At 44.4% G+C, this 222,942-nt stretch overlaps 4 protein-coding genes and 2 long non-coding RNA genes across 13 annotated transcripts; 3 read left to right on the top strand and 3 right to left on the bottom strand.

The window, feature by feature from the left end:
• The first annotated feature begins 3,549 nt into the window (after positions 1-3,549).
• PRICKLE2 (prickle planar cell polarity protein 2) lies at positions 3,550-92,949 on the top strand. 5 transcript variants are annotated; one of them, XM_085235687.1, is made up of 9 exons: positions 3,550-3,683; positions 3,876-3,961; positions 64,810-64,993; positions 74,734-74,847; positions 76,104-76,241; positions 76,986-77,189; positions 78,620-78,806; positions 81,024-81,878; positions 90,492-92,949. In XM_085235687.1, the coding sequence occupies exons 1-9, from the start codon at positions 3,642-3,644 to the stop codon at positions 91,358-91,360; spliced, it is 2,679 nt and encodes an 892-aa protein (XP_085091813.1). In that variant the 5' UTR covers positions 3,550-3,641; the 3' UTR covers positions 91,361-92,949. The 5 variants fall into 5 exon arrangements, with proteins under 5 accessions (XP_085091813.1, XP_010716974.1, XP_010716973.1 ...); XM_010718672.4 differs by lacking the exons at positions 3,550-3,683; positions 3,876-3,961 and adding an exon at positions 44,399-44,577; XM_010718671.4 differs by lacking the exons at positions 3,550-3,683; positions 3,876-3,961 and adding an exon at positions 56,547-57,149.
• Positions 66,871-74,294, bottom strand: LOC104913191 (uncharacterized). Its single transcript, XR_795186.4, has 3 exons — positions 74,136-74,294; positions 70,276-70,382; positions 66,871-68,065 (listed from the first exon to the last, which is right to left on the bottom strand). It is a non-coding gene; the product is annotated as an uncharacterized LOC104913191 (long non-coding RNA).
• On the bottom strand, positions 91,982-106,863 carry LOC146543431 (uncharacterized). Its single transcript, XR_014886307.1, has 2 exons — positions 106,673-106,863; positions 91,982-98,651 (listed from the first exon to the last, which is right to left on the bottom strand). It is a non-coding gene; the product is annotated as an uncharacterized LOC146543431 (long non-coding RNA).
• A 1,554-nt stretch (positions 106,864-108,417) lies between these two features.
• Positions 108,418-114,561, top strand: PSMD6 (proteasome 26S subunit, non-ATPase 6). The gene is made up of 8 exons (XM_010718670.2): positions 108,418-108,674; positions 109,232-109,437; positions 110,418-110,563; positions 111,397-111,616; positions 111,726-111,834; positions 112,628-112,796; positions 114,014-114,091; positions 114,251-114,561. Exons 1-8 carry the CDS (start codon positions 108,530-108,532, stop codon positions 114,345-114,347), a joined length of 1,170 nt encoding a protein of 389 aa, XP_010716972.2. The 5' UTR covers positions 108,418-108,529; the 3' UTR covers positions 114,348-114,561.
• A 2,676-nt stretch (positions 114,562-117,237) lies between these two features.
• Positions 117,238-198,529, bottom strand: ATXN7 (ataxin 7). 4 transcript variants are annotated; one of them, XM_085236227.1, is made up of 14 exons: positions 198,389-198,529; positions 182,578-182,670; positions 175,118-175,318; positions 174,702-174,962; positions 174,321-174,389; positions 153,137-153,241; positions 128,389-128,650; positions 127,587-127,846; positions 126,758-126,840; positions 125,512-125,777; positions 124,903-125,101; positions 124,253-124,374; positions 122,632-123,586; positions 117,238-121,346 (listed from the first exon to the last, which is right to left on the bottom strand). In XM_085236227.1, exons 4-14 carry the CDS (start codon positions 174,949-174,951, stop codon positions 121,329-121,331), a joined length of 2,589 nt encoding a protein of 862 aa, XP_085092353.1. In that variant the 5' UTR covers positions 174,952-174,962; positions 175,118-175,318; positions 182,578-182,670; positions 198,389-198,529; the 3' UTR covers positions 117,238-121,328. The 4 variants fall into 4 exon arrangements, with proteins under 4 accessions (XP_085092353.1, XP_085092354.1, XP_085092352.1 ...); XM_085236228.1 differs by lacking the exon at positions 175,118-175,318; XM_085236226.1 differs by lacking the exons at positions 182,578-182,670; positions 198,389-198,529 and adding an exon at positions 175,508-175,816.
• THOC7 (THO complex subunit 7) lies at positions 198,503-206,130 on the top strand. Its single transcript, XM_085236230.1, has 8 exons — positions 198,503-198,639; positions 198,898-199,015; positions 199,930-200,057; positions 200,375-200,461; positions 201,358-201,415; positions 204,626-204,692; positions 204,816-204,885; positions 205,756-206,130. Exons 1-8 carry the CDS (start codon positions 198,621-198,623, stop codon positions 205,821-205,823), a joined length of 615 nt encoding a protein of 204 aa, XP_085092356.1. The 5' UTR covers positions 198,503-198,620; the 3' UTR covers positions 205,824-206,130.
• The last annotated feature ends 16,812 nt before the right edge of the window (positions 206,131-222,942 follow it).

The raw sequence follows: 222,942 nt of genomic DNA, 5'->3' as shown, positions 1-222,942 counted from the left end.
GGAGGTTGTGTACCAATTGGCAGTGCCCCTCCGCATGGCTCTGTGCAGCCCCCAGTTGAGCACAGAGCAGCACAATGTAGCACGTCTCCATCCTCAGTAAGAAGCAAGAAGCAGGGCTGATCTAGACAGCGAAGAAACACGGTTCTGGGGTAAAAAAGATATAAAGCAGCAGTTTGAGGGGGTGAGGATGGGCCATGCCCAGAGGATGCACGCAGTGCACACTTCGCCACGCTGGCACCAGAGGGCATTGGAGCCTGAGCTTAGCTCCGTCCTGCAGAACTTCCCGATCCCACAGCCCCGATGTTACAGGGGAGGGTGCGCTGCTTCTTTGTCTCCCCTTTATTCTCCCTTGTTTTTTTATTATTTTTTGGGAACGTTGTGTTCTCTCTTGGCTCCGTGCTTCCCAGCAGGTGCTCGCCTCCGCACAGCGGGGCTGGGCTGCAGGTTTTATTGGTGCAGAGCCCAACTCCTCAGCGCTATTTACAGGGAAACTGAAGACTGCCTTCAAAATTAACAATATCTGACTATAAATCTTACTGCGTTCCCTAGCAACTAACACAATAAAACCCTAAGGTTAAAAGGAGAAGGGTTATTTGGAGATACCTTGGGGAGCGCGTCATGGCCATTTGCATTCCTGGTTGGGAGGACAAAAAAAAAAAAAAAGAAAATGATCCATGTGATATTTACAAATTACTGTATTGATGGAGAAGAAAGGTGGAATTACTCAGTGCGATTTTAATCAAAATACCTCAGAATCAACAAATCCAACAAAAAACTCCCTGCAGTAGTCAAACGGCTGTGATTAAAGAGCGCTCTGTAAACGTGCGGCGATCTGCAGAAATGGTGGAAGGGCTTTGTTGAGTTGCTAAACCCACTTTGTTACTGGTTTTGACATCTCAAGTGTGTGTACCACAGATTAAAAATGTTCCAAGTAAATCTGACCGGAACGAGCCTGATGGAATATGCCCTAGAAAAGCCTACGCAGTGCAAAAAACATTTCAAACTGAAGTAACATAGCATGATTCATCCCAGCCTGGGTTCCTGTTATGCACAGCACAGATTGAAATCCCATATCCCCACCTCAAACTGAGGTTTATGTGCAATCTTTTCTGCCTGCAGTCATTGCAAATCTTGAAGCTGGAAGGAGAGGAAATGCTGACTTGTTCCCCTCCTGAAAGACCCTCATGGGGGCACATTTATCCAGGGAGGAGTTTTGGGAGGAGAAATAAACGCCTGGTCCCTCGCATGTTCATTCAGCAGATGTGGCACTGAGACATTTATAAGCACTCCTGTTGCTGTTGGAAGGCTTTGGACTATAACTGCCCAATAACAGTTGGGCATCTATAGTTTTTAGGGCGCTAGATGGTGGCAGGATCCATGTTGGGCTGTATATCACAGGCTGCTGCCAAGAAGTGCACAAGAGGACAATGGGACCAAACTCACCTGGATGTGACACTGGGAAGAAACCAGCAGGCAAAATGAGGCTGCTTCAGAAGGGAAAAGGGTCCTTCTTGCTGCGTACAAATGGAGAAAGCTGGGATTCAGGCTGCCTTAGTCACGAAAAGTGCTGTGAGTGTCATCCTGAGGCAGGTTTGGTTGAAACACAAATGGGAGGAAAAGATGATGTATAGAACAATGTTAGTGACAGCAGCAACAATAATTTGTCAGACAAACTGTCTGGCATAGATTATCCATGTGTCTCAGTTTCTGAGTCTATGTGACAGTAGCATCTGACAGCCCCCACCTCCAAGCTGAGCCTGTCTTTTCCCAGGAAGATCTATGTGCTTAGAAAAAGAAAAATATATATATATGAAAAAAAAGGAAAAACTTTAGGATATACTTCATGTCCCAGCACAGGTAGGCCCAGAGCTGTGTGCCTGTCCCCTGCCCTCCCAGCCATGCCAGCATTTGTGCATCATCCCCCTGAATACAGCGAGCACAAGGGAGTGGGAGTGATTTCCTGAGCTGTCTTCACTCTCAGCAGCTTTTCTGGGGGAGTAGAGAGGAGCACTCAGGGCAGTGAGATAATATCTCCCCTCCCTTTCCCAAACACATCCTAGAGACGATGTTCTGGCCTGATTTTCTTCTTATGCAGCATTTGAGCATCCCAAAAATGTGGATTGAGTCCTCCTGACAGCCCTGGAACTGAGGAGGACAATGACTCCTCCTTTGTCCTTGATGTCTCAGGTGGGAGAGAACAAGTGCTGGCCTCAGGAGGTAGTGAGATTTCCCAGAAGGACCTGACCCCATGGGGGCTGTGTAACCTTGACGTGTTTACGGCTCTGGGTGCTGAGCACTCCTCTTCCCTACCGATCTGAGGCCGGAGGACACGGGTGTAGGGTGACGGGCAGGTTTGGTGGCCCCATGAACACCTCAGGTTGGCGGACAGGAGACCAGCTTCACTTCACTGAAGTTTCAGACCTGCCTCTCCATCAGCAGACTGTGATTCAGCACAGCCACACCTCCAAGGACTGTACCCTCCAACTTTGACTTACTTTTGCTGTTTTAAACTTAGAGCCCATGTCCTCACCAGCCCTGTTATTGAGGGCACACAGCATCTCTTGCAACAGCAAAGCAATTAAAAGGATTTGCAGGTCACCTTTAAAGCATTTCCCACAGCACGTCGAGTCTTGTTATAAGTTCTCTATCCATTAATGCTTTTATTTCAGCAGTTTTAATTGAAGTTTTAAATATTCTGAACCTTATGCAAGACACCCAAAGTGCTGCTGAATTTCAGGTCCTCTTTTGCATGAAGCTCATTCCCTGAAATCCTATTGACCTTCAGTGGAGATGACAGTCACTCTGTACCATGTCCACACCACTCTATTACCATCTCCTATATGGTATACCATATGGTGGAGTCACTGTCACTGGAGATGTTCAAGAACCATGGAGATGTGGCACTGAAGGATGTGCTCATAGGGCATGGTGGGAGTGGGTTGGGCTTGGTCTTGGTGACCTGAGAGCTCTTTTCCAACATGAATGATACAATGATTCTATAGAGGTAGGGATGCTCCAATGTGACACAATCTGTATGTGTTTGAAGAGTTTGCCTCTGTCACTGAGTTCATAATATATCCTTGCAATACCACAGGAGGAAGAAACAGAGAGTGAAACCAAGAAGGAAAACGATGAGAACATTCGTCAGAAAGGACCAATGAGAAGAAGCTTGGAGGGGCTGGAGGGGCAAAAATAGCAACTGCAGAATAGAATGGCGAGGGAATGTCAGCGTTTTCCCACTGCCATGAAAAAAACCCTGTGCAACAGGGTTATCTTTCAGGATCAATCACCCTAGAACTTTTTGCAAGAGACGTTCAAAAGCCAACCACACCGTTCCCAGCCGGTCACAGCTGTAACCTCAGCCTTCGCCCCTTCGGAGCAGCACGATCCCATCCCTTCGGGGTCTCCGCTTTCCACCCTCATGCTGCGAAGCGCTACGGCGGCGCGGCGGAGGTGGGCTGTTCACTCTGAAGCGGAGCGACGGCAGCGGGCGGCGCGGGGCGGGGGGCGGCCGGGCCTCCCGGGGCGGTGCCTGGCGGCCCGGGGGCGGGGAGGAAGGGGCGGGGGCCCGGCGGAGGGGCGGGGGCGGCTCGGGGCGGCCGCTGCCGCGCACTCGGGCTCGGACTCGGCTCGGCGGGGCCATGTTCGGCCGCGGTTCCCGTAAGCGGCTCTCGGGCCGCTCGGTGAGTGCTGGGGACGGGGGTGGGTCTGTCTCCCTTCGGCCCTCCCCGGCTCCCACCTGTGGCTCCGTCCCGCTGCACGTTTGTGTCCCCGCCGCCCCCGAACGCCTCTTTTCTGGGTGTCCCTCATCTCCCCGTGTCCCTGTGCCCCCTATTTCCCCTCCTATCCCCGGGTGACCTCCGCTTTTCTTGCAGCTGACGGCTTCGGGGGAGCCGGAGCGGGGCCAGCCCTGCAACACCTGCGGAGACCAATGCCCCGGATTCGTCCTGCACAAGTGGAGGTAAGGCCCGGCGACACGCGTGTCCCCACCGCTCGGAGGCAGCGAGACCGCGTCCCGGGTAGGGCTCCCTCCGGCGCTCCCCCCACGTGGAGTTTCGGAGCTCCACAGAGCATCTTCAGGAGTGTAAATGTGGCTTTTAGGGGAGTGTTCGTGTTGGTCTCGATTCCCCTGCTTCAACAGGTGGGTCTCCATCTCCCGTGAGAGCTTTCTGCCCCGTGGAGCAGCACCCGGCTGTGCTGGCACCTGCTGTGGGATGCAGCCCTGGGGGAATTGGTTTGCTCCATACCACGCACCGCATTCAGGGGCTCCTGCTGCTGCCCCGTGCAGGCAACCCTGGCAGGGAACAGCAACAGTGGGATGGCAAGAGGTCATTGTGGGGGACCCATGGTTGGTGCTCCCAGGTGGCTGCGTGGAGCTCCTGCATCCCCCTGGCCCCGCAGCAGGGTGTTGCCCCTTCGGTGATGCCTAGCAGTGATACAGCTATTGAGATGGATGAGCCCTCTCCTCCGGCTGGGTGGGGATGCGCGTGTGGGAAAGATCAAATCTCCTCTTATTTTTTTCTCCCGTGTTTCCATAAAGACAATAATGTGGTGCAAATGGAGCACTGAGAGCCTTGGCTTCGTGCTGAGTCAGCCCCATCTTGTGAGTTCACAGGTGATTTGGGATTTAGCGATATTAAACATTCTGGGCTGGGGGCTTCAGAAGCTGATACTGACTTAGAGCCCTCAGTGACCTTATTAGAGCCTTATTTTATAGTCTATCCCCATTTCCTCAGTATCTGCTATGCTTCTAGCACACGTCCTACTTCTCAAAGCTGCATCTCAGCAGATTAAAGCATGGATCCAACTCAAAGAGAAGGACACTGAATTGATTTATTAGTGCTGAGTTGTATCTAAAGCTCTAGCCTTGCAGATGAGCAGTGAAGGGGGGCCCATGGGCTGCGCTCTGCCCCTGGGAGATGGTGCTGGTGCATCTGCAGGTGGTGGATGAGTGGAGGTGATGGATGAGCCCTGTTCCTCCACCCTACACAGGTGCCAATCTGAGTGTCCCGTGCCTCACCTCACACCTTCAGAAGGTGAAGGTGTCTCCTGGCTGCAGGAGCTGTGCCCTGCTGCTAATTGGGATCTGCCACGTGTGTTAGATCTTTGAGGTCACCCCTGAGTGTCTTTTTCCCAGTACTTACAAAATACTTTCAAGAGCTGCCCTAGGTTTTCTCATGGCTGAGGTCTGGGGCAGCAGGTGTTGTCACAGAGGTGCCTCGTAATGCTTTAAAGTGTCACGGAGAACTTTCAAGTGTAAGATAAAAAGAAAAGGGATGGTCAGCAGAGGGATTTTTACTCTGGTCTGAATAAGGTGCTGCGTTTCCTGCAAGTTATGTTACCCTTAGGTTAGAAAGATGGAGTGGGGAATTGATACAATCTTATCAAAGGCCACTGAGCTTCTTGGGTGGTGTCAAATGTGTGACGCGGTTGTGATCTCTGCAGCAGCACACTGCCTGCTGTGCCGCATCCTGCAGAACCCTTGAGCAGCAGGCTTCACCCTGCCAGGAGCACCCACCTACCCGCAGCTGCCCCCTGGGGGTCCCACCGTGGATTTGGGTTGAAATAGATGGATCCTTCTCAGGAAGGAAGGGGTTACCTACCTGGGACAGCAGTGTATAGGGCTGGGTGTGCATCTTTAGTGCCCTCGGCTCTGCATCCTGCAGTGGGGCAGGTGTGCTCCAGCTGCACGCCTTGCACCAGGGACGGTGAGGCTGAGCCCTGCTGCATATGCATTCACATTTAATTGCCTCGATGTAAGAGTAATTATGCAATTAAAACAGAAAGGCAGCTTGTTTGCCAAAGCACAATAGAGAGGAAGGATGCTCATGTTTTACTAGTGAATGGTTTATTAGTGCACAGGATGTGTAATAGTCATTCCGTCCGTCCCAAGCACGCTCAGGAGCAGTGCCCTGCATGCATGGGGCCATGCAGCTCCTGCTGGGGATGTTCACAGGCACTTTAACTCCCCAAATGGGATTGGAAAACAACAATGGTCTGTAAGGAGATCTGCAGATTAAGGATACAAACCCAGATCAATTAACCACTGGGGATTCGTAAAGCTTTTTAAGATCCTTTAACAGCGGAATTTTGCTGATAAATGGGGATTGGGCTTTTTTCTTCAAAGATGGGAATTGGTGATGTGCTTTGGGGAGAAATAAAAGGATTTATGAGCTTGTAGGCACTGAAACCAAAGCACATCCCTGTTGCTGGTGTACACGTTGTCCTATACGTGATCGTGCAGGACTGAATTGCCTCGTTACCTGTGATTCTAGGTGTGATCTGTCCATCAGGCAGGCAAATGGCTTTGTCAGGCACCAAAGGTTTCTGCGCCCACATACTCTCTTAAAAGCCACTTTGCTCAGATGGAGAAGTGGCTTTGAGCGTTGGCTGCATTGATCATTCCTAGGAGCACAGGCATCCTTCTGAGCCAGGCAAACCACTTGAAAGTAAATTGCATTCTGCAGAACTGCTGTATTTTCAGAATAAAACCAATCTCTGTGATTTGGGGGGAAAAAAAAAAAAAAGATGAAAGAGGATTCCCAAGTAATGCAAAACTATCCCTGGCCTTAGAGTACATTTCTGAATATCCTTAATCTTACCCTTAAACTCTGATCTTGCATTCAGGCTGGTGGATGAATTCCCTTGATAACGTGTTGCAGACAGGGAGCTGCAGATCCTGTACTGTTAGATCAGGACATGTTGCCTCCTTTCACTCAGCGCTCCCAGATCCCATCTCTGGTTGTAAGACACAAGTTCCATCCTCAGTGCTAAATCATTTAACCCCAAGGAGGAGAAAGCAAGCCACGTCTGAACAGACTGAAGGTTGCATTCCATCATCCCTGGGTGTGAAGTCTGCAAGGATGCAGCTATAGGGATACAACCAGAACAACCTGCAATTGCTCATGTCCTGAACAGCAGAGCAAATCCTTCCTCTAACCCTGTCACTTTATTTTATGGCAGACTGTCAGTAAGGTATGTTAGGACCTGTGTGGGCCGTGCTCTTGAGGATGGAAATTGGGCACACACAACGAAATCCCCGTTAATGCAGGCTGATACTTGAAAGGTGGCTTTGTGTGTGGGAGAAGTGAAATCAAATTCAATAAAAATCTTCAACTCCTTGGGAGTCCGGTTGCCGTTTTCTAATCAGATCTGCATTACATTAAGCTGTGTGCCATTCAGCTTGTTAACAAGCTTTGGTTTAAATAAAGCTGTCATTGGGGTTGGGTGAAGGGATGGCCATTAGAAGGGTCTTTTGCATAATGTCCCACAGAGAAGAGCCTGCAGAGAGGTGGGCTGGGAGAAGGGAGGCGGATGGAACTGCCAGTCGCTGCCTGATGCAATTAGTGCGGGTGTGCAAACCCTAAAAGTGACAAACAGCTCCAACACAACCCAGATTGCTGAAGGCTGAACCCAGCAGAGCTGTACTGGGAGGTGTGGGGGACACGAGCCACCTGTGCTGCAGAGCTCAGGGACAGCAGGGTGCTGCAGCTCCCGGAGAGAAGGCAGTCAGGCGCTGTGGCAGATAATTTTAACAATTGTCTCAGAACACTGGGAGAAGTCTTTGTTGCCATAGTTATTCTTCTCACTTGCAGAAGTGGTAAATAACAGCAGTAAACATGACATAAGGCTGCCTTGCTGGTTTGCATCTTTTCTTGGCGTCTCTTTTTCTTGTGCGTGTGTAATTGTTGTCCCTTGCAAACACATGGGGTGAGGAGATCTGCTCGGCGTGTTCCTGTCACACTGCAATGTGGGCTGACGTGTCCCAGGTCGTGCCTGGCCCTGGGCGGCTGTTTCTGGGCCAACTGACTCAGAACTCAGCAATATTCTGGGTTATTATTTAGGTGTTTCTTTGCTACGATAACTTATTGCTTCATTGTCATCTACTACAGAAGTCTTGTGACATCTGGCCTTGCCAGGTCTGGGAGCAGGAGAACGTTGGGAAAAGAGTAGATGTGGCACTGAGAGCTGTGTGTTGGTGGGCACAGTGGGGTTGGGCTGATGGTTGTTGTGGATGATCTTAGTGGTCTCTTCCAACCTTAACGACTCTATAAAGCCCAGGTAATGCCGGCTCAGGGTGCTGAGTGATGGCGCATCACAGAAGCCCATGGACAAGGAAAGAGGAGATGTGTAGTATGGCAAACCCACCAAATAAGTGGTAGACCAGAACTTTGGAGATGTGGTAGGTTGCTGGATGGCGGTGGCTAGGTCGCATTGCATCGCATGCCTCTGTTTTGTTGACAGTAGCTTGGGAGTTGCTAGTGGCAGTGTTTTTTCTGTTCTTTGCTCAGCATGTTTGTACAGTTCCTGTCCTCAGACGTGATCCACCCTTGCGTAGAGGCCAGCAAAACGGCTATGGGGTGACAGGAGGCTGTGTGCTTGCAGCCCAAGTATGCATCCTTCTTCCCACTGGTGACTAGTACCTCATCCAGAGAAGTGATACATTTCTAATGCAGCACGTGAACGAATAGCACCAAATCCTGAAGCATTTGTTTCTACTTCAAAAAAAAAAAAAAAAAAAAAGTACAGATTATTGCTTCCATATGTTTTTCAGCATTTTTAGTAGGTTATGTATCTCTCACATACACGCTCCCAGCTTTTCCCTTTCATGAATAACATGCTTTGTGCCTCTCTCTCCTTTAGGATTCAGATATTCTTCACTTCCTTGTATGTTTATTTGAAAGGCTTTGGGGATATGAGAATAGCAATGCCTTATCTTGAACAGGCTTACGCTCTCGTTGCTTCCCCAGTGAGCAGTGTTGGGGCCTGGGGTGTTTTGTACAGATTTCCATTTTGCAGCGGGGAGCCTGCAGGAAAGGGAAAGCTGTGCCAGAGGGGAGTGCTGCTGCAGAGGTGAGTCCCCATGGGGCTGTGGGTGGCTGTCCCACAAGGACACCCCATCGAGGGATGCAAAGGAATCAGAAGTGGTTTCTGCTGGCTGATTTCTGAGCTCATTGTTGGGGTTGGTAGAGTGAGCTCGTTCTTGGGGTTTTTTGTTGTAAGCAGTTTGGGCAGGGAGAAGCCGTTCCTTGCCCAGTGACTCACTGCCGAAGCTGGTGTCCTTCAACTGCTGTTGGGGCAGCTTTTGGGATGGGTGGCTGCCCATCACCTGTGCTGTACCTCCCTTGGTATAAATGACTTCAGCTGTCCTACTCGCCTGCATCTGTGAGATTAAGCACTTGTGCAAGCGTTGTGCAAGCATTTGAAAAATCAAGGCTGAATTTTCCTCTGAGAGACTCGGAGCAGAGGCAGAGTTCCCTGAAGGCGTTTGAGCCACGTTGAGGTTCCCAAATGCAAGCTAGGGCTTTGCCTTGGGTGGGCAATGAGCACATCCTGCCCATCATCTCACTGTACTTTGTCAAGGGGCAGCATGACATCAGGATATGGCTTTGGGTACATCGGGGTGTAAACATCCCCGTGGATTTTCCAGCTTCACCCTGGTATAATCCTTCTTTCCATAAATGCCCAAAGGAGTTTGGGGGCTCCCAACCAAATTTTTTGGCTGTCCCTTGCACGCTGTCATACCCTGCTGCTAACACAGCCCCTAAGCCAACAGGCACAGATAAGGTGTCCTGTTTGTATTGGCTGTGAAACGCCATATCCATTTTAACATAGCACCACAACATTACAGGCAGTGTTGTCACTGGCAAAAAGCCTAAAATAAATTCTTTATTTTTTTTCTATGTGATGTACAGAGGAGAGGTGAGGTACATGCCTGTATCTGGGCAAGCCCAGGGAGACTGTCTGAAGTCTTTTACAAGCCATTGGGGATTGGATTGCAGGAGCTCAAAGGAGCTGGGACACTTCTTGATTAAATTTCATCTGAACACAGGAGCCCCAGTCTGCAGCTGGTGTAACTGGAGTTGCTGTGGGCAGAGCTGCCCAGGAAAGCCCTAAAAGCAAAATTTCTCATAGGAAAGTGCTGTGTAGATATGTTTTCTGCATGTTTTGAAGCAGCCTCATGTAATCCTAGTTTTACGAATGGGGTGAAAAAAGGCTAACAGTGTGATGTGGGGTTTAGTCTGGTTTGGGGGGGGTCATTCTGTTCTTGTGATTGTAATTGGACCTGATGAGTGAGGGGGTAGAGCAGAAAAACACTGATTTTACTTGATATTTTGCTCTTAGTCTAAACAATTATTTTTAAGTGTGAAGTTTTATTTTGTGGGATTTTTTTATTGTTGTTTGTTTGCACTTTTTGTTTGGAAAAATGCCCACAGCTGCATCTCAGCATGCAACAAGTGAGATGCTCCTGTACTCCCTGCCTGGTGTGAGCGTGAATGTGGGTGTCCTGCCCTCCCGATGTCAGCAGGGCAGCAGCCACCCTTTCTCAGTGCCTGGGTCCAACCGCCAGCTGCATCACTGAGCTGATTGTCATCACCAAGCACATCTCCATCCCAGGTGAAATCACCCAAGACAGAGCTCACAAAGCACATGGCCGGGATAGATGGGCTTGCATGAGGGATTTCCTTCCTGACAGCTGTCGGTGCTGGAGGCTACAGCTACAAATTCGGGTGCCACCTTGCATGTGGTTTAGTGGGAGGTGGTGCACTGATTTAACAGCTCTCCACAGCTGAGTGGGCAAGGTGCTGTGCTCCCTGCAGCCTCCAGCCCAAGTAATGGGGCGCGTCAAAAACGGGGGAGGAGCTGAGGGACGAATGCCTTCCTCTGCTGTCAAGAGCTGCTCAGCCCTTTGGAGAGTTTCTCTTGTTTTTTGTTCCCTGTTTGCCTTTAAAAAGTCAATCGGCAGCCCTTTATTCTGTTCAGGCTCCCCACCCTCCGGCCCCAGTAATCCATCCTTATTATATCACTGAGTCACTCTTCAAATAATCAATTGCCTTTTCATTGTCTGCCTTGTAAGTATATCACCCAGCTTAAGGATTGCAGATAGCATCAGCCTGGCTCTTGGGCAGATGGTTTTGCAGTTCATGATGATGCTCGTTTGGATGCTTATTTTTTCTCTGATGAACAAACTCCCAGGAAACCTGGGCCTGAGGATTCTTCCCCATCTTTCTGCTCTGTGGTCGCTATCTAATGTTGGAGGAATTTGTAATGTTAGCAGGATTGTCCAACGCGAGGGAAGCTGATTACGGGGTGAGCATGGCCAGTGTTGTTACGAGCCTTTATCTCAGGGAAACCCCAATGGCCAGAGCTGTCCTCAGATTTAACAAAATAGATCCATAAGAAATTCAGGGTGCTCTCTGCCATTGGAGAGGCCATTTCTTCCCCCTTGCGTGGCTCTCTGCAGGGCCCTGATGCTGGAGCTTAGCACTCCGAGTGCTAAGGATCGCAATTACTATTCTCACCACCGAGGGAGGCACTTTGTGCTCTGCCGTCGCAGCAAATATTTCATCCCCTATCCATTGCCCTTGTGCGGATGCTGCTGCTGTGGCGATAAAAGACATAATGGCTGCTCTCACTGATAAGGAGAGTATATAAATGTAATTACTGAAATCCTTACGTGGGTGGAGGAGTCCCTGCGAGGGGTTCTCATGCTCACGAGCCCTCGGCTGTTCTGGGGAAGCTGCCTGCAGCTCCTGGCAGCCGGGTTGGAGCTGCTTGGCCGCAGCTGGGAGCAATTAGGAAGCACTGTCTTTTTTCCCTCCCTTCCTCCCCACTTTTTTTCCTCCTCTTCTTGAAACCAACCCATTGGCCCTGGGGAACGAGGAAGGAAAGCCCCGCAACTGATAGTGCGTGCATCTCTTCAGTCTCACCCTCACGAGGAACGCGCTATAGCCAAAGAGAGAGGTATTATTTAGAGCGGGCCAACAAAAAAATATTTCCATGGCAGCAGTAACCATAGGAAACTTCCCCAGTGTGTGCAGGGTGCGTCCTGTTTCCCTGCCTTCAGCTGTTTGCTTTGCGGTGTGCCCGGTGTGGCTCCAGCAGTGACCATCCACACTTCTGTCCCCTGCTGTGGCCGTGGGGATGCGTTGCTGTGCCTGTGTTCTGCGCTCTAAAAAGATGTTTTCAGAGGGTTCCTTAGATGCCAAGAAGTCTCAAAGCCACCTTTCACCTTCTGTCATCTCACAAATGTGTGTTTGATCCTTAAATACCTAAGGCATGACAGTGAATAGGCTTCCAGGATCCAATTCTTCCTTTTTATAGCGTCTTAGAAAGATGCTTTTATGCTCCCTTTGGCTCAGCCAGTGATGCTTGGCCTACAACCAAGATGGGGAAACTAGGACAAGAATCACTTAGATGAACAAGCTGAAAAGTTGTTAAAGATACCAACTTTTTGTTGGGGGAAAGTATTGATGGATGGTCTAATTTAAATGAAAAAAATGAGTATTTTTCATGGAGTCACAGAACTGTTTGAGTTGGAAGGGACCTTTAAAGGCCATCTGGTCCAATTCCTCTGCAATGAACAGGAACACCTACAGCTTGATCAGGTTGCCCTTTTTGATCAGCTTAATCTGAACACATTTACAAGAAGGCAGAAGAGAAGGACAGTTTTGAGGGTGCTGCCACCTCTAGGAAATGTTGGCTGGAAAGCGACCGCCTTTGTTGGGAATGGAGTCCTTCCAGCAGGAGCACAGGCAGGCAGCTGGGATTTCTGGATGCTGTGCAGCTTTAAGCACCATTCTTGCAAAGGCCACAGCCCTGCTGGAAGCAGGTTGTTGCTCAAGGCTGCCCAACGTGTAAGGAACCTGCAGGCAGAGGAGGACAGGGGTGATCAGCTTTCCCTGCTCACGTGCCAAACAAATGGTAACATTCATCACCAAGACTGGTCTGTGCCTTATTAAATCTGTTTTTGGATTTAATAAGGCCATGGGCTGGTAGTTCGGCCCCTTTAAATGTCAGGTTGGAGAGGAGCTGGGAAGTGAGAAGACAATAAAAGTTAATATTCTGAAGTCAAGTATGTGCAGTGTAGCTCAGATTTTTAATATCAAGTGCATAATTTATTACAGGATGTAGAGGTTTCCAATACATACATTTGAATATGTTTTAATATTATCTTTCCTTCCAGTAGCAGGAACAATGGTGTTTAACAAAAGAAAAATGATTTCATGTTTCCATTTGATGGTTCCAGCGTGTACCTCTAATAGGTGTGGGATTCACCGAAGCGTGAAGGCTATCTGATAAACGCCTGGATGATAAAGCTATATTGTTTGCTCTGATTTCCTTCAGCTATTTTCAAACATATAAATAAAACATTTTTGAAGTGTACACCATGCAGTTGAGCACAGGCTATTTACTCTGTGCTGATGTGCCCTAGAGGGAACACCATGAGCCCTTCGGTGCCCGACAGCAGCGACCTCATGGCATTAGTTCTGCATGTTGCACTCGAGGTGGTTGCACATCATTTTAACAAATGTTTTATCCTACGTGGAGGTACACGTATTTGAAATAATAACAATCTCCTCTTTAAGTAAAGAAGCATTTGTCGTCTTGTACAGCAGAGGGCACTCGGTGTTGCTGAGCTGGGAGGCTCATGGAGAAAACCACGGGGCTCGCGTTCTGTTTTGCAGATATTAAATACTGTGTGTGTGTGTTTTGGTTATATGTGTGTGTGTGCATATAAAAAGATGTAGGGTGGCGCATATATAAAAATAATCCTAGCATGTAATATAAAACTGAAATGCTTGTGATGTTGCTGGAGATGGATGGGGTGCATGCTGTGTTGTTCCATGCTCAGTGTGGGAAGGCAAGAAGAAGAGGCCCTGGGTAGTAAAGGGTAGCAAGCTTGCAATCACAGTCTAGAGATTAACTTTTGAGTTTTCAGTTGTTAATTCTTGAGGAATTCAGATGTCCTGTGTCATCCCCAGTGAGCTACTTATCATAGAGTCATTTGAATTGGAAAGGACCCTTAAAGGCCATCTGTTCCAACTCCAGTGCAGGGACATCTACAGCTTGATCAGGTGCTCAGAGCCTGGTATTTGGGTTGGGTTAATCTGAATCTCTGACAGCAGTACTGCAAGAGGTGGACATGTTGACATCTCTGTGTGAAATACAGGTCAGCAAGCAGTGTGAGAGGGCATGAGGTTGGAGATAACCAACAAATGCCAAGCACACAGCAAGGTGGATTTTGCCATTGGGTGTTGTGGAGTGTGGAGATTAGAGAAATGTGGGAATGTTGGAGGGGCCTTATTGTAACAGGTACTAATTAAGGTTTGGATGTTAGGGAGTAACCCAAGATTAGTGGTAGGGGTTTTGTAAGCAAGCTCTGTGATGGGAAGGCAGTAGCTGTAAGTAGTCTGTATGGGGTTGGTGCGAGCAGCATTCATCTTTGTCTAAATGTTTAGTAAGACCTTGGTGCAGCTCAGGCATGACGCACATGAGGGTGCAGCTGCTGGTGTACTGCAGAGCCCCTTCTCACTTGGGTAAAATTGCAGTTACATTGATGAATACTGATAATTATCCCTGGGCAGTGTTCCTGGAGACCTTGCTGGGCTGTGGATGGGATCAGACTTGTTAGACCAATTCCTGTTCTACACATTTTGGAGCTATGCAATCAGCTGGGCAACATCTCACCAGTCAGATGTCCCTAAGCTAACTGGGATTCAACCCCCGCAGCTTCAGGACAGGGACAAAGAGCAGAAGAACAATATCACAGCACAGCTAGAACCCCACCATGTACCCATGCTGCTTGGTTTTGCCTATCTTATAGGCTTTGCTGATCATTATCCCGCTTTGGGCAGGCAGCTCAGTGGGAAATGAGGGTTACAAGATGTTTTGCAGGAGCTTTGCATCATTAGCACAGATTTGGCAGTGTGCAGTTGGAGAGAGCGCACTTGTGGGCAGCCAGCATTGTAGGAGCAACCTTTGAGCCTCACGACTCACCTTAGCCAATGTCAATAAGCTATGAACGAAATGAAATGAAACTACTTAAATACACCATTAAAATATGTTGTTATGTTAGCGTGTGGACCTTCGTGCAAGATTGCTCTTTAACTGTAGCCATTAAAGGACCCCCATGGAAGAGCTATAGAAGGCTGCTAAAAACCATCCCCGGCCTTAACCACTTGTTGGCTACCGAGTGGATTTTGCACCGAGGTGAAAGCACTGTGGTTTGGAGCATTTGTATCAACTTTGCAGCTCGAGGAGCTTGCAGACGGTAAGAAGAAATGAATTTAAAAGGTGCTGTGCGTTGCTTTCGGATGTTGAAGCCCAGCTGCCCTGTCTGTTGGCTCCTGTCCTCTCTGCCTTTACGCGTGGTGCCCAAATCCTGGTGGCAGAGATGTGTTTAAGGGGGTCCTGCACGTCGTTTTGCCTTTTGGGCTTTTCCAGATGATGCTGGAACTTGAGTAGTTCATAAAAGGAGCAAGTAGCCAAATGGACCAATAAAGGGAGTTGGTGGAAAGGCCCAATATATTTTATGAAGAAAGAAATGTATCCTCTAACGCGAGAGTTGTGTATTGTAAAATTTTGCAGGGCTGCTAGCGCTGTTAAGTGCTGGCTTTTCCTCCAGCCACTCTCTGAGTGCATGCAGGAACTGTCTAAGCTTTCGTTTTGGCCCGAACTCCTCCAGGTCTGGGTGGGATCCTGGCCCTGGGGAGGTTGGTGGGAGACGTGCCCTGAGTTTCTCAGGGACCTGACATGTGGTCTTCAGCACAAGGCAGGCGATGACAGACTTCAAACGAAAAGTATTTGGCCTTTTATAGGCATTTTAGGTTAGGTAAAATACAGCTTTACATCTTCCTAATGCTTTTTGATGGCAAGAAGTGCAGCTAAAAGGCCAAAATCTGTCTTGATGGTGGTTCTCACTGGGAAATGCCTTTGTGCAAGCCAGGAAAAGTTAAGCTGTTTTGATTTAAGCAATGGATAGGTTTGCAGCATGGTGACGGTGCACACTCTCACTGTGTTTCTAACCATGGCAACCCAACAAGTGAAATTTCAGACCGGCCCCGAGGGTGAGCTCAAGGCTTATCAATGATTCAAATCCCCCCAAAGCTGTTTGGGGTCTTCAAGCAGGCTGTGATCGCTCAGGGTGAGCTGTCTGCTTGGGTGGATTTCATGCACCATCCACAGCTGCAGAGATCTTTCTCATTTTGCTGCCCTCAAGCACATAGGGTGGGGAAATTGTGACCTAGGTGCAGCATCGCTAGCGCCTGTGTATCATTTAAGACACACAGGTTTGGGGAATAGCAGAACAAATGAGGATCTCGTTCCAGATTCAATGTTTTTTTGCTTTTCTGCAGAGTTGTCTGCAGCTTCAACCTTGGCGCTGGCTGTCCGGTGAGATTTTAACTGAGGCTTTTTAGTATTCTCCTTGTGCAGCGTGGATTTGTTCCAATGGGCTGCAGAGATGTGCTGCTGCTCAAGCTAAGCGTGAATTTCTTCACTGATAAAAATTTGATGTCATTCTTCTATCTTGGCCTCAAAGGGCAGGCTCAGCTGATCATATGAGATCCATAGAGTTCTGATCTGACTACTGTTCCTGAGAGTGCTTTCTTCTCTACCCAGATTTTAAAATAGGGTAAAATCCTGATTTCTAAGCTGCAGTTACAATTTAGTCCAAATCAACCATCTATCCCCTCTCCTTGCTGGGACCACTTGGCTCCTGCCTGGTCTCACAGGGAAGTGATGATCATAGAATCACAGAAATGTTTGAGTTGGAAGGGACCTTTAAAAGTCATTTAGTCCAACTTCCCTGCAATGAACAGGGACATCCACAGCTAGATAATGCTATTATGGAGAATGGAGCTCAGAAATAGGACACGGGCCTGCACCAAGTGCTGTGCAGACCACCATGCTCTTCAATCCCCAACCCCCTTCTATGAGCTTCCTCCAAGGTGATGGTGTTTGCTGCTGAGCTTGGCTGCTCTCGCTCTCCCAGTGTCCACCTTTTGAAGAGATCCGTGGTTGGCTTTATCAGGAGCTGTCCTAGGATTTTTCTTGCTTGCAAATGTGATCTTAAATGTCTTCAGGTCTGTGTGAGTCCTGGTGTTAGAGCTGCTTTGATGTCTTCACCGATACTTCTTAAGGCAGTTCAGAATGCTTTTATGCAATAGCCCCAAGGTGCTTGCACAGAAAAAGGTGCTTTAGAAATACGAATTCTGTTTGAGGACAGATTTTCCTCTCCTGCTCTCTCTCAATTCAGGACAAGGCAGTGAAAATGTAGCATTTAATTAAAGTTAGTAAAGGTTTGGAAGTGAATTGCTATAAACATAAAAGGCATAATCAAATGCCTGCCTAATCCCCACCTTTAGGGCACATTCAATGCAGAAAGAGCATAATGTGCATGAGACTTGCATTGAAAAGCGATGAGGATTTGGGAGCAGATCTCTTATAGCTGGATCTTCTAAATTCTTTCACTTCAGGCTTAGGGATTTAAATATCTACATATTATAGGAAAGCATAAAGCTTGGTTGGTGCAGTCTGACACCATCCCGTCAATCACTGTGGCTGTACACCTACATAGGCCCCGCAGTGGGCAGTACAGTGTCCTGACCTTAGGTGTGATGGGAACTGGCCCCCAGTGAATCACAGCCTCTGTCACAGGCTTCTCCTTCTCTGAAGCCCATGAGAGTATTCTCATTCTCAAAAGCACCTGAAGTATTTCCTTTATTGGCCTAAAGCAGGATAGGGAAGGGATTGTGTTGTTAATGCAGTTTCAACCGGAGGAGCTGGGCTTTTTCAGCTGCCTTCTGCAATCTTGAGCTCCAGTTTAAAATAAATAAATAAAATTGAAACAATCTTTATCCTGAAAGAGTCAGAGAGAAGGAACCAAATGCTGTTATCTCCCTGGGTCTCCAGAGAAATAAAAGCTCGGTGCATCGGAGCTGCCCAACTCCATTACCATCTCCCTCACCTGCCCACGTGTCCCCTGCAGCCAGGTGTCCTGCAGAGCATTATTTCCCCACTGAACTGCCAAGCCCTCTCATTTCCCTAAAACAAATTTTCCTTTGAGCACTGTGTTATCAGTGCTCTGATATGGGACACAAGGGGATGTGATGGCACATGGTATATTGCAAACCAGACAAGACAAGAGAAACGAGGAATCCTACATGCAAAGGTTTCTACCCTATAATGTGAGTTGGTGACTGTGGCTACCACCCATATCTGTGATGTGGTACAGGAGTGCACACCAAAGTGGCTGACAGCAGGCTGCTGTTGCTCTGTGCAGGTGGGATGGCAGTGAGCGAGGTGGTGTTTGTAGCTATTGGAGATTTAATGAAAAGGACCATCTATACGTTGGTTTGAATCAAAAGGACCGCGTAGTGGTAGTTTTGGGGACAGGGCTATTGGGAGCGAGGCTGGGGAGTGGAAAGAACCATGGTTAAGGCCAGGATTTGTGTTGTGATCGAGCGCTCCATGGTTTTGCTTTGCAATTAAGTGGTATTTGGCTTTGTTTAGTTTTGGGTAGGAACCAGGCTTTGTTATGTGGTACAGCTGTGATTTCTGTTGCTGGCTTTAAGGTGTGAAAATCAGGAATATTTATTTTGGTTGAGAAGGAGCAGTAAGGTTTCATTTAGAACTCAAGCCATCCATGTCTGCGGGAAATGTTTCCTATACCATAGGGCTGCAGGGAGCAGATTGGCGACTTGGGATTGCCCATCTGAGAGCATCAGCAATGGGAGATGTGATCCAAGAGAGGATGAAATGATCCCATGAATGGCGAGGGGCAGAAGGCAGGGCCCTGTGTATCTGGTGGCCAAGATACAAGATGAGAAGTGCCCAGCTCAGGGTAACATTAGTCCCATGCCTTCTGGTGCGGGGCCCCATGGATACGGGAAGGGCTTTCTTTTTCTGTTGAATTGGGCTCTAAGCCAGGTGAAAGAAAACATTTTCCCAACACCAAATGGAAAAATGCAAGGCAGACGTCTTAAATGAACTGTTAAAGGAATAGAGCTGTGAAAAGAGTACGTTTTCTGTGTGCTGGGGTTATGCATTTAGCAGATTTTTGACTATTGGAGACCTCTGCAGTTTGTAGACAGATAAATCTGTTGCAGCAACTCAAGTTGTAGCAAAAACTGAAGACAAACACTGGGAACTCATCCCTGTTCCAGAGCTTACTTGGACAGTACTGTGCTGTCCTTCCAAAAATCTTGGGGCATTTTTCCTTACCCCTCCAGCCCTCTCCACTTCGTTCCTACAGATGACTGGCAGCTCTACTCATGCTTTAAAATAACCCAGGCTAAAAAGTGTGATTTGTGTTTCAGCGATTTTGATTACACCCACATACTATTTTTATTGCCGTTTAAATCGTCTGTGTTAGCTCGAGATGTGTTTCTTTTAAGCAAGTAAAAAAAAAAAGAAGAAGAAGAAGAAAAGACTTGACTGTTGCTAACTGTTGCTAAGGAAAAGAAGATATTTATTCATCAGGGCACTTCTTTCACATTGTGAGGTTGGTAGCTATGGAGGAGGAACATAAGGAAAAGACACGGTTATATATTTCAGCCTTTCTGTTATTGCTGTTGGATTGCAGCCATATCTACTGATGGGCAGCAGATGTCATTCCCCTCCAGGATCGTATATCTCGGTGTGATGAGAGTTATGGGTGCCTGATGTGAAAACCCAATGAGCATCCCTGGACTCTGCTGGGTCCCAGGCGTATGAGGCTCCAGTGGTCTGTAGACATCTCCCCAGCTCCACAGAGACTCCTTTCTCCTTAGCTTCAGCCTATCCTTTTCAAAAATCCCCATCAAACCAAAGAGCCAAAAATGATGCACATGGCCATGTTCCTTCCCCAAGCTCCTGCTTCTGGGAATGTGCAGCAATACCATTAGCTGCTTGTTGCAGTTAAGAGGTTTTCCTTTTAGCTGTCATAGCAACAAGAAAATATTGTTTTGACAGAAATTGAATTAAAAATTTGTCTTTTTCCTAGTAAGCGAATTGCTCACTTGTGAAAAATATAAATCACTTTGATCGGGATGGATATCGTTATAAGTACCTCTGCGTGCTTCCAAAGTGAATTTTGCAAATGCCTCGTGCCACATTCTGTCCCTATTGAGTTTGTTTAGAGCATCCCGTGAATCTGAGCTTTATTTAATGTCAGGCTTGGGCTGAAAAGCTTCCTTGGCAAAACTTCCCTGGTGCTTGTAACCTGCGAGAGCTTCAGGGGAAGAAACAGGTCTGTCGAGTTCCTGGGAGCAAAGGGAATGACTCCTCCAATGTAGGGTTTCTGTTCTTTCTACTGAAGCTCTGGTGTCCAAGCCTAGACAAACAGCAATCCCATGGCTGTGGTTCTTGGAGCACGATGCTGTCTGGGAGCAGGGAGAGGCGGTGAGTCAGGGCGCAGTGTGGTTGGTGGGGAGCAGGGAGCAGTGCTGATGGCTTTGAGTTGCTTTCCCCACCCAGAACATGGGCTGCTCAGGGACTTTCCAAGCCAGGTACGACTCAGAGCAGTTCTTAACCCCAGGTGCTTTTCTGTCCCGTGAGCTGCCCATTCTCCTTGAGAATCCACGCTCACTGCTGGCACTCAGAGCTCCTTTTGGTGTCGCTCCTCGTTCTGTTGTTCTTCAGAGCTGGATGGCTTTCTGCAGCAGATCTTGGGGCTGCGTGGGGTTGGGGAAACAGAGGAGCAAGGGAAGGGACCTACCCAGCTGGGGTTCTCACGTACAAGTGCTGCTCCAAAAGTAATGCCTCCTATTTTATTATATTGGCCCACAACATCAGAGGTGGATGTTGGTGGTATGGCAGCAGAGGTTGAACCTTCCTGCCAATATCCTGTTTTACTTTGTTGTCATGCAACAGATGGCTGCAGAGAGGCAATGTCTGAGATGGAAGTGCACTTGAAGAAGCAAAGGTCTGGAACTGAATTCCTCCATGTGGAATGGCACCCACTGACATTCATCAGCACTTGCTGAAAGCTATGAAGATCAATCAGTGGATGGTAGCACAGGGAAAGTTGGACTGCAAGGGCAGTATTTTCCTAGCAACAGCACCATCATAGCAGCTGTGAAACTGTATCTGCCTAAACTGGTGCAGATTTTTATGAGCATGCCATGCAGGCTCTTGTTCATCACCGGTGAAAATGCACAGATAATGGTAGTGACTATGTTGAAAAGTAGTGTGTTATAGCTGAGAATTTGCTCTATCAGATAGTGTTATTGTATTATTTGTATTACTTTTGGAGCAACTGATGTGCGTGGGGTGCACGATGTCTAGAGGGGACATCCCAGTGCATGACCCTGTAAGCTGCTATCTGTACAAGCTTCAGTGTGGTGTTTCCAGAAATAGGAAGAGGGGGAGAAACCACCTGGAACATCACCAGGTCCAGCTTCTCAGAGGAGATCTGTGGGCTTTTGGCCATCTCAGCTGTTCAGGTCCCGAGCTTTTGGTTGAAAGTCAGCTTGCTCGTTTGAAATGTCAGCATTGAACTTATAACAGAAAATTTGCTTTCTCCTCATGGAAATCCACAAACAAAGCCTTTTCCAGCCAGCTCTGTTCTTAAGCGTTCAGTATTGATTTGTGAAATAAAATCAGGCTCAGTCGGCAGCGGTGTTATCTGCCACATGCTGATGCAGAAAACGATGCTGGCTTTGATTCCCCTTTGCACACAAGGGTGTCGAGGCAGGCTGTGTCCGTGGTCACCCACTTTTGCTCAAACATTTCTTTTCCCCAAACTGAGCTCTGCAGCTGTACTTCTCAGCATTTAATATGGGTTTTATTTTTTTCTTACACGTGTTTGTCGTCAGCAATGTGCAGAGCAATGCAGGCATGCTGTTGAGAATTATTACATTGCTGTTTTTTTCTTTGCATGTTTGAAAAAGCAGCACAAAATTACACATAAAAACAGCAGCATCTGTGACAGCAGCCTGGCCCAGGCAAATTACTACTTCAGAAAGTCGGCGCGGATCTCTTGTGATTCACTTCCCTGCTTGCCAGAGCCACATCATGCCCAGCGCTTTATTCCAGCCACGATAGGTGTGTCTTTTCTTTTCCACCCACATCAAATTCTTAAAATAAGAGTGCTATAAAAGGAAAAAAATAACTGGAGTTTATTTTCCTCTGGAGCACACTGGGCTCTGGAAGTTGTTATTATAGGTGAAGTCATCGCAGAGGAGCTTGTGGAGCCCTTGGGGAAGGGTGGGAGCAATGCTGCTCTTCCAGAAAGAGCAGCACTGGTGATGTCCATGGGCAAGGGGACGAAGGATGGAGAAATCACTGTCAACTTCTCACTGTGATTTTGGCCAAAGATTGGGTATTTCAGTGTGCATCCCCCTTCAGCACAGTGCTGCCAGGAGCAGAGCGGATCCGCCCTGCAGTGCTGTCCCTCTGCTGGCTGCACTGCCCAGGCCATGCGGACAGCTGGATTGTAGCTATTCTTTCTTTATTTCACATAAAAAGGAGTAAGATCCTTGTTGCCACGGAAACCAGCAGCCCTAATTATAAGGAGTTTGATTCAGTGGATGTAAAAAGCTACAGTTCTTCCTTTTTTTTTCTTATTAAAAAAAAGAAAAAAGAAACCAGACATGAGATGATAACCCAATGACTGGTATGAAGCTCATCTCAAGTATTTTCCAGGAATACACAGAATAATACCACTTGACCTCTCTGGCAGCGAGCTGGGCTGGGATCAGCAATCCTATCCTTGGCTGCCCATTACTTGTGCTCAGCCACAGCTGCCTTCAGGCAACCAGCTCAAAACGAATCACACTCATCATATTCTGCTTGATTTGCTTGGTTTTGCCATTGTCACTTGCAGTCAAAGGGCATAGGTGGAAATAATCTGCCTGGCTTAGGTACTGCTCTGGGATCTGGGAAAGCAGCTCAGCACCTCTGGGTGCAAGAAGAGCTGTCTGTGAATAGCCCCATTGAGCAGCTGCTGGGCTTGGAGCTAAGCAGTGTTAAGTGCTTTGCCAGATCTGCAGGAATTTGCTAGTTTTGCTAGTTTTGCAGACAGCAGTGAAGTAGGATTTACATCAAAACAGGATGCAAGCGGAGATGTAAATAATGCATAAAGAATGCAGTGTGTGTAAAGTGGCCTTTTCAAGTGGCCTCTGAGTTCATCCCCCCATTGGTCTGCCCTTCTCTTCTTCTGAGGGAAATCAGCAGAAAATACAGAATTAGGGAGTGTTTTCTGTCTTGGCTTTCTGGCTTGTTTTCCTTCCAGCAAGCAGTGAGCAGAGGTGAACGTCCCGCACAGGTCGGAGTTTGGGCTGTATTTGGGTCACGAGGGTTACCGGGGGGGCAGAGATTTGCACATGGATTTCATTATTTTATTCCATTTTTAGAATGTGCTTACTGCGAGTTAAAACTCAAATTCGTCTTGTAACACAGATACTTAAATCCTGGCCTGGAACTTTAGCTAAGAGGGGAGCGTTTAATACTCACTAAATCCCTATTTCAAATAAACATGTGAGAGAGTGGCTTTCTGCTTTATTGGTGAAGAAACAAAGCTGATATTTTAGAATATACCCAATTAAATTCTGCAGAGCGGGCTTTCGTAAGGGGATAAAGGACCAAGGCTGAAAAGCGGGGACTGATCAGGGTGTTCTGATGTGTTCTGATCTGAGTGGAGACCCAGGCCGCCATGAGGCCTCCCCTCAGTCTGCTCTCCTCTGGGCTGAACAGCCCAAGGGACCTCAGCCTTTCCTCTTTCCCTCCAGACCCTTCCCCATCTTCACAGCCCTCCTTGGGGCTCGCTGATGGTTTTATGTGAGGCTGGTTCTGCTAATGGCTTCCCATTAAGGGTGTGCTGATACCCATGGTTAAGTGGCAAATCCTAAAGTTGCACACCTGGGTGGTTTATCACAGGCAGCAGAGGCTCCTCCTGTGCTTAGCAGTAGACATGTGGTTTGAATGCTGTGCTGAACCGTAGCAAAAGCTCCTCACCCCAAGCAAGACTTGAACTGGGCTTTTTCAGAACTGAAAGAATTTTTCTGGCTTTTAAGTGCCTGGGGCTTTTTACAAGACATCCATCTCTGCTTTTAAAACCCCGCCACCGTGGTGTATCAGCACCTGACAGCTGTGACCAGGTAAGAACTATGATGTCTTGAACAGAATTTATGAAACTACAAATTACCTTTTGCCCACTGAAAACTCTAACAGTGCTAGTGGTTTGGGGTTAATACAAAGGAACCACAGTGCTTTTTTCATTTAGCAATCACCATGTGACTGATATAATTTTTTAACGTACCTGCCCTCCCAGAGTTTGGAATGTATAAATATATATAAGGTATTAAAAAAATTACAAAAACCATTAGGCAGGAATAGCACATTAAAATGTATTTTACATGTTTTTCTTAGCCCTGTTTAGCCATATGTTAAAATAAACTTCAGCAATGGCAACCATTCTCATTTGAGATTATGTCTTAATAAAATAGTATGTGGGTGGTAAATACAAGCAAATACATTGCTGCACAGGAATGGGGGTCGAGCTGTTTTATATGATATTTATCTAAACCATCCCTGCTGAGCAGCTTCCACCTGCATCCCCTGTGCTAAGGGTTTGGTCCCCTTCCCATTGTAGTTGGTGAGACATCCCCAGGGGGCAGTGCTGCTGATCCATTTCTGCTCATTTTAATTGTCTTTTTACTTTCCAAGTCTTCACAGAACTGAAGAGGAAACGATTCTGTCAGTATTTCATTTTTTTAAGCAGGAGAAAGTAGCTGAGGTCAGCTGCAGGTTGGGTTTTAGTGAGGGTTTCTGGAAAGCTCATCAGCTGGAAATGTGAGCATGGTGCTATGAGGAGTCATCTCCCTGCCTTATGCAGATGGTCACTCCCTATTTAGGTTTTGAGGGCATCGTTGTGTTGTATAGCTCTGGTCACTTCTGCTCACCTGGTGAAGGCCAAGAAGTGTTTCCATGCATTGCCTACATGTAGTTGCAGTAGTTTTAAGTGGCCATGCGTTGCTGTTTGCTCTGTTCTCAGGTGAATGGAGAACAATGTCCAGGTGATGCTCCTTCTGCCCAGAACATAAGCCTTTAAACTCCTTCTGCCCTTGAACAAACAAGATTTGCATTTTGGTACTGCTTTTCCCCTAGCTCACAGTAAATTGTATTTCCATGTGACATTCTGCAGCTGTCTGCCTTGACCAATGCTCTGGAACTTGCTACAGCAGCAGCAATGAACAACTAAATCTGCATTAAGGGCGAGCAATTTCCTTGTGTGCCTGACACCACTCTAATGGCCAGGACGGGAAATGGCTCAGCCTCACAGTGCTGTGACCTGGATTTCAGTGGCACAGCCAGATCATTACTCCTCACTACCTTTTCATAGCACCTGATTTTCTCTCCAGGTGATAAAGGCAGCAAAGTGCCATGGAGGCAAATGGGCTGAGCACGTGGATAGATCAGGGGCTCTCTCTGGATATCTGTTGCCCTCCTGCGTTCTGGGGCTCGGGATAGCTTTAGGTTGCAGGACCCAGGCCTTGCAGGCATGGCAGGTGTGGGATTTGGGGATGGGTCCTACTCCCCTGCAGTGGCACAGTGTCCCTCTCCCATCCTCGTCGGATGCAGTGCTGGCACTTGGGCCTCCCCGTCCTATCTATCTTCGCTGGTGATCATTTACTTAACTTTGCATTTATTTAAGAATTGAACTCCAGCAGGCTGTTTTAATTGGTGGGACTGTGGCAGTGTTGTGCTAAACTGGAGACAGATGGTGCTCACACAAGGACCACACATGGAGGTGCTGGGGGGGCAGCAAGACTGGTGCTGGAAGTTCACCTCTGCTGTTTTCCTTCTTGCACAAGTGTGTGCTAGACAAGCAGCAGTTTGTTGGCTCTGTCACTTTGTAAGGACACCTAAATAGCTCTTTTTGCTGGGGGCAGATGGATGGAGTAGTCCCTGGTCCCAGCAGCATCACAGAGATTTGGCGGACACTTTCTCACCTTGCAGCCAGCACAGGGTGTGGGGATGAAGCCAGGCAAAGGCTCTCTAATGAGGCAATATAATGCTTCATTATAAAGCGTTGTGTACAGATATAATTAGCTTAGCACACCAGTTGCCATGGTGTCTGACACACGTTGGCCCAAGTGCTGGGTTAACAATGTGTCCAAATGCTCAGCCAGTTCCTTTCATCGCTTGGAGCCAGAAGAAAGGAAAAATCCCCAAACCTGATGTGCAATAGGGAGGTGCTGGGCAGGCAGGCAGCTGGGGCTGGGTGGGCATGGGTCAGTGGGGCTCATTGTGACCTTCCTTCATCGATCTGTTAGAAAATGCTGTTCCAAGTGAGAGGTGAGCACTCTTGACCCCTTCTGCTTTTTGAGGGGTTATGTTGTGCAACCAAGTAGGATAAACCATTTCTCTCATGGAGGGGATTACAAAGTCTTAGGGTAGAGTTATCCCTGTGTGGGTAATGTGTTGGTTTGGTGTCTGGCTTGTTTCCGAGCTCCCTCCCAGTGCAGAGATGCCCTCCCTTCAGCCTCTACACTCCAGCTGGAGATGTAGGGCAGTGCCCCAAAAGTGGTGATCAAGCAACCAGAAATGCTTCTTGGTCTCAGACTTTGCCTGGAAGGCTGTGATTCAAAGGCGCCCTCTGAGATGGGATTTGCACACCTCAACCATCTTAAAACTCTCTGAGGAAGGAAAAAGGAATAAACCTGTCCTCTTGTGTTGGGTCCTGCAAGCGGGCAGTGTGCCGGTCAGTGGTTTGGGGAGCTGCCAAGGGAGCCAAGAAAATGTGCTGACTGTGAAAGTGCAGGCTTGGTGCAAGGGTGTACTTGTCTCCCAAACGGAAATTGTTTTGTAACTAGGAACAAAGAACCTGGGAATGGTGCTGCAATTAGAAACTCATCTGTCTGACTCCGGTGGGATAAGGCAGCTTCACACCTTACTCAGAGTTAATGGCAAAGTAACAACTGCTCAGAGCCTGGCAGCTGGACTGAGTGATTATAATAGACAACTAACATGGCAATAAAATCAGACAGAAATGCTGGGAAACACTGAGAAGCACAACTGGAGAAGCCCCGTTCTGTATGTCTTCCTACTGACTATACGCTCCCAAATGTTTGGTCTGGGCTTGGCGAATGGCTCGAGAAGTGGGGACTGGTCTGGGGCTGCAAATCTCTGATACGTGTGGTGATGGGAAAGGCTGAGAGCACTGTCTTGGGGTATGATTTGCCCGGGATGGACTGAAACATATTCCCCGGTTGTTTTCTTTGCTGCAGCCAGGATACTGTTACGTGCATTTTTATGAGGCATTTTATCCAGAAGTGCTTTTTCTCTCGAGGACTCTTTAAGTTGATTTTCCACATCAATTTATTTTTATAATTGCATCATGTTTACTGATTCTGGCTCATGAATTTCTAACATCTGAATGTTGTATCTGCAAGGCAGCCAGCCTTTCTGTGGAGATTGCATTTCATAAATACAGAGCAGAGAAACAGATACAATCAATTAATTAGCTCACACTTAGCCTCAGTAACAAAGTGAGTCAGAGGGTGTTTCTACTGGGCTGCACCCCCCTCGAGGCTTTGCCACAGGCAGCTCCTTGCTTTATTTCCATCAGCAGCAAGTCTGGTTGCACAGGGGATGTTGTCTGAATGCAGGAAGCAGGTGTGACGTTGTTTTAATACACCTCGACATGTGGTGCTGCTTCCTCACACCGCCCCATTCTGCTCCCCCTTCGCTTGGCATCTTGTCTGCATGAGAGCTTGCTCTGGCTGCAGACAGATGCAGTGATTTCATTGTGCTAGCAGCAGCCACCAGGTACACTGCTCTTTCAAAAGGCATTGCCTTCCTCTTAATGGGAAGTATAAATAAATACAGGAAAAAAAACAGCTGTTGAAATGTTTATTAAACAAGCTAGTAGTAACACAGGTGAAAGGTTGGGAGTCATTAGTGATATAAACAAGGATGAGCCAGGATTTGAATTAGTTTCTCTTATGGATTTGTCGCTGGCACCAAACTTGTATCAGCTGCTTGCTCAGCCATTTGGGAATGCCATTTAACTTAGGAATGCTCATTTCCATCATTGGAGCAGCCATGGGCTGTACAAACTGACATTCCCCAACGGTGTGTCCCACTTCAGCCATTGTCTCACCCGACTCCCGCTAGGCTCCATCTGACTGCGACAAAACAGTGCCGCAAAGCAAAAAGCCATCCCAGCTTTGCTGTGATCTGTCATTTCTCCTCAGAAATATGTGCCTTTTTTGAACCGGTTGGGACTTGCAGAAAATTGCTTTGCACCTTTAGATGACTTGTGATCATTAGATTGCGATGTGCCACGCAGTGTTATGGGGTGTGGTGCTCAGGGATATCCTTCTTAATGGCCTTGCATTGAGCTTTCCCAGATCTCTCAGATATTCTAGCAAAATAAGAGTGCAGAGCTTCCTGGGCCTCAGCGCAGGCATTGCACTCTGTGCCTCCTGCTAATAAATGTTATTTACATAAGTAAGAGGGTGGAATATTGCTCGCAGCCCTTGTTTGGTGTAGAGTAGCTCTCAAGCGATAAACTGTTTATGTCTGAGAGGTAAATGATGTTTAAATGAAAGGGATGAGAACATAGCTGAGGTTGGTGAACAGATGCAAGCAATAGAGCAGAAGTCAAATATTCGATCTGCAAGGAGTAAAATCATTTTCTGTCCCGGTTCCTTCCCCAGCTCAGCACCCAGTGGGATGTGTGCTAACGTTCACCCCGTGCTGAACATTTCCTTACATTGCTGGCAAGCAGGACGTTTTTCAACAGCTTTGTGAACAATATGTCAATGGCAACTAAACAACTTTTTAATAACGTTTACAGAGGGGTGGAGAACAGCATTTTTCTCCCAATATCAGCTTCTCCATAACACAAGTGCCGGTTTGTTCTGTGATACTCTGCTAATGTGATTTATTACCAGCCTCATCGTTTTATGGCCTTTGTAAATGATTTTTGATTAATTCTGAGAGTTTGTTTGGTTGCTTTCAAATAGCAAAGGACAGAGCCAAGCTTGGCAGTTTGATAGTTTGACGTATTTATTGAGATCTGTGTACACTGATTATCACCCCCTCCAGCTCTGAAATGGTTTTGTTTACTCTGAATAGAGGTTTATGCACTGCACATGGAAGTACTATAAAAATTAAAACAACTTACATTTGTTTTCCTTGCTGTCTGAGCTCCAGCCTTGCAATCTGTCCCAGCCGCCCAGCAGGCTGGGAGAAGAATTTAACAAGATATGGCCATTCTCGCTTAAAGTAGCCTCTTCTGAAGTAAAAAAGACCTTTCTTCACCAATAAAATACCCTAAATTCAAGTTACATGCATGAGATACACAAATTAAAGCAGTGCTGTTATAGAGTTTTCTTGGAAAAATGTGACCACTTTGTATGTGTGGCATATATTCTTTTTATTTTATTTAAAAAGAGAGCTTTTTGCAATCTCTGTTTATGAGTGGTCCCATCTGGAAACCATTCCATCAGACGTGCATCCTACACAATAGATCAGTATTTTGCTGTTTAATATCAGTCTGGCTCCCCTGAGCATACAGTATATCCAGGCACTGGATGTATTTCTTATCATCTATATTGCTTCATTAATACTGCACATACTGACCTTGTATCTGTGCAGTCGCTTTTGTGTGGTTGCTGTCGTCTCTTGTAGCCAAACAAAAGTGTGTGCCAAGTAACCGAGGTCACAAATCTGGGCACACAGATGCTTATGGGGCTGTTAACCACCATCGGCCAATTAAACGTGGCCTCCATTCTCTAACCCTTTGACCTGACAGATTGCTGGAGGATTTTTTTTTTTTATATATTTTTAAATCAGTGTAAGTCTCATGTTGGAAAGAGTGAAGAAAAATGTTCTCAGATCGTGTCTCCATGACTGGAATTAGCTTTGCCAGGCTGTGCCAACGTTGCACTTTGGAGGCATCCGGATGGGGTCTGCGTGCTTCATCTGATGCTCTTATCTCAGCCAGCAGCTTTTTTGCATCCGTGTTGCTGAGCTGATTTAAATGACCCTCAAACAATTCTCCTGAATGTGGCAATGCCTTTTTTTTTTCCCAGTCATAATATAAATTATAACGTTGTCCTCTGCAAGTGGATAGGAGAACATGGGACACTTCCAGTATGGATGAATGCATAAGGGAACCCTCCCCCTTCTGCTAAAAGGAGAAGAAAAATTAAAAATGAGGAGAAAAAAAAGGAAAAAAACAAAACTATGCAGAAAGGCCCAGAAAAGGAGAATTGCTCAGTCTGATCTGGACCCACCAAGCCCTGCTATGGCCCGTGCACAAGTGGGGAGGATAGCAAGGAAACTTGACCTTGCTGAAACCCAGCAGGATTTGTTACTTCAGTGAAGAAGCATGCAAGCCTTTCCTTGTGTCTGTCTGGGAAGAGTTATGCACACCCAAGGAACCATAGAAACAACAAGTAATAACGGCGGCACTAAATGGCTTGCTCTAATCAAAAGCAGGCTGTTGTGGTTTATATTTGAGCACTGTCATTACAAGAAACTCTGTAATGAGGATTATTTTTCTTTTCACATGCATCAAACAGATTCCCTGTATTAACATTAACAACCTTCCATGGAGCCCAAGGTATTTACAAATTGGACGGTGCTGCTTCCATCTTTCAGGAAGATTTTCAGTTCCTATTTAAATCACCCGAGGCAGTTGTGCTAGGCAGATTGAAAACATGAGCTACGTGGAAAATAATGTGCATAAGCTTTGCTGTCGATGAGTATTTGTAGTTTTGAAGAGACCCGGAGCATTGCCCTGTGTTCAGTTTTGACTTACTGAGCTGCATTAGTGATGTCGAATGTTTGGAGCATCTGAAAAGATAAAAATGGAGCATCCTTCTGCAGGTGGCAGTTGAGGCTGTTTTTCTCATTTGCCGAAACCCTCAAGGCCTTACTGTAAGCAACTCTGGATTTTGATATGTGATAACTGGGATTATGCATAGAGTGGGACTCTTCCTAGTGCAAATGCAAGTTGCCAGAAGTACAGTGTTTAATCTTTTTTTTTTTTTTTTTTCTTTGGAGAAAATGTATCTCATAGGCCTGTATTGATGTTCTGTCTAGCCCAGAATAGGCAAGTCTGCTTTGGGATAAGCTGAAATGCTTTTTCAACCTCATTTTTAAGAAGCATTGGTGAAAACATTCTGCTAATCACTGCTGTGGCATTAATTTAGTTTGCAAACAAAAGGCGTGTTTACAGCAGATAGAGTCTATCCTTAATTGCTTGACAAGAAAAGCATGGCTGTGAACTTGCAGGGGAGTTGCACACATTTCTGCCATTACAGTGGGGCTGCCATCACTTGACTGGGTTTTTGCTTCCATCTCCAGTGGCTACTCAGAAGCAAACTGCCTGCCAGTCTCAACCTCACATCTTCTAGATGTGTCAGCAGGGATTACATGCTTGCATGTGGTTATTCCAACAGGTAGTCACACCCACCTGGTGTGGTATGTGTGTTGGGGAGATGATGCTCAAGGCTGGGGCATGAGGTCAATAGCTAGCAACTCTGGAAAAAGTTACAATTTTTTTTCATATCTTTTAATAAAATTAGTTATGATGGTGTGATATGTTGCAGTGAACAAGCAGTGTTGTGAAGAGAGAGCCCTGTTTGGAGGGGATCACGATGGCTGGACCTTTGGTGCTGAGGGCTTGGAGGGAGTCTTCAGAAGGGACAGGCAATGAGGTTTTGGTTGAGCCTGGAGACAGCCAGCCCTGCTAAACACAGCAAGGAATTGAGCTGGGGAAAAGGTAGCGCCCTGGAGAAATGCTTCCTTGTTTCTCGGGACAGGTATAATGGAATAATCCAGATTGATTTGCTGTGGGTTAAAGCACCAGGATTATTTCCTTTGCCAAAGTCCTTAGCATGCAGAGAGCATGTGGTGTCCTCCAATAAAGCACAACCATGAGTGTTTAAGGGAGCATTACAAGTAATTTTAATGATGTTTTCCCCAGGTGTGTTTGTCCATTTCCTCCTTTTGTTGTGTCTGATGGGCTTGTAAAAGCACGGTGAATCAGTGAAGCTATACAGAGCAGTGTGGGGCTGTCTAACAGGGAAGTTTCCAGAAATGAAATAGTGAGGCCAATTCGTGATTCTCTGGTTCCAGTTACAATTTTGCACCCCAGCCAGTTAAGCACTGTGATCACCCTGAGGAGGGAGCAGGGTCCCAGGTTGGGTTAATGAGGACAGAGACTTGATGTGTATCTCTCAGGGTCTGTTTCTCCGGTGAGCATCCCATGTGAGAGAAGGGGAGGCAGAGCTGCAGTGGCATTCTGCATCTTCATAATGTTTTGTTGGTGCATCCAAAGTTTTGGGGCTTTTTTTTTTGCTTTTTGCTATTTCTCAGCCCGCCTTAACTCAAAAGGAATCATTCCACTTGATTGTTTTCCAGAAAACAATCCAGTCAGCTGGGTCATCTCTCGTCAGTTTGGTCAACACCCTGGATGAACACATCTGTGCAATATAGTATGTGTTTAAACTGGAAATGAAAAATTCTCCTTTTCAGGTCTTAATTCAATATTTAGTATTTGAGGGTTCAGAGAGCTTTTGGAAGACACGCCTAGTGGCAGCTTTCATTCTCTTTTGGCACCTGGATGTTAATAAGGGCTGAAGCAAGCAGCACTGCAGAGGAGTCACCTATGAATGCATATGGGGATAAATGAGTGCTTTGGCTGGGGCAAGCACACGCTCTCATTGTTTGTGCAAGTTCACATCCATCCCTTTGAAACTGATGCACAAATCCACATGTCACCATGCTGCATTCTCAATGTATTTAGCATGTGTGCCACGGGAGTAGTTGAATCATTGAGTAATTCAGAGCAGCACAACTGCTGTTGGTTCAACTTTATCCTCATTGTTGTCCTTATCATCTGTGATCTTGACTTGGAACGCCAGTCTTGTTGTTGGATACACGGTGGCTGTTTTGTTGAGGTTGCTGTTTGCACATTTGTTTGTGGTGCTGCCGTTTTGGGCAATAACAAAAACATTGAACTTCCTTTTTTATAGTACTGGTTTTTCTGCTGTGCATGTTTATGGTGTCTTGGAAGTAAAGTGTACTTTTGCACATTATATTTTACATGGTGGAGAAGTGGTCCAAGAATATTTGGTATTACCAAGTTGTTTTTTAATGGGAAACATCTCTGCAGATACAGACTCAAATTTTCATTGCATGCTTAGTAACTACCAGTTGTGTGCTCAGTTAAGCAGATGCATCCGCACCCTTTCCTCCAGTTGATGTTCAATAGGATGATTTATTTTTTTGCAAGAACTGTAGGATTTCAGTAAGTCAAATTTGCAATGATAAGCAAGGGAACTACAATTTTTGCAGAGGTTTGTGTGTGCTGCTGTTAAGGTACAGGAATTACTGTTTTTTCAGGTGCAACCTGGGCTATTACACACTTGTTCAAGACAATGTGGTGTTGCAGTAGAGTTCTTCCACCTCATCCTGTAGCGTGCACAATTGCCTCTGCAGTCAGTGCATCAAACCCTCAGGGCATGGGGCTGGACCAAAGGATCTTGCAAGATCCTTTCGTTTTTTTATGATTAGTTGTTTGAAATAGTGACTTTATATCTTGTGTGCACATAGTTTTGCAACAGGCTACTAGTTTTATACCAATTCTTGATCTTGAAAAGAGTTTTGCAAGGTGATAAGCATTCATCAGAGAATTACTATTCAATTCTGTAGCTGTTCAAAGTTCACAGCAGCTGCTAGTGTTGAATCTCCCTGATAGCTATTGCAGAAACCTTTCTCCACAGCAACCATTACAGCAGGGAATATCTCAGCAGAGGCCAGATCCGTCCTGCTTGGTTCTGAAGGACATACATCAGAGACCCTACTGCACGTGTGGTGGGATTGCCAGTGGGTGGCATGAAGTCAGTCTTGCACGGTATCACTGCTTTTGAGCCCATACCAGAGCCCTGTGAGCCATTTTGAGCCCAGGTGGGTGCAATCCTTTTGAAATGCATGGAGCTGTGATACATTAATCATAAGCCACGAAAACCCAGTGTTTTCTTACACTGACCTTATGCACCACAGCCTTTTGTTGAGTATTGAAAGTCAACGGTGTGACTTATAGTTCAGCTGTTGATAAAGATGCCCAGCACTCTTAGCAGAGGCTGCAGTGATTTGTTTTGAATGTCAATCTCACTTCGCGTGGTTTGATAAACATCCTTAGTCTATCATGTCTTTCTCAGTCTCGCTCTCTCTCTGCTTCCCGGAGTGGTAATGGATTGTAGAAACCTTAATAAGCAAATTCAGACTGATCCATCAAATAACGGAGCTGAAAGGCGCCGTGTCGTTCTCTCGCTCAGCAAACAGACATGGGATATTAGGACTGTGAGTCGCAGACCTGTGTGAATTTAATGGGCAGGTTCTCGTGATTCCCAGGGCCTTTGCCTAGAGCTGTAAAATAAATTATCCTCCGTAATTTTAATATTTCATGAAATCTTGCAAAGTGATGGCATTCCGGGTAGATTAATACAAAAGCTATAAAATTCACATGTGCCATATGTTATATGAGCACCAAATGGGATGCCTGGGATTCTTAACATCAGTATCATTTTAACGTTGGCATTAACAGTGATTAATGATGTACTCATCCTTAGTAAGAACTTCAATAACGTGAGTGTTGTTACTTCACTGTGCATTTGCTTCATGCCAATAAACTGATTATTTGGCTAGATTTATGGAGGACAGGGAAAGAAGACACCTGTGCCTTGGAAAGGCTGTTCTGTGCAGCACAGTCTTTCTGGCTGCAGTGGAGCTCAGTCACCCGTGGCAATTAGTCCTATCTGACTTGAGAAGTCCCCTGAAACCTGGCTCCTGAGTGTCTAATAGGATGTGGATGGTGCTGCTTTACCTCCGTAAGTCTGCGGGGACATACAGCCGTGACTGAATCGAGCAGAAATGCAGGAAAGTGAAATGTCAGGGAGGCTCAGAGTTCCTGCAGCAGGAGACTGTGGGAGCAGTTGGCAGTGCTATGACAGTGCGTTAATAAGAAGGGTAACTGTTTGGCTATTCTGCATGTGTGGTGTTTGCTAGGGTGGTCAAGCTGTAAAAGGTCTCCAGGCCACCAGAACCAGGTCAATGTTGTGCTTCTGTCTCACCTCCATGCACTAATGTCTAATTCAATCTGTTAAATAGCTGGGCTCAATTACACCAGGTTCATGCTTGGTGCAGACGTGAGCTCTTTGACAATGCTCACTTCCACACTAATGAGCCGTCTTGGGTTTCTGCATTAATTCCATCTGTCCTGCTTTCTTTTCTCACACCGGCCTCCCCAGGCGCCTCTCATTTAAGCAGCCCTGTTTAAAAGTAGCAGCTGAAGTGTGAGTGCAGTGATCCTCCCTTAGTCCTGCCCCAGATGTGAATCCTTGCACCCAGCCTGCTCTACCCCGTGCTCTTTGTAAGCCAACAACACTGAAAACAACTTCCCTTTTGATCTTCCTCTGGAATCTGGAAAACACCTTTAGAAAAGCATCTAAGCCAGTTGATTTGTATCATTTTTTTTTGTTTTGTTTTCCACTGGCATCAATGCTGCACTGTGCCTTGGTGTTTTGCTGTATCCTCCACAGCCGTTAGGTCTTTTCCTTCCCTTGGGTCCCTCCTTCACTTCAGCCTATTGCACCCGGACTGCTTTCTCTCTTTCACCCAGGCTGCTTTTTGGGACACGAGGTGACGGGGACATTTTGATTAGGGCTCACTTCGAACTGGGAGATCCTTCTGCAGCTCGCCGCAAGGTTTTAAAAATTCATCCCCTTTGTGCTGGGTCTTACTCTGATGACAAAGCACAAAACTGTATTTTTTTTCCTGTGTTTTCCTGGTGTTAACGTTCTAGCCGGTGCTCTTTGTAAGGGGTAAACAGAGTTCACTTGTTAAATATTCAGTTCTCAGTGTTTTAGGCTGCCGCTTTTTCTTCAAAACACAGAACCACAAAGAAATGCAAATGTATGTATTACTCAGAAAAGAGAAGATTAGTTGGCAACCTACTTGTGTTCTTGTAGGAAGAATCACAGAGGACATGAGTCTTTAGCCCCGTGCACAGCATTTATTCTCTTTGTGCTATTTGTTCAAAACAAAAAACTGAAGTGTATGGGAGCTGCTAGCAGCCATCGTCCTTCCCCAGCACCCTTAGCTCTGGGTCTTCTGCTGGTGTCTTTGGAACGTGCCCATGCCCACCTTGGAGGGCACCCTTGGTTAATTCTGAGCATCCTCCCTCCCTTAGCAGAACGAGCACTAGCAGGGTTTTGTTTCTAATGTCATTTGGCCGGTACAGGGACAGTGATGGCAGAAAAACCATTTCTCAGTGACAGTGTGATTAATTTCTTCTTAAGGGAAAGAAAGAGTTGGGTATTTTTTTTTCCTCAGCATTGCCTAAAGATGGACTGACAGTAAAGAACCCGTGATTAATTGCACCAAAAGACATATAATAGACACCTTTTCTTGGCATGATAAGCGTTTTGTCTGACTTTGCTGTTATCTAGTTGGCTCAATGCAGAAAAATAATCTCCGAGACTGCTGTAAGGGATGTTAACTGCATTTTCCTTATTATAGATTGATCTTTGATATCTGCTTTTCTTTGAGCTATTTTATTCCCACAAGTGATACAAACCTTCTGCCGTTTTCCATATATTGTGTTTAAGTAGCTCAATACATTTTGGAGCCTGTGTGAGGACATTTAATAAAGACTTGATGATTGCCTTATTTCGAAGGTTACATAATATGAAAAATTATATATTGTTTTAATAACTGAATATATCTATGCTCTCAATTTCAGATAAAACAATATTTTTCTAATAAGGCTGCAAAATGATACCTTTTTTTTTTTTGTTCATTTGTGTCGTCTAGAGTATGAATATTTTTCCATCTGTGGTTTCCAGTAAAATGGATTTTCAGTCTCTCTGAAATTTCTGCCGAAGTCCTAGCGATATTTGCTTAAAAGTAATCAGGAATTACCCAAATCTCTGTTCAAAGCAACAGTGACCTTACCAGTGGTGAGCAATAATTGGATTATTTTCAGAGATGTAGGAAGATTCACTGTAATAACAAAGAAGAAATACCAAGTGATAACACCACTTGTCTGCAGCACTGTAAGCCACAGCACTTTCCATAGGATAGTTTAATAGCTTAGCATATTATGAATACTGAATAAGAAAGGCTTGGGGAATACACACTGCCTTGCAGTTGGGGGTGATGCAGTTTCGCTGGGCTTGTCGGTAGATTCTTATTCAAATGCATTTACTGGGACACCTCCATAGGGGCAGGATGCAGAGCATCCCTGCACCATCAGGGTGAGCAAACACACAGCCTAAATGCCATAGCCTGGTGGCAGAGGCACGGTCCTATTCCATGTCCACCTGTCTGGATGGATGCTAACACCACACCTTTACAGCCCATGGGGCAGCCACTTACTACCCCGGGGTGCAGGATGGAGCTGATGGGGTTTCTCTTCAAGAGGCTGAGCTGCTGTGAAGACAAATTGGAAGCCATTTGGAAGAGCAAATCCATAACAGCACGCTGTCGGGCGAGCCTGATTGCCTCGCGCTCTGGTTTTAATTGCAATGAGTTATGTGGCTCTGCACGACAGGGTGCCAAGCCTTTTGGCTGAAACTTGTGTAATTCACGTGTTTACACAAAAGCCAAGTAAATGTTAAGCTTCCTACAGACTCAATATACACGAGCTCTAGTTTGTGTTCAGTTTTAGAGACAGGTGGAGGAAAAGCAGAGCGTGTGTCTGCCTATGTGTGAGCTGCATGAGTTAAAAGATACAAAAAAAAAAAAAAAAAAAGAAAAGCATGACCACTAGCTTTCCTTTTAGCAGGCTCTCTGCAGTGACCTGTCAGGTTCCCCTTCCCAAAACAGAATTCTGTGTAATTCAGGTTTATTAAGAGATGCTCGGGGGCTCTTGTGACCACTAAAAAGAGGCTTTGCCATTGAGGGTTCCCAGTGTGCTTTGAAGTTCTCCCATGACGCTTCTAATTACTGAAAGCAAGCTTTCTACAGCACAGCCTGCCATGTCATTTAGCCCACTGCTGCTATCCAGATGGGACCCTCCCAGCTATGGCCATGGCCACCATGTCAGGCACGTGGATCAGGCTTAGGCCTTAACCCTTAGTAATGTCAAACTGCTGGGACGTGACCTTGGCTCCAGCATCAGTTCCAACTATGTCACATGTCATCTCTTTTGGCTTCTCGTTGACCTGAGAAGAACTGAACTGAAATTTGGGACCCTGCCCAGCAGCTGAGCCCTTGTTCTGCATCTGTAGGATACTGGTGGGTCCAGGATGGCTTTGAGATAGCTCAGCCAACTGGGCTATTTGGGAATTTGTGTTCAGATAATTCCGTGGGCATGTTGAAGCCTTGAGAGCTGTATACCTGAATGTAATTTCATTTTTACACATTAGGGAGCATAAAGGCCTCATTAACATGCCAACTGCAACCCTTGGAGAGTCTTTAATTGTTTCCATTCTCTGTGCAGAGCCACTTGTAGTGGAGGGTTTTAACTGGGAAATGTGAGGAAGAAAGTGTTTGTGTGACTGGAAACCATGTGGACCTTGAAGTAGAAAGTCAAGTGCTTGTTTTGAAGCATCCCTGCAAGATTGTCCCATGAAGCATCCAAATATTCAAGTAATTCCCAGTGTTAGGCCTTTCCTTCAAAGAGCAGAACCAGCGCTCCTGAGTACCTTCAGAAGAGGCAATTTTTTGCCTTTTTTAAGACTGTCTCTGAGTAAACAACAAGTAAACGTGTTTAAAAGGCAGCCCAAGCTCCCATTTAAGCAGGTGGATTTGGAAGCTGGGAAATAAGAGAATTGCCCCCCCAAAATAGCCAGTGCTTATGCCATGGGGAACACTGACCCAAGGATTTGTGCCTTAGCTACCAGGAGGACATCTAACCTCCTCACTGCTGCTGTGTCAAAAAGAATGTATAAAAAATAAAAGGAGTAGGTAAAAGAGAGAAGAAGGGAGGGGAAAAAGGATTTATGTTTGTCTGGGACTGGTTTTCTAAGGAGCTCTGATTATTCAGCAGCAGTGGAAAAAAAAAAAGCTGCAGAAGATGTAAATAATCTTCAGGATTATGCTAAAGCCAGGCTTCAGTCATTTTACTGGAAAAATGCATGAGGCCTGTCCATTTAATAACCATCAACAAGAATTTCTCTAGGGCTTATTGTATTTTCATGAAAAGGATCAGTTGTCTTTAAGAGAAATGGTAATTCTGGTATCTACAAATACCCTTTGGAAAGCGTGTTCCAGGTTGGTACACTTCTTTGATTGGGCTTTTTCTTCTCGTTTTCTTTTTATGATAATATCTTACATTCACATCCACAGTTACACAGTAAAATGATCAAAAGCAAAGAGTGGTTTATCATGGAAAGGCAAACCCCAGCTGTACGCCATGGTGCGGGCTGTATGGAGATAAAAACACAACGTGATTTTTAGCTGTTGCTGTGTTTCTGTTTGGTGCCAGAGATTCTCAAGTGATTTTGCAGAGCGTGGATACGGTGCAGTCAGGGTTTCCAAAAAATCTGCAATATCTTGAAATCTATACAGGATCTTACCCTGCTGGGCTTAATTTTAGACTATAGAGTTTATCATTCGAGGAGGAGAAATGGGTTTGCAGTGTGCTGTATTTAATCAAGTGCAGCAAAAATCTATTGCAGGCATCATTCATCTTCGTGAGCCAATATTTGTTTCCATTTTAGCTATAGAAAAACCCTACTCCAGCTCAATGGGCTTCTTCATTGTGCAGATCTGGTGTCACTGGGATTATTGCTCTGGGCAGGTGCTGGCTGGCTGGTGGGGCAGTTTTGTTTTGTTTTTAATGGGGTTGCAATACTGAGAACGGTATTCAATTGTTGTGAGAATGCCAAGGGCTCAGGGTTTGGGGATGGGAAAGTACACGCTGTTCTCATGTTGGCTTCTGAAGGATGAAATAAATCCTGAGACCCTGAGCCATTATGTTTCCAGGAGTGAGAGGGTTTCAGGTGCATGCTTTTCCTGGAGAGCAATGAGAGGTGATGGGAGCAGGATGAGGAGTTTCCACCCTATATGGTGGTAATGGACCAGGCTGTACAGCTGTGAGCATCTCTTCTGCATGGATCATGCCAAAGCCTAAGCTGTGGGTAGCAGTGTGATTGCAGCTAGAAGACATTTTATGATTTTATGAAGGCTTCTACAAAATAGTATGATTTCACCAAGCTGGACCTTGTGTAGGAGGGCCCATAGCAGTGTGTATGAAGAGCACCAGCCCAGTGCAGCTTCAGCCCCACCAGTAGCTGCTAGAGCAGCCAGGATCCTTGCTGACAGAAATGTGAGGCTGGCAGGTAGAAAATCCAACCCTCGTGTATGGTGTTAATGAAACACCCACCTTTGTACCCAGAGTTGTACCCAGAGCCCCTTTGTGTGGTGGAGTTGTTTGGATTTATCACTGCATGAGGCTCAGCAACACAGGACTTGTGTTGCTTGGGAAAGAATTCCAATAATGGCCACAAATGGACCTCTCCTGTATCTCATTTCCAGCGGCCTTTAATTCAAGAAACAGTTTCTGTCACTCTGGGTTCTGCCACAGGCAGAGAAATGGCTGATGGAGAAACAAACGACTCGCCCTGAGCTGTGGGGAGGGGTGGTTGGATTCTTCTTAATTTGATGTATTAAAAAACATAATCTCCTGATTCTGTTCTGAGCGCCGTCGCTGCCTCATATATCTGCGTGTCCTACAGCAGTGAGTTCTCCAGCTTTGCACGAGCCTGGAGCGATGTCTTGTGAGCCAAAAAAATAAAAAGCAAGGCGAGGAGGGGGCAGGGAGGGATGTGATGCCAAGTGGAACAGCTCTGTCCTACCTACCCCGGAGAGAAATCATTCGGATGCTGAAAGAGACAGGCTCCGTTGCGCAGATTAATGTGCAGTGTTTGGAAGCAGCCAGGAACATTTTATCCGCTCGTGACGAGGTGGGAAGGAGCTGGGCAGTTCATCTCTGCAGAAGCCATTCCTTTCCCTAAGAGGGCATTTAGAGAAAAAAGGGAGTACAGAGGTCTGTGGGAGCACTCAGGCACTTTAATTGGCTGAATAGAGCACTTTTTGGTTGGGATTAATATGGATATTCCTTAATAACCTGTCACCTTGTCAGGAGTGTCAGGGTCAGGATTGCAAGGCTGCTTGCAGCTGAAGTTCTCGCCTTTCCTTCTGGTTTTTATTATTACAATAGCTCCTGTTATTGCATATTCAGAGGCATAGGAAGATGGCGTCGTGTTGATTTCTGCTTTTCTTTCCTGGCAAGTAATGAGGGAGCCAGAAAGATGCACCAGATCAGTTTTAAGAGAAAGGCTACTCTGAAAAGATGAGTGCTTTGGTTTTCTGGGACTGGGAGGACCCCAATGCTGCCCACACCTGGGGCACCCCAAACCAGACCAGCACCTGATGGTTGGAGCCTCTGGATGCACACAGCATAAACATGGGAGTACAAAGCCAAATCCTGGATAGAACACGAAGAAAACAAGTGATTTAGCAGCACTCAAGATGGCTTCAAAGATCTTAAGCCCATAAGCATTGTTACAAGTATTTTGCCACTGCTCTCGCTGCCTTTCATCTCCCAGTGGCCACCAGGCAGGGATGCCTGCAGGGAGCAGGCTGCTCCTTTGTGTAGTTGTTGGGGGTTAATTTCTTTTTCATCCTTTTCCGCCCTTTTCTCACCATCCTTCCCCTCCCTGCAGTTTCAGCGCAGCCCCAGCAGCCCACCTCCTCAATCAGTGCACATCATTTCCACAAGCCTTCCTGGGAGCGTTACGGATGCACTCTGAAGGCTTCTCCAGCTTTGCTGTCCTGAAGCAATTACCTCCCCTCTTGGATAACCACCACCTCGCCTGCCCCAGGAGAGCTGTCTGCAGAGCCAGGGGAGCTGAAGCCTTCCCTGCTCCCTAACAACGCAGCTGATAAAGTCTCAGCGAGGAATTTGCTGCTATAATTACTCTCTTTTATCCATAGATAATTTTTGCTAGAGTTGCCCTTGCAGACCCCACTGTCATCAAAGCTCTGCGAGCTGCCCTATTAATTGTAGTGGGAATTAACGGGAATTACAGGTGCTGTGAGCCTGGCTCTGAAGGGAGCAGCACCAAGGGGAACACAGAACTGGAGCTGTGCTGTGCTGCCTTGCAGGCTGCTGGTAAAGCAGTTCCTGGGTAAAAGTGGGTGTGGAGGAGGTAGGTTTGAGCATAAGCACAAGATTAAGAGCCTAATTGCAGTGAGTGTGAGCACACGTGCATTTTCATTGCGTGCATGCTGTAATTAGCAAAGACTTTCAGATTAACAAGGGGGAACAGGGCCACTACTCACAGCCTTTGTGGTGGCTGTCATCAGAAGTGTTGGGATGGGGCCGTCTCTTGATGGTGCTCCTGTGGTGTAAATTGATTTATCACCCTTGATGGGAAGTGAGTTGGAATCAAAGCATCCCTGCTGCTGCCTGACACCACCTGAGGTCCGGGCTGTCTCCAGGTATTATCAAACAGCCATAGACACAGCACAGAGCACTTCCTCCAAGTTATCTTTGCAGAGAAGTTTACTTAAAGATGCTGTCTAGCCTGCAGAGATAAAAAGAGTAATGTGTCTTACCTGTACAGAAGACCCATAAGTCTTTAAATATGAGAGTCACATAGAGACTTAGAAGTCCTTAGAAGTTCATTAAGGATAATGCAGCACCTTGCTTTTAAATGCTCTTGTCTTATCTGTGCATTCAAAATGCACACCCAGACTGTGGCTTGAAGCAAAGGGCACTGATTAGACAGTGCTGTTAATAAAGAGCATGTGCCTGGGAAGGAGAGAAAGATAATGCAGAATGAGGCACTTTTTTTAACAATGAATGGAAGATGAACAGCACTTAATCAGTTCCATGTGTGTGTGTCAGGGTGTTTTAAAGTCTGTTTGCTGGTTTTTGGACTCATCTGGTGTGGAGGAGGGGCAGTTTCTCTGCAGTGTTTGCAAGCAAACAGTTTGCACGCTGGTAAACACGATGAAGTCCTGCTGCTGAGTGCTTTGCAGGCTCTGTTGATGCCTGGATGCAAACCGTACCCCCAGATCACCGATATGATTGCAAAGCAAGGAGTGAAAGCCCAAGGTGCAGGGAGCATATATGCTTAGGAAAAGGGAAACACCTTTCATAAATTGTGAATGTCTTGTTGGGCCCTTTGGGATGGGATTTAAGAGCAGGAGAGAGAACATTTGCAATGCTGCTGCCCATGTCTCTGGCTAGGCAGCCCTAACGTGGTTTGTTATGGGGATGCTCCCTGCTGTCTCTCATGGCAAGGTGTTACTGCTCACCTGCCAGAAGCTAAGCAATAAGGAAAGCTCAGACTTGCAGTACAAGGGTGGGGAAAGCCTATTTTGGGTCGGCTGTCAGTCAGCTTGACACTAATTGGTTGCTGTAAGTAATCGTTCTCCATGTAAATTAGACTCCAATTTCCTCTGTAGTCTGTCTGCTGTGTGGGCTTTGGGCTCTAATGAGGTTCTCACGTGGGGAACCTGGTTTGTAGTTGCTTTTGTTTCTGGAGATCCAGCCCAGCCCTCTCCACTGTGGGGGCTCTTTGGTCCCTCTCCTGGGTGGGATGGCTCAGGGCTCCCTGTGTTGCCCAGTCCAAAATAATAACTTTGGTTTAATGCACATTTGGATTATTTCTAACTTTAAAACTTGCAAAGGGACTTATTAGACATACAATGGGAGTATGCCTCAGAAATGTTCCCTCCAAGTAGCTGGGAGCCCTGTTTGCTTCCCCATGAATGGAGCCCATTCAGCCCTAACCCTTGCCATGGCCGTGGAGCTGCCTGCACCTGGCCCTGCAGCTGTACACCTGGAGCACACAGCTCTGGGCCCCTCTGTTAGAATGTAACCACGCACACATGCAAAGCTCACCCAGATGCTGGTTTGTGTCTTGGAGCCACTCCAGCGCTGTGTATCTGTACCGAAGCACAGAAATGTGCATTTGCACAAGGGGCTGTTACCCAAGGCCACCCGTTGTTTGCAAATGGGCAAATGCCCTGTTCATGGGGCAGCTCTGGGGCTGCTGCTATGAGGGATGGCCAGATCTGTGTGCTGGGTCTCGACAGTTAACGTCTGCTGGAAAGGAGAACCATATGTGTACTAGGCAGGCTGCTCTTTGCCAGGAGGGCTTAGTGATTCAGCAGTTAGCTTTGTGAAATTTGGTGCAACTTCAGGAACTGTGTGTTGGTGCAACTTCAGGAACTGTGCTCTCACCGCTTTTATAAGCCTTCTCCTTACACAGTGCAGTCATGCCCAAAATGTGTCGATGTAAGGTTGGACACTGTGATATGTACTGCTTTTGTTGGCTTTAGCAAGTTGAATTGGGGGCTACGTGCAGAGAGGGGCTGGTGGCTGTCTTTCTGCAGGAAGATAGAGGTTTCTTAGAATTGGGTAGGGGAGAAAGAGGTGAAGCAAACCGAGCATGAGTTTTTTATTGCTTCTCTTTCAGTGCTTTGCACACAGGCAAGGTAAATGCGCTCAGACCGCTAGTCAAAACCATAAGGGATGCTGGCTCCACCGAGAGCTAAATTTGGGTAAAGGGACAGGATTGGATTAAGGCTTACAATTTTCACCAATAAGCTAAAAACGGCGGTGGGCGTCACTCTGCGAGCTGGGGAAGCAGCCGCGAGCTCCAACTCCCCAGATGACCTCCGGCAGCCGAAGGCACAGCGGCTGCAGCAGGATGCAGCCCGGCCCTGGCACCAACCTCAGCGCCGAGCTCAGCCCCAGCCTCTTGCCTACCCCTGCACCATACCTGGGGGGCTTTCGGCATGTGACCCGCGTGCCCGTTTAGCCCAGTAAGTAATCACCCTCAATTTACAGCATATGAAAGCGTAAGCTCTTTTAGTGCTGTACAAATGTTTGCATTGGGAAATGATTTTCTTTCCAGCTCGGGTTTCCACCCCGCACTCCGCTACCCGCCGCGTTCTGTGCTCGTTGCCCCTGTGGTGTTGGGGCAGCGTGGGGCTGGCACTTGGATCTATGGGCACCATACAGCCTTTAGGGGCTCTGCTGTCCCAGCTTCTGAACCTCTGCTGTTTTCATACTCTGCCTAAAAAATCTGAAATGAGGAACCCTGCAGGAGCCTGGAGCTTATCTTCAGTGCTCGCTCTCCAGACATGGTGTGTGTCTTCTCAGCTGCTGCAGGGATTTGCGTGGCATGACAAAATGTGAATTCTGAACCTTTGGCAGCTGTGTTTAATAGAGAGGAAAGGGTTATTTTTAACTTTTGGATGTTGCTTTTTTTTTTTTTTTTTTTTCCTGAGTTATTGTAAATTCTGGAGAAAATGTCCAATTTATTTGAGGCAAAACAAAGGTTTCTTTTAAGTGAAACAAAGGCTTCAAAGTCCTTAATCAAGCTTTCTGGATTCAATTGCTTTCAAATGCTTTTGGAATTAAGCAGAGAGGAAGCTGCATTTTACAACTTGGCCGCTCAGTGACAAATTATGTGTTTGGTTGGAAAAAAGGATTCCTACATGAGAGGAGCAGGAATCTGCACTGAGCTGCTTGTTTACCTCTGTTTGTGTTTGTTTAAGCAGTGCGAATGATCTGTGTGCCTCCCTCTCCAAGCAGATGTTTCTATCCATGCATCTGGTGGGGCAATTGGTGAGACAGGCAGGGTGCTGGTGTGCACACATACAGACTCAACACTCATATCATTGGGTGGGAGCCTTAAAATATTCGTGTAGCAAAATGTGGGAGTGTGGGGCTGTTGGGGGAAAGGTGCTGAGTGAGCTTGGGTGGTGACAGATGTAGATTTCTGGTTCTGTGTGTTGTAGGAGAAAGTAGCTCTCAATGGGAATAAATGTAGAATGGATGTGTGCAGGGAGCTGATGTGTCGCCGCGTCCCCTGGAGGAGCACAGCATGTCCCATGAGCAGCCATAAAGATGCCAAAAGAGAGAAATGCCCATGGCCCGACCTGTTGGGCTGTATTTCTTTTAGAAGCTGCTTCCCACTCATCGGGCAGACACAGGGCTGCATCCCACAGCAGGACTGCGCTTGTTCGTGGGGCAAATTCCTTTGGAAGTGTGAATCATTGAGTTGGGATTTTTGCGGTGGAGGCTGGGAGATGATTAAATGTTCTGTCTGCAGGAAATTACCAGGAGATTTCAGTATTTTCCTGAATCAGCCTCAGATGGTGTGCAGCTTTTGGTTAATACAAGCGAGCAGTGTTACGTGGAAGTCCCTGGGCTCAGCTGCTGGCAGGGCTGGACCCAATGAGTTCCTTACAGCTCTGTTGTGAGAGTGTATTTGTGCTCTGTACCATTTAAATAATGGCAGCAGCATGCTGATTCCTCTAATGATCTTGATTAAATTATCGGCTATTTCCTTAATTAGTTACTTGATCTACTTGCACCTCAAATTAGTCTGTTCGCATAAAGAAAGAAAGAATGAAAAGAAATCTCCCTCTTTTTCACTTTTTAAGTATTTTCCTTGCCAAAAAGCAGCTGCAATCTCATTTGGGTGCTGCTGGCTCAGGGCTGATTTGCTTGGACCCCCCAGAAAGCCTCTTATTTTGGGGTCCTTTGATGGCCTTTCCAATAGCGCTGAGGCTGGTGACCTGGAAGACCTGCAACCATCTCAGGCCAGCGATGGACGTGGTGCCAATCTTCTCTGGTGTGACACTGAGAGATGGGCATCCGTGCTCCCCAGGGGCTTGCTGATCTGGCAACTGGGAATTTAAAAAGTGACGGTGTAGGTGTGTGTCTGTTCCTGTGTTATGCAGACAGAGGGGAATGTAGAAGCGGACTTCTTGAATGCACTGTTTCCATGTATTAACAATGAAAAATATTTGTAACAGTGGAGTTGGCACAGGCTCCTTGCTGCACAGGAGGTTTTGGCTGTTCTCACCATGCAGCCAGGATGTCTTTGGGAAAGCTCACACACTGGGGCACAAGGGAGAGGTCTTGGGGAGCCCTCCTAGCACCACTGTTCCCCTCACCCCCTTATCTGAGAATAGAGAGACTCAATGTGTGCATTTTGGGGACTCCCTGTGATACACATAGAGTGGCTCATTGCTTTTGTACTCTTAATCACTCTTAATGACATTCCCCTTGTTAGCCTTATCTTCACACCTCCCTGATGCAGAACTCGCTGAAACAAGGATTGCGTAAGGAGGCTGTATACATTGGAGAGACATAAGTTGGGACTCTCCCAGCTAAAACAGAACTAAATGCTTGCCCTCCGGTTAAATTTTGTTATCGATGCCAAGAAACTATGTATTTGGGATGAATTACCTAGAGCTTAAACATACACAAGCGTTATTCCTTGGAGTCTTCTATATTTTTAGCAGTGTGGCATGAATTTGGGCTGCATGACTCCCCTCTGCTAGCAAACCTTCCCATGCCACTCCGAGCGTGGCACCCAGCTGGGACAGCTTTCTGCATGGATGGGGTGTGCAGAATGGTTGGTGGGAAGTATTCCAAAGTACCAGTTGCAGTGGCTTGGAAGGCAGAAAATACCCTAGTAGTTTTATGTCTTGATTCGTAAATGGTTGTCCTGACTCTGGAGGGGGTGATCTCTCACGGTCCAACATCCTAAGATGTTGGAGTGTGGCCAAGAGTTGCAATGCCAAAGGGTGATGGTGATGCTTCTGGGAGAGGATGGGGCAATCCAGTCACTCCCTGTGTCCATCCTGGATTGTTTGCTTAGCCACAGCTGAATAATGGATGTGCTCTCAGACTTCAGATGTGGGAATAGCAGCCCAGCCCCTGTTTTGTGTGTAGGTGGCAGAGCAGAGCTGGCCATGGCAGTGGTTCCCAGGTGTGGCTGTATCTAGGCAGTATGGGCAGTGTGCCTCATTGGGGTTGGAACCTCCACATGCAATTAAGAAAGTCAAGGGATGGCAATATCAGACAAGTAACTACAGTCAAAAAGAAACTGTGGTACTGGCTTGTTCCCTCTGCCTTTATCTGCATGTCCTGAGAGGCAGCAGAGATTGAATACTTGCTCCAGAAGGGCTGGATTTTTCTTGATGTTCCCCTGAGGCTTGTGTTTGGATTCTATCCTTTTAGTGTTGGTTTCTGTGCTGATATTTCCAACTCAGTGCAAAAATAAAAACAAAAGAAAGATGGGCTTTGGTAATGAGAGGTCTATTTAGCCAGGGGAGGACTCACAAGAAAATGTGCATTGAATATTCATGGAGCTGTATCCATTAACATTTTCACTGTGCTGGCCCTGGGCAGAGCAGGAAAGCTGTCAAGAAGTGGAGCTGCTGTGTTACGCAGCAGAGGGAAGGTGAGGGCTCTCACCTTATTGCAGGCTCCATTCCTGGATCTGGACTTGCAGCAGCAGCAAGCGTTTCCACAGTTGCATTTAGAGTCCTGAAAATGCTCACAGTAAATATTTCAGGCCTGATTTCTCTGCCTGGCATTAATTCATCTCCACGCCTGTGTGAGTGCGGGTGGCTGACACCAGTCCCCTGATTCACAGGCAGGCAATTAAAGAGATAAGCCGAAGTGACTTCATGTGCCTCCTTTTTAGATTGCTCAACTTGGAGTTGCTTTAAAGGGATGGGATTAGCGGAGATTGAGCCCTCAGCTGCTGCCTGCGGCTTGTGTCCAACATCAGCTGTAGGTATCAAGTCAGGGAGTGCATTGTTCATCATGTGAAATTGTGCCAGGAGGATTAGAACTGATGATAAAATGGCATTAACACTTGCTTCGTTAATGAGGTAGAAGGCATCAAATTATTCTGGTAGCATAAATCTAAAATATTTCATGTATTTTGTAAGTGATGCTACTTAATTGATTGAGATACATTTGCTTGCTGGCTGTTGCATCCTCAGCTACAAGGATCGTGGCAGTAAGTGAAAAGCCTGAAGCAATGGCTGTTTGGTAGATTTAGGTGAGGTGGGGTGTTGTGTCAGGTTCTAGGATACCTTTTTCTAGACTGTACTACTTGCCAATGTCTATCATATTTGGAGGTTGGAGTGGAAGCCTTGTGTGCATGATGCTGGCCATGTCCCTTTGATGCTGGCCGTCTGCTACAGGCTCTCTGCATGGAAGGGAAAAGTGCCTCAGAACGTCATGAGACAAACTTGGTATTCTGTCTGCAAATGTAAAAGTGATATATACAAATATAAGAGAAATACCTGCTTTACCTGGATGCCTTTTGTATAAAATAAATGCTATCTTAACTAGTGAGCTAATAGATTCAGTGTGGATGTCTCTGGGGTACATTTACATCCTTCAAAGGCCCATTAATTTCCACAGTGTTCCCAGGCCCTTCCCTCTACCAGAAATGAGCTTCCCCACTCCCAGTCACAGTAACACTAGCACAAATTGTGTGGCTTGTTCCATCGCATGGCGCTGAGCATTGCTCACTGCACACCACTGTTGTGTCACACTTTGTCACTTTGCGTGAGCCAAGGCATTGCTGCGTGCTGCATGCATAGGTTTGATTAATGTAAGTTGGTTGTTAACCTTTGTTAATAGGGAAGGTAGCAGCTCAGAGATGCTCAGGCTCCTGGTGAACCCCATCATTTGTGAGAGTGGGAGATGATCAAAGTCACAGCAAATGGCTCTTTCGCTCTTCTTGTTACCTTGGTGTGATGCTTGTCAGTGGAATACAGATGTGTTTCTTTGCACTGGTAAATTAAAGCAAGCCTTGTTCTGGCTTCTCGTGGCATGGTTTTAACCCTTCAGCATGGTGTTTGTTGACATCCTGGTCCCAGCAGTTCACCGCCTGTTAGCAATTACTACTGAGCCCTTTAGCCCGGCCTCACCCAGAGCTTGTTTCACAGAGGGGTTAAATTTCCTCAATGGTAAACATTTTCTGCTTTGGGAGCTTGTCATTATTTGTTTTCTCAATGCTCTTATTTTCTGAAGCACTGTAGAACCCACACTGTGGGAAACAGCCCCTTGCATGATGAGCGTAGAACTCACGCTTCAAACATCTTCACATCAGGCATGTTATCAGTGTCTAACAGCCACTAAAAATCAGCAGGAGCTCAGTGCTTAACTCCTGCCAAAATATCCATCAGGGCCTGTGCAGCCTGCTGCTCCCATTGCCCATCTCTGTAGACAAAGGCCTGGCAGAGGAGGAGAGATGGAGCAATCCTCCCTGAGTCTGCGTTCACAATGTGCCCGGGGTCTTGGAAGCTGCCTGGGTCTAAGCCACAATGTACTTTGCTCATTAGGACCCATGGCTGTCAAATAAGCATCCTTGCCACCCGACTGTCTGCTGCATTTGTGATCCAGTAATGCCCTCAAACTGATAAGGGGTTGGGTGGTGGAGCAGCATGAGTAAGGTGAATCATTCTCTCCTATTGCAGTGCAGTCCCCAAAAAGAGATAAAAAGCAGCAAGTGGTTATTTAGGATACCAGCGCTATGCTGGAGGGCTCAGTCCTCAGCTCTCCAAAACTTGGGAAAGGGTCACTTGAACTCCATAGTATGTGGCATAAGCAAAAGCTCATCCAACACCCGTGGTAAACTTGTTGGAAATACTTTATTGTTTTTTATGGAATGGTTCCTCTTGGAGGTTCCATGGGCCTTAGATTTGTCTCAACTGAGGTTTTGTTCTAAGCCTTGTGTGAAAACAGGCAGGAGCAAAGCAGAGTCCATATTCAGGACCATCCTTTTGTTTGCTCATGCGAAGGGGCTGCAGAGCAGGGTGGCTGATTTCCCCACATCTTATCTGAAAGGAAAATTTTAATAAAGTCAAAACTTCAAAGCAGAGGTGCTCAAAGCACAGCAAGTGTCAGAATGCTCCTCGTCCTCAGGTTTGTGCTACATGGAGCAGACGCTCGCTGGGGGGAAGGCAGCTGTTGAGCAGTGATTGCTGCTTATTACACTAATTATAACAGTCTCACCAGTATCGTGAGCTCCCCTTCTCCTTCCCCATCTGTCTGCTTGGCCATCCATAGCTGCTCATCTTTGAGATAAGGACTGTCTTTCAGGAGGATGCGTTTGGATTGCTCAGTGCTGCAGGGAGCCCAGCTGCCCTCCCCTCTGCTTCCCCATGCTGATACAGGGGGATCATCATGGTTTACACATGGAAGGAATTTGAGGCATTCAGCTGGTTTCTGTGGGCTTATTTCAGAGCCAGGTGAGATGTTGTTTGGGTCATAGTGCTCCCCATCTCCTCTGTGCCATGACAGCTTGGGGGAGCAAAGCATTTTGATCCGCACCTTTGGTCTCAAAATTGGCTTCAAAATATCAGCTGTTCTTTTGTTGTAAGGGAACAATGCAAGTTACATGCTCAACAAAAACCAATCCCAGCTTCTCTGGATTCCCAACCTGGTTTTGATTTAGTGGGGGGGTTATTCACTGTCACACAGCTCTCACTTTGAAGTGCAGCCCGTTCTTAACCATGGAACAATGAGACTTGCTAAGTCTCTAGCAGCATTAATTGCTTCTAAAAGACTGATGTATTTAGTCTGCTAATGTTTAGCAAACGTATTTGTTTTGCCCTTTGGAAGATAATGCTTTATGCAGCACTGTTTGGTAAGGGAAAAAAAAAAAAAAAAGAAGGAGGAATGGCCTGTGGCTTTCAGCCTGTTGAACAAGTAAGTAGAGGCTGGTAGGAGCAACTGCAGTTGATATTGCTGTTGTCCCCCATTAAAAAGTGTCTGGGTGCTCTTAGCCCTCCTGGTGTCTGTTGCAGGTAGGCGGCCCTGATGGGCCGGTGCTGGAAGTGCCGTGAGCTGGTGTTGTCATGCTGGTGTGGTGACACTGGTGTCATGCTCATGCTCCTCCACGGGTGGGATGCAACCATGCAACTCCCCAGCTGGGGACAGCTGTAAGCTGTGCCTTGTTGTTGTTGTGACAGCATCACCTCCTTGCAAGGTGGTCAACCCAGACCCGATACGGTCTTAATCCTTCCCTTGGAGTCCTGCTCGTTTGGCAGCTGGCTTAGTTGCATTTCCCTGTAGATTGCGATAAGATAAAAGCTGGGCCATGTCTTACAATAAGGGAAACCAGTTTAGGAGATGACAGGTTATAGGAGGGAGGGGTTGGGGCTTCTCAACCGCAGCTGCCTTTGATGGGGGCTGTGATTGATTCCGCACCGCACTGACCTTTTCATGATGGGCTGAGCAGCTCTAATGATCTTGATGGGGCTGGTGATTTGGATATTGTACTTGATGTATAAGGCTTGACATGGCAGTGAGAAATGGGACTGGGAGATGACTGACAGGCCTGTTCTGTTTAGGATGCTGAGGGCACAGGCTGCTTTCCAGTGATTTCTTTCAATGAGAATGTTTTTGCCGGATTATGTTGTAGCAGAGAAGTTTTGCTGTTAAGTATCTGCCTGTATACAGCATCTGTGCCGTTAAAAATGATAAGGATGTAGTAACTTGGAGGACAAAAGGCTTACCATTAAAAAAGCTGTTCTAATTATATACTTAAATTAATGAATATTTAGTGAATTGACTGTACCCTGATTTTAACGGTTGGGCTCCTCAGGCAAATAAAACAACAGAATAGTTTGCACCCATTATTTTTCTGGAACTCAACAGTATAAGATATCAAATCTTGGAGATCTTGCAGGCAGCATTAAAAACCTTTTAACTTCCATGAGTTGAGCTCTGTATAAATCACACCCTTGCTGGCATATCTCATGGGTGCTTGTGGCAAGAGTAATGAATTTCATGGTTTGTTATGAGCTACTAAAACCAATACAAACACAGAAAACCCATTGTAATCTCAGCATATCATTCAAGGAAGCAATTTCTAAGTATGAACAAATGTCAAGCTATGATAACAAATTGTTGTTCCTAATTAAAAGGAAGAATAGCAAACAACTACTGTCAAATGTGTCCGATGCCAAGTGGTCTCAGGGACGTGTGGTGTTCAACAAACCTTCATGCCAGGACAGTCAGGATGCAAATCTTGTGATATCCTAAAATGCATTGATCTGATCTGTGCACCCCAGGTCGGTGATCCTGAAGAGTCTGGGTTGGTGAAACTAAATTGAACTGCCATTTCGTATAATTTTATTATTATTATTTTAAATTTAATCACAGAATCACCAAGGTTGGAAAAGACCTCTAAGATCACCCAGTCCACCTATCACAATGTCAAGGTTAGATGAAGTGTAGAAGCCTTGTAATGAGTGGAGTTTGAGGTGGGCCAAACCAATGCCCCACAGCCCATCTGCCTTTCCAAGATGATATTGTATCACCCAGATCTGCTTCACTCTTGAGTAGGAAACAAAAACCTGTTTTGCTACCTTTCTTCCCACTGAGTGATTGTCTGTGACCCATCTCCCTTCATTTGGAACGGCACTTGGAAATGTGCTGCTTTTGCAGGACTCTGGAATGGCTCACATCTGGCCACCGAGCACAGGGACAGCTAAACGTGGGAGAAACAAAACACTGGGGGTTTGCACAGCTTTTGGAGGCAGCAGGTGGAGGCTCCTTCCTGTGCATGGCGTAGAGAGAAGCTCTGTGAGCAGACACGTTAAACCCTCAGGGCATAACCAGTGACCCGAAACACCCGATCAGACAGGTTTGAAGCAAAAAAATAAAATAAAATTCATGTAAAGTGACAACGGCCCTGGCTGCATCAGGTGGCGAGGTGCATGGTAGCACAGGGATGTCCTGTAAGTGCATCTTCAGCTTGGTGCAAATGGACAATTAATTTCTGTTGCCGATCTAAGGTTTAGATCTCTGGAAAATTTACCATGAGATAAGCTGAAGATTTATGGATTTCCTTTGTAGTGTATTTTCATGGAGTACTTTATTGTTTGTGGAAAGGCCCCAAGAAAAATATTTAATTAAAAAATAGTGCTTTGAGTTTGTTTAGCTTATGTTTTGATACAGAGCTCTAATGAGGCTTTTGTAGACATTATTAAAGGACACTATTAAAAAGCTTTTAGATGAGGATATTGCCAGGCTAGCAAAGGGGGAAAAATAAAGCATAAGCATGCAGATTGTTGTTCACATTCTGTTACACATTTGATTGTAACATACAAAAATAAAAAGCATCGTAGCACAGAGTTAAAGCCGGAGGTTATGAAAAGCCTTATTGTTGGTAAGCTCTGCAAAGCTTCTTGCATTGAGGTGATTTAAAGAAAAAAAAGGGGAGGGGAGAGGGGGGAAGGGGAAGGGAGGGGAGGGGAATGTGATGCAGTGATGGATTGGAATCCAGTCTGCAGCTCCAGCACTGGGGACAGTCTGCCAGCACCGTGTGTCCTGAGCACTGTGCCTTGCTCTGAACGACACCGCGTGCAGCAGTTTTGTTTGCTGGCTGAGTTAGCAGGGAGCACAGATCGCTGTTCTTATGGACCGCGTGTTTGCTGTTGGGCTTGATAGTGTTTTAAAAGCTAAATTCCTCCTTGCCCACCTGTCACACCGCTGTCCCTAAGCCGCTCAGGAGTCAGCCTACATCACACAGGCAGCTTTTTGGGACAGCAGATATCCTGAGGCAGCACATCCATGTCAAGCTGCAGCAGAGGATGTTCAGTAAATAATTCAGAAAGGCAACTTGACCTGATACTCATCGGGTTCAACAGTATCTGTGTGGCTGCAGGTGGCCGTGCCCTGTCTCGTGCTGTGACCATAGTGTCACATGGAGCTCAGTGGGTTGTTGGCTGAGCAGTATGCCAAGTGAAGGGAAAAGACAGCACTGAGGGGGCTCTTGGAGTGATTTGTTAGATTAGCTGCAGGGATGAGCTTGTGCAAATGCGGAAAGTGTGACGTTCAGGTCTTTGCCTTTACAACTAGTAGCAAAGGATGAAAAGATATGGCTAAAATCACCAGAAGAGTTATCCATCACGTGCTTCTGAACCTGAGCATGGGCTCCCTGCTCTTGGTGAAGTTGCTTTTCATTCTGTATTACAGCAGCTAAGGTTTTACCTCGGGTTGTTGGCTTCCCTGCGGAGAGCTGTTAGCATCCTTCCTTGTAGAGGTGCAAATCCTCTATGTGACCTTCAGAAACGTGCTCCAGTGGCTCAGTCCTTACCATGCTGCTTAATGAAACACCCATTTCACCTGTATCCATCAAGAAATTGTGTGTGTCTTCTGGAGTTATCCCAACACATGGCCTTTTCTCAAGTGTTTATTAGGGAACAGTAATATGTAGAGATTGCCAGCAGTCCAGCAGTGCTCAGAGCAGGAAGGCTGATTTCCACTTGCCTTAGACAGTTACGTGTCCAAAAGTGGCATCTTCTAATCTGATTTCTGGTCTCAGAATAGCCTGCTCATTGGATTTTGTGGATGTTCAGGCCTGTGAGTGTCGGAGTAGGAAGAATGCCAGGAACAGCAGTAATACTTGCTGTTTGGAGACGCAAAGCTCTCTTGCTTATAGCTTAGCCATGAAGCTGAGAGGCTATAAGCAGTGGTTTTGCTGATCCCTTACATCAGCTCATGATTCTCACCCACATTTTATCTTTGTGCATCAGCCTTGAAATATATTTGTAGTTTCTGGTATGATTCCTTTCTTTGGGATGATCCAGTTGGCCAGGACAGCCAAGCAGAACATACTACAGAACCCAACTTTACTGAGGATGCCCAGCTGGGGGCATGGGACTCACACCTCCATCTGCCCCACATTGGGGTCATTCTGGGAGGTCAGAGCTGCTGCTGACTGCATCATGGGGACGGGTGGTGCAGTTGGGCAATGGTTCTGCTGCTCGAGGGGCAGTTGGAGCACTGATAGATGCTCTGTTCCCAAGGCTTTATAGCCAAGGGCCTCTGCTCCTTGGGAGTGAATGCAGATAAAGTCAGGCATTGTATCGGTGTTCAGTGAAAAAAAGCACCTACAGGACCTGTCACACGGCATGGTACATGTTCTTGTGCCAGCCGCAGCCCCCCGTTACTCTGCTTTTAACAATGTATTTCCGGTAAGATCATTACAGTAAACATGGGTAATTTCTGCTCTGCATACAGACGTTCTGCTCTACGCTATCATTTTACAAGCAGGCTTCTTATTTGCTTTTACCCTGCTTGGTTTCGTCTCGCTTCCTTTGTATTTTAATTAACATGTTCCGAAGTTAAGAGGAAAATACGTCATCGTGGGGCCTTGGCACATGAAAGAGACAGAGGCGAGCTGACAGCCTGTCTACAGGCAGGCACAAGCTGGGAGGGACAGGATGTGCCAGTGCAGGAGGCTGGGGGGCTGCAGGAGCTTATTTACTATGAGCATTGCTCCAGGGCATCCTCCTCATCACCTAGCAGCAGAGATGCAGGTGATGCTGTTGGCACCAGGGACCCAGCTGGGCACAGCAACAGGCTGAGGGCTCAGCTCCTGCACTTGCAGCTGCGCTTATAAATAAATAAAAAGAATTCAACTATTCCAGTAATGGCTGTGAATATTGGGAATTAAGGGAGGGGAGCTTCAGCCTCCCTGATGAAGCTGCTCCTGGGGCAGCTGCTCCTTGGGGACACAGAACGTGCGAATCAGGCATCTTTCAAGACCATATGAAAGAAAATGTATTAAAATATGCGGTGCCCATAAGGCCGAGCTAATAACTTGCATTTCCTAGAATATTTAGCCCTGCTGGTGCACAAACAGGCTGCGTCGAAAAACCAGTGGGGAATCGTAGCAAATGACTGCAGAAAATAATTAAGAGGGCATTAAAAGCCAGGAGAAAAACGATCCACTGCTCAGAGCCAGCAGATCGCTGCTTTAATAGCCTGCTTACCTACGAAGCAGTACTTTAAGTTTGACAGCGAGTTGCGATTCGGCCAGTATCAAATGAGATGATAGTTGGAGAAGGATAATTAGCGGCTTCACGCCATTCAATTGGGGCAGCTGGTGCGGAGCCAACAGTTTGCCAGGCGCTCATGCAAGCCAGGGGGAAGGATTTGCTCTCCCTTCCCTGAAGCAGCCTGCGGGGCTTATTGATTTATAAGAGCAGGCTGATTTCCATGTAAATAAATGCGAGGGTGGCCGGGCAGCGGCGCGCGGTCCGGATGCGGTGACTTTGGCTTGCTGACATCATTGCTCATTAGCATGCAGGAGAGGAGAGCAATGCAACAGCAGAGCCCCGCGCCGCTCCCGCACCCGCAGTTATTCTCTGCGGGCTGCATCTCTGCTCGTTAGTGCCTGGTGCTCGGAGAGCAAATCGGACGTCCTATTGCCACCACTGAGGGGTTTTAGCGGAAGGTGGGATCCGTCCAGATCGGGAGCTGGAATTCAAGCAAAGCAACTGAAGCGAAAGCTTCAGCACACGGGGGGAAAGCAGCACGTTTCTCCAGGGGTGATTTTTCTCTGCTGCTGCCACGTAACAGCCAGCAGGAGCCTGCTCTGAGCAGCTCCGGCCGCAGCCCCGCATCTCGCCCCACTGCCCGGCAGCGGGTGCATGCAGGCTGTCGAGCCGTTCTGCCCGCATCCAGGATGCTTTGCTGTGCTGCGGTGCTGGGAGCAGCTGGGCAGCCCCGAGTGAGCTGGAACGAGTAGCAGCGGTGTCATCCACGCCGGCAGGTAAGAGAACGCCTTTGGAACAACTTCAGAGCTGTCATAACGTTTTTAGGGGGCAATAGGAGAAGGGAGGAGGAGTGGAGGGATGAGCGGCGTTCCGTGCGTGCACATCGCTGCGTGCTAAGTTTGCTCTGTGCAGTGTTAGCAGTGACCTTTGGAGGGGTTGTGGGTTTCTTCCCAACCTTTGCCGTTGTCGTTGTTTATGGATGGAAAAGGTTAATGGTTAAATTGCAGCTCTGCAGCTGCAGGAAGTCAATCGCAGGGATGCCACTTGAACAGATTTTTCATTTTAAAAATAATCAGAGAGGCTCAGCTGGCTTTAAATAAGAATAAGTATTAAAATATCCTTTTCTCTCAATGCTAATTTCATTGCTTTGGTCAGTGCATCTCCAGGAAGCCTGGCTTCTCCGGGCATTGCTGAGCAGACTGTGCAGGCTGTATTTGGATGATGACATTACAGCTCAGATGTTTATTGTGCTGCTTTTGGATTCCCGAGGATAGAGAGTTTTAAAGTAATAATCTTTCTGCATCTTTCTTTTTAATGCTACAGTGCCTAAGCATAAATCAACCTAGAACTGAAACCTGGAGGCTGTGTTTTGCAGTGCAATCTTGTAAAGTCAGATTTCCTTCTTTTTCTGTTCCTTGGAAGAACATTTTAAGCAGATGTGACACAGACATGACCTGTGACCACGGAAAGATTTTAATCCAGTTTTGCAGTCGTGATGCCTTGGTTAAACAGTGATTGAATCTTTTTGAGCTGTTGAGGATTAGCACTGGGCAGAATAATGCCAAAATAATTATTTGCACCAGATGCAGTGTCGTCCTTTCAGTTTTAGCTCTGTTATCATGTAACCCATCTGACTTATTTTTATTCCGCTATTATTTCACCTGCTGCAGGAGCACTCGCACGTCTGGCATCAACGTCTTGTTTTTATCAGGGTACTGGCGTGAGCCTGGGTTACAGATTTATAAAGTAAAACGATCTGCAGCTAACCAGATTACGTTTTACTTCGCATGTTAATCTCCTCCTGCTGCTTGTTTCAGACCAGCCGGTTCCAGCCAAAGCGAGCACCCAGAGCCGTGCCCTCACTGCTGGCTGGGGTTAGCTGTGAACCGAGCGGTCTGGCAGTGATTGCTTGCACAAATGGGTCACTATGCTGTCTCAGGGGATGCTGCCTAAGCCTCAGCTTTTGAAATAATGACCATTTCCAGAGCAGCTCATCCTGTGTCCGAGTATTTGGCCTATCAACTGTTTTTTTCTTTTCCTTTCCGGCATAGGGCCCAGGATGTGCTCAGATAGAAATGTCTTTACTGCTTCCCAGTGTTTCTGTTTGTCATGCCACGAATGCAAGCCGGTGCTGGCCCCTTAAATAGCACATCCAGCCCCAGGGCAAAGCCCAGCTCCTGCTCTGGCAGGGCCATTGCACAAAGGAGAAACTACTGGAGCTGGAGAGTGGTGGGTGAAGAGAGAGGGAGAAGTGGATGGATGCTGCTCACAGAGGGACCTGAGTCATGCAGGCTTGGAAGGATGAGGACGTTGTGTTGAACCTGTGGCTTGAAGGCAATTTTCTTCCTTCAGTTAAGCAGCAGGAAGAAACCCATTGAAATACAGCTCTATATCTTGGTAGTCTGGAAAGCTGCTGAACAGTCTAATTAAAAATCTGACAAGATCACCTGTGGCATAGGGCAGCACCATGCAGCACAGACATGAGAGTGATGCTAAGCCCAGAGCCAGGGCTCGGTCCCCAGCAGCCACAGCTGAGCTCTGGGTCTGGCATCCATGGGGACAGCTCTGTGCTGCTGGTTCCTGTCTGCCTCATGATGCCAGACCCACAGCCAGCAGAACCAGAGGCAGCCTGGGGGCTGCTCTGGGCTGTGCCCCAGGGAAGCAGGGACTGGGGACTGTGTGGTGCAGCCCCATCCTGGAGCAAATGGCCTGACTCACCAAGAAGGCAGCCCAAGAAATCCTCTGACACTATTTCTGCAATGCTAGGAATGGCTCTTGATTTTTTTATTTTTTCTTCTTTTTTTGTAATTAAGCAAGGAAGAAATCTTGAAATGGTAAAGGATGTTTATCAAGTCTTAAAAATGAAATGGGTCTCCATTCTGAGACTCAGCATGGACAGCATCAGCCAGGAGAGGAGAAATTTTCCAGGAGTGGAAATAGGGTTCATAATAAAACTTTAAACTCCAACCTCAGTACATCAGCAATTGTTGCTGTTGGCACCAGGAAGACCAGGAAGAATTACAATAGCGAGACTCTCCTCCTTTCTGGGGATGTGCAGCTATGCCCGCTCCACTGTCAGCACTGGAGGTGCATCAGTGGGAATAGTTTGCCTGCTGGCTTATTCCTTCCTTTGTTTCATGGCATTGCTGTTCTCTGTTGCTGCTGCCTTATGTTGATCTTTCAAGCCAGCTGTTCTTACAGCATCTTGGGTTAAGTGAGCTGTCCTTGGAGGACACCAAAGGCACCTTGTCCTTTAGATTGCTGCTACTGGAAATGTCTGTGGCCCTTTCACTGACTTACTGCATCTCAGTTTTGCACATAAAAGCTTTGCTTTTCAACCCAAAGATGGTACAAATTCTTTGCAATTCATTGCTGCTGATAGGTTGTTTTTTTTTTTTTGCAGACTGGAAGAGTGTGAAACAGCAAAAGGTTTTGCCCAGGAGACGTTGCTTTGCAGCTGAGCTTTGAGGGCACCCAGCTTCTGTCAGCACCCAGGGGCTCCTGTGCAGAAGTTGATGTTTCAGGTGTCAATAGGGAAACCTGGGCTGGGTGCTCCCTATGAGCCCCATGACACCTCCTGCTGCCATGTCTCAGCTTTCCCATCTTTAAAATGGGAGAGGGATTCCTGTTCTGGAGGAGATTTGCAGGCCACTCTGTAGGAGTGTAGGGCTGTGTTCATTTTCCAGTTTTTTCTGCCTTGCCTATGGGATCTGGGGAAATGGAGCTCAGGGTGGCAGGATGCCTGATTAGCTCCCAAATGAAGGGAGGAGATAACAGGCAGGGACATTGAGAAACCCTTGTTAAGAGGCTCAGGGGTCACATGAGCCACTCCAAATCCTCAGCCTTTCCCTTTTTTTTTGAAGTCTTGTAGTTTGGTGACTGAAAAGTCTGATTGCAATCAGAATGATGGCTCAATCCTAGGAAGAAATCAGACCACCGTACACATCTTATACCTTGATGCAAGGGAATTGCCCCATTATATTTTACACATTGCATCCAAGCTGAGTAAAGAATTGTTTTTTTTTTTTTTTGAGGGATTCCCAATCTTGCATGCTAATGTGAGCACAAATGCATGCAAATCCTTTATAATAGAGCGTAACACAGACGTCTGGTGGCCCTGTGCTGCAGATGAGGCTCTGTTCTCACATTGTCTCAGTGACAGGGTTGCTCCCTCATGCAACTCATTTATTTCCATCCCGGAAAAAAACAAGCAAGGAACAGAGATAAGAGTGCCAGTGGGTGATAAGAATTATTTGCCCAGTTCCTTCTATATCCAAGAGGCATTTTTATCATGGCGGCATTTGCTGCATGATGCCTATGTGTCCATCCAGTTGAGCTGGAAATAAGATCCCCAGCAAGGCAGACAGGGTTTATGTGGGCAGAAGCATTGCATTAACAAGCCCAGGAGAGCAAATCTGTGCTCATGTAGCCTGAGAGCTGTTGGCTGGAGGGACGCAGCATGAGGCCAGCTTGGCAGGCACTGCTCCTGCTGTCCCAAACCATTTGCAAAGAGCTGTTTTCTTCCTCCCGCTGCCTTGGCTTCAGGCTCTCTCTGCTCTCAGTTCTGCCTTTCCCAGGGTTTTTTTTTTCAGCAGTTTCACTTACTGTTGGTGCTGTTGAGGTTATGGGCTCTGGCAATGGCAGAGGTTGTGCCCTGTTAACTGCTGTATGTTAACAAGAGACATCCTTGTCCTATAGATCAGTTGGGCTCATGTTAAACCTCATGGAGATGGACCTTGGCCGGAAACATGCTTCTACATCCCAAGCAAGAGGGGCTTGGGAGCCAGATTTTCCTCTTGATCTGTTTGGCCATGCTTCTTTCACATTCCCTTGTTGGGTTTTGTTTTGTTTTGTTTTTATGCTGTAGAAGGAAGAGTGCTCAGCTAAGGGCCGCATGGGATGGTGGGTCCCATGTGTGCCAGCAGCACCACGTCAAGCAGCCATTGCAAAATCACATCCCTCCATCTTGTAACTTCATCAGATGAATTGCTGACCTTAAGTCGAACAAATTTTTCAATCTGTTTTTGAGCCGCTGCTGCTTTGTACCATGTGCAGTCAATTCAAGGCGGGCTTCTTTCCAGCTAAATCTGAAACCAGGAAATGTTATTTTCTCCCAGTGTTCTTCCCTCCCTCTCAGCCTGGCTGGGAGGCTGCCCCATGCACAGCTCCTGGAGATGCTCTGTAGCCATGCTTCCCACAGCAGCACGTTCCCTCTCTCCTTTGTTCTTTGCCCACAGGCTCCTGCTGCTTGGCAGCTCTTCTGTTTGCTCTCTGGGCCCAAGACTGGGGATGCCATCGACTTTCTGTGCTTTATTAACAAGCATTGCTTTACTAGGCTTCTGTTCAGCAGTCCTCACTCAGCTCTGACTCAAGCAAGTTTCTGAGATATTCCTACCTTTCAGGAACAGCGTCAGTGGCTTTGTTGCTGGGCATCTCTGATACTCGCCAGGGCAGTACTTTTGCATGATAAGCTTGCAGATCTTTTCTGCTTTCGCTGGGACACCCCAGTGTGCTTATCCCACAGTCTCGGTAATGCCTAATGAGCTGGAGGGAGCTGTGAGGCATCCAAATATTTCCCAAAGCCTTTGGCTCTGCACCAAAGTATCAGCACCACCAGGATCTTGTCACTTCTGCCACCGTCCATACGGTCGAGCATCAGCACTTTGTTGCAGTGGTGTTATCTTGCTTAACGCCACTCTGCTCTGAGTGTGATTGGGGATATTGCTTTTCCAATTTCATCTCACGTTTTGAAATGTACAATTTTATATTAAGCTTTTACTACTGGGAATTATTTTTAATTATAGGGAGCTGAAAGATGATAAAGTTGAGTAAGTGAGACCTATGTGAAGAAGACATGGAAACCATATCATAGAAGTAGAAAGATACTCTTAAGACACTTAGTATTGTTCCCATGAAACAACATATCCTAACATAAAGAAAATAATTGTAATTAAAACTGTTAATCTTCTGGTTTTAACGAGGGGAAAGGAGAAGTGAACCTTTCAAGGGCAAGATCATGAAGTTGGTGTGATTTACCCAGGGAGGCGGCAGAAACTCCATGCCTGGAGATGCTCACTTTTTGACAGTGCACTGGTTACAAAGCGCATTGTCCTGGCTTGGGGACATCACAGCTGAGCAGATGGGCTCCGTGTGTCCTTCTCAGCCTTTGCTTTTCTGATCCTCCCAAGCAATTTTTAAGCAATCTGACTTCTGCCCTCAGGAGGGTATGGCTGGTGAATAATCCTCACGAAAACCTCTTCTAGCCACTGCTGGAAGATGTGAAGCTGATTGTAAAACCCAGATGGCAGTGGGAACTCCTTTCCATCATGCTGCTGTGGTAGCCATGGCCTCTGGCATGTAACGCATCCCAGAGCTCTGGGACAGAGGCTACCTTCGCTCAGCCTCCCTCCCGGGGCTGTTCTCTCCATCCTGCCACCTGATACCACCATTTCTCTCATTAGTTTTCCAAGAGCAGACTGCTGGGCTGTCACCCTTTGAAGCATGTGATTGATGTCCTGAAAATTAAATTTGGCAAAAGAGTCCTAAACTCCACTAGGATAACTGCCCAAGTCACAAACGCTGAATTCGAGGCTCTGGAGCTATTAATTATTCTTAACATCTTGTTGCATGTTGAGCTGCTTCTAATCATATCATGAAATGAGATGGAAAGAGCTAAGAAACCAGCAGCTTCGCTGTGGCAGAGCCTTTCCACAGTAGCTGATAAATTAAAGTATTCACATGAAATTGTGCCTTGATTATTTTTTAAGGTAACAGCCAGAGGCAGTGCCGAGACTTTCTGGCTGGATGCGAACCAGACGCTCGGTGTGCGTTTGGGTCTGTGTGCATGTTAGATCTGATGAAAGGCAGGAAATGGGAAAATCTGGCAAATCTCCCTGGCTTGACTGAACGGAGCCTCTTGACTTTTGCTAGAGTGCATTTTTTGTGCTGTAATGGCCAAGTGGAAATTTAGACTCAAAGCTGGATCTGAGCACTGGTATGCTTCGCTGGCCTTTATGTAGCGATGAAAAAGAAAGAAAGGTGTTTGAGAATTCAAGACCCGATGTTTAACTATTGCCACCCTCCTATTTTCTTTGGTTTCCGTTGTAGCAGAGAAAGCTGCAATGATCGCAGAAACTTCTCCATTACTTTACTGTCTGTTGCCTTATTATTTCTGAGACGTAAGCCTGATTCTCCCTTCCATTGCGTGAAGAAAAGCTAAAGGATACCTAATTCCATAGAAGTCACCGATCTTTGATTAGCACAAATTAATTCAAAATCCAGTGTGGTTACTTCAAAATAGATACCATTGACCCATATCGTGGAAGAGCGTTGTATTTTCAGAAATAGAAACTAATTTATCAGTGCTCACTGGAACCCCTTTTTTTAGGGTTTTCAGCCCACTTTGTCCTTCGCTCTCACCCCTATCTGTCCTTCGCTCAGGTCCAAGTCCATGAATAATCTCCCATCGACCACCAGCTGTAGGAATCAACCTTCAAAAGGAATGTAAGGAAGTTGTAGTTGCACTGAATTAAGCTAATGTGTGCTAAATGGCAACCTTTGGTTGTGCTTTTGGGTTTTATTATGTGTCCGGGGCAGTGTGTAAGCCGTTGAGCCAGGCTGTTAGCATCCCGCTGGCGTGCAACCCTGGCTTATGTTGCCTCCCTTAATTTAATTTAGCTTTATATGTTCAGACTATAATCAATTTTTATGCTACTTTAATAAGCAAATTTATGCTATCAGCATGCTAAAAAGGCTTGTCATTCACAGCTTCCCAGTCGATCCACCATTTTGTGCATTAGCCAAGTGCTCGACTGTCCTAAATTTGATTGCTGTCCTAAATTTGGTCGCTGCCCTACAATTACCGGCTGGCATGCTGCTCCTGCCAGGCAGACACGTGGCCCTCGCACCAAGTGGGCCCTTTAAATGCTCTTTGCATTGCAGCATAGGGAAGAGCAATTACATAGCCCCAAACATTTGACAGCCTGACCCAGCTGGGTTGCCAAATTTTGTCATGGAATACATGGACTTTTATTTCCTCCGTGTGAGAGAGACAAATACTGTGTTGGAAAGTGCCTGAGCATTAAAAAAAAATAGTGATTGTGTTGAGTAGTGATGGGCCAGTGGCTGGCAGGAAGCTCTCCTCTTTCCCATTTACAGCTCACCAGGGAGTCTAACCTTTAAACTGAAAGAACAGATTTAGGTTAGATGTTAGGAAGAAATTCTGTACTCAGAGGGCGGTGAGGCAGCAGCACAGCTGCCCAGAGCTGTGGGTGCCCATCCCTAGAGGTGCTCAAGGCCATGAATGGGGCCTTGGGCAGATTGAGGTGGTGGGGAGCAGCCAGCCCACGGCACGGGGTTGGAGCTGGGTGGGCTTTAAGGACCTTTCAACCCAACCATTCTATGATTCTATGATCTCTTCTTTTCCCCCTCTTGCAGGAAGATTTGTCTCCACTGTAAGTGCTCCCAAGAAGAGCACATTGTAACAGTTATGCCCCTGGAGATGGAGAAGACCGTCACCAAGCTGATGTTCGACTTCCAGAGGAATTCCACCTCCGACGACGACTCAGGCTGTGCGCTGGAGGAGTATGCATGGGTACCTCCTGGCCTGAAACCTGAGCAGGTAACCCTAACGCTGGGCTTCCCAAATACGTAGTATGAATTCACTCTTCAGAAATAATCACCCTTGTTTTCTCGCAGGGATATGAGACGCTTGCTACATGCAGTTCATGTCTGTTCTGAACAAACCAATGAAACAAAATAGAAATGTAACCCTTACGGGACTTTTGTTTTGTTGGGTGTAGGTATAACTGGCAACTGAGAAATGGAGAAACAAAGTACCTTCAGGATGGGGTTTGTTACAGTGGTGAAACAGGAAAAACATGCCTACTGCAGTTTTGTGGGGGAAAAGCTGATAGGATGCTTGTGTGTCCAGGGCAGCTGGTGCAGCAGCTTGCTGTAAAAACAGGCCATAGGTTTTGAGGTTGGTCACTTCAGTCATGATGTTTGTGGCTTACTTGAACTTCACTGGAGCAATTCTTTCCAGCATCTCCGTTATAGGAGTTTAATGGGATGGATTAGACCTTAGCAAGCTGTGTGGAAATCACACTGATTTCTGCTCTGTGCACTTTACAGGATTCGTTTAGTTTTTATGCTGATCTTTTACATGTTCAACTCCGAACTTAATTTGCGGAGGAGATTGCAAAATGCGCTTAGCCTTGATAATTGCTATGGCAATCATTTTAAATCGTCTAAGGAGGTTGGGAGAGTGTGGAAGGCTTTCATTCTTATTGTTACAGTTACTGTCCTTAAATACTGTGTTTTCCTGAGCTTTTATTCAGAAGGGCTTAGGCATTTCCTGGAATATTTTGGCACCATCCATAGGCTGTAAATATTATCTGTCTGTTTAGAGAAAATCCGGTTGTTTGGGTTTCTTTTTTTTTCCCCCTCTGGTCTTTGCAAGCCTGGCTCAGTGCTTGCTCTCAGCTCCACAGCACTGTACTTTTCAGTTGGTACCATCCAAGCATGCAAATCAAGGAGCAGCCTTTCTTCTGTCCCCTTCCCTGCAGTAGATGCTCCCTTTGAGCCTCCCAGGAGGCACCACATTGAGTGCATGGTCAGGTACAGATGGTGCTAATGTCCTCTGCACCAAGGGGCACAAACCAGGTGAGTTTCACAAGTCCCCCTGGAGAACCATGCCCAGCCTGGTACCGCTAGCAGCAGGTACTGAGGTCTCATGTATTACCCAGGATAGTGTATTTTTAGGTTCTTCCAGCATCTGTTTCTTTTGGAGTTCACTGTGCTTCTCAATACAAATGCTGGCTTATTGACTACATTTCTCTAGGTGCATTGCTGGGGTTTTCAGCAGATCTGACCTCTCTAATCACAGTGGGAATGAAGAGCAGCCATAGGCACTGAAATCGTTCCAGCATAGCTCATCTGCTGGCCCCTTGGGTACATTTTGCACCTCAAATGAGCATCTAAAAAGACAAAAACAAGGCGTGGCTGTAGAATTACTGCATGGGGCCAGGAGCTGACCTTGCATGGAGAGCAGCTCCCTGAGCTTCTGATTTCTGCTTGTGTTCAGGATAGGGGTAGTGTTTGGAGGGAGAGAAAGTGCAGGTTCACCGTATGAGTGGGGCTGCGAAAGGTCTGCCAAAGGAAGTGTATGACACTGAATATTCTTGAGTTTTTGTACTTTACTGTATGAGCTCTGTGTGGGTTCTAGTGCTGGACCTGGATGCTTATATGAGATTTTGGTTTGTGCCTGTAGGTGGTGGTGATGGTTGTGGTGTGGAGAGAATGTGCTGCGCAGCCTCCTGAAGGCTGGTGTCTGAGCCTGCAGCTGCTGGGAGCCTTTGGTGGTTGGCCCAGCTGTGGGCTGGGACACTGCTGTCAGGCTGGGGTGAAAATACAGATTTGCAGACAGTGAAATTTTCTCTGCCTTCCATTGCCTCGCTGTTGTATTTCTCTGACGTGAAACAGATGAAACAAAACAACTTTTTCTGCAATATTCTACTTTATTAAAATATCCGCACAGCATATGAGCTGGGGAGGTAAGTAGTCCCCTGGAAGACTAATGCAGCTCTCTTATTGTACTTGGACAGCAGCCTTCCTACCTTGCTGTTCTTGGGAGACAGTGTTCTTGTCTCACTCAGCACAGCAATTTGCAGGATTTCTGGGGGGAAGTTGGCCAACAACCATAACATCGGTTTTTGGCAGTTTCAGCAGGTCATTCCGAATTTGGAGAGTACCTTCCATCCCTAGCTTAAAATATTTATTAAATATAATCTAAATGGAAAACAGCCCAAACATATGAGGTCTCATTGGATTCCTGGACACTAATCTGGGAGCGGTCAGCTGGTCCATGTTACATGCCAACCGTGTGAAAATAGTGTTGGTTATTTGAGCATTGGTCCAATGTTTACAGGTCATTATCCAAACACTGCATTGAAGAACAGAGCTCAAGTTTTCCCTTGTATTATGTCTGATCAGCATACAGGACTACAAAGTCCTTGCACAACGGTGATATCTATTATGTATTTCTAAACAAGCTTATACCACAGGGTTGAGGTAAAAATGTTAAAATTCAACTGTGTAAGTCATGGTAAAATTTCATTAGGAAAATGGGCTAAAATTAATGATGCCTATGCTCAAGAAAGAGAATTTGAACAGGAAGGAAACTGGAAATGTTAATGTGCGGAGGAGCCCAGAAGAGTTGGTTTGTTCGGTGTCCCCAGTCGAAGGGCTGGATCACTCCCTGTGCATTATAGGAGGAAGAGCAGTTACTCAAGCAAAAACTTTGGCATACAAACACAGATAGAAACTGGCTCTGAATGCATTCAGGCAGGAAATTGGAAGGGGATTCAAACTATCAGAGGTGTAAGGCTCAGCGGCAGCCTGCCAACAGGGAAGGCGGAGGGTGAAAACCCAAGAGTGAGCTCCATAAATTACAAGGTGATCAGAAAATGTGGTTTCTTGCAATAGCAGTTGGCTGTCCAGGGTGGCCGTGAGGTTGCACTGAACTCTCATCTCACTTGCGTCAGAACCCCGATGAAAAATGGTCTTGTGGTAGGAGGTGGATTTCTCTTATGGAAGATGCAGCTGCAGTTGTGGATGGGAGCAGTGGGGCTGTATGGAAGGAGAAACGGAAGCTCGGGGCTCAGAGTACTCCTTTCTGCTGGTCTGCAGTTCCCTGGACAGATAAAGAGATAAATGTGAAAGTCTGGAAATGAGTAGACAGCAATAGAAACCCATTCTGAACAAACCCAAATCCCGTGCCACAGGATGGGGAGCCAGCTTGTCTGCTGGGGCTGGCAGCCTGAGTGCTGGGCTGCCTCATGCTGACACCACATCTGGAGGCAGATGCATGAGAATAAGTGCTTCTGTAATGTGTTTTTCACATATTTAGACAAGGGCTGTGTAAATACATGTGAATGCGCAGCCTTGAATTCCTTGGGCCTGTGGTTTGGAGAAACCCAAAGATGTTACAACATGCCAGCTTGAATTTCTGGATACAAGGGGCTTTTGAGGATTCCTGTCTTTATTGTGTCTCAATAATAGGAGCAGCTGGCTGTGGGCACAGCTCTCAAATGAAACAAAGGATGGGCCTCGACTTCAGCTGCGGTGTGGCTTTCTGTATGGCTCCAACATGCCAGCATTCAAGACCTTTCTATGTGCTGTGAGAACTTAATTCCCTCTTGCTGACAGCACGGTTGCTCAAACTGAATCCCTTAAAAGTTAGGAAAATCTCATCTGAGCTAAAATTAGCCATGCTAAAGTTCAGAAGACCATTTTCTTCTAAAGCAGGCGCAAGGGCTGGGACTTCAAGAGCTTTGCAGTGTGGTGTGATGCTGTCAGTGTCATAGGGAATTTGTTCAGAAGCTGATGTACAGTGTTGATTCCCGTGCTTGAATCTTTTTGCAAGGCTTATAGCACAGCCCTGAGTTACAGAACCTGCAGGCTCCATCAGCTGCTGTTCATAAGTGAGCAAAGGACAGTGGAGACATACCTACAGCAAGCATGCATTTACACCTTACCTACAAATAGCTGCTTCCACCTCCTCAGTGCAGCAGAAAGTCATTTATCTGGGCCAGCTGTCTCTGGAGGACATGTGCCTCACTTGGGCCTATGGATCATGACTGAGTACATTTTACTTTTTCACCCTTTCTTGAGCCCTATGAATCCAGCAAACTGTTTCACTCCTTGTGTGCAGCAAGGAATAGTCAAGACAGACCAAAGCAATCCTATGCCTTAAGCCCCAAAACAAGGGGACATCGATAATTTATGGCCAGGAATAACAAGATCTCTGTGAATAGTTCCCAATGTTACCCTGATGCTGAGAGCAGTTGTACCTCGTGAGCTCATGGCCTGGAACTGAGCTGCTCCCCCACCCTGCAATGGACCATTGGAGGAGGAGGCATGAATATATCCCCACTCTGCTATAGGAAAACAGTGTACAACCATGCGTCTGGACCTCTGTTCTCTTTCTATGTCCTAGGATATTGGTTTGATGGTTGTGAGCCAGTGGGAGCTGTTAAAACAATTCAATTCTTGAGCTGTCTTATCAGGGAAGGAATTGGCTGCTTTCATTGGCCACAGAAACAAAAAAGCACTGTTCTGACATGGGTTGCACGGTTCTCAGATTTGAAGCACCCGTGTGATGGATGACAGAGGTAAAAAGCAGGAGAAGTGCAGGGAATGGAAAATAAAACAGAGCCATCCCAGTGTATTGTCCTGGAGCTTTATTCCAGTGTACAGTTACAGCCTGTACTCACTGCAGCATTATTCTAGCACGCTATCCCACAGCTTATAAATACAAGAGCATTTTAAGTGGCATACTCAGAGGAATTATCAGCTGCAATCAATGCAGCAGATGATTGCTGTAACTGCTGGTGCTCCAGGGGACTCTGAGGGTGTGGGGGTCAGCCAGACCACCTTCACGCTTCTGAAAGCGCTGTTTCTGTCTCTGTTTAATCCAATTTCAATTTTGTGCTCCAAAAAAGAAACCTCATGGCATGTGCTTTCACAAGTCTAAAACTTGTGGATGTGTGTCCTTGATTCAAATGTTCTTCTTTAATGCCAGCAGGAAGCAATGTCTCTGCAGGATCTTTTATAGAGCAAGAGCTGCTCCAAAAGCTTGACAGAAATTGATGTCATTCTCAACAAGAAACCAGGGAACAGCAACACTCAAGCGGATGCGCTGCCATTAGCCGTGAGAGGGGAGCGCACGGAGAGCTGCACAGTGTGCCAGAACAAATAGATGTTATGGGAATTGTTTCTCTTTGTTCCCTGCCTTTGTCCTTGTGATTCTGGGGTAGGTTTGCGGGAGCAGGGGTGCAGGACAGCCCAGCACTGGGGATGCTCTCTGCTGTCAGCACACGGGTTTGGGGAGCGATCTCCCACCTGATGCTTTTGTGTGTCTCTCTCCTTGTTTGTGCCACTTTTCCAGCACAATTTCCAGCACAATCTTCCCTGGATATACTGGTTTTGTCCACACTCCCTGGGGGTACCTGAATTAGAAGAGGAGATAGATAGATAGTTCTGAATAACAACAAGCAAGCACACCAAGACGCCTTTAATGCCTCCCATCCGGCAGCAGCTCCCTGGTTGCAGGGCAGCCTGCTCGTGGGCACAGCAGGGAGGTGAGTCCGTGGTTGCCCTGCAGGGTGTCCTGCTGCCCTGGGACGTGCCTGGCTGCAGCCCTGCAGTGCTCACTCCTGCTTTGTTCCAGGACGCCTGGTCTTGCTGCCAGGGCTGTTTTGCTCTGAGGAATAAAGAAGCGCTTTGTATCGTGATGTCTATGGAGGAGGAGGACGTGCCAGGTGTGGGTCCAACTGAACCCATTTTGTAGCTTCATGCTGGCTGTGATCTGCAGAGCTCTTTTGTGAGCGTATGTGTGCAAGCACTTGCAAAATGTTGCAGATGCTTTGAGAAAGTTATTTATATGTGGTTTGTTTGTTTTCCACCTTCTTTTTCCACCGGAAGCCAGCAGGAATTGTAAAGCTAACAAATGCATCAACATCGTTCCTCTGTAGATTCCAAGTTCTCAGTGTAGAAGATCTTGGAGACACCCAAGGTCAGGCTGGACGAGCTCTGAGCACCTGTTTGAGCTGTAGGTGTCCTTATTCACTGCAGGGGAGTTGGATTAGATGACCTTGAAGGTCCCTTCTAACTCAACGGTTCTATGATCACCCCATGTCTCACGTGCTGCTAAAAGGCCAGCATGGGCTTGTTGCAGCCGCTTGGGCCAAAACTCGTCACACTCCCAAATCTCCCACACTCCTGCTTACCCAACTATGGTCCCTTTTTGGGGTCATGTCCGGGCACTGTGTTGCATGAGATGCATCCTGCCCTGGCAGGGCTGGTTTGGGGAAGGCAAAGCAGGACTACTGCCCAGCTGTTGTGGCTCTGCAAGTCATCACTTGCAGCTGCAGCATGCCAGGACACCTCATGCTCCTTTATGGCCCTTCCAGCAGTACGGTCACACCGAGCAGCCCTGCCTGATGGGTGCTTAGGGTGTTGTGATTGGGGTGCACCTGGCGGAAGGGTGTTGCATTTGCAACCTGAGCACGTGCTGCCTGAAAGCACTTGCTTTTCCACCCCTACTTTTATTTCTTTGATCAAAGAAATCTTTCATCAATGCCATACGCTCACAAGTTGTTTGCAAACCTTTCCTTCCTGGAGGAGGTGTAGGACTTTGCCCGCAAAGGGGCTGGGGGTGCTCTGCCTTTGGCGAAGAGCCTGAGGGGCCGCCAGCAGAAGCCACGCTTCTGCCTGTGTTTGGCAGGGATGGGATGGCAGCTGACAAAGTTAAACTGGAAACAGAGCCCGAACCTAGGAAGGCTGCAGAACACAAAGGCATTTGTAAACTAATGTAATTACTTTCTTCAGTGCCTTTGAATAAAGTTGGCTGCACTTTAAAGGCTTTTCCCTACCCTCATTTTACATTGTGTTCTTTCCTTTCTCCTGGTTTCTATCTTCCCCTTTTCTCTTTTCGGTTGGAGGAGCTGTTAAGTTCCAAAATGCATATCAGCAGTTGTTATCCGTGCCCTCACTAAAATATGGGGCCCTTGGAACAGTTTCTTTTTGAAGATGAGGATAATGCATGGAATAGGGAGGATGGCTGGGGAGGTCCAGACGTAGCATGGAAAACATTTTTGCCACTGCACCCTGGTGGCATCTGGGGCCCCCAGACCACACTGAAGTCTTATTGTGACTTGGCATAATGTTTTTTAGATTCTTCAGGGGGTTCTCCCATCGAGATGGGAGCAGAGGCTGCAGGAGAGGGGCAAGAGGGGAAGCCTAGCAGGAAATCCAGCCATGTCCCTCAAGTGGCTCCTGAGCTTCTTGGTTAGGATAATTGTGGACAAAGTAGGTCTGTTGCAAGGGGAAATAGCAGGACACTGAGTTGCTGCGTCACACAGCACAAGTATTTAATAAAAAAGCAATTATTTGGTGGAGCTCGTGCTGCAGAGCCTGGAAAGTCAGGGGATAACCATCCACCAATGCCCAGGGGTCAGGATCAGCCCTTTGGCTGCAGTGGCTCTGCAGAGGGTTCGTGGCTGTAAGGCTGTGCATGCTTTGAACCAGAACTGAATGGAGGAGGAGCTTTTTTTTTCATGGAAAATGCTGACCTTTTGTACAAAAGCAAAGTGCAGACAGAGCAGTTTTACTTTTCCAGTGAGTTAACGTTTTCTGCAGGCCTTTCTCCTTGGAAAGCCAAATGTATCTGAAAATCCCTTTTTCCTTTATTTTTCTTCATTCTCAAGCATCACTGCCTCATGGCCGGGCTTTGCCAGCCCAACTCTGGCAGCCCGAAGCTGGAAATTGACAACAAATGAGAGGTTGTGTTACCTGAATTACAATCTCCTGGGCAAGGGACAGCCTTCTACTCATCACCTGCACATGGTGGAGCTTGTTTGTTACTTAAAGGGAAGGACCAGCGGCTGCCTCTGCAGCCCTTCTGCAAGCACCCATGTAGAAGATCCTGCTGACTGCCTTGACCCCAAAGCAAACCCTTATGGGTTATTGCAGGCAGCAGAACACAGGTTGGAGCCTGTTGTATTTGTTTTGCTTTGCTTTTCAAACCAAACTGCCCATCCCTGCCAAGCAATGTTGCTGGTGTGATGAGAGCTGGTTCCCGCAGACTTGTTGGGGTTGAATGGAAAACTTCCCAGCGGAAGCAGGGGAAGGAGCCATGCGCACGTGTAGTGCCACGCTGGGCTCCGGAAGGCAGCTCCTGGCTGCCCATGCTGAGGGAAAGGCACATATCCCTGCTTCTCACCTAGGGTGCGTGTCTCACAGCTCATCGCTACAGGGAACAGAGCAGCTTGATGTCATTTGGCGGCTCTTCAAAAAAAAAGGATTTTTGGTTGCTGCCAACTTCAAGGACTCAACAGGCGAAAGAACTTCATCACAAAGGAAACAAATGGAGCACCCTGAGTGTGGTGGAACCGGGCAGCCCAGCTAATGCACCTGGAGGGTGGGCCAAGGGGAGCCAGTGGTGCTCGGAACCCCAGGACAGCGCCACAGGGAGAAGCCAGAGCCCAGCAGCTGCACAGAGACCTTGGCAGGAGGGACACAGCACTGGGTTTGCTGCTGCAAGCTCTGCTGTGGACCTGGTGCATGAATTCGAGAATCTTGCAGAACATTGTTACACCATAAATAGTGCTTTTCAGTGGATATATTTGCTCCCTCATATAGTGTGTCGTAGGAATGCTTTTTCAGTGCGATTTGATGTCCTTGGATGAAGGATGCTCTATAAATGCAAAGTAAGTGTTATAACCTATGTGAGTTTGTTCCCTTTTTAACATAACAAAATGCTTCTCAGCCTTTGGTGGTTTCTCTAGCTGCTGGGTCTGTTCCTGCTGTGCTTTAGCAAAGCAAATTCAGGGGTTCACATGGCACGCACACAGTGTGTTCCTCAGCTCGGTGACATGAGCAGTCCCCCTTGTCGGCACCACAGGTGGAAACCAGCTGACAAGCTCCTTTGTCATAAAATCCCATGACGGGAAAGTTGGATCTAAGCATTTGTATGGAGAAGAATGGAGCAGCTGAGAGGAAAACACCCCAGCAGTGGTGTCCAAAAAGCACCCAAAAGCAGAGGAAACACCTTGGGAGAGTTTTTCCCATGGTGGCAAAAGCAGAAAGCAATTTGCATCTCTCCAGCCGAGCACAGATTGAAGGGAGCCATCCATCCCCCTTGTCCTGCCCCAGCATCCAGAATCTCCTGATCCCAACCGAGCAGCAAGAGCTTTCCTTACCTTCACCCTCTCCTGCTTCTCCCCATGCTGCTGAACCCCTGTGTGGTCGTTTTGGTGCTGCTGCAGGGCCAGGGAGCTGCATCCCGGCCCTTCTGTGCATGTCCCAGGTGTGGCAGCCGGAGCGCAGAGTTCAGGGCGTGCTTCCTCACCAGGCTCTTCCTGCACCAGGGCACGCCGGGCCCCACCATGCTGCGCTTGTCATAATTGGTTTTAATTATATACTCTGAGACGAAAGAGAAGGAAAGAACAGCAAACAAGCCTTCCAACAGATGTTATCTGCTGTTTATTTTCACAAATTGCTGCAGAAAAGGCCCGGAGGGTTTTGATGGAGGTGGAGGCTGAGATATAGCCAGCAACACGGAGGCTGTCGGGGCACAGGCTTTGTAACCTGCCCTGCCGAGGCAGGTGCCGACACATCCCTGCAGCCAGCCAAGCATGCTAACGCTATGGAGGCTGACGGAGCAAACGGTAACAAGCCGGCAGGCGCTGCCACCCTCCTCAAGCCCTCTTTTGAGAAAAAGGCAGCAAAACTGAGGCAGCACGTGGCTGTGTTGCTCTGCTCGGTCAGAAATAACTGGTGCCTGTTTTTGCTCCCTAGGTGCACCAGTACTACAGTTGCCTTCCAGAAGACAAGGTGCCCTACGTCAACAGCCCGGGGGAAAAATCTCGCATCAAGCAGCTTCTGCACCAGCTGCCTCCTCATGACAATGAGGTGAGTGAGCTCGTGGTGTTGGTGACAGAAGGGGATGGGATGGGATGCTTTTCCGGGGGTCTCTCTCTTTGGAGGTGCGGGTGGCTTTTTCTGCAGCCCTTTCTAATTTTCCATCGAGTTTGGCAGCATTGCTGTTTCAACAGAGCTGTTTGCTACCTGTTAGGATTCTGCTAGAGATTGGGAGCTGTTTGTTTTTAAAGTCTCAGTTTTTGTTTTTGAAATCATCTGCGCTTCTTTGACATAAAAGCACTTTCTCAGCTTTTGGAAGCCACGCTCAAAGCAGCTCTAAGTTCTGTTTATCTCAGCCAGATGCAAAGTAACAAAAGCCTTTCCCAGGCGCTCCTTCCAGCTCACCTTGATGCGTACCAAGTTGGTGAGGTGTTTTGCTCACGAGCTGTGAGCCTGGGAGGCCGGGGTTTGAGTCAACACCTGCAGAGCAAGCACACCTTGCTGCATCTTGCTGGAAAGACGTGTGAGGCAGCAGAAAGGGTCTGATCTCTGACGTGTTTTTTTATCAGGGAGAACATTGGCTGCTGCTAGCCCGCAAAATTTCCCTTTGTCAACAACAAAAAAAGATTTTTGTGCTCCTTTTGAAGAAGCTGCACTGGAAAAGACAAGTTGGTACTTTGTCTCATCTAGGTCAGGAATTCACGAGTTTGCCCATGCGTGGCTGGATGCCACCAGAGCAGCGTGGCACTGCCGGCATCACGCAGGGGCTTCGCATAGACCCTCGGGCCCAAACCTGCCCTCCTGCCTCCTCTGGTAATATCAGAAACCCACAGCTGGAAAACGCTGGGATAAATGCACAGCAAAGCAAAGCTGCTGCAGGCTGGAACCACGAGCAAGTGTTGTTTCCTTGAGCTTTGCTTCCCTGAGCATTTTGCATCCAGTTCCCACTCATGTTTGGTTTTGCTCCTCTTGAAGTGTTGAGAAATAACTGTTGGAGTTCCCAAATAGCTGGAACTCCATTGTTTAGACAGGGAAAGTGGGCCGTGCTTGAGAAACACCAACAAAACGCTTGGATGCTGCTGTAATGTCTCTGCCATAATGTGGCTGGTGGAAGAAGTAGGCCTGGTCGTCCATTTTCAGTTGTTTTTCATTTATGCATCATTGAAATGGTGACTGGGAAGGGTTTGAATTTCCGCTGAAGTTACACCTATGGAGGTGGCTGTATGTTTTCCTGGATTCCTTTAGTGATCTTCGCAGAGCCTATGGGATTATGGCTCAGATCACCGAGCATTGCTTCTGTTTTCTAGGTCCGTTACTGCAATTCATTGGATGAGGAGGAGAAGAGGGAGCTCAAGCTCTTCAGCAATCAAAGGAAGAGGGAAAACTTAGGGAGAGGAAATGTCCGACCATTCCCTGTGACCATGACAGGAGCCATCTGCGAGCAGGTGGGTAGCAGGCAACAGAGTGGTGGGAGCATGCCATGAGCACCCCATGGATATTGGACACTAGAGCAGTCACTAATCCCAAAGCTTGTGGAGGGAAAGCTGCTGGGATCCTGGGGACAGAATCATAGAATCACTGAGCTTCTAAAAGACCTCTAAGATAATCCACTCCAACCATTGGCTTACCTCTGCTGCGCCCACTAACTACATCCACAGTGACACATCTTCACAATTCTTGAACACCTCTAGAAACAGTGACTCCACCACCTCCCTGGGCAGCCTGTGCCAATGCATCACCACTCTTTTCTAGAAGAACTTTTTCCTAATGTCCAACCTAAACCTCCCTTTCTCCAGACTAAACAATCCCAGTTCTTTCAGCTGCTTCCCATAAGTCTTGTGTTCCAAACATTTCACAGCTTCATTGCTCTCCTTTGGACATACTCCAGTGCCTCTATGGCTTTCCTATAGTAAGGGGTCTAAAACTGAACGCAGTATTTGAGACATTATTGCAGCAAGCAGTCGGGTCACCATCACAATGAGTGCCCATTGGGTTGTCACTACCGCAATGAGACACCAGCAAGGCAGAAGTGGAACCAAGATGGAATCCAAAAAGCTGCTGAGATTCTTGGAGAGGCAGCAGGAAGGGGATTCTCGAACAGTGAATTACCACTTTCTGCCACCTTTGCAAAAGCATCTTGTTAGAGATGGACTCACTGGTCTCATGTATCATGTTGGCTTTTCTAACAGTGCGGTGGGCAGATCAATGGAGGGGACATCGCCGTCTTTGCCTCGCGAGCTGGGCACGGCGTTTGCTGGCACCCTCCTTGCTTCATCTGCAGCGTCTGCAATGAACTGCTGGTCGATCTGATCTACTTCTACCAGGATGGCAAGATTTACTGTGGCAGGCACCATGCCGAGTGCCTCAAGCCTCGGTGTGCAGCATGCGATGAGGTAAGAGTCCACAAACCCCATGAAACCCCCACTGCCCACCTCTGTACCCTGTTTTTCTATAGCATGAGGTTTTTTTGTTGTTGTTGTTCCTGAGTGACTCATAAGAATAAAGCAAAATAAGCAGTCATTTGAATTTGGAATCCAAGAGTTAGACTGAAGGGGTATCACCAAAAAGATGCACCCCAGCACAGATGCATGAGAAGGTATTTCCTCTCTGTGTACAGTAGGAACGGATGCAAAGTATGATGCTTTGGCTTCGCCTTGCAAGCTTTTCGTAGGGTTTCCATTTGGCATCCTGTGGGATTTTGTGTTGAAATCTACCCAAAGCATTTCCAGTAACAACACACCCACCCATGCTTTGTAATTTCAGCCTGGTTGTGTGTGCCCTTCCTTCCTTCTCCTCTCTTCCCCCGGAGGAAGCCTCTGGTGGGATGAGTGTTGTGTTTCTTACAAGCAGTAGTATTTGAGCGTACGCCGAGCCAAAACAGGCTTACAGAGAGGAGATTAAAGGGATGCAGGAAGCTGAACAAATGGAATACAAAACAAACGTAGAAAACCGTGCAGAGTTGACTCTGAACATTTTTCAAGTGTCAATCTCTGTTTAAAAGGCTGGTGAAGGAAATTGTTCTGGCTTCTAAAGTTAAGAAAACCATAGTGTGGAAAACCATATGTACTATAAAATGCCAAGTCCCATCTATGCAAGCGTATAATAGCAAAAATCCAGGGCTATATGTGCTTGAAATATGAAGAACATTGACGTATGTATCCAATTAAATTTGTAATGTTACCAGTGAAAAAACAACTCCTAACCATGCAACTGGCCCAGTTTCCTCGTGGTTTAGGCTGGGTAATTTCTTTTCTTGTACTTTTTATCCTTGCAAATTCTCATGCTAGGCTTTCATTCAGCTTCTTTCGCACACACTTCTTTCGCTGGAGCATCCAGCACTGACTGTGACAAGGAAACTCAGAAAGGGGAAAGCTGTCAGTGCAAGCAGGTGGCGGCAGGGTGGGGGTGATGGTGAGGAGTCAGGTAGCTCTGTTTCCCCTCCAGAGACCTGCCAGTTTTCATTGTGCTTTCAGTCATCCTTTGTAGTCAGGTCCCTGTTTCAGAGACGGGTAGATGTGTTTTAATAAGTGGCTGTTCATTTCTTCAAAAGTCCCCCAGATCGATGGGTTGTATATAAGAGTGTTTATTACCCTCATCGACCCCTTCTGCTGATGGATGTGCTTACGAGCACCCTCAGGACCCATTACTGCAAGCTGGACATTAACGCTTTCTGGTCCGTGCACCCATTTGCATTTTAACAGGGTGTGAGGCTGAGGGTTTAGCTGTGAAATTCAGAGGTTGTGTGAGCAAAAGAGACACAAAGACCACATCCTGGGTCCCCTCTCTGACTGACTGTGCTCCATCACTGCTTTTCTTCCCCCAGATCATTTTTGCTGACGAATGCACCGAGGCCGAAGGGCGGCACTGGCACATGAAGCACTTCTGCTGCTTCGAGTGTGAGACTGTGCTAGGGGGGCAGAGGTACATCATGAAGGATGGGCGGCCCTATTGCTGCAGCTGCTTCGAGTCCCTCTATGCTGAGTACTGCGACACCTGCGCCCAGCACATCGGTACGTGTGCTCCTCCCTGTCCATGGCAGAGCAGTCCTAGGAGTAATTAGGGAGAGCTTTCTCCAGCAGAATTTAATGCACACATTGTTCTTTTAAAGCTCATTTTCCTGTAAGCAGACGATCTCTTTGAATCTCAGCTTCCTCCCAGCTCAGCTAGCTGAAGACTTGCACAGGAGTTAATGAGCTACTGATGCAAAAGATGGTTGCTTATTAGGCATCATGATTGTTTCTGTTTGCCTTTTATAATTAACCTGCAGACAGATGTTCTCAGACAGAAAAAAATAATGCATCAGAGTCAACCTGCCTTTTTGGAGCAGGAAGATGGGCTGGCGTGGGGTGTGCTTTTCACCGAGCCTGGCTCTTTCCTCACTGCAGGGCTGCATGGCTTGCTTTGCCCTTTGGCTGAGCATTTGCATGCGGTTGCACGCATGGCACACAGGCAGTCTTTGTCTGTCCGTGGAGGTGAACTCAAGTGCCAGTGCAGCGTTCCGATCATTCACAGGCTGGAGGAAGAAAAAAAAACATTTTGCTCTTGTGCACTGGGCAGATGGCACAGGGGAAGACACGAGGCTTCAACAAAGCACTTGGAAGATGTGTTTGCTGCATCCTATAGCACATCTTTTCTGAAAGCTCAGCTGCAGAACAGTGCAGAAGCAGCTGTTGTGCCTCTCACAGTCCCTTCCCTTGTGCTTCACCCATCTGCTGTCAATTCTTTGCTACGGAGCCCTGCATAGACTGAGCTCGGCTAACCAGCCATTGCATCCCCTTCCCCATGGCAGCTGGGATTTCATTTTGCCAGGCCTCACTAGAAGAGAGGTGCCTGTAACAGGTAAACACAATGGCTGATCACCTGGTACGGGCACTTTGGCCAAGGCTGGTGCAGGGATTTGGCACTGAGCCTGCTCACTGCCAGGTTTTCGCTCCAGTTCCCGTTTTGCTGTGTATCTGCACATTTCTAGCAAAGAATGGCTACAGTCATTTTGCTGCAACTTGCTCCTGGTAGTTGTTAAATGTGCTTAGCAGCTGCAGAAATTGGAATCGGGCATCTACTTGAGACTTAGAGGGACTGGGTTGTATGGCAGAGCTGCTGAACAGGGAAACTGTGCCCCTGTCTCTGCAAGATGGTTATGGATCATTGGAAAAGAAGCTGATGAAATCCCACCTGCTGTCTTTTCTCTCTTTTGTCTGCAAGGGCACTTTAGCCACTATATAAAAGCATTTTGCTCATTATGAGGGGCGGAAAAAACAACTAAAGCAAGTTTAATTTGGAATAGAAGGGATTGTGAACATATAGTTCATTTGTAAGTCAACCAGTGGCATCGGGCACTTCCAGTGGCAGGGCTGTTGCATGTGTGCGAGCAGGGGCTGCAGTGTGCGTGCAAGCAGGGCTGTGCACACGTGCAGCAAGGCTCCCCACAGCTCAGCCTGCCTGCACCCTGTGCGGCAGTTTCTCAGGTAACAGAGGCTTTTGCCCAGAATGGCAGCTCAAACAGCAAATAAATGCTGTAATTGAAGCCTTGGGAGCTCTGCTCACAGTTCTGATGTCTGTAGCAGGCACGTGCTGCAGCGGCTCTGGCCGACGCTTGCAACTAGCCTGGGGTGTCACTGGCTGGGGACAGGCTCTTTGTGTTCATTCCATTACTTATCCCAAGAGGCTTGGCAGGAAAAAGTTTGGCTGAGGGGGGAAGCACGGGGATACACTTAAATCCCTGGAGCAGGCTCTGTCTGCCTTTTGGAAAAGGGGCCCCAGCAGCCAGAATAAAGTCAATCTGGGAAGGCAGTCAGGACCGGAGCAGCGAGGGGCAGGGATGAGATCTGTTCTGTTACGTACTTACAGATCCCTCTTTACGGTTTGGTTGGACGCTTTTTGGTTTTTAAATAGGCAGCATATTATTGCTTTGGCTTCAAGGACTTTATGGAGAACTTCTTGCATTCCTCTGCTTTATGATCGGAAATATCCCCATTTAATGTGAAATAGCTTGAGGCTCGCCTCCGCTGCCTTTCCCAGCATTGAGCAACTCCCTAGTAAAGGCCTGCAACCTGCAAAGAATTAGGAATGGGCGTAACTTCACACACCAGAGAAACCCCACCAAAGGGCTTTTGAGAGCGAGTACGGGTAGGTGTCACAGGGTGGCCAAGCAGTGGGCACATGGGGTGTAGTGCAGGAAGCAATGAGCATCCATCGGATGGCCTAACTCTGTGCATGGTTCTCCCCAGGTATCGACCAGGGCCAGATGACATATGACGGGCAGCACTGGCACGCCACCGAGACCTGCTTCTGCTGTGCACAGTGCAAGAAGTCCCTTCTGGGCCGGCCCTTCCTGCCCAAGCAGGGGCAGATTTTCTGCTCGCGGGCCTGCAGCGTGGGCGATGACCCCAATGGCTCCGACTCCTCCGACTCGGCCTTCCAGAGCGCGCGGGCCAAGGAGTCCCGCCGCAGTGCCAAGATCGGCAAGAACAAGGGCAAGGCGGAGGAGGCGGCACTGAGCCAGCTGCAGGTCACCTCCAACCGCCTCTCCACTGACGTGGATCCGCTCTCACTGCAGATGGACCTGCTGAGCCTGGCCAGCCAGACGCCGAGCCTCAACCGGGAGCACGTATGGAGGAGCAGGGATGAGCTCTACCACTACGGGAGTAAAATGGAGCAGGGGCAGGCCCAAAGCCCTCTCCAGCTTCTCAGCCAATGCAATATCAGGACTTCCTATAACCCCAGCCAGGTCCCAGGCTCGCAGCCAGATTTATGGGCTAAGCATTTCAGCAACCCAAAAAGGAGCTCCTCGCTGGCCATGAAGGGGCACGGAGGCAGCTTCATCCAGGACTGCAGAGAGGACTACTACTCGGGGAGGCTTCGCTCTCAGGAGAGCTACAGCGACATGTCCAACCAGAGCTTCCCCGAGACCCGGGGAAGCCTCAAAGTTCCCAAGTACGAAGAGGAAGAGGAAGGCGGGATGCCCACGCCGCAGTGCCGTACGCGGCACCCCATCAACACCTTGAAGTTCACAGAGGACCTGACGCCCACTGAGCAGACTCCCCGTGGCTCCATGGAGTCCCTGGCTCTTTCTAATGCCACAGGTATGTCATAGCTTCCCTCTGCATGTGACACGGCCCTGGTGCTCAGCAAGGCTCCATGTACAGGGTCACTGTGGCAGGAGTCTTCCAGCATTTCCTCCTATTGAAACAGATTCCGGATCCACAGAGCACATGGTCACCCTGGGCTGGGATACATGAGCTGGGCTCATTATAACGTGTTATAATTAATGCAGGGGGCAGTAGGGTGCTTCTAGCTCTCTCCTTCCTGCCACCAGACGTGCTGGCACTAGGGCAGGGGGGGTACCAAGGGATATGGCTGGGGGCCACCGGCTGCCTGCCTGGTCCCTCGTGTGCCTGGCAGCCCCGTCTCACTTGATCTGCCCATTTAGCAAATGCAGTGCTTTGTAAATGGTTGGCCTTTCCACATAGCTCGAAACAAATGTTTTCAAGCTCTTTAATCCTCTCCTTTGTGCATAAGGGAGAAAAAATCAAGGCCAACTGCTAAAGCAGAGACAGATTCCAGCATTCAGCACTTTGAGGACTGTTGTCAGCTGCTGTTGTGGGCTAGAAATATTTTTAAATGCTTTGAAACAATCACAGTTAACCTCTTTTACACAATGTGCAGCTGTGGAGCTTGTGGCTAGTTAGGGCAAATTCCTTCCCCTTTCTTGCAGTTTTGTCCCAACTGCATCCAAGTTTGTCATCTCACTGCAGATGCATTTGGGTTTTGCTTTTTGGTGTAGCAGCATGGAGATAAGCACTAGTTTAGGTTGCAGCCCTGCATGACAGCTCTCATCTCAGCCATGCTCATTTGACACAGCTACCAATTGTTTCAAAGTCCCTGCACTGAAAACTTCTGGGTAAAGAAAACACCAAGCCTGCTTTGCTTTCCGGAGATGCTGCCTTGCTCTTTCTTCCCCCAGCCTGTTCCCATCTTACCAAGCATTGTTTGGATCTGGGCTCATCCTACGTCTGTGAAATGAAGTTCTTCTCCCGCTATCCCCATCCACGAGCAGCTTGGATGCTGCCTGGTGCCTGATCTCGAGGGGTCCCCACCTGGGGATGTGCCGCTGAATCCCAGCTCAATGTTCTCCCAGCCCAGCCAGGCAGGTTTCCTTTGATACGCCTGTGCCTCCTCTCCTTGTTGATGGGTTTCAGAGTGGTTTTTTTTAAGGTAGTTTCCAGCCCCACGCCAAGACGTGAAATGATCTGTTTTCAGCCAGAATCTCCCTAACCAGCAAATGCGAGAGCACAGGGGGAGCACAGTGATGAGCTGGAGCAGGCTTTGCTCACACAGCCTCAGACAGGTACAGAAAGAAACAAGATGTGAAATGCAGAGGGTGCTGGGACTGCTCCACAAAGCAAAGCCCCGTGTTTCAAAAACCACTCCTGTTCCTGAAAACTCCTCTTGTGCAAACCCCAGTACAAATACTCTTGAGCAACACCGAGTTCCTATGTGCAATGTCTTAATATTGAAGTTTCCTCCTTTGGAACTGAAGTGTAACAGGGTTTCTGGGATATGGGTCAAGAGACAAAAAACGTGGCAAATCTTTCATATTAGAGTGAAAACTCATTATGGATTTCATTTTAGAAACCCCTTTAGAAATGCTGGGAGGGAGATCTCCCAGCGGCATCTTCCCTCATGTAGCTGCAGCGTGTCTCCTTGCAGACAGTGCCTGCACAATGATTTGCTTCTTTCCTGCTTTTCGGGGAAGTAGCTCAGCATGATGGGGCTTGTAACGCGTGTAAGCAGTACCTCTGAAGAGGGAGGCGATAACATTTTTATTAATGTGTGAGATGTAATAATCTCCTTTGCTCTGGGACCTGGCTCAGCTTTGCAGGGGCACTGGGCTAATGACAGGCAGCTCCCAGCGCTGTGCTGCTGGCAGGGAGCGTCAGGAACAAAGGCAGAATTATCCCATTTCATTGGTAATGTTTGGAGGACAAACTCGGTGACCTGGCCAAGGTCTGTGACTTTGAACCCATGTGCAAAACTGAAATTTGGTGACAGGGCACAGTCGCTGCCTTTCCTTGTCCCCTCAAAGCAAGTTCCATGGCACATATTATGCAAATGCAAACCAGGCTGCTGCACTGCTTGCTTTTCCCCATGCACATCCTGTAAATCATGCTAAAAAAGAACATGGGCTCTGCCAGTAGCTCCTCGGGTTTGCAGACCCTTGCAGAGCACACCTCAGCTGCTCCACTGCTCCCCTCTTGCCCAGGTTCCTTTGAGTTACCAACTCTGCATGGTTGCTTCACCTTATGGCTGAAATAATGAGTACTGAGTCCATCTGATATTTTATGGTGTTGCTGAAAACATTCTTTTTTTTATGGAGAGCTGAAGGGCAAACAGTCCCTGACCTGCAGAGCACATATTAAAGGCGGAGTGGTTCCTCCCTGGCAGCAGATTTTGCTGTAATGTTTCAGTTACATCTTAACTAATAATTAGCTGAGATGTCAGTAAGAGCAGGCAGCAACACGGGTGTGCAACAGTGCTTCCTTTCCTATGGACAGAGGAGTTAACTCAAGTCCTAGGAACCTCCTGCAGCCAGACTCTGCTTGTTGCATTGCCCTCTAAAAAGGTTTTGCAAGCCCCGTGTGTGCCTAGCAGCTGAATCAGACACCAAGAGCTGTTCTCTGATGATTCCAAAGCCATTTCCACAAAATCCCAGCTGGTCAAATAGCCCACTTAAGGAAGTACCTGCAGGCTAAATGTTTCTCTGTGGTGACAGCCTCTTTGTGTGCAGCCTGCAGAGAGCATGAATGCTTGAAGGGGAAGCTGCCCTGAGTGGTGACACTGTCATCTGCAAAAGGAGACAGAGATTGGAAGTATTGAGAAAATGCGTTTGTGTGCGGGTAACAGATGAGATTCGTTTCCTCCTCTCATCTGTCACAGGCATAAATCCAGGAAAAAATATGTTAACTGGTGCTGATGCAGAGTGCAGTGTGACTGCGCATGTATGGCACACGTCTCTGTTATCTTCTCTGTTACAAGATGCCCAGAGGCCCCAAACAGTTTAGTTTCTTAGGACTAAACAGCAACTGTGATCTGGCCAGAAAGCAGGGAGAAAATGTATGGCTGTGAGAAAATGAATGAGTGCTTGTCTCTGCGACACTGCGCTGTGTCACCGCATGGCACAGCCCCTGCTCCTCTGTGTAGGAGAGGCTGAAAGCTGAGACTAAAAGGGGAAAAAAGCTGTTTCTCAGGGCAGAAATGTGATTTCCAAGAAAGTATACAGTGGCTCAGCAGCTCCTGCAGCGAGAGCTTGGGAGCAGCTCCTGACCTCATCCCAAATACTGCTGGGGATGTAGTTCAGGAGGAGCAGGGTGCAAGGACTGATTCTATCCCCGTGCCCCACTGCAAGCAGAGCTCCCTGTGCTTCATTCTGTGCTTTGTTTTTCTCCCTGCTCAGCTCGAGAAGGATGTGCCCAGCATGAGAAGATGGGTCAGTGCTGAAGTACTGTATAAGTGCCAGGAACATTTCTTCTCCCGTTCTCTGGCATTTTGTCATTGAGTGTCATGAGGTTTGGCATGCTTCTGTACAGCTTCATGTCTTCTGCTCTGCACATGGACCTGCAGGGACACATGGAGTAAAGACCAGAGAAAGAAGAGAGAAGGCAGCACTAGCACATCAGGCCCTCTGCATCCCTGTCCCCATGGCCAGCTGAATCACAGAATCATTTGAGTTGAAAGGGACCTTTAAAGGCCATCTGGTCCAACCCCTCTGCAACACACAGGGACACCTACAGCTCCATCAGGTGCTCAGAGCCCATCCAGCCTGACCTTGCGTGTCTCTAGGTGTTGGGCATCCACCACCTCTCTGCGCTACCTGTGCCAGCATCTCACTACCCTTATCCTGATCAACTTTTTCCTTATATCTGATGTAAATCTCCTCTTTTTTAGTTTAGAGCCATTTCCCTCTTGTCCTATCACAACAGAACCCTACTAAAGAGTCTGTCCCTTTCTGTCTTATATTTGAGGACAGTGCAGGAGCTGGTGGTGCCCTTTGGCTTCATTGTTGCTTTCCCAACCCTTCAGAAGAGGATGTTAGTTGTCTGTGGGGTCTTGTCTGTGCAGATTTCCAAAAGAAGCAGCTGCAAGCGTGCTCACTGTGACTCTTCCAACAAAAACATCATCCTGGGAATGTTGTGGGAGATCCTTGCTGGGAACAGAGGAATGATGTCCTGGTTTCACAAGTGATGTGGAGAAACCTGGCTGGAGATGGCCACCTAAGGTCTTCTCTTAGTGAGTCAGACAGAGGGGGCTGGACAGGATTCCCTAACTTGCAGGGCACCTGGCCTTCCCCTCACAGCCTGTTTACTTTCTGTGCCTTTCAGTTATATAATGGCTCTGCTTTATTTCTGCACACCCCAAGGTCGGTCAGGAGTGAAGCGAGGCTGAGTTATAAACAAATCCCTGGGAAGGCTGTTTGTCCTTAAGTTCCTTTTTAGTTCTTGGAGTTGAACTGAAAATAAATCATGTTTCAGGGGCGGGGAGGACGTGCCCGCCCTGTGCTGTGGGAGAGACTGAGCTCTGACACGGGGGAATGGGAGATGGCACATGGTTCTATCCTGCGTGGCTGTGTCCCTGCTGGGCACCTCTATGGGGTGCCAAGTAGTGATTGCCTGCACTCTGGTGAATGTGAAGGCGAGGAGAGTGAGGCAGTACAGCCCTGTTTGTTTGCAGTATGCTAAGTTGTGCATTCCCCTGTTGGGGCGAGGCAGACAACTCTGTGCCTGCTGTGGGACATGGGCTGCAGTGATGCCTTGCCGGTGTTAGCCAAGCTTCACAGGGAGTTTAATGGAATGGGGACTGAGAGCTGCTTCTCCTCCTGGGTGCCTCATTTGCAGCCTCACACCAAGCCTACGTGCTCACTGCAGCCCCTCTGCTGTCATTTGCTCAGTGTTTTAATAATCCATAATTAATGCAACCTGCAGCCCTGGTTTAGCAAAGTACACATAGTGCAGTCAGGGAAATTGAAGTGTGCTGAAGAGCTTTGTTGTGGCAAGGTTTTAGAGGTGATGCATGCAGGGAATATCAGCTCTTCGGACTTTGTGCTGTTGGTTTGCTTCTTCTGCTGTTATTTTCCTTGGAACCCTTATATAGGATTGACAAAGCTTTTGCTATTGGGTGGGGAATGGCTGTCAGAGGGGCTCATCCTGCTTATTCCTAACCAGAAGCCTGCTCTGTGCTCTCAGTGCTGCAGCCAGCTCCAGCTTCATGTCGAGTGCCCACAGATGAGGTGCAGCTTTCACTTGTGTTCATCCGAAGCACACTTGTTTCCATGGCTTCAGTGCACACAGCAGCGAGTGGCAGCCAAATAACCACTGTGTCCTCGTGCAGAGCTGCAGCTTCGGGGTGTAGTGCGTGGCAAGGAGAAGCTCAATAACATTTAGGATTTTTGCATCCAAAGCCCCGCGAGGTGCATTCATTGCATGTACCGGTGGGACTGCAAGCATGACTTTGCAGAAGGAAAGCACCGTGGGAGCCATCTCTAGGTTTGTGTCACCCCAAGGTTTGTGCCCTTGCAAAGGGGCAGTGATTTTAGCCCCGGGCTGGAGCAAGGCTCCAGCGTAGCCCTGTGCAACAGATTCTCAGGTTTCCTATTAGAAGATACTCAGTGCGTGGCAGAGTCTCCCCTTCGCACTCCCTTTTTGCCAGGTCAGGGCTCAGTTGGGTTATTAGCTGTGTTCCCAGATGAAACACGTCATTAAGAGGGAGCAGCAGCAGCTGTAAATAAGTGCAGGTAACTCGAGGAGCTTGGGCCTTGCTACAGGCTCGGTGGCCATAGGAGGGGAGGGGCAGTGCAGGACCACAGCAGTTTCCCCAAGGCTCTGAGAAGCAGCGGCAGCCATCCGTGCTGAGCAGCTCTGTTTCCCTGCAGTATCTCATTTTGCAGCCTTCTAACCACTTTTATTGCTGAAATTCTCCTCGCAGTTCAGCAAACCTGGAGAATAATGCATTCCCCTCCTCTCTGCAAGCATTTTTTCAGCATATTGAAGGCTGTTACATCCCCTTCAGCCTTCTCTTCTGTAATCTAAACAACCCCTGCTCTTTCAAACTTTATTCCTAGGTCATGCTTTCTAGATGACATTTTTATACAAACTGTTACTGCTGTCCCTGAGCTCCCTGCACCCAGGCTGGAAGGCTCCTGCTGTGCATTGCTGAGGCTTTGGCTCGCAGGAAAGGGAGAGGATTCTGTAATCTCCAACTTGCAGCTCTGTGGTGTTCCCACTCTGCATGGCAGGGCTGTGCTCCCTCCAAAGCCAGCTCAGCATTCAGCCTTGCTGCAGTCAATGCTTTCCTAGCAATGTGAGATATTATAGTGCGTGTGCTTAATTATATCCATGCTATTCAGATCAACAGCCAAAAACATCCCCTGGACCTAATAATCACTGATTAAACCTTGTGCTGTATCTCAGCCTGAGCATCACTGAGTCCTTTCCTGTATGCAGGGTTCCCACTGATGCTCTGCTCTCCCCGTGCCTCGGTAGCCTGTCCCCACATGCTCCCAGCTATTCTCACTGTGTGCAGCCCTGCAGGAGCTGAGAACACAGGTGCTGTGTCAGACGTGGGGAGGCCCTTGCAAGTGATGCTGCCAAAATGTATCCTGCAAAGCACTGTATCGTTCTTTCTCATTACAGAGCTTTGCTGCTTCTTTAACAAAGAGTTGCATGGATGTCACCATGGGTTCGTTTTCTTTGGCATCAGCTATTGTCTGACACAGCCGATTGAGGCAGAGTTCAGCTGGCGGCAGCCGTGATTCATGCTTGGATCATCACTGCCCATGCAAGAGGCTTCTGCTCATATTGTGAGGGTGCTCACACAGAGGGGACTTGGGTGAAGTGCACAATGTGATCCCAGCGTAACCAGGACCAAAGCAGCAGCAACTCCAGTGCTGTAAGCCAGACGTTGCCGCAAGGCAGTAGCGAGGATGGGAAGCATCGTGTGGGGCTGCTTCCAAACAGAGGAGGGTGGGGGGCTGCTGCAGAAGTCAGGAGGGTTAGGCTAACCCGCCTGAGAGGCACTGACCTGGTGTGAAGTGCATCTTTCTTGAACAAAACACAGCTTTGCTTTTCTAAGCTCTGCCTCTCCCTGTTCCCGCAGTATTCAGGGATTGCCTTCATTTAGTTGGGTTGGGAAGTTTTGGAAAACCTTGCTCATTTTTGCAGTATCTTAGAATCATAGAATGGCTTGGGTTAGAAGGGATCTTAAAAACTATCCCGTTTCAACCCCGTGCTGTAGGCTGGTTGCCCCCCACCAGTTCAAGCAGTTCAGGGCCCATCCAGCCCAGCCTTGAGCACTTATAGGGATGGGGCACTCACAGCTACTTTGGGCAGCCTGATCTTGCTGCCAAGTCCCAAAGATGCACTGAAGTGGATTGTAAGCAGGGTTAGTGACAGCAGCCCTTGTTCTCACTCATTTTTGGCTTGCAATGGCTAATGCCAAAGGAGCTGAGCTCTTGATGAAATGCAAGCAGCTTTTGTTATGGAAAAAAAAAAAAAAGTTTATTCTTGAATTGAGGGTTGGGTTGTTGGGTTTTCTAATTAATTTACAAAGTCATAAATTCTTGGTGATTGCATAAGGGGTGTGCGTCATGCTGAAAATCCTGCTGATGGTGCACAGCACTCCCAGTTTGGTCTGCACGGGGAGATTGTGATGGGGAGCAAAGTGCCAAAGCAAACACTCTGCATTTGATTTGGGATGAATTGTATTTCCTTTGAAACAGCTTGCAAAATATGTTGTCCTGAGCTTGTAAATGTAAGCAGTCGCTGCTGCCAGTTGTCAAGTTAACATGGAGATAGTCAGAAAATGGTCAGAAAATACAGAATCATAGAATGGCTTAGGTTGGAAGGGATCTTAAATATCATCCAGTTCCAACCCCTTGCTGTGGGCTGTTCACTTCCTGCCAGATCAGGCTGCTCAGGGCCCCGTGCAACCTGGCCTTGCACTCTTCCAGGTGTGAGGCATAAAACTCCCAGAAGAAAGGCCAGGACTAGGGAGCCATGGGAACGCTGAATTTCTTGATCATGTGATACTGCCAAGCAGAAGCCCCACTTCTCACTAGTGGGATTAAGGCCTCTTGGGCTGCAGGGAAGCCCCTTTGTACATGGTCGAGGCTGCACTTGCCATCCTACCATGAATGTCACTTGGGGACCAGACAGTGCAGCTCAGTGACATGCCTGAATTGGTCAGTGACCCTGTTTTTGGCTGCTTCTAACACTGCTCAGTCCTTCAAAACATGTCTTTGTTGAGCAAGAAGTGGGTGCTGGATCATGGCACCCTACTTATCTCGGCGTGCAGGAAGCCTCAGGTTACCTCTGACGCATGGGTTTGTCGCTGGCATCAGTAGTTATTCCTATCAAGCCACAGACAGCATAGACATATGGAGAAGGAAGTTGTGAAAAACAACTAACAGTCCTTGGAGTCCAACTCAAAACACCTTAAGTTGGTGTGATTTCCCCAGAGGAGAATCTGTCTCCTCTTAAAAAATAGTCTTGAAGGGCTCTTCAGGACAGCAGCTCAAGAACTGAGTTTATTTTAAAATAGAAGGCCACAGGTACAGACCAAAGACAGCCTTTTCCCTGCACCCCTGGTGATAAGAAATTCTCCTGAACTCTCTTTTTTCCCTCCCTTTCCTCTTCCCTATAAAGGCCTCTCTGCAGACGGCGGAGCCAAGCGCCAGGAACACCTCTCCCGCTTCTCCATGCCCGACCTGAGCAAAGACTCAGGCATGAACGTCTCGGAGAAGCTGAGCACCATGGGAACTCTCAACTCCTCCGTGCAGTTCCGCAGCGCCGAATCCGTCCGCAGCCTGCTCTCAGTGCAGCAGTACCAAGACCTGGAGCCCAACCTGCACGACCTGGCCAGCCCCATGGGCTACCGCGAGCGGCCGGCACACGGCCGCCTGCACCAGAGCTTCGACTACGGCAGCGGGGTGCCCGGGGGCAAGCTGGCAGCACAGGATGGCACCAGGCATGCCCCCATGAGCGAGCGCACGCGCCGGCGAACTCCACTGCGGGACGATGAGCGGCACTATCGCCCGCACCGGCCGCGGCGCTCCCGGCGCTCCCGCTCGGATAACGCCCTGCACTTGGCGAGTGAGCAGTGCTGCCGACTGAAGGAGAGGCCCTCTCTGCGAGCCAGGGAGGATTACGATCAGTTCATGCACCAGAGGAGCTGCAGAGAGAGCCTGGAGCAGGGTCCCCGCAGGGATGCCTACGGCCACTGTCCCAGGACGGTGTCAGACCTCGCCCTGCAGAACCACTTGGGCGAGCGGTGGGGGCCCTACTTTGCCGAGTACGACTGGTGCTCGACGTGCTCCTCCTCTTCCGAGTCTGACAACGAGGGCTATTTCCTTGGGGAGCCGATCCCCCAACCCGCCCGCCTGCGGTACGTGACCAGCGAGGAGCTGCTGCACAAGTACGGCTCCTACAGCATGCCCAAGTCTTCCACCTTGGGTGGCAGGGGACAGTTGCACAGCCGGAAAAGACAGAAGAGCAAAAACTGTATCATATCCTAATGGCATCCTTGCCAGGCACCTTTGGAGAATGTAGATTAACTCACAAACTTGCACTGTTCTAGATCATTAAGCGCTTTTATTGTAAGAAAAGGACCCGAAGAGGAAGGGTTTGTAAGAAGGTTGTAGACTGGCTTCTATAAATAGTTATAATCCTGGGCACGGTGAATATATTTTGCACATCTTACCTTGGAAACAAAAAAAGAAGTTCACTTTAGCCTGTAATATTTACCAAGTAGTTTCTCTTCTTTCTCCCAGATGCTGCCACCCTGTTGAGTTCTCTTTGCCCGTACGCTCTGTCACCACTCTTTGCTATCACCACCTGGTCACTGGTAGCTTTTGCTTCCCACCACATCATCATATTCCATGAGCCATTTTGGTACATCTTTGTCTCTCTCAGTGTAGGAGCCTAAGTTATTTCCATGATTGTTGTAAATGCGATGTAAATGAGAGTTTGGAGAAAATATTTTTGTATTTTGTAATATCAGAGGAATTTCTATATCTTAGGAGTCACTGGGAAAATGCATGCACATCCATAGCTGTTTTCCGCCAGAGCTGAACAGAGTACTTTGGGCCCTGCCTTTTCATTTCATCATCAAATTTCTTAAGTATATCAGTGAGAGATTAAGTTGTTTTATTTTTTTAAACTCTTTTTTTCTTTTTTTTTTTTTTTCGCTATTTGTTTTATTCCTGGTAAGTAAAAAAAAAAACATTTTCTGACTCATTAAATCTTGAAGAGCCCAAAGCAGCACTTTGAAGCCTGCTCACACCTGTGGTTTTCAGGTACACTATCAGTCAAATACAGGAATCCTGACAGCTGCAAAAGTGACTTTTTTGTCAAATAGGAAAGAACAGAACTACCAAATGTCCGCAAAGTTGTCAATGACCAAAGCTGGAGAAGGAATTTTACACCTCTGTAGAGAATGCTAAAGTTACTAAACGTCAAACTATTCTTTGGAGTAAATAAAAGTGTAAATGGTGCAATTGTGTGATGTCAGCATGACGTTGTTTTGAATATAGACTTGTCTTATGGTGCTCTAGTTTCCTGGGTTATGTTAACTGCTGTTCATTACCAAGTGGAAGTCTCAGCATTGCCTACTGCCTAACACTTCAGAGACCGACTGCAAACTGCTCCCTGCTGGCCAAAGCCGCCGCGTGTCCGTGCGGTAGGGCTCAGCCATGTTGTGTTCTGGTGGACGTGAGTTGTTCTCTGTACGCTTTCAACCATCGAGGCAGCGAAGCGCGGCGCGGGCGATGGATGCTCTGTGGGCACTGCCCTCATAGCAGCAGCCCTGCTTCCCCACTGCCTCTCTCAATGGGGCCCCACCTCCCCCCACCGCAGGAGCAGCACTGGTGGGGATGTGGGGTTGCCCACCCGCAGCAGCAGATGCAGAAAAATTGTGAAGATGAGTGTCTCCGTGCCACAAAATATTGCTAGGATTTTTTTTCTGTTGTTTGTAAAGGACAATGTGATAATTATTATTCCTTGAAAAAGAAAAAAAAGAAAAAAAAAAAGATAACACTTAAGTATATTTAAAAAACATGTTTTTTTTTTTTTTTCCAGTTGGAATAAATGGAAGTATTCATCCAAAGGGAAGAGTCTTGGGTGTATGTTTTCACTCTGAAGGCGTGTTGGTTAATTGTGGAGCAATTAACAAAGGCCTTATTTTCACTTGGCCCTTACTATGGTTTACTTACTTACAGCATAAGGGTCACCTGGGTCCCATCCCCAGCTCCATCTCTCAAAGCAGGGGGCTTCTGCCCCCATTGGTTTCCCTGTCAGGTCTTCACCTGGTGCAAATGAATCAGCACACCCAGCTGCCATCCATTGCACTGTTTTGCACTGTGCCAGGCAAGGCTTCAACCTGTAATTTATAAATAACAGCCTTCTCCTTAGAAAGATCACAGATCCTCACTTGTTTTCCCAAACAGGCCTGGTGAGGAGGGTAGGGGCATTGCTTTCAGTGACAAGTGTGACGCTAACAACAGGTTATTATATAATTGGCTTTTAATATGTACAATTTAATTCTCTGTCACTGATTAACTGCACAATGAGTGTTGCCTATCAGCCCTAAGTACCTTGTACAGCTGAGCTGCCTGAGGACTGATGTCTGTTTGTACAGCAAGCTCTGCATTGCTCAGCAAATGGCAAAGAGCTAATCCTTAGATATAAGCAACCAGCCATCGCCTCTCTGAAAATTAACTCAAGCAGGGTAATTCTGCTTGTTGCCCAATGAGCATTCAAGACTTATTGACCATCAGAATTGCTGTGCTTCTTCCTGTGCAATTCCTTAACAAATGGATGGGATCGCTGAGCAGTGGCTCCTCAGCACCCCAAGCAGGGCTGTGTCTTTCAAACCACCGTGTCCAGTCCTACTGCAGCACTGAAATCAGAGCAGACAGGCAGCAAATTAACAAGTATCTCATTGTGTTCCCTTCTGCCGTGCCCTTTGCCAGCACAGCACAAAGGTCTCACATCATGTTGTCGAAGAAAGAAAACACCAAGTTGGTACAAAATTCCAGTAGTAAAAATGTAAACCTGGTTTCATTTTTCATATGGTCTCCAGCAGTCCCATGGGGGAAAAATTGGTGGTTTTTCTGGGGGGGTTATTCAGAATATGATTAACCATTTCTGACAAACCCACTGAGCCTGAGGGCTGGAGCTATGAGCCCGTAAAATCCTGCTCCCACACCATCTGGCCCCGCTGGGTTGCTTCCCATGGTGCACTCGCTGCCTGCATGCAGGTTGCCAGCACCTGGGAGCAGCCTTCACACGCGCTCTGCTGCCTTCTCCTGCTCCCAGAATTTGGAACCCATGGCTCCAGCTGCAGGTGGGGATGAGCACCAGGTGATGGGGAGCTGGGATGATGCTGGTGGAGGGGCTTTGCCAAGAGAGCCCTTGACAGCTGTGGAATGTGAGTGATCCTGGCACCACGTCAACTTTGCTATTAAAAAAAGCATTAAAAGTTTGTTTAGGTCCATTGCTACCTTTTTTTTTTTTTCTGTAAAAGATGTTTTTTGTTCTTTCTTTCCTCCACTCGAGCACAATTTAATGACCACTCCCCTCAGAGGGCCTGGGGGCTCTGTACAGCCCATCGCCACAGTCAAATATGCCCTATGCAGGCAGCTCATTGGCCCAAAAGCCACCAAAATTTGCAGAGAAGCATTCAGCACAATGAGCCTTATTTTTCAGGAAGCCAAAAGCCACGCAGGCTTGAAGCCATGAAGATAAATTACAACCAGATGAGCAGAGGCTCTGCAGAGAGACGTAGCAATGGGAAGGACGAGGTCAGGAGCTCTGTAGCACACAGCTCAGCCCGTATTTGCAAACAACACACACAGCTCTGGCCAGGCGAGGTGCCACCCTGCAGCCACCTTCTGCTTTCCTTAGCCAGACCCAGCCAGACAGGAGCCATCATGCCAGCACATTGGCACTGGGAATTGCTGCCTGAGCTGACAAACTTTGCTCCTTCAGGATGAAAAAAAGAAGCAAGGTCCCCATTCTTTGCATTTACATAAAATCATGCTATTTATGAAATCTAGGCTGCCCTCATTCCCCTGCAGATTACCACCTATTAGCTTGCCATCCTCCATGGCCAGGGGAAGCTTATTAGCTAAGAGCAATTTCAGACGACTTCATTTGAAAGCCCGAGTGCCCTGTCTTTGTGTGTGTGTGTCCCATTTTCTCACACCTCCTGACATGACAGTGAAGAGCAACACATTTCCAACCCAGATCCTTCCAACTATTTAGGAATTCAGGTCCCATTCAAGTACAAGGGGAACTGGTGGTCAGGGATGCTGAGGGCCATGAACTTGTCACAAGAGAGCTGGGGCTATTTCCAAAAGCATCTGCAAGCCATCACACTGCAATATCAGTGCATTCACAGCCAGTACCTGATAATAACATTTTTCCCTCAAGAACCGGATGGAATATTTCAGTTCTGCACAGCGGGAGCCCCATTAGCCAGGCTGGGCTTTGCAGCCAAAGGGCTCTCCATATCTCCATACATGCTTTTGCTTTAGAGAGCTCCACGAGCACCTGCCCACGTGCACCCTACAAAAGGCCTTCGCATTTTCCACTGTTCTATTTTATAATATAAAGAAAATATCTTTCCTTAGCCGCCACATCCAGGCTTGGTCTCCATCTGGGAGCCTGGGAGCTCAGAGCCATACAGTGCACCTCCACCCCACTGCTCCGGGACCTCTTATCTGCAGCCCCACCTTTGTGCTGCTCTGCTTCTGATTAATAACACAGAGAATTACTGGTGCCCCTGTGCTAAGCAAGGCCGCAGCCGTTTGCTAAAGCATTCTCAGGAGAGTTTTCCCGTTGTAAAAGCAAATATTTATATCTGCTGCTCTCTTCGAGGCTCTGGATACGATCAACTCTTAAAGTGAGATTTAGCTGAAAGAACTGATTTATTAAAATGGATAAACAAAGTGCTGTGAAGCAAGTTAATTCGGTCTAAATAAAGCATTAAACTCTGAAGAGCGCACATCACATCACAGTATATACATACACACATACATATACATGCACACAGCTATATACACGTCTCTATACACACACATAACTCATACAATCAAACCCACAGCCCCCGGGCTCTGATCCCACAGCAGCTTCAGCCCCAGGGGACACCAGGCCATGTACACATCAGTGTGTGCAGGGATTTATGGCAGCTCCAGCCCTGCCCAGCTGCTGCCTCTGCCCAACCTTGGTGCCTCAGTTTCCCCATCTCCAAAGCACCACTGTAATAATGTTTTATCTGCAAGAATCCTGGGGTCTTTGCTGTGTGCCAGTGTCTAATTGGCCCTAAATATTTGCTTGCGAGTACTCTTTTATGACTGATCTGGAGCAGGCTCAAGAAGCTTTTATTTCCGTGCTTGGCTTAATTAGCTTTTTTGGAACAGCAAAGCAGGGCAATATCCATTCTTGCTGCTCATCACATATTCATTATTTACATTTCCAGTATCCCAAGTAACTCGGCACAGAAAGCAAATAAATGAAGACTGAAGCATATACAAAACATCTGGAGGTGCTGTAATTATTACTGATCGTTTGCAATGCACAGGGGCTCCATGGAGCACTGTGGTGTGACAGAGCCCATCTGCCTGTTAGAAAGGACGGTGATATTTTGGCTAAATGGAGATTTTTGCTGCAGTGTGTCCAGCAGGGAGCTCCCCATCCATGGTACCCTGTGATGCTCACTCATGATTCTCATAAACTGGGAAACTAATGATATACAATTACATCGTCTTCCATTTCTTATGAAAAAAAAAAAAAAAAGAATGGAATTTTTCTTTCTTTTTTTTTTTTTTCTCTTCCATATTTTGTTTTTTGCATCAGAGGAGCATGTGCCCACCAGCACATGGGCAGGATGCTGAACCAAAGGCTTTGCCATCGGGATGAAAGGACCCAGAAGAAGCCCCAGCATCCTCCCATCCCACATGGATTTGGCTGTTCCTGGATTCTGAGCCAAAAGGTGAAGCAGTGATGTTTCTGGTTGGAGTCCGGAGGCAGCAGCCTTTGGAGCTCGTGGCCACCAATAGTAAATACAGCTGGTCAAACCAGAGCTGTTGAATAATTTATAGGATGACTCTTCAAAATAGTAAATCCCACCCCCAGTCTGCTCCATCCTTCATCAGATTATGTGCCTGGTGAACAGTTTATGAATACTTAAGAAGTTTTACTAAATTAATGGAACCTTATAAAAACAGTTTAAAAATATCAAGTGAAACATTTGCATATCACATTTCTCAGCTTACAGGGGCAGGAAATGGGAGCCAGTGAGTGCTGTTACAAATCATTGGCTGGGCCCAAATATGCACATGTTCATCTGGCACCCAGCCCTTAGCAACCTCTGACCCACCCCACCCTGCACCCTCACCCTTGGGTGGGATGGGGGTGGAGCAGAACTTCTCCATGCCAAGTTTCTGGGGACATCTGGGGTCAGATTGATGGATTTGATGGGAATGGGGATGGGGATGGGGATGGGAATGGGGATGGGGATGGGGATGGGGATGGGAATGGGGATGGGGATGGGGATAGGGATGAGGATGGGAATGGGAATGGGAAGAGGGGAGGGGAAGAGAGGAGAGGGGAAGGAAGGAGACCATTTGGGGCTGGAGACCCGTGCTTATCAGCGTGTGTTATTGAGCAGCCTCCTTTCCTACAAAATCCATTTCCAACAGCTTGCATTTTAGATTTTTTTAGTGGTGGGAGTCAGCAATGCCTGCTTCACCACCTGGCCCAGCCATGACGGCTGAGGGCTCTGCTCAGGGGAACAATGCTTTGCATATATGTATGAACACAGTCCTCATGGTGAAAGATGTAGAGAGGGAGTTGATTTGGGATGCTCAGAGAACTGGAGAAAACAAGCACTGCTCCCCATGGAGGCTTTATGGCAGCCCCAGAGATCTGAAGCTTTAACGATACTTGCTTGTTAACAGCCATGAGAGTGCCGGAGAGCCTGGCTGGGGAAAGAAAGGTGGAATGCTCCCAAAATCACCTCCATAATTTGGATTTTCAAACCAATGTTTATGAGGACATCATTATTGCTGAGCATCCACTGGGCTCAGGGTGTAAAATTCCTTTTATTCATCTCAAGAGTCAGGATTTGCAAGTGCAAGAGATTTCCAGGTGCTTGTCTAGTTCCCAGTTTGTATGCAAATGATGCTGTAACATTTCGTAGGCTGAAAAAGCTGATTTTAGTTAGCGTCAGTCAAAGTGTATCAGCCTTGTCAGAACAGAGATAGTTTGATTCTTTCAGGTCATAACAACCCAAAACTCTTGACAGAATATTCAGGCAGTTTGAAGACATGACGAGCAAAATGAAAATGGTTTAAAGCATTATTCTTTTCAATTAAATTATTACTTCGGGATGCACAGCCACTGCCTGGGATCTCCCCAGCATCTCCAGCAGGCTCCTCCTGTTTGCATTAAAGCAAATTGAATTTGCTGGGGTAAGTGAGCTGGTGTCAGGGATCAGCCTGGAGATGGTGTGCCCCAGCAGGTGCTGGGACTGGGCTGCCAACAGATTATCCCAGCACCGGGCTGGTTTGTCCTCAGCTCTGTCCCTTCTGCACAGGAGCAGCAAGAAGCAGCACTGCAGGATGAAAGAACTCTCCAGGGGACCCCGAGTTGCTAAACTGGGCAGGTTTGGGATCCAGGGGAGCTTCTGGGAGAAAGCTGAAAGCCTCTATTGCCAGAGCAGCTGCTTACCTGTCCTGAACCAGTTACTGCGAGTTTCACATTTCTGCTGCATGCAACTTTTACACCTTCATAGACCACTGCTCACTGCAAAAGACAAAAGAAGCAGACATTGCTCTGCAGTGAGCACTGAAAGCAGATGGATTTTCATTGACAGAGGCGAGCACGACGTGCTCTCACACACACAGAGTTCTGCATCGCAGCCCCTATCATCTCCATGAAGCACCGTGAGGAAATAACAATTTTAATAACAGCATGCATGCAGCCCTTGAGCTCTGGCTGATAAGGCAGTAATCAAGTTTCACCACCACAGAGCGAGATGCCTTGTTATCTCTGTCCCAGAGATAAGCCAGCCCCAGAACAGCAGGGTACCCCTTCCCATCGGCACGTGTGCTCCTCCAGAGCAGGGATTTCTCCAGTACCCACTCCATCACCCTGCAGTCAGAATATCCAAATCCATGCTGGTTCCCAATGTGCTTTCATCCAACGGTCCCGATAACAGTGTTGGCTTCATTCTCATCTTGCATTATTTATTCATTGCAAATTTAGCAAATGCAGCCCATGCCATTCCAGCGGGGCAAGCAGTGAGGCCGAATTTACGGCTGCAATAATGCTACAATAGCTCGGTATGGCATAACTCTGTCCTTCTAAATTAAGCACACGGAGTGGGTAGATGGTAGAAAGTACTGTTGGACATGTGGTGGTGGTGATTGCAAACTCCGGTTTGAAAAAGTGGGAAAAAAAGCCCAACTGCTTGCTCCATTTTCAAGGTCAGCCATTCTGTCCTGTACACAGAGAAGGAAATGCTAACACTTCTCCAGCTGTTCCCAGACAACTGAAATCTGCTGCTTAATTCCAAGGCCATTTGGTCCCCATCTCCAACCTTCAGCTAAAAATGTACTCATTTCTGACGGGCTGAGGCAAGAAGAAAGAACATTTCATGTTCCTGCAGAAATACAAAGAGACACAAAAATCTGCTGCATCCCATAACTTCAATCCCATAATTAGGTCTCCTGTCATTTCTTTAGATGCTCTGCCCTATTTATCCATGGCTTTCTGACCCTGTTTCTATATCTGGTAATGAAAACAGTATTCCTGACCTCGGGTAACTGAAATCTACAGGAGCTGCACCAACTTTGTATTTAGAAGGGGATGATTGCTGCCATGGAGCAGGACTTGGCAGGGTGGGCAATGGGAGATGGTGATGCCATGCAGTGCCAACAGCCCATCCGATGTCTGCCCCTAAACCTGGCATTGAGATGAGAGGCGTTTTCTCATTGCTGGTGGCACTGCCAGCAGAATTCTGACCTTTTTGGCAAACCCAGAGCTGCAAAACACAGGCAGTGGCTGAGCCCTCAGGAAAGCTTGTGGAGGGCACGCAGAGAGGATGCAATCATCCAGCCTCCAAATGAGAGTCAAGATTAATTAACAGTAATAACCTTCCTGCCCGTGAAACGGTACCTGCTTCCAGGCAGACAGAAGTGGTGAAACTGTGTTCCCAAATGCCAAATCTAAGAATAGATGAGCCGTGTGTCAGCCACGTCACCTTTTTGTCTGGTAGATGTATATTTCGTAAACGCAGAATATCTATTGCATGAAAGCCAGCCACCTGCCACCAAATGGCAACCTTTGCTGTGCTACAGCATGTTCTCAGCTAACTGATCACAGAGTCATATAATCATTAAGGTTGGAAAAGACCTCTAAGATCATCCTGTCCAACCATCCACCTACCACCAATATTGTCCACTAAACCGTGTCCCTAAATACTACATCTTCCCTTTCCTTAAATACCTCCAGGTATGGTGACCGCACCACCTAATGCTAACACTTACCACGTGCTGAAGATGGTGTTTCCCAGCACTAAGTGCCCCAAAAGCTGCCTCTGAGAGGAGCACAACAACCTTTGGCCAGGTCAGCAAGGCCAACAAAGAGCATCCAGCATGAACATCTGGCTGTGACAACTGGCACAGAGAATTCCTCCCCTACTCCTTTTGCAGACATAGGTCTCAGGCCCAATCCCTCCAGCACTCCGATCCCTCTGAGCCCACCCAGCCCCTGATACATGTCCTGGTGTCCTCACCACCTCTCCGAGCAGCAGCATCCTGAGCTTCTGCCTCCTCCCACCCAAGCCATGTGAAGCCTGTGTCCCCGGGAAGGATGTAAGGAGCTCTGCTATGGGTATAGCCGTGGTCGATGTGTCTCACAGCCAGCCCTGGCATCTCCATGGCAACCTCAGGGATGCTCACAGTCACTGCACGTAACCGCAGCTCTCCAAGTGTGCACACAACTAGCAGATGTCATCATGTTCTGTCTTGGTCATCTCTAAGGGGGCAGTGGGGTAATGCTCAGGGAATTATGAGAGGCAGCAAACTGCTTTAAATACTGTAATTACTGCCATGATTCTGCTGGATTAAAATCAGCCTCTTCCTTAAGATGCACAAAATCTCTCCCACTCTTGGGGATTGTTCTGCTGGTGCCGCTCACTGAAGCCCTGCATGTGCTGCTGCAGCGAGTGATGTCAGTGTCACTGCTGGCATCCATCCCCCAGCCCTTCTCTTCAGGGAAAGTTCAGCCTTTCGCTGCTGCTCAGGGTGCCTGTCTGTCTCACAGCTCACCCCATGGATCCCCAGATTCTCCCCCTCTCCCCACCCAGCGCTGTGCTCCAGGATACAGGGAAGAGCCAATTACATCGGTTTTAGGGTTAACGTGTTTGCATTCATATTCCAAGCCTTGCTTTCACATCTATAACTCATTTTCCAACATCTTCAAGCAAATTTCACACTGTTGGAAAAATGTCAAGGGTTTAATCTGATATGTGTGATATTTACTGATGCCACCAGGGAGGGAGATGATCATATCTTCCACATCCCCTCATATTTCTTACAGAAGCGAAAAAGCATCAGGAGAATTCTCTGTCTTAAGCCCATGCATTGTACATGCAAATGAACACAAATCAGACTGAGGAGCACAGACAAATAACTTTGCATATAAGAGACTCAAGGAAGTTTCTGCAGTTCATGGTTTTAGGGTTCACAGCTCTGCCAATACGCCTTGCCACAGCTGTACTGTGCATCACAGAGCAGAACCTGGTGCCTCGGTGCTCTCCTGAGCACCTGTGAGCCCAGGGCACAAAGGCTCTGGTGCCATGGCAGGGAGGATGCTCCTTGCTGCCATTACTCACAGAAGAGCCTCTCTAGGCTCATGTATTAAACACAGCTATAATTAATGCATGACATTCTGCTGATAGCCAGATATCAATCAATAGTATCGACTTCAGTGAATTTCAAGTTGAGCTTATAAATGTAATTTAATTTTGCCCGGATCGAAGGAAAGGAAAAAAAAAAAGAAGAAAAAAAAAAAAGAAGAAAAGAAAAAGCATGCTGCATGAAAGCAATATTCGTAAGGATTCATTTTGGTCAGACATCCGGATCTCAGAAATGGGACTTGAAGTGTTTGTGGCAAGGAATATGCTTAATTAGATTCATGCCTGAGAAGTCCCCAGCTGTTCTGCAGACAAACAGAAATATCTGAGATTTCTTCCAGCTCTGCAGAGTCACAGAGATTGGCTCCTCTCCCCGCTGACCCAGTCTGAGAGATTTGCAGATGTGATTACTATCTGGTGCTCAGTTTCAGACAATACAAGATGCCACACAACCTCTGAGCACAGAGCAAATATCCCAGCATTTTGTTCCATGATTACTTCCACCCTGTTCACTCCAGCAGCTGAAAAAGCCTTTGCTATTTTTTTCAGGCGAAAGGCTTTCTGGAAGTTGGACATAACACACAGTCATTATGAAATAAAAATACCTCGTGTTCAGGACGGAAAAAAGAAGAAAGTTTTGTGAGCTTATTAAAAACAAGAGCGGTCACCATGTGGATCTTTGAGCCAAAGGAAAAATTCCCTCTTCTCTTCTCAGGATTGTCAGTGCCTTTGTGTACGCAGTGCCCAGTGCCCAGTTCTCGTGGTCATCCAACTTGGAGGTAGATGCCAACTGCCCTGCATTGATGGTGGGAGACTGCAGAGCAGCCACACCTTGACTCTATCATCCCCCAAAGGCTGAAGTCACTGATGATAAAGCGCTCTCAGCTCCTGGACCTCAGGGCAAACCCACGTGCTGCAGGGAATTGTCATGCCCAGACCGCACAGCTGGGCTGAAGCCAAAACAAGAAGCAGGTGCCAAACCACAGCCAGCCATAAACCCCTGTGCTCGGTGGGGAAACAAGCTATGACCCTCCAACTGCCCACATCCCCGGATCACTAAGTCCAACCATAGGCAGAACGATGCTGTCTGAAAACCCCAGCTGTAATTCTCAAGCTCATCCTATTTCTTGCTCCCTGCTGCTACCCCAACTCTGGTTTTGAGGTCTCACCTCCAGCCCTTGGCCTGTGGTGCCAACTGTGGGGCTGGTTGCCCACAGTCCCTTTTCCTTCTCCTTTCTCCCTTTCCTCCTCATTTCTCCCTTTCCTTCTCATTCTTCCCCTTCCTTCTCATTCTTCCCCTTCCTTCTCATTCTTCCCCTTCCTTCTCATTCCTCCCCTTCCTTCTCATTTCTCCATTTCTCCTGCCACCCCTTGGGCTGCTCACTCCACTGTGCAGGCTGGGAGATCTATGGATGCTCTATGAATCATGCAGGATGATTGCAGTGGGCCTGTGCTGCTCTCCCTGTCCCCCAGAACGCCCATTTCCATTTACCTCAAGGGAAATTAAGAATGCTTAAAAGATGACCACTTTGGCCTTCGAAGCTTTCCTTTCTGATTCAGTGTGTTTGTGCCTTAGAACAGTGTTTCAAATATTGTGGCACTCGGCATGATCTCTGTTTCAGTGACGGGCAGGTAATTGCAATTAGTTTTATCACGGTGCAAATTCAGAATCCACTCTGAATGCTTTCCTTTGAATTGAGTTAAAAGGAGCTATTTGAGCTGACAATCATTTTGACTGCAGTGTGTGAGAAAGACTCCAATTCTAAACTTACGGGAAAGGCTCATTTTACTGCCGGGCTCAGAGTCTGCCGTCTCCGAGCTCATTGGCATCACTAGGTGAGAGCCAGAGCCAGAGCAAATATTTCTCTGGGCTCCCACATCCATGCAGTGTGTTTTAGATTACACTGAAGTGGATTCACAAGAGGAAGCCGGGGGATGGCAGGGAGGTGAGCGTGGATGGAGGCAGCACAGGGGATAATGGAAGGAAATGGTCAAATGAAGACAAAGCAAAGGCAGGCAGAGAAATAGCAAAGGGCTTCAGGCTGAGAGCAGCTGAGAGAGAAAGTTAAAGTTATTTGTATCATTCTAAGAAGGTTAGCAGAGCACACAGAACCTGCCCCCCCCATCCCCTGCTTTCACCACTGTTGTAGTGATGGGTACGAAACACGCTACACCTGAAATAGGAAAATAAGGGGTTTAATTGTGCATGCATGGCTGCAGTCAGCTCTTCAGATAGGCAAGAGCAAGGACAGCTTTGCAAAACAGCAACCAAGGACAAGGCTGCCTGCAACTCTGAGAATTGTCATGGAAACTACAAGGAAAGTGGCACACAGTGCCAGGGAAGGTAGGCAGGAAAAAGGCACTGGAAATAGTTGCTGCAGGAAAGCCTCCTTGCAGAGCTTCTAGACATTAAAAGTCAATTGAATAAATTCTTCAGTAATTTTGGATGTTCTTTGAAAAAATAGTTTTTAAAGGAAAAAATAAATAGAGAAAAAGAGAAAACCATGTATGGCTCAGCAAAATGTCTAGGATGAAAATGCTCTGAAAGGAAAAAGAATGAATGCAAATAAGCATCCTGCAACGTTTATTACATAGGCAGATACATATAGATTGATACAGTCACACTTGTGTGTGTTTGCTTATATACAGCATACTATACATATAGTATATATATAGTATATGTATACTTATTTGTATAACTATACATAGTGTGTGTATATAAATACACAAAGTAGTGTGTACATGTATATAGTACATATAGTATGTATAGTATATATAGTATATATGGAGCAGTATTATACATAAATATAGATGTCATGCTGTGTGTGTCAGGGCAAGGCAAACAGAGGTTGATTCAGAGGGTGAATATCTGCAAAGTGCACGGGCGTTGTACCCTGCTCACATGAGTTACAGGGAGTTGTAAATCACACCACGTAAAACACAGCATCTGATATACTGCATTATAAACTCAAACTGAAAGGAGGTGACAGCAAGAACTGTCTCATTTACCAGGCAAGGTGAATTGCCATTCCCCAAATGCAAAAAGCACAAGGGAAAAGGAAAGGTCTGGAGCAGAAGAGATGAGGAATGGAAAGCCAGTGCTGAAAGGAAACGGAAAGGAAAATATCACAGCACTGTCATGCTGGCGTAGCTCACATGAGTGGCCCTCACATCCCCACCTTGGGACTTAGTGCACTCAGGACAAGGAGCATCAGCAGTTTCTCCAGCTAATTTGATACCCAAATCAATGGGCTTTAGGTAGGTGCTCTCCAGATACACAAGCAATGCTCAGAGCCAAACTCCCATCAGTTTTTAGCAGTATCTTGCCCCGTGAGTACAGCAGTACGCTTAGACTGCATCCACTCCAACGTGGCATTTATTTTAAAAGACAGCATAATGCTATACTGCACTCATGTTTGCATCAAACACCGCTTGCCTTGATTAATACATGTTTGCCTGATTTGCTATGAGATCTAAATAGAAGTTACACGATGCTTCTCAGCCCCGCGCTTTTCTTTGCGTGATGTGAAAATGACCTGTCATTACAAAGAGTGAAAAATAAAACGAGGCTGTGTGTTTCAAAAGAAGCTGTGCAAAAGACCTGCCAAAGCACATCAATATTTGTAATTACAGTGGCAGGTGCCGCTCTGTGTGCACACACCAATGAGGGCTGGTTTCTCACAGATCAGCTATTCTTTCTCCCGTTTTGCCCCCATCGGCACCAGCGCAGGGCTCCCATCCCTTACAACGTGCCTCGTCGATACCCAATGCGTTTCCCTTCCCTGCCTTCATCCTGTGATGGCCATACAGCCATCCCCACTGCTGATCTCCTTCCCTAAGAGCTGTCTGTGCCAGAGGCATTGGCACTGGGGTTGAGATGCAGGCACGGGTTAACCACAACCGCTGCTCCTTCCCAGCTTGGCTCGGCCCTGCCCTACGTGGCTTGCACCTAAGTTCAAGCAATTGGCCGTCATTGAGGACTTGTGACAGCTGACAAATTTGGTTCAGGTTGACCCAGGGGTTTAAAATGCGTTTCAGAACAGACACACGGACTGACAGGCAGGCGGTGTAATTATGTGAGACTATTTCCTTTGAAAAAGAAGCTTTAAAAATCCACAAAGGACAAAAGTCGCTAATGCACCTCAAAAAAAGGCTGACAGGAGCTAAGAGGGGGAAATGGAGTAACTCCCAAGGCAGCAGAAACATGGAAAAATCTTAGAATTCTCGCTCTCCGTTTCAAATTATCTCAGTAAAAATGGTCCAACTATAGGATCACTGAATCACATAATCTTTAGAGTTGGAAAGGACCTTTAAAGGTCATCTAGTCCAATTCCTGTGCAATGAACAGGGACATCCACAGCTAGATCACACTGCCCAGGGCCTGATCCAGTCTCGTCTTGAAAGTCTGCAGTGATAGGGCATCCAGGAGAGCTTACACAACACCAACCTGAGGATTTGAGTGAGCTTTTTGCTACCAGCATGTGTAAAGCACAATGAACTCCAAACAGATGGCTTATTTAAAGATCACATGATATGTACTGAAATCAATATCCAGATTACAGTGGAGCTGTTTCAGGGAAATAGATATAATTGTAGACATGTGAAAACCATCCAGTCTGTACAAAGACTGGGGCAAGAGGAATCAGCACTTCTTAAAGTCTTAGAAATGCAAAGAAAGAGTTGAAGTGCACGTAATTACCAGTGAGAGGCATTGTAGCAAAGCAGATAAAGTTAATTATACAGTAAAGGAGCATTTCCAGTTGGCGTGGTAGTAATCATAGTCAACAGAGAAGTGCCCATTGGAAGGAATCACATATAATAAAAGCAATCATTTAGTACAAGTGTACAGTACAAATTACCTAAAGAGACAGAGGCAGATACAGACACACAGCTGGAGATGACAAACCTTAATGAAGACTTGTGGTGTTCTACAACCAATACAATATCTTAAAAAGCAGCAGATCCCGTCCTGTGCGCTGTATCCCACCGAACCCTCACACCCATTTGCAGGAGATAATGGACTCTGCATTCTGACACGGGGGGGTGGAACATATTACCCAAAATAAAAGGCAGCCTTTAAGGTTCAAGCATAGATCACATGCATGTGTGTATAGTACATGCCTGTATGACCATCACCTTGGTGCTACTTTGTTAGTAACAGGATAAACACGGGAGCAGTGTGGGAGCAGCCCAAAGACACTGCACCCAGGGCTGTGGCAGGTGATGGAGCAGAGGAAGAGCCCCACAGCCACCCTGCCTGCCCCTTGGTGCCTCACTGCTATTAGATACTAACAGCTTCCCAGTCCTCTAACTAATGATAAGGTTTAGTTTTGTCCCCCTTGGGTACTAACTCCTACTAACTCCCCCTAAACTGGCTTGATTCTTGAAATATCCCAACTAGAAGACCTTACTGCTGCAAAAGACTTAAATGAAATGTTGCTCTTCACAGCATCCCCGATGTGCTAACAGGGGAGGATTTACTGATTTGAAAGTATCCAGATAAATAAATAAAGGGCACCAATTAAACAGACACCTGTCCTATCAGATGAAAAAGTCTGAGGCTCACAGCATGGCTCCAAGCAAAGTTAATTGGTATTACTCGGGTGAGCTTGCAGCTCGTGATGTGGGTTCTGTGCAAAGAGCTTCTCATGGCAGCACAGTGCCAGGCCTTTGTGCACTTCCCTTTTGGAGATCTCTACAATCATTATGTCAGGGGGAAGTTCTTTACCATGAGAGTGGTGAGGTGCTGGAACAGCTGCCCAGAGAGGTAGTGGATGCGTCGTCCCTGGAGGTGTTCAAGGCCAGATTGGATGGGGCCTTGGACAGCCTGGTCTAGTATTGAATGTGGAGGTTGGTGGGCCTGCATGTGGCAGGGGGTTGGAGATTCATAATGCTTGAGGTCTCTTCCATCCCTGGCCATTCTGTGATTCTGTGATTCCACGGAGCAGCCCTCACACAGCTGGGCAGCAGTCAGCTGCAGCCCACGGTGGAGAAAAACCTCCTGCACAGATCCATATGGTATAGATTCTCTATGATACAGAACCTTGCAAGATGAATTAAGTCACCACAGGCCTTGCTGCTTGCTGTATGTATGTGAGATACTTATATTCTCTGAATTTCCTCTCGTATTTAGCAGAGAGCATCACATGCACACAGCCAGCTCCTGCACTGCTGGTTATTGCTTACATGTACATAAGTATGCAAAGTGTGGGCAAATATTTACAGACGAGAAGTGCTGGCTTTTTTAATTAACCACTGTTTCACATTGTTACCAAACACAACACAGAGTATTGACAATAACTGCACTCGGGAAAATCAGCTCTCTTACTCCTCTCATTCCCAAGGACTGACTTCAGGGCGAACTGAGAGGTGACAAACCCAGAAATGGGAGAAGGAAAAGCTTCTTCTCACAGGACGTAACAGAACAGCGGCTCCTCCCACCACAGACACTGAGTGCCACAGGACGAGCACAGCACTGCTGCACGCGCACCCCCTACAGACCACGCGCACCCGCTCTGCTCCGTTCTGCGCATGCGCACCTCCGCAAGCCTCACTTCACCCTACCCCACACAACTGCTAGTCCACGCATGCGCACTCCCCCTCTTTGATAGTTCGCACACCTCCGGCCCGAAAGGGGGCGCTGCAGAGCTGACGGCTGCGCCGGAAGTGAGGCCGTCGTTTCCGCCCGTCGCGGCTGAGTCACTGCCCCGCGCCGCCGCCCCGGTGCCCGCCGCCGTCCTGAGCCGCCCCGAACCCCGCCGCCATGCCGCTGGAGAACCTGGAGGAAGAGGGGCTGCCCAAGAACCCCGACCTCCGTATCGCCCAGCTCCGCTTCCTCCTCAGCCTCCGGCCCCGCGCGCCCGACCCCGCCGCTCGGGATGAGTTGATGGCGGCCGTGAGGCTTCACAGTGAGTGCGGGCGGATCGGGGTCTGTCTGTCCGAGTGTCGGTCTGTCAGCAGGCCGGGTCCGTCCGGCGGCTGGAGGCGGGGGAGAGCAGACTCTGATTGCCTCAGGTTTCTCCTGAGGCGGTCAGGCGGTCGCGTGTCTGTGTGCGTACCCGTGTCCGTGTGCACGTTTCTGTGCCTGGCTGTAGATGCGGGCCGTCAGTCCGCGCTGGGGGCGGCGAGGGTTGGGCGGTGGGACAGGGAAGGCTTCGGGCACAGTGCTGTGCTGCCCCGTTCCTGGCTTCCTACACGCTTAGCCTGGCTTTTGGAGGTTTAAAAGGTGCGAGCTGTGGCTGGGCTCTCTGTGCGAGAGGCAGGATAAATAAATAGTAAGGAAAGTGCTGAGTTAGAGCAGAGTGAGAAAATCAGCAAAGAGAAATGTGCCAGGCAAGGCCCACTGAAGCAGTGCCCTGTAACATGCTGCTGACTGTGTGGATGGCACAGGTACCTGGCTGCAGAAGGACCTGATGATCGGCTGTGTTGTCCTTCTGTAACCAAAGCATTCCGGCTTTTCTTTCAGACATGGCTCCATATTATGAAGCACTGTGCAAGTCTCTGGAGTGGCAGATAGACACGGAGCTGTTGAACAAAATGAAGAAAGCTAATGAGGAGGAATTGAAACGGCTTGACAATGAACTGGAAGATGCTGAAAAGATCTTGGGGGAGAGTGAAATCCGAGATGCGATGATGGCCAAAGCTGAGTACCTGTGTAGGATTGGGGACAAGGTGGGCTCATTGCTGTTGTGCTTAACCTGGCAAGTGACTGAGCACCACACAGTCATTCACTCAGTCCCTTGTCTTCCCAGTGGGAATGGGGGAGAGAACTGGGGGGGGGGGAACAGGAGGGAGCAGAACTGGTGGGTTGAGTTAAAACCTATTTACTAAGATAGAGAAGAGGAAAAGAATAATTGTTACGATTATATATATTATGTATGTGGATGTATTTGTGCATGTATGTATATGGGCATATATATATAATGTATATATCAATTTATGTAACAAGTGATGCGCAAGCAGGTGCTTATCGCCCCCCAGACAGCAGAAGAGAGTGAGATGAACTCCCACCCCCTTCAAAACTCTCCTTCTGCATGATGTTGTATGGTATGGGATTGCCCTTTGGCCTCTGTTCCAATTCTGTTCCCTCCCAGCTCTTTGGAACCCCTCCTCCCCAGCCCTTCCCTGATAAGAGCTGAGAAACTGGAATGGCTTTGGCTCTGTACAACGCTGCTTAGCAACAACTAGAAACATCCTTGTGTATCAACATTGTTTCCCTCCTAAAACCAAAGCATAGCATCATGCTAGACTCTGAAGAAGAATAATTCTGTCCCAGCTGAAACTAAAGCAATAGCACAGGTTTTCATGAAGAAACACAGCATTGTAATCTCTGTAACTGAGTAGATTTCTGGGAGTGCTGAATGGAAACTGGCTGCCTTACAGTGGGTTTTTTCTATGGCACAGCACATACATGGGTGGGAGATAGGGGAAGAGTGTTGCTGCAATTAAAATTAAGCAGTGAAAACAACGTAGGCTGTAAAAGAAAACACTTGCCCTGACAAGGGAAAAAGCTGTTTTCCATTTGTAGCTGTTGTTTTTCTCTTACCTTGTGTCTTTAGTCAGTGGAATGCAATTAATGTACTGACGACAGATGTTTTGCAGATACTCTGATTGCTTTGAACGTTCTTATAATGCAATGGTGATTTTGTTAGGAGGGAGCTCTGACTGCGTTTCGCAAGACTTACGACAAAACTGTGGCACTGGGACATCGTCTGGATATTGTGTTCTATCTCCTACGGATCGGCTTGTTTTACATGGACAACGACCTCATCACACGGAACATTGAAAAGGCAAAAAGGTACTGCTTGGGGTGGCTGAGTGCAATAAAGATTTTTCAGACAAACTGTAGCAAAATAAGTGGGAAAAAATCCACCTTGCCATCAAGAAATGACAATGACAACCTATGGGACAGCATCACAGAATGATGGGCAGGTGTTAACTTGGACTAGAGAGTTTCCTATTTCTCGGTCTTTTATGAGGGCAGAAACAATAGCAAGGCTAGTGTGTTGTTTCAGCTATTTTTCAAGCAACTTGATTGGACTTTGTAGCCCGCCCCCCTTTCTCTCTTCTGTAGCTGTTAGAAGACAAGTTTGGATGTAATGACACTGTACATTGAAGTGCAGTGCAGGGATGCCACCGGAACCCAGCACATCCAGCTGGCTTGATAAAGTGCCAGTTTCTCCTCTAGAAGCAGGAGCCCAGTGCCAGCATGTTATTCCCTCATTTCCACAGCTAGCTTATCTCTGTGATGTCAGCATTTAATACTTCAGTGTTATAACCTTTTCTTATAACATAAAGTTGGTGTGACTAATGTGATTATTGAAAGTTTGGCTGTTCCACTGGTAACTTCTTTCTATGCTGTTAGTTGAACAGCTTTGATTTTAACAGCAAAAGAAGTGGAGGTCTCTTGTTGCAGCTGAGGTTAATGGTAATATTTATGTGCACATCTCGAGGAAGTGCCATTGCTACCCCTGGGAGGTACATGAAACCTAGATTGTTTCTACAAGTTGTAGCATATAAGAGATTTTGCTTTCTCTGATTGCACATTATCAGTTGATTTACTGTGCTTGTTTCATGTGACTTATCCATAATAATTTTACATAAGTAATTTTCTTTTTGTTCTATTTTAAGTCTAATAGAAGAAGGAGGAGACTGGGATAGGAGAAATCGTCTAAAAGTGTACCAGGGTCTGTACTGTGTAGCTATTCGAGATTTCAAACAGGCAGCAGAGCTCTTCCTTGATACAGTTTCAACGTTTACATCCTATGAACTAATGGATTACAAAACATTTGTAACCTACACTGTCTATGTCAGCATGATTGCATTAGACAGACCTGACCTTAGGGAAAAGGTAAGGAAAGCAAATGATACCTGGTTCCAACAAACCCAGCCTTTCTTTAACCTGCTTATCGCCAGGCTAAGAGGAATAGTATTTGAACATGCTTTTCCTTTGTTTTCAGGTAATTAAAGGAGCAGAGATTCTGGAAGTGTTACACAGTTTGCCAGCTGTACGACAGTATCTCTTCTCTCTTTACGAATGCCGATATGCAGCCTTTTTCCAGTCATTAGGTAAAGTTCTCTTGTTTCTTGTAAGAGCATTTCAGGTGCTGTAGTGGTTTGTTTCACATCACAGTTTCTGTGGAATAGCTGCAGTCTACAACTAGAGCAGAAAAAACCCACAATTTAGACAGTGATGTAAAGTTTGATGCTGTACGATTAAAACAAAAGCCTCATGAAATATTACATCTAATCAGCTGGAAAAGACTTGGAAAATAGCTGTGGAGCAGCATTTTACCTGAATAACCAGGCCATATGGGCAAGCTTTGGAAACCTGATCTTTGAAATAAACTAAAGGCCTCGTGCCTAGGGACACTGAAATCTCAGCCTGTAATTGAAGCTTTCATCATTGTTATCATTTCCAATTTGGTTTCTGTACAGAAGGCTGACTGAAAAAAAGCTTTTCTTCAAACTTTTGTCATTCTTGGCAGTTCTTCTTAAGAAAGCAGAAAATTAGATACTTAGAATAAGCAAAAAGAGCATTTCTTTCTGGACTTCATTTGTAGTGCAAATGTTTCCCTGCAGCACACAGGGAAGAGTGATTCACATCCTAGAAGTATTCCATGAAGACAAGTAGGACCATTAGCTTTGCCATAATATTGCTTGCATTTAATTTCTACTTCTGGATCTAGAACTACTATTGTTTTTACAAACTTATTTTCGTGTAGCACAGAATACCTTTCATATCCTGAACTATGCAAGAGAGTAATGTAGTTTTGTTCACACTGATTATGTATTAACTATTTGATTTACCTGGATGCTACTTCACATTTCTTATTGATCAGATTTCTTCTTCTTGTTTCAGCTATTGTAGAGCAGGAGATGAAGAAGGATTGGTTGTTTGCACCTCATTATCGATACTACGTACGGGAAATGAGAATTCATGCATACAGCCAGCTCCTGGAGTCTTACCGCTCATTGACACTAGGATACATGGCAGAAGCATTTGGAGTCAGTGTAGAATTCATAGATCAGTAAGTTGTTAAGCTTTTTAAGTAAAATGTTTGTTTTAAACCTACCTAAGTTATGCTTTTGTGGAAGAGATTGAATGTAATGTTTGAGTAAAGGAAATAATTTGATACAGTTTCTCATGAAAACTATTCCAGTTCTCCTTTCACTCTGAGGGCCATATGAAAAACTATTCTTTCTTGAATAATTTTGTTCTTTATCCTGCTATTTTTATGGACCTTAATAAGCCATAACCTTTAACATTTTAGAGGACAGCATAGTCCACAAATACACCAAGGTAAATATTCACATTCCCACACATTATCTGCCCTACACGTCTCATCATGTACCTTTGCTTGCTTTCTGCTAAGTAAATAGAATCTGCTGTTTTTAACTTAAGTCAGACATACACTGCAGTCTCAATTTTCAATTTCTGGTGTAAGAAATGAAATCAGATTTAGATCATGATGATAAGTGATATGATATGAAGTGAGAAAGTGACTTTTACCTCGGCTATGTATGTGAAACGCTTTGTTTCGAATGCTTTCACAGGAATCATTCTTCTCTCATAAAGAAATTTCAGATTTTGTAACATAGAAAAGTGTTACAGAAATATGAATACTGCTTGAAATGTTCAGAAATGAATTAATAGGTGTTTCAAGAGACACCAAATACCATTCAGTTCAGAGGTAAATGTTTCTAAGTCATACTAGCTTTTGCGCTTCTCGGTAATATATTAGTAGTTGTGGCTTTGTCTTACCACATATACCAGGATTTATTATTATTATTTATTTATTATAATATCAGCAATGTCACATGGAACACTGGCTGATTAAGCAAAGCAAAGAAAACGTTTAGAACTGCTAGGAGACTCTTTAAATGAATTGGCAATATTTACATCAGGATGAATTCTGGATGTGTGTGATAATGTGATACCTGAGTGCCACCTCTGGATTTGAACAGCTGAGTTAAATGATGAGACTCCCTTAACTTGAGGGTGAGATTTTGACTTGAGAAGAAAATACTAAGACAGCTTGTATTAGGGTTGTTGGAATGCTGGTGCCTGTTTCATGTGCAAGCTTTAAAAAGATGAGAATATATAAGACCTTTTATGAAAATATATTGCATGTACTTCAGAAATAGATGACCATGATGTTTTGTAACAGCAGATCCTATGCTTGTAGGCCTGTAGTTCCTTGGTGAAGCATTGTTTAACAGTTTGTTTGGTTTTTTTCTCTCTTAGGGAGCTTTCGAGATTTATTGCAGCTGGGAGATTGCACTGCAAAATAGACAAAGTAAATGAGATTGTAGAAACTAACAGGTAGGACATCAATTGCTAGAAGTTACATTTTGCAGCCCAGTTGAATTCTGTACATTTTGATCACGTTTATGTTTATGTAGTAAGTTTCATGAGGTAAAAGATCTCAACTCTAAATGTTTTTTGTTGTGTTTTTTTTTTTTTTTCCTTCACAATTTCTAGGCCGGATAGCAAGAATTGGCAGTACCAAGAAACCATCAAGAAAGGAGATTTGCTGCTAAACAGAGTTCAGAAACTTTCCAGAGTAATTAATATGTAATTTTTCTAATGCAAGGGAATGCAAAATGTAGATGTTTAAACCATTTTGGAAGTAACCTATAAATATATTGTATAACTTGGTATACTGTAGGTAAAAAAAAAAAAAATAGTAGCGAGAGAGCTCATGTTTTTACTTTCCACTTCATTATGTACACAATGTTTATGTACACTGGGGATGGATCCCAGTTCATTTATTAAATGTCTGGTACAATTGATCTCTTGTAATATATTTTATTCTTCACTTGAATGTGTGTAATGTTCAATACTTTATAACAAAGCGAGTCAAAATCTGTACAGAAAGAAAACAGTGATCCTTTTTCTAAAACCTTTATTTGAACCAAAGGTGTAAAGAAATAATTGCATAATAATGAAATAGCCAAAAATTTGCTATTTTTTGAGCACTGTCAAGACAGGATCAATTCTTACGTGAGAGAATTGCAGTGTAAGGCAGAAAGAAGAGGCATTTTCTTTTTCTAGAACTGACACAGGGCAGGGTGTGAAGACTTCAATTCTGGCTGTTTTTTGGTAACATCTTTTCCACTGTCCATAGATACAAATTTTAAGGATGGCAGATGGCAGTACTACAAAACGGTATGAGCCATAGGGCTCACTGAATTGAAGGATTTCCTTTCTGGTGCAGAAGTGAATTTTCCTTTCAGAACATTTGAATTTCTCAAGATGACAGCACTGTGTAGTACAATGGGACTTGCACTGGGTGAGTCTTAAAGACCCTCTGACTTGCCTCAGTGTGATTTCTGATCTGAGTGTAGCGCTTCAATTTCCATGTCAAGCAGAAGTGATAGGATTTCTGCTTCCTTTAAACACTGAGGTAACTTTCATTTATCTTTCAGTGTTTGATGATAACAGTATGTTTTCCTTTGGCTTGTTTTAGCTCGTGATTTCAATTTAATTCTGATTGTGTCAGTCTGACCCAATTTGTGGGTTGGTCCTGACACCTATCCATAGATTTATAGTCTGCATGCCAAAGTTGTACATTCTCTCTCGTAATTTAATCCCGTGCAGTTCCTTGAACTACTGCCATTCTCCAATTTCCCCTTGGGAGGCCAGCTTAGCTCTGGCACTGAGGTAGTCAGACTCAGATGCTGCTTCCAAGCTGCAGCCTTATGACCCTGACACTTCCCCCCTTGCTCTGCACTACATTAGCCATCATTAAGCTGTGGGAACACTAGTCTGTGGGTAAAGCTCTTCTACAAAGTAGTTGGAATCTAGTTCCTGTGTGACTGTCCTTTGGTTCACCTGTGTCGGCTGGCCTGCCAAAGGCCCTGTTTCATCTCTCTCTGAAGATTGTGCTCCAGAGCCTGAGCTCTAGCCTTGCAGACAACAACCTCATTTGATTTTGAAAAAAAAATAAAGCGAGCTGTTGTGGACAAGAATGGATGCAGGTAAGTGAATGGAGCTCAGCTATAAAACAGAGGATGGAGGAAACTTCCAGCACTGTTAGAGAGCAACAGAACCAAGCAGCAGTGCTCTGTCCTTGCTGATCTGTATGGATTGGGCAACAGCTGTCAGTGAGAACGGTATCTCACAGGCTTGGACGCAGCCTGTTGTCTGCATGTCTCAGGCTGGTTTTCCTTCCTTACGATGCAGTTTAAATCCAGGTTAATTTGAACAACTTCAGAAAAGGTTTATGAGAGTCTTCTGAAGTTTGGTTCGCCAGAAGAAGAAAAGCACAAATCAAGCACATGCTGCTTTTCTGCAACAAAGGTCCCATGCTGCTTGTTAGGAACCAATCCAATAGCTAACGCAGTATTGAGCCAAGCATTCAGTCAAATTAAGAGCCTCACAGCAGATCATACAAGCCCACGTGTGTTTGATTATTTGTTGCAGCAGAACGTGATGATAATAAAGGAACCCAAATTTGCATTTAAATAAAGCCAATGGCGAGCTCCTCTATCAGCTGCTTCAGGAGCTGGCGCAAGTAAGTGAGGGCAGGCTGCGGTGTGCCATGGCTCACAGGGCTCTGCTGTGCTCACTGCACGTGTGGCAAAGGCACGGGGCCAACGCCTCCTCCTGGCTATAGGCATCTTCCTGTGAGAGTGGCAGCAGAAGCACTTCTTTCTGTCCACAAACTCCAGGACTTAAGTAATGGCTGGGCTACGCTCCAGCTGCGATCAAAAGGCGTTTTCCAAACCTCTGCTACTGAGCCAATGAACTTGCTCTGCTGGGAGAAGCAGCAGCAGAGGGCAGAGGCTGTGCTCACTCCCGTGCAGACTTGCAGTGCAGTGTGCCTGACAGCGGTGCCCAGTGCAGCAAAGGGAGAGACAGCGCATGCGGAGCTGTAGGACACCTCACAGAGCTCAGTTATAGGGATAAACTCAGCTAGTTTTCTTGTCAGTCTTAGGGGATACAGCATCCTATTTTAAACGCAGCTGAAAGCAGTCACACCCTCAATTCTGCATCAGATGCAGATGGCTCTGCTGCATGACTGCACGTCTCTGGCAGAGCTCAGCACAACTCCAGTGCCAGCAGCTGATAGCAGGGAGCAGGAGTTAGAAAAGAAAGGGGAAAACAGAAGATATTTGCAGGGAGGCGAGATCAAAACAATCAGCCACCACCACAGTAACGTAGCTATTGAAACACTGGTACTGGAAGCAAAGAACCTGCTTACTGCCTGACCCCCCCATTTCTTCCAGCATTCATTCCAAATACTGACCAATACTTTGTGCTTAGTGCTAAAACAAGAAAAAAAAAAAGAAATTAAAACAAAAAGAAGAGCACTGCTGTGGCTGTGGAGTCCAGCCCAGCGCAGGAGTCGGACCGGTTGTGCAGAACTCCACACAGCTTGCCCGCCCCATCAAGAGCTGAGTCACAGCTCTTTGGTTCCTCTGAACGGTGAGGGATCATAAAATGAAGCAGAAACATCGGATGCGTTCCATGCAACCAACCTCATTTATTGAAAAGTCCTAATTTTATTGCCTTGTTTAGTAACATGTTTGTTCAACAAACTAATCTTTGTCATGAAGCAAAGCACAACTTTTTCTTATAAATAGTATAAATTATTTTATTTACAGAAACTTGTTACAAAACAAATAGACTATATATTTATTTTTCTTTTAAATATCCAAAGTAATTTTTCTATCCCATGACATTTGTTCATGTACTATACAGCAGCCAACACGGAGTTCAGCTGATCAGATGCTCTTGATTATGTATACAAATTATCAAACTATTCACACATTGTACACAGGAGATTGCTTTTAGAACCAGGCTCAACACCGAGCAAGACGCTTTCAAGGCCTACATTCACATTGACATTATGTAGTGCTCATTTTTTTAAAATTATCATCTTTAAAACGTAAAATATCTCGCACAAAATGTAAAAATGATTATTTTCTGCTCAACAGCGAAACGTGAAGAATCTTTCCAAGCCCAATTCCCTCCTCCGGGACAGAATGAGTGAGAGATGAGAGAGATTCCTTGGCAAGAGAACTCTTACAGGAAGACAAACTGCCTTAGAAATGTCTTTTGGAAATCACATCTTTATTTCTGAGTGGTGTCGAGAGGTACTTACTGGGTTTTTTGTTTTCCTTTCCCGGAATACGGACTTTTTTGAACATTTCCTAAATTGTTTCACTTATGGATGAATAATCCCCCATCCCCTTCCTGCCCCAAATGACACAGTTAAATCCACTGCTGGTTAAAGTAAGCCCACGTTCCAAACTCTTGGCGTTACTCCCACTCTGCATTACTAACGGGATTGTTCCAACACAAGGTACTGCAATGGAAACATCGTACAAAAGTCACCAGCATTGTTTGCTTTTCTGCTGTCAATCCATCTTAACAACTTCAGAAAATATATATATATATAAACGTGTATGTATATATGTACACACACACATACACACACACGTCTATTATATATAGGTGGAAAAAGCAAGCTCCAAGATTTCAACTGAACATTCAAGTCATTTAAGGAGAAGCTGTCTCAGCAGTCCGAGCTCAGATCGAGTTATATCAGGCACTTTCAGTTTTTCCTTTAGTTTGAAACCACATGAGACCCACACGGACGCGCACACACACACACCAACGCGAAGCAAAGAGAAGCAGTGTGTCACTAAATGGAGTCCTCTGGGAGTCAGGCAACCGAGAAGCAACGCCGGAGCGAGGGACGTGGCCAGGGATGTGGCTCCAGGCACATGGAGGCATCCCTTGAGTTGCAAAGTAGGCATGTTGCTATTGGCTTGGCAGTGAACCACTTCAAATTATATATATATATATATACATACATACATATATATATATATATATATATAAAAGAAAAGGTATTTGCTTTTTCTTCTTTTTTTTTTTGCCTTTTTTTTTAATTAATTAATAAATAAATACTAGATGATCTCAATTGTACCAAAACTGGATATCAGAAAAAAAGACCTGTGCAAAAATACATATTTAAATATGTACAATCAATTAACAAAATACGTCTTCTGAAATAGGGATACTTCAATATTTATAATAGAACAAGAAATTCCAAAATAAAGATACAAAAGTATGTTTTTCTTTTTCTTGTATAATTCTTTGTTCATCATTGCAGCAATGTTTTTAGGTTAAGAAAACTGCAGGAGTCATAACGAGAAGTCGGAAAGACTATAAAAAGTGTGTCTCTTAAATTAATACCAAAATCTGTCTAGAAACAACCCAGCCACTGCAAATTCATTTTTGCAAGGAAAATTGATTTTCAGCTTCCTTTGTTATTTACAGTCAGAACCAGGAGACAGTAGAAGCTCCAGGAACAACGCTCTGCTTGTAGCCGAGATCTCCAACACAACATGGAAGCAGCTCTATGCCCACGGGCAGACAGACCCGCGGTGCTGCAGCCCGCTATTCCAGCAGCTTCCAGCCTGGCTCTGCTCTCACTTCCTGTGCTGCCGGAGGAGCACGAGTTTGCCATTTCGCTTTCAGATCAACAGAACCTTATGCACAGGGCGAGTTTGGTCACAAACTCACGAGATTCCATTCTTGCCAAATTGCTGTCTCCTTTGTATTTAGAAGAGTCGAATTGCACTTGTGACTGAGAGCGTCCCAAAGTGACATTTCTGCCCCAGAGATCTCATCACAGCATGGATTTGATTTCACACGTGCGGGATTTAATGATGCATTTTGATTTCTCTTTGTGGCATAATACTTTGGTTCCTTTCCCATTAAACCCATCACAGTTCCAACAATCCTTTCAGTAGGGCGCCTTATTAATTACGAATCCTTCTGTTCCTGAAAAGTTGTGTGGGATTTTGTTTGTTTTTTTTTAAATTAAAGTTTGCATAATAAGAGTCTATAACACGTCGCTTTCTAAGAGTGATCTTTTATATCAATTCAAAAGCTCAAGTGTCTGCATAGAGGCTGCTTGCTTTGCTGTACGACACCAGTTTTGTAGCAAGTTCAGGTGAAACTGAAAGCATCGTCAGGTAAACAACTCAGCAACTGCTACTGGTAGTGGCTTTGGATTCCCTGATGTACAACTTGCCACCGAAACGGGGAAGGCTGGGCAACGGGAACAACGTGACAGGCTCAGATTGTCTGTTCTCAGCGACAGCTGGTGCCCCTTTAAGGCAGAAAAATGTCTTCTTGGTCAATACTTTGCTTGCCTTGGCTTTGCCCCTTCAGAAAAGTTCAGTCCGTTTTGAGACTTTACCTAAAAACTTAACAAAAGAACCCCGATGAACCAAACCCCAATACAACGAGCCCTTGAGCGGAATTCACTTCTGAGGTGTTGTGAAGCAACACAAAACATTTCCTACAGACTGACAGGGTGCCCAGAACCGTGCAGAGCCCCTGACTCACAGTGCCAGGCAGGAGCACAACGGCTGCAACGTGCACAGCTGCACCTGACATGGAACTCAGCTGTCATCCTCTCCCCCGTTTTGGGGAAATAAAATAAAATCTGAGTGGTTGAAAGCATTAACGCTTCAGTTCTACAAAGAAGGCATAAAATAAGTGACTTTTATTATTATTATTATTACTATTTTTTAGAAAATATTTAAATAGTTTAAATACTTCACTTTAAAAGGGCTATTTTTTTTTTTACAGGCTGGAAGGCCAAGCCAGCCTAACGTAACCAACACGGTTGTTATTTTACAAATAACAAAGGTTGATGGCATACAGTAAAGGTCAAGAAATACGTTCTTTGGGCACATAGTTCTAGAGGTTATTTGCCTTTGCTTCATATTTTTGGACTTCTTAAAAAACAATTAACTTCAGTTTTCTTCTGCAATCAGATCTTATCCAAAAGAATAAAAAATAGTTTCTGTATCACCCAAGCACAACATTTTTATACTTGTTTTCTGAGCCATGGCCTCAAACAAGTTTTTGCTGTTTACTGTTCCTATCGGTGTTTTAACGTTTGTTTGTTTTTAAACTCCTGATACCTTCTTACCCCAAATCACTTGCAAAAGGCTGGGCAAAACGCAGACTGCTTGTTTGAATTGTGCTATTTTTATATTCCATTGCTATAAAAACACTAAAGCCATATTCCCTTCTCGAGGGCTTCTTTCCATTGTGCCTCACGCATTTTTGCCCCTTGTTGTGGGGTCCCCTCTGCTGACAGTGTCCACCTGGCAGCTATCGCCTACAAAAGACACCATCAGTATAAAAATAAGTCCACAGTAATGTTTATTTCCCCCCCAGAAAACATTCCTTTGCCCAGCCAATCTATGTCAAATAGTGGCAAGATGATGTACTCCTGTAAGTAAATCTCACAGATTTGTAGCAAACTAGTCCAGACCACCGTTAACACTGATAAGAGCAATTATGTGGCTGAACTTCATCCAGTGTCCATTTCTAGTACTTTCACTGCTACAGACATGGCTTCAGGGAAATTCCTTGTTTGAATGACAGTCCAGTAGATTTCCACACCTGAGGACCATGGGAAGCTGGGAAAACTCAAGGCATCTTGGAGTCCAGAATTCCAGATGGAGGTTTTGCTTGTAGTGAAAACTGTCCAGTTCTTTTCTCACCATGGTATATTCAGCTATCAGGGACGTGCCTTTGGCTTTTGAGCAAATAAATGGAAGAGAAGTATGAGTGAGCCAGGCTGTTATAGCAGGAGCTCCTAAAAGACATTTTCTGGACATTGAGAGCACATTTTGGGGAGAATCAGCAGGCATAATCTGACACACCACTCATATGCAGCTGGCTCATCTGAAACTCCACAATTCTCAAGCTAGGGCTTTCACAAGTTATAGCGGTTTTGGACATGACTTCCTTCCTTCAAATTGCATTTTTCCTTTTTTTTTTTTTATTGCAGTTGAAGTAACAACTGTTAGCTAAGCCCAAAAATAAGGTTCAGTCAAGTAAATGATTGTTTGTTATCTTAAACACAAGTGGTGAAAGTCTTCTTCACAGCTGAAACTCAAAATTCAGCAGCTGATCTGAAAAAGATCTCGCTGACCTCCTACCTCACATGCCATGCTCAGATTTCAGGCTTTTAGTACCACAGGAAACAAAAAGAGCCTTGAGTTTTCATCTGGAAAAATCTAGTTCCAAATTTGCCCTCTAAAATTCCATCTTCTCTACACTTTTAATTGCATATGAAATTATTTTACCCCTCCAAGTGATCCTTCAAGCCAATCTGAAGCATTAAGAAGTTTAAGCTCATTTTAACTTATGAAGAAACTTCTTTCCCAATGCTATTCCAGTGCAACCTGTTCAGAAGAGTAAAACTCCAAACTAACTTTTTCTTTTTTAAAATTACATACCCATGAGATCTGCTTCTTTTATAGTAAATGTTTGTTTTATAGACTACAAAGGTTTCTATCTATCTTATTTATAAAATTTAATCTCGTTAATACTAAGAAGTTAGTCAATGACACCTTGGGATAATAGGCTTATTTTATCACAGTTTTGTTATCAGCACCATTATGTTCCACTTCGTAGAGTGTTTACTACTGACAGGAGAACAAGTAGTTAGGCTGAGACGTTCAGTCCCATGGCTGGCTGCAAGATTTTATAATTATTATTATTTGTTTTTAAATGCAAGACTTGAATTTCATCTGGGAGCGATCGACAGGGAGAGCATCTGTGGGAACCTGGGCTGCTGTGTTTCAGGTGGCTTCAAAAATACATAAATAAACTCACACTTTATACTACAGTGTTCATAAAAATCCTGCACAAATGTACTATAAAAAGGACTCAGAGAGTCCTTACGAACAAGTAAGAGAACTGTCCTTTCCTTGAAGCATCTGAAATTGGTTATTAGCAATTAAGAGAGCACACCTAAATATCAGCACACGAGGAGACGCGTTCATACTGGCTTACTTCAAGACAAAAGTTCCTACCTGATGAAGAAGAGAATTGTTCATCAGTCCTTGTGTCCCTGGGATTGCACCAGTGTGTTTTGCGTGAACGTTATTCACCGATGGCAATTTGGCAACTTTGTTTGACTTGCTGCTGCTGCTGCTGTTTATGCTGCTTGAACCAGGTGGGCACTTTCTTTTCTTCCCTATTAGTTTGTCTAGGGAAGGATGCGAATGTGAAAAACCGCTGTGCGAGTTCACAGTCAGCTCACTGGACTGATGAACAAATGGCCCTAAGGAGAGAGTGGAATCGCTGCTGTTCATCATCACACTCATTCTTTTTATTGATTCTGCAGGGCTTCCAGTAGGAGGACCCCTCCCTGATTGGTCATGTTTGAGGCTAACGGAGTTAGCTTTGCTAGTCATACAATTGAGGCCAACGCTGTGGGACGAAGATGTCACCGACGGATGATAGGAGGTCCCAGAGTTTCCAGAGTTAACCACACAGTTTTTTCTAAAGGACTCTGTGGAATGAGAAGGTGCTAGCAGTGCGGAACTGTTTTTACGCTTCTTTCCTGAGCCACCGCCGCTGCTGACGCTGCCGGTGCTGTTACAGGTGCCACTGCCAGCAGAAGATTCCTTAGGTTTAAAAGATTTGCTGGATTTCAACTTCTGAGGTTTGCTGGGCATAGGTGAAGGTACAGAGGAAAGCACTGTAGGTGTTGAAGGAGACGAAGACACTTGTCTTGATTGCATACTGCAGACAGGATCCACTGCACCCAAGGTAGCGGGATTTGCATTTAGTGTAGTTCCATGTGATGGTACCGATTTATTGTTCAGAGACGTACAGGAAGGAGACACCAGAGCTGGAGAGGACATAACAGTGGTGGGGAGGAGGAAACCCGTCGTGCTGACCCCATACTGCGAAGCAGGTATCGCATTTGTCCGGTGCGGTGCACGAACTGCTGCTGTGCTACTGGATGCTGGTGGAATTTTCCTGTGGGTAAACAGGAAAACAAAGAAACAAGTAGCTCCCATTCTTTGGGATGATATTTAGCATCATGATTCAAGAGATGCAGTTACTCCAGTACTAAAATATTTTGCTGGCACTTAACAGTTGCAAGAAAATGATGCTGAAAGGTTGAGAGAACTGGGCTTGTTTAGTGTAGAGAAGGCTCCAGGGAGACCTCATTGCAGCCTTCCAATACTTGAAGGGAGCATATAAAAAGGACAGGTACAGCTGTTTATGAGGGTGGATAGTGATAGGACAAGGGGGAATGGTTTTAAACTGAGACAGGGGAGGTTTAGGTTAGATATTAGGAGGAAGTTGTTCACTCAGAGGGTGGTGAAGCACTGGAACAGGTTGCCCAAGGAGGCTGTGGATGCCCCATCCCTGCAGGCATTCAAGGCCAGGCTGGATGTGGCTCTGGGCAGCCTGGTCTGCTGATTGGTGACCCTGCACATAGCAGGGGGTTGAAACTGGATGAGCATTGTGGTCCTTTTCAACCCAGGCCATTCTATGATTCTACGAAAACAGAAAGCATACGCCATCCATCTTTGACTTCACTAACCTAAAGAATCTAGTTTTCTGTAACTAGAGTTACAGGTTTTGTGTATTTCTACAAATACCAACAATAAGAAGAACTCTTCCACTTGTACTCACTTCCACATCTGCGAGTTAAGATGCTTCTCCACCATGAAGTTAAGTGCACATCGAATGTGGTTCCACCGCTTATCAAACACGTAATAACCTCTTCCAATCTGCCGACTACCAAATGTGCAAAACTGAAAAGACAGATTTTTTTATTGGCGTTTTCTACTTTCAGTAACAAAACATTTGTTTATACATACATGCAAAATTATTATCATTTCTAGATGTCTGAAGCAAGGATAAAACAGATGTTACACTGTAGAGATGAAAATGTAACAGCTATCCTAAATTTCGTACACGCAACCATCTCTTCTGAGTAGCTGTCAGCTTACCTGCTTTTAGCCTGTATGGCCTAACCAGGCAATGAAGTTTGTGATTTAATATAAACTAAGTGGTTTTAACAGACAGAAATCAAAAGAGAAGTGCATCTACTGCTAAGGTTGTGCCTTAAGGTTCAACTTGCTTCTTCAGCGAAGCAGTCAACATTTTGTCAAAAACAGTAACAGTAAATCAACCTCTACTATCAATTAGAAAGAAAATAAGTACCTTAAAACCTGAAAAAATACATACATAATAGAAATCCACCCTTAAAATCCCCAAGTTGCTTGTTTACAAATTCAGAGCCAGTGAGAGACCAAGGTTAACTTTGACTTAAAACATACAGCGGCTGGTTGAGGATGATGACCTGAATAATGACAATCCAGTTTTTCAACAGGCTCTTCTTTTTCATCACATTCTCCCTCATCACTGGATAACCGAGATGCTGGCTCAGCTGCAGGCAAGGGAGGGTGAGGGGACTCGTGGACTGAAGGAGAATCGCTAGGGGCATTTCCACTGTGCTGGGCTGGACAGCCTGGAGGCCTGGGCAAGGGAAGCAGCAAAGGTGTTATTGAGGCAAGGCTTGGCAATAAGCACTGAAGGACATTTTAGTACTGACAGAAGGAAATTTGCATTAACAGTTGTTTGATATGATCCAGAGTCTCATAACATACCTATTTAGGGGAAGGACAGGAGGTGCTGTACCCCTGAAAAAGCAGCAATTGTTGGAAAAATGTTTAAATTGATGCAAGTCAGCTTCTACTATTTAGAACTCCAAACCCTTCTTGCTATGAGTTACAACTCAGCATGTAATTGTTAATTGCAGACAGACCGTCACCAGGGCTAGAGCAAAAATGCTACCCTGTCCCAAAGATCTCCCTCTCTCTTTCAAAATCCACATGACGAAGCAATCAGTATTAATTTCATATACTGGATATGCAGATTTTTCTTACCTTGGAAGACTGGGGGGGTGAGGTTTGGGTTTATTAGGTAATAAAGGCTTTGATTCTGTAAGAGTAACTCCATGAGAATTTTGGTGCAGCTCCTGGGAAGTTTTAGTAGGTGAGGGATGTGGTTCCCTGAGAGGGGGCATCTGCTGATGATGATCCGAATGTCGAAGAAGTTCCTTTTCCCTGGTTTTGCTTTTGTGCTCAGCTAACAACACATCAAATCGTTTTCTTCGACCCTGTACAGCCCTCCGCTGCGTTAAGGAATGTGTCTGCAAATCCATGAATAAATCATTAATCCCAAGCCATTAGATCTGTGGAAATTAAACACTCAAGACACATGTCTAGAGCTCTAGAATACAGACCATCACCACATTTGTGGCTTAGTAAGAAACAAAAACAAAAACTAACAAAAAAAAACAACCAGAAGAATGACTTATAGAACAAACTTGGACAGTTTTGGTGGTGTGATTATATGCCTGCTTGATACGAAATAACAAAAAATAGCAACTGAGTTAAAATTTGTTTCAAATTTCTTTTCAAAAGAAGAAATAACCAAAGTTCAGATCCTGCAGCTTGTTAGTGACAGCTTCATTTACCTTTGTTCTGGAGAGGGCTTTTTTACCTGATACTTCTCCTACTAACAGTTCAGCTGCTTTTCATAACAGTGTCTAATTATTACACAATTGCAGGGGATTGGGATTTTCAGTTCTTTGGGACTGACTGATACCCACTTCTCCCTCAAAGACTTTTGAGCCAAAGAATGCATTTTATCTGATGGAGAGTTCTTAAAGATTGCTTTATTTCAGTTTGACCCCGAGCTGCACCTCACAGCATCCTCAGCAGACTCATTTCTGAGTAAGTTGCAGGGGTCCATCCAGTGGCACTTTGCACAAACACCTGCTAAGTTGCACAAAACCTGCAGGTTTTGCTAGGAGAAAGTGAAGGGTGCAGCTTGGCTGTGCTACATACACGTGGAGTTAGAAGCATTCCAGTGCCAGCATCCATGTTTAAAAGGTTTACACAATAATGAAGAACTGCAGGTTACTTTAAGAAATATGTTTTTGGATAAATAATTAACTGGATTTTGAAAACAGCTCTTTCTTGGTTGTTGGCAATGTGCTTTGAGAGGAACCATTTACAGAGGCAATTACTGACTGCCAAAACTTGTACTTTTTCATGTTCTGTTCTATTCCCCCTATGAAATCAAACGTAAACCTTACAAAATCTTACTCTGATTAAGACATCCTACCTTGCATGTCAAAGACCTAGTACAGGGTTTCTTGGTTTCCACATCAATGACACCACAGTATATATCAGGATCAAATTCTCTCTCTGTCAAAGATGCACAAATATCCCATCATTAAAAACAGTTACAATAAAGACATTTTGAAATACTAACATTTTCTTCACAGAACTTAACTATACTGCCAACGTTTTCAAGGAGGACACATGCAAACGTACACAAAGATGTGAGCAACAAAACTGTACAAATGCATTTATTTACTCTCAGCAAATTTACCACGTGCTGGCACAGTTCTCAAATCTGCAAACAGAATTGAGAAATTCACAGCTGAAAGAGACCACAAAGCAGGAGTATATCAGCTGCACTAGGATTTACTTGTTTTTTAAGTACACAAATGATCTTGCAAAACAAAAAACATATTTAAATGTCACAATAAATATGAACACGGGGTGACTTTTTGCTGTTGTTTTTGGTGGCTTTAATAACTTTTCTATAGTTCTACCAACAACCAAAATTACTGCACTGTAATACTGTGTTTTCATATAGGAAAGAAGGAAAATTAAACCTCTTTAAAGACAGTGGAAGAGAGAAAGGTTAAAACACAAACTGATAACTGTAACATCAGGTGGTTTCTGAAAGCAACAGCCATGTTTGAAGTTGTTTGCATCCCTTCTAACATGTCTAATCATAAATTCAAATTCTAATAGGTAAGTGTACTTCATTACAACTTAAGTGTTCTAAGAATAAATATTAATATACTTCTAAAGGTTATTTCCATATGTGTATTTCTACACGTACACAAATAATATAGCAAATAATATTTAAAAGCAATTACCTGACAATCTTTTATGTAAAAATTTCCTATTATTTGTATCTTCAGGTTTCTTTTCCAAAAATGGAGGCACAGAGAGAAGACCTTTACCATTCAGTATCTGTCCAGGGGAAGGCAAGGGTGGCTTTGGTATTGAGGGACAATTAAGGCCAGTCTTTATTGAGGAACTCACAGTAGTAGAACAAGTTGGACCAACAGCAGCTTTCAGTTGGGCACCATCTATCTTTGGATGAATCTTTTCCACTTTGACAGATGGAGTCATACTATTGTTTATGAAAAATAAACAGAAAAAATTGCAAATGATAGTATAATGTGTCATAAATTACAAAAAGTACTTAAAAAACTGTATTACTCAATACTCAGATCTATTAGTAATACAAATTTAGACCCTCGTCCTTAATTCTCAGTTTTAATATATTTTTTTTTCTTATGTATTTTCACATCTTTGATGATGTCCACCCATCCTTCTGTGCTCTTTCTGCTACTTTTTCCTAAGTATTTCAGAGTCATCAGTGAACTTCAGAAACTGCTCTACAATGGAGGCATAGAGACTAGATCAGAGAATGAAGACTCCCCAGTAGCACAGCCTTTATTTACAGTGACTCAAGATGCACCTTTGCCAGTGTTGTGTTCAACAATTCCATTAGTTTACCTATCAGCTTAGACTAGGCTGCTTAAAGAGATCTGGTGGAGTTTAAAGTGATCTCTCAAAGCAAAAACCCTCTGAAACGACAAGAAATTCTACTGATACAGCAGTTTCTATGCAAGTATTGACGCTCAATTCTTTCCCAAAACATATACTCACATTTTATCATGGGGAACTTTGCTATGCTGTACCGGATGCATTAACCTGTTGTTTCCGCTGATCTGCAGCTTGTCTTTGGGTGATTTCAACAACTTGGAACTTGATGATGATGATGATGATGCACTAGTACCTCCACTGGATGAACGATTGCTCCCACTTCCGCCGCTACCTTTGTTTTTTGAAGGGAAAGACGAAATGAGGGAAAATACTGAAGAGGAGGGAGGAGTCAAAGGCGGCTTGCTGGAGGAGCTGTGTCTTCTTTCTGAAGAGGAGAAAAAAGAAACAGAGGGGAGGAGTTAAACTCGCAAGGCCCATACAGAAACAATTCTCAAATACTTCATATTGTCAGTTACTGCATTAATATTTTTCCCTTACAGGCTTGGGAGATCCTCTGCCACACACGGAGCACTGAGGATTCCCTGTAATCCATGAGTCTCCATTCACTGCTGGTCCCCAGTCAGTTAAAGAAGTCTCTTTTAACTTTGTGAGCTACATTGCTTAATTCACTACAGCTTAGCTTTTATGATACACTCCCCATTCTCCATCTTACAGAGCGAGAAAGAGAGACTCAAATGCAGACCTCAGAAACACAAAGCAGAGAGAGACCTCTATCCCTTGGCCAAACAAGCTTAAATATCAGATTTCCTTAAGCAGTAACTATTCTCTAATCAAACTGATATCGAAGCAAAAACAAAATTTCACTTTCTGATGATCTTCTAGTGTGTTCTACCAGACCTTCAGTGTGGAATGCCCCTGAGAACAAGGGCTGAAGCAATGAGTTACATGCCTTTTGGTTTTCTTCTTATTGATTCTATTAATCCTTTCAAAATATGACCAACCTAAAGAAGAACTCTATTTAGCAGGAAAAGGAGTAACGTATATTCTTCTTTGAGAAAGGATATCCAAACATTTGAACAGTCAGGTTTTACCAGTAGACATGTTGGAAAAGAAATGATTTAACTAACATTAAAGTGTTAGCATTAAATATTAACCATTAATACATTTCTAGAACCACTCCAGTTAAAATAGTGTATATTTCAAAAGTGATTTTTTGGGATAATGAATTCTCAGACACAGAATACTCGACAGCTGCACGGAGTTCCCAGCTCTGCCTACATGGACAGCTAACAGAGCATTTGCTCAGCTGATCTTTGGACACCTGTGATTCCTAAACGATCCCTGTACGTAATCAACACCTGCTTAGAGATGTCCCTCTGGCAATCAAGTATATGCAAACCACGGATCTAAGAGAGAACAGGGCATTAACAGGTCCATCTGTGGGTAACACTTCCTTCCCAGCTGGTATTGTTAATGGTGCCCACGTCCACCACTGGATCCTTTACACACTTTGACTTAAATTTACTTAAGCTGCCAAGGAAGCAGGCTACTCATGACGTTACAACAAAGTGAAAGCCAAGTGCAGCACAACCTGTGCAGAAGTCTGTGACACCATGGAAAATACAAAGTAATATATCCAAGTTCTGCTTATGGGATCTGTTTTGCCCTCCCCTCCTAAGTACAGCAATCACATGATACGGGGACGATGGCTGATAAGAACTTCACTCACAGCTGGAAGCTGGAACCTGTGATGTTCATTCAGTATGATCTGCTTAGTTTTCTAGAACCGTATGCCATTGAAGAGTTCTCATGTATGTTAGCATACTTATATTCTAGTCAATGGCTGTGCTTCTAATATGACATACTGCTTATTGCCAAAAGTCTTTTTATAGCAATAGCAAGAATCCCTGAGCAGCTTTGATAAGTTACTATTTGAGGGCCATTAGTTCAGCAATGCTACACCCTATGAGATTACTCCGTGAGATAATGAGAAAAATTGCTCAATATGCTGCCAGCTTCTGTGTATTTAGAAAATCCAAAGTCCGAGTACTTAATAGAGTTACAAATAATCTCTAATAATCTAGTAGCCCACTACTGTAATCTTTGGGAGTTTGTTTTGATTTTTTTTTCCCTTTTGAAAAATAGAGTGTTGCTTCCTTGGGAACAGCTTGGCAGGCGAGAAGAGAATGAGCCTAGGATAAGACTGAGTAAGCTCCTTGCCTCCCAGCATTAGGAACAAACTGGGCAAAATATTAATCTGTGTTATTGATTCAAATGATACGAACACTTCTCACTTCTCTCCTGGCAGCTTCAGTTGGTACCATTCAATTAGCTCCAGACAGAGATGTTACTGACTGCTATTGCATGAACGTTTAGTAGCACCAGTCTCAATTCACGTGGGTTAATGAAAGAGGCAAATCTGTTACTGCTCATAAACATTGACCTAGGAGAGCTAAGGCTAATGGCTGATCAAAACGCAAGACTATCGTCTGTCAGAGACAATTTCCAGCCTACGAACCGTCATATAATTTAGAGCACAAAGAAAAGCCAAATGAGCATTTTCTAGAATTTCGAGACTTCTGAAAATTACATTCCCAATACTGAAAATCTCATTGACAAGATATACAGCAGCAATACAAAGACGTTTTCTCTGCCAGAACTGCTGCTGAAGTGTCTTAATTTAGCTAAACACAGGTGGTCACAGCACAAGTAAGCACGGATATCCTTGGGACGTTAGCAGACTTCTCAGTGACAGGACAGTCTGATTCAATGCTTTACCTATTGCTCATTACTAGGGAAACTGTTCTCACTGCAGTGTGAGACACAGGAGGAGGCAGAGTGCTCCCTGCTACACGAGTCTTCTGGTCGTGTCCTCAGTTATCTGTTACAGAAAAATCTGCCACAGCAAAATCAATATATTTGAGGGAAACCTGTACCAAAACAAAGCCTTAAATCTTCATCTGGGTGCTTAAATAAGTGGTCTGAGCTTCATGACCAGGTTATCACTGCTTTTACACATCACAATATATCACATTGTAGGGCATGGAAAAGCCTCTGGATCTATGATTTTTCCATCCTAAGAATGATATAAAATAGCTTGCAAGAGAGGTGATCTGCCAGTCCTGTTAGACCAGGAGATGCGATAGTGTTCCTTACGAAAACCTCCAATGCATGTTACCATGCACTAAAGGGAAGAGATACAATTAAAACTGTGAAAACTTCACTCATTTCCAATGTATTTACTGATGGACTGACATATTCTCTTCACAGACAAATTACTATACAGACTGTCACTGAATAACCAAGAGCACTATGCACATTATGCCAGCACATCAATGATAAATTCTACTAATCATTTGCCAATCTAATGTAGTTCCCATATGCCATTAATTCTAACTCGACTTGAAAATGCTTCAAAATAAAATCATCTCCAAGTGTTCAGTTTTCAGATTTTAAAAGTTAACGTACGTTCACCTTCCCTTCATACAACTCTTGAAAGAAAAATAGTACTTCTTTATGTTATGATTGCTCCTGCAAAACTTCAAAGTGATATTTCAAGTACTGCACCTGTCCAAGGTGGCTCTCATCTCTAAAACCTCAAGGGAAGATTTTTGTTTGTTTTTAAAGCAGAAGGAGCTTTTGCTTTGGATAAACAGTTGGGAAGTTCCCCTTGATCCCATTCAGACTCGTAGGAGTCGCAGAAGATTCACAAACATTAAAGCAAGTTCAATGACACCATTTTGTCCCCAATGTAATCTGTGATGAGGTGCAAATCCAACTCACAGCACTGTGTAGAATGTGACTTAATGTTTAGTATTAAGCACAGCTCAAATTTATCAGGTTTAGTTAACTAACCTGGAAAAGAAAGGAAAGGAGGAAGAAAGAAAACAGTTTCTCATCACATTTGGTTACTGCTTCCAGGCAGTAAACACTTAGATTTATTTTGGTTTATAACCTTATTTCCACAGTAACGTAAGAGAAAATATACTTTTCATAGAGAAAATCATTTTCCTAAGATACTAATTTGCTGTATGCCTAACAAAAATAAGTATATAACCAGAGTAAAAGTTCTCCAATTTTTCTTCCCAGATCTACTCTTAGTTCCCAAACTTCAGGAAGTGTTCCGTGGTGTTCATTCTCCATGTGCATCAATTAATAGCTTTGGGCAGCAAACACGATGTACAGATCGAGTTTCATAAACCCACTTTTTTAATGCTGACTGCTTACGTAAGTACCGGGCAAGAAGTCAAACTGACCTGTGTCAGTGCTGGCAGAGCCATCACTAAAACTGAAGAACACCCATTCAAACCCACAGGCCAGTTTAATCCAATGAAAAATGTTGTACTGCAGTCAATAATTCAGTTTCAGTGTAGGTTAGCTTAGGTGTAAGAGTATTATTCACAGTACAGAACTGAATAAGTTTACTGAAACAAAACATAAGTTTACATTTCTGTAACTAGTATCTGACATGCCTAGCCTAAACTAAAAGCATGATAAGTGCTACTTGAAACAAGCTTATCTTTTTTTCATCATAATGATCTACTGTATGACTTATCATTTCAGAGATGAATTAGCACAGTCATATTAAAACAAGCATCATTCACCTGAGGATAAATTTTCTTCAGTGCACATTTCTACAGTCATTTTGGAGAACTAATTTTCTAATTGCTCCAGAAAATGGGATGCAGTGCATGCCATGGGGACACAGACTGGCACTGGAGGAAGCCCAGCATGAGTCTGATGAGGTGGCTGAGGTCTGTGGCTGCTGCACAGCCACTTGGAGAAGCTTGGAGAAGAGAAGGCTCTGAGGAGACCTCATTGCGGCCTTTCAGTACTTGAAAAGAACGTAAAAACATGAGGGGGAACGGCTGTTTATGAGGGTGGACAGTGATAGGACAAGAGGGAATGGTTTTAAACTGAGACAGGGGAAGTTTAGGTTAGATATTAGGAGGAAGTTGTTCACTCAGAGGGTGGTGAAGCACTGGAACAGGTTGCCCAAGGAGGTTGTGGATGCCCCATCCCTGCAGGCATTCAAGGCCAGGCTGGATGTGGCTCTGGGCAGCCTGGTCTGCTGATTGGTGACCCTGCACATAGCAGGGGTTGAAACTGAATGAGCATTGTGGTCCTTTTCAACCCAGGCCATTCTATGATTCTATGAATTTAACAGAAGACAATCACAGGTGACATACACTAAGGCAGAGGAGCCAATCTTACTCCACTTCTTCAACGCATGAATGATGTCCACAACTTCAGAAGAGCATTTTGAGCAGTAAATCCTGATTTGACCAGGAGTACTCAAAGTCCTGTGTTCTGAAAAAGGTTTTTTTAAGACACAACCCTCTCCTGCACTGTCTGCCAGCTTGAGTCCTCAGCCACACTGACCTCACCATGACAAAAAAAATTACAAACAAACCCATAAACCAGATCCACGAAGATGCTGCAAAAGGAATCCAGGAGCTAAAATCAAGGCCCATCAGACAAAATGCTCCTCTTTGGATGCCATCCTGGCAGCGTGCAGCTGGTTGGGAGCAATCGCCTGCACGGGGCCTTCATCTGCTGCTCACTCTCTTATTGCTGCTTCATTATCCTGCACTAATCACGGGACCCAGATACCCAGGATTCTGCCTTAATCTTCCACTGATGTCCCTTTAATCATCTGATCAGTTCTGTTTGCACTGCAGTCAGGATGAGGTCGCTCTGTGTTCAGTTGGGTGCTGTTATACCGACACGGAGCCGAGCAGGCAGCATCTACACTAAGTTTTATTTTTCACTCCAGCAAAGAAAGCTGCAGAAGAGAATTCTCACAGAGACCAAGCCATCAGCAGGACAGACCGCCAAGGGTTGACTGGCAGCAGCACAATCTGTCATGTCTCTAGAGAGACTTCTTGTTTCATAAAAAAAGTACTGCTTGCAACCAGCAGCTGATATTATTGTTTAATGTTCAATGTTAGTAAAACCACAAAGAAAGCGTGCCTGATAGTCATGTATGCTGATGTCACTCCATTCACAGAAAAGTAACAACTGAGCAGGAGAGGCGAAAGTATTAAAGAGGCCTAGAAATGATACTGCAGCATAGGAAATACAAGGCAGGGCAGTGCACACATGGAGTAACACGATGTGCACGTGTTCCCATGCTCAGCACAACCGTCTTCCTTGTAAATAAGCAGCAATAGGTATAAACTGCTTATCTAAGAAATAGGTTTATGTAACATCTTTTATATAGACTATGCCAAAATTAGCCATACTGATGCAAGCTCGTATCTCAACAGTTCCTCGCTCAAAAAATATTCAGGACATTAGATTTACAGACTGCGTTTCTTCTGCCTGTGTGCAACCCCGTGCCATAACAAGGCAATTAAGCCACAATGATATAACCCTACTTTAAAAATATATCTTACTGGTGCTATCAAAAACCCACTGAAGTGCAGTATCTAACCAATTTTGAAGAGCATATTTTAAAACCCAGGGGTCGCTTTCTGCAACTTGATGCATTAAAAGGTGTGCTTTGCCAGAGATTTGAACTGTGCTGGTTTGCATGTTTTTACATGACACCTTCACCATATATGCTGCAGCACTGTGCTCACTCAGTTTTATGTTTACATTGGGATTGCAGCACCAAAGAAGATAAACTCATTCTCCTAAGGCAAAAAAAAAAAAAACAAACAGAATTTCAGGTCAGGTCATGCATTACAGTGCAAAATCTAACCACAGAAATTAACCATTTTTACAATTCCACTTAAAACATTTGTTCACACTGAAATACTCCTTGGTAGCTCCAACTTGAAGATTTGAGGAAACTTTTACACTCTCTGACAAAGAGAACTCAGAAAATCACTTTCCTCTTTGAAAACCTGAAGCCAACAGACAAATAAAACAAATACACCAAGAACTGACTGTGGATGCCCCAGGGCCATTTCTAAGTTGGTAGGGCACAAAATCATCACGAAGTTTTACCTCTCGTATGTTTTCTGTATCTTGTTTACAAGAAGCATTGCTGTGTATTTCCTGCTCTGTTGGTCCAGCAGTCCTAACCAGAGCCAAGGCCTCACTGTTCCAGATGGGAATTCCTAAAGCATTCCCTCTGTCAATCATCTTGGAAATGCACATCTTGGAATCTCCCTAAAGAGCACACAAAATCTGCCGACGCTTTAATTAGCATCCACCGATTCATTATGGAAATTCAAAATTACAAAGAACAAAGGGGTTTTTAAAGATGTGCTTTGGTTACAAATGCACCATTCAGAATCCAAAACTCCCATATATATTAGTAACAGGACTTCAATGTATCATTCCAGTTCTGAAACCCTTCCATTTAATTCACAGTTTTAAGACACATAAATAATGCACATCTGCAGGTTGATGATGGCCCAGCACATTTAACTGCACCTCCTCATGAAATCCAAACTTTCAGCTGAAAGCCACTGACTGTTTGGAATGATGTACTTAAGCTTCTAGCTCAGCTCTCACTTCGGCTTGTTTTTAAGAACAAGTTTACCAGAGCATTTTGCACTAGAAGTGAGAGCAAAGTCCAGAACCTGAGAACACCCATGGAGAAGGGCTCTGGCTTTCTCCTTCCCCAGTCTCACTGTGAGCACTGGGTGCTACTCCATCTCTTCCAAGTTTCCCAACATTTAACTCTGAACATCTGGAAATTATTTTCTCAAGTCCTGAGAAGTGTGATGGTTAGTTAGTTAACCACATCCTTTTGAACAAAAAGAATAATACTAATAGCTAACATTAGGGTCCTCTTTCATTGCAGCAGTTACTGAGCAGCTTTGGCTGCTTACACCACTATAAAACCAATTGCTCTCTGATTTCTAAATACATACATTTGAAGTTTTTCTTGAGATTTACTTACAAGATGTGAAATCCACTCAAGTGATCACTCTGCAAATATTTTGATTAATGGGTATGAAATTACGTGTAAACAGAGCTACATTTCTGTTGCTGTCGAAGAAAATGGAGTAGGAGAAAAAGCTCATTTTCCTTACAAGATTCTCAACGCCAATTTCAAACCTTTAAAACCAGCTGTCAAAAAGGACACAATCCTACAACCGTAACTTGGATTATTTAAATGATGGATTTTAAACGTCACAGCTACAGCACAGCCAGGATGATGCTGTGGTTCTCTAACCAGGTGATCCTAACTCAGCAGGAATGGCTTCAGCTTTTCCCCATTAGGAAAACTGCAGCAGAACTGCCCCCCAGAGACCAACACCGCAGAAAGGAGGGGAGGGAACAGACTGCAAGTAGCATTATTAACAATGCAGCAAAAAAGCCAGCAACACTAAAACATATTTAAATAAATAACCTGCACCCTTTCTGCCTCTGCTTCTTTCCCACAAAGCACTGCACATCACCAATGTTAATTTTTCAGTTTTTCCATATTTGTTACTAATGCCTCCCAAAGCCCTGCACGCAGAGCACACGAGTAGTTCTGCAATCAGATGCCTCAGGGTGTAGGATTACTTTTTCTAACACGCATGTGTTGCCCCTGAGCGATAGGAAATGGCCCTGCAGCCTCCACCCGTGCAGCACTGCCAGCCCCAAGCCCAGGCACTGTTTTGCTCTGTGCTACAGGGGCAAACTGTAACTAGATGCTCCCGTTGGGTTCGCTTCAGCTGCTGAGACCCTCGTGGGGAGCTCCCAGGAGTGATGTGGGAAAACAGAGACAGGACAGGATTTTCAGAGCGTATCAGACCTGAATGCAGAGGTTGGAACAAGGGGCTGCAGGACAACATCCAACTCGTGGTGCGCTGTCCTGAGTGACTCAAGCAGAGGCAAGGGAAGGATGCATTTCTCACCATACAACCTTTTGGGTTAGGAGCAGGCCTGTAAATCTGTCAGGCACAGGAACAGAAATATTGCAAAAGTTATTACAGAAAGACAGACAAGTGTCTTGGATGGTAGCCGGGCCACGCAGAGATTATAACATCCATGTTACGAGCACTAATCTCTGGACAGCCTGCTGACGACACGACACTACCTGCATCATCTGATTAAAGACTGGCACTGAATAAGCCATACTTTTGCTATTAACAAATGTTTGAAATTAACTTAGGAGAAGCTACAGTGACAAACGAAAGCACCATCGAATGGTGGTACTGCGCCATGCCTACTGACCACATCGCTCAGTGCCACATCTCCATGGTTCTTTGACAGCTCCTGGGACGGTGACTCCACCACTCCCTGGGCAGTGGGTGCCAACCCAGAGGTCAGGATGTGTCTTTCCCACCATGCTCTTCTCATCCAGCACCACCAAGGCTGCTCACCAGCCCTTATCACGTAATGTAGTAGTAAACACCTGTCTACCTTTCATCCTGCTGATGCTTCTCTTCGCACCACATTTGAGAATTTTAACATTTTCCCTGCAGCTATTTCTTTACCTGTAGCAAACTTCAAACCCTGCTGCTACAAAATAAACATGCTGAGAGTGAAAACTACTTAAAAACCATTAGTCAACCAAAACAGAGAACACCCAGGCATTGCCATCCATAGCACAGACATACAGAACCCTGGCTGAGGCCTTTTGCTGCAGGGATGTGATGAGCTAGGAGTTTCTGGACCCCAAAGGAGGCAGGATTGTCACCAAAGTGCAGTAACAAACACCTGACAACAGCATGCAGAGAAGCCAGGGTGGCACTGTGGATCCGGGGGACCTGCCTGCCCTGCAGGAGCTTCTCAGCACAGGTTTTGAACTGAAGACAGCTTTGAGAGGTGGAAAAGGGAAACAAACTGGCGGTAAGGCAAATTGGAAAGCTTTTCAGAAAGATGTTTCTAAATCAAATGCCTTTTTGAAATGTGAAATCTCTTGGAAGTTAATACCAAAACTGCAACCTCAGTGGAAAAGAGAATAAATTGAGTTGTGGGGCTTTTTATTGCTGTTTTTGAAGTCAGATCCTTACGTTATTTTACACCCGTATATTGGTCATTTTTTTTAATTATAAAAAAGGATCACTGCAGCTTAATTCACGGTCAATCATTACCGGCACGAACCAACTTTCCCGTGTTTAAAAGCACTGAACACATTGGCCACACACCAACTAAAATTGTACAACAGCATTAGCACAGCAAAGTCTTCCAGCAATCACTAACACAGCCAAACGAGGGCACGAACTGAGCACGCTTGCACAACAATGCCTTTCAAACGAAACAGAGCAGCCTTTTCCCATCGCTCTGTGAAGGCTCCCAGCAGTGCTGCACGCTGCCCGTGCGGCCCCAGCGCCCCTTCCATCAGCGTTTGCAGCAGCCTGCAGCTGCGCTCGCTCCAACGCGCTTCCCGTTTCCTCCCGCAGCACTGAGGGACGGATTTGCCCCCCGGTTTGGGAATTATATGGATGAACGAGCTCAGGAAAACAAGCTCAAGTGAACAAGTCCTTAACAGTTTCTTTCTTTAATTAACGCTTTGATTAAAAGCCGCCCATTTATCTACAGGCCTGACAAGATTGCAATCAGCCTGCAGTTTTATTGCTGCAATTTGCCCCTCCGTTTTCACCCCGACCACTCTGGATTTGAAGGGGGTGGGATGCCGAATTTCCGCAGGAAAGCCCCCGCGGTGACCGCAGCTCTGGCACAGCCCCGCTCCCCCATCCGCTTATTGAACTTTGGCCAAATCGCCCCGATGACATTTCAGGAGGGCTCCCGCGGGCCGCTCGCGTTTAATCCTCATTTTCAGCTTATCCGCTCCGATCCGCCGAGTCCACCGGCGGCACGGCCCCGCTCCACCTCCTCCGGCCCCGCGGGCCGTCCCCGCCCGTTTCCCCCCCCCCCCCCCCGCCCGGGCCGCCCCGGGCCGCGGCTTTACCTCCGGCAGCGCTGGAGTCGCGGCGGCGCTGGCGGCGGCCCAGCGGGGCGGGGAGGTGGAGCCGGCGGCGATCGAAGATGGCCATCGCGGCGGGGCCGGAGGTTAAGCCGCTCTCCCATTCGCACAGCGAGCGGGCAGGCCGGCAGCGGCCCCAGCAGGCGCCCGGAGCTCCGGGCTGCGGCCCCCTGCAGGATGGGCTGCCTTTTTTTTTTTTTTTTTTCTTTTTCTTTTTCTTTGCTACTACTGTTTGCTGGGGCGTCTCTTGAGTAATTGTGAGAGGGGAAAAAAAAAAAAAAAAGAGGGGAGGAAGAAAGAAAAAAAAGGAGGAAAGAAATAAAAAAGCACAGGAAAAAAAAGGGAGGGGGCAGAAAGATGAAAAAAGTGGGAGAGTAAAGGAGAAAGGGGGCAAAAGGGAGGAAACTAAAGAGGGAAAAGAGAAGGAGAAATGAAGAGAAAGCAGAAGGGAATGAGAGGAAGAGAAAAGAAAGCATAGTGGTACTTGATGACAAAAAAAGAATAGGAAGAAACGTATTGCTAGTGGCTTCTGCTCTTTTAAATGCCCATCACCTTAAGCTAAAGTTTCTGGCCTTTCCTCTCTTATCAAATGACATTCAGATTCATTTTTAAAGCAAAAAAGTCACTTTTCCACTTAAATAAAGTTTGCTAAGAGAAAGACATATATGCATGCGCTCATGCAAATACATTTGTGCATCTGCTCACTGCATAACAACAGTCAAACAGGTGCAGGAAGCATCATTTCAGGAGGGCTGGTTTTGCCTTTTTTTTTGTTTTGTTTTGTTTCTACAAAGATGTACAAAACCCCAGACACTCCTCCTCCAATCAACGAGCTCAGAAAGAAATAAGACATCCTCAAACCCATTTCTGGAACACCAACTTTCCCACATCACTGCAGGCAGGCATACAGCAATCAGCTCCTCCAGCAGCTGACAGCTCCAGCACCTATCCCTTTCATTAAAGGCAGCTCAGCCATACACACATTTTCCAGCATTGAGCTGTTTTAAAAAGCCATCTTTCTCCTTTGCCAAAATCAGTAGCAGCCATGCGTGTTTTTGGAGGCTTTGTTGCTGCTGTATGCTGTTCTACTTGACACCTATCATTAAAACTGGGTAAGACTCCAACAGATTTTAGTGGTTCTCAAAAGTCTTGACTTTAAACTACCATGCGGGGAGCCAGCACTGATGTGTTTGTTTTCTTACCAACTAAAATTTTCCTTCCTTAGTCTTTGATTTGGTCTATTCTCATTTTAGGACCAAGAGGGTGAGTAACTTATTTTGTTTCTTGTTCCACAAATAAACTGACTGAGATCGGGCCATTCAATTCCAGCCTGGAACAATATAGTAAGTTGTCTTCCTTCTGAGTGAGAGCGAGGACAAAGAGTCCAATCAGTAGGAACCCAGCAGCTGGGTGTCAGAGCTGGGGCTGGAATGGAAGCGAAAGGCATGACGGCACATTCACATGGTGAGAAAGCGAGCGGCCGGCTGACAGCACACAGCTGCTGGAAATGCACTGGGTTTTATGCCTTGCAATAAAAATCTATGATTTTGACATTTATGCTGTAACACAGCATTTTTTTTTTTTTTTAATTTACTATTTTCTAATGAACGAGGACTTCTGAGCAACTTCAGTCAGCATTTAGGGGATTTCACCTTGAAACTGATGGATGGATGTGCCGCAGTTAAATGAGGAGTCTGAATGGGCATTCTGATAAGATGAAAAGTAATCTGACTTCATAAAAGCAACCTGTTATACGTAGCACTGGGATGATGAAATCATTCAGTGCAGGAGGTGGGGGGAGGTAGCTCTGCTGTGCTGCAGAGCCTGATGTCCAGGGCCTGGCTGATGAGAAAGCAGCCAATAGAAGCACAATTGGAATAGTGTCAACCATTGCAAAGGAATGAAGTTTGCTTCCTGTGTCTCAGGATAACAGATCAGCATCGGGGCCCTCCTTTCTACATTTACTCACTGAACACACAAAAATGAGAAGGTGTTTATACCGCGAGTGTTGCTGTCACTAAGCACACACATCCAGTATGGAAGCAGCATGCATATGTCCTATTAAACTGGGAGGCAAAAAAAACAACAAAACAAAACACAACACAACACAACACGCAACCTGAAGCTGTGTGTGCACTGGGCAGGAGGTGTTGCAATGGGAGGGTGAGCGATGGCAAAACACACAGCACAAAGCCACAGACTAGGTTTCATTACCTCCACTGCACATGAAACAGCTCATTTATCCTCTCTAGAAATTCAGCAATCTCAGGCACCAATTTCACAACACTTGAAGCTGGCTGGTGCAAACCAGCAGTGCCGCAGCAAGAAGCGTTCCTGCCCTCTCCCCCAGTCCTGACTGTTCTGCTCAAACCTTCACACCATCTGCTCCCTCCCTAACAAAGACAAAATGATCAGCTCAGAGACCTGACAGCCTCCCAAACTGCACGCCTCATTGTGCCAAAGCCTGCAATTAGCAGAGCGACCAGCAGCAAGTATTAAGAAGTGCCTTGATCACAGGGAAAGGGCTGGGGACTGAAGCAACTCCTAAACGACTGGCCATGACAAAGAGCTGTGTTGTGAGCTGTGAAAATGGTCATTTTGCCCAGATCCTGAAAGTTTTAAGGGATATCTAAGATTTAAACTTGCAAGGAATTTCATCTGATTGATATCAACACTACATAAAGCAGGCTTGCTTACACTGCAGCCTGCTTAGGTTTACATTTAGTACCCTCTAAAATGATTTTGTTGTAAATATTTTGCTTCAAAGAGATTGTTTGGTTACGGGTTACTATTATTATTCTTCCTGGAAGGAAGGGAACGACAGGCCTCGAGTCAACACTGAACTTCTCACAGCTGATCCATTGAGAACTCATGGTTACTTGGAAAAACCACTTTGCTGCCATGCAGTGAAAGAACCCCACCATATGCTGCAACATCATGAAACCAACTTTATCATATACAGCAGTAGAATTATATAAAAAGTAAAGTAGTGCTTCTGATATGTCTCCAAAGTCTCATTTTTTTCTCCAAATCTGGAAAGAAGTGCTCTGAAGCACCACTACGAATGAAATTCCTGCCCTCCAGAGACATGGGACAATGGATTTTGAATCACTGGATTTTTATCTGGAGCAGCTTTTAAAGCAGGTAGGATAGAGGAAATTTTGGTAGTGGACAGTTCCTGAGAGACACGATCTGTCATTCTCATTCTGTGACAACTGACACAGAAGCATCAACCCTTGCAACATTATATGCACATACAGACTTACAGCGTTTCTGTAGCTATTGAGGCCGTCACAGGTATTTTCAGAAGCTGAATGGTGGACAGCTTTGTGACCCACACAGTGACCTTTGGTCAAGGAGTACATGGCACTATGGGAGGGGACTGACACTGCTGGTTTAAGACTTTATAGCCCAGGAGAGGGCCAACATGATATGTTCCCAGGAATGTATATAGTTACCATAGAATCATGGAACCACCAAGGTTGGTTATATGTGGCTTGTCACAGATTGAAAGCCAAAGCAAAACTGAAGAGAATGAGGACTAGTGAGCCCAGTGTCAACAATGAGAAGGGCCAGACTGGGACTGTAAGGCTTCCCTCGATGATCTAGAAATGTGAAAGGAATGGAAAACAATTACTTCACTAAGCTCATCTTACTACAGTTGACAGCTGTAAGAATATCAACATGCTTAGCCTACTAACTCAAACAAAGACTTCAGCCATGTAGTAACAAAGCAGACAGAGCCAATTTTCCTCTCAGCAAGGAGACAAGCCATGAGTTCCACGTGAGTATCTACAAATGCTAACGAACAGCTTTTAAACCCATCAACATTATACCATACAAAATTACTGATCAGCTCAAACCCAGCTCTGTTAATAAATCCACTAACATCTGAAAGCTTCAGACTCCGAGATGCGAGAGCACAAGGAAAGTGTTGCATTTCCTACCTAACAGAATGAGCAGCAACATACTGGCTTCTGACTGACAAGGAGGAGACACAGAGAGGAGACAGCACAAAACAACTTCCACCTGGAGGAGGAACAAATCCTATGGGGTAAAAACATTAAAAGATCATCTGGCTACAAGGGAAGACTACCTTTGGAAAGCTACTATGTATAGAGTTTTGAGTTAAAGATTTTCTGACAATCTTGCCAAACAGTCAGGAAAAACTCAGTTATGTAGAATCTGCTTTAACTGTCCAGGAACCTTGTCTAATTGCATCTTTTAGAAACCACTGTGAAGAGTGAGAGTTTCATACCAACATGGGCAACTCATTATCTGTGGAACAGAGAACAGAAAATAGGACAAGAGTCTCTTGACAGCTCTTCTTTTTCTAATACAACCTGGAGAAACTAGTTTAAATGTAACTGCAACCTCTATGGCCAGCAGCTCTCTCAGACACTGCAGAACTGGCAAGTTTTTAGGATGTGTGTACTAAAAGATACGTGGTAAAAACGTTGATTTTCTATACAAGCACTACTGTCTATTTTTGCTGCATCAGTAACAGATAACAGGGCTTTTAAGTATTTTGGTTGTTACTGCTGGCATATCTAATAAATGCAATACAGTCAACAACAATAACACAGACTAATGTCAAATTTCATAACATATTTATCTGTTTCTATTTCCTGCATTAAAAAAAAAAAAAAAAAAAAAGTTGCTACTGTTTCCAAGTTTCACATTGTTACAGAGCTCTTCCAGAGATGGGTACTACAAGAGCTAGTCCAGGACTGCTACTGAAAAGTAGCTTGAATCTTTGGTGCAGCTGGACACGACAAAACATTTAGGAATCTGAATAGACTTCAAGACCATTTACATTACTTGGATACAAGTATTTAGTGTTAAACTGATAACTAGATGAGAAGCCTAAAGTTGGCATTAACTGTACTTTTTTGAAAGTGAATGTCAGCTTGCATTTTATATTACTACTTTTTTAAAATTCACTGTGATTACAGATGACTATTCATCAATAAACGTAGAGCTTTCACTGTGTATGAAGTGATACACACTCCCTCTTCTGGTAAGCTCTTAAAAGAGCTAGTTTCTAGACTTAGTGTATCAAATGTGAGATTTAAAATGTATCACATTGCCCAGGAAAAAAAATCAAGGGAATGATGTCAATGGCTGCAAGTTACTTAAAACGTCAAACAAGCCAACTGTTGATGGAAAATAAGCAAATAAATAACGATTGGAAGTTACCTGATGCAGTGCCTAACGAAAGCTAAGTACAAGCAGCCTGTGTACACTGCAGCTGTGCCCCAAACCAAATTGCTATAGATTTCTTTTAAATTAGTAGGAATTACATTGTTTTAAGTTTTCCCACAAGTGTGACATGCATGTTCGTATCTGATGACAATTTTTGTGCCCTGCAGGTATGTGAAAGGCTATAGCTTTCAGAATATCCCCTACACCTCCTGAGGCAGCAGATGAAGTTCTTCCAAGACACTGCCTTCACGTGGGCTCTGCACGGACACCTTTCCTCCACCTAGCACACGGCTTCATCTCCTCTCCACTTACAGAACTGGCACACTTTCCTCTTCCTGCTCTACTGCAAAAGCTGTGAGAAAGCTACACACATCCTATGGACTTCTTATTCTCCACAGATGGGAATTATTAAGGAAAATTAAGAAAATCAGCCAAAAAGAAACATAAAATAACTGTAGAAGAAAATGACAATGACAGGTAGGTGCACACAAATGCATTTATCCATCTTCCTTCTCGTTGGTCAGTGCCTCATAAAGCTGGGAGAAGTGTCCCAAATAAAAACTATATTTTTTCTCCCCAAAACATGCTGAGTCTGAGAACGCCATGACATCACACAAATCACACTTACACACATTGCTGCCAAAATATTAAGAAAGGGAAATGCTACTGAAAAAACTTCTGGTTTTGCTTTTGTTTTTGTTCTAATTAAATCTCTCCCTTTCTTCTTCCACTCCCCCTCCAATACAGAGTAACAAAAGCAATAATCTACCTTCTTCATTCTCCCTTCTCTGAGGTCATTTTCTCCTGCTTTCCTTATTTAGCTTCCTCCTTATTGTCTTCATCTATTTCTTTTCCACACGTTTTACTTCAGTTCTTTGTTTTACATTTCCCTTTTTAGCTATTCCCCTGTGTTCTCTCTTTCCCCTCCTCTCCTTGGACACGCACCCAGACTGCAAACCACTTCTGGCTGCACTGCAAATTCTGCCAAAGCCTCCGGCCTCCTGCTTGTGCTAGCTGGGCTCTGCCATCCCGTCCCATCCCTTCCACCCCTCCAGGTGCTGCACAGCTCCCAGCCCTCCTGCAGCATTACGGCTGGGAGTGGTAGTACCTTGGCCAAAAGTTAACCAGACTGAATGGTACTGCTGGGATTTCCTATCTCCCATTCATAGATGCTCATGCAGAGGAAAAGGGGCTATGGGTAAATCCTTCCTCTCCCAAGTGTGGCATTTGTTCGATAGAGGGCTGGTGGGATGAGAGGGTGCAACCTGTGCCACTTGAAACTACATGCAGCCAAGAAAAAAAACTGTCTTCATGACAGTTCAATACTCAACATTATTTTACAAGCTTCCTAGAATACTTCTCCCTGGAATTACAGTGGTGCTCATCTGAGATCTGCAGTTCTTAGAATAGTCTATTCGCTGCATGAGAACACATACTTCTCCCTCCAAATAAATGCGGAAGTCCTTATAAATATTTGATTGATTTACATGTGGTGAGCTCCCCAACAGCACGTTTACATCTCAATGGCTATGACCCAGTCTCAAGTCCACCTCCACGACAGCAGAAATCCTGCTGCTCTTTTAACAACAGATCCAGCCCCCTTCCAGCTCCCTAGCTCTTAAACAGGTTGCAGCTTCATTCTGCTGTGCTCCATTTAGGGCCCTCTGCCAAAGGCTGCGTGCCCATGGCCTGCCCTCGCAATGCGTGCCACCTCCTCTGGCAGAGCTCCAGCTCAAAGGAGTGGCTTAGGCATTAGAAAGAGCCCTTTTAGTTCGAAGGAAGCCTTCCAAGGATGTGGAGCATGGAAACCAATGCAGAACTGCCTTCGCTGCATCTGCTGAAAACCTGAAATAATTCTAAGAGCTGCACTGTGCTCCAAGCACCAAATGAATTTTCAGTGGTGAAACCTTACATTGACTTTCAGATGAGTTAAAACTCTCCTTTTGGATCTCTTTGAATCGTAGACCTGACAACTGGCTTCTTCCAAAGTGAAACTGTAGGCAATTACACTCTACAGGTCCTTGTATCACAATGCCCTGCCTTCTTCAGATCGTACTCAACTCTATTATCAATTCACCAACTTTCTGCCTCTTGCTGAACAAGTATTTCTGTAAGCCACAGGGGACATGGCACTACTTCCTCTTTTCCCACCAACATAAATAGCGTTGTTTTCTTTCTTTCTACTTGTTCTCCCCGTGTTGATGTCTACCTTGAAAAGGGAGTGGTCTGCCCCAGTCTTGGAGTACTTCACATTATAAACAAACAAGGTTTCCACATAACATTTGTATAATTATCTATATTAGCCTTGTTTTAAAAACCCTTTAACTTCAGTAGAATGGAATAAAAAGATACTCCCTATCCAGCAAGCAATAAAACACAAGGATTTCCGCATGTAGGCCTGCTGCTAGTGCTGAATGGCATGAAATTTGATTCCTGTTAACCAAAAGCCAAAAGCACACCAGAGTGTTTTTGAGTTCGTATCATTTCAGCACACGTGGTGCTGTAAGTAGGCAGAACAACACGAGTTACATCCTGAGCAGCACGCCAGTTTTCTTTACATCTGAAGCTGAACATCACGATTTTTGTTTGTTGATCTTATTGCCTTATGTCTTCAACCAGAGGTTGACAAATCCATCTACCCACAAAAAAAGGGAAGTTCTACTATACTAGAAAACCGCCATCGACTCCTTAAACAGACTCCCTGCGTTTCCATGTAATAAACAAAGACCACAGCCATTACGCTTACAAAAATAGCCTTCTGCACATGAACTGCCTGCGTAACCACAGCACACACTTTCATTACTCCTTAAATCCTACATGGCAGAACTGTTTCAGACTCTAAATCCCAACACACACAAGCTAAAGGCTACGGGGTGCACATTTCAAACCCAAAAATAATAAGAGAGTTTCTTTCCAGGTGGTAGCAGTTTCTTATTTAACGATGCATTATTCTTAAATAAGTAAATAATCAGTTGAAATGGTTTTCAGAAATGAATCCTGTGCTGACCTCTGAGCCCATTCCTTTCTGGGAATATGCCAAGACGATTCTTGAAAAAAGTTGCAGAATTTCACGTATCTCTGCCAAGAAGAAATTCAACTAGTTGCTGCTGGATCAAGAGACTGGAACGGAGATCTAACTGCTGGAACACAGACTGCATGAACTACTGCAAGAGGAGACCGTGTTTAAACAGAAGTTGCTGAAGCTGCCAATGATAATTTGTTAAATCATATACATTAACTCAGGCTATAATATGCCAAATGCCACCTGTGCATGTTTGGCAATACGCTTGGCAGATTACTCCAGCACATCTGTGACACACCAGATAATATTCAAGTTTTATCTTGATTATTAGACTACTACAGAAAATTACTGATACCCAAGAAAATCCCTGTGATTTATATAAAATACTTTCATACTATTTTAGAAGTCATTAGAGAACAGTGGACACTTCATTACTAAAACAAATTACTTGCTGCCAAAAGCATGCAAGCCATAAAGAAAACTTATCCTTCCAAAACACAGATGAGAGCTCATGCAATCTCCTACAAGAAGAAAATAAATAAAACAAAACCCACCAAACAAAACCCCCCCACTACAGGTCCAATGGCTTTGGAACAAAATTCAGTACATTCCTTTCTTTTCATATCTGCCTCAAATGCTGCCTTGCACAGACACTTTATCTTTGACTTTGTAATACTTGCTAAGCACTCTAAACAAAAACATCTGCAGAATTCAAAAAAAAACTATTAAAGTATTAAATACTGATGTTAGATTTCCAGAATTAGCTGCTGCCAAGCATGAGACAACACAAAAATGGTAGGACAAATTGATACTCAATTCACAAAGTGTCAAAAGAAACCAAGAACATTATACTGCTTCCAATCCTCTATGATTCTGTGATAATACCTGAATTACTCATGATATGATGTCCAAAATACGGGAGCATGTTGTCAGAGATAGTTAATGGATCGCTCATCCCAATTAAAATCACAATGACTATTATTTGTACTCTCTGAATACAGGCACTTAACACCAAAAGCTAACAAATAAATTAAAAACAACAGAACACCACTATGATCAGCCAGAGCAGTAAACCTGCCAGCTAAAAGTGGGTGTGAGAACTGGGTGAAGGAGAACGGAATACGGTCATATAATTAGATGTATGAAGGAGATTCAGGAGATACTTCACAGTGACTTGCTGGATGGATCCATGTGAACACCTTTCTCTGCAACCAAGATCTGCCCTCTTTGGCCTCTGCAGGCTGAGTATAAGATTGTGTGATAATCTTCATTTCCAGTTCACAGCCTCCTGGAAAGCTCAAGCGTACAAATCTGTAATACTGTTCCTTTCCTGAATTCTACACTTTAAACGTGTCCTGGGCAGAAATACAGATGCTTGGGTATTTCCCCTTGGTTCACACAGCAGCAGAAAGCAAAGCTCAAAGCAGTTGCTCACCTTAGTTACTTGCACGCCAAACCTATGGACTCTAATCAAAACATGGCACATACCTCTGTAATGACTCAACAATCTGACACACTGTAATGGTCTCTTTCCAATGCTTACTGTATTAATGGTTTCCACAATCATGCGTGACTCACAGATGCTATCAGTTAGTTTTACAGGTAGCATTCCTCATGCCATACCTACGGCTAGGAGTTATAACCCCACTTAGTTTTATGGAAAAAAGAAAATCTGCTGGAAAAAGAAAAAAGAATAGGAAAAAAAAATAGAGGGAAGAAAATCCGTATCTCTAAACCAATGCTACTTCCACACCAGTGAGCTTTCTATCTCCTCTCTGTGAGCCACCACAAAGCAGCTCAGATGGGGAAGGGCAGCAGTTCTCTCCAGACAGGAGGCTGATTACCACAGGGAGATGCAGTAACCATGTGGAGTGGCTGAAATACCAACAAAAGGTCACATGGCCCCAGAAACACTGCACTTCAGGGCTGCCATGAAGTACCTGAAATAACTGCAGCTACGTCTTCTGCAAAGAGCAGCTTTCTGCTGTAGTACAGCAAGCGTGTATAGCGTGATTTTTAATGGGAAAAAGAAGGAGGAAATTAAGGGAACGTTTTCAGTCCTAACACAGGTTAGCTGCCAAGGAAGTATTCCTGACAAGGGTGATGGTTAGCAATTTGACAGACAAAATCAGTTTTATTGTATGAAAGGAAACTGCATAGGACTCAAGAAACACACCCAATAGTAATAGAGAAAGCATGTATATGCTACATGGAAGCTGGAGAGGCTAGCACACGATCAACCAGCAACTGGAGAAAAATACTGTGTTTTCTCAGAAGACGTCACCAGGATAAGAGATCTCAGGTGCTTCTCTCATAGGACTGAGTGCCCGGGTGCCACAGCTTTTTCACTCCTTCGCCACTGATTGATCTCAGCTCCAAGGAAGATGCTGATGCCACAAAAATGCAGCCATTCCAAAAGAAGAAGCAAGAATGCTGGCAATAAAGTGCTTAAATCATCTGTTCAGTCTTGAAGGCGAAGCAGCTGAGGTGTGACAGAAGGAAGATTTGTTCTGAATAGCAGGCCAGCCCCTGGGCTGCCCCACGCCAACAGGGAGAAGGCACTAGAACGGACTGAAATCAGCTGATGGGCACAGGCCAGGGGAAATCTAGATCAGTGTGCTTTAGAAAAAAAAAAAATCGATTACTTTCCAAAAATGCCAAGAAATTTTGACCCCTGCCATATATATGGTGTCACACAGCAAATGTCACAGAATTTTAAAAGCCAATGATAGCGTGTGCATATGTATTTACATATAAATATACACGCACACACACACATATATATATATAAAAAACAATAGTACTAATAGTGCTACCAATCGTACCCATTTACCAAAGTTGTTAGAAGGGCACTTCATACTCCAAATACACGCCTCGATTGTCTCCAAATATATTTAATTTTGAATTACTATCTCCTCTAGTCACATAAAAAGCCATGAAATATAAAAGTATGTTTTATATTTAAAAAGTGAAATATTTTACTAAAAAAAGTAAAATATTCTGATGAATGAGATTATGTTCAAATTGTCACTGACTAGTATGGGAAAAAATACCTATCATATGTCCTGCAATGCACTTTCAGCCTACCTAAGTAATTTATCACAAATATACTTTAGAAGTAATTAATTAGCTCATTAGGCCTAGTTAATAGTTTGTTTACCCTTCCTTTGACAAAAGTGACATTTTAAAAGGGTACATTCTACTTCAGAAAACAAAATCCCATGTGACCCATGTTAAAGAACTCCAAGTACAAGCAACACGTAGCACCGTAAGTTGAGGAATATTTTAAGAGATCACTTTCTCCAGTAACAATTAAAAATAACTCTAAAAGACTATTATGAAAAAAGGTACAGCTTCAGCAATATGCTGTAATCTTGGAATTATGAAAATAATTGCTCCTTTTAAAGTCCCTGAAATAAAGGCACGAAGAAAAGACCCAATTCATGGAAAACTGACTGAGACGAATTCAAACTTTTTTATTTTCTTAGCCTACTTTTTGTTTTAGAAGAACCACATGAGGACTTCAGCTATTTCCTTCTCCAAGTACACAGAGTGAGGAGTACACTGCTCAAGTAATCAATCACCTCTCATATTTATCAGCTTTCACATTCAGTTTTCTAAAACAAGGGCCAACCACATAAGGATCCTGAGACTTTTAAAAACAGAAGACAAGGTTGCTAGCTTGATGCAGAATCACAAAGTCAGCCCTCTTACCTTTCTGAGACTATTAGTTTGGCAAACTAAGGTCTTTTAATAATTTTCACCCCACCCAAGCCTGTTTTTCTCATCAGATTGGCTCCTCCCATTTCCTCTGCGAGCTGCAGCACTTGTTTGGCGTCTTCATTGTTCAGAATAGGTTTAAGAAATACTAAGAAAAGCCTTGTCATTTCCATCCCTTTCTTCTCCATTTCTCTCAGAGAACCAATCTAACCTTAGTAGGCTTACACTCCTATAACATATACAGAACAGGAACGTTGCATTAGTTTTTCTTCTTTAATCTTGAAAATATATTTTCCATACCTACATTTTGTAATTGCCTCTTCGCTCTGTTCCTTTCAAATTACAAATACTGCTGACAGGAGAGTTTAAATTAATAACCTTACAACAAACTACACTTCTCAGAATGAATTCAACATTGATACAAGCAGCATTACAAAACCCAATATTTCCATGTCCACGGTCAAGAAGCAATACAGCTCCTGAAACCTATTTTCAATCTGCCCAAAGGTTGTCATGCCATCAACTGCAACACTGGGCCCTACAGTATGGATCTCCAGTTACAAGAAAGTAGCTGCAGGTCACCAACTCATTGCAGAACACCAGTCCAAATCGTGTGCAGGGGCCAACAGCTCTCCTCCATCACTACCAACCCGAGCCAGCTTTATATTCCTGGCCTTGAGGCACAAGAATCATGATGCCAACACTCAGAACTGGGTACCTTCCAGTCCACCCCCATAAATTTATTTTTAACTGGCAGAATCCATTTAATATGATATTTTAGAAGGACTTATTGGACATCCCAAACTGATACTCAGTGACAGGTGAGGAATCACACTGGCAAGGGGTGGAATTGCTCTCAACATATACAAAGGCTTACATCAACTGGAGTAAGAGAAGCATATTCCCTTCTGCTCTTCTCACTCCCTATAGCCCTGGAGACATAAGCTGGGTTTGCTTTTTATTTTATTACTACTGCCATCCACAGATGAGCAAGCAAACTAGTAAGAATTATATCATAACATCCATCAGATTCTTCACTGAGTGACTGCAGAAATCCAGCAGCAGGGGTTGGGATGTATCCTGTATGGCATTCTAACACAAAAAGCAAGTGAGAAAGAACAAGAAGTGCACCCTCTGCGTTGCACAGGAAGACCATTTCCCAGTCTCAAGGAAGCAGCAGAAGCAGACGTGTCTTTTCTTGCTGGAGAATTTAAGATGCAAGGAAAGTTCTGCTTGCTCTCAGGTCTGGAAGAAACTCCCCACCCACATCCAAGATTTTCTATCCTTTTAAGCAGCAAAGCAAGCAGTCATATACTGGGCTAGAAAAAAAAGGAACACACACGAACAGACAGACACAGGGAGGAAGGAGTAGTTCAGATGTTTATTTTTTTTTCCTAATCAAGCGCTGACACATCTCCTCAATTTCTCAAGAAACAAAGAGCTGAACACCAAAAACCTTCTACTTATGTATTGACATGAAAATGCTTGATATCAATTTCTAATCTCAAGATATGTATGGAAAAGAAGGTCTGCTGCTTCTCTCAGCTACTTTTTGTAGGTAGCAAAGGAACACTTGAACTTGCAGAGCACTTTGTATTTTCTCAGTCCTCTATAAATGTTGGCTAGCACCAGCCAATGTAACAAGAGCTTCCTAGCACAGTTTATATACAAAACCATCGAACCATTAAAATAAATACAGACTAACACTACTGAAAATAAATAAGCTTTCTGCTCCTTTGGAAGCATATTATGTCTTACAGCAGAATTTGTAAGTTTAGCTTTTAGTTAAGTTACAGTTCAAACTGCAATGGAACCTCGTGTAAAAATAATCAGTGTAAATACACATGGAGAAATGAAACATACAAACACACTGCACATCCTGTCTGTGAAATACAGTATACATGTCATTTCAACACCAAACTGCACGTGTGCAGTGCTTCAGGAAGACATTAGAAATTGAAAGGAACAAGATCTTCATGTAACTGCATTGGTATGTATATAAAATGATTAAACACAGGTTATGTTCTTTGACATTATTTATAATTTAATGTTCTATGTACCATCAATTTAAAAAAAAAAAAAATTGCCAGGCTTAATCCTGATTTAACCTCACCCTTAATTATTAAAAATAGTTAAGCACTTACCATAATGTGATTGAAATGCCTGTGGTTTTACGACCTGATTACAGTGGTTACACATCACCAAATAGAAATCATCATGAGCCGGGCAAAGACCAAATATTGGCATATCTAAAAACAAAAAGACAAAATGGCATATCTCTCAGCTGCTTACAATGATTGAAAAACAGTTTAATTACAGAGCCACGACACTAGAGCTGAATCATAATTTCAATACACGTGTATAAAATCTGAAAATGAGGAAAAAAAGAGCATATAATGCAATGGATACTTCAGTGCTAGAGTACTACAAGAGTAAAAATCTCCCTACAAAGATAAATGTAAAATAAGTGATTATTTGCAGAAAACATCTATTAGAAATCCGATTGAGAACTGACCATCTTATAGCAGATGCAAGAATGTAATAAGAGATTGACTTCAAACGACAGACACAACATAAAGGGATATTTTACATACTCTGAAACAGGTTTGGATTTTATTCCAATTTCATTAAATGAGTTCTAAGACGAAGTTTACTGCATTTTTTTAAACCATTTTAGACGCACAGTCGTTGAGCAGGTAGTATTACATGCCTAATGGTTTTACTCGTTTAGCAGTGCATTATAGTTCAGCCATCTGCTGCCAGAGATCTGTGCAACTGCTACATAAGAGAGAAATAGAGAGATAACAGTATGTCAGAGCATGTGTGGATTTGGGAGATAACATACATGCAGACTTTTACTAATAAAATTAGTCGCCCCAATGTTGTTTTTAAGAATACAGTTTCTTAAGAGTACAGTTTAACGTTTAAAACCCAACTGAAAGGTTTATTACATTGATACAACTAAAAATGTTACTCATTAAAGACAAAAAAAAAGAGGAAAGTGCACACATAATAGCATATTCATTCATCACTGCCAAAGAGCATGGCTAAGGGATTTACAGCACTATTTAAAGGATTAAGACTGATATAAGAAAACTTATTTTCTTCTAAGAATACTCAAGTGATAGATTTATACGTTAGCAGTAAATTAGGAATTAAGGACGTTCTTTACCTCTGTGCTAGAACCAGTCCTGGCGTTTTGTGTTAAAGCTATTCACGTGCCTAGATGTATTTGTAACCACGCACTGCACTGAACTAGAGAGACATTCTCGCTGATGAACAGAACTCCGGCTGTGGACTAAATGGAGTCGCTGCATTTTCAGAACGCCGCTGACATAACCCAAGGCAAACAAGGGCCGCAGCGCTGCCTGCACGCTGCCTCTCGCAGACAAAAGAGCACATCCACACCGAGCAGCTTCCAGAGCGAAGGCCTCCTATGGAATAAGGGTTTTCCTCCAGAAATGTCATCATTTCTTCTTTATAAAAGAAGGTGCACGTCCCAGGCTTTCAAAAACACTAATAGAGCTCTACCAAAACCGAATACAATACCTATAAGGGCAGCTGCAACCAGATTGTGCCTTTGGACCCAAACACGACGACTCAAGTGGCTGTGACAGGTCACAGCTATGCTTATCTACATCGCAGGCACTTCTCAGCAACAACACTTACGTTACAAAATTATTACACACCGATTTGTGCTTCATTAAGTACTGAGTGGCACTGTTTAAAAAATTTTAGTTGTATGGTAATTGGGAAAAGAAAAATGTTTTGAGACCTCCAGGTACATCTAATGCACCATCAATTAGGCAAAATCCTGTACCCTAGGCAAAAGCAAGATAGGAATAATACTTCTCTATTTCTCAGTGTTTACTTTATGCGATTTGCCTTCAAGCTGGTTAAGGAAAAGAAATACAAATAAATATTAATATTCCATACAAACATATAAACGTAACGGTCATTGGTTAACGCTCCATGCAGGAGTTCTTTGGGTAGGTCCGCATGAAATAGTTTCCACAAATAGTCCATGGTCACTTCCATCTGACTACTAATACACCGTGATGAATGGGACAATAACAGTGTACACTGCCTGCTATTTACATTGTTAATAGCACACTGACTGGCTACTACTGTATAATGCCTAACGAACTGTAAACCCACACCCTGTAACCTTTTCTCAGATCCAAACCTTTTCTGACAACACTGAATTCACAGACTTTACACCAGCCTGTACAAAATGCAGGGGGAAACCAGCCCTCAAAGATGACAAAAGGACTGCCTGCTTCTCTTTGCCTGCTTCTCTCTGTCTTGCAAGATAAAGCACTCCTTGGCATTAGTCACAGTCACTCAATTCAAGTAGCACCTTATGAATATTTGCTGGAAATAGGGAGCTGTAATTTTACACTACAAGTGAAACAAATCAGCAGAAGTTGACATAAACACAAACACTTTCCTGTTTCAGTTTCGGGATCCCCAGAAATTGGAATAATTTAGAGCAGACCTATATACTGGGAAGCACTTCTTTACAATTTGAAAATCAAAGTTCGGAGTGACAGAAAGCAATGCCAAAGCACTATTAAACGCATAAACTCAGCAAACCCATCCCAGGAGTAAACACAGTTGATGCAGAAAAAAGGATTTGCTGCAAATCACAACTGTGATTTCAGGGGAAGTCATGCACCAGACTGCAGCTGGATGACACAAAGAACTTCTGCCTCCAGTACACTACAGCCACTGATACAGAGCATCACCTACATGCAGATGGTGAGAGTACCAAGAGGTTGGAGTCCTAAACGCAAATCCTTTGTTTTCTCCTATGTGATAACATTAACTTTTAGCTTTTAATTATCAAAGCATTTATTTTAAATTGATGCAGTAAAATCCTTTTTCTTGCTGTAACTGTAGGGCTCCAGATACAACCAGCACGGGACCAGCTGAGAGCTGCACGGACACAAGGACAGCCCACAGAGTAACACAGCGGGTGTCAGCGGGCAACAAGCAGCACCAATACTCTCCAGAGACACCAGATGAGCTTCACAATGCATCTGACTTCAGACTGTGACTCCTTCTAGAGCAATGAAGATCACTGGAAAAGAGCTCAGACCTGAAACCACGCTGCCCAACACAGGAGCCTGTCTAAGGCACGTAAAATCCCACACTCTTCAGACGCTTCGTGTCATTCGAGTCAGCAGAGCAAGAAGAGGATTCAGGAATTCTGATTTCTGTTCCCGTGTCCCAAAAGGACAAACACCAATGTGAAATTGTGATGAGAATGACATGAAATATACTGTGCAAGTATTAGAGAATATGCAGAATAGTTCAACAAAATGAAGGAGATGGATGTTCAAATTCTCTGCTCCCACCACAGCCCCTTATCACAGTTTAGAAGTCTTGCCACTGATATTCCACTGTCTAATACTTTATACCTATTTCATTAAATGACATGCAAATTCTCCATTTAAAAGTCTAATGAAGTTTACAGTATTCCACCAGTATCATTTCAAACGCTCCGTTCCTCTGAGTTTAAAGATGACTTCTGAAATACTTAGCCGTGGATGTAAAGCCCATGCCTCTCACGGAAGAGCCTAGCAACCGTGATTCATATGTTCCTCTTTCAGAGCTGAGCTGATTTAACTCTCTCCATCTGGGAATGTTTTTCAAGGTCAAACCAGAAATTTAAATCAAGACCTCAAACTTCCAATTTACTTTTCATAAATGTAGTATTTATGTGGTGGCAACATACAAATATTGTCATATGAGCTGCTAGTTACATTAATTCTATTAACACCATGAAGAAAAATGACTTCATTTACCTCCACATTAAACCTCTGAACGTTGTAACCTCCAGAATTCATTTCTTTCAAATGTATCTCAGCTCCACTTTTAAAAGAAGTAAATTCTAATGATATATTCCTGTACACTTCCCCACGAACAGTACAAGCACGTGCCACAGATACTTCTGAAATATCTGAACTGCATTACTTGCTGACTACGTAATAAGGAAAATGCTTTTCACGTGGAAAAGGCCAATTCAGCATATTTCTAATAAAAAAAGGAAAGATAACAATAGCATAGGACCTGACATGCCCTACCACCCTGTAACAACGGACATGTCTGCTCTGAGCTGCCATTTCCTCTTCCAGTAAGGCACACAGAAGCAGGCATCAGCAGGTAACTTCTTGGTGCTTTCAGCATTTCCCTTTGGGACAGTCACACTCACAGTCACTAAAAGTGTCTCTATACTTTCAGTTCTGCTACTGAATGTCACAGACAACAGAACAAATAAAACAGGCTACAAACACGCAGTGAGATAACTGGTCGTCAGTTTGCATTTATGGAGTCATTAGAACTGATGAATTCACTGACTAGCACAGCTCTACTGCACATTCTTTTATTGTTTTTTCTTTTTTTTTTTAACCTCTCAAATTTACCCAATTTCCAATAAATCTTGTTCCTTTGTAGTCTGGGACTGTTGTGCCATGTAACTATCCCAGCATCTAAAAAGGCAACATCCTTTCTAGAATTTTTGCAAAACATCACAAAAAGATGAGGTTATAGAATCTTTAGAGGAGTGCAGTGCAGGGAGTCCAAATCCTGGCTGTTCTCAGAGACCAGATGCAAGTTTCCTATTTTGCAGAAGTCTGCTCACCACAGTCAAGAAAACAAGGAGTGAAAAATGAAACAGAGGAAGAGAAAGCAAAAGCAGTGAGGACAGAAATGAAAGGGCAAAGAATAAACTCTATTAGAGATATGGTCGAAGAACAGAAAGCTCAATGGAAAAACAAAAGTGACAAGAAACCATAAAAGTAGTGCATAAGTATTTTCCAGACAGAAGACTACTAACGCTCAGTTTTCTCCTCCTCATTCCCAGCATGAACATCTGCTTGGCAATATTATTCTTCAGAAGTCTGTGTCTGATTTAACACAAGCACATACGTACTGCTTCCAGTGCAGTACATCTTGTTAGTGGACATTTCCCATGTTGATGTCTAATGGGAACAGCAGAATCTTTTGGCTGCAAAGACCTCCACACCACACCATAAAGTGCTCCAGCCCAGTTATACTTCCAAAACGTTTTTAATCAGCTACAGTTAATATTAGTTGCATCTCCATTAAAATGCACTGTGTTCGATTACTAACTCTGTGCTCATAGCAGGTGTAACTTCCTATTATCTTCACAACTCCCCAACCACAGAATTTGCTTTCTCTGTACTGGGGCCTGAGCCAAATCCACCCTGAGTAAATGTACCAACTCTCCCCAAACCATCAGGGCTTCCAGTAAGATGTCAGGAAATTGTTTCAGAGCTATAATGTACAGAAATTGCAAATATATTCCATTATTTTGAAATGTTGCCAAATCTGAGTTATTTGAACTACTGACTTCATGGACAAAAACTTTTAAGTTCAAATAAAGTACACAAAAGCTATCTCGAGTATAATTACTCTACTCTAGTTGTGTTTTCCCTTCTTGTTAGAATAGAATCAGTCTTGAATACGCTGTGGTAAAAATAATGCCAGCACAGCTTGTTTTACCTCATGGGAAGAGTAGATCTCCTTCTCTTAGGGCTTTTATTAGAACTTTTCTGTAGGGTAATGCAATCCTTCACTAAAGTCTGAAAGAATGTCAAAAAGGAAAGAAAAAGAATAGTAAAATAACTATTTGGTACGGTGATTCAGACTCCGGTGCAGTACCTTGACACTGGTTGTCATCTTGAAGGAAGACAGTTATGGTGTCACCTCTGTAAATTTTCTTACAACTCTTGCTCCATTGCTATACTCTCATCTTCAAGAGGTAAAATATTCCTATTGCTTTATTCTTTACAGTCGTGAAGACCATGTATGTCATATTAATATTTGAAAGCAAACAAAACTTCCCAAACCACTGCTCTGAGAAGCTTGTGACCTGAGGGATGAGGGATGAGGAGGGAGAAGGCAGGCGACTTGCTCAGCACTTAGGATCACATCAACCAGGCAACACTGAACAAGGCTGAGCTCAGTTGAAATCCATCCCAAAAGCCAAAATTGTGCCAAAAAAATCCTCACAACAGGAGTCCAACAGGTTCTGTTGCTGACATCGGTTGTCAATAACGAGTAATATCCAGGTACAAGGAGGATGTTGGATGCAAAGCTGCTGGGCAGCAAGCTTCCTGCTCCAACAGCACTACAACAGGTCGCCCTCCAGACCAGGAGCTGTGCCCACAAATCAACTGCAGTAGTGTAGTGAGTAGTGAATGCTTGGGGGCTTTAGTTAAGACAGTCATATAGCCCCCTCATTTTAACTGATATGAAAGTCAGATGATGTTTTTTGTTTTTACTTAAGATAGCATCTCAAAATACACCTTTCAACGCATTCAATTTTCCACAACTCCAATATTATTTGCTAAATGATATTTTTCCAAATTGTTTCTAGAAATGAATCGAACTGCCTATCAATCCTGAACACCCATCCTTTTCTATATTTATCATTTTAAATGATAAGTAAAATGAAATTTATCTTCTGGCAATTTTTTACATGCCAGATAGTAATTAAAAAAAAAAGAATACTTCTAAGGAGATATCATGAACAAAATAAATATAATGGCATAATATTCAGAGTGCTTAGTGACCACAGAGCTTAAAACACAATAAGGGATTTCAGTAGGATTCTGGAGGTTTTTTTGCAGAATTCCAACACACACTAGTAGAACTGAAATATCTCATGAACTACATGTGCAGACACAACAAATTTGTGTTTGCAGAGAATATATGCATAACCAAACAATACAGAACTTTCACATTTACAGAAATACCTTTGAAAACAAAACCATACCCTGCACAACTCATACACAGGTTGCCTCAGATACAAAAGAAAGTTTTAGTACAAAGCAAGGCTCAATAAATGGGCATTCCCACTCTACACTGCCAAAGTTAAAAGCCAAAAGATACTCAAACTGTTTCACATAAGCTCAAAGGGAAGTGTTGCTTCCACAGTACTTTCTGCAAGGTAATAACCTATCTTTGAAATTCACTGCCAACTGTGCTCTGTACATTCTTAAGTAGCTTACATTTTTTTGCACACACAGCTTTTAAAGCACAGCTATTTGAGGAGACGTTTGACAGACATCGCTCTTCTTGGGCTCTGAGCACAAGTGTATGAACTTTGTTTCACCACGCAGTTACTGATTGATAGGATGAAGGAAGGAACAGCTGAAGCCTTGATTAAATGTTTTTACTGCATTTACCACTTTGGCAAATGGAACAATCACACATAATTTCATTGAAGTCCTAAAAAAATACCCAAACCTCAAAGTTTTGGCTCAGAGAAGTGATTTTCACTTCAGGAGCAAAACAGCCCACAATCTGGTTTAACCATGCACAGCAATTGCACTACTAGATTTGATCAGCTGCAGATCTTTAACAGGATAACAACATCTTATCTCTAAAAGCACAGCTCTCTCTCTCTCCAGTCTCCTTTTAGAATGCAAGATAGTCTGTTTTTCCAAAAGAATACATGCTACGGTCCTGCAAGGATAAATTAACATATGGGTTTTTATATTGCTTCCTCAAATTCAAGACAGAATTTTGCACCATGAAACATGAATGGTAACAGACAACCTACCTTTGCCTGCTCTTGCTTTCCATGCACTCAGCCACACCACACCTCCAAAGGTCCGTGCCCTGGGCCAGCCCTCCACCTCCAGCAAAAAGCCTTTGCTGCATCCTGTGGGCAGCACGACTCCTTTGCACAGAACCAAACAGCAACTCCAGACACCAGCCAGCCCTTCTGCAAGGGTATCAACACCCGATCACTGCAATTCTCCCTGCAGTCTTTCCTCTCGCTGAGGATGCAGAACACAGCACCAGCAGTTGTCTCCTCTGATATCAAATGGTCTTGGGGAATTTCTATAGCATGCCCACTGATAAAAAACAGCAGCAATCACCAACAGCGTGTCATGCACACATGCACCTGCAGCCTAGCATGCAGCTGTGGGTTCTAATTTTAGGCTGCCAAGATTTGAATGTTCCTGAAATTACATATAAAACACATATTAAAGCAGACATCCAAGCATTTAGTTAAATTCTTTGTATATGAATTCAGCTACCCACAATCTTCTAGAAGTCTAACACAAAACATATGTCAAATGGTTCACTCAGAACTTCAAAATACCACACAGTTTTTCCAAGTTTACAGAAGGTTGTCTTCAAAACAATCAATTAATAAAATTTGCAGTGAAATACAAGTCCCATATTTAAAGCTTTTCAGTGGATTATTCTCCACATACACTGCATTGTTGCATTAGGTTTCCATCAGCAACTTGGATGAAGTCAGTCATTTGCAAAAACTATTCCATTTACTCATTAATTACTTTTCAGAGTGGAGGATATTTTAAATTTCTCCAGTCAATTTATATATTACGTAAATGCTTAATATGTAATTTGTCATCACTCTCCATAGAGCAAACGTTCACTGAAAGTCACACATTATTTTTAGGTGACATGATCTCACTGTGTCATTGCTATATTTTAGGGAAGCCAACAAATTATTATTTATGTTTCTGCGGCAAAAAATAATAAATAAATTGTTACAAATCTAATTCCAAAATAACTTTCTGGACTCTCAGCATTGAGTTTAATTCTGCAATTGCGACACAAAATTTGAACAGAATTCAGGAAATAAAGAAAGTTTACACAGTAATACTAATAGCAGGTGTAATTTCATATGAAAGGGTACAGAGAAGCACTTCACTTACTGTGCAGAAAAGCAGTGTCTTTTATGTGGAAAAAAGAGCTCTGGCCAAGAAATTAGCCACAAGACTAGTCTCAATTAAAATTAACTATATCATAGAGAGAATAGTCTAAATTACATCGTAAGTCACATACCTCAAAGCACGCTACTGTTATTAACTGTTTTTACATCAACATTTTTTTCCTCCTCTTTATATATAGCACTCTGTGTACTTTGCAGCAGCTGTACTCTTGTAGTAAGAAAAAGGAAGTTTGTTTGATTTAAATCTAAACTTACAGTTTACATTAAACTGCTCATTGCAGCAGAAGTATTTTGATGCATTACGACTGCAAACTGTGAATGCGACCCAAGTTCCTCACCCTCTCCCATCTCTTATTTAGGCATGCTTTTGAAGAAAAAATTGGCACGTGTGGCTCAGTAGAAGTTTTTGCATTGTTTCCCCGTGTTACTGCCCCATCACACCACAGCAATGCAGATCTTGGCTCTCAGTAACCGATGAAGCAGAGCAGCAACAACCATTCACATGAAGATTTATGCATGCTTTCACTAATTAAAAGCTGTCTGGGTGAAACATATCTCAAAAGATATAGTCATGGGTAAGAAAATAACGATGAAGCACACAGTAATATTTAAAAACAAAAAAAAGGTGTCAACACAAATACTAGAGGCGATATAACCTTTAAACATCTAAAGACTTACAGACCAATAGAGAGGGTTACGCATCTTGTGTGTGATGGTACCACCACAGCCTTCACGTTGAAAACAAAACATTAAGACATTATTTTCCCTGCCACATGGCACACCTGCTGTGCTCATTGGTGAACCTGTTCTACCCCCATTCCCTGCTGACCACAGCCAGCCTGACCTGCTGCGTGACAGCAGCACAGCTCTGCTCGTGAGCTGTGCAAAGACAATGCTGCTTTTCACAGGGAATTCTGTTTTGCATCGTGTGCTCGATATGTGAGCCAGCAAATCGGCGTGTACAAAAAAAAATTAAGAAAAATAATACAGATGACCTGTCAGCTAAATTCTATTTCAGTATTTTCTTTTATTAGGCAACCTAATTACCTAAAACTACCCCACCCTGCCACTCCCATTCTTCATACACTTGTACGTCCACTTCAAAAATAAGACTGTTTCAATCATATGGCTATAAGGAAACCAATGCCTGTCGTTTTTGGAATGCCAATCTGCATTTCTGCATCCCTCCCAGCAAGCACTATTGGTTCTTCATTAAAATGTACTTTCTTTGCTCCACACATTCCCTAACAGTTAATTTGATACGATGTTAAAAAATACACATGCAAGTTGCATATTTATATGCGATAGGCATATAAATGTTCCATAGCCAAAAAAAACTCACAGTACTTTGATATTTAATAGGATTAAAAGATAAAGTGGAAAATAAAACAATGTTTTTGTTGTTATGGTAGAGAACCAACCTACTTTTCTCATAGATTTGGGCACACAGGTAGTGACACTCATTTTAAACTTGGACATTGCATGCTTCTAAATAAAGACGACTGAATATTTCAGTAACTTAGTTGAGCAGCCAGTAAACCTTTAGCCCTTACTTCACACAGCTGGTATATGAGAAAAAGAATTTACTCAACTACATAACATTCGGATCTGGTAGCTTTGGTTCAACTCACACTTTTGACGGACACTTCTACGGCTACTTTTGTCCTCTGGTCCCACTGCAGCCTGCAGTCAGTCCTCCAGGAAGAAGGGGGATGGGTACATACGAAGGGGCCCAAATACACAGGGGGAAGAAGAAAGGAACTGTTCTCCCTTTTGCAGGTCAAAAAGCAAAAGTGTTCTACTCTAGAGGGAATAAAAATAAAGGACTGAACGGGGCACCAAGTTTAATATTTGGACATCTCTTGTTAAGAAGGCCGTAAGAAGAATAAGCCTGATTACACAAGCAGTAAGCCAGAGAAAATCATCGCTGTGCAGATGTAGCAGATCAGACACACTGAGCAGAGGCAGGCAAGCGGTGCCCCGCAGACCCCATCACCCACTGAGCATGAGCATCTGGGCACCTCGTGGTACAATCTGCAAAGGCACAGCAGAGGAGGCACAGGAGACACGTGGAGTCAGCACTGAGAGGCACAGCAAAGAACATACAGAATCTGTACTGAAAAAAGCAGGAAAGAACGCTGCAAAGCCCTGGTTAACTGCCAAACAGATGACATAGAATGACAACAGCTAATAACAGGAAAACAATAACAGAAAATTGAGAGGTGAACAGAATTCTTCGATACCATAACAAATTCGTAGTTTACCAGCCTCCACCACACTGAACACAGATGTAGCCACCTTCCTGAAGAACTGCTGCAAATGTCTTTGGGACAAGGAAACCTTGCTTTGTGACAGCAGCAGGTTCTCTGCCTGGCACAGCACTCACATGCGTGCAGTACAGGGCTGGGGCTGAGGTCCCAGCTGCAGCGCCCAGCTGCCCCGGGTTAGCCAGGGCAGGCAGGGAGCCAAAGCCGCAGTCGCCAAACTTGTTCAGCCAGTCTGCCCAGAGCCAGCCCACAACACGCTTGGAAATCGCTCAACAGCTTCTGCTTCCAGCAGCCATGTGCAGCACTTGGGGGAGATGCCGCAGGAGCCCAAGGCAGGGCACTGCAGGGCCACCACGGGAACCCACAGGGCTGCTCTGCAGCCTCGAGATGGTGCACAGCATGGCTCAGCCCAGTTCCTCACCTCACAGCGCTGGGAGCGGGAGCACAGCACAGCACTTTGCCTCTAAACAAGAAGCAAAGCTTATGGTCATGCACCTTCCCGTCAGGCCTTCCCACTTCACACACAGAGCACCGCCCGGCCCTGAAGCAGCCTGGGCCCTCCTGGTAGCACTCAGGCTTTGCGCGGCTGCGGCCGTGCCATTGAGGGCAGCGTGGCTCTCACTGCTCCTTCTCAGCCCCAGAGGAGCACAGCCACAGCACGCTGTCTAGATTTTACTCTCGTCTCCTCTACCTACTCCGTGGATAAAAATAGCTCTCTTATCTCCAAGGCTATCAAGCCAACACTTCAGATGATTACGCTCGGGCCTCAAGAACTACTGAAGAGACTCACAAGCTGTATTCCAGCAAAAAACACAGAGGGCCATGCCCCTGCTTTTTGGGGCATAAACCGACTGCACTGCAGAACTGGAGGGATATTTCCCAGTGTCTGAGTATCAGGGAAAACAGGATGACTGCTGTCTCTCTTAGCAGAGCTGAACAAACACAACAAACACAGACCATATAATACAGAAAACAAATCAGCTAAGAAAGCATCCTAAAAAACAGAACTCTTTACAAACCAAAGACCAACAAAGTCTTCTAAATCACCACACACTGTGTCTGACTATTGGAAACAATTTTCACTCCACTGACATATCCATCAAAAAAAAAAGACAGACAGTTAAAATCTTTGCAGAACTTGAGGCTTCTGGATAATCCCCACCACAGCAGATTTGTTTAGAAGTACAGTTTGGTATGGCTCACATTAACGTATATTGTATAGACAATGTCTCTTTTTCCTCTTGGCATCATTTGCAACACCCTTCCTCTAAGAGAAATGAGGTGACAACTCCTGCTCAGCAGGGTAACATAGATGCATACGGTATTTCCTCCAGCTCAGAGCATTACAGGGAACCACCTCAGGAATTCCAGGCAAAGCTTTTCAATTCTCGCATCTAGCTTTCTGTCATAGCTAATTACTGAAAATAAATAACAAAAGAGGTAATATTGACCATGACATTAAGTAAAACAAACTATTACTGGCTGTTTACATTTAACAATACACTTACATATTATAACAGATCCTGCTTTCTACTGCAGTTATTTGCTAATATTATGTCTTTAACGCTTTTAAAGATAAACAAGATACAAGATCTACTATGCGATAAAAGCATGTAGGTAGTCAAGGAAAAATGTAGATCAGATTCACTCTGACAAGATACATAATCAAGTATGTCCCAATGGATTTTAGAATTACCAGACAAAATACGTGCTGGAAAAGTTTTCTTTAATTTTAGCAGGCATCATTTTGTTTTGGTAAACAACTAAGTTGGAATATGACAAATGGTTGATTCAGCAAAGATGGAGGGGCTGCTTAATGCAGCATTGCTGAGAGGAAATAAAAGATTACAAACCACACCCCGGGTGTAAACTCGTATAGATTTTGTTCTGTATTTTAGCCTGAAACAATAGCCAGAGGGTAGCATTTAGGCTACATGCACCTTGACAAAGCAATGGCTACAATATCTAGGGATTGACAATTAAAATGTTTGCATAGCAAAGTACTTCTCTGCTGGTTGTTTGATCACAAAGTTCTAGTGAATGTGGCTATCTTACAAATGCAAACCGTCTCGCCCACGGAGCCCAATAACCCCATCCTGTGTGCATGCTCCAGTCACAAGCAAAAGCCTTGTTGACTTCCAGTGGCTCACAGCAAGACCTCATACCCCCAGATATCACTTCATCAACAGGTACAGCTCCAGTTTTCCCACTGACAACATTCACTATGTAGTTCATGCAGTCAGTGAAAAAAACCTGTACACGTAAAACTGAATTTATGAAGGGTAAAGTATAATGGAATTTGAAAACAGCCTATTTACTGTGTATTCCGTGTGCTATTCACTTTTCAAATTTAATGCATTAAAGCTTCTAAATTTCACTATAATAAAAGCTGCTGTAAGACTTTCAGGCCATCATATCAACGTCAAACAGTCCAACAAAATTTCTGGAAATAAAGCTGTAAAGATCTAGAGGTAAGAAAAAGTTCACATGACAGACTTACAACCTCACAGTTGCTCCCTATGGGATTTGAGCACTTCAGCTGTTTTGTATACAGTTTTTCCTACGCTGCCACTTAGGAACACTGCATTTCCTATTACGCTACAAACGCAGTTGATGAGAGGTACACGTAAAGTCCTGCTTATCCAGAGAAAAGCAGATCAAGAGTACTGCGTAAGTTTTCTGACTGTTATAATCCCAGCAGAAGGGAAGAGAGGCATTATGAATTATCCCTTTCACCTCCTATTATCAGTGAAGTTTGTCTATTAGCTAGTCTGAAGCTACCAACAGCTGAAATCAGGGCGGGAGTGAGTTTGTAAATAAACGATCTTTCTCATGGGAAAACAGGTTACCACTAAACAACTTATTCAACAGAGGCTGACAAGCAGTTGACACACAAATAACCAAGTCTTTGAGTACCATCTCCTCGAGCAAACAACTTAGAATACTTACCATCAAAGCAACTGCTTCCAAAGCTAGCAGTCATAACTCCGAATAAGAAACAGTTTGAGAGCCACTGTGTCACCTGTCCTAGTTCACTACACCACAAGCAGGGACAGCTTTTGATTGTAGAAGGTTTTCTAGCAACAGGAACACTGACTACAATAAATAGCTCTCCTTCCATGACAACTGCTCTCACATTCATGTTACTCTTCTCCATTAGACTTTGAATTCTCTTTACTAGGCCTCAATGCTGCTAAAACCAAATATAAATACAAAGTTGTATTCATCTCAGCAATGCACTCCAACCGTATCTAGGAAATAATGTTGAGTACCATGCATATTTCCACAGCAGTGATTTTCTTCATTAAAAGAGATGATAAGCAATTTTTAAGCATCTTACAGGCAATTTAAAATACTCGATCACAAACTAAATATTACTTTCCTGCGTAATAAGTGGTGAGATCACATGTAACACCAGCTGGCACTTGGCCATTATTGCCATCAGCTAGGCACAGTGCAAAGAGGTACAAGAACTGTGGGTATTTCCTTTTCTAGATCGACTACAATGAAAGAAACAGCTTTTAAAACAGTTATTTCAGAAAGAGCAACCTGCATCCTCTTAACCCCATTTATTTAGAAGTAGCCTTCACTAAGCCTTTGTGTCTTTCCTGCACTTGGACCACAGCGCTGCATTACCAGCTCATAGGAAAATCATATTTCTGTATGATACTTACTGCATCTATCTTCTCTTACTGAATGCCTGTTGTTAAGTATAGAAGAGAAACTATAGAAAAAACAATGTTTAATCAATTATTAAGACATCACGTCTTCTGTATTCTGCATAGGAATAACCTAGCTATTCATATATACCTCCCTAAACAAGATAACAGTGAATTCCTGACTGTTATGTATGTGCATAAATAGCTATTTCAAAGGTTCTTTTAAAAAATTCTTGCTTCTTCACATATTAACAGCTATATTCAGGCAGTTTTGAGCTGTAATTCCAGTGAAAGTCTCCCAGGCCCTCCCATAACAGACTAATACTATGGTAATAGCTAAAACCTGCAAAGTATCTTTACAGCATTCTATTTATAACATGTGACTCACCTCACCAGAAATAATCAAATATTGTAAACAGAACTTGGATTTAAAGTGAAAAAATAACAAGGAGAAAGAAAATCTCGACCAGATATTGCAGATAAGGACAGAAGTAGCAACTTCTCAAATACCCTATTTCTCCACCTCTCTCATAAAACCTCTACAATTTTCTTAAACAGTTCAGTGCACTTTCAAAGATTCCTCGTAATTGTTTTACAATAACCGCTCCACAAATCCTTAAAATGCTTTCTGTAAATAGTCAATTAAAATGCAATGAAACGAAGAGGAGATTTATCTGATTACAGCCTGAGCATAGCTACACAGAATGTCGAAAAAGAAGCATCACACGTCGTGCTGCTACCTTAAAATATTTATTTCAGTCTATTAAAAATTCTCAGTGTATTTTCAGGCAGTCAGCGACTATAGAACACTGTGAGCATCTTTGACGTGATCTAACACAACAAAAAATCAACTCAATAAAGCACCTCCTGAGGCTGAAGAAAAACAAATTTAAATTCGAAATAAGATGCCGTCTCTCACTTGTATTTACAACTTAATATTGGAACAAAAGTTTCTTCATGCTTTAATTATTTATTAAACCTGCCACTGGGAAAATTCCAGACCTTGGGTCTATGGGATAAAGATGCTTCTAGTATTCCTTCTAGCTCAGCTCTGGATTTCACTTCTCAATCCTTCCCAGCACAGGCTCAACAAGAACACCAGCTCATGGCAAAGCTCTCAGGAACTTCTCAGTATTCATTTCTCTGGTAACTCCCATTAATAACAATTAATGCAATCAAACCCCGAAGCTTCTGCAGAATAGTCGAGAGGTTCATGAAGTCCTCTTTTTTTTTTTTTTTTTTTTTTTTAATTATTTTTAAATTTTCTTCCTTGCCTCTTCTCCTTTCTTCCCCCCCAGGATATATTAACTGTTCAAGACCAGAAGTTCAACTGCTATCAAGTGACACAACACTGAACAGAATTTGTTCCCACCTGCTCTCCTGATAGATCCCTATGGTAACAAATTCTTCCAGATTGTCTTCTGAAGGCATCTACAAAAAACTGGTGATTTACATTCTCACATAAAATTCAGCACTTGCTTTATTAAGACCAGTAGAATCTAAAAACCTATCACAGCGGTACCATACAATAAGACTCATGCTACACAACCAACATAAATTCTTACCTGTGATACCTCCCAGCACATCTAGCACATCAGGGACCGTGAATTAACCTCAGCCTGTGATGAATTGTTTTCTTAGCACCTCCCTCCATAACCGCTGACTGGACCATGTCACCTGAAATAGTTCAGCCATACACACAGAGCAATCAAGACTCCCCCAGGAACCTTACAACCTCTGAGTTCAAACAGTTAAAGCACTCCCAGGCTTTACAGATGCTATAAGGGTGACAAAGACCCCTTTTAGTCAAGATTGAACAGTCTTGCAATGACAACTGATCAAATCCAGCTTGTGATCTGAGTTACAAATGCTGCCCTCCTCCTTCTCCTATAGTTTGTTGCCAGTTGCCTATAAACTGGTGGGAGAGCTAGTGAAGCAGCTGATGTAGGCAGCACCGAGGGATTCACAACTCAAAGAATGTTAAAAATAAATTAAGAAACAAAGCTGTATGCGTAACAAAAAGAATAAGATGTTTAAGGTCTAGCAAGGCACTCCAAGTCTTCAGCATGCACTAGAAACACTATTAAAAACAAAATTTTTATTAAGAATCACAGAATCTTTCGAGTTGAAAGAGATCTTTAAAGATCACCTGATCCAAATCCTCTGCAATGAACAGGGACATCTACACGTCAGTCAGGTGCTCAGAGACCCATCCAGCCTGACCTCGAGTGTCTCCAAGCACAGAGCTTCTATCATCTCTCTGGGCACCTCATGTCAGTGCTTCACTACTGTTAATGTAAAAAACTTCTTCCCTATGTCCAATCTAAATTTCTAAATAGTTTGAAACTATTTCCTCAGGTCCTATCAAGTTGTCCAACCAAATCTCTCTCCTGATCTTCCAGGCTTTATTTTCCATTCTGATATGCTATTGTTTCCATAGTATTTTTATTATTAGACATATTTCAAGATTATTTTATGAGCCAATATAATAATCTAACACTTTCACACCAACCACTTCAAAAAGAGTTGCACACATTAATAAATACTACAGAAAATGTAATGATTACACCACTTTTTTTAAGAGCAAATATGTTCTGTCTCTCTCGTTCATACAGCTTTGTGGGTTTTCGTTTATTTTTTGGGGGGCGAGAATCTGAAATAACATACAGGACAGCTGGTAGCAAGTGGGAATTAACAGGGGGAATGGGAGTGTTGGGGAGCGATGGTTGATTTGGAGTGCAGGGGGCTGTGGGATGGACAAGCCCCCAGTCCCAGGGACTGGCTTTAGGCTGCATTATTTCTACTCAAAGCTCTCCCCATCCACAAATGAAAGGAGCCAACCTGTTGTCAAAGTTTGCAAGAAGTTAAAGTTGGTTCTGATAGAACCTGTCAAAGTTACCGTGAACAAACTCTACGCATGAAATCACAGTTGCCTTTCGAGATCATCTTCACGAAAACAGTGGGTTTGAAAGTTTTCTTAAAGCAAGCCAAATTCAACATTGTCAGCAAGAATCTCTGGAAAAATGTCCGTGTTTGCTGAAACATTTCAAATTCTTATTACAAAGCTTAACACCAACAATAGTTTTCTTCAACTGGGAAAGTATCAAGACATCTACTGCATCTCTCACATGAACTAAGTATGTGTGAGCACATTGTATGCATTTGATGGCACACACTGCAAGTATCACACAAACAAGTTTGAATGATACATCATCAAAGTCCCATTTTAAAATGTAAGAATAGAAAACAACTAGGCTTTCTGCTTCACTGTTTTAGAATTCTTTTGCAGATTATAATGCAACGTGCTGAAGTTTCTTCATCACAGCAAATGTGTGGCAGGGGAGTCACACCTTCAGCTGGCTCACAAATAGTAAGTAATTAAGTGACTGGATGAGCAATGATTCTGTTTAGTGAACTACTTACAAAAAGAAGTGATTGTGCTGCAGTTATAACATGGACTTAAATGGATAGTACCATTTGTCACAAAAAAGATTTTGGTGTACAAAGATAGATTTAAAGCATTCTTCAAATTAAGACTTTCCCCCATGATGAAGGATGCCCATTTCTCATTTTCATCTGTTGGGGATTTTCCCACACCCAAGGCAAGCCAAGTACTTTGGGCTCGTACCATATTCCTGTGGTTCTAATTTCTACATCAAAGCTCAGCATGGTCTCTTATTGCCTCAGAAAGCAACAGGCAGGAAAGTATCCAGCGAGCTTCTCACTTTGGTGAAGGTCTTCGAGGATCCCAGCAGGAACGACTGTATATTATGGATTAGCAGAACAGAAAGCATATAAGAGCAGCAAAAAAGAAACAGGGAAATACAAGAGGAACACTGAGAGTTTGGAATGCCACAATTTCTAGCTGTTGCTTTGATGGGAGCTTGGGTATGTCAAGGAGGGTTAAATGCAGAAGAAATATTTGAGACTATGAACTAATTTTAGTTTCCTGATCCCTGCATAGAACTGGCATCCCTGACAGGTATTAAGGACTCATCAGGCTTCACAACAACCAGCATGCTGAGAGAGGAGCTGCCTGATCAGCAAATAGGAAATTCCAGTAACAAATGTGCACCTAAAATCCTCCATCTCTTCTAAGTTTGCAGATGCTGTTCTGGAATAACACAGTTATGTCTTTCATTTCTTTATAAGAATAACAGGCATCATTCTTTTCCTTTAAGGCATAACAAAAGGAGAAGCTGGTAACCTTAGCCCTCTTTTTAACACAGCGTTACGACAATGAGAACACTCACTCTTCATTCAGGAGATCCAAACTCTGCTGCCTAAAAGCCTGACATTCATTTCTCACCATTGGGTACAGCGATGCTGAAGCTAATTCCCAATAGAAGACTAAGAGCAAAAAAAGGGCATGTGGAAAAGGAAGCAACTCTGACTCAGTGGGTCCACGGACTGGCTGGAGCCTGATCTCAAAGTTGACAATTCTTAAATAAAAGAAACAGCTCTTGGTTTTGAAACCAGTTAGAATAAGTGGACTGTAAAGCCATGTTCCCTTCTTCTCTCCCTCTCCAGGCCATGAATATTTAATTCCTTTATGCAAACTGGAAGAGTTGCAATACAAGGTGAAATTAACCTAAATAACCTTGAAATCCTTTGTCAAGTTGGGCCTCTGACTCAACTCCCAACCTGAGATGGAAGAACTTTCTATGCACAGTGAGTTGTGTATTTAACCTTATTTAAATATTGTGTGGTGTGACAAAAATCTTGGGGTTAGAATTGGGTCTGACAGAATTTTTAATTTGTTTAATATTTTCCAGGTTAAAGTCCATTGTTCAGGCAGTCCAATTGCTTAATAAATGTTTGCTTCTCAATTTTCAATACAAAATTCTTCCTGGATAAAGGAATCATTTACAGTGTTCTCAAAACCTGATTTGATTAACACAACAAATACACACGCTGGTGTGTTTTGCTGATCCCCATGTCCTTTCAGTGCAAATCTAATTAGTACAACTTTATCTTTTGCTCTGCTTTGTAGGCAGAGTTCCCTGCAGACCAGCTATACATGTAAGCCAAGTCAGTGTCTCATTCACATGTCACGATAGCATCAAAATAAAAAGACATTTGGAAGTCTGATATAGCAACTGAGTTCAGTTTGAATTCTTGAAGTTTTTTGTTTGTTTAGTTTTCCTTCCTTCAAACCATAACCCTACAAGTCATTCTCATGGTTGAATTCAGAGGAGAGAAGCTGTGTCTCAGTGGTCAGACTACGCAAAAAACAGTTTCATCTCTTTATAGAGGGAAAATAAAAAAAAAACAACCCAAAGATTATTCATCACCCTGCCAAGCTAATCTTTAAAATCTGGAAACCTTAGATGCTTCTATTTTAAGAGCTAGAAATAAGAAAAAAATGTTTGAAAATCCTTATTAACAAAATCTTTACGAGGATAACAGGTACTTACTGTTATAAAGGCTGTTTTAACACTTAAATTATCTGCCTACTCAGAAAAATAAATAAATATCCACCACAAATATTACACTGGAACTCAGCAATGAAGTAATGAAACATTTTTTTACATATACCTGAGAACTTAGACACAATTGAGAGACAGCAAAACAAGTTTGAATATCTCGGCATGGTATTCTATCACATCTCTCTTACACATCTCTCTTCAATGAGCCTAGTGCTCATTGAATCTGGTCCTATAAATCATTTTTTTTTTTCCTAAATTTTAGCAACAGAGGAATTTGACAATAAATAGACATTTTCACTCAGCCTCAGTATAGATCACTCCCTCCCAACTTTATTGTCTGTGCCAATATGTTTCAATTCTCCTTTGCTTTTGCAGCTCCCAAGTAGAAGTGCTGAATCAGATCATCTCCCGAGCTCCCTACAAGCTTGACTTTTCTGACTGTAAACAAAGTTTATAAACTCAGCCTTCTATTCCTAACAATATCAAATAAGTGACTCACGTGCAACTGATCCGGCATTTATTCCACGACATATACTTCTCATTAAATGAATTTGTGCTAACAATCATAAAGTTTGAGAATGTTTCTCTGTTACAAAGCAAGTTTGAAAGTTGGAAAGAAAAAAAAAAAAAAAAAAAAGAGAGAGAGAGAGAACTGAACATCAGCATTCAGGCTTGTTACTGTTCTCCCACTGCCTGTCACAAAGTTACCGGCAACCTATAGGTGTCATCTGTCATTTGGTTACAATTCCAAGCAGCGCTGCTGCTTTAGAAACCAACAGGGCCCTTCCTGAGCTTTTGCTAATCACAGGTGAAAGGTCACTCTCACTGAGCACTGAGAAATAAACACAACTCGCTGACATGACAGGGCGAGCAGCGTCCGAGCACCAACACGGATTACGATCCGAATGCAAACGTCCTGGCTCAGAAGAGATCTGAGCGGCGCTGGTCACGCAGCTTCCTAAAGATTACTTAGGACCAGAGAAAATCCCACTAGAAACACAGTAAAGTCAATACAATAAGTAACCTGTACTTAACCTCACAGCTGTGATTAGATATTATTTAATGACAACGCTGATGGCATCGCCTGCTGACAGGCCGCAGGTCCCAAAGCAAAGCGGTTGGATGGAAGCGGAGTTTCCCCATCTCCTTCCCGTGCAAATCCTTCGGTACCTACTTCCAAGCCGGGAAACTTCTCCGGGTACTTTTCCCCACGAACCAATCGCACTCACCTTCTCGGCAGAGTCGCATCGCTTCTCGATTTTTCCCGTATTCCTTGAAACTTTCTTCTAGTGCAGTTCCTGAAACAGAAAGCGCCCGGAGCTCAGCGCCCGGAGCTCAGCGCACGCCCACCCGGCACAGCCCCGGCTCCGGACGCGGACCCTCCCGGGGGGCAGCGCCGCTCGGAGATGCTCGGCAGCTCCGCGCCCGGCAGGGGGAGCGGGGAGGAGGGGACTGCCCACCTGCTGCCCCCGGCCCGGGCTGCACTCGGGCTCCTCTAGAGATCGGGCCCCGGATTAGGGAGCGGGGGGATAAGAGAGGGGAGATCACCTCCTCCCCGGCCCTCCCACTGGTGGAAGGACGGCTCGCGGGGGGGCCGGTCGACCGCTCACCGTCGTTCCCGTGAAGTTTAGCAGCGTCGACCCAGTGGCTCCAGGGCTGCCCCAGCATCGCCTCGGGGCTGGGCAGGGACCTGCGCTCCCCGACGGCCGCCATTGCCGCTGCGGTGGCGGCGGGGCCGGCGCCGCTCCCGCCTCCTCCGCCTGCGCCTCCCTCGCCGTGCCGAGGCCGCCGCTGCCGCTGCCTGGCCGCCGCCGCTCTGCGCTGCTCCCTTCTGACGTCACCCGCGGCCCGCGCCGACATTCTTTCCGCTGCTACAATGTAACGAGAAAAGTCAGCGGGCGCTTAAGGTGGCGCCGCGCTTAAGGTGGCGCCGCGCCGCTGTCAGCCCCGCGCCCGCCCCCTCCTTCCCCGCCGGCTCTGCCTTTCCTCTCGGGAGCCTGCGAGCCCGGGGGCGGCTTCGACTCACCTCTGCGGCGGCCCGGGGGGCAGGAGCCGAGTGCCCATTATGTATGGGAGCGCTCCCTCCTCTTCGCCGCCCAGGTGAGGCGCGTTTGGGCGCGTTTGTGTGTTTGCGCTAACAAAGCGGCGGGGGCCGGGCTACGCCGCCCGCCAGGCGCTCCCCGGCTCCATGGGCCGCCTTTCCCTCTCCGCAGCACGACCCGCGACCCTACAAAAACAACGGCCGCATCACAACCCCGCCCGCCCGGCCTCCCTCCCGCCGCCGTCCCGGGCCGAGGGGCGGGCACGGGGCTGGGCCGGTCTCCCCGCCCCGCCCCGCCGGGCCTCCTTAAAGCCCGCCGGCGAGCGGCGGGGCAGCGGCGAACGGCGAGCAGGAAACGCGCCCCCGCCCCGGGACCTGCGCCGTGCTGGGGGCGGCTCCGCCGGGCAGCGCTTCGGGGCCGGAGGGCCGCGGGTGGCGGTGCGGCACGGACCGGACCGGGCAGCGGCTCCGCGCGGCCGTTACGGGCGCTGCCGGCGCGGGCCGTTTGAACGCGGCGGTTTCCCCTTCCTCGCCCCGGTTTGGCTCTCCGCGCTGACTTCCGCACCGAAGCGCTGTTCCGGCTCGCAGGGCTGCTGCCCGAGCCGCCCTGCGATAGGCGCTACAAGTGACGAGCGCTCGGCGAGCTCCCTGAAACCGAAAGTATTTGAAAGACGCTTTCACGCCCCTTAACTGTTAATAACAAAGCTACGGAGTTCTCTAATAAACTAATTCCGACGCCAGGCTTTTCGCTACGAGATTCTCCTTCCGACCGGCCGCTGTCTCAGCAGCGATCCCCCCGGAGCCGCCCGCTCCGCGCCCCCGCAGTAAAACCTCAACGCCCAACAAAGCCGTTGGGCCGCTCCGGCCCGGCCCTGCCGCGCTTGGTTCACGCTCCATTATCTCCTTCGTGGAAACACAGCCCCGAAAGCACGGAGCTTAAAGGCTATAGGTGCTCCTTTCCAAATGGTGGAGTGTAAAATTTGCTGTGTACATCAGGCAGGTAGGATGGGCTGCAATTATAAGCACGGTTTCAGCGTTCCACCCCACTGATCACGTCTGTCAAACTCACGCTGTTCTGTTTTACAATGTTACAAGGCACCATAAGGGAGATTTTTCTCCCCTATTGATCACTTTAACTCCCTAAGAAAAGGCAACTTAAAAGGCAAACACCATAAGATTTAGATAAAGATAGCCCCAGCCACTACCACCACAGCCACGTGCAGTGATCCATCAGCTTCTGGAGCTGGGCCCTGATCCCTGGTCCATCAGCTCGATGCCTTTAACTGAAGTGCCACTTCCCAGAACGTGGAATCTCCTTCCACTTTAGGGCTACACATGAGTACAAAGCGCTTAAGGGACCAGACTTAAAGATAACTGATGAACGAGGGATGTTATTCCTTTATTAATGATCAAAGAGCGTGTTTTATAATATAAATAACTACTTACAATTAAAGCTAAATACATCAGTGGGAGATGTCAGTCAGGTGTTAAAGCAATCCTGAATTTCTGAACAGAAGTTCAGCTAATTTTGTGCTGTAAAAGCCAGACAGGAGATTAATCAATTACTGATTGATTCTGTGCTCCACAAACACCCAGAGCTGAACTCTGACTCCAGCCATAGAACAAGGTGTGTTACAGTTATATCCTCAGTGTCAGATGTTCTGATTTCTATTACAAACTGTGCTCATACAACTCTGCTTTGTCCTGGAGGAAGCTGTCAGCTAGCTGTCCCTGTTGCAATTTGAAAGACTGATGGCAGGGCCCATGAAATTCACAAAGAATTTCACTATTGTTATTTATTTTCCATTCATCCTACAGCAAATAGTGATGGGTGTCCATACAGAGCACACCACCACCTGCCTTTCAGCAGCAACAGATTTTACATTGACACACTGAATTACTGTTCATACATCACAACTCTTTCCTTTAAATGTTACTGAAGTAACATTTGTGTAATGTATGTTATCCCATATATGAAGAATTATATATTTATTTCTACATAAAAGTAGAATGGTTTAATTTGATAAATGTGCCTTTGATCAGGTAAGTACCTTAATGAGCTAATTTATTGCCAGTTTTTCAGGTTCTAGCATGAACACTCATCAAGTTACTCAGAAGTGGCTCTAGCTTTAAAAGTGCCAAACGAGCAAATATAACTACCTTTACTTCATCCATCTCCCACTGCCTCCTTCTTGCTTTTTTTTTTTTGCTCTTTCAAGCTTGTTGTTGTGATTTTTCCCCTCTCTCTTCCATAGCTTGCTTCCTATACATTTCCACTCCAGATCTAATTCTGTGGTCTGGCCTCAGGCTGTCCCTTAGTAAGCTTCCTTCCTCCAGTAACAATTTTTCCCACTATGCCATGAATACATCAGTGTTCCAGCAGAGGGAGGAAAGTGGCAGTAGAAAGATGGGTTGATCAGTTCAGTGCACAGGACTGATTAGTCAGAGAGGAGGAATATTCTCTCCCACAAACTCACTATGCTGAAGATGTGATCAGGTTGTTTCTGTTTTTATTTTTAAGCACACAAGTTCAATTCTCTTAAACCATTTCCAAAGCACTATACATGGTTGTGCTGATGATTTTAGAGGAAAAGAGGCAAAGACCTGAAAATCCACCCCGTTAGAAGGTCAGAACTGAAAACATGTATATAAGCTGTATACTTTGAACAGAGATGGCTATTAGGAATCTGACACACCCTGGTTGGAAGTACAGTCATTCACAGCTCCCTGGGCAATCAAGAGAGCCAAGGAAGCTTGTGAGATCAGTTTGGTCCCTCCTGGTCTAAAAAGCTTCTGAAGAAGCCATTTTCTTCTCACTAACCACAAAGTCACGGATGACCATGCACCTAAGTTAGGTGCTTCTATGAGGTGTCCAGAATTAAGAGCGATGAATCTGATCAAGATCAGGTAGAACACTCCAGTGGGAAGATCTGCCAAGAGGCCCATGCTCCTTTAGGAGAGCAGAAAGTTGTCCAGAAACACTGTCAATTCAAAGGGCTTAACTGAGGGGGCAAAACAGCCCAAGAAGTGATGTTGGGAATGGGACTGTGACTGAACAACACACATAGTGAAGAACTGAGTGAGAAAAAACAAAACATGGAGGAATAAGTTCAGCTCAAATAGATTAAGTGAAAAAGGAAGCGTGAGGCAGGAGAGAGCAGAAAGCAGCAGCTCATGCAAAGAAGACAGCCAAGTAGTGGGGCGAAGATAAACAAACAAACAAAAATACATCACAACCTGTAAGAGGAAGGAAAGAATGGAGTCAGGAAGAGAAATCAAAACACACAGAAAGGGGATAATGCAGATTCAACGCTCACTGAACAGATTCAACAACATATTAAGCATAGTTGGTAAAGCTACAACTAAACGTATGCTTACCAACAGCAAACAACTGCTGAAAACTGCAGAGGAAGGCTACGTTGTGTCATGACACTGCAGGCATTTCCCCACATGCACTGACAGGTTTCATTCTTTTGCCAGGTGGTCCTGGAAAGCTGTTCAAACAGGGAACACCTCACTCAGGTGTTCAGTTAGAATCTATGAGACAACCTCTGTACAAGACCTGAGATGTGATCATTCTTATTTGGAATGGAAAAGAAAGGGTGAATCTGCAGCTAAACTCTTATGAGCAGAAGTACAATGTTACTCACTGGTGATTTTCCACAACAGGATGCATGAATTAAAATGTTGAAGGGAGAGAAAGACAGAACCTATGAGAGCATCAGAAGAAAGCACTCAGAAGAAAACCAAATAGCCTCTTGAGGAAAAGAAGCAAGGGGCATCAGTGCACAGAAGGAAATCAAGTAAGTTAATTGTAACTAAAGGATTTGAAGCAATCAAGAAAAAAGAAAAATATTATTACAAAGACCTGTTTGTAGATGAGATTCAGGCTGAAATGACAACTGGAGGAGGTGACACACAGAAGTGAAATCCCGACCCTCGGGTCAGCTCCTGCTGACAGCAGCAGAACTGAGAGCAGATTTTGTGCATTTTAAAGTATGTCTGTACTATGAGAAGTAGAAGAATATAATTGGGCAAGTAGAAAGGCAAGAGATAAAAAGTTCATATAAATCAGCATGTCCAGGTGATGAGAGAACTATCCAGAATAACAAAACAGATCATTTCATTTAAGCTCCACCACAGGAAAACGTTAACACAACTAACATGGTAATCTGTAGTTCACTCTCACCTCCAGTGAAAACAAGCGACTTCTCCCTTCATACACAGGACTGTGATCCCTCAGAATAACAACCACGAGCAGCACACAATAAAAAGTGAAACCTCAAACCATGACAAGCTATTATCCTTTTCTCACAGATCCTGGAAATAGTATAATTTTATTTATGAGTAACACTTCAAAGAGAGCAGAAGATGCTCAGAAGCTCTGGAATAGAGCTATTTTAAATAGTGGAAAGTGAAATTACTGTGGATGTCTACTACAAACCACCTGTACCAGGAAAGAAAAAATTATATTGTTAAGATTAGAAAACTAACTGGAAGTATCCTCTTCTGAGAAGAACCGCTCAGGGAATGGAGCTTAATAACTGTAAGCAAATCTGAGAATCCTGCATTAGGATGAGAACACAGCGGATGCCCTCACATGTTTATTTAAACTTCACAATGACTACACTGTTGTATTAAAATAATGTAACATTTTAATACCCAGATGATAAATGCATGCCACTGCCACTGTTATAAAATACACAGCATCTGTCTTATAAAATACTCTCAGTTCCTGCAGAGAGAAATACAGACTAGGAACACAACATTTGCAAATTTTAGATGTGAGTAGGTAAAACTACATATTATACTTCCAGTTAATGATTTGGAAATCAAACTAATCTTTATTTATTTTAGATGTGGTATTGAATTCATCTTTTGAATTTGGAAATGTTAAAACAATCTTGGCAATCTGGCTATACAGATGAATAATGTTAATCTAAGGAATAAGAAATGGGTATGACCTTATACACAGCTGACGTGATATTACAAACTTAAAGTGATTATAATACACAGCTACTCAGATTAATTGTAACAGAATATTTAGGCTGAATTTCCATTTGTTGAAATCAAAGCACTTAAGGGGAATACTTTGATATCGACAATCATCAGATAGAACCTACCTACTAGGCAAGGCTTCAAAACCCTGACTGGTTTCTTACCAGCTTGTCCATAGCTCTGTGGTAATCCACTGAGGCAGGAGACTTTGGGTCCATGCACAGCCCACACAACTTGAGAGCTCCCTGAGACCACAATGGAGTTGTCTGTCTCTGATGTGAGTGCCTGAATCCTCATACCGTTAGAAGTCTGACACGCTGACCACCATCACATCAAGGACCCCGAGCACTCACACTGATGAAAATTTGAATTTACACCATTCTTCAGAAATTTCATTTCTGCTCACTGATGCTACCCACACCGACAACGTGTGCAAAATTTTAACAACAAAAAAATCATACCAGCTGGACATGGACACGTATATAAAACATACCCATGGGTGCTAAGCGTTAGCTCAAAAGGCCATGGGCACGGGTCTCAGATTTGGTGGCAAACTGGCTAAACTGCTGTGCTCACAGTCAAAGTAGCAGCCAGTCAGAAATGGAGGTCTTTGGGGATCAATAGTGGGTCCAATCCTGATCAATAGACCACCTGGATGATGGGACTGAATGCATCCTCACCTTGTAAGGTGCGCACTATGTGAATCTTGGATAACAAGTAGATATGCTGGAAGAAAGTGTCACTATCCAGAGATTGGAAGCTGAAAGCCTGGGCCAGTTCAAGAAAGATGTTAAAAAACTGGATGAGGTCCATCAGAGGACCACCAATGTGATTAGAAAGTTGAAAAGCATACTGAAGAAGAAAAAGAAATTCTACTCTAATGTAAATAAGCACCTGGGATATACATCCCATGTCTCCATGCTAAATTTAACCAAATTCTTTAGTTAGCTACATTTTCATACTCTTACAATGCTTGATGACATAAATAAAAGGAATTTGAGCTCATTTTCCGTTGGTCCTGTCGTTAGGTTTATGTACAATAATCCAGATTCCTGGAATATTACCATATCCTATTATAATTAATCCATACTTTCCAAAAAAATACCTGACTACATTAACTTTGAAGATCAATATTACACCAAACCCATTTGGCCCCCACTGTATAACACACAGAATTTTTATTAAGTATGATAACTGGTGTCCCTAAGTTTTGTCAACTGGCAGAGCAAACCTCAAGTTCTCTGCTGAGGCAGAAGCCATAACTATTGAGCCACAGACCTGCCCAAACCCATGGGCCTGAAACTGTACAGTCTTGCAAAAGGAGCCCATAGGTAAGTTTTACACTATTTCTCTTCCTGAAACAGCACTTTCTTTCACATAAACTTTCAAAATATAAATTTTCAAATGCAGAATTGAGGGTTAAAAAGGAATTTTGCTGAGCTGTTCAAGAGAAGACAGCAGTTTAAGAGCAACACTGTGACAAACATTCTGCACTCTTCTTGAGCCCAGATTAATTCTGCCACTTAAATAAATTCTGCAGACCAGCTCTGTGTTCACTGTAATGGCCCCTTCTGCTACAATCTACTTTAAAAGATATTAAAAGATGATTTGCACAGCAAATACTAGTTTGTCTGAAGCAGACTGGATTTTCCAAGTTTATGTATAAGGAAAATGCAAACTCTGAGCAAAATCTTTTCTTTCTTTATATCAAGAAAAAATACACAAGATGGTGAAATGCATGTGATGATACAGAGCAAATATTAACATGCAGGGGAAACAGAGAAAGAAACAGATACTGCTCAATCAATTAGAAGTTCCTATAATCTGCAAAATCAGCCAAATTTCAACTTATTATCATAATTCTCTCTTTTTTTCCTAATATTCTGCCACAAATGCCAGTTATGGAGAAGAACCTCAACTGTGTTCAGTAACTGTATAATTCTTGCCTCAGTTTACAATTCTACTTTTTGGTAGGCTATGGTATATACCAGAGCATAAGAGCCTTCCAATGCATTAAAATACGACAGAAATTCAGAAATAGATAAAATTAATTACTTAGAAAAAAGAAGTTAACATCTTCTAAACTGTAATAAATACATTTAAATTGTTACATGGTATATATGCCAAACCTTCCTTGTCCAAATCACTTGATCTAAGTGACTGAGGTACAGCTTACAATCCTTTTCCAGCTTCACTGTTTCAAGCTTGAAGTCCCTTTAGGTCAATTGTAAAGTCACTTTATTTTCCACTGAAACATATATTAAACACCTGCATTTAAAAAAAAAAAAAAAAAAACCAACAAAAAAGCACAACTCTCCCCACTGCATCTGGTAACACTTCAGGCTTGCTTTGCAACCCTGTTAATATCCTGTTCTCCACGCTCCTCACATCTAAAGTATGTGAATATTATGCTTAAGGAAAATATTTTGGTAAGCATGTCACAGTACCTTGAAATTGTGGCGAATCACTGGGTCGATTTATCAATTGATCTTCATCTGTTCAGATTCTGGAAGCTTTCTCTAACTTGTATCTGATTAATTCTGAAACAAAACAAGGAGTACAGCAGTAAGACATTTGAAACCTTATTTCAGTTTTATAACTCCGACTACATCTATTTCAAATCTAATATGAAGCATTCTATCAGCTTTACAAACACATTTTCTGCAATGAATTTAAAATTGAAAGGTAAGCACGGAACTGTTATGCCCTCTTTGCACAGAACAGCTCTTTAAACGGCAGCCTGACATTACCAGAAAGGTATGCATTGGTTTAAATCTCAATCTTCAGCCCAGTTACTGCGCTTACATCGCCAACCACTGACCAGATTTCCAAGCAGAAATTGGTGTCTGTATCACCAGCTGGTAAAACGACAGCGCTGTATTTTCTGCAGAGGATTTTTCTAGAATATAACACGACTCCAATAACAGGAGCTCTCGGTACGCAGTCACTGACATTTTTACCACCATGTCACAGAACATGGATAGCTAAAAATGATCCCCTGTGTAAGAGTCATTAGTGACTATGACTGTATTGCTGATGAGGGATTTAATAAAAATTAGAAAGATACACAGAAGCTTTTCCCACAACAGGAAATTCCCTGATCTCAAGCTCAAGTTTTTAAAGTCCTTTCATTTAATGCTTACAAACTTACTGTTTACATAAATTTCGGCATGGTTGGCTTTGTTTTAGTGCAAATTAATGCCTAATTGGCTAGAACCTTAAAATGATTTTCAGCCATCCTCGTGCATGGGTTATATTGAAGATCAAATAATTCGCCTTAGCGTTTTGAAGTTAAAAAGCATTTTTCCTTCATTTTACTAAGAAGCCACGAAGATGGATATAAATAAGCCATCTCGTGCTGCGGACGGATGACACTTCAGCGAGAATTATTTTTTCCTCTCCAAGGATTAAAGTCCAGACAAGAGGAATGCAGTCCAAGAGGGCATCCGAGCCGTGCTCAGCCCGACGGAAGGTGCAGAACGAAGCTCTTCCTGCCTTCTGGGAAGCTGTCTGCAAACTGACTTCACGCCTTCAAATTCTTTTTGTGCACTGAGGACAAGACCCTTTCTTTTCCTTTTAAATTGCAGCTTACCAGCTGACATGGGCTGGACTGATAAGACCTACAGATACATTTACAGTTTCTTACCTTCACTAAGCTTTACTCTGCTCAGTAACGTGCTTGAGCCTAAGAAGCACAAGAGAGCTTCATGATATTCAATTGCTCAGTAAAATAAATAAATGCATGCAAATTCTTGTCTTCGGTGAACAACACTTGAGAACAAGTACAATATTATTATATTTTCTCTCCCCTCTGCATTTACTGTTCTGCTTTACGGCGAATAAGACTCGAGGTAACTGACTGTTAGCAAGTTTCTACACTAATAGAAGTCTCAGAAATTATAAATAAATGTTACACAGAAATATCTAATCAAATCCTACAATATTAAGCTTTCTCTTCAATTCTTTTTGCTGCTCACTGGGAAAGGAAATGTTTGTCAAAACCGTTTTCATTTTTCCATTGCCTGTTTAGGACATGAATTCATGCAGACTCTCCCTTTTGCAGAAGATCACTCAGTGCTCAGTCTCACAGTCTCAGCCCCTTCAAGCATACGACCTTCCTGCCATGAAAGTAACTCAACTGCTTAATCTCAACCCCGATTTCTTCAGGGAATTCGGGAGCTCCGCATGCAGAACGCCCTTCCTTTTATCCTGATTTAAATGCTACAAGTTGGATAAAAGGCAGGTTTCACTGCTTTGTGCAAAAATGGAAACCAAAAAGTCACCCATAAAACCGAAAGCTTCTCTGAAAGCTTAAAAATCTGGGAATAGGGCAATCAGTGGGAAGTACAAACAGTGGAGCAGATGAGGCTGAACGAAAAACAGCAAACATCTTATTCCTATGTACAGGAGATCAGAGCACGCTATGTTACCACCTGTGAATTTTGCTGTAGGGATTACATCTGGATTTGAGTTTGAAGGAAGTCAAGAGAGTAAACTTCAGAAGAATAAAGTGACAGTTTAATGACTCTTTAAAGAGGAGTCTTTCTCTGGATAATAGGTGGCAAAGAACAGGAACAATTCTTACTGAGAATTTACAGCAGGTCAATTACAACCACAACTGTCAGCAAAGAGTAATGTAAGGCAGGGATCCGATGATTGAGAATAAGCCACGAGGAGCTCCCTCGGCAGAAGGAAAGCACTTCAGTGTGCTGGAAAAGGGAGAGCGAGCTGAAGGGTGGAAAGGTGACAAAGATTCTCAAAGCAGCAATCCAAGGAGATGGCAGAAAGCCTGCTTTTTCAAACCAGACCGAGCATTATGTCACTCCTGGCGCCTGAACACCAAAGGAACTCGGTTGCAAGTGCTGTTCAACACCATGCAGTACCGGAAACCATAACTGGGCAGAGCAAAAGCTACATCCTGGTGAAAATTGTATCTGCATAGACATAGGTAATAGAGGCACAGCCATGATGAATAATGAACGCTATCCACTTAAGAGAAACATATTTACATGAAAAGTGTAACTCATTAAAACAAAGCCCTTTGAATAATTCTAACGGAGCTGATACAAAACACAAATAGCTACACAGCAAGGTGTACCTGAGGTATCTCACCTCCAACTAGTGTCATTTTCCTTTGTCTAATTGCAACACAAAAAGATTTGCATTGATCATTTTGCTCAGGAAATCATCTCATCACTAATTTTACATTTGTTTTGCAACATCTTTTCTCACAACCGAGAAGTCTTCTTTGGCAGTACAATTTAAAAAGCCATAAGAAGCCTTCGCATATCACACTTCAACAGTTTAAATACAACCACACAAAGCACAGGAAAGACAGGCTAAAAAAATTACTCAGTTTCAGAAATAATGACAGATATTCTCTAAGCAGGATCTTGTCTTCTACTCGAAAATACCTACATTTTGCTGTATGATTTATGCCACCATTTGAAAGTTCAATCTGAAAAGCACATTAGGTTACTGCAAACTAAGGTAACTAAGGACTGTTGAAATTATATTTATACATTTCTTTAAAACCTGGATTTGTATGCACCTGAGGAGAAGAAAATGATACATTCCGTATTTTATGCGATAGGAATATTTCACACCCATTACAACTTGTATTACATCAGAAAAACAGGCAACACAAAAGGCTGGTAGCAAGCAAAAGGATGCTGGACATCAGGAATATCAATTCTTCCACAAAGAAATAAAATCCCACTTGGCTCATTTCAAAGGGTGCACAAGCATGCAATATCAGCCCAGGCACTTCTCAAGATAAAAAGGCACAGTTAATCAAGACAATGCAGAGTATACATGATTAACATGATTTGCAAAATTTATTACCGAGCTTCTCTGTTAAATGTAATATTATTCAAGCTACACAGTCACGGTTATTGCAGATTAAAGATTACAAATTAGCTCCTCGTGTATATCATTATTGTGAGTGGCTGCATTTTATCTGTCTAATTTTAAATTACTGCAGGCAGATGAAAGGCATCTTAAAATCTGGCTCATAATTTAGGTCCCATACCACTAACCTGAACAGAGATGTTGGTTCTTACATGGGTACCACACTATTCTCAATGTAAACAAAGGACACTGGCATGCACCCGAGGCTAAGGATGTCAGCATTTTTCAAACACCTTTCTGACTGTTCCATTTTATGGTGATGCAATATGACCTACATTTTCAATGGCCAAAGAGAGACAGAGAAATAGAAAGGGAGGAGACAGAGAAAAGGGAGATAGACAGACCTTTTCTGTCCTTATCCTCCATGAACTGAAGCTGTTACTGTCCCTCACAGGGACCAGAATAGGCAAGAATAAAGGCAGAATAACATTACAGTAAATTCCGCAGGAGGCATTGAAAAACAGAGTATCATAAGAAGCAGCAAGATTTTTTCTGTAGTCCTGTGAACAAACACATACTGATACCTTCAACAGGAAAGAAGAGCAGGAGAATCAATAATTTTATTGTCAATTGCCAGTACAAAGCTGTAATACAAACGCTTATTTTACTACCTTCTATTTCCCACCGCATTTGTACCACTTCATTTTTATGTATTCCCTTTAGATCTCAAAATGAAACACAAAATAATACACATCATTATCATCACTTTTACAGAGAAATTGAGGAAGAGTGATTTGCCCACAGCTACCTACCAGGCCCAGCACAGGGCTGGGAACGGAAAGCATCACTCTTCATTATCTCTGTGCTGTGCCATCTATTAGGCACTGTGATACCTGTCATACTAACACATAATCTTGACATAATTCCAAAATTATCTCTATCTCGTCTTTCTTGCATATGAGCTTCACACAGAAAACTGCACTAGATCACTGCTAACTCTCTTCAGAAAGCTTTCTCTTATAAATGATAGACCACATTTGTCAAACTGTCTCTGGAAACACACTTGACTGTGAATTGCAAGACTTGACATAATGTGCCAATGGTATTTTTCACTACAAACATGTAAAAATAAATATCTGATTCAAGCTTTAGTTTTTGTGTTGGTTTTTTTTTTTCCCTTTTTCCTGCAACCATAGTATCTTACTTTTCAGAAATCTGTATTTTTCCACTGTCAAACTATTGTGTTTAAAAAATGAAGGGACGTCGCTAGGACTATATTAAGCAAGAATCAACATCCTTTGCTTATCAGTTACTGATTTTTAGCACAAGCCCTGCCTTGCAGAACACATGCAAAGCACGTGCAGCATCACAGCCCCTTTACGAATGCTGTTACACGTACATATATATACAACATAACAGCAAATCATTTTCTTACTGTCAAGACTGAAGGCCAAGATTTGATCTTAAGTATCCCTCTGTAAACCCAGAGTGACTCCAGTGCTTTCCAAGGAGCTTCTTGAGATTTGAGCAGCGGTAAACAAGCCTGTAATTTGGCAATGAATTCAAAACCGTATATCAATAAAATTTATAGATTAATTCCTGTTTTTGAACTGTATTTATTACAACAATAGCTTTCTTATCAAACTGTATTCGTCTCCTGAAATATAATCATCCCAGCGCAGCAAGTAGTGAGAGACTGCTGCTGCTCTGCAGTTACAACAGGCAGCAGCACGCAAGCACTGCTACGTCCAACTGCAAGCAGTGACTGGGCAGCAGGCAAACAGATCTGTTCAAGGAAAAGGAGAGAGAAAAATTGAAGCCTACTCTACTTCGTTTCGAAGAAAGAGTGGAGAGTCAAGAGGCAAAGAGCTGACAGGAATGAAGGAAAGGAATTGCCTGCATGTGGACAGGAGAGGTTAGAAATAAACAGCAGAAGATGGACACTGCAAAAGAAGGATGAGGGACAGGGCAGAGGTGGAAGACATGACATCTAAAGCAAGAAGTATTTTTTAAATGATACACACCTGTGAGGCTGTCAGGAAATCCTCATTTCTAAAAATCAGGGTGCAACAACGTACTATTCCTCCACTCCTCTCATCCCTGGTTGCACCTTTTGCAACCTACTGAAACTGAATTTAGCAGGAAACGAGGATTCCCCCCATCATAAACAGAAATCTGCTTCTGCTAATCTATGACAAGAGTCTTGCTGATCTGTAAAGAAGTCTCTTCACTATTTTTAGCATCACCAAAGCTCTCCTTTGTCAATGTCTCACTGCACCATTTTCTCAGTTACCCTTATTTTTTGCCTTTCTTTTTTGCTTATTTCTTTCTTCATAGCATTTCTGTTTCCATTTGAAAGCGGGAGAAGCTGAAGTGACACTTACTGCTACCCAACACCACAAAAATTCCAACTAGAGAAGGCAACCAGAGCAGATAGCAGGGTTCAAGCCAAAGCACCCCAGCAGCCTTCCCTTCTGCCTACCACCTACTGCCACCTACAGTCAGAGCCACCGGCTCGCACACAACGCTGGTGTTAAGGAGCAGAGAAAAATGTCAGAGCAAAGAGAGAAATGTTAATCCCAACCATTTAAAAACAACAACAACTCATATTCTAAAAGGCTACAACTACCTTAAAAATTATTTGGGTTTCTCTTCTTAATGGCTAATGAGCATTTGGTCCGTGTCTCCTATCTTTTCTTTCTAAATTGAAAAGACAATTTCATTTTGTTATAAACACTGGAGTTGTACACATGGGGAAAATAGACGTAAAACAGCATTATACTGCTTTGCAAGTAAGTCCTGTGTTTCACATTGTGTGCTCACGCTAAGAAGGTGAATGCAAAATGCCATCTTTAGCTGGCAAATCAACCTGTATTCATACTGACACCAACAAACCAATGGCTTAAATGTTACAAAAGCCCACTTAGCCAACAAGACTTCTTACACAGTATCCATCTGTCACATGTTTATAACTACATTAACTCAGGGCTCTCTATTATACTATATAAAATATCTACGTTTTTCCACCACTACTCACGTAGCTATTAACAGGGCACTCAAGTTTCACAAATTAAGCAACCACTGGGTGCTCGTTAACTAAATAAAAAGATTTGTTGTCATTGCCATTATTTACCTGGAAATCAAATAACTTGCATTTTGACGTACTCCTGTAGCAGTCACTTTCTCTGCAAACCATAGATGGATAAGAAGTCACTCGTGTGTGTTTGCTAACAAAGTCTTTGGCTATTAAAGCCATTTATTAATTATACTATTAATGTCTTGTGAAGAAATCACACACTGCACCTCCCTCTTACTGCCAGTCCCACCAAGAAGTCTATTTTCCCTAATTAGGTATATATCCACAGACAAAATTAAATGCCATTACAAAGCTCGCAGCACCTATGAACCGAAGTCACACTGCAGTTTACCAAAAGCAACAATTTCTACCCCTTGCATGCATGCAGTGACATGCAACAATTGCTCCTTCAGATCCACGCTTGGGCCGCACTGACCTGCACAAAGCACTGCACAAATTCTCTTGGCTTTTCCAGGTAGAATAACAACCCTATAACTAGCCTGGATGTAACGTAACATCAGACTAAAGAATATTCAAAGAGGAAGAGATACTATAGCATCTTCTTAGAGGCCTACATGCAACTAATGCTCTCCCAAAAAACCAAAACCCACTGAAAACCAAAACCTTTACCTAACAACTGCCATAGCCTTTCCTACAAATACAGAAAACTCGAGTTGAAGTAAAGCTGCTGAAACAGGCCATAGAGGGGGATATAATGGTCTTATGCTTTGATCCTACCAGTTTGTAGTTGGATGTCTGTTAACCAAAGGAGGGGTAGCAGGAACATCCAGAGGTCAGACAGCCTATCACTCAGCCCCAAGGCAGGAAGCTAGACTATCTGTTGGGAACAATACAGGTAATTGAATCCGTTCTTGAAGTCCTCAGGCAATGGAAGCACCATTGTCCCTGCAAAAGATTATTCCAACTTTACTTCACCAGAAAATTGTTTGTCCATATTGAATCTACCTTGCTGCAATCTGACCTGGTTTTTTCCTTCCTTGCCATAATGCTCTCCAACAAAACTGTCTTGTCACTCTCTCAGCCTCTCACTTAAGCTAAGGAATTACATTCTCTCAGCACTTCTTTCATGATGTGTTTTTCACCTCTTTAGGCAATTTCTTTGGCATCTCCACATACTTCCTCTTTCCTGATTTCATTTGGTACAGACCCTGTTGTCCTGCATGCGGGCAGTTAATGAATACTTTATCTCAAACTAAAGGATGCCAAAGAGTCTGATTTTCAGGATTCTTAATAATCTACGTATTTTTCTACATAACAAAGTTTAGGAGACTCAGCTCGAACACAGTCAATGCTCCTTCTGTATGTAGCATTTTGTACTTATAAATAAACCTAGCAAAAGTACACATAATATTCCTACCATTTTAAAAACTCAAGTAATGTTCCCGAGATAATAAAATGTCATTATTATGGTCTGAGCACAAACATAAAAAGGAGGCTGGCCCCATCGCTCTGCAGCAAAACTGTGCACATTCCTGTTGACATCACAGACGGTGCACAAAGAGTTGGTGAAGCACTAGAAACATAGAAAATTGCTTGCCAAATATGAAGGAAAGCAACCAGCCAAAGATTAATCTGAAAGTTTTGCAGTAAATCTTTACAAAATGTGAGTTGATAGAAGTGAAAAGAACACCTGTACCTACCAGCAGCTATCCTGTGCGAGGCTGCTCTTTTCCCCAAGCAATGACAGTGCTGCAGCTGAATAAAAGAACCCACCTGCATGGAAGGCAGCAGAGAACAACTGCTTACTGCAGGTCTCTGGGAGGGAGCAATGCCTGCAGAAGAGCACCAAGAACAACCACCAAGAAAAGAGACACAGAAGGGCAGCTGCACTCATTGACACAAGCAGAAAGAGAAGAAAACACAGGTTGCAAAAGGGCTGTCTTAGAATTGTCATCTCTGTGCCAAGTTCTAGAAAGACAGGATGGGGAAGTGGCTCTATAAAGAGGCAATTACAAATAAAGAAGATTCAGTGAGAATACACCAGTCCTTAGGAAACTCACTGCCTGTGTCACCACCACATTACAAGCCTATGCCAACATCTGAGATCTGGTGGTACGTGCCTGCTTCTCTGATGTGTATCCCTGTTGTGCTTACTGCATCTGCTTCCAGGGGACATCAGCCATGTCCCACACAGCTGGGGCCAAACGTATTACATACAGTGCATACATTTTATTGTTGACATTTTTAAAGATAAAGTCTATTTTGAAATGCAAACACAAAACAGGCCTGCATTGAGCTGTGATTACCCTGAGTCCATTTTAAATTCTAACACGGGGGATGTGGTGCATGATCTTAATAATTCATCCAACAGAAAAGTGCACTCTTAGAACAAACAAACAAGCAAACCCAACTCATTCCAGAGTTAAGGCTAAAAGTGCTCCTTTTAAAACCAGCCACCTCCCTTAGCACTGCGGAAAATCCCATTGAAAATACTTCAATGCCTTTCAGTAGTACAGCTCAAAATACGTTCAAGAGCTTGAAAGATCAGGACAGATTTCCTTAACATAAACATTTGAAAACAGCAGCTCTTGAGCTATTTCCTTCCATTTCTTTGATGACATTTGATCTACAGTTACAGTCAGTGGCTGCTGTTTGTTCAAGTTTTTTGATGTAACAGGAGGGAAGAAAAGCTTTACTAGAAAACTGCACTGTAAATACTCTCCTGTTCCAACCCGGGCCAAGTGCCTGCAGCTCAAGTGCACTTTAGGTATTTTATTCAATTTCAAACTCATTACATCATGTAAAAAAATCCCCATATGTTCTAACATACATGTGCACGATTTCATTTTAGGCTATTTTCTTGTTCAACCCCATTCTAACTTTATGCTCACACCCCACAAACCACAAGCGGATCTCAGAAATGAAGAAAACGTTCAATAAATGTAACTGCCAAAGCAACACTGGAATGAAACTGAAGTGAAAACATTTACAATGAACCACAAAATCACAGGTGCACAGTTGTAGTTATTATTAGCATGGCTTTGTTTTATCCTCAGCTCTTAGAAGCCCATCTTTATTCATTTAAGTAATAAAATCCAACCTTTCTGCCTTTTCTCCTTTATTAGAGCACTTTCACCCACATATAATCGATATTTATATTTTCATTAAAATAAAGGCAAAAGACAGAGGGCCAGAAAGAATGCCTTACAGATTTCAGACATTCTGCACTAACACTTTTCAAAACAAAACCAAAACAGAATGTTTGTTTATACCAAGTTTCTACCAAAATATTGTTATAACACAGATTGGACTGGGAGCTTTGTAAATCCTCCCCAGAAATAACATTTTGGCCCGAATGCATAGATTTTCATATGAACTGACCTTAACCTGCATACATGGTTACTTTCATAGCCACACATATAACCACTTTCACATCTCAACTGCATAGAAAATCTGCATAGATGTACAACATGTATATATATATATATATATATGTACACTATCCAAATATATAATGTAACTGTGTTCAACCTCTCCTTTATCAGTAGGCTTGAAATCCATTGTCCCAGCTACCTTTTGCACCTCCCCCAAAGCAGTTTATCAGACAGATTTTTTTGTTATTGTTTCACAAGGTGTTTTTTTCTGCCTACACTTTTCAAGTCCAACTTCTATTCCTGCTTGCACATAAAATCTGGAAATTACCACAGAGGCACTCATACACGTCTTTGAAGAGAATCTGAAAGGTCTTCAATCTGAAAGTGATTTTTGCAATGCTTGCATGTCTTTCCCTCGCACTTCTGAAATGACTGGTTTGATTTTATGCATTATTTCCTTAAATGCTTTAGCTCTGAGTCGTCTAATAGCTATGTGCTGGGCTACAGAGTTGAGTTCATTCTGTCCTTCTGACAGCACTACCACCTTACGCCAGCCAACAGCCTGCTGATTACAAAATTCACTCTGATGGAAGGAATTATGAGCATTAATCTCCTCCGGATGGAGGATAGCTGGGTTGAAGGCTCCCACACGTGGTGAGCGTTCTAGCAGATAACAGCCCCGCTAATGACAAAAAGGGAACCAGAACCATCACCACCTCCTGGGTTTTGAAAGCAAAGACTGACCTTTACTCCCTCTTTGAACGAAAGAGCTTATGATCCTAATTTCAAGAGAGCGTGAATCCAAAATGCTCCCTGGAGAAAGGTGCTTAGCCCTGGATACAGGCAGGATTTAAGCACATTCCTACTTAGCTACTGGGTAGAAAATGTGCATATTCATCATCTCCTTCCAGCTGCTTCAGCTGGTGTAATTCTAATGAAACACTTGCAAATCCTGAAGCATTTGGCCCTCTCCTTTTTCACTGAAAGCCCCTCTGGCCTCTGCTAGGTCAGATCTTCCCTTTGGTACAACCTGTCTGAGCAGAGTGATGAAGGGCCACAACATGCATCTGCCTATCTGGATCACAGCCTCTGCTGGAAAAAATGGATTATCTTCTCCACATACATCTTCTGAAATAGTTGTTTAAACCATTTGCTTTCACAGGACTGAAGCAATATTTTCAAAGCAACACTTGGCCCATTTGAAAAAGAAAACAAGAGGAAGGAAAGCATGTCTTCTTCCTAAGAAGGCCACTGCTTCTCTTTGGGGGTTTTGCCCTGCTTTGAGTCACTGCTGTAGGGTAACAATGGTCAGAAACATGATGTGATGCATTAAAACATAAGAATGTGAAAATGAGCAGGCATCACCAAAGCATGTGACCATGCCTCTGTTTCCCTGCTCAGACTCAGAAACCAGGGTGTGAGCACATACCTCAGTGTACTGTGTTTTTCTGGAGCCACAAATCATAGCTGTTCTTAAACACTACAACTGACAGAGTTACTCTATTAAAAGAAAATATAATTTTAAGCCATAAAGCGATCCACGGCAATATATATAAAACTGTTTTTAAACAGAAACCATATGTTAATCAATATAGACCCAGTACTTCCTTTCTCCATCTTCTGAGACAGAAGTGCTGCTTCCAACTTCTTCCCATGGCACGGGATCTTTGTCAAGCTCAGAAAGCCATGTAAAAATTCTAGGTGTTCCTCCACAGATTTCAGCTGCTTGTAAGAACACACTGCAACCAATCAAAAAACAACAAACTACCTTCTGTAAAGCCTGAAGGGCTGACTCAGACCTGTGCAAGAGCTATGTGTGGCTCTCCTGAGGCCAACACTGGGCCATAGGGTTCTCTCAATGTTGCTACAAGGACAGCACAAGCAGGAAACACCTGGCTTCCCTCTGAACCTTCTGCAAAAGTTCCTCAGGAACACTACCAGCTATTTATTTAGATGTCACACTAGTAAATAAGGTATTCACAGCCTTCTGATTGTTCACCCAGTGCTTAAAGCCATGGTTAAGCACAAACATTTACCACCTGGCTCAGCTCCAGAAAGGACAAACTCTTCTTCTTAGTCCTTGTTAGAATCTCATTCAACTTCCACATCTTCCTCTGAAAACTCTGGAATGCCACTGGTGATCTTCAGGGCACAGCGTGAATGCTACCAAACCAGTGAATTGATGCATTGAGGAAGGAAAACATAAATACATAATAATAACATACCGAAAACATCCTGCCAACAAAGAGACTACCAGATAAGTGATTAATTCTTTCAAAACAGTTCCAAAAGCACAAATGGCTGCTTCCTTATAACATGCACGAAATACAAAGTGTCACCCAAAAATTACCCCAAAGCCATTTTAAATCATGGATCACAGAGATGCCATAGAACCTCCTATGCATCACACATGCAGCTGAAACCTCTGGGGTTAATGATTTTTGCTTTAAGAGAAAATCTAACCACCTCATACAGCTTGCTGCAGTTTCACGACACTGAGCTCCACGAGACACGTGTTAAAACGCCTTGATGTTCTCACCAAGCAGGAACCTACAGTCCCAAAGAGCATTCTTGCTCTCCTTTCTTTTGTTACGCTGTAACTCTACGAAAATGCGCTAGCTCTGTGGAAACACATGGATCCATGTTAGGAAAGCCTTTTACAAGGCTAAGAATCACACTGTTAAGGCAAAAAAAGAAAAAGCTTTTTTTTTTTTAAAACTATTTTTTTGAAAAAAATACAGTCCTATCTGCCAAGAGAGAATATTTTAATATCTGCAGAACTAGACAGCAAGTGTCTAAGAATTTTTACAGAATAAGATGACAATTACTTGAAACACTGCTGCTGATTTGCAGTAAATACCGAGGGTAAAGAAGCCAAAGAAGACTGCAGACAAAACGTAACAGTAATTTACAAGAGAAAACAGGGTGACACTGGTAGGTTAACTCAATATCAGTCGTGCACAAAATCACAGAATACAATCAACAAAGAAATAAAGGACAGTAATGCTAAACTTAGGCTTACAGAAAATAGGTCTCACTAAATAAATTTGGTGTGACTTTCTGACAAGAATATAGGTTGGACTGGATAAAAATACCTTGTAGTTTCTGACCTACTATACTTAGATCTCTGTAAGATTTAATGCCACACAACAGTCTGATTTAGAAGTTATTCAACACGAAGAAAACCTGGAATCTAAAACCACCTCATAAATTATTAGAGTGGCTTAGGAAAAATATTTTAAATCCACCTCATCAATAGTTAAAGATGTTTTCTTAGCTCTAAAAATCATAGCTCATTATACCCTTGAATACTATGAAAAGCTTCTTCACCTTTAATTTTTTCTGCAGTTGGAAAGTATATATATATATACACACACACAGTTAAAGGGAGGATGTATAAAGTTAGCTTAAACTCTGTGAAATTATTTCAGACTTTTTTTTCAACAAAGAAAACCTCAACACTAACAGATCAATTAAAAAAAAAAAAGTGTACTTAAAAGCCATTTTTTTAGGGAAAAAAAGATAATGATGAAAATCTGAGCCACTGCTACGCATGTGTAACATCTCACAGCGTTAAAGGTACCCAGCTTACACTGTATCCAGGGACACCTGGAAACATTACAGAGGATCATTTCACTGGTTAGACAAGGACAGGTGTGTAACAAATTATTATGTATAAGCTGCTTCAAGGTCTTACCATGTGGCACACGTAAAGGAATTCAAGGAAAGAGGAAAATCTAGATCATGTTTAGCTTGGTTGAAAGCTCGCACAGGTACTTATTCCAAATTACCTGGCATGGAGGAATATGCTATGCCCTGTGCAAGACTTTTTTTCCTACCGCATGAATCTGCAATACTGATTTCTTAAGGAAGGTCCAATGCTACTCAGTATTTCTGCCTGTTAATTGAAGGGTTATATAAAAGACTGTAGCTGATGGAATCTGCACAGAATACAAGAACTGGTGAAGGATAAATAAATAAGAGTGAGTAGAGCCCGTTCCAGAGACCTACATCAAACACTGAATTAATGCAAAAAACATCCTTGGGTACAGCCTAGTGCAACACGCACCCCATACACGTGCAACAAAGGTTGTTTTATACTTACAAGATGAGGAACTCTGCTTAGAAGTGGAGCGAACTGAAAGACTCCAAAGAATGAGTATAGAAATCCAGCAAGCTGGAACTGGCTTCTTGGGCAAAACACGTTGTGGTAAAACAGAAGAGGAAAGACAGCAGGATTTAACATAAATGTGTAGCCTGAGTGAGATTCTTCATGATGCATTTACCAAGTTCTAGCTCCCATTTTGAAACAGGAAAGATAATGAACACTGATGATATCTGAAAACTGTTTTAGAAAGAGAAAATAACAGGTTTGTTCTCTAAATTCTTCTTATAAGACTCAGGACAGAGCGTTTATAAGAATGCTGTAATCAGTGACACAAATGAAGACAAGAATGGCATAAAAGTCATTAAAAATTATTAACTAATTATATGGACTGCTGTATTCTAAATTAATTACTCAAGCAATCTGTCACTGTGGAGTAAAGCGATCTGACCAACACTGGAACGATAAACAAAAAGTGAGAAAATATTAGATTAAAGAACAAGAAATAACACAGATGTATTCTTGCACTGTTAAACCAATAAGTGCAATAATTGACAGTTCCCACCTACAATACCCTACAGTTCTGATCATCTTCTCCTCACAGTAGGAAAGGAAAGAGCTAAGAGAAAATGGCAAGAATAGTATTAAGTGTTGATAAGACCAGAATGCTCCAAGATGCTGAAGTCCTAAGAGGTTATCAGTGGGTAGAGAGGGGACAGCAGCAACAAACCATGCTGTATAAAATCTGTACAGTTCACTGAGGCCGCCTTCTCCAGAACACTCCGCCTTTGCCAGAACACTCGATCAATACCAAAGGGACCAAAACCTTGGGAAAAGCAAACATTTTCATCAAACTAAATACATTAAATGGAAACATTCAGATTTCATGAAGGTATTGTTGCACGCACACACATAGTTCAGGATTCATCACCCGCTCTTTGGCCTAAACTTTGCACAACTCTGCAGAAAAGTGCCATTTTCACATCAAATTATTTCACACAGAGATACATAAAAAAGCCAAGAAGAAAGCGTATTTACCCAGGTTTTCTACCCTAGACATTCTTCATTATGAAAAATTCAGATGGAGCTTTAACGACCACTGGCTGCAGCCCTTCCCAGCAGCACCTCGCCAAGAAGCTACCAGGTGTCACTTCAGGAGACAAACTGCTGGCTTGCAACAATCTAGCAATACATAAACTCCTGTTACACACCTCTATCCCTAACAAAAAGAGAACCCATCATCACTCACAGCTCCAAAACCAGGAAGACGGAGATGAGACCGCAAGCTGGTGTGGTTCTTTCTTCCTTACACCCATTTTGTGTTAATGCACAGCACCGAGCGGAGCGAGCCTGCATGTCTTTAGTGTGCAACCAAGAGGAGGTAATGCCGAGATGTCAGGGCCTGGACACACATCTCACGCACCATTACCAAACCAACAGCAATGTTATCAACTTTAGCATGGCACAGGTGTCAACGTTTTGGTCCAAAAGGCAAAAACCCAACACTTGATCTCATCCAACAGCTTAACAACTCTTTTCTCCCGGCACATCGCAGCGCTGGTTAGCTTTTCCATAGGAAGAGCCCTTTGGTTACCTCCCAAAGGAAACCCCTCAGGGACAACACTTCCGCGCCCTTCCCTCTGCCCCTCGTGTCAATCCACACACCGCAGCCACGTCCCCAAGCGCGGCCGGGGCGCTCGGCCCGACTCCCCCGCGCCCTCAGCGCCGGGCCCGCGGCTCGATGCCGGGCGTCGAAGGGCGCGGGCCATGTGCCGAGGGCATGGCGGGGCGGCCCGGGCGGGGGGCGGCGGGGCCGGGGGCGCGGTGGTCGGGAGGTGGAGCCTGGCTGCGGGCGCGGGGACCTCCGCTTCCCTCCCCCGTCGGCCGCTCACCTGGCGGGGCCGTCCCTCGCCAGGGGGTCGGTTCCGCGCGGGGCGCGGGCCTCCCCGCCGGCCCTCCCCGCCGCTCCGCCGCCGGGCCGCGCGTTCGTCGCCAGCCGGCTCAGGCCCCAGCCGCCGCCGCCGCCGCCTCCCCCTCCATGGCCGCCGCTCTCGCCGGCTGCATTGTGGGAAGCTGACCTCACTCGCTGCTGCCGCCGCCCCGCCGGCTCCGCCGCTCGCCGCCATGGGGGCCGTGACCGACGGTGAGACCTCCTCCCCGCCGCCCTCCCTCCCCGCCGCCCCCGCTCCGGGCCGCTCTCCCCGGAGGAGCCCCGGCGGCTCCTCGGCTCGGCCTCGCCCCGCGCGGAGCCCTCCGTGCCGCCCCGCTGCGCTCCGTGCCGCGGCCTGGGGTTCCGCCGGGCCTCCCGGGCCCGCTTCTTTCTTTCTCCCGCGTCCTCCTCGCCGAGCCTCTGCCGTGCCACGCTCCCGGCACGGAGTGCTAAAGCCCGGTTTTTCCACAGATGAAGTTATTCGCAAACGGCTTCTCATTGATGGCGACGGAGCCGGGGACGACAGGAGGATCAATCTGCTGGTGAAGAGTTTTATCAAGTGGTGCAACTCTGGATCTCAGGAGGAAGGGTATTTGTTTGCTGTTTTTAAGTCTTGAAATGCATTGCTTTGCAGTTCAGCACAAAACCGAGCTTCTGCTTAGACAAAGAAAGTAAACTGTGTTCAAATGCATCCAGCCAGGCTGGATGTGGCTCTGGGCAGCCTAGTCTGGTGATTGGCAACCCTGCACACAGCAGGGGCTTGAAACTAGATGATCACTGTGGTCCTTTTCAACCCAGGCCATCCTATGATCTCTGCTATGTTCAGCCCTGTGTGGTTCTCAGGGCAGAGCCCAGGAGCTATGGCAAGAAATGTCAAAAATTACAGAGCAAACCATCCTGAAATCTAACAGTGCAGTGAGGGCTCTGCACGTTGCTTCACAGTTCAGCAGCCCTGTTCTTACAACAGGATCACGACTTGAGTCTTCCAGTTGGCAGCTCTGCGTTTGTTCTGCTAGGTGGGGACTGTGCTGCTGCTGCTGTGCTGCCCTGAAAAGAAACAGGAAAACAACAGGCCAAAGAACTAAAGGTTGAGCAACAACGTGTTGTTCTGCTGTAGGGTCTGTGCCGATGCTGGATATGAATTCCAGGAGGACGTTCTGTGATGATGCTGTGCACAGAGAAGCGTTGGAGTGTTTAAATATTAATCGTGGTGGTCACAGAGCCGGCCCTGGTTGGGAAGGGTGTAATCCCTGGAGGAATCTGCCTGTGCTCTAATGCTGCTTTGCACCTTTAAGGACACGATGATAGAATTAATTGGTGCAGCATTCATTATTAACTGCACTTTCAACAGTTATACACTGAATCTTTGAAATATTTTATTACTTGAATAATTGCTGTCGTTTTAACCGTTCCTTACATTACCTGAGGCTTTATTTTCTCATTATATAAAAATGGGCAGGTATTTTCATGCTGCTGAGGAATAAACGTCTTGTTTGCTTTCAGTTACAGTCAGTACCAACGAATGCTGAGTACTTTATCACAGTGTGAATTTTCAATGGGAAAAACTCTTCTGGTATATGACATGAACCTGAGAGAGATGGAAAATTATGAAAAAATCTACAAGGATATAGGTAAAAGATGAGAAAAAAAAAATCAATCTTATTTGAATTTCTCTTTTGTAAAGAAGCTCGAGTCACGTCTGATAAACAAAATGTAAACATATAATGGGTGACTTAAAAAAAATGTTTCAATAGCACTCATATTTGCCCTTGTGTCTTATCAGTGTTTAAAGTGTGTATAAATAAAAACTTTTTTTAGTCTGTTAAAGTATAGTTTTGAACCTCGTGGAGCTAGCAGGCCATCGTATAGAATGTAAAGAGCTGTTCGTGATGATTTAGCAGAATGGATTGTTGGCTTTTGTTGTTTGATTTGTGTCTTTCTGTTAAAGAAAATAGTATAGCCGCAGCACACGAGAAGATTTCTGAATGCAAGAAACAAATCCTGCAAGCAAAAAGAATTAGAAAAAATCGCCAGGGTAAGGAGCAATGTTTACACTGGGTGGTTCTATTAATGTGTTATCTTTTAAAATGCATTGTACCAGAAAATAGATTGCACATTTTTGAAAATGCAGAAGAAAATGCTGTCATTAACGCTACATACAGTGTTATCTGGCGGGTTCCACACAGGCCACTGAAAGTTTGGTTGTAAGGGTAAGCCAGTAAATCTCAGTGACACGTAACACCAGGAAAACTTAGAGAGTAGCTCAGAGGTGTTCTCAAGCCAAAGAAACCCTCCGAAGTATCCTTTAACAGTTCAGTTGACTTAAGAACTAAAGCACATTATTAACAGCAAGACAAAAGAGTTAAATAGGCTTACACCCAGTACCAAAAAATCATTTAAGTGTATTCCTTCAGCTCTTTAGGAGGAAAGTAAGAGTTAATACAGGAACAGTTGTTGAAAATGCTGCAGTTCTCTTGCAGCATTTTATTTTTCTCTAAAAATCTTAAATGTCTGTGTAGTATACTATCCACAGTTTCCTATATGTACATATATATATTAGATTATATATAAAAGCAACACTTAAGATTGATACATAAAACAAATACATGTGAAGCAGTGCAGAGCTATGTAAAGGTCATGTTTTCTTATCCTTTACAAATCCCTAGTACTGGGTAAGTTTGAGTAAGTAATTAAGGGCTTACTATCACCCGATCTTTATTTAAAACTGATTTTCATGTAGTCATCTACTTGGATATGTTATATTTTTATAGATTTTTACATGAATGTTCCTTTTTTATGTGGAAGATACTATGTAGAGATTTGAAAACGTTGAAACACTTTTTCAAGAAGTAGAAAAAATGGACGGGAGATTTTTAATTCTTGTATCTATACCTTCAGAATTTAGACTAATAATATTTAAATTTCTTTCAGAGTATGATGCATTGGCCAAAGTCATACAGCACCATCCAGACAGACACGAAACACTGAAGTAAGTATGAGACTGCGTTAGATTATAATACACCAGCAAATTAACAGTCACCAGATTTGACATTTGCTTGGTTTCACAATTTGGCCTTTTTGTCGCTGTTACGTAGTTTCTTTTGATGCAAGAAAAACTTGTTTCATTTTAAAATTGTGCCCTTATCAGCTTTCTTTCATTAATCTCTGTCTGCATGGGTTCAGAAACATTACTAATAATTTCGTATTTGAAGTTTTTCCATTGTTAAGGTGAATGGATGAACTCAGATGTAAATGCACGGCAGTTTATCAGTGACAAGTTGATCAGGAAAGAGAGATAGCGCGGCAGTGCTGTAAAGTGCAGCAGCAAGTAATCATGCAGAATATATATCACACAGGCAAGTAAGATAGAATAAGAAGTACAGAAAGCAAGAGAAAGCTTGTAGAGTTGTTCTGTGTTTTCCTTCCAGTAGTTGTTCCTGCGTGCCTGCTTATAAATTACTACCTTGTGTACCACAATATAACCTGCCCTGGCATGTAGGTAAGACCTACCTGTTGTCCAACTCGTCCTGCATATAACCTCCAGTATTACTTGTCACAGCTGGGTTTGGATCAACTACCTGTGCTTTTGGGTCATTCTGAGCGGTCACGAGGAGGTCATCTTTTGAATATTATTAAGCCACAGAAACATTCCAGGACTCACAGCATCTACAAGTTTGTTCTTCTTTACCTGATTAAAGGCATGACACTAGGTTACTTTCTCATTTAAATGTAGCTCGTGCCTATCCTGCTGTCAGTTTTCAATGAAATTGTAGAGGGAAGCTATTATTTCATGTCCCATGCTGTTTTATAGCAGAAGGAAGATTTTTTTTTATCGTATTATTTACCCTAATATTAGCAATTTGTTTAGCTATAAATTTCTGACACTATTTCATACTCTTCTTTCTCATATATTATATTTTTCTTGGATTTCATTACCTCAGTCTTGGTTATTACAGTTCATTCTCTTGTGGCTTAGTTATTTCTTTACTTCACTACTCAGCACATGCCACTTATCAGGGGTTCATAAAAAAGGATTATTAAAAGTGAAGCTTTTCAGATAAGTCAGTTGATTAAGAATGGAAACAACTAATTGATAGTTTTGTTTGTTGTTGTTTTTTTTTTTTTTTTTTTTTAAGGTGCCAGATTGTTAAGATTTGGAAGGGGAGGTTGTTTTAATTTTGCACAGTGCATCCAAGTGTCAGTTTCTTGAGCAGAGCTATAAATGTCAGTAAGGTCAGCTAATGAATTTAGCATTTTGGCTTTTCTTAAACTTAATCTCTTATCACCTTAGAAGAGTGTATTCCTAACAATATCCCTTTGCTCATGCACTGTAAGAGTGTCTACACCATATGCCTTGTGCCTTTAGTCCTTCATACCTGTAGTCCAAGACATGGACTTGAACTACAGCAGAGTCTCTATTTTACAGATTTTACAAATCAGACATGGTAAGAGAATAGAAACATCTTTAGAGGGAGCTTACTTCATACGTATTCCAGCTTTAACTAACTTCTCCATGTGATCTCTAAACATAGAAACTGCACAAAGTTTTCCCCTAGTGTTTTAATTACAAGGCTTTCTTTCCCTAGTTTGAGAGAAAAATATAGAAAATCACATAACGTGAATCAGGAAAAGCCACCCTTAAGTCGGAGTGGAGGGAGACTCATTATCAACTCATAGTTACTAAAAACTCTAGAGAAAACCTCTTGTGAAGAGAAACACCATGGTTTATTGCAAGAGTTACGCTTATAGCTTTAGCAAGTCATACAGCACAATAGGACAAAGTTCAGAAAAATACTTTTTTTAATGCTTTTAAGGGGCTATTTCTTGGAACAACTAGTCCTGCAGCACAAAGGAGGAGAAATTGTTATTGACTTAGTCATGAGTAATGCATAGTAGCCAAGTCAGGAAGTGACAGGAGCAGAACCACTAAATGGCAGTGCCAGTGTAATTACCTGCCTTATCAGAAGAGCTGTTACAGCAAGAAGCAATGACACCAGTCTTAGAAAAGGAGACAGAAAAATGAGAAGATCAGGCAAAGATTTTCTGGAGCTGAAAGTAAAAGAAGTAAAACACCAGGTGTAGCTTGGACGTTGCTAGAAAATTGCTTGTCTTCTCACTGCCTGCTTATAGCTGACAGCAATGCGTAAACAGTGCTTGGTGAAACAGAAGCCTTTCAGAAACTAGAAGCCAGATAGTAGGGAAATCATTGCATAAGCCTATAAGCTGTCAGTCTGTTTCCATAATAGGAAGGTTTACAGTGCCACACCCAACCATATTTAAGGCATTCCCCTCCAGATACCAGTGTACTATCTCAGAAATAGACAACACCCTGAGGTTGCATTAAACCAGAGCTTTTTCCCAGCCATCGTGACTGGAAGCCCTTCTGTGATTCCCTGCCCAGACTAGTTGCAGTAGCTCCCAGTGCCTCAGAAAAAAACAACTTTGTTCCCTTGCTGACCTGTATATAGCTTTGCCTGCTAATTAATCAGCCTCAATCCACCTGACCTGTAAAGAAACAGGTTGTTCTCATCATATGGATCATATGATCATATGATCACAAGAGACATTACAGGAAAATGAGAAGGGCCAAACTGGAGGTTTGCTTCATCCTCATTTGAAAGCTAGTCTAGAAAATGGTACCTATTATTCAGTGCCGGATCTCAGAAAGGATTGTAATGGAGCAGATGAGAATAGAAAACAAATGCTTGCAGAAGGGTCCTGAAGAGGGCTTGACAGATTACATATCCAAAGAAGACAAGAATAATAACAAAGATTATAGATGTTGCATACTTCCTTTATCTCTTAATTAAAATAATAACTGGGATGGGAGAGGAAAATGAGAGTATATCCATGGATCGCAGGAATACAAATGTTGCTTTCTAAGGAATAAGCTAAGTCATGTATCATCTGAAATGTGGATTACTCTACAGTAAATTTACTGTAAAGTTCACGATATCCACTACTGTGTCTGGTCAGGCTATTGTCAGAGATAGAGTACTTTATCTGACAATTGCTGTGTTCATTGCCTGTTTAAGTAAAGTAGCCTTAGATGTATGTTGTTCATTTTATTATGCTTTGTTTACCTTTGCAGTACTATTAGCCATGCTGTTTATTTATTACTTAGTTTAAACCTGTTTTTCAGTAAATTTAAAAGAGAACTTTAAAAAAAAAATAAATTACTGTGTCAATTCCTTTCCAGGCAGCTAGAAGCTTTGGGAAAAGAACTTCAACACCTTTCTCACATTAAAGAAAATGTTGAAGATAAGGTAGGTTTTTCATAGAGATTATTGCATAATTATTCAATAGGAACATAATTAAACAGGAATCTGCTATGAGTTGTTTGGCTGTATATGCTCTGAATTTTCTGAATATACTCTTGATCATTCCAGTTGGAGCTGAGAAGAAAGCAGTTTCATGTTCTCCTGAGCACCATCCATGAGCTTCAGCAAACTCTAGAAAGTAAGTGATATTCTTAGGTAATAAATACATGGGCTGGGTTTCAGCAGATCAGAAGATGAGATAGCTTGCAGCAGTGGGCCAGCTACATGCAAATTTGAATACAAAAAAGCTAACTGACTTAACTCTGTGAGGCAGGGAGCCCATGATACAATGGGGTCTAAAGCTGTGAAACACAGGAGCTAAATTCAAAAACATAGTCAAAACATTCTTTTATCATACCAACCATATTTAAAAATCAGTGTTTACTTTTCATGCTCTAATACAGGTAATTTTGTTTTAAATATTATTTACTGGATGCTTGCTACTGGATGCTTGTGTCTTTTGAAGACAGAATAATTGGTATAGTCTGTGAGCATGACCTGATTAACATACACACGTGGCTATAAGAGCAGACTTTCATTCTCTAAGGCCCTCTAGATCTTCTTAAGCAGAATGAACTGTTAATCCTAGATGCAGTTAGCAGAAGGTTATTGTTATTAAGCATTAATGACACTTGCTGAAGTATTAGTCTCTAAAATACATTTTTGTACGACCATAAGATTTATCTTTCAGTTTCTGGAATTTGATGAAGGAAGTAAGAGTTTAGTGGAAGAACAACCTTAGCTGGAATAAACCACCAATAAACAAAAATAGGACATATAATTTGAAGCAGTCTGGCACTATTTGTTTGAATTGATCCTGCAGGATTTACCCCATATTTCCTATAATAACTGTTGAAGAATCAGCCTTAAACATAGCATTTTGTATAAAGCAATACTCAACTACAGATTTAAGGCAGTCAACATAAAATAATTTAGCTAGCACAGCTTTGCACTATAGTTTGTAAATATAATCTAAGCAAATTTAAATAACAGTAATACCTTATTTTAGATGATGAAAAACTTTCAGAAGCTGAAGAATCTCAAGAAACTCCGATGGAAGCAGAGACCAAACAGTAAATATTGTGAAGACTACTGATGATACTCTTGAAGAATACACATACGTCTTCACTTTGTTTTCGTGCCAATAGAAGAAGAACAGGAGCTGAAAACTTTCTATTGCTTCTATGAATTTTAATACACAAGTACTTGTTTTGCTTTTGTTCCAGGTACAAACAATTTCAGATCTATACATATGGACCCTTTGTATTAATCCATAAACTTTGACAAGAAATATGTTTTGGCTTACAAAATGTGAATCTTCTGTTCATTAATTGTGAACTAAGGTGTTTGCAAATCACTGTCAATAAAAAGTGTTTACAAACAGTTTTCTAGTATTTGGTAGGCATTGAGCTGAATAGTAAAGCCTCTTTTTCTTACTTGATATTACACTTGATAATACACTTGTGCACCTTTGCACAAATCCCAATTTCCATGCCATAATCCAGGTGGGATATAAAACAGAACCAAGGTCTTAAACTTTCAAAGTAGACCAGAATGCACTAGTCCAATTCTGTAGAAGTGATGTATTTTCTATCAGTGTTTCTCAAGGAGTGTAAACCAACAAAAATGCTATACTATCTTTGTTTTTTTTTCCCCCCATAAGCTGATCCAAAGCACTGCAGTGATCAGAGCCTCACCATGCTGTGTTCTGTGCATCCATTTAAAAAATGATTTTTGAAGTGACACTTTTAAAACTGCAGTTTAAGTACTTTGTTCTTGTACAACTAGGATTCTAGTCCTGATATAATTCTTTTTTTTCTTGCTTCTGGATTTTATCTGTCAACTGCATATTATGAAACAGGTTGTGGAGCCCTTCCTTCCTCGTGATAACAAACGTAAGTTGTAGGCAACAATTGTAATGTTAATATTAAAGAATCCAAGATACTTTGGTTATTAATAGGGAGCGTAGAGTGCAGTTTGCTGGGAGGTAAGAAATACAGGTTTCAACCTTGCTGACAGGAGAAGAGAATTGAGAGTGCTGTAAGCTTTTGTAAGGCAGCAGGCAAGAATCACGGGGCAGTAGGAGGTCATATCAGTACCTGTTAGCCATATTCTAATATTAGCTGTTAAAACAACCCTTCTGGTGGTTTGGGTAAAGGAAAACGTTTTGGATCTCAATCAGACCACAACATAAGTAGGTTGTCCAGAGGTGTTGTGGGTACCCCATGTCTGGAGGTGTTTAAGGCTGAGTTGGATGGGCCCTGGGCAGCCTGTTCTAGTGCTTGATTCAGTGGTTAGCAACCCTGCCTGTGCTGAGGGGACTGGAACCTGAAGAGCTTTGAGGTCCCTTCCAATCCGAGCCATTCTGTGATTCTATGATACGCTGTTTTCCTAAAATAACAGTACTGTACAGAATGGAGCCACCTCCTCAAACAAGGTAGCAGCTAAGTGGTATTTCTGGGGTTGCAGCTTTGGGCTTCTGTAGTCCAAATGCCACATAATTCCCATTCTCAGTGACAGCGAATTTGTGTGCATTGAGCTGAACAGGCATCTGAGCTTGTTTTGTTTGTATTCCAAGTTTGCTAAAGGCAAGCCAGCTTGAATGAGAAGTGGTACAACTTCAGCAGCACAGTGCAGCTGTAGACTAATAAGCTGTCAAAAGTCTTCTGGTTCACAGCTGGTCGACTCAGAACACGGGGGAAGCTCAGGTTTGCCTGTTAAAGCCTGTATAGACATGCTCTTGTGCACTTAAAATTTTGCAGAATGGAAGTGAGGGGAGCAAACAAAGGATTTTATATGAAAAATAACACTGTCAAGAAGTATTTACTGTTCTGTGTTTTTTTCCCCCTCCTAACAACAGTGAACAGTAAAATATTTTGCAAAGCAACAATAGTAAATTATTGCTACATCAGGGAGGAGTCACCATCACAAATCTATGAATGATGAAGACCATAAATGACAAAGGTGGTGTCACCTGCCTTGGAGAGTAGCCAGAACATGTATGACACCAATTCATTGCAAGTGCAGCCCGGTTGGACTTCAAAAATCTTAGCTCCTGTTTTTTGCAGTGTTTAAACCTCTCAATTCTTGAACAATGAATTTGCACCAAGAGGAAGTCAAATGGAACTCTGCTGCCAGGTGACATTCAAAGTCTTTTATTAAGACAAGATTCAGATTCTCATCTGCTCTGTGTGTGTTGAAAATACTTATCTGTATCCCTTTCATTCTCCTGTTGACTTTTTGTTCCATTACCAGGGACAAATGATTGCCACTGTTTGATCCCTTCTTAGAAAGTTCTCCCGCTACGACCTTTCTTAACCTGCATTGATTCCCAAAGTACACGTGGAGACAACCATGGCATTTAAATAAGAAGTCCTTCCTGCTTTTATGATTTACCTTCTTCCCATAGCAGCTGAGAAACGACTGCATCTCTAAATGCAACAGCTAGATTTCATTGCCTCATGGATACAAAAAAAAACATACAGGCAGACGGGGAGATGCTGAAGTGACAAGCTGACACGAAGCTCCTTTTTGAGGGAGAAAAGAGAAAGAAAAAGGGGAACGTGGACAAGTAGCGTCAGTTTTGCTCTGAGAACCCGCGTGCTTTTTATTCTATAGAATACATACATCAGAATAACGCTACGCTGTATGTGAACCATTGAACATCCGGAGAACAGCCGGCCGGGGGCTGCGGGGCCCTGCGGCAGCGGCAGAGGGCAGCAGACGGCAGCGCTGGATGTGAATGGGAGCAGCGCGCGTGGTTCGACCCGAACCGCGGGCGAGGAGTGGTGATTCTTAATTTTATATATATATATACACACATACATATACATATGTATGTATGTATGTATGTATGTATGTATATGTATATACACATACACATTTTTTTTTCCTTTAGATTGCAAAGTCGCGCTGGATTTTCTATGCATACCCAGCATGGGCGATTTTCAGAGTCTCTCACCTAAGCTACCCTAATTTCTAAAGCCTCTCTTGAAACACTCAGGTATATAAAACGCTGTGAAGCAGCAAAAGGTCCTGCACTGAAGTCAGCACCCCGTGGCACAACGTGAGCAGCCTGCAATCAAGGTTAGAAGGCATTATTTTTGGAGCAGCCTATGTGAGAACTACAGCAGATACAAAAAGCACAACAACACTGATAGAGCAAACTCTTTGTTACAAAACCACTGTCTTTCAACATCACTATTAGCTAAGCATTTTCACCTGTAATGAACAAGAGCCTGCATGCTATTCTCATAATTATCTGCACCCACAGAGGTGCTCCACTGTCACCGTAGTCAGATCACATCACCTACTGCCTCTCTGTGCTCATATCCACTTTTTGGTCTTCATCATCTATGAACAGGTGCAATTTTTTCCCGAAAGGAGGAATTCAATGACACACCTTTGCTCCATATCAGATGCCATTTTATCAGACTGCCCCTCTGCTGCCATTCATTGCACCGCAACAAAATGTAACAGAACATCGGTGGAAAGGTTCAACATCTGCTGCCATACCACCAATAGCTGCCTCTAATGTTGTGGGCCAGTATAATAAAATAGGAGGCATTACTTTTGGAGCAGCCTACTGCAGCCAAAAAGCCGACACAACCTCCAGCCTCTCCCACATTGGGGCAGGGGAAAAAAGCGCAGCAGTGCAGCCCAGCCCAGCCCTGTGGCCATGCTGCTGTGGTCCTGCCTGAACACACTCTACCCCAGCAGCCTGAGGCCATGGCAAGAACCATTTGGGGATCATTTCACACTGCAATGCTCAGAATTTGCAGCACCATACTGAAAAACCCAACAAAAGTTGCTGAAAGTGTTATCTATATTATCTATCCTATGTGAGAACTCCTAAAGTAGGCAACAGCTGACATGGGCTTTAGTAAACACTTAGGTTTGTTCGTTTTAGGAGGTAGTAGGGATGTGCTCTGCAGCCACCTTTCAAATAATGCATCATTTCACTCTTGAACCCCAGTGAAATTCCTCTTCACGCTGAACTTTCTGCACCGAGTTCCACGTACTTCAGCTGCTGTACCAAATGCAGTGTTTTCCCTCAAGCACTGTTCTGTAACTAACAGAGCTCCCAAACAACACTGAAGCTGGAGGATTTTGTAGAGGATGCTGTAGAGACAGCAAAGCCCTCTTTGAATGGGCAGAGATTTTACTTGTATTTATGCTCAATTCTCTGCCTTCCTCCTCCTCACTGCCCAACCCAGCGAGCTGCCTGTGGCACTGAGCGCCTCGAGCAACAGCAAAGGATCACAAGGCCCAGGAAGAAACCCATGTAATCTCCTTGCTTCAGCACAGTGAACAACCAGCACGTTTGCTGAACAGAAATGGATGCTGAAAGGGGATTTGTGTTCCAAAGCACTGTCTCTCAGTGCCAGGATGCAGAGACATCCCCTAAGCCTCACAGTGCTAAATACAGACTGCAAATCTACAAGTACATGGGGTAATGCTGACATGCCTGTGCCATCCTACACCAAATAACGTGGTGAGTGATAAAGCAAAGCAGCTCACTTCTTTTTCAGGCTTGCCACACGATGCTGACTTGCTAAATGCTGCAGAACATCTGGCACACAGCAAACACTTAGGGACAGTGTGGGGCAAATCTTAAGGATGCAGCAAATACAGATCCCATGACTTCAGTGAGAGGCTGTGCTGGAAACCACACAGAGAGGCTGCAAAACCACTCGGGAAAAAAATAAAATCAAAAGAGAAAGAACAAAAACATCACCAATCATAGCAAAATGAGGTTTGAGAGCAAAATCCTAAAGAAGGGAAAAGGTCCTTCTGACAGCAGCACTCCTCTGCAGGAGCAGTGGAATTGAGGCTCTGCCGGTGCCCATTTGGCCCCTGGGTGCTCTTTAATCTGATGCCACGAGTTTTTGAAGCGTGCTGCTTCCCCCTGCAGCCTGCTGCCAACACACTGATGGTTTATGCTGCTTACAGCTCCCAAGGAGGAGAACTGCTGAAGAGCTGTGGGAATATTTACTTTCTGCTGCTAACGCAAGTCGCGAGCGAAGGACTTCAAAAACCTTCTAACCTGCATGCAGGGAGCTACAAACCGAGCCTGGCTGAGCACAAAACGAAGCTGCGGGATGTTGTTCCATGAGGAGAAACAACCAAACTACAACACATCCTCAGAGCAGAGCTCTGAAAGGCAGCTGAGCTGCAGCACTGACTGCAGGGAGGGACAGAGCCTGAGAAACCACAGCCAGCAGGCTTGTTTGCTTGGAAGAGCTGAAAGAATAGAAGAAAAAAGAAGAAAAAAAGAAAAAGAAAAAGAAAAAGAAAAAACAGAAAGGCAAAGGAAACTAACTGTGAGCTGGTTGTCTCTGCCTTATTCCTATTCTGCAGCACCAGACCTTTAGCCTATGTGCACTTATATGCACAAGTGCGTGCACACACGCACATCCCTCCAACTGGATCACCTATGGGCACAGGCACACAGTACAAAAGCACCTTTGAAAACTCCAATGGATTAAATGCACGTATTTTTGGCTCTCTTTTTTTCTGGCTCAAAGTCCTGCACACACTCCTGCTCCTCTACTGAAGCAGCCCAGGCACCACCAAGCTGCAGCCCTTTGCACTGCCCCGTGCTTCCACCATGATACAGAAATGGAGCCACATGGAGGAGTAAGTGCTTATTATCGTTTGCCTTGACACACAGGGAAGCTTTGCAGAGTTGGCCTACCTTGCTATTTTGCATTGTCCCATCATTACCCACTGTCAAACTTTGCTTTGCAATTACTCATCTCCCTGGGGAGCTGCAAGTAGCAATTTCCCCCAAGAAATAATAGCAACCGACCAAAATGAGCTGATTGCATGGATACGTCAGTGCAAATGAGACAAGAGCGGTTCCTGGTTGCATTATCCCTAAATCACTGCCTGACGGTGGCTGTGCCTGCAATTACCCATCAGCTGCAGGGGGCAGTGAGCACCCAGCCCTCCTCCTGTTCACCCATTTCAGCACCAGTTCTGCATGGGTGCAAAGGGAGCAGGTTGTGCAGTGATGTACAACCCCTCGGTCAGAGCATCACACCAGCACTGCATGCTTCTGCTGTTGGCAGGGGAGTGACATAGTGACAGCATCCCACCCAATAACACTGTGCTTGAGGATCCCAAAGAGTCGTTGGGAAGGTAAACAGTTACAGTGGTGAACAATGCTGTGGCAGTGTCTGTGATGAAGGGATATCATTATAATCTAGTAACTTCAGCAGCTGACAGTTCAGCTGTACAGCAGGCACGTTAAAATGAGATTGGCAGTACCGTGCTCATAGACCAGCAATTAAAGTTTCAGGGAGAATTAGCAAGAAATACAAGAAATAAGATATGCTTCTTGCCTACCTAATGCTCTGGGGAAATTTCAGCAAGATCCTTATGTCAGTGAGCTGTGGGCCTCCAGTTAGCTTCCAGTGATTCTATGATTCAGTAAGCATGATGATGAAGGCTCAACAAGTGTACTGAATGATCAGGTATTAGGAAAAATTTCAAAGGAAAGGTAGTGATGCACTGACACAGGCTGCCCAGGGAGCAGTGGTGTCACTGTCCCTGAAGGTGTTCAAGGACCATGGAGATGTGGCACTGAGGGATGTGATCAATGGGCACAGTGAGGTGGGGTTGGACTTGGTGACCTTAGTGGTCTTTTCCAACCTTACAGATCTGATGATTCTATGAAACACTGGGATGTTATTACTCGTAAGTGTCCTGTGCTTGGCCTTAACTTCTTCTCAACATCAGACACTAAGAAACATTGAGGTTATGCCTATAGGATCTACAGCATCTTTCCATGTATGCCGTAAGACTGCATAGAGATTTATCCAGGAGTAAAGCATTTGCTGTTGTGCTGGAACCATTTCTACAATACCCTCCTTCTGTCTGAAATGTATTTATTTTATCCTTAGCTCAAAGTGTTTTGGCTACCTATCTTTATATTAAACCAGTTTCATCAAGTTCTCACTCTTTCTCCCTGAGCAGGCTGCATTTTGCATCTAAAACCATAAAAGCAACTATTGAAAACAGCTCGTTCCATTTTTTTTTTCTGATTAGAAGAAATCCCCCCCACCAAACCTTATAGCTGTACACTTTAGAAGACTGATAGCAAACTCTGAACCCATTCACTTTTTCTGCACATCCAGCTCTCCAGGTGACACACGATTCTCATTTGCCTACTTCCAGCTCATTGTTCAAGGTTTCCATGTTTTATTCTAAGAATAGAAATAGCAACTTAGTTTCCTAGTCAAGACCAAACCCCAAGAAAGGATTTATCTTCCTGGCACACGGTACTCTCCCTGCTGACATCCCCGCATGGCACCTGGAGCAGAGCTCATGTCCCCATGTCCCTGGGGCTCTTGAGTAGGAAAGCAGAAGCAGGGGAACAACTGCTGTTCTCTGCTTGTACTGTCTAATTATATTTAGTGTTTTACACACAGGCACAACACATTAAAGTCAGGGAAGTACATTTCTGCCCCGTGTTTTACCTTATTCTGCGCTCTTCTCAGGGCACAAGAGCAACTCCTACATGCAGTTTATACCTGTGTATATAGATAGATATGTGTGAGAGACTTTCTAATAAAAAGAGGATAACTGTTGCCACAGGAAGTTATGAATAGATGCATGCACGTACACACTGTCAAACACATCCTGATCCCTTGAAGCCTTTCAATTTCTGGAAGGCAATGCTAACAGAAAAGGGCAATGTCCCTCTTCCAGTTCATGCGCCAACCAAGAGCTCAGCAGCAAGGAAGGAGGTGAGTGCAGACCCAGGCACTTCTCGTGAGCTCCAATCTAAGATGACATGTCATAAGATGACATGGGCATATGAATAACTTGTCTTTGATAGCACAGCTACGCTGGTATAATATTTACCCTTCAGTAATTGCAAAGTAATGCATTATGGTTGGGCTAGCTGATCTTAGAGGTCTTTTCCAACCTTAATGATTCAGTGGTTCTATGGTTCTATGCGTGGGCATGGAGGTGATGGGTTGATGGCTGAACTAAATGGTCTCAGTGGTCTTTACCAACCTTCATGATTCTACGATGTACAAGGGTAATTTTGTGACATGGTGACTGTGAGCTTCAGCTATCACCTACAGGAAGGAAGAGTGGAGTTTTTCTTCTACTCCACCCTAAGCATAGGCAAAGAAACACGGCAGCCTCATCTGCCATCCAGTCACCGACACAGCAAGCTAAGGTCTTCAAGCTTTTGTTTTCCTTGGAAACTGTTATGATTGCTAATCAGTGTAATGTAGGATGGTTCAATCACCTTAGCCCTGGGAAAACGTTACGTAATAACAGCTCTGTGCAAGCCGAAGACAAGTGTCTTTATTAAAAATCAACATTAAATCCCACACCCAGTCCCAGCTATTCGTGCCACTGCATCATTTCAGACGTGCTCATGCACCAAGGAATCCTGTCGGATTGGAGCCACAGGAGGTAAACCAGTAGATTGAAGAGGTTAAATGTATTTCTTTACTAATGGGACTGATGCTGTTCAAAGCTCCCATAAAAATTCAGCATGAAGGCTATAAACCCCATGAGCTTAGGGAGCTCTTCATGATCACTCAACCTTTAAGCAGATACAAAGGAAATTTTTCTCTGCCTCTTTCTGAATATATCCATCTCCTCAGGAGCAAGTAAAAGACTTACATAGAAAACTTGATAAAATTCCTGAGACAGCTCATTAATTCCAGTCACTTCAGCAGCGACTTCCCCACCACTTGTAGCACTCAAAGAGGTTATAGAGTGCCTTAGTAAGGATGAATCCTGTTCGTTAGCCATTTTCCTGCACTTTCATATTCATTCTGTCTGGCCTTGGCCCTGCTAAGTACAGAAATCTATTCTCTCTTAATATGTTGTTAACAGGCTTTTTTTTTTTTTTTTTCTCCCCTCCTAGTTCCAGAGAGTCTGTGAAATTCCCAAGCTTCCCGGGAGCTCTATGCACATCATGCTTTTGCCCCTGTTCTGGCTACAGAGTCAGAAACTTCTGCACTCCACCACCTCTCCTCCACTTTGGGGAGACCAAATTTAAGAAGGCAGCACACCAACTCATAACTAGGGCCGGGTGATGGGGATAGGAAACCACAATCCTGAGTAGCACAACCCAAGTGGCCATGATAGAACCAGAAAGGTTTGGCATTCTGGAGGGCCTTGGGCAGAGGAGATGCACTGAAGAAAAATCTTGCTTTCTAAAATGCTAAAAATTCAGAGATCTGCACGAAAATGAGGCCTCTTGAGCTGTTAACTGCATATAACCGTGTAATACCCTGAAATAAGAATTGCAATTTTCTGCCTTTTTGATCAGTTCCCGAGGTTAACAGCTGCATAAGCACTGAATCCTTTCAGAAACCCTGCACAAATATTCCCCTCATGCATCTTACTGTAGAAAACTACTCAGCCAAAGCAGCTGCACAAAACATTCGCAGCTGATCTGAGCTAATTCAATTGTTCTGATGAGGCTGCAAGGGAAGAATCAGAGACAGAAGAACTACAAGGGAGATCTCATATACTAAACCTCCTCCGGCACTGGGACACACCACAAAGCAGGACCTGCCCCAAGCACAGCTGCTGCTACCCTCTGTGAGGTCACGCCACCAGTTATAATGGGGAGTTTCTGATAGCTCTTGCTGGTGTTTGTAACCCAAGCCCAGGTACAGCTCACTCTCCAAGAATACCTGCAGTAAAACAGTCAGCATCTGTTACAGCTCCTTCACTTTTCCAGGATGCTGTCCTGACGACCCGGGGACAGCAGAGCCAGATCCAGCGTTCCTTAAACCAACGCTGACCTCAGTGCTGCTGGAGCTGAGCCTCCCCTCCAAACCCCACTGCTACATCATCGTGAGGCTGACATAAAAGTGAGCAGAAATGCGATTCATCACTTTTAGGAGCCACTTTGCCATGTTTTTCAAGAATCATGACACACTCAGCTGAATTTTACCAAGAAATCAATTACCTACTAGCTATTCTATGTATCAAAATAGGTTTCCAGGGAAGTAAATCATCCTTACTGCGTTAATGCTAGTAGCACCAAGCCCATCTGCAGGAGCACATTTCCCATTAGGATGGATGGCAATATAGGAACCCATACAGCTGACAGACATTTACAGAGGATAATTACAGAGATTGCTGGAATATCAGTTACTTTGACATGTTAATGGTATCTTTTTAATTAGATACACAGGCAGAGAGGCGATTGCAAACAATGCAGTGGCTGCTGAGCTCATGTGCCATCACCAGGACTGCCCCCAGGGTGCCTTGTTCTGCCAAAGAGCAGCCCACCCTTTGGGCAGGATCAAGGTTGGAGCACAACTATGATAATACAAGGCCCCTCACTACAAGAAATTGAGGGCCTAGAGTGTATCTGAAGGAGGGCAATGAAGCTGTGAAGGGGCTGTAATTTATGACTCCAGCCATGTGCATTTCAATTCCCACCCAGCATTAGCAGCACGGCTCTGCTGGGCTTCAGGTGGCTGAAGAGCTGATTTATGAGGCTCCAAATGAAGCTGCAGGTGTCAACACAAACTAAAGGAGATTATTTGTATATGGTGACATGAGGCCTTTCCACACAAATATTTTAAATGTTAATTCTCCCTTCTGCAGACATATTTGCCGTTCATATCCCCCAAGGCAAATTTCAGAGGAAGCTCACTCCCATTCTCAGCAAACAGCTTTCAGCCCTGCTCCAGACACTGCAGCAGTGACAGTACCACATCCCCCATCCAACAGATCCCATTTTTCCAGGAATTCCCAGAATGGGTGCTGCTCAGTCTTTATCCACCATCCCGTATCAATCCCATTGCTATACATTGTTCTCTATGGGGAGGCCACAAGTATATGAGAGTGTGTATACACACACACTTTTATATATATATTTATATATATATAAAACACGAGTGCACAGCCTGTTTTACTTCTCTTTTTTTACCCAACAGGAATAACAGAGCATGGCACAGAGGTGCTGCCCCCAAAACCTCCCTTTGCTAAGATTTAAGGAAAGGAAAGCCCTCCTCTCCTTGCTGCCTGTAGCCGAGCTGCTCTGCTGAGCAACAGAAAGACAATCTGCTTTCATACAGACGTGTCATTGCTACGAGTGACATCCATGAAAACAATGCGGTTTCTGAGCGATCTGTAGTATTAGACACCGCAAGCAATTTTCTCTGATGGAGTTTGACAACTTTGTCCAAAAAAATTAGATTTCTTTAAGCTACAAATAGTCTTCAACAGAAACAGATTTAAATACAAACCAAAGTCCCTCACGCTGCTGTAAATCGCAAGGGAAACATAATTCATTTGCAGCAGTTTTCAACAAGAAAACTTGGCAGCCTTTCAGCGAGTTTCATAATTGCTCTATTTTAAACTCCAGCTTGAAAATGCTTGAGATGGCTTTTAGTTTTATTGAAAGGTTAATTTCGCACCTCCAGAAAAATACCAGCTTTCCATTAGATCTAACGGAGTGTTAAACATGAAAATTACAGACCCTTCATGCAAACACGCCGGGCTTGGTGGGTTTTTATCCCATGTTGCTTTTCTTTTCTTCCCAGTGAAGGCACAGCCATGTTTGGGGCTGTCCCCACTGATCCTGGCTGAAGGGATGCGGCAGCTAGGAATCGTTCCCCAGGATGAGTTCAGAGCCAAAATCCCAATCCTTTCTGTTTGTAGCAATAGCAATCCCCAATGGACACAGACACTTCACGACTCCTGAAATCATAACTGAGCAACAAGTGTGTGTGTGTGTGTGCGCCAACTGATAGGGTGTATAAAGGAAAAAGCTCATGCAGCTGTACTCACGGGGAAAACCATTAGGAAAGCACATTGCTATTGCCTTCGAGAAAACTACGATTCAGTTTTATGAGGAAAAAAAGTTGCACTGAGTTTTAAATATTTCAAATTCAGTTTCACCAGAAATTGTCGAGGGAAGAGAGAGAGGCAGAGGGTAATTACCATAGAATCATTTGAGTTGGAACAGACCTCTAAAAGTCTACTGGTCCAGCTTCCCTCAATGAATAGGAACACCTACAGCTCCATCGGGTGCTCAGAGCCTGCCCAGCCTGACCTTGAGTATCCCCAGGACTGGGCATCCACCACATCTCTGGGCAATCCTGGGATTCCAGGCACCATGGCTCTGTGCAAGGGTGAGTGCATGGTGCTCCCTGAGCAGCCCCAGTGCTGCTGTGAGCTCCCTGGGGTCGTGGGGTACTGGGAGCACGTGGAGTGGCCAAGCCATAGCTTCACCAGGAATATAACATATCCATTCATTGGGAACAAATTCATCACTACTTCATAGAATCACAGAACAGCGCAGGTCAGAAAAGACCTCAAAATGTCCCCAGGTCCAACACTTAATGAGAAAAAGGAGCCCAAATAAGGTTCTGCAGCATCCTGCCCAAAGGCATTTGGAAAGATGGAGACATTTGAGGTAGTTGAGGCAGTGGCACAGCCACCCAGAGAGCTGTGGATGCCTCATCCCTTGAGGTGCTCAAGGCCAGGATGGATGGGGCCCTGCAAAGCCTGAGCTAATAGTTTGCAACCAGCTCCTCAGCAGAGGGCTGGAACTGGATGATTTTTAATGTCCTTTCCAACCATTCTACGATTCCACGACATTTGGAATGCAATGTGGAGAGGTGAGGCATGGGATCTGCTGGAGAAGGTACCAGTAAAATAACTGAGCTTTCTTTAGCTGATTCCTTTCTTTTAAACAATTTTGTAGTTTCTCCCCATAATCATTAAAATAAATAACTTGGTCATCTGAGATTCTCTTGTCTAGAAACAGCAGGAAGAAAAAAAAAAACCACACGCCTTATGAAAGAAGTGGCTGCCTTTGTGAAAAATAAGCTTCCTTTTAACATTTGTAAGTTATCAGCACTGCAAGGATCCTGGCAGGGGTGAGCCATTCTGCAGGAGATGGATGGGCAATTGCCGAACAAAGGCTCGTGCAATTTGGCTGAGAAAGTAGGAAAAAATAATTCAGTCATCAGTGAGAGCACCTGCAGGCATCCCTCTGCACATCCCAGGTGAGCACCATCACTCATCCAAAGGCAGATAACCTTTATGCTTCCATCTGACATTCAGTTTCTGGCCTTTAGAATCACCGCTCTTCCGATCTTCCCCATGTAAATCATCACACTTCCCCTTTTTATGATATTCTAATTAAGAAAACTGTGATAACAGTAACTAATTATGTCCATAACACATTTTGAAGCGATCTCTCTGCCTGTCAACACTCAGAGCTGGAGTCTAAACTTTGGCAAATGTCCCAGGGCCAAAAAAGTGTACGGAGCAGGATGCCATAACCTCCTGTCATTAATCTTGAATAAAGAAGTTCCCATGAACAATCAGCGACTTGTTTGCCATCAGCCTCCCACCTGCTACAACTTCTCTGATACAGCCTCACCACGCTCTTCTAATAGCTCTCTCTCGAGCATAATCACTGCCTTTTTACCATCCTGCTTTCCTGAGCAAACAACACCTATTCAGAAACAAGCACAAGGACTGAGCATTAGGATGCACTGTGAGCAGTATTTCATCTATTAGGAGATGTGGAACTGCATCCGTCCTTTAAAACACAACAAATGAATCGACCAGGTTACGATGCTTCCCCAGACGCACACAAAGCTGTCACGTTTTGCAGCTGAAACACCGAAGCCACAGCATCTTTCTTCCAGCAAGCAGAGCTGCTGGGGGTGCTGCACTATGGAGAACACAGGGGAGCCTGGATGCAGAGTTTCCAGAAGTCAACATAACCAATGGGAGATGCCTCAAGTTATTGTCATTGCCAGTGGGCTTTCTCCATCTCGGGTTTCTCCATCTCCTTCTGCACAAGGAACATCCCCCCAGCCTGGAGCCACAGCTCCCGCTCCTCTCTCAATCCTAATGGGGACGTCTGCTCCCTCCCATGGCCACAGCCACCCCATATGATCCACTCCTGATAGTTGGAGCCACGCAGGCATCAGCACTGGGATCGTCATATTCAGGTGTTGGAGAACTGTCTCTCACTTGATCAACTGATAGCAAATCTGGGATCCAAATCCCATTGTAAGATCTTTGGCCACTGACTTTACACTCATAGAAAATTGTCTGACACACCAGATTTCCTGCAGCAAAATGAGATGTGAGCTGCTGGAATGCCACAGCCCTGGGCTGTACCAAAGTAAACCTATCACCCTGATGGGCAGCAGTGAAATCAGCAGCTGTCTGTCTGGATGCTGGTCAGTGCCTCTCTGAGGAGTTTCAGTCTTTGAGCCACATCAGGACTGCGACTAAATTGATTGCACAGATGCCTGTGGTCTACGGAATGCACAAAAGGGAACATAAAAAATATTAACGTGCCAACAGCTTGTTTTATTTCAAGGCCTGTGAGATCACAATGACATTGGAGAGCAGCAAGCAGCCACTTTATAGGACCTCTCTGTATGAGGCTCTGTATTCGGCTGTGCTACTAGCAGACAAAGCTCAGCAGTTTTCAGCTGAGCTGTTATGGCAGGGACTGAGCTGCTCTGCAGCACTGCTCACATAGCACCAGGTGACACGTTTGCATCCTCCTGAGCACGCTACAATTACAGACGAGCTATTAGTCATTTCTTTTGGATCAGCTGTTACCGTGTCTAACACAGTCAAGTCCTTCATGACATTTAGAAAGAAGAGTTTATTAGAAAGACCAGATAATGAGCCAATCAACAGCATTAATTTCACTTAAGCTATCATGGTTAAAAATGCACAGCTCTTTCCATGCCAACAGGTGCAATGTGGTGGCTTAGAAACAGCAAGGGCGAATCACAGCCCAGTAAAGCAGCTTCCAGGTGGCTGCTCAGGGCACTCCTGCATCTTTTACAGGTCCTTTAAGAGGAAAAAAAGACTCATCCCTCATCTCAGGATGCTGAGAGTCCCAAGCAGCCTACAAGTCTGCAGAGTGAACCAACTCTTGCAAAAATCACAGTGGAAAAGCAAAGGTTTTGCTGAGAAGCCATTTTTGGGAGTCACAGAATCACAGAGGTTGGAAGGCACCTCAAGAGATCATCAAGTCCAACCCTCTGGTAAAGCTATACTGTACTAGAGCACACAGGTAGGTGTCTCCATAGAAGAAGACTCTACAACCTCTCTGAGTTTTAACTGTACAACGGGAAGCAACACCTGCTCTGTTGGCAAGCCATAGACTCACATTTGTGTTAGGAAATCAGCAGCTTTATTAATAATTGAAGTATTATTCAGATGCCAAGGAAAGATTGGCATTTCTGAGAGATGCTCACAAACTGTCTGAGCTTTAATGTGTGCCTCCTTATTTAAAGTTTACACAAGAAATACAGCATCTACCATTCTCTTGTCCATAAAATATTCATCTCTTTCATCAGAGGATGGTTTAGATCAAAACCAGAAGGCAGGAACAATTCCAGTGAACTGTCTGCAAGCTGCCCCCTGTCTGGAGGATGCAATGAGCTGTTGACCACTCACGGACAAAAATAAATAGAAAAGTGCCATGTTAATGACTGCTTATTGAGAAAGAGATCTAATTTGCAGCTTATCACCTGTCTGTGTCAGCTCCCATAGAGAACTGCCACTAGGTTACTGATGGATGGTGCTGCTGTCATCATCCCAGTCCTGTGTGGAAAGCCATAAAAACTAGTGCTGCTGCTGTCCAAAGCCTTCAAGTTCTTCACATGGAGGAGCACAGGCAGCACTGCTTGATTTAGAAAAAGCAATGAGAAACCCTCCATGAGAAAACCAGGGGGTGACCTCTTCCACTTGGGGTCCCAGAAAGTCCCATTTGCAATAACTGCATACCACAGATGTCTACTGAGACAATTTCATTCATATATTAAGCCATATAATTGAATATTTTCATGCATGTAAAAGTCTGATTCACAATCTTTTGGGGATAAGCTTTTTAACTGATAAGCCCCACTTACAAAGTCCATCTTCTGGATGAGCATTAAGACATGAGCAGACTCAAGGCAGCCCAAGATGATGTCTGCACAGTTTCAAGCACAAGCCAAAAGTCTGTTTTGATAACTTAACGAGTAGAAACAGCATATTTGTGAACAACAGCAATGACTGTTCTGCTCCCTGTTCAGGAGTTGGGGGGAAATAAAGAACTCATACACAGAGCAGGTGCAGAATTGGTCGTGTTTGAGATTCCTGCAGTGATCTGTCTGGGTAAGGGTTATTTAATTTAGTGGGATACGTTGTACTCAAGTGCTTAAATTAGAAACCTGCTCTGAGCTGAGGATCTGTGATTAGACGAAGAGGAGAGCAGTAATCACTTGGAGTGCTGCACACAAGGGGCAAGCAGCCCCACAGAATCCCTAATTTGTAACCTATTTATGCACTGCAGAACCACACACCTTAATGGCTTAAATATTCCTCTCTATGCCAAATGACTAAATGCTGCTTGGATGAGCAGGCAGCCATTTGCAGTCAGGTCATTTGTCTTTCAGAATAGCAACAGAGCAATCTTGTCCTGTCTGGCTGGAGCTGCTCTCTCTAGGTACAGCATCCCAAAGTGGCTCTGCTTCGATCTGTGTGACCTGAGGATGTGCTATGGGCAACTTCAAGCAGGAAAACTGTAAAATTGCTTCTCGACATGCAAACCGCCATCATTATTGTGTGCTGTGAGAGCACCAACACATCACCATGCAGAGACCACAGAGAGCTGCTTCTAGAAATGTAATCAATGTTTCCTCTGTTTCTATAAGTAACGTGTGGGACACATGAGCTGCTCAAGGGCTGATAACACACTAGTAAGAGTCTACCAGAAAAAAAAAAAAAAGAAAAAGAAAAAGAATTAAAATTACTTTAGTTAGAGCAAAATTAGTCTGTATCCATCACATCCATCACTTTTGTCTGACTTGATCTTTGTGGTGGAGGTGTTCTCAGCCTTTTTTTTTTTTTCCTCTGCACTTTAAATAAAATACACTGCAATGCTGTACTGCCCTGAGCTACAGACACACGTTACCACCCCATGCAACCAGCCAGGACTTAGCCATAACCACGGATAGGACACATCTGTCCTGAGCACCAGGTGCAGATTCCCAGCCTGCTCCTATCACACACCCACAATTGCTCCCAGTCCCATCACAGAGGGAGAAGAGAAATGAGAAGCCACAAACACCTTCCTTGGAGGCCAACACAGGCACTGCTGTTCACAATATAGCTGTTTTAGGGGAATCAGCATGCACCACTCTGAGCAGTGCAGCTGAAGTCT

This window comes from Meleagris gallopavo, chromosome 14 (assembly GCF_905368555.1).
Source record: "Meleagris gallopavo chromosome 14, MGAL_WU_HG_1.1, whole genome shotgun sequence".
Classification (NCBI taxonomy): domain Eukaryota; kingdom Metazoa; phylum Chordata; class Aves; order Galliformes; family Phasianidae; genus Meleagris; species Meleagris gallopavo.
The sequence above is the reverse complement of the archived record's forward strand: the minus strand, read 5'-3'. Positions and strand labels throughout refer to the sequence as shown.

Bases quoted from the DNA above. Each gene is read 5' to 3' on its own strand.
- PRICKLE2 (XM_085235687.1), top strand. From the start codon at position 3,642: ATGTTCGGCCGCGGTTCCCGTAAGCGGCTCTCGGGCCGCTCG. The intron at 3,962-64,809 runs GTAAGGCCCGGC...CCCCTCTTGCAG, and splicing joins TTCGTCCTGCACAAGTGGAG to GAAGATTTGTCTCCACTGTA. The intron at 74,848-76,103 runs GTGAGTGAGCTC...TCTGTTTTCTAG, and splicing joins TGCCTCCTCATGACAATGAG to GTCCGTTACTGCAATTCATT.
- PSMD6 (XM_010718670.2), top strand. From the start codon at position 108,530: ATGCCGCTGGAGAACCTGGAGGAAGAGGGGCTGCCCAAGAACCCCGAC. The intron at 111,835-112,627 runs GTAAAGTTCTCT...TTCTTGTTTCAG, and splicing joins AGCCTTTTTCCAGTCATTAG to CTATTGTAGAGCAGGAGATG. The intron at 112,797-114,013 runs GTAAGTTGTTAA...TTTCTCTCTTAG, and splicing joins AGTGTAGAATTCATAGATCA to GGAGCTTTCGAGATTTATTG.
- ATXN7 (XM_085236227.1), bottom strand. From the start codon at position 174,951: ATGTCGGCGCGGGCCGCGGGTGACGTCAGAAGGGAGCAGCGCAGAGCG. The intron at 153,242-174,320 runs GTGAGTGCGATT...TTTTGTTTTTAG, and splicing joins GATGCGACTCTGCCGAGAAG to ATATGCCAATATTTGGTCTT. The intron at 126,841-127,586 runs GTAATTGCTTTT...CATCTTTGACAG, and splicing joins TTTACATAAAAGATTGTCAG to AGAGAGAATTTGATCCTGAT.
- THOC7 (XM_085236230.1), top strand. The intron at 199,016-199,929 runs GTATTTGTTTGC...GTTTGCTTTCAG, and splicing joins TCTGGATCTCAGGAGGAAGG to TTACAGTCAGTACCAACGAA. The intron at 204,886-205,755 runs GTAAGTGATATT...ACCTTATTTTAG, and splicing joins GCTTCAGCAAACTCTAGAAA to ATGATGAAAAACTTTCAGAA.